Source organism: Corvus kubaryi, unplaced genomic scaffold (assembly GCF_017639235.1).
Source record: "Corvus kubaryi isolate FWS band 111438036 unplaced genomic scaffold, C.kubaryi_AGA036_p1.0 37392, whole genome shotgun sequence".
In the NCBI taxonomy this organism is placed as follows: Eukaryota; Metazoa; Chordata; class Aves; order Passeriformes; family Corvidae; genus Corvus; species Corvus kubaryi.
Window position 1 is genome coordinate 9,350,664 of NW_024581131.1, and position 288,358 is coordinate 9,639,021.

The following is a 288,358-nucleotide window of genomic DNA, read 5'->3' on the forward strand; positions in this document are numbered from 1 at the left end:
GGGACCATTCTTCAACTCACCCTTCCAAAATTAAAGAAAAAAACATTTCTGAATACATTATGTGGAAAAAAATTATCTCACAAATTGCTGAGAATACCACCAGTACTGAATATTCTTTATAAGGCTAAAATATGAAAAACAATTTCTTTCTGTTGCCATTTTGATTTTTAGCTCTGCACCTTTCAGTGGTCTTTGAATACATTGTATTTAGAATTACAGGCCTTAAAAGACTTCATTGTAATGCCCTTTCTTCATAGGAGAGATGAAAATAAATGCTATCCAGAGCAAATCTGCCCCACAAAAAGAGGTTATATTCTTAATTAAACGCATTGGATAAATGTTAAGTGTGAGATGTAAGGGATACTCGTCTGGCTGCTTTCACAAGAACCCTAATGCAGCATCTAACCCCATTTTATAGGATGGTCTGCCTCCAGTTTCACTAAGGCACTGTTCAAAGTACTGCTCATAGCTCCTGCCACGGTTCTGTTTCAGGCAGAGTGAATCCTCAGCTTTGGAGAGTGACATGAGTTCCAAAGCTGCCAGCGCTCCCCAACCATGGGATCGACACAGGCTCAGGTAAGCTGCAGACCTTGGAGCATGTTCATGGCCCTCCAGACTGTCACATCCAGTCCACAAGCACCCCATAGAAATCACTTTATAGAAAGCTGCTCTTAGCCAGAGCCACAGATGCAAAACAGAGATGGAGACAGGTATCACTTCTGGGCTACATTCACCTCTGCACTGTTACAAAACAAAAGTGAAGGTCACTCTTTCCATTATATTCTTTCAGGCATGAAGGCATTGGTATGTGCATATTTTGAGACGATGTCTGAGGGAAGTGCACAGGCTGGAAGGAGAGAAAATGATTATAAAACAGAGGAAAATGTTGCTACAATTTTAAATTTCCCCATTTTCAGAATAATTACTAAAAATAGTTCTGAGAAGCTGATTTAAAGAAATGTGTTCACATAATTTGTTTAGGATAGAAATTATATTGTGTGGTACTTTACATATGCAGTACAATCATATGCAGAATTGCAGTTTTAAGATACAATGTTATTCAAAGATGGATTTTAAGAGTAAAAGGAAAATTTTCACACCTTGCTGACATTGTTCTGCAGTTTCAGTGACAAACATTTCTCTGAAATGTTCCATATAGATCTTTGTTCCAGCAAGGGAATCTCTACTGTTGAAAAATGAACATTTTAAATTTTAGTATACAATATAATAGTATATAGAGCATAGAACATAACATCACACTGCAATACTGTTGCAATTTTACTCACTGGATATTGTCATTAAATTAGTGATGTAATTATGTTAAGCATAAAAATTCTGGGAAGCTATGTTCTGTGACAGAGACAGCGATTTCCTGTTCTGCAGTTAAAAAGGAAAATTCAGATATGCCAGAAACAAGTTTCACAGAAAAATTGACTTGTCCAGTTCTCAGTATAAAATGATTAAATAAACATGAAAGAAGAATAAATCCTTTTATAAAACACTCATGAAAGACTTCATATCCTGAAGTTGCTCAATTTATGTAGGGGGTGACTTTCGTTTTAACATCTGCCAGTCTTCATTGTCATACTGCAGAAACACATCTTTATGTATAAGCAGAGAAAAAGACTGACAAGGTCTTTGCCAATATGGAAATCTCTCCTTTGATCTTTTTGCCCACAAAGGGTGATGAAAAAAAACAACACTAATTCTTCTTTTGTACTTTATGGTTGATGAAACATTACCAGTTGTCAGAGGATTTTTAAGTATTCATGAATACCAGTGCTCTACAACATGGATAATACAAGTGCACTTGATTATTTATAACCCAAGACATCAAACTGGAGGCTCTGAGCCAGACAAGTGTTTAGTTTACATTCTGGCTCTTTATTCTGTTTTGCTTTTTGCTTATTTGTTTCTCCAGAAGAGATTGCCTTCTGTTCCTGAAATGAATTCATCGCTGAGAAGCATTTGTAAATCAAAGACCAGTCTCGTTTCCTTGCTGTCTTTCTCTCTGAGTGTTGTTTTAAGCTGGCTGTGCTCGGCTCACATGCATTTGAAGTTCCTCTTCAGCAGTACCAAGTGAAGGGATGTCATTTTCTACATTAAATAGTGGCTCCATGCTTGTGAAACTTGGCAACTGGAAAAACAATTGTTTTAATTAAAACTTATTTTTCAAATTTTTGGGAATTAATAATAGTCAAAAATATTTATAAAACCCTTAACATTGTTTTCATGGAGTTTAACATAATTCAAATGTCATTCACAGACTCTATAATGATATTATGGAAGGCACTTAATAGATCACAAAATGCAGACCATGTTGGTCAACAGCTATGTCCATGATTTATCTGCCCACATTGTGGTGATACTGTCCTAATATTTCTCCCTGTGCCTTTTGGGAGTGCCTCTCACCTTTAGGACTTCTATAGTCTATTTATATTTGTCTCTTTGCATGGCATCTTAAAACTGAAGTTCATAGCTCCAATCTTTAGTCATCTTTTCAATAGCTTGGTTTTGCTTGCTGGCTGCATCTCCATTATTAACCACCAAAATTAATTTCTAATGCAGTCACTTTAGCAATGCCAGAATCTTTCTTTGTATTTCTTTGGGTTGATATCTTGAGCTTTTTGAAATTATTTTCCCATTGTGGTTGAGAAGGATCTGGATATCATCTCACCTTATTTTCACAGATTCAACAGTACCCTTCTTCTCTTCTACTCTTTTTGAAAATCTTGTCTCAACATGGAATTTCTTAATAAATCCTGATGTTATTCAATTGTGTCTTGCAGCTTTTTGGTAGACCCTGCTGAAGCTTTTTCCATAATTAGAGTATTTAAAAGTTCTCTTCCTCTGTCCTCTGTGTACTCTCCAGTACTTAAATCAGTATGAATTTTCACTGCAACATTTTTTCTAACATCAAAAGCTTTTAGATGAGTAAATGGAAGCATCCAATTTGTATCTATAGATCTATTTCAGGAAGCACATATGATTAACATATCTTTGGGAAATATTATTGCTATATCAAATTTGTTCAACATTAGCTAATGGGTGTAAAATTATTTAAACAGGGGCAGAGGGAAGTGAGAATTAAAAACCAAGAATGAAACTGATGCACAACAAGATATAAGCCTGGACCAAGATCATGTATTTTTAACTTTAAAAACCAATAGATTTTTTCTTGTTATCTATAACGTTCATTAAAATCTATCCATATTTTTTGCATGGTTTTAACATTTCATTTGTATTTGCTAATGTGCCATGTTCCATTATATTTTGCTTCACATGTAGACTGTTTTCTTTCAGACCTCTTTATAAATTATTTTGATCTTGCAGTGCCCAAAGACAATCTGTTCTACAATCATTCTAGAAAACAACTGCTTAATTAGTTGGCTGTATCTCCTCATCCTCTTTCCTCTCCTGGCTTTCTCTCTGTTGTGGTTTAACCCCAACCAGCAACTAAGTACCACACAGCTGCTTACTCCCTCACCGTCAGGACTGGGGAGCGAATTGGAAGAGTTAAAGTAAAAAAAATTCAAAAAAATTGAGATAAAGACAGTTTAATAGGGAAAACAAGAACTGTGCATGCAAGCAAAGCAAAACAAAGAAATCATTCTCTGCTTCTCCTGAGCAGGTGTTCAGCCATCTCTAGGAAAGTAGAACTCTGTCATGCGTAACATTTACTTGGGAGAATAAATGCCATCTCTCCAAAAGTTCCCCCCAGTTTGTTCTTCTTCCCCCTGCTTTACGTGCTCAGCATGATGCCATACAGTCTGGAATATCTGTCTGGTCAGTTGAGATTGGCTGTCCCAGATGTGCTCCCTCTCATCTTCTTGTGCACCCCCAGCCTTCTCACTGGAGGGGTGATACAAGATGCAGAAAAGCCCCTGATGCTGTGCAAACACCACTTAGCAATAACAGAAACATATCAACACTATTCCAGTACAAATCCAGACATAGTCCTATACTAGCCACTGTGAAGAAAATTAACTCTACCTCAGCCAATACCTCATGAAGCTCACACAAAGTGTAATTTTGATTGTGCTTTGATAGAGCTTCATTTTCTACACAGTATTGTGAGTTATGTTGGGATCTTCTACTTGCTATGTGGCCCTTTTAAACCCCGGAAAGATTACCACACAGGCTGAAGCTGAAAAAGCTAAAGGCAGTGGAGGTGAAAAGCCAAAGGGAAGCAGATGTTAAGCTGGAAGATGATAGTAAGGAGATAGGTAGTGTAGTTACCACAACAGGGTAACTATACTACACTGAGCCAACAGAGAAAAAGAAATAATGCAATAATATGTGAGCCCCGAAGAGCTAATTAGGGGAAGGAGCAAAAGATTCAGCTCAGAGAAAGCAATCCTGCATAGAGACTCCTTTCAGCATCGTAGGAACATGGAGTACATGACTGTTTGGTGAGTACTGCTTTCAATTATATATGTAGCTGAGCCTTTTAAATTTAAGCTTCAGAGATAACTTATAGATGAGCATTAAAAAGCTGTGTAAATCTCTGTGTGTGTGCTATGTGTTAATCTGTGCAGGGCAGTTCTCTCAGCATCAGTGTGTGAGCTGAAAAACTGCCTGGATTAGATATTGATATGAACAATAGTCCAATAACATCCATAGCCATGGGAAAAAGTGACTGTGCAGAAAGAATTAGAGTGGCAGCAGCTGGTGGTGTAGCCAAGGGCTGCAGTAAAGCTTATGGAGTAGAGCTGCATTGCTTGCATATTGATGGTTTAACTTGCATATCCATCCCTGTATCCTGGGGCTGCAGGAATCAAAATTCCTTACAGTGATGCGTAGGACAAAGAGATTTATTGACCATATCTTCAGCATCTGAATAAACATTATTCTTTCAAAATCTTAGATTCCTCCCTGGCATGCACAATGTCTAGTGTGACAGAGGAACATATTTCCACATGTTTTCTAGCTCTTTCTCCTGAGTCTTTTTCTCTTGTCAGGACTCATAAGAATGTTCTCAAGCCACTGGATCTTCACAGCCCTAGTCCCCCTGACTCCATACTGCTTTGAACACAGTATTGTAAGTGGGGGTACTCCTGCTCTTCTTTCTTCACTCCCTTTCTCCCTCCCTCCTTCTCCAGGGTTAGAGACACCTGCAATTGTTTCCCCACACAGAGGAGTGACTTGTCTCCAACAAAGATCTCAGCTAAATTCTACTGGTCTGAGATCTGCGTGGGGAAACTGTATCTAACTGGATGTGCTTTAAATTTAATAGAGGACTAGAAGCCTACTGCAAATGGCATTGGAGAGGTACTTCAGTGACCTGGGCCACCGAATAAAGAGGGAAGAAAAGAAGCTTGTCTCATAAGGCTTTTACCTTTCTTTTTAACTGGGTGTGCTAAGCTTTCCAAGTGGGTTAGTCAATCCTAATAAAAGGTGAAAAATCCTGGGAAGTGTGCATAGCATCAGAGGAAATGGAGTTTAGTGTATTTACTCCAACACAATTCATCCACTTAATAAAGCCACGTATTTCTGTACAAGCAAAAAGACATTCAGAGCAGAGATGTGTTTAGGTTTATTACACTGGAAATATTCAGTGCTAGCAGATTACATTTACAGATACAAGTTTTTATGTCCTGCTTTAAGGAACAATTTAAAATATTATTTTCAATATTTCTCTCTTTATCAGACACAATAATAAACTTTAAAGAGCTTGAAAGTATTCATCCTAGACATGGTGTCTGATTTAACTTTGGAAAAACATATCTGTTCAGCAGGGATGGAAATAGTAATTTTATTAAACCTATATTTTGGTGCTGTTTACAATTCAACCCATACTGTTTATAAATATGATATTAAATGGTCAAGCAACTACATGCAGAAATTACATAATACTGCTGCCCTGTAATTTTAGTGTCCTGCCATTGCTCTCATTGATACAAATATGAAAAAGTGTTCTACATTCAAAATAAAAATGCATTAATACAGTTTATTCTGTTTCACTTGCACATTATGATGTGACATCTTTAAAACGTTCACAGAATTTTGAAAGATATTAAATGTAGCTATGTACCTTGAAAGATACTAAGCCAATTTTTGTCTCAGCATAAGTCAATTCAACTCCAAATAATAAAACATTGCAGACAAAAAGGGCTAAAATTATTTTAAACAGGCAGAATTATTCTCTCCCCTGAGAGAATATTTCTACAGGAAATCATGCTGTAACTTGGTCAGCACAGTGGGAAACAAGAAGATATTTTCTGTAAATGTGCTAGACAATGAAATGCAATCAAAACCCCTCAAAATACAACAAATACAAGGAAGAAAATTAAAGAGAGAAAGAGACAACTGAAAGCTATGAGAAATCCTTAGAGACAGAAATGCTCCCTGAATCCCTTGTCTTTGCCTTGTGGGTTTCTGGCTCTGCCAAGGAATGAAGGATGGCTTTGAATGCTGGTCAGCTTGTGTTTCTGTGGTTGATGTAGCCCAGTTTAGCTTCTTCAGTAACAGAAGCTGGGGATGTAAAACCACACACCTTAGCTTTCCAAACAAGCAAACTCTGCTTCAGTACTGGAGAGGATAAAGAGGTTTTTTTAATAATTCATGGTGTCATTTATAAGATGGGCTACTGATGAGAAAGTACAATAACATGTGTGTGAAAAACAACCACAAAGAGCCTTGAAAGAGGACATGAAAAATGTTTTGGAAGGGAAAAGAAGAACAAGCTGTCCCTCAGTAATACTACTGATGTGTCTGTGCCACAGCCTGACTCTTTACTTTGAACAAGAATTGAGCAAAACAAAACTGTCTGCACTGAAAAACACGTTTCTAGCCAAAAACTTCTGGTTTTCATAGTAACTGGGAGGCCCAGATAAACTTTGTCACCTCTTCTAGTCTTCATCCCCATATAGGAATACAGGCAAAAGTTGCAAACTGTCTTACACAGACAAGACTGCCCAATTATCTCGCAGGTGAAAAGGTCATTCCATTTCCTTATCAACAGGCACATGGTCAAAAGGTATAAAATGCAAAGGAGAAAAGACATAAATTTTAAAGCAGAGTTTTAAGGGATTTAATCTTTGTTCAGAGTAAATATAGGTAGCATTTTCTAAGTGCCTGCTTTACTGTTGCTGAATAGATCATGCCAGAGAATACGGAGGACTTAGAATCAAAGCTGTATGAGCACAGAAAACAGGGTGAGGGGACACAAGAAGGGGCAATGCTGTCTCAAAGCCACCGAGTCACTGGGAAGCCTTTCATGCTACCGTCTGCAGTTGCTGAAGCCATGGCAGATGGGACACCCTGCAGAGCCATATGTTACCTGTAGCAGAATACCTTTCACAGCTGGATCTTTCTGGCTTGTACAGATAATCACATGCTGTGGCAGGGCCATGTGCTCTGATGACACTGCTGGAAATGTGGTGGCTGCAGGGGGGAAGACCAAGTGGGTCTTTGGCTGTGAAAAATTAAGAAATATATTTTCATGTGAGCAGCAATGAAAAAGTATTGGGATTCCTTTAACTAGGGATGCAGTGTGCAAAGCAGGGCTCTAAATTACAATGGGCATTGCTCTATGAAGCCAACTGACATATAATTTTGAAACACGAATGCTGAAATTATTCCAGTGGCACTGAAAGCATTAGGGAAATGAAGCACAAAGTGACAACAGAGATTTACACCATTCTACTCATACAGTTTAGTTGCAGTGCAGCTAAGTAACACAATCTCTTAAAGAAGTGTCACAAACAGAGAAACCATTTCTAGAATATGTGTGTGTAAACAATGTGCAACAGGGTACTGCACAGGAAAAGAGGACCATTGTGACATTTAGTTTTGTAGGATCATTCAAAATCACTAGAAACTTTACCTCTTACTTCTTTACACAGTGAATTTAAGTAGAACACACATAAAAGTTGTCTGCTGAGTTATTGAGCCTAGACTTTTTTTTAAAATTCCTGATATCTCGCAGTAGTAAAGAGATTTAACAAGTTAGGAAATTATTATGGCTGCAAGAAAACATTTACTTTGTAAAAACATTCTTTAGGGGACCACAGACATTCAATTAGTGGCAAAAACCCCTAAGAATTAAATGGCAGATTTATCACCAGATTTGGGAGAAATAGATATAACATTAAATGCATATCTTCCAACATGAAATTGGAGAATTCTGTATTTATTACTTACAATAATTCCTTGATCAACTGGTACTCTGTTTACAAGTCAAAAGATGATTTTTCTCATTGTGAATCCGCAAATTCACTGTGGGTCTAAAAATAATTCTGTGCTGCATTCCATAACATAAAAAAGGCTGCTACGTGCACATATTTCCTATGTGAAGAAAGAGCATTCAAAAATGTGTTCAATCTTAAATGGGTACCTATTTGAAGTTTTGTGACACACCAAACCTTGTAACTACCACTGACTGGTCAAGAAATTCTCCCCTGTGTACTAATCTTCTCACATGACTTTCTTCGTCTGATTGATGAAACAGTGTTTACGGATGGAAGGTAACATCAGCTGTTGTGACTTTAAAAATAAATGAATTCACGCTTGTTTCTCTGCTCAAAATTAAAGAATACAACCCAAATGAAAAATATTATATATAAGAAAAAACCAAAACATTCATGCAAAAATGATGGGAAAAAGAACCTGTAGCTATTGTATGGAAGTAAAATAATATTCCTGTAAGTCTATGATATATGCTTAGTAAGAATGAGGAAGTTTTATATGAAACTAAATTTGAGCTTAAAAGGAAGTTTTATCCTGGTCGGGGTTTTTTTTGTTTGTATTTTTAAATTTTGTTTGTATTTTGCTTGTTTGTTTGGATTATTTGTGAGTAATGAAATTTTAATAAACTCTTGAGCAGTCGTTTAGACAAAATAATATAGCTGTTTACGAAAATGAGAGATGTGGAAGCAATAAAAATACATTTAATAAATAATCCTGGTTCACAGTTGTAAACTTATTTCAGATGGATGCAAATAAAATTTTTACTTGTTAAATATATGCCATGTAGTTAAAAAACCTTGCTGTATATCTTCTTTTACATGGTAGAAAAATTTTATTAGCATCTGCAGCACATATTTGGCTGCAAATATGAAGACTTACAGAAGATCTGACCTTTTAACTTCTCCATGATTATAGATTTCCTTTTGGAACCACTTATTTGCAAAAGGAACAATCTGACTACCTGATGCATGCCTGAAACGTTGTTCATCTCTAGAGAAGTCATTAGATTACTATTCCTACACTGACTTTCAGGTCAAAGAAGGGTTACTGATCATGATAGCATGAGTGAGATCAATGAAACAGTGAAATATTTTAGGTGGCTAACACTGTCCATGAAAATTCCTGCTATCTAAGCTACCATGACACATCATTACAAGCAAAATACTTGAGTTTCTAGCCAGCAAATGTATGTACTGCAGACATAATCTGTCTTTAATGTCACCTTGCATTCCTTGATGGAAAAATCCCTTTTCTTCAAAGGTACCATGAAGCAAGCATTTGGATTACTTTTAACAAGAAGATCAATAATAAGGTATCAATGTTTCATGGTATTTCACTGATTTGTATATCTTTAGAGGCATTAGGAATCTTATAAGAAGGCACTGAACAATGTAAAGCATCTTGTGCAACAGCGTTTCAGCTTAGTGAGTTTTGTAGTTGGTAAGATGTTGTAGCAGTATTTTCAACACACTGAGCACTAAGAACACATCTATTTTGACTGTATTTTTCTAGTCAGTGAATAGCTCGGGGGTGGGCTTGGTGGTGAAAGCATTCCCAGCTCTTCATTACACAGATCTCCAAATAAGTGCATTGACTGACTGCTGTGTTCAATGCAAACCATGTTGTAGTAGCTACTATCCACCTAAACTGTTGGACTAGAAGAAGGTAAAAATAGAGAAGGGAATCAAAGACAAAAAAAAAAAGGAAGTGACAAGAAAATAAACGAGTTCTGAATCGTGAGCCTGATTTATCATTCATCAGTCTCATGGTGATGAATGAAATTAAATGGGAGTTAGTCTCAGTAAAAGATTTCCAAAACTGAGGATTAAAGGTTTTGAAATTTTCTTCTTGGATCAAAGGATGTGCTGGAGGATGACAGGCTGGTTTTGCCACTGAGTAAACAAATTTATTTTCGGTTTTGAAACTAATATTAAAAAATTTCATTCCATGTGAACAGCTCTGCAAAAGGATTATAGGCAGAATGAGGTAGCAAAATCCTACCAGTATCCAAAATGTCTTCATTTTTCATTTGGGAAGAAGATTAACTTTTTTTAAGAGCAAGCATTCAATCCTGTACACTTGAGCTGAGGCTGATAGCCAATTACACCCTGTTGTGCTGATGATTTTTGTAAATGAGATGCCTTACATTTACATACATGCATAACATTAAAAGCATAAATCTTTACTTTAGCATCCCAATAAACCAGCAGAGGATTTTCAGAGGAACTCAATTCCCAGAAATTAATGGACGCTATACCTTCATTTCTGAGAAAAAGGCCACTTTCATATGCAAACCCTGAAGAGGTGTGCATGTAAACTAAGGCATCACTTTTTGAAAAATACAAGTCCTACTGTTAGATTTTACATCCCCCCTCCCCTGCCCCATCTCGGTCAAGGATTTAGTGCCCAAAATAACAATACATATACGAGGTAGCCTGAAGTTGAGCCAGATATTCAATTAACTAGATGGGGTCAAATAGCTGAAGATGTTTCCAGGGAAGCAGTTTAGCTTAGGTTTCTCAGTTGTTTTTATTGTATATATGTTCAAGAAGTATATATTCAAAGTACAAATGATGAATAGCATTTTACAGACTCCACGTTTTTTTAAACTTTGGATTCTTGAAGACACCTAAGATTTGAGTAAATGATATATATAAAATGGATAACTTATTTTAAATGTTAGTACCTTAAATCACCTTCTAAGCATCCAGAACAAAATTTTGTTTTTCAGTCTGAGGAAGCAAGAAAAAAACCAGAACCTAAACTTGAAGTAATTTGCACAAGGAAAAAAAAAAGGGAAAAATTTACATTGTTAATGTCACAAAAATAGTAACATATTCATTTTCTCATCTGTTTTGCCACTGATCCAGTTCCTGTATTTCTAACAGAGAAGCATTGATTCATCTTTATTTGGAATCTGATAAATCACTGGACAGGAATATCTTTCAGATTATTTTAACTTTCTGGTCAGAAAATACCATATCAAAAGAAGTCATTTAGCACAGATGTTATAGAACCCAATGCTTGAAGACAGGTTTGGGATTATAATTGCTCCAGAAAATGTTCCTTTGATGCAATTTTTGTTGCATATAAAGAAAAACAATTTGTTTAAAAACCTTTATGGTTCAGAGACAAAAAACCTAAACCTTCTGGTTTCAACAGGATTGTCTAAGTGGAATATTTGAAAACGTTCAGATGGGGGACACGGAAAGCAAACACATATATATACTTTGAAATACACAGCTTTTGAATTCTAAGTTACCCCAACAGAATCTAAATATCTTCAGTCTTTTGAGCATATGTGACTTACAAATATCAGCATATATGGATATAGGTCTTAGCCCTGAACATTCAGAACAATGTAATACTAAAATTACAGTGTATATTTAACATGAGAAAGCAGTATTACATCTTGTGTCTGTTGTACTAAATGCAACATAGTACACATCAGAACTAAACTGCAACATTTTCCGCTGCTTCAGCAAATACCTATTTCTATCTACAGCTTTATCAAAGGGCAATAAAACAAAAAGCTTATTCATTTCACTGTGGGGATGTAAATTCTATTCACTTAAAAAAAAATGTAAGACACTGCTTCTGGTTTTGTATGAACAGTTTATCATCGTCAGTTAGAAGAAGCAAATCTTCTCACTCGGTAAAACTGCCTTCCAGATGAAATATATGATGTTTACTTAGTGATAAACAATGCCCAGAGGAGAGGGGGTGTAATTTCTGAGATGAGTTATGAGAATTTAAAAAAATAAAGCGTACTATCAGCACGTACATATTAGGGGGTGCTTAATAAAATGAGTGCTCTCAGTCTGTGGGAGCACAAATGTTTCCAGGAAAGTGTAACAAGCAGGTTTCTTAGTAAATGACATTTCAATTAAAAAGGACAAAATATTTTATGTTGAGCACCAGAAAACTTGAATCTCCATGCAAAGCCCAGGAAGATTTTAATTCACTCCAATTTCAAGATGTTAAACCCAAGTGCTTGGTACGAGACTAGAAGGATAGAGTGGATAGATGGAAATGCTGGGATGAGGGTACATGCATGGGTGTGAATGTGCTGTGTGAGTCAGTTTGGTGACAGGGGACTTGCTATGGTGTTAGACTGAAAGGGTTAGACCAAGTAGCAAGGTTGAAATTTTTTAAATGATTTTAAATGAATTTTTAAAGTATATTTAAAGCAAGAGAGCTGAGGAATCTTCACTTGAACCTAGGGGAGTCAATATATTCTGTGGCTCATAAGTTTCAAAGCATGGATGCCATATACAATTCACAAATGGGAGACCTCATCACAGTTTGGGGTCATGCCAGTGTGATGTCCCCACTGCAGCATTTTCCAGGTGCAGTAAGGACAGCAAAACCCACTGAAGTAGGGACTCCATCTAGTCTGAAATGTTTCTTTGTCCAAGAATCATCAATTCCTCTCCCACATGAGAAGAATCCAGGCCTTCCCTGTTTTCTGACATGTGTGTATCTGCTAATATTATGGAGAATGCCTACAGCTGTGTCAGGGCACAGGCGCTGGTTCTGATATCCTGTACTGCACCACATCACTGTGCTGTAGTGTATTCTTACTCTATGGTCCAGTGACAATAAAAGCCCTGGAAATAGCACTGTGAAAAAACATTTCAAGACCACAGTAATTCCCACATGGCACCTAGGTAAGCAGGTTCCAGTACATTTCAGTTACCAATATTCATTCACCTAGTTAAAAATCCAATCTTTCTCTTGCAGAAAAAGAGCAGACTCCTTTAACATGAGATTAATTACAAGTATGTCCTTTTCAAAATATAATAAATTACTTCTTCAAATAAAAGAGTTGTTTATTTTTTGTTTTGTTTCTGTCATAGCTGTGGTAGTTACAGATGCATGAGCATTAATAGTGGTTAAGATCCCAGATCATTGTAGTGTTAGCAGTATTAGGGTATTAGGGATATTCAATTATTGACAGACTAAATAAAATAAGGTAATTAAGAAACATGTGTTATGTATGAGATGAATAGCCTTTTATTATTGGCCTTTCTGGGTCAATGTCTTATAACACAGAACAATGTCTGGGTTATAAGCCAAGAAAACTTCCTGTAAAATATAGAGATGTTCTTCAGCCTGCAGGTCTCACCTTTGCTGCACTCTACTTCTCTTTTTATTGATTTTTGATTTCAAATTAAAATATTATTAGCATTCAAGTGATTATATTTAAACAGTTTATTCACAGATATTCTTTCATCTGTGTGTCATAGTGTAACTTTTACCTTGATTTTACAGTGCATCACATCTGCGTGTTTATTCGATGCTATGGACAATACTCAAGGTTTTAAGTGGATTTGCATCTTTTACTTCTGTAGGAGTAAGGTAGGAAAGAGAGAGAAAATATGTTCTATGACTTGCTCAATTTAAGCAAAATGGATCACTTTACCTTCAAGGACATGTCCAGTGGAGTGCAATCTCCAACTCAGTGTAAAAAAAGCTCTGAAATCTCTCATCTTCTCCTTTTCATTATTCACCCACTGACTAGTCATAAAATAAATTGACAAACTCTTATACAAAAGAGCAGATCCTTCTACAATTACTCTGTATCTCTGTCTGAAATTTCTGTTCCCAAAGAAGCCTGCTATTTTTTGATCTCTTTATTCCCCTGTTTGCAGTGGTTCACATGATATGTAGTCATATACATTCTCAAGAAAGCTTCACAAGAAAATTACTCATTAAAATGTTGCCTTTCCTAGTGTATGTCTAAAGAAAAAATTGTTTTCTTCTCTTAAAATTCTGATGATGTCATAGTGTATCACAGACTACCCTGCCTCCTTCTTGGCACAAGGGACACAGCCCAGCCCAGCCCATATTTACCAGTCTAAACTTATTTGGCTTTCCTGGAAACAGAAAATTTTCAACATATCTCAGGATTGTCCAGGCATCAACATCCTGCACAAAACTACCCAAACTTCTAAATATTGATTTAAGTGAAATTTGGCCTCTGTCTTTCTAGTGTTGGTGCACAGGAAACAAGGTCCAAGTTTAAGAGATGGAATCTATGTTCCCACTCAATTGACTCTCATGGAGGAAAACAATTCCATGCTTTACTGATTAAAGAAATAAACGAGATAAATCATTTAGAGATACTGTAAATGGCCTCTTTACTGTAATTTTAATTTCCTTTTATATTGATGCAATTAAATAATCATAAGCCCAAGGTTTTTATAAATGCACAATTTAAATCTTTTCAAGGAAGTCTTTAAGGACATAGAAATCAGTACCATGTAGGCCAAATCCAGATGCCATAGTAACAAGCACCTGATCTGGAGGGCAGAAAAGCTGGCAGATAGGGAAATAGCAAGAATTTGCCTGGAATTTGAGGGGAGGATCAAAAAGCAGACTATGTATGCCAAGGCTAAGGAGATAGATGTGAGTGCAATTTGGATCAGGCTGGAGTCAAGAATGGAGAATTTATACAACAATAAGAGAGTCTGAGGCAAGAAAGGAGCAGGGTGGAGCCAGGCTGGATGAGCTGACCTGCAACTGAGGAGGAAAAATAAAGACCTGGGTTTGAGGTCTAGAAAGAAAATGGTATCAAAGACAAGACTTCAGCCTGAAGCAGTTTAACAGTCAAGTTTTCCCAGGTGCTGCCTAGAAGATCTGTGCTTGGCAGGGATGTATAAATATGCACTTCTGTTTGATGGGTGACTCAGGGCTGAATTAACTGTTTATCATTTCTTATTAAGTATTTGAAATGTTCATGTCTTATATTCTGACATAAAATAGGGGGTAAATTCCTAATCTCTGCACCAAACAGCTTCCTTTCTTCATAGTTTTTCATTAAGGAGCTATGCCATTAGAAAGGATACAGACAAATGTCTTTTGCTGTTTTTTTCCCCATTATACATTATGGGCAGAAAAAATATTCTTACTAAAACAGGGCTCGCTTTTAAAAGCTTACTTGCTCTTAGTATCACATTGATGCTAATGCTTTACAAGTTTAACATGTGAAATAGCTTTGCCATAAACCAGTACCTCCATTTTGTCTTTTATTTTACTTAAACATTTTCTTCAAGGCCCCTGTGCATAAATAATGGTAGTATATTGTGGATCAAAATTTTTGTCAATATTCTCACATGCCTGGAATAAATTATGGAACATCATTCTAGATGGGGAAAGAGGCTTGATAAAAACTTCTCTCCACATTACAGTGTGTGTAGTGTATGAAGCATATTTGTAGTTGATGGTGAATTCCTTTTGCCTGGAGCAGAGCACAAGAGGCAAACTGGAAAGACAAGATGCACAGGTTCTGATGGTTCAGCCTTTGACCTGTATGCATGTGACAATGAGATAACACCAGCCCCTCTTCTGCCCTAATCAGGCACAAAATTGACTAAAAGAGCAAATCCCTGTCAGTTAATGAAAGAGTATTTTCAACTGAATAACATATGTGAGGAGAGATGATGACCACAAACGTTGGAGTTAGAAGCTCTAATTAGCCAGGTGTGATCTCCATGCTACCAAAACCAGATAATTTTAACAATTTATCAGCAACTGAAAATTTGACAGTCCAGTGATAAAGTATTTTTTTTTTAATAATTACACATGGAGTCAAGGCTGACCACAGCTAAAAATTTCTGATATTCTCTGTGCTGCAGCATGCTGCTGCTGTTAGCTCCCTAGACACACCTGTCATTGCTTATGTCTTGTTTGAACCAGAAAACTAAATGCATCTCTATATTTATTTAGACTTACTAGTGAGCAAGAATATGAGTCAATATCTCACTAATAAAACCCATTACTCTTCTGTTGTGCACAGTGTGAAAGGTACCTTGGTGCTAGAGGAAGGTCTACAATGACAGACTTCTTGTGTGAGTGTTCCACAAGGCATGTGGGCTATCTCACATCATCAAAGTGGAGGCATTTCTTTCCTTACCCAGTAGGGCATTTGTAAAGGTAAAACCCACACGTTGCTGTGAGGTACTCAGATACAAACCTGAACTGGACAGGGCTTTGTCAAGGGGTAAGAAGTAAAGCACACGAAAGAATGTGAATGCTTTTGAAAGTTAATGGATGAATAGCCTAAGCAGCACAGGGTCCTAAACAAACCTGTACAATTAACACATGGTGACAAGCACACAAATATTGTATTTTCTGATATATATTTTAAAAGGGCACATCTTAGAAATGAATTAAGGTAGAAGGATTAAATAAAGTATCTTTGTAATTCAATAATTGTATTTTTCCAAAATAATTTTTCTTTCTTCAGCTCAAAAGTATTTTCAGTGATTTACTCCAAAAAAAAAATAGTTTTTTCTACCATTGAAACTCACTTGCTAAATATTATCACTAGAGGACAAACTGTGCTTAATTGCACATGCATCTTAGGTCTGTTCTTTGCACAAATGAGGATCTGTACAGAAAGGTGAAGAAGCACTTACTTAACAGCACCACAGTATTTTCATTATTTGAACTTCATCTGTGCTCCATCATTATGATGTGTATGTTAACAAAGAATTTATACATAGAAAAAATGACAGAAAATAATAGTTTAGTTCCTAAACAATATTGTGTGTGTTTGTGCACACATATGTGTGTGCACATATAAATGTGATGACCTTGGATGACCTTGATGACCTTTAATGACCTTGGAGACTGCAGAGTTGTTTCTCTCACATATTCTCATTTTTCATTCCAGCTGCAGTTGCTGAGGGTTTTTTTTCCTTTTCTTAAATCAGAGGTGCTACCACTGCCACTGACAACCTTGCCCTTGGCCAGCAGCAGGTCCATCTCAGAGCCGACTGGTGTTGGCTCTACTGGACATGGGGAAAGCTTCTGAAAGCTTCTCATAGAAGCCACCCCTGTAGCTTCCCCCACTGCCAAGCCAAATTCAGCTACCAACTTTTTTGAGCGTGCTAAAATACACTCGTCCCAGTGCTTCACTCCAAGGCATTACATAAATATAGGAAAAAAGCCATAAGCAAGTGCTGGTTTGTAAATAAATTTCCAGTTGGGAACAGCTAAGACTGTTTCCTAAAGGCTTACAGATGCCAGAAAGGAACAAAAAAACATCTGCTCTATCCAGGCAACAGATGTGCCACAACATACAATCAGTCAAGGGTGTGGCCACACTGGGTGTGGGAGGGCACCCTACCTTTGTGGACAGTGAAAGGGGAATTTTTGTTGCATTGGCAGATTTATGTCGCTGAAAAGTGAATTGCAATTTTGTTTCTGCTATGAAACAACAGCCAACGGGGCTGGTAAAAAATAAAAAAAGCTAATGAAATTAAGCACATCCTTTTCTCTGCAGTTTTATTAATATTTGGAAAATCAGCCAGTGTGGTACTTTCAGTGCAGGTAGAGAAGTTTATTAAAACAAAGGAGACTGCACTGACAAACAGACCCCACTAATTACTTCTTTCAGTTGTGGCTGATATTCTACAACCGTGGTCATTTAAGATTTGACATGGTATTCATGCAATATTTAAAATTCCAGCAGTTGGGTCAGGACAGACCCTGTGTAGCTGCAAAGGGAAGCCACAGGACATGAAGTAAATGTCCAGCCTAACCCAACCATTGCAAAGCTATGACAATGTGCTATGTGAATTATTCAATGGCAGCAAATCACTACCAAAATAAACTAATAAATAACCATCCTCCAGAGTTTAGCATAAACATATTCTGAGTGCAGGGAAGGAAGCGTGGACCAGGAGAAGCAAAAGGAAAGGACAGAAGCAAAGAACTTATAGTTACCTGCAGCTGCTGCCTCTGTGGCTGGATTATACAGCTACAATATATCTTAACTACGTGTATTTAAAATGTTCAGAGTGTGGGCTGGAGCAGAGAAAAAGATTGTTGTGCTGTAGATGACAGCATCTGCTGGCTGCATCAAGCAGGGCCATTTGTTTGGGTGAACAAATCTACCACCACTGGGAACTTTTCCCAGCAAATTTACTGATGCTGCCACTTGTGTTACAGAAGCAAAACTGAGGAGCAACTTATCACGTGACACAGATGGCTGCTGAAGGAATATGCCATAACAGTTTCTTTGAATTGAATTACCTGAAATATTGGTGTAGGTTCCAAAGTGACAACGAATCTGGAAGCAATAATTGAATTGAACTTTGTAAGGAATACACAGCTACATTATGTAATAGCTTTCCCAAAATGTTTCAAAAGTAATTCAAGACTCTGCTTAATTACTTGTATGTCCTCCTAGGCCATCCAAAAATGCATTATTTAATCACTTTTTAACTGCACATGTTAGTGGGCTCTGCTCTTCAGCAACCCAGATATGGAAATTAATGTGTGCCAGTAAATTACCTCAATTTATTTGCTGTGGTTTAATTTCATTAACTTGTGATAAGAGAGATTGAGCTTAACATCTCTCCCTTTATGTACAAATAACCCCCCAGGTGACATATCACATGAAACCAAATTACTGCACAAAATAAAATGACATCACAAATAAAAATGTATTTCCTAATTCAGTTATACTCAGAGATGAAGAGTTAGTAAACATATATTTGGCAGTGAGTCAGTAATCAGCACCACTTCCTTGCTTATGGAATAATCTAAAGCATATGATCCCTGGTAACAGCAGAAGGGGATGAGCAGTCCATGATGGTTCCCATCCCATTTGCTCCTTATTTCTGGCCCACTGATGGCAGCAGGCAAAGTGAGGGCTGCTACAGAGCAGCTCCTTGGGGCACTCCTGTGACAGATCTGGGCTCTACACCAGCTCTCTATCGGATAAACTTCCAGCATTCCTCTGAAATTGCAGCCAACTGATTTGTGAACCCATCTGTTTGGGACATGCAGAAGCAGGTTTGGCATCCATTTAAAAAAATGCCTTTCCATTTATTAGGAGCACTTGTCGTTTCTATTGTAATGCAATATAGGTTAGTGATTTCTTGTCAACAAACTCTAAAAACTGAATTAAATAGAGCTATTTCCTATCCCTAAGAACTTACAACACGTAGTTTATAGCTGTTTTTTTAGAGAACCATTGAAAGAACTGACACCGGTATGAAATGGACATTTGATCTGTGGAAGAACAGGAGTAGAAAGATGTGCCAAAGTGTGACTGCCTGCATCTCAAGTAGCAGAGGCAGTCAGAAAGCCTGGCTGCAGGATATACAGCAGCCTTGGCACAAGGCTGTGTGTGGAATTAGACTGATTGGAATCCATTTTCTCATGGCTTTGAAGCAATGCTCCTCACTGCCATGTACTTCAGCCTCTTCTTATTGTGTCTTATCATTTTAGTTATTTTTATGAGAGAGCTAGAACCGACAACTGCAGTTAAATGAAAAATGTTTCAAAGACTACTGCAGGGAGCCCAGTTTTTACACTCCCTGAAACTCACCTTGTGATTCCTAGAATAAACATCACTAAGACAGTGGTCCAAGCATAAGCAAGCTTAAGGAAAAATGTGCAGCATTAAAAGCGAGCAAGACAGATTATGTTTCTCTTCTGTGCTTTCAATTCTCTCTTCTCACACTATCTATAAGCAATGGTTGTATTCTACATTTGCTCTCAGAAACATGTACACCAATTAAAAGGCAGACGGATTAAAAATACAGGCAAAATACAAATAATATTATTTTTTAGCTTGTATGGCAATAAACCTGATGGTGGAGATGGTAGAAATGGTTGAACAGCAATTTGTTACTAGTAATACCCATTTTCAGTCCTCAAGGGGTTAATGATGAAGACAGATAACAACAACCATCCCCTAAGGGTTAACTGATGTAATAGCCCTTGCTTGTTGCTCCAGTCACTGCTGCAGAATGTTGTGATTTCATAAACTTATATATAGGATCCAAATAAATACATTGCCTTCTATACGAAAGCAGGACCATTTATCAACCCTGAGGATATTGTCACAAGAAAATAAGAAAAGTCAAGTGCAGTAATGCTCTTGATATACTGCCTGATGACACCACAAGATGTAAAACACAGCTTGGAAAAAACCAGATACAACCAAGAGGTTGCTTTTCCTCAAGGCTATCTCCCTCAGGGATGTATGAAACAGCCTTTGAGAACTCTGGAAAGGAGAGAGCAAAATTGCATACAGACATACCTGAGATAAAGTTCCTTTATCCTTTTCTCTGAAATAATTTTGGGTACCAAAAATTGGCTCTTCATGAAATGTCAAGCACATATTGTGTGAGTAAAGCAATTATTTCTTGTAGAGTTGGAACCGACGCTGAAAGATTCTGCACTTGGACTTGGTTCAAAGAGAACTTGAAAGTCTGGGAACTTACCTGCAGCTTTTGGGCAAAATAAATTGTGCATGTGCTTATCTTGTGCACCTCCAACTTGCCTTTGCAATGGGACAATGGAGCAGACTTAAGAATTTGTTGAGATCATGGCTGAATCTTGGGTCCAGAATATGAATAGGGTCAGTTATGTACTACGATATTTCATATCCTTAGTGAATAGTACCTACCCTACAGGGACCCCAAAGGTAGCGAGATATGGATATAATGGGCGGATGGTTCCATGGATGAGGAATTGGTTGGATGGTTACATCCAAATGGTAGTTGTCAATGGCTCAGTGTCCTGATGGATGCTGGTAACAGGTGCTGTCCCTCAGGGATCTGCATTGGGATCACTACTGTTGAATGTATTCATTAATTACATAGATGAAGGGATTGACTGCACCCTCAGCAGATTTTCACACAACACCAAGCAGAGTGGTGTGGTTGACATGCCTGAGGCATGGGATACCACCCAAAGAGACCTGGGCAAGCTCAAGGGATAGGTCCATGAGAACCTCATAAAGTTCAACAAGGCCAAGGGCAAAGTGCTGCACTTGGTTCAGGGCAACTCTGGCATCAATAAAGCCTGGGAGATGGAGGGATCAAGAGTAGCCCTGCCAAAAAGGACTTCTGGGTACTGCTGGATGAGAGGCTGGACATGAGCCAACAGTGCCGGCTTGCAGCCCAGAGAGCCAAACTCATGCTAGGCTGCATCAAAAAGAGTGTAACCAGCACTTTCATGAGTCCCCACCTGGAATGCTGCATTTTCAGGGCCCCTAACACAAGAATGATGTGGACCTATTGGATTGAGTCCAGAAGAGGGCCATGAAGATGATCAGAGGGCTGGAGCACCTCTCCTATGAGCACAGGCTGAGAGAGTTGAGGTTGTCTAGCCTGGAGAAGAGAACAGTCTGGGGAGACCTCAGAGCAGCCTTTCAGTACCTAAAAGAGGCTTACAAGAAAGATGGGAACAGACAGCAGGGTCTGTTGTGATAGAACAAGGGGTAATGGTTTTAAACTAAAAAAATGTTGATTTAAATTAGATCCAAAGAAGAAGACTTTCACAACAAAGGTGATAGCACCTTGAAAGGATATGCCTATAGATATGGCAGATGGCCTGTCCCTGGAAACATTCAAGGTCAGGCTGAATGTGGTGAGTTGGACTAGAGGCCCATTAAAAATCCGACCCCAACTGTTCAATCATTCTATGAAAGGAACAGTAATCAAAAAAGTCATAGCTTTCCCAACATGTTGGAATGTCCAAGTCCCTGCATTAAATAGTCTGTCCTACCGAAGTAGGGTCACAATATGCTTCTTGACTGTTGCAACCTAAAAAAGCTCTTTATGTTTTCCCTCATTATTCATTGTTAATTATGTTAACATACTCCTCTTAGAACTTTATTTGACTTTCTAATTCATGTTCTTTTTTATTTTACTACTGAAATTGCATTTAAACCCTGATTTCCTGGAAGCCATCTATAGTTTGCATGTAGGAATCATATAATTTTAGAACAATTTCCAGGTTCTGTAGATTCCAAGATTTCATAAGAAAAGAAACATACGGTTATGAAATAATTGAATCTCTTCAGTAGCACTTTTTAGAAAGACTACATCTAACAACATGCTCTGTTATTACTAAAGTGTTTTTTTTGAGTTTTCATTGCTTAAAAAAAAATCCTCTTATTCTGCACCTGTTTCCTAGCATAGACCTGATGTTTTTCTGTTTTCAAGAATTCATATTTTTATGTGCAGAATAAAAAAAAAAAGCATTAAAGAAAAATTGATCTGGACAGTTCCTGAAGTGTTTTAGAATAATTACTTGGAGTCAATGCAGATATTTTTAGCTGGTTTTTATTAGGGGGAACTAGGGAAAAAATACTTTCCCTGCATCTTTATTTTTACAGAAATTGCATTCATTGATACCTCCAGCTGATGGTATTTAGGTACTGACGATCAGTTGAAATTCCAGAATCTTGAGACATTTCTATCCTCTCAATGGTCTTGTGGTAGTTTAGTTAGTGAGAACTAATTGTTCTGTTTTAAGCTAAGTGAAGTAATAGACTTGAGAACTACCACTATTACTTATTTGTCTCTCTTTAGTTTATTTTTTTTCTAAAAAGATTATATAGCAAACTAAGCCAAGAAGAGGGATGAGTCAATAATACAGTATACTCAACGTGTGTTCCAAGCAGCTGAAGAAACCTCTCAGAGTTGCTAATGATAATTACTTAATGTAGATAAGTATTTACTCCACTTTAAAAATGTAGCAAACACATATTCTAGTAGGTAAAAGCATCTGTTGTTGGTTTGTCTAATATATAAAACACTTCAACAAATCTTCAGACATAATATATTAACTCTAAGGTTGTATCTGTAAAAAGGTAGAATGCTTTGTATAAACTTATGCTGGACAATACCTGGGAGATTGGTCAAGTTTACCTATTTTATAATAAGAAATAAAATACAGGTGTCCAATTTCTAACTCAACATGTGGAAGAAATGTTATTTATGTATATATGTTATATATGTTATATATGTAATCTAGAACCACTAGTTCTCTGCACAGACAAAATCTATTGCCCAGGAACACTAAACTCCCCACTTTTTAACAAGGATTCCTCCAGAAATGGGGAGGGAAAACAGGGAGGAGTGGACTTTGGAATAAGAGCAATTATGCTTCAATGCAATATATTAATTTTAAATAACAATTTGCTTTCTTTTTGTCCATATGCTTGGGTATATTTAATAATAATAATAATAATAATAATAATATAATTAAAATTTTAAAAAAACAAAACCACAACCAAACTTCAAATATGGTGTATTAGTAAAAAAAAAAAAAAAAAAACAACAGACCAACTCCCCCCCAAAAAACGTATTTAGTCACTTTTAACTTTTTTGACTTCTACTGAAAATGTCTACATCATGGATTCTGTAGTGGCTGGGCTTTTCCATCTCCAAAAGTCTTTTATTTTAGCAAAGCAGCCCTCCAGGCATTTCCATTAATATCAGTCTTATACAACCAGTTGACAGACCTTGAAATATATACTTAACAATTGCAAAAGGATAATTTCAGGTAGTGGAGATACAGTTTAATAAACAAGACACAGAGATTTTTTCTCTAAAGTATTCTCAATTGGCTACCCATAAATAATTACAAAGAATGGACAAGTAGCCTCAGAGATTGCAATCCTGCTTCATCTGTGATTGGCACAAAGCATTATTTTGAAAGCTCAGGTGGTATTTCAGTGGTACACAAGCCTTGAAAAAACTTTTGAAACAGGATGAATTTCAGCCTAAAAGAATTATAGCAGAAATATGATGACATTGAAAAATTAGGCAATTCTACAAAGAATTGCAAATATGGTATAGAGATGAATGAGACCTTGATAGCAGGTATGGTAGACAAATCTGACCAATACTGCTAGGAAGTGTCAAAAGAGATTTTATTAATACACACGAGAATAAGTCATTTGAACAGCTGTACCAAGTAGTGCAACAGTGCTACTTATTCTCTGAAATTACAAATATGTAACAGGAACACAGAGCAAAGCCTAAAAAAAGTGCTGGGTAAACAGCTTTATCTTCAAAGATGTGAACAAAATTTATATCTATTTTCAAGATTTATTCTAGTGGCAATTTTTTTTTTTTGTGAAAGGCTAATGATGTAGCTGTAATAAAAAAAACCAAAACCAAATGCAAACTTGAAGAGAACATAAGAAAAAATTTTAAAGATGTATTCATTTTTTCAATCCATGAATTTTGTATTTGGAAATATCTGTCATACTACCAGATGTAGATGCTAAAAAAGCTGGCAGATTTACTTTCCCAGCTTTTTACAGCTGCTTGTGGAAGTCTCCTTTCTCACACAAGCTAGCTGTAAACAGTGTAGAGGGTTTTGTAAACCAAGACTTTATCTCACAGGTCCAAACTTGTTATGCACAGTCTTGTTTTCCACACTGAAGAAAATATTTTGAAATGGGTGTCATAGCATTCAGCCAATCACTCTGGGATGTGTATGGTCAAGCCCCCAATAATGTTATACCACTTTCATGAACAGGGCTATATAAATGAATCTGTAATTAATTAAATAATCCCATTTTATCCTGGACTTCTGTGTCGTTCTTCGTGCCATCCCTGCAGACAACAGCAACAACCAGATTATTTCTGTTTCAGCAGTCCTTATATTTGACCCATGTTCTCCTCTATTCAACTCAAAAAATTGGTTTTGGCTAAGACATGACTCTTGTCTGGATGAAGTTTATCTTTCAGAAATCAATCCATCTGTGAATAGTTACAGAATCCACGTTTTCATTTGGTTGTGTGGTCAATCATTGGCACCACTAAGAAGAATTTGATTTTATTTTGGTGTTAACTTGGGGTTCAAACAAGACTCCAGCTCTTCGCAATTGTTTCCTGCTAAATGAAAACTGACTTTGCAATGCTTCTTCCTTTTATTTGCATGCTTCATTCAATAAGATTTATTGAAAAGGTAATCAAATCACACTGCTTATTTTTCTCCTCTCTACCCTGGAATCGTTTGGCTGGTTATCAGTGGAGTTTTAGAAGTATTGGGCAACAAGTTAAATGAGACAAGCAGCTATTAATAAATATTTTAAATTAATATGAAAATGTTAAATGGTAAACAGAGGTCAGGCTGAAGGCTATGAAAGTGACTCCAGGTTTCAATTGAGATATTGTTTCTGTTTGAACTTGGTTAAATACTTGGAGCTATTCTGTTGAACCAATGATGCTGCAAATCAGTTATTTGCTTTCCTAGAAGTGTATCTTAAGAAAATTTTGTATTTTTTCTCTTATATCTATTAATTATCCTCTCCTTCCTTAAAAGAGTTTTCTTTCTAAAATGCTTACATCCTGGAGCTGCATGATGTACAACCTAATGACAAATATATATTGATGCATACTTTTAAATGATCAAAAAGTTTGTGCAATGACAGGCTAGCTTTCCTCTTTCTTTTTTTTTTTTTTTTTGACTGTTGAGTAATTTCCCTGGACCACACTTCAATAAAATCAACAAATTGCATAAAGAAGTTTTATATAATGACCATAGAATTTTAGCTTAAAGTAGGAGCTTCAATGTGTGCCAGATAATCTTTCTCAGAAAAAAAAATTGAACAGTAATGATAAAAAATTTGTTCCTTGCAGAATATCTTCAGAAGACAGAAGGTTCCATGCCCTGGATTTTAAATGGATCTCTTTCTTTCCAGCACCAATTTGTGTTAAAGACATGATAGGCAGCATTTTGGGGACAGTTCCTGGGAGTTGCTCTTTCAGTTCATGTGAGCAGCCCCTTGCTTGGTCTTCTGAAGTGCTGAAAAATCAGGATACCAGCTTGTAAGCTGTCTCCATTTACATAAAAGTGAATGCACTGACTGCGAACAGTAAAATATTTGATCACTAATCATACAGTGTAATTAGGTCTGGGAGGGAAGCATGTTTATCTGTATGTTCCTGACATGCCCTGTAAATTTGTTGTACTATGCAAATGTTTTAAATCAAGTTAAACAAGGAAAATGCAATGAAAGGAATTATCTGTACATTTTGCTACAATTCCTCGAAATGTAAACAAGATCTGGTTTGGGGAATTTGAAACATTTCTGAATATCTCCTGGGTTAAGATAAATCTTTTGTATGAAACCCTCCTATATGGAGGGTTTGGGGGATTTTTTTTTTGCTTGTTGTTCTTTGCAATGAATTTTTATCTTTTTGATTTGGAGTTATTTTAAAATGTGTTACACATTCTCATTTTCAAAGCCTTCCAGCAAAGCTGCATTTCATCAGATAATGCAGAACAGATCATGGACCTTTCGTATCATGCAAACACATTAATCTCAAATGTGCTGTCACGGTGGTACACATTAGCTCACTCTACAAGGTGATTAGGGATCATGGAAAGTTCTTCTAGCTAATGAGAAGCCAAGCCAATCACTCAGCAGTCAATTAAAAAGCTAATATTCAGTAGCCAGCAGTTTTTAAATGCATCTTAATGCTAGCATAGCCTGAATATTTACAAGATACATAGAAGGTTAAATTGATGATTAAGATTTTTACCTTGCACTGTAATAATAACTTGAGTTGCACTCAAATACATGCCTAATTTGAAGCTTCTGATAATAAAACAGCTCACATGAATGAGCGAAACATAATCGATGAATTACAAGTAAATATTGATTGAAATATTTCTGAATTTTCCCATTTTTATATAACAGCTTCTTTTTCTCTAGGAGAATAAGGGATTTCCTCCAAATTTATCAGAAGTACTGAAATATTCTTAAACTTTTATTACTTCTTTGCCCATTTCAAGCACTTCTAAAATTTACTGTCCAAAATACAAAAAACTTCAAGAAAAAAGATTTAGGCAAACTAGGTTCCAGTGTTAGAAAACTGTTTTTAGGGACTCAGATATTTTAGTAGAAATAATCCATTTTCACACGCACTTTATTTTTTTCTTCTTTTTGTACATGTGACTGATTAGAAACTATTGCAAAATGTTTATAAACTGTGATATCTGTTTATGATTACTTTTATCCTTTGCTTTATGATCCAGGGAGATTTAACCATGTGCTTTAGAACGAATATTGGTTGTACAAGTATTACTCATTTTACACCACTGGTGAACTGTATAGTCTATTCAGAAAGTCATTGGGAGCAACAGCCATGTTGATTGCTGATACAGGAATTACACTTCCAAAAGAAAAGTGTAATTTTAACTCAGATGTAATCATCTTATTTAAGTTTATATGATGAACTTGCCAAGTCAATGGTTTCATGGCATCAGCAGCAAACCTGGGCTATCACCACACAAGGATGTAAATCTTGGCCAGTCCCTACTGGCATGTTTACTCTCTTGTGAGGCTCAGATGGGAGTGCACTGCATTTTAGTAGCTTAAAAGTCTTACTCCAAGATGTTTTCCATAGACCTTTTTACAGAACTGAGTAAGGTGGACTGAAAATGAAATTTTTCCTGAGCTTTGTTGGGGCAGAGGAAGAAGCTGCCCCAAAGGGGCTCCTGCCAGTGGCATGCCTCTGTTCTTTCCCAAAAGAACCAGCCCAAAATGTCCCAAAATGTTTCTTTCCAGTTCGGTACCAGCCCCTAACAGGCTTGTCCGTACACACCTGGAACTGCAGACATTTTGCAGTGGTGGTTTAAAATGTCTGTTCTTCCCTTGGTAGTCAAAAAGCACACAAGAGAAAGTTGGTGTTTTTTTCTCTTCTCAGATAAGAGGTGTAAGAACTTTAAAAATTATATACTTGAATCTCTGTAGTTGTTAGAAGATATAAGTAAGTCTTTGTTAAAAGATGTATGTGATGGTCAAAAGGCAAGTATAGATTGTGACAATTAATTAGCTTAATTCTAAAATTTAATTATTTCATTTTTCTAATGTGCAGTAATATCTCTTGGTTCACACTGATGTTTTTCCAACATGAAATTATGTATTCATCAGTGTTTTTTTTATATTCTTAGTCTTGCATATATCAAATAAAAACTTATATTATCTCAGTGTTTCCAGTTGACACCTGTGGCTATATAAGAATCAATTACAAACTAATTCTAAACCCAGCGTGGATTCCCCCACAAAAATACAGAGGACAAGGAAGACAAGCAGCAGAATTTATATATTTTTTTTCTTTATCAAAAAAGCCTCAGGAAGGAAGTATAGCCTGTGAACATTGTTTAATTTCAAAGCAAGCCTAATGCTTTTGTTTGCATAAGAGCAGGTCTCTGTGAGGGAAAGCTCTTCATACAGAAATAGTTCTCATACTGGAGAACTTCATATGCCAAGAAAGTTATGAGCAACTGCAGCTCCTTTGCTCAGCTTTCATATTCTCTTTGAATTACTTGGCTTCTGATTTTAGGCTTTATAAACGTCAGCTAAGCATAAACTTTTCATTTACCTGCAAAGATACTCTTGATGGACAGCAAATCATAGAAGGAAACTGTTAATAAATGATGTCAAATTACAGCTGAATGGTACAGTAAGACCTGAACCTGGCCCTAGAATGACACACTTTCATAATTTTGAAGGCAGATTGTGTCAAAAACACCTTTTTGCCATCCTGTCTTGGGGCTTACAGCATATTAGATTTGCTGAGAGGTTGTCTGGATGGGATTGACTTTTTACTCGTTTTAGTGCTAAACATCTGAGTAGACAGATGAAGAACAGGAGGCTCACCATTAATCTTTATTAGTGCCAAGCATAACATAAAGTTGTAAAAGAAACACATGCTTGGTCAGAGTTTACCCAGAATATTTTTATTTTTTCAGTACTTTAATGTAACAAAAATTGTGCAAAAATTATTCTATCAATAAATTCCACTTTTATTATTATTTTAAGTCTTTATTTTTTTTAAATTCAGCTAGAATCAAAAAGACTTTTGACATCATAGAGTCCAACCTATGACCGAGCACCACCTTGTCAACTAGATCATGGCACTGAGTGCCACGTTCAGTCTTTCCTTGAACACCTCCAGGAACAGTGACTCCACCACCTCCCTGGGCAGCCCAATGCCCAACCATTCTTTCTGTGAAGAACTTCCTGATACTAGTGTTTTAGGCTTTTTTAACACAATATCTGGAAGAAATCTCACCTGAAGACAGGGAGTAGTATATTTAACACCACCATCCGTAAATTCCTAAAACACCATCCAGAAAGTAAAGATAAAATTCTGGCTGCTCTGAGAAAAAGAAAAACAAACCAAAACCCCACTCTCTACCTTGTGAATTCATTACTTCATTATTAAATTAATATTCAGATCCATATCCATTTGAAGGTCACAGTGCTTAGCTATAAAACCCTAAATAAGTTAAGCTCTCTTGATGCCAAAGACCTCTGCATTTCAGTTGGGCATCTCTATTTAATGGGGATTCATCAGCCTCTTTTCACGTGTGGGTGAGCAGCAGTTTCAGTGTGCTGACCCTGTTAGCAAGCTTGTTATCATGAAGGGTTATACTGCACCTAGATATGAGATTTTTGAGGATGAACTTAAAGACTTTTAATTTCTTCTAAATTCATTCAGCTGAGATATAAGGACAGCTCTTACTACTGTAATATTTAAGGCTGGATTATTAACCCCATCCTCTTATTACCTGTGCTGAAATTGCATTGTTGAATGAGTGAGTGGATGCCTTAGGAAATAAAAGCCTTTTCTTGAACACTAAAAATATTTCCTTTTGATAGGACAAAATGGACAAATTTTCAATGTCATAGCTTAAGGAAAATGAGTAGTAACATACTGTGTCCATTTTAGAGGAAAACAAAACAGAACACCTGATTCTCTTCTGTCATGGCATTGATTGGTGCCACTGCCTCTGATATGTACAGAATTTTCATGTCATAGCAGTTGCAGCAGATACTGCTGCTGCATTTCTTTTGTCCAATTAATTGGTTAATATAAGCACAAAGCTGTTTTAGAAACTTCATGTGTCTAAAGAACAATCAATGTATGAATTTTATTGGAAGCCTAAACATTTAATTTCCTTTAAAGCAAGAAGGTTCTTGAGAACAAAGAGTGGGTTTGGTTTTCAATTAAATGAATATGAACTTAGCTTTGAACTCCCTGGGCTTTTCCTAAAATGCAATTTCTTATTCAGATAACAGTGAACATGGTATTCAGTCTTCAGTGAAATCTTCCTAAATAGCTGCAAGCACAGTCATCAGAGAAAGAGGGAAAGGAACATCCTTTAATGCACCCAGAAGAGTCCTGTGGTTACACTTCTAACAAGTGTACACTTGATTCCTGTGTGTGTTGTAAGAAATACTGAATTGATGAGACTAGATTGGATGGTTATAGCTTGTAGAAAAATCAGAGATGTAAGAGCAGGAAATGATAAAAGAGAAGTTGAAGAAGAAAATGAAAAATCCTTGCTATGCAGGAGAAAATATCAAAAAAAAAAGCAAGCTGCTGTTGACTTTTGAAATCATGGGAATAGACAAAAATGAATCTGTGGAAAAAAAGTAGAGTAGAAGGTTTTGCAGAGGACTTGAAAGCCTTGTGCTATGAAATCAATTACTTCCTGGCTGAAGAAGTGTTCAAAGACAGTCAAGAGTGCAGAACTCTCAGATGACACAGATCACTGCCAAAGCAGTGACAGAAAGCAAACATTATGTACTTTGCTTATTTTTCAACTGCATGTATTTTGTCACTTTTCCCATCTTTTGAGTGCCCTGGGGCCAAGTCATTTTTCCTTTGGTAAATTTTATGGAAAAGTCAAACAACGAATTGTTTGGCTTGGACAACAGTGGTGGCAGGCAAGGAGTGAGGGGAATGTGTGTGTGGAGTCCCTTCATGAAACCTGAGACAGGTGCTTGCCTCCAAGCTTCATTCCTTATTTCTCTCCTGCCTTGACACCTCTGTATCAGATGGCTTTTTAGAGTGACTCTTCAGTGTTTTATAAGAGCCGAGACAATGATGAGGTAAGAGGGAAAATTCTGTAATGTGAGAACAACTGCTCCAAAGAAGCTGGCAAACAAGCACTGTTTGATTGTGGAATTTGATGGACTGCTGGCTCCATTTGTGCTGATTAACACACTCATGAAGGCTGTGGAAAAGTGGGGGAGCAGGAAGGTGACAAAGCATGCATCTGCTGCAATTGTATTCCAGAGAGAAAGGATAAGGGCAGAGAGAGAAGGACTACAAATCTGCTATAGGAGACTGCTTGGGTAATGAAAATAGCTTGTGAAATCTAGGGTAGAGAACTGTAAAGTGATGCACATGGGAAAAAAACGTATTTTAAATTTCACATTAAAAACTGATTGGTTTTGGGCTCACCATTTGCGCTGAGGACAGCAGTTCCTGTATTTTAAATCTTCCTGAAAAACCCACTTACTCCTTATGTTTCTCTGTGGACAATGGAAGAACTAGCCTTTTACTTCCATTCTTCTGTTTTGCTTAAAACCAGTGCTGACAGAGGTGCTCAAAGAGTTATTTCTCTAGATAACTAGCCTTTTAAAATGCTTCTTTTTCAGTTAGAAATCTGTAGTGTTTTCCTTGTGCCACATTAATCTAAGGTCATTTGTTCTCCTGATAATTAACACAGGACACTCATGGTGGCCCCTTAGTGTTGTGGCATACATTTTTATATTTGCAGCCTCATGCTGGGCACTTGCAGCACTTTGTTATCAAGCTTCCAAGATGATATGAACGTCAGGTTTTATAGTGGAAGTTGACAAGTGCACTTTAGAAAAGCCATAAATGTGAAATCTGTGGCCCACTGTGTAACAAAACGGTCAGTGGCTGAGGATAAAGGTTAACAAGGTGGAAGCAATAAATCTGATTTAAGTGAAGGGCTCTTCATATCTATCTCAATACCACATCTTAATTAAACGGTATTTTCCACATCACTGTCATAGGTTAGCAAGCATAGTCCCGGAAGGGACGTCCTTGCTAAGGGGTGCTTACAGTTTCCTCTGGGAACTGATAGAACCTATCAGCTGGCCAGTTTGAATATGGACAATTCTCTAAGCCACTTAAAGTTGTGATCACCTCTGTGATCCACATTTAAGAATAGGCAAACTCCCCCCCAAGCTCTCTCTCGTTTCCGGCGCTGGGACAGGCGGCTGCGGGCCCCGTGTGAGGGCCAGCGGGCCCGGCCAGGCCCTGCTTGGGCCAGGCCGGGCCGGGCCACGGCCATCCTGAAGCCAATGGACCTGTTCCAGCTGTGGAACCCCCCCCACTGCCTTGCCGTGGGCAGCCGGAGCGGCTCGGCTCTCCCCCCTCTCCACTGCGATAAGAAAAATACAACATTCCAGCTGCAAAGCTGCAAGGCCGAGGTGAGAGTAACCCTTTTATTGCTGTGAAGAGCTGAAAACCTGAGGGAAGAGAGAGAGGAGATGCTTAAAGCTGAAATTCTGTTGTGAAGCTATGATACATCAGAGTATCCTGTTGTAATTTCATGAAGATATGGGGGGTGGAGTGTTCAATTCGTGAGCAAAAGCACCTGCGCTGAGATAGGCAGATGCTGACGCAGCTGTAATTTCATGAGAAGTTTGGACAGGGAGAGATGAACCAGATGAGGACTTTTGCTCCGAACGGGAAAGGAGAAAACCTCAGTGCGTAGAGATGCTCCCAGAGATAGTCCTAAAGATGAAGATGATGAAGACCCTTTGCTCCCAGGGAAGGAGAAGGGCCTCTGGTTTTGTTTCTGAACGGCTCAACCTTAAAATTGTACCCCAGAAAACTTCAAGAGTGGACCCTCGAAAGCAGTTGCGGGAAAAGCTGCAAGTCGGGGGAAAGGACTCACACGCAGGCAGAGAGACTCCTCTTCCTAAATGGACTGAACAATATTTGGAAGTGGGTGGCTGTCTCGTTGTGATAATGTTTTCATAGCATGAGCAAGAAGAGACTTCTCTTTCTAAATGGACTGAACAAGTTTATTATGGAAGTGGTAAACAGACTGAACATCTTAAGGGTTGTCTTTTCACATTGTCAGTGGGAGAAGGGAGGAAGGTGGGGGGAGGAGGAGAGTTCTGAAGGTGGTATAATTTTTTTTCTTCTTTTAGGTCTGTTAATAAACTTCTTTATATTCTTTCAAGTTTGGTGCCTGTTTTGCATTTCTCCTAATTCTTATCTCACAGCAGATAAACAGTAATGAGTATTTTGGACCAAACCGCTACACTAAATTGGTGTTTCCGCCCGGGAACAAACCGAACCCGCGACAATCACATAAGATGTTTTCGCTTCCTTTTCAATAATTGGATAGAAACTTGAAAGAATAATCAAGAAAGCCAAGTGGTATAAGAGGGTGCTGAATTGCTGTCTGCTTATAAGTTTTCTGCCTTTGCAAGGCATTTAAAGACATCTTTTCTTTAAAGACTAAGATTAAGACTAATCTTGAGTGCACATTGCACTGATTTAAAAAGGGACTTTGGTGACTTACATCTCTGGACAGTTCTACCAGGTGTTCAATGCCTTAAAAAGAAACCTGCTATCTCTCAAGAGACAGAATAATTTCAGACTCAGGCTTCATTACAGCCTGTATTGGAACATAGGATTTTCCATATTTTTCATCTGCAGTATGTCAGAGGAAAATGGCCTTAGAAAGAATCTCATTTAAGTCAAAAAGTTGGCTTTAGTGTAAATGATTCCAATAACAATGCTTACTGACTGTCAATTGAAAACCAAGAACTTATGTGAGGATTTGAATAATTCAAGCTAAATCAGGAAAAAAAAAAAAACCCAACTGCACTATTTTGTCTGTAGGGGACTAGGAATTAATTTAATGTGATGTACAGAATGAACTGATTCACCTTTCATATAAATTATGAAAAATATGCTTTTGTATTTCCAAACATGCAGCTATATGAATATTTTAGCATAAACTTTAGGCACCTGTGATGGCCTATTTTCATATCAGACATTCACTGTTCAAATATCTGTAGTCTGAACAGTCTCATGCTTTTTTATATTGCTTAGAATGAAACATTATTAAACAATAATGAAACCTAATGATGAACATAAACATTGAAGAGGAGACAAAAAAATTAGAAGCAAAAAGAAGTTACAGAAAACTGGAGAAAAGAATGAAAGTCTAAATACCTATCTATCAACATAAACGAACAAAGAAGCTGCATAATTGCCTTGAAGGTCACCTGTCAATTTTCACAAGACAGCTGCTGAGAAGTGAACAGACATCTTATCAATGCATCCACTGAGAGTTTTGCTGAATGTAGCACAGTCCAGTCAAAAGGGCTCAGAACTCCCTGCCACAGAGGGTAGAAACCCAGTGACCACATGTTTTAAAGCACAGGTAATTACCCTCGAAACAAACAAGCAAAAAAAGGTCACCAAGAAGAACAAACCAGCAGCAAAATAACTCACCTTATTTACATTGCATTATTGCCAGTGTTGGAATGATGACCCAGATGAGCTGTTCCAATACCTAAGGAAGGATTTTCACTGTATATATACACAGAGTCTGAACATTATAAGAGATAAAATACTGTTAGATCTTTTTAATGTGTATGTACTATGATAAGATTTTTCTCTTCAAGGATTCCATCAACCTTTGGTACCTATGGCTGGAGTATCTTTGCTATGCCATATTCTTTTCTATTGTTCAAGATGGTAAGACCTACTTTGAAAGAAATATGTTAAGACAGAGGCAGCATAAATGAACAAGACTAAGAAGACACATTTCAGGTGAAAGCAAAGGATAAAATATCAGAAAAACTGAGGAGAGCTGCCCCAAGATTCCCTCAAAATACTTGCTCCTTTGAAGTAAAACCAGTACTTGTGATATTTTGGCAGGCTGCCTTGACATTAATAATATTATAGGAACAGGCAGCTCATTTTCCAGTTAAGAGTCAAAGAATGGCTGCATCTAAAGATTTGTAAAACTAGAATCTCCCGGCAACAGGTTTCTTTTCCACTGCGTCCTTTTCTTCTGAATTTGCAGGTTTATACATTTGTCAACCACCCTACTTCAAAAATACCAGTGTTTCTCCCTTGAATCCACAATATTCAATTATCTGTATGAATTTGCAGATCTGAGACATTTAAAAACGAAAGGAAATGCTAGCGAAAAAATGTGGGTGAAAATTTCACTAAGGTGCAGTTTTGGCTTTTTGATAAATGAATTGCTTTGTTTTCAGAGCTGAAGCCAGTATGTTATTACACTGACTAGATTGTAATCTTTCTCTCTCCCTCTTACTAATCTCTTCCCCCAGCCATTTTTAACATAGTTTTTTGGTTGCTGTTGAGGCTAATATCAAAAGCATTTTGAAGGAATAGTACCAACAAGTAGTGTGAGAACCTCAAGGAAAATATAAAAGAGAATCTGTCAACTGCTCATCCTATGAGCACTCAAAAACTCGAGAAGGGCTACTATTTTTTTGTGGAATAAACACAGAAGCCAAAGCTTTTAAACTTGTTATCAAAGCGTAAAAATACAACCAAATCATTCCCAAAGACAATTCCAATTTGTAGGATTAGGCTGTTTTTTTTTAAAGAGGTATTATCTTTGTAAGCTAAAAATCATTATCCAATGCCTCTGTGGGGGATAAGACAGTAGATAGGAAACTATTTCCAAACATGATGGTGTCAATTACTAATGTAACTATGAACAATCTGCAGATATCTCTATTTGGTGAAAAGTTTGGTGGTGAAAGGCTTTTTTATCTTTTCTTCTGATGAAAGCCCGAGTGATTGCACATGGCCCATCTGAATGCTCACGTAAAGCATGTGCAAAAGAGAGGATGCATTCTGCAGGGCAAGAGAGCACCTGGTAAAGCAGGAGAGGGCACTGTTGCCATGGAGAGGAGAGCTGGTCCTTTCCTGTCTGTGCTGGAATTCAATGAATTACAGCCAAACTTGACTCCAAATTGCACAACAATCTCAGTTTCTCTCTGTGAACAGCACGTGATAACAGAGGTGAAATTTGCTTCCTGCAGTTTGGGCATTTTTGAGCTGGGATGCCCGAATCCAGCCACCACTCAGTAAGATCACAAAGTGCCTCAGAGTGATCCTGCACAATACGGCAAACCAGTGTTATTCCAACCCAGCAAGCAGAAAGACAGCTTGGATGCCTACAGAGTGTTTACATATACTTTCTCAAAGTTCTGTATTTTTATAGACACTATACATTCATTGTTTAGAACAGAAAACAAATACTCAAATTTAAAATTCCATGATCATCTTCTTTTGAAGGGTTTTATTTCATCCTAAGAGATTCAAAGTTTTGATGTCAAACATTTTTCTGGCTTATGGCTCAATTTGAAGACCCGTGAGCACCAGACTTATTTCTCAGACAATGTAGGTGGCAGTGACATGCAGCGGATGGGCAAGCAGACATCAGACATGGCACTGCCTGACCACACACAGCTAAGCAGATCTTTTGCTTTACATATATGGCATATAACTCCACGTGGAGAAATGTTATCGGAATGCTGTTGCACCAGGACAGTCCTAAGTTCAATTCAGACAGAGGAACAGAATCACAGGCCTTCGTCTATAAATACACCTCATAAATATCTTATTTAATTACACACTTTTTATCTTGCACTATTCCTCCGACTTGCTAGGACCACATTAAATTCAAAACCTCTCTTCTCTATACTTGCAGTCTCCCTCAGCTCTGTGCTGCATGCATGCAAATTCAACAAGCTGTTCTCAGTTCACTGTGAAAACAAACGAAGAGCAAGGATGAGTCTGAACAACCACAAGGACTGCCCTCTGCTCGCCCTCCCACCCTGACATTAAGCATGCATCACCAACCTGTAGTTTTCCAAACAAAATTCCATCTCAGCTGTTTCCTTTGCTTGCTTCTAGGAAAGCTATATAAGATGGTACCAACAGCCTTACTGAGGACACATGCATTGGCTGCTTATCCCTGTCCGCAAGGTCTGAGCCTCTGCCACCACAGGGAGTCTGATTGCTTTAGCAGGATTTCTTCTTGGTAGATCCAGGATACCTGTCACTTATCTCCTTGTGACCTTCTAGGAGTTTGCAGACTGTTTCTGTGATTATTTCTGCCAATCTGTTTCTGAGAAATGTGTGCTTTTCACTCTGTAAGTCTTTCTTTTTCCCCCTCAATAAGACTCAATCCAAACTCTTTGCCAGACTTTGCCCAACTTCCATACATCCTGGCAATTCACTAGAAAAATTCATACGAAATAAAATGTAGAAAAAGTTTATTGTATAACTCAGTAAATGCAACTTATTATTAAAATATCCTCAAAAGCTGCTGAAAGAGCTTTTATTTATCTCCTTATAATTACTCTTTTTGTGTGCAAAAGTTGGTTTATACACTACTGATACTCTTTATGAATGATTGGAGCTTTTTGTAATTAATATTTCTGGAACTATGAAATTCATGTAATCTGTATTTTTTGCATTAATTTAAGAATTAATTTTCTTTGCTACAGAATGGAATAAAGAAATATGTATTAACTACAGCAAAGGAAATGTTACAGAAAGGTGATTGTGTGAACTGGAGATCAGAGAAAAGTAAGCACTTTTAATATTTTCTGATGGTTATGATAGGCCTAAGTGAAAAAAAAATTAAAAAATTTGAGAGGATAGTGAAATTGCACTTCCTTCAAAGTAGGTTTTGTGTGAAAACAAACCATGGAATTTATAGTTTGAATTCCAAAGCAAAGAGGAGAAATCTCACTAGCTGTTAATAAATGGATCTTAAGAGTCTTAAAAAAACCAACCAACTAACCATCCAACCAACCCTAAACCTAGAAGCATGCTAGACTAGTTGGGATGTACAAAGAGCATTCAGACATAATATACAGAAAAAAAAAAAAAAATTATTGAAAGTTCTGGATAAGAAACCTGCTCACCTGTTAGCCTATATGGAATAACCTGTAATATCAATTAATCACTCTGAACACTGTCTTGTTCTGTCTAGAAGCTTCATGTGAAGTAATTTCATTTGAAATAACATGGTTTCAAACTACAATTCATTCAATGGAATGTCTAGAGTGTTTATCACAGGACTTCAGAAAAATCCCCCTGAAATAGTATTAACAGACTTAAAAAAGGGGTGGGAATAGATTAAAAATTACTAATTTAGAATAAGAGAGGGAAATCGGTTGTTCATATAACTTGTACTGTGAACAAATAAATAACCAAATGGGAGAATTTTACTGAATTTGGAACAAACACGTTTAATTTTTTTGGCAGAGAAGAAGCAAGGGTAAGAGATCTAATTTGTATTGCTCATTTTTTAATTGTCTAAATTACCTACTGTCTCAATCAGAAATTCCAATTAATTTAGAATAGGGGCACAAATGAAGAACCTCTAGTCATGCTGGCACCCACACTTCTTGTCTGGGATTCAAATCTGTGGTGTCACTGCTGTTCTGCAAAAACCTACCTGCATAAGCAGAGCAATTGAATGACACAAGCAGGCTTGCTTAAACCAAAGATGGGCAAAATGTACAAGATATAGTATTATATTAACATGAAATATTCTTTTTCTGTTATGAAAATTGGACATTTCAAACCGATAGAGAATAATTTAAGATAACATACTGGGAAATATGGCAATCTGGGGTAAAAAATCCGTATATACTCTGTGCAGAAATCAAAGAATAAGTTTTTTATGTATATACACTTTTATCAGTGAAAATTTCAAAAACTAATAAAACTTCTGAGATTCTTATCATGTTGTGAGGAAATTGACGATGGACCTATTGATAAAAAGGCAAAACAGATGGAAATCTGTCTTCCAATATAGTCACATTTCTACTGTATCTGCTTTCTGAGGAGGAAAAGAGAAATAAGTGACAGTACTGAAACAGGAGGCAGTAAGCAGAAGAAACAAGACTGCAAATATTGGTGATTTAGTGGATATCTTAATTTCTGGGAACAAAAGTTGGATTTGCTTAGTCCTGTCTGACAGTAACTTTTTCTGAGTAATAATGCAAAAAAAAAAAATTGATTGATGCTTGCATTCATTACAACCATTTTCTTTTTATTTTATGTGGAAGATGCCATCGACGTTCAAATTGGAGATTTGCTAGAAGCAGTGAAGTCATAGTGGATGTGGATCTGGGCCAAGACAAGGCCATGTGGTGGACAGGGCCATGTAACCTACAGAACTGCCAGAGAGGGAAGGATAGATCTTACCTGGCACCACAGCTGGGAATATCTCTTGGAAGTTGGTAAAATTATAGCGTTCAGCAGTGGGTTAGACTATGAAAAAATAGATATGAGAACTAATAAGTTGCTTTGTGTGTGTACATTACAGCAGAGCCATTTCATTTCCAAAAAAAGAGCAGTGGGATAAGTAAAGAAAAATTACATTGAGATTCTACTGCACTGGTTTATCTCCTGTCTAAATATATGGAATTTTAAGTACTGATAGGAAGATTGTTATACTGTTCATTTTTATTTAATTCAACTGGATCATGTGCAGTTTTTCTTATACTAAACTGCCACGTCCTCTTGTTTTCCTTCATTCTTACAGCTTCTGGTATAACTCACAAATTGTTTGATCATTATATTTAATATACTTTGAAGTGGTCATAACTAAAATTTTAATATCCCAAGGCAGTCTGTTTAAATTTCCATTTGATATGCCATATAACATTTAATATCTTTTTGTCTGCTTTTACCATGCACAGGTTCCTGCAGGTTTAGTTTCTATAAAGCAGACAAGAAATTAAAAGTTGGTATGATATGGTAGAGGCTGAATTTAGGGTATGTTAGGGTATAGTTATGCTTTAGTCTTAACCTAACCAACTTATTAAATTCCTCAGTGTCTCATAAATAATGCCAGGTTATTTAACAAGATATATCATCTAATGATGAAAGAACACAGCCTGGTGTATTTATATTATTCTTAAGCTGGGGTTTGTAATTCAAACATTCATCATGTGTGCCCCAAAGGGAATCTTGCCATATCGAATACCATAAGAGATCATTAGCTGTGATAATTAAGTAAGCTCTCAAATATTTTCTCTCTTAAGTCCTGGTTAAACTGCCTGTTTTGATTTTATGCCCTTTCTGTCTGAGAAAAAAAATTCCATGGTCCTGGCTGTGCAGATGGCCATATGTCTCTTTTGTCACAGAACTGGAGCTTCCTTCCAGTAGCAGACTGGGCAAACATGGAAAAAAACTCACCCATTATACTCAAAAGCTTTTGGTATCCAGTTGAAGAGATCATAACCATCCAAATCCAAGAGCCAAATTGTATCTTCCCTCCCCACAAACCACATTAGGTTTGCACATTCTCCCCATGAGATATGTATGGCAGCAACCGGACAGCTGGTGCAGATTTTCTTACTTTTTAGTCTACTTTTGAGGGGCTGGACTGGTGCTTTGTTTAGTTTCCAAAAATGTAAGCTGGTACATGGGCTGATGTGCTGCTGCTGCTTGCTGAGAGATGTAGGTTAGCAGCTTCCATCTGGGTCATGACAACAAGTTCATTTCTGATCTCTTTGCCCAAATAATTGTGTTCTCCTGAGAAAACCTCTCTGTTGTTTTTGAGACCCCGGTTGCAGATAGCCTGCTTGCTGCCACTCCACAGGTTTGAAGCACTTTTCTACATTGTACTTTCTTTAATAAATCCTGATTCTAGGCTGCAAAGAAAACACTGAATTTCCCTGGGTGAAATGGAAGTGAATGTGTAGGTTAAAATTATTTTAAATTATTTTGTATATATACACATATATATATAATTGAAACTAAAAATAAAAATCCTGAGAATTTATGGATTTATTTGGCATGAAATTCTATAAGCTAATAAACAATTTCAGTTTCTTGGGTTTGCATCCAGGATTTTGTTATTCACTGTCAAATCCATTTCTGTCTTTCTTTGGATTATTTGCTTTAGGATGAAACTGATGAGATAATATTAAGCCCTGGTGACAGTAAAGCTGCATTTTCACAATAGGTCTGTTCATAAAAATTCTCCTAAAATTCCCAATAGATTTTCTTTTAAACATGTCTTTCCTCCACCATTGTCTGTGTATGATTTGGAGAATGGTCATAATACCTATCTTAATTACATGGAACATAGTAAAAGTAGTAATTATCATCTACAAATCTTCACAGAAACAAATATTAGTAGCAACCAGTCTTTATTGCCAGATGCATAAATGCTTACATTAGTATGGTCCCAAATGTTGGACTTTAGGGAGAGAACATGTATGTAATTAGGGACCTTTTCTTTACATTGATTTGAATAAAATTTTATTATTTTTATGACTTTTATCCTTAAACTGTAAATATAAATGTTTAATCTATATTTCATTGTGGGAGGCTATTACAATCTCTGGAAAGTATTTTCAATTAGGAAGTCACACAAAGCTCAGAAATTCGATGTGGAATTTTACCAAATTCCCTATTTATTACTTTAAGAATATACCTGGTTGCTTTTGAAGTTGAAATAAGAGATACTTAATAAGATTTTAATTCAAACAAAGAAATTACATTCACTTGTATCAGAAAATCTTCTTGTAATAAATTGGCCCTCAAACCTTCTGGATTAATGTATTTTTGCTACTTTTAGTTCTGCAAGTTTCATTTTCCTTCAGTGGGACTTTTGAGCTCTCTGATATAACAGCCTTCCTTGTAGATTTTCTTGCATTTAGTTTCTGCACACAGTCCACTGTGAGCCCATGGACAGTACAGAAATGAGATTTAGGCCAGTGTGACACTCCATCTGGCTAGCTGTTCTTTCCCAGGAAAAGATGAGAAAATGATATGAGACCAGCAAGTGATACCCAGACACCTCACCCGGCTGCTGTTCCTACCTCCAGGGAGCAGAAGAAAAGAGAAGCAATATCAAGTGAAGTCTTAAAAGATCTCCTCTGTCTGATAATACCCTCTTGACTTGTCTCTCCTGGCAAGGTGGAAACTGAAGTTGAATTTGGGTCAGTTCTTTAGCACTCAATATTACCACTCAACTGTAAGCTCAGTTAGTTTCTTTCAGCAAATTTTTATTCCACATAGTTTAAGCTTCTTCTGGTGTCTGTCTCAACATATGGAATTTCTAATTGCTAATGAGATGTAGTTCTCCTCATGGTACTACCAACAGAGGTCTTTCACACAGTCTTTCCTTTTCTACTCTAGGTTGACCTGGATGTTTAAAATTTATTTGCATTGTTGTTACTAATTTTTCTTCTGACTGTGTATTACTGAAAATACTGATTACCAGTATTCATATATGTGCACCATAGAGAATATTTAATATCTACAGTAAAAGAACATACATATTGAAGTGACAGTTCATCATGAGTCACCATGTTTTCTCTTGGTTTCACAGCTTTGAAAACTAGCAGGGAGACTTGAAAATTCCCTGGTTTTCCTTCATCTTTTAAGGGTCAAGAGTTTCAATTATAGCAAATTAATTGTACTGATTTAGCATTTATCTGCCTGAGGGTCTTAGTCATTCCATATGTAAGATGAAAATAAAGGGAGACTTTCCATGAACTGTATTGATTTTGCCATAGCGAGATCTCTGGTGGGTGCATTTGACACACTGAGCTTCTAAAAAGCCATAATGTAATTAATATGTCTTTTAAGTGCTTTAAGGGCATATCTCTGTCTTTACTTCTAAGTTCCCCCGAGCCTTCACGACTCATCTGGCTCCTGCCTCTTAAAAAGAGAAAAGCAAAGGTAATAAGTGTACAGCTGTACAAATTTATTTCTGAAGGATGAAATCTATTGGTATGACAGCCCATATGTTCAAATTTTGGTAACAGCCAGACAGGGTTAGCAATAAAATTTGTAACAAGAATTTCAAAATGACTCTGCATCTCGGGTTTTGAGAGAGAAACAGATAAAAACTAGTGATACCACTTACAAGGCTGGACTATATTGTGAAAATTGTCTGTTTCTTATTTAAAAATTTGCATTGAATTTGCATATGTGAGAAAAGATTAAATAACTTGTTTTCACACACTCCCAAACTAGAAAATCTTTGATTCAAAAGAAAAGTCTTCAGATAACCTCCATTTTCAAGGAATAGAAAGTGTCAGTGATGTAACCATAGAAAAGCATTGCTGGAAAATAGACTCCATTTCTGTCACGCACATTCATTACTTGATAACAGAATAATAGAAAGAGAAAAAGGAAATCAAAGCTAAAAGGAAGAAAAAATATAAAAAGCCTTATTTTCCATTTACATTGTCTCCTTCTGATTTGCCAGTCTTGAACAGTTACATGTACTTTTGGGTGTTTGTGTCTCAAGTTTTGGAAAAGAAAAACTTTGGCATTTCTAGTGCTAAGAACTCTTTTTTGGCAAGTTTTGATATTTACTCACCAAACAACTTCTATGTCTAAAACAAGAAAAACAAATAGAAGTTCATTGCATAATGTTTTTGCTCAAATAGATCATAGTAAGATAATGTTTTTATGAAAACTGACTTTAGAGATTTAAGTCTTTCTATATGTTTCAAAAATTATCAAATTGTTCCTTCTGCTGCTGCACTGGAGAAGTGTTTTGGCTTTGCAGGGTATCTTCTCCCCTGTATTATACGTAACTGTGCAGAAGTTGTCAAAACTAACCATAACCATGCACTTTGAATTCTCTTGTTCTTGAATATGATAACTGCTTGTCTGATTTCCCACCAATATATCGTGTATAGGGTTAGCATTCATCTCTCTGTATGTTGATTGCTGAAACTGAAATAGCATTGTCCTGAAAGGAGACAACTGCATTTATATAAAACCTGAAATAAAAAATAATGAACAAAATCAGTTGTAATCAGAGGGTTTTGAACACTATAATGTCTTTGGCATCAGCAGACAGGGGACACCCAGAAAAGCCTCTACAACAGTTGATAATATTTTTTTCCTCCTGTATAAAAATTGTTGGTGTCTCTAGTGTCCAGCTGCAAAAGATAGGCTGGTTGTTTTCAAATTGTATTTCAGCTGCAGTGTAATATATATGCACTTTAGGAGCTTGCTTTTTTAACAAATGTGGTGCTATTTGTTATTGTGTTAGAAAATTGCATGCAGAAAAGACCTGCATGATTGCAGCACAAGCCCTGTAACCAGGAGACTCAATGTTGCCTCAAAACCTTTGCCAAATGTCTATCAATAAAACTAAGTAAATGGATATGATTGAGATTTCAGGGAAGGAGCAGATATCATCTTCTATCTTCTGTCCTACCTTTTAAAAAAGTGATCCCCTTGCCTCAAAACATTTGAGGACTGGTTTATTTTAATGTTGTAACATTACCACTGAAGATGGCACCTTTCAGCCTTTAATTTAAACAAATAGCCGTGTGTGTTGCAAGTGAGAGTGTCTGAAATGACTATTTGTTCATAGTCAGCCTGATATGCCATTCAAGAAATATCAATTTGGAAAAGAACACCTGCACAAAAACACTACAAGGATAAACAGGTGACTGGAGTCCCTGATTTAGTATACTAAGAATGATTGGCCTGTTTAATGCAGAAAGAGGAGAGGGGTGTTTATTGTTCTCTATCATTTGTTCAAGTGAATAAGCACCAGGGAAAGAAAAGAGCTATTAAAGTTTAAGGATGATTTTGGCAAAAGAATAAATGAGTATAAATAGTCTATGAATAAATTTAAGGTAGATGTTAGAGGAAGGTTTCTAGCCATTAGGAAATTGATGTTCTGAAAAAAGCCTTTGAACAAGAATGACCGTGGAAAAAATGTAATTAGTTATAAGAAAGAACTACTGCTATTTGTTATTTGCACTTCCACTGTTGCCTTCAGTTTCCAAGGACTATAAAAATGACACAGAATTTCTTGTCTAGCCCTGTACCCACTTTCCTCTTGCTGTGATACAAAAAGCGTGTAGTTCATATGCTCTGTGAGTCACACTGACTTTCAGGTCTCAGACCTTCACTTAAACCACTAGGAAAGATTTTTGGATGTTGGGAAACTGGAGGATATCATGCATTATTATTTAGAGGGACTCATGATTTCTAAGTCTTTGTACAGAAATACCATATCCTATTGCAGTAATATACATTTGTATCTTTCCCATCAGTCCTACAGCTGATAATTTGGTATATTTAAATCACAAACACCTTCAATACTAATGCTTTAAATCTTGCAAGGGAAAATTACTTTCAAAAAAAATCTTGTTCTGCTGTAATAATATGGAGTTTAACCTATAAACTATTGTTAAGGTAATCATCAAAAACCTGAGGATATCTGCAGGAAGTCCCTTTTTCTCATCAAGAAATATATAGGGCAAGACAGTCAGTAACCTAAAAGCTTCCAGCTCTGCAAAGAAACAGATGGAAACTACACATTACATCTTTCATAGAGAAGCTTCACAGACACACTGCTGCAGAGAAAGAACTAAGCAATGTGTGAATTCAGGTTTGCAGAGAAAACTTCACTGCCAAAGCCAAGGGCTCTTGAAGCCTAACACTTACCTCTCCCTCCAGAGATGTCTTATAGCTCAAATATTGCAGTAGTGGCACACTGAAATGTCTTATATAAAAGGCATTAAAGGTAAGATTGAAACTATTGTCTGAGGGGATATTTAATATTCATGAAGACAGAATTATCAGAATTATCAGAAAGTACCAGGTGACTAAATGATGCTCTCCTAGAGCTGATCCTTGGAGAAGGGTACAATTACTTAAAATGTGAGTAATTTAATGAATAGTAATCAACACTATCTTTACTGACCTTATAGCATCTGTTCTGATCATTCATATAAATAGCATAAGAAATGTAAGGCACAGCACACATCACAATTTATTAACTTCATGAAAACAATGACTTCTGGGTAGATATTAGCCAAATAAAAAACCAGGGTGTTTTTAATTAAATTGGAAACCAAAATAGTAAAGAAGTGATGGAAAGCTAAAACCTCTTCTACTCTTCGCTACTAAAGCAGTAAAGCTTTAAAAAAGTGACCTGGGAATCACCTGGGAAAGTGGATAAGCCAGGATCAGATTTTTTGGATGCCATGTGTTACGAAGTTGAGGAAAAAATCTGTAAAAGTTGTCACAGAGGCACAAGAAGACACCTAGGAGAGTGATGATTGGCTTTGTTCTTAAAATAACAATCAAGATAAAAAACCTAGCAAGTAGCATAACTCCTGGAAAAAATAGAACAGAAGTTAAAGAAAATCGTATGGGATGTCAAGTCCTTTGTAACAATACACATAAAGATGAAGATGTAGCAATCTGTTCTTGTTTCTCCTTATTTAGATAGAGTTTTTCAAGTGATTCTGGAAAAGAATCACCTTGCTCTGTCAAGAGCATTAAAATACAACTTCAGACATCCTGCATGTAGGTTTCTTCTTTGTGAGTAACCCAATATAAGCCCATGTCAGAGTATGAGGCAGAAGCTAGCAGATGAAGAGCTGTGGCTGCCCAAGTAACACTTGACAGAATAAATACTGTGTCCAGTGCAGGTCACATACTTTAGGTCATTTGGCATAGATATTCCCCCCAGACTTGTCCTCTCTTCAACAGCAGGAACAATTCAACTACATTCAGACACTTGAGTAGAATAGAATGCATACAATGCCAGTGTGACCTGACACAGATAAAATTAAACTTCCCCACAGCACATGCAGGGCTTGCTCTCCAGTGGAGATCTCAGCTCACAGACACAGTGTGTGATCCAAGTTTTACTTTGTGCCTTTCTTTTGCTTCCTACTCATAACAACCCTGAAATCCCTTTCCAGCTCACCAGGGGACTGAGCCCTTTGCTTTCAGGCGAGCCCTGCTTCTGAGTTTGTTGTACTTTTAAGTGTGATGTGAAGCGTAATGCACTGCCTCTGGAGGTAGGCTGCAAGTGAAGCTGCCATTAGTGCCTAGGAATGCCAATGTCACGTCATGAAACCACTGAGAGAAGCAGCACAGAGCTTGGCAAAGATCACCTGATGCTTTAACTAGAATTGTGCATTTATACCTTCCAAAGGAACAATGTAATAATCAAATTGGAACAACTGCCAGCACTTCTTTAAATTCAAGTGGGAAAAGCATTGACTAATACAAAAATTGTAAATATCCATTCCCCCAGGTCTGCAATCAAAACATCTGAAATGGTGTTCAGTGTTTTCATCTCTCCGCAATGTCCTTTGGCTATTTCACTACACCTTCTTGAGTGCTTACAGTAAACTTCTGGAACATGTGTAGTATTCAAAGATTGATCCTTAAGTATCAGCCCAGGAGAGGGGAAGGGGTACTTCACTATGCTTGCTCCTGTGGCTGATTCGATGGCAAATTAGCTCCTCTATCTGCCCAGTACTGCCTTACAAGATTTTTTCTTTGATTACTTGTTTTCACCTTCATTTTTAAAGTATTTGATGAAAAAGTCAAAAGGCATAATGTTAATAAAGCTCTGAATATTAAGGCAACTGCTAAATTCCTGTATTTGTCTCTGAGAATGGATATGCCGTGTTAGAATGAAAATTTGCATTGAATGATCCTATATCCTCTACTGTACAACAAAAGCAAAAAAAAAAAATACAGAAATTAAATCTTTCAGAGAAATTACAATAAATGCTTCTTTTTTTTTTTTTTTTTTTTAAATAATAGAGATATCTGGAAGATTTTAGACTGGTGAAGTCCGAAAAGAAAAGATCCAGAAATGCGACAATCAAAAGCCTAAATAAAAGAAGCAAATATGACTGAAAATTGCATAAACAGTAACAACTATTTTGCTGTGTTAAGAAGTTCCCTGAAGATTGACTAGAACTGATGTTTGTTCTGGTTAGGAACTACGAAAAATTGATCACCAAGTTACACTCAGATGAATAATATTTAGTCCCCTTTAGAATTCTTTTCTTCAGAGAGGATGTTGTAAAGGGGACTTGAAGTAAAACATACAAGTGGTCCCACAGGTCTTTCTGATTAATGCAACATGTCTATTATGAAAGAAAAGAAGACAGAGGAAGGAAAATGGTATGCACTAAAGATTTTTCTATACATGTACTCTACCATCAGATACTTACCACATTTATGCACTCTGAGCTACTGTTGCTTCTAGCCAAGTCTTAAATTCACCTGAAGAGATCTCAACTTGCTCATGTTGAAAGGCCTGATAACACTTAGGCGTTCAACTGAAGGTTTAAATGTTTGCTAAATTTCATATGGCTTCACGCTTTTTATAAGAACTTTATTCAGAGCCTCTACAAATGATGTAACAAATATTTCATAGTTCAATCTCATTAATACAGTAAACTGGTACCCTGTGACCAGAGTAAGAGTAGTAGAAATGTAGAAATGGTAGAAAGGGACTGCAGGCTTTAGGGAGAGTAATTATAACTCTGCTTTACTGTATAAATCATGTGTTAGTTTATCAGAGATTTTAAAATTTCAAAATTTCCAAAAAGCCAATTAACTACTGGAAATTTCACCATCACTTCAGGTATCATATGTCAGAAATTATGAATGCAGAACATGAAGTAACCTACAAGCAAGAGTTGCATCAGATGAAACCTAGAATCTCTTCATATTAATTCTGTCCAAAACACTTTTCTCAACTGTGGGCTCAAATACCTCCTTAGAGTTGCTAAAAACTTGATGGAATTTTGCTGAGAGACATGAACGGAAAAATACTCAGAGAAAAGGTTTGCCTGAAGGCTTCTGCAGAATGAAGAGAACAGAGGAGGTATTGTCTCCCGGGGGTGAATAACAGGTAACAACCTCTCTCTTATACCACATATGATACACTTCCCTTTTTCCTAAAGCTCTCCAATCATACTCTCCTGCCCAGGAACACTTACTTATTAAGACCTACATTTTCTTTCTGTTCACTTACATCGCCACTGGGAGACTAAGACCTTTGTTTAGCTTTCATGTACAGGGAGCACAAAAAACCCCTGTATCATTCCTGGTGTAGACTTCTCTCTCTGTAGTAGCTGCTGTATCCTTCACGGTGCTTTCTTCCTACTGCCTGTGAATCAAGGACCACAGACTCAGCTCTGACACTGCACAGATCCGAAACCTCAAACTACCGAGGAAGATCTCTGAGGAAGTTCATAGAAGGATAAGAAATCAAGAAATTATGCTGTCAAGATGAAATCATTATCAAACCAGGGAGCTAAGAAAGAGATTCCTCCATGGGCGTGTATGAATATCTATGGGAAAAAACCCTGTGATCCTGGCTGGGGTTGGGTTATTGGGTCATCACATCAAGTTATCAACCTGTGCTGGTGAGCTGGTTGAAAATTACATCTCAGCAACAGGGAAGAGCTAACTTACAGCAGCTACAGAGGCCACCCCTTTCCCATTTGACTAGGGTTCTCTGGGCAGCAAAGGCTCCTCAGATGTTGTGTCAGAGGAGGTGACTACATGAAGGGTTAGCCTGACAGATTGCTAAATCCTGGAAATCTTTTGTATATTAGTCAGTAAGTATTTGCTTAATACTTGTAAGTTCTGTATATTCTGCTTTCAAATATTCTTTGCACACAGCTAAAGAAGTCTGAACAAATTGATCCAGAAAAGAAGACCTATCACTGGAAAGCTTTCTTGTGACCTGTCACTTCTGCTGCACTTGTGAAAAAAAAAAACAACCATAATTCAGCTCTATTTCTATCCCTGAAACACTAAAGTATGTTTGGAATTGAGTGGAAAACGGCAGATGTTTAATACCTCCTATGACTTGTACCAGTGAGCACATTTGGGGAGAAAGTGAAGATTATTACACCCAGCTGGAGCCTCAAGGAGAACTGGTATTAAGCATAAAGTATCCCCAGAATTTGCTCAAAAGCATATAGTAGTTAATAACACTTCTATTCTTTTGAAGAATGCCAATTTTTTCCCTCCTTTATTTTCACTACTTCATAAGAGAGTTTCTGTTTTCAGACTGAAAACTGATTATAAGATGGTCAGAAGTATTGAGACAACGAAGAGTTCTATCATATTGGTTCAGCAAATAAAAAAAGTGCTCTGTTATCATAATACTACTTCCTTAGCAAACAAACGAAATGAAAAATAGCCTGTTTTACCCCGTGTAAAAAGACTTTGAACTTTTAGCAATATCCCTCCAATTTTTTGGGGTTTTTTTTCTGGTTGTTTGGGTTTTTTGGGGTTTTGGGGTTTTTTTGAGAAAAGCAGGAGTTTGAAATGGTGCTTGCATTCATATTTTCATCTATAACATATTAAACTGCTCAAAAGAAAAGTAGCTTAAATGTTTGGAAAGGCTAATTATTAGAGTAATGTATCCCAGCTCATGATGAATTCCATTGTGCTTAATGACATGTAAATATTTACCCATACCATCACTCCAATAGTAACATTCTACCTATTGAAATTCTTCTGCAGCAGGTGATGAGTACTGGTTTCTACACAACACAGAAAATCTAAGGTCTCACTAAGGAAAAGCAATATAGTATTTGCAAATTTTTTAAGGAGAAGAGGACCATATATTCTCTATATTTTCAAAAGCCCATTGCTAATTTCTAAATAAATAAACCAATTTATTTCGAGTTCCCCTAGATTAATTAGCTGATTTTTTCTTAAGAAAATTATAATTGTCAGTTTTTCCTTTTGAGAAACTTAGCATGGTTTCCTCTTTTTCCTTTAAACATTTTTTAAGTTGTTCAATTTCAAATATATCCCCTTTGAAAACTCTGCTATTCTGTATATGCTAAATAGAGAACAATGCTGCATGAAAAGCACTTTACATGTTCAAAATGCTATGTAAACATTCCCAACTGAAATTATTTATAGACATTAGACCTGGAAGGAGCACTCTGGATTTTTTTTTTCAGTAACTCTATTCTTCAATTAGGTGCCATTTTAGCCTACTTAGAAAACTTGTCCCTGGCTGATGATCTCCACAGCTTTTAGAATTGGACCAAATTAATATAAAACAGTTACCTGTTTAGAGCCAGCCTTGCTTCATGGATATCACATTTTCTTTCAACAATCTTCTTCCTTTTAGAGGCAGTTGCCAAGGATATTAAGGAATAGATTTGCAACTGGAAGGCAGGATGTGTTGTTTAGAGGTTTTGTTTTTCTCTACAAGTGACCCTCAGTTACATTTGACCTGAGAACAATGAAAAGTTTTATAAACAGATGAAATGCTACAATTTGTACTTTCAAGGGCTTTTTATATATTTTTGTAAGTGTAATGATACATCTTTCACTTGATATATGAAGTCCTTTGTTAAGCTAAAGACATCTTTTGATGGTGGATAATAATTGAGAAAAAAAGCAATCCAGTAGAACAGAGGCATTTTGTATATGCAGGCTGGGATACAACACAGTTGATGGCAGCTCAGGTCCCTCAGAACTCATTGTGGATGTTGCTTTGCGGTGTTATGGCAGAATTTCACTCAGGAGAAAAGGCTAAACTGGGCTCTTCATATTCACACCTTCCCATGCTTCAGGAGTTATCAGCAGAATTATCACTGAGAAAGGGCTGTCACTAGGGCGCCTTTGTACTGAGAAGTCAGGTATGAAAGCATTAGTCTGAGGTAAATGAAATTGATGTTTAGGGTTCTTCTAGCTCAAGATTAGAAACAAAACAGTCAGAAAAATGTTGATTACAGGACTAGAGTTTGAACCATCCTGCTGAATTTTGAAAGGATTTTCTGGCAATTATTAACAGGCACAGTTTTGAGATGACAGCTGTTTCTGGTCACTGTCAGCAGTCTCTGGTTACTGCAGAACAAAAGCTCCTGCTCCTTTTCTGGAAATACAAAAGTGTCACTTCAGTGTCTCATTCAGGGTCATCACTGGAAGCTTTCATCCAGACTAAACCATTATTATTGAGATTGCAATAGTGGTGATCTTAAGCTCAGATCCTTTGAAGGAAAACTGATGTATTTCTTAGAAGGTAGTTACAACCATAAAACCCAAACATAACGTCAGTAGAACAGCTGGCATCCTTCTCTGACAATATATAATGTCTGAAATTTGTAACACCCATACACCCTTGTACCACCAAGCAGTCATCAAACAGCTTCTTAAATCAAACAAAAATAAATGAATGAACACTTTCTTCTAAATTTCCCTTGACAAAGAACATACCGAGTATAATAAGAACTTTACAGTCCTGTAATTACTCTGGCTCATTTTGGCAGTCTCTTTCTCTTATATAAAATTTGCCATTTAGTGATGGGATGAGGATCCCATTAATTAAATCGTCTCTGTATTTCTTTTTGTTATTTTCTTTTCACCGCATAAATACCATCCAACCACTTCTGAGAATTTATCCATGGCACTTTAGCTGTCAAATCAGAAAAATTCTTTCAGTGACATCCTCTTTTTCCCCAACAGATCTAATATGTAGTTGATTGACTTCTCCATGCATTGAATTTCTTGTACACAGTTTACAGACCACCTACTACAGTTCAGGTATAATTTAGACACACATTGAGTAACACAGAATCACGCACAAGTCTATGAATTAAGCATGTGCACAGGGGCTTTTCATTGCTTCTGTAGTCTGTTCACACAGTCTCCAGATTGGCACAAGCTCAACCTGGCTGCTATCTTTAGACTGACTTCAGAGAGCTTTCTGCTTCTGTTTCAGTGTGCACAACTACAAGAGGAGTAACATCTTCCCTCTTAAGGAAGGAGAACATACTGAAATCATATTACCTTTCTTTCTGCTTTCTCATATAAGTGCCAAAATGGTGGTGGGGTTTTTTTGTTTGTTTCCATTTGGTTTGACTTGCTTTTTTATGAACCTGTATAACTCTAGATCATTATAAGTTATAAGACTTTAATGTCAAAAATGTATCTTCTAGCTGCATAGGCTTGAACTGCAGTTTCCAGCACAAGCACTAATTTTTGTGACAAATGCTCTAAGGTGAAGAGCACTATTCTTAGAAACCAGGTCAGTGGATAATTATGGAAGAGGAAAAGCCAGTCTCATCCTTGCTAACCTATGTTCTGGTTTTGGTTGCAGTACAATTAATTGTCTTCATAGTAGCTAATATGAGGCTGTGTTTTGGATTTGCAGTGAAAACAGGGATGATAATACAGAGATGTTTTTGTTATTGCTGAGCAGGGCTCACACAGAGACAAGGCCTTTTCTCCTTTCCATACTGCCACGCTGGGGAGGGGCCTGGAGGTTCATGATCACATGCACATGACCCAACTGACCACAGGGATATTCCATACAGTAGGACATAAGTAAAAAAAGCTGGAAGAAGAGGGAGTATTCAGAGTGATGTCATTTGCCTTCCCAATTCACTGTTACACATGATGGAGCCCTGCTTTCCTGGAGATGGATGAACCCCTGCCTGCCAGTGAACTCAATTGGCCTTTATAGGGATGGTCCATAGACTAAGGGAATGATATCTGTGCGTATACCTATCAAAGGTCAGGAAAGGTCATGCAAGACACAAATGGGATGGAATAAGAAATAGAAACTGTCCTGGTATTGGCTGGGACAGAATACATTTTAGTAACAGGTACAGTGCTGGGGTTTGGATTTGGTATGAGAATGGTGTTAACATACTGATGTTTTGGCTGTTGCTATTTAAGTCAAGGGCTTTTAAATGTCTCATGCACTGACAGTGAAGAGCTGCACAAAAAACTGTGACAGATCACAGGAAGGACAGCTGACCTGAACTGACCAAAGTGTTATTCCATAACAGAGAATGTCATTCTCAGTATATAAACGGGGGGAGTTACCCAAAAAGCAGCTGATCAATTCTTGGGAACAGCCTGAGTATCAGTCAGTGGGTAGTTGCAGTTGCAGTGAGCAGTTGCAGTGAGCAGTTGCACTGTCCATCTCTTGATTCTCTTGTGTTCTGTTACTCTCTCTCCCTCTCCTTATCATTATTATTGTTGTTTTATTGTTGTTATTGTTTTTATTAGTAGTATAATTGTATTATTATTATATTTTGTATTAATTATGAAATTGTCCTTATCTCAACCCAAGAGGTTTACCTTTTCTTTCTGAATCTCCTCCACACAGTGGGGAGGGTGTGTGTTGTGCAGGAGATGGGCAGTGAACGAGTATCTGTGGTACTTAGTTACCAGCTGGGCTCAAACCCCAAGAGCTTATTTCAGATGTTTTCCTACAGCTGATTGCAAAACACAATTTCATAAGGAAAGAAGAGTGAGCTCTTCTGCTTGAAGGGATTCTATATTTTAGTGTTTTCCTTTGTGATAGGTAATTCTCTGACCTCTTATACCAGTACTATTTCTTACACACCTATAGACTTTAATTCTACTAGGAAACTAAGATAATGAGCAGCATTTAAGAGGAGCCTTACAGATCTGAGTAAATTGTGGTCATTTGGGGAAGTGCCCTCTACTCAGTTTCAAACAAAGTTCAGCTCAGGACAGGCAGAACACAAGATTGTGTGCCAAATAATGTGTGTATCTTCTTAAACAATTGCCAAAGAGGTCATAAAATACAAAAGCTTTCCATAAGCATTATGCACCACCTTCTCAACACACCTGATAACATCTATTTCCATTCAAAAGAAGGGTTAAAGGTGAGACTCACATCATCGATTTCCATCTGCACCAGCAGTCAAAGAAAGGGACGGAGACTTCTACTTAAAGACATCAAACCCACAGATACTTTTGCAGTAGGCCCAAATTCTCGTTTTTGCTTCTGTTGACTTGAATGCAAAACTGTTGACTTGTATGCAGCCAGATAAGATTAGAATCCCAGCCCAGTTTTAAAATGTTCTCCAAGATCCTCAGGTAGAAGGTGATATGGAAGGAATTACTATGTATGAAAATACTTAAAGCTAGAAAAGGCATTGCCTACTTTAAATTGTGCTCTCTTCTTGATATTTTTACAGAGACTAATGAAATTAAATCAACAAGCCTGTTAATTCTGAAGATAAGTGATTAGGGTTGCCAGTCTCCCTCACCTGCTTTCCCCATTTGCTCTACTACACAGATTACTTCAAAGCAAGCAGAATATATCTGGCGTCCCCATTGAATGAAAGGGTTATTTGTGTATGAGTGGAGAAAGCAGATGGTTTATTTCATTTGTGAAAACCCCTTTTCTTTCACTCTCAGCTGGAAATGCTGGAAAGTGGGAAAAGATGTCAGTCATGCTTTTGGTACCAAAAAATCTCATTGTTCTTGGCAGTGACCTCAGCTTGGAAGAGGAGGTGTTAGCCTTGCATCGCTTCACAGCATTGGCTGATCAGGAGTGGCATTAACCTAACTTTAATAGAAGCTCGTTTTAGCTCTCTCAGCCAGAAAAGAGTGAAAGCGACATGACACATATGAATGGTACAACAATGCAGAGATTACATTAAAGAAAAAAAAAGGGGGAAAAAAAGAAAAATGTTAGACCTTTGTAAGGGCTCAGGGCAGAATATATATAGATGGAATATTAACTGCAATACTGGAAGCTGTTTGCCAGCAGTTCTATTGAAACTGATGTATCTTGAGACCTCGTCACAGTAGTTTAGAGACATCACCTTAGATCCATAAGTAATTAAAAATCATAGCTTACTTCAATACAATATAATAATAAGCAACATCATGCCTTGGCAAGGAATTATTTTAACAGGACATTACTAGCACTTCAGTCTAGGCAAAAGAAAAAGGAGGTACTTGAGATATGGAATTAGCTGTTCTTAAAAAAATGTGAAGGAAACTTTTCTTACCACAGTACATAGAGTACACTAGAGATAGAGAGGCTCTTGTTTGATACTTAATGAGATAAAGTTTCTATTTCATTACATGAAAGATTGGTGGTAGCACAGATGATGTACTGACTCTGTTAATGCTCTTAACTCATAAATAACAGCTGTTTCAGCTCTCTCCAATTCCTCTTTTAATCCCTTTTCGTCCTTACACAACTTTGAAAAACATTGCATGTAGTCTTATAATTTATATTAGTATTGTCTTTACATGAGATATCTTTCCTGTGTAAGAACTCTCTCTCCTTTATTTCTACAAATAATTACAGGCTTGTTACTGCTGTTGCCCTCTCCTCTGCTTTCATTGCCTTCTCTGAAACCAGCCATTTGTTGAATTTCATTAGCATTAATACATACAGGAAAAAGCTTAAGAGTTTCTCTTACCCCGATTAGGACTAACACATTACACTTTGTAGGAGGTCAGAGGGGGTGAGTTTCCTTAGCAGAATTTTCCATTAATAAAATGAATATGATAATTCATCAGAAAAAAGCTGCTGCTGAAAGCCTATTCTCTGTGTGTTGCACAGGCAACAACCACCAAGTAAAGGAAGTGTAGAGCTGTAGTACTTTTGCTTGTTTTTGAGCAAAACACTGATTTGGAAAGTGCCAAATATGTGCTCTTCCTATTGGTTTTCAGTAGGAGATGTCAACAGCAGCAGTGAAAAAATGAAGCCAGATCTGGTAGGCTATTAGTGTTAAGACTGACCTGTGAGTGGGCTTTTGCAAGTAGCACTGGGCAAATATCAGGGGACAGTAAATTCCCTGGAAGTGCTTTTAAAGTTTTTCTGCAGTTATTCTTGGTATTGACCTGACATTAGATCTCACTGAAAGAAACCTCTTGAAATATGAAGACTCACAACAGGTGACTTGAACATTTGGATTACATTTTTAAAAATAAGTCCTTCATCTCCTTCAGGCATGAAAAGTATTTCAAAAAAGAAATGCCTGAACTAAGAGATTACATAAAGTTTTCCTTATCTCTTATTCTCACAAAGAAAGTCATAGATGAAAAAAATTTTCACTGATGCTAGAAACCCACATTCTCACTAGGTCAATGTATTTTATCAGGTCAAAGAAACAATCTCAGTGACCTTTTCAGTAATGAGTAATAAGTAAAATAGCAAAGTTTCTCCAAAACTATCTTCATAGAACTATCACTATATAACATCTTTCAGAGTTAGCACATGTGTTCAAATATCCTTATGCAATGGAAAGGATGGCCAACTTAAAATGCTAATTTTCATTGTTTCATTACTGATTTTCCAGGCCACAGAGAGCACGGTTAGCAGATTTACAGCCATTTAGTGATCTCTGCAAACAGCAATTCTGCATTTTGCATATCTGAAACAGTAGGACTGTGTTTATCACAGACTCTGTCACTATAAAGAGCTAATTGACAAAGTCAGGTTTTGAGGCAGATTGTATAAGCCCAGCAACAATGAAAAAAAATCACATAGAATATTTTACTCTGGGGTCATGTCTAACTGTGAACTAAAATTACTGTGAGGTCCAGTGATTTCTAAACCATATCAAATAGAAAAAAGGCTGGCATGAAACTCATGGACATCCGTGGTCTTGTGTATGCGACCCTGTGTAAAGCCAACTCCTGGAAAGCTGAAGGAAAGCTCTTGTTTGTACAATTTTGGACAGTGGTCCATTAGGGGGGATAACAGTGGCTTTGCTGGAAACCAATTTCCATATATTTACTTTCCTGTCACTGAGTTCAAAAGGGTTTGTCCTGGCATGGAAAGCTGGCAGAGCAGACACAAACTAAAAACACTGTTTGCCAGTTTAACATCTGCTTGCTTCTGCTTGTGAATAAAATTACCATATAAGACATGTGATAGTTACAATACAGTCTATAGTATATTGTGAGAAGAAATTGAGGCAATATAGGGATAACTCAACGGTGTTCATAAGGGTGTACGGCAAGTCAGAGGTTTCTATTTCTTTTCACAATACTGGCCCTTTCTGCAAATGCTTTCTAACAAAACCCATTGCTATTCCATAAAAAAACCTGGGGGCTAAAAACCTTTCCCAGCTTTCTGATGGGGCTTGATGAATCTGGATAATTTTTCCCATCAGCATGTCCTGTTTTCTGGCTAAAACCAAAACAAAATCCTTGTTTTAATTTGCATCTCTCTTTCCATGCTTAAGCCTTCTGTAAACTAGTGGAGTTTCTGTGTGTACTGAGAGCAAGCACTGAGGAGTGCTTGGCAAAATCCTGCAGCTTTTCCTTATCCTGTACAACTTCATGGAGAATTATAGTTGCTTCTGATTTTACGCACTTGGCAATACGGCTGCTTGAACATCAACACTTCTAAATGAGATACCCTGGAGAACATAATAGGCAAAATTCTTAGTCACTTTTAGATGCTACTCCTGTCATTGAGGGGTCTTCTTCCCGTGGATGAGGACAAGAAATCAAACTGCAGTTATCTACATTGTGGTGCAAAGCATTAACCACAACAGGCATATCAGAGCGTCTTTTCATTTTCTGTCTTGATGTTCTCAAGAATCATTTCTTTAATGGAATTTGTAAACATATTGTAAAGTTTAATGATCCAGGCTCTGTTGAGAACTTGCCACTGTGCTCTTCCTCTCAGATGATAAGATTTATGTTAAAAGATTTATGATTTTATCTCACATAAAACAAAAAGCATGTCGTGTTTGACACTGCATATTCTCTCTCTCTCTCTCTTTCTCTCTCTCTGTCTTTACTCTGATATTCTTGGTAAATCGTGACTACTCCTACCTGGATAATCTTCAGGATTTGTAACTGGAAACCATTTAGTTTTTCCAATTCACTAGTTCCAACACGTCAATCAGATCCATACCACAGATCCCACAATGACATTTATTTTGGCAATCCAAGAAGGAGAAATTTACTATTAATAGATGGTACATCTGTGCTTCAGCAATGTAAATTGGTCTCCAGGGAACTTCAAAAGTCAATAGTCACTACTACCACAAGCACCTAAGGGTCTGTGAGACAGAAGTTAATGTCAAAAGCAGAAGTTGAAAGCATCCTGCCCTACCCTGCTGATGACTTGGTCAGGAGGTTTGTTTTGCTTTCCACCGGTAGCTGACTACTGCTAAATCCGCTATACTTCCACAGTTTCACTTACCTCATATTTGGAGGCTGTGAAGTATTCAAAACCCAGAGGCATGCATTATTCATTATACTCCTACAGGAAATAATTGAATCATGTTTATAGAGTCAATATACGTACACAGAAACAAAAGTTCCAAGACTACAAGGTAAATAGAAGGCTTAACCAGCAGACAGAAACAGAAAAAATCAAAATGCAATTCCACTTGCAGAGAAGACTACCAAAATAATAAAGGGGAAAGAAATATTTTAAGAAATTATAAGGAATCTGAAATTATTTTTATATTCAGCTGAACATCATTCATTGTTTCCCATGAGTTGTGGAGTTCTCTTTAATTTATCATAACCAGGGTGTATGACACAACTTAAAAATTTAGAGGAAATGTACTCAGAGAGATGTCATTTTATTACAGTTATAAATAGAACAGCATTTGGAAGTTTTTGCATTTATAAATATTTCATGGGCTTTGATGGTGTGTTAGAATGAAAACTGAACAAAGCCTTAGGGTCACAGGCAACCCCAAGGGCATCTCTTTGCATTATTCACTCTAGGGGGATACTCCTTTCAGAAATCCAGACAGAAAGTTGCTATAAGCCTGGCTTTCTGAAGGGTACTGCTGACAAAAGAAACAGTAGAATTTCAATTTTCTGATTGCTTTCAATTGCAGTGGAGAACTCTGTTTCCTACCCAGTCTCAGCTCGTGCCACCTTTTTGGTTTTTTTTTTTTGAGGCAAAATCCACTCTTTCTCCTTTTATGAACACTTGGCAGAGAGGACAGTGCATAGGGCATTCTGTATCCTCACTGTCACGCTAAGGCCAACCTTTAAAAAACAAGGTCCATAAATTATGATATTTGCAAAATACATTCCTCTCTCACCCATGAGTGAATACAGCCTGTATTTAATTCAAGGGTGCTGTGTCAGAAGCCCTTCCAGGGCGAATCCTAAACAGACCTTCTGCATGAGCTGTGCAATGGCCTTTCTAAAAGACTTTTCAGTAAATTATTCATTTAAGACAGATGCTGTTGCGCACTTAATATCTGCCATGCTTTCCCTATTTTTACTAGGTAGCTCCCAAAATATTTTCAACTTACACAGCAGAAGATAGAGGTTTTTCCTTTGTTTGCCCCCAACCTTTAAGAAAAGTAATGAATTCTCATTCTCTTTAATTTCCTATCACATGGAAAAGCCTAGTTTGCAATTACTGTGCAGAAATGACTAACCTATTGCAGAGATCTCTTCTGGCCTTTTGATATTTATTATATCAGTAATGAAAAATTCTCAGTGTGGCAAGATTCACGTATGTAGAGGGAGAGAAATGCAAACTTTCACCTCACTCAGACACAGAACCACCCCAGCAGTACTTTTTTAGTTGTCAACTGTATCACCCCTAATTGGATTCAAGGGTCCAAGATACCACTTCGTAAGAAAATTGAAGTGTGGAGAAAAGAGAGACAGAGAAAGAGATGACATGATTCCTCTCTTACAAGGCTTAGATTCTATATTGTCATAAGGGAGAAGTTTCTTTCCATTTACACACTGATGATGATTATAGGTTTAGCAGTCTTTACCAAAGTTATATTTATTTTTCTAAAGACTCAAATTATTGTCATCGCAGAAGCTGAATCAGTTATAATTGTACAAGCCAGCTTGATGCCAATGTGTGTGTGTGTGCATGCACATAACATTTGTGTAAGCACACTGGCACCTGTGCTTGCACACATGCAGGTATCACTATATTTGATCCCTTAGGGAATAATGGGATTTAATTACAGAATTACAATCTGTACATAAAGACAAGATCTGATCTTATTTTTCTGAGTACTTTTGTCACTCAAAGGAAATTTTAGTTTCCAATACATCCAGTCCAAATCCAGCACTAAAGAATTTCATTTAGATTTTCTAAATCAGAATTTGTTTGCCTGATTGGACTACGTTGTTTCTCAGAATTTACTATGTGTGGTGTCCAGCAGTCTCCTCTAGGCTGCTAGGAATCAGTTTTTTCATAAACATTAGTTACTTAGCAACTTTCCATATCTGTAATATCTAAGAAGTTGAATTAGCTAGTGATTTTAATGGAACTGTACCTGATTACAGCATCTGCCCTACTGTTACCACTCTTAAGACAAGAAGGTAAGCTTGTATTTTATTCTTTCTTGATCAGGGCTAGAAATGATGTTCTTGCACACCCTGGCATGCTTGCAGAAGAACTGAATAAAGTCTGACAACTTCAGAGCCTGTCAGCTTCACTGCATGGAGTGGCAGGCTCTACATCACAGCTACTTGTGGTTTCTACAGCAGGTGACCAAAACCTTCCACTGTATTCACACACCACTAACTTTCTGCTTTTCCTTATTTTACATTGTTTAGATTTTGAACAAGAGCTAACACCAAATAATATATCAATGGTGACCAGAAGTGATGCATCACGCCCTGCTTATTTCTACAGCAATTTGCAGTGTAATCAGATATTGTAGTAACTTATGAATAAAGATTAAGTTAAAAGCTGAGAAGTAAAATTCTATGATTTTATTAAAATTATTAAATATGTTTATGGAACTGAAAGTGATCTCTTGATGTGCAATATTTTATTTACAAATTTATCTGGTCAAGAAAACCTGTTTTAACAGGAAAAATCTCATCTCTCACTCTACATTGCTCAAGCCTGAATTCAATAAAGGCATTAGAGACTAGATTCTCTAACATTATGTGTTTAAAAAAATATTATAGGAAAAGTAAAATTGGCTAAAAATATTTAGGAATAGTTAACCACAATTAAAACTGGGTAACAAATTCCATTATTCCATCATGTTTCACTGGCCTTAAATCGTGTACACTTAAACATTTCCAGAGGATACAAACAAACAAAAAAAAAAGTTCCAAACCTCACCTCAAAATTTTGCATCCCAGAAAGTATCACTAGAAGAGTCAGGGAGTGGGACTGTTCTCTCTGAGCTAATTTATCAGTGGGGTTATTTGCATCACTATTTGCTCTCCCTAGGTACAACTTCTGATCTTTCCCTTCTTTTTATTTTTTGCATCGATGCCAAACAGCCAAAGGACAAATATATTGATCATTCACAGAGATTAATAATTTTCCTCTCTGAAACAGTTTATAAATTCTTGTTGCAAAGTTTTTGTAAGCAAAATATTTAAAATCTGAGTGTTAAAGTCACTGAGTAGTTCACTAACCAGTCCCAATTTCTGAAAGTCCTATTTTATCATTGAATCTACCAAACATTACAAAATCTCTCATCCAGATAGTTTAGAAATGCTCCTATCAGCTAATCTTAAACATAAAAAATTTTGTATTACGTCTTTTTTTACCTAAGGAACCATGAAGAATAAATAAAGGGTCTGGTATGAATCCTCACAAGTTATTATTCCTTCCAGTTTCTTTTATGTACTAGTGACTCTCTGAATGCTAAGTGAGAGAAACAAATAAAGGAACTTAGTCTGAAAATATTTTTTAGTGTTCTCCTGCTGATTCTAGTCAACCATACTAATTAAAACACTGAAGACAAAGTCAGATATCCTGACTCTCAGGGTGTTTTTCAGATATGCTTGATTTTCTCATGAAAACAAATTGACATGTTTTTCTTGCATCTCTTCATGATCCATTAAATTTTAATAAGGAACAGTCCAAAGCTGGCAAAAGTTCAAGAAGCCTTTCTGTAAGATGGTCTGGAAAGTGATGAGCAGTGATAGGCCAAGAACAGACATTCAAAATGATGGAAATAGTGGTGTAACCCATCCAGAAGAGCAGTCAAAGGGACTGTCATTTAGGATTCAGCAAAATTTTCTGTGCATTCTGAGACACTTGAATCAGAGAATTCAAAGACACTTTTAGTGTACAACAAAGTACTTAATTTATACTGATTTGTACACCAGCTTTCCAGTCTCTATGTCATCCATGGCTGTATCAAATGATGGAATGTATCTGTCCTAATAAACCTAATAACCTTTACTTGTTCACTCTGTATGCATATGCAGAGTCAGAGCATGTGACTACAGACAATTCACTGCATGATTTTGGTTACTCACTCTTACAAGAGGGAGTGCATGAGGACTATTGACCAGCCTGAATCTTAAGCATGCAAACATCGGGAAGCTTTATGTTTGTAAAGATCTGTCAGGGATATGGTGTGGCTTATTTTCTGAAACTTACCAAGTTGTACGTGAACCCATGGTTAAGGCAAGGCATGTGGACAAAAAAATACAGATTTAGTTCTTAAAACTTTATGATAACTGCCACTAGATGTTATAAAAGATTACGATTTAGAGGAAATATACTCCAGTGCTCACTACTAAGTAGAAGAGCATACAAAGACAGGTGGACTTCACTGCCTACATTTCATATCATATGGCATGCTGATACCATAATCTCATGGTAGCTTTTCTTCTTTTAGTACTCAAATCCAGGCCACCCAACATTCCAGCATGAAATTGCCTGACTGTGACACAATAATAACCACTGGCAGCAGAAAAATAGTCGCTCTTAAAGAATTTATAGATTTCGCAGAGTGCTATCCGGGCTGCCACCCCTGTCCACATCACTGATTCATGAGCTCATCTCCGGTAAGACAGCAACAGAATTACTTTGACACAGAGAAGTGATAACATCTTAGGGGAGAAGAGGGTCAGACTGTCACTTGGTGAATATCATAAAGCATAAAACTCAAATGTTATAACACTGTAAAAAACCATTAGGTACCTCAGAAAAAAAGGGCCTTGCTGCTTGGATTCTGTCAGGCAGCAATTTTTACTTTGATTACCTAGAGTCACTTCATCTGTCTCTCAGCATTACATCATCTCTAATTCTCTCTCTTTCTCAAAAGGTTATTGAATGAAGTGTCAATCTTTCTCCAGTACAACCTTAAAAAATTCAGAACTTTGTCCCTTTATTTTACATCCCAAGTTCAATTAAAATTTTCTAGAAAAAAACACTTACAAAAATACTCAGACAAGTATCTTAGTCTGTTTCCAGAAAAATAATACTGACATTTACATTTATCAGTGACATGTTCTTGTGTTAAGAAAAGTATTTCCCTCTCCTGCTACCATCTCAAAGGAAAGGCAGACAACTTTAAAAATAAAGATAATAATAGTAATATTATTAATAATAACAGTAATTTAAACATCAAGTGGTTTCTTCCAGGGCAGGGTTAGAGCTGGAAAAATATCTTTCAAGAGGGTACGTGTGAAAGTGATCATCTTTCCAAAAGTAGGCATAGACTTCATCTTGGCAACTTCATTTCCCAGTACTGATCTAATGACCACTAATATTCTGGTGTTTAACAAAAACACCAAGTATTTTTATGCTTTGTTTCTTCCGTATTTAAATTCCTGTTCAGGCAGTAACTGGTTACAAACAACCACAGTTACAATGTTCTTATTCCCATATCAGAGGCAGAGAAACAGATATGCAGAGAAAATGGTGTGTCCAAGGCCAGAGACCAAATAAGTGGCAATACTGGTATTAGTGATTTTAATACATAAACCACTTCAGAAGATTTGAGAGTGAGAAGGCTTAAATGTGTGTCATTTAAGAAACAAAGCCATTTTTATCTCCTTAAAGATGTTTGTGCATAAATTGCCTCGAGGATTAAAAGGTGCTTAAGTATTAAAGCCCGTTTAAAACCTTAAGCTCCTAAAATGTTTTATGAACATAGACATGATGGGTCACCCTGAGAATATGGAAATGGACTTTGATTTGATAACAGAGTTAGGTTCTAGAGAGAGAGAAAGAGAGCTTGCTTTAAAAATGGACAAAGCCCGTTCCTGAAAAAAAAAATACAAATAGGGCCGGTGGCTTTGTGATCCTTTGTCAGAAAGTGCTGATGATAGGCTTGGGAAAGGGCCTAGAAAGAGTTCTTTTCCTGACTGATGGTCTCATGGAGATGTCAGTGAGAGTGATGGAAGGGTCATCAGCAGTGCAAGCAAAGCAAAAAGGAAAATGGTTCAGTGCAGAGTGTTAATTGCCATTGATGGCACCTGTGAAGACTGGTTGCACAAGGACAGCGATGTTTGGGAGAAGGCTACTCCTTACAGGAATTGCTCCAGAAAGAGGGCTTTGGATCTTCACCAGACTGGGGTTCAGGGCATGATGCCTGAACTAACTTTATGTTCCTCTATATGGCAATGTATTTAGGTTCACTCAGCCTAGCTGACATCGCTATTTCCACCATCTGATCAATACCTGGGAGCTCAGGGATTCCATAGCAGCTGAGAGTTTCAGCTCTTTGAGATCAGCTTCTACAAGCCTCATATATAAAAGGAATTTGTTGAAACAAAGATCAAAATTAGATTGATATTCTGTTTAAAATCATAGGAGCTTGCATACTATATTTCATTTGAAAGAGCTGAGCAAAGGCATAAAGAGAAATGTTAATATTTTGTCCATTACAGGAAAGCCTACACCCACAAAATCCATAGGTATCTGGAAAGTTCGTGTTTTGAACTTGCCTAGTTAGACTTTTCTATTTTAATGCTCCATTCAGACACACCTCTTTGTCTGTGCCTGCTTATTAACTCCCCTAGTCAGAGCACTCTCATCCTTTTTTTATAGCACCGCTTGCAGATAAAACACTTAGTAGAAGTCCCTAGCTATTATAACTAAATAAAGAGCCCATTTCATCTGCATTTTTGAATTAATAAAGGAAAGAGACTACCAACTGAAAACTTACTCTTAACTTTTTTCTAAAAGATCAACTTTTTTCATTACAATATTAAAACATCCTGAAAGAAATCCAGGTTCTGAAAGATATGAACCACATAATGGATATATTTGTTGCTAAGAGCCTGAAGAATGTCTTTCCTCAGTAAATAAATAAATTGCTTGTATGTACCCAAAGTACTGGTAAAAAAGAGAAATATCCACACTTGAGCAACTTCTAGTAAGCTATTTAAATTGATTTAGGAGGAAGATAACTACCCTTTAGGTTTTCTGAAGTGGCACATTTTGGATAGCTAAACTGATGAAATTTTAGAAGGATTTAAATTCTTTTTGTCATTACCTCTTCGCACAGTCTGTTTCAAGGAGAAAAGAAAAAGAAGCCTTTCAAGCTGTTGAAAGACTACTTTCATTTTAAACTGTCATACATTGCTTCCAAAAGGTGGTGTCAAACTCAGCTACGTGTGAAGAATTAAGGAGGCTATGTCAGCTTCAAACTGTCATTGTCTGATAGAAATGTTTTTTCCTAAGTGAGTCCATAAACTCTCCAGATACGTGTTTGCATGTGTGTGGTGTCAGGAAAACAATTAGTACTTATGAAACCTTCAGAAAGAAAACTGGTTTTGATTTTTTTCAGATGACCTAGAAGTATTTAGTCATCCCATGTCACTCCTCCTAGTGCTATTAATCATACAAAATTATTTTGTAGGCTTGTCTGCAGGTAGAGCAGATCTCACATATTTATTGGAATGAGCTCGTGGCAGGCAGATCCTCATTGCCTCAGAAAGGTGCTTAGCTGCTTGACTAACCATTAAGAAGTCAAAATGGGCCAGTGGAGAGTGTAAGACTGAGTGACAGGAAACCTATTTACTGGCTTTGTTGCTGATTCACTTTCATGGAATTTTGGCATTGGTGTACAGGAATAAATTTTTATGAGGTAAAATAAGATATGAACTTAATATGTGCTATCTACTCTGTGTGACTTGCTTATATGTGAAAGATATGATGGGAAATGGAGTCAGGATGTTCTATTTCAACCCATGGTTTTGCATAAAATTCTCTTTTAAATTTCTCCTCTAAAATAATTTTTTTAGTAATTTTTCTTGCTTATGTGTCTGAGGACTTTCTAGCTCTTCTCCATTTTTAGTGTATGTATGCATATATCCAATAAAATTGATAGAGTGCACTAGATTTTGAGATTCCAGTAAAGAATTAGAGATACACAGAGATAATTTTTAGTATCTTCCAGGCTGTAAATTATTGAATCTTAACATTCTTGGCTTTTTGTAAAATGAAAACATGTGAAACCCATGTCTGTAGCCTCAATATTGGCTGGGTTTTGTCTCTATTACACAGTCATTTATCATTTTGATTAGTCTGTATTTTTTGGGCTTTGACATGTTTGCCTGCTTATTCTCCTCTGTAGTTGTTCTAGACTCACTCCAACAGAAGCAAATGGTAGTAAACTGAAAGTGTAGGTAGACAGGTTGCCCAGGAATGACAAAAGTATTGGAATAAGAGAATGACTTTCCAGGGAGCTTTCCCACGCACTGTATTCCCTCAAATTTTTGACATGAGAGCTGAGAGTATGAACAGAGCATGTATACCAAAGAAGAGAATGTACTTAAAATAAAGCCCCTGCTATAGTGAGATACAGGAGGAGCAGGTGAATTTTCTGAAAAATGTCTGCTTCAATTAGGGCTGGCAAAACAGTGAGACGTTCTGGGCAGAAAAACATTTCTGAACCACAGCAAATTTTTCAGTATGTCTTCAGAATCAGTCAAGAATGACTTTTTTTCTTTTCTGAAGCAGAGGAGGTCAGTCACCCTCATATATTCACAGTAGAATACTTTGCTACAAGCAAAGCATTTACATCTGGTACTATCTACTTGGTAGCTTTCTTTAGCTAAAGCTGAGGCTAAAGCAAAACTTCAATTAAGTATATTTTGCGATATCCATACTACTTTTCAAATTAGTTATTCTTATTAACTACTATCAGATAGTTAAAAAAGAAAAGAATAGAATTGCTACTAGTTATTGCTGTCAAGGGTGTATTTTTTGGAGGTGTATTATTGGAGTTGAAAAATATGATCGAAAAAGGAATATTTAGGTGATAACAATATGAACAAAAAGCCTGTTCATTTGCTAGAGAAACTAAATATTTGGTAATGAATCTTGGGAATGATTCCCATGCTCTGGCAGTGAGGAGGTGTGCAAGGAGCTGTGAAGGAGCACAGCCAGAACAGCAGATCTGAACTGGCCAGAGAGAAGTTCCATGTCATGCAATGGTCATTCTCAGTACAGAGGCCAGCTCTCCAGGAGCAACTGTAATGTGTATCACTTGTTTTTCTTGGGTTTATTCCTCTCTCCTTTCTATTACTATTATTATGATGATGATTGTTATTATTGGAGAGCCCTTTTAGATCACCATAGTATTGTTGTTGCTGTTATATTTTGCTTTATTACAATTATTAGGCTGTTTGTATCTCAACTCGTGAGGTTTCCTTTTCCTTTCAGTTCTTGTCCCCATCCATCTGGCAGAAGGGGGAAGAAATTGAGCAGCTCTGTGGTATTTTGTTGCCAGCTGGGGTCAAAACACAACAAACCCAAACACCTTCCAGCAGTGACACACACAATAAATTCAAGCAAATCATTGGGAAATATCAAAACTGCTTTATTTGAAGTGATCCTTTATTTTATAAACTTCCAAAAGATTAGTTCACTTTGTGTAGGAAGTTTTTATTATTCATAAGGGGTGTTCTGTTAGGCACTAGCTACTGCCATAAGACATAAGGCAAAAAAGTTTGGTCATTAATTTCAATCTAGAGTCATCAATCCTTTAATGAAGTCAGTAAATGCCACTGACGTTTTTAATGTTGTAAATTTTAAATGATTGCTGCACATCACATCACAAATTTAATCTGTTAACAAGTGGATATTTTTCTTATTTTGGATAACTTGTGTAAAATCACAGTTTTCAGTCAGCCTATTATGTAGCAGGAAGAGTTCATTTGCATAGAACTGAAAAGTTTCAGATTTTGCAATAAAAATATGTAGACACTTGTTTACATTTAGCACAACATTGCTGTTTTCATTCCCTGTACTTTAAATATGGACTATTAAAATTTTAACTCAGACTGTTTCCCAATTTTCATTTTTGAATTCTTAATTTCTGAATTGTTTGTCAATGTACCTCCTTTTACATTCCCTTCTGTTAATCTTTTGTTTTTCTTTGTCACCCTAGGACACCTACATAGTCCTTCTGGTTCAACAGAGAATGTATTTTACCCAGAAATACTCTTTTTTCTTTTTTATTTCTAAATTAAATTTTCTTTTGCATCATTGTACTCATCTAAAATTAGTGACAGGACTATTAATGTCTCTTTATATTTCTCAGGCTGGAGACAATTCATGTATTACCAAGCATTCCTGGCAGGAGCTTCTGCAGCTGCAGCCCAGTACAAATTCACAGTGACTTTTTTGCATTCCCAGAATGGAATAAAGCTTCCTTTGTTTTCCTGTGATGTAAAAATGCTTTACAAGTATTAACATGAGAGAGAATTATGCAAAGACACTAAGAATCTGAACTACACTATTACTGCAGGCCTGGGCCCTAGGGTATATCCCCGTGTCCCGCAGCCATAGGGAGGAGGAGGAGAGAAGATCCAGCAGGCAGGAACTGTGCAGCAAGATTGATTTATTTAATTATTTTACAAACTCTTTTATAGACTTTTGTCTTCATAGTCTAATTGGACCAAGGATCAGCCACCCCTTGGAGTGATTGGCTAAAATCCTAAAACATCCATTGTCAAAATATTTTTCTACTATACCATAAACAAGGCTTTTCAAGGCTGCAGGTGTTTGGTTGTTTACAGAACTCTGCTACCTCTTCTGCATGAGTGAAACGTCTCTCACAGACTTAGAAAATAGCAAGAAAATCCTTGCTAGAAGCATTTTTGTATCTACACTACACCACAGGTCTCATTACCGACCTGCTGGAGGAATCTGATCATATCATAGCCTCATGCAAATATATTTTACTGATGTGTCAAAAATTATTTGACCCATAGAATGTTGCTAAGCTTAATTAACAGGCTATGAATTTCTGAAATTATAAGTGCTATACAGGAGTTCAGAATTGTTTACAAAAGACTCAGAGCAAGACAGTAATTTTTAAAACATTTTCTGAAATTTGATGCTGAAGAATTTAGAATAAATTATGGTAATCTGTGAGTTTTCAAACTCAATTTTCCTAAAATATTTTCATCACAGACAATATTTAAAAGTATGAGGTGGCCATAAAGATTCATGGAACTAATCAAGGAGAGAATTTTAGCCACTTTAATATATAAGTATCAAAAAAATATTATACCTTTTGTCATTAGCCCACAGAAGGTCTTTCTAGTTAGACTTCTATCTCACTTCCTCTCTGATGGGATTCATACATACAAACCAAATTCCTTTCTACTCAATGAACCTGTAGAGGTGTAAATTACCTCCAGGTTGTTCAGAGCCAAATAATATTAATAAAAATAAACATTATTAATAGTATTAATAATATTAATAAAAATTAAAAAAAAATTGTTGTTGCTGTTGTTATTGTTATTATTATTATTGAAATGTCTAATGTAATAGCCATAGTGAGCAGTCTGATAGCATCACAGAGGAATTTTTGTATAAGACTTGCAAGTGTAGAAAACAGTTATGTATTTGTCATGCTTTTTAATTCTTTATTTTTGCCTTCTATGCTTTTTGGGTTTGTTTTGTTTTTCTCTTTTATTCCAACTGAAAAATACCATTTTTCTTGACTGTAACTCTTAAAATATTTGTCTATTTTGCCACCATTATGTGCCAGCTCATATGGAAAACCCAAAACATGGAACCTTCTGTTGTGACCAGAAGAATGGCTCCCTTCCTTCCTTTCCATGTTGGGGGTATATTATACATCAACAAACAAAGAAGCTGCATGAATTCAGAATGCTGTTTTCTTCTTCAGATTTAGGTTTAGGTTTTCCTCACAGAAGATCTGAAGTGCCCTTTCCTACATACAGAGCTGGTATTGATAAATGAAATTGCTTCTGGCCCACACTTGAGGAAAATCTTCTAGTGCACCACTTCACAGTATTGAACAGTTCAGATTATTCCCTCAGGGGGCTACTGTGGTATGTTAAAAATTATTTTTTTTTTCATCCTAAAGGATTAGTGGTCTGGTTAGCATAAAATATACATTGGCATGACTGTTAGGGAGACACACAAAAGATCAATTTTATCAATAAAAGGGTCAGAACACTTCAGATGATGCACTCCCTTCTATTTGCCCTCTGTGGAGCTGTGATATCTATGGACATCTTAGAGGCTCACAACTTTAATTTTTATTTCTGATGCTGAAAAACTTTATCTATTTTGATAAGGGGCATATTTCAGGAAGCTAATTGCAATAATGAGTTCACAAATATCCTGTAACAGCTACTGCTCTAGTTGATTTTTTTGAGAGTAAAATTCACATGTGCAAACTAATTTTGCTGCCATTCAGGTAATTAACAGATAAAGATTAGTGAATAAATGTGAGAAGATCTCCTCAGACAAAAGAGTCTACAATAACTAATTGACATTATAGATAAAGGAATCATTCTTCTGGGTAAAGAGCGTTTTAGCATTCATTCATATCTACCTGCTCTTTCAGTGGTTAATTTTTAGCAGTTGATTTGAAGTCTGAATTTAATAAACCTTTACAGAATGTCTTTCACTCAGATTTTTTAGCAGTTAAGAAAAAACCTCAGTCATCACCTTGTCAGTATCTTATAGTAAATAGGCAATTATAACTGACTTTGAATTTGTCCGGGATTTTGATTTTTTTTTCCCTGTCTCTATCTGTCAGAGGCAACTAAACCTACAGAACAGAAAAAGAACCCCAGAAAATTCAAAGTTCAGATTCAGAATTTCACTGAGGGTAATTTTCTTTCTTCAATAGCTTTTGAAAAATATGCTTAGAAGTGGCATAAATACAGACTTTTACTGCATCATTTAAAGCTCTTTTCTTAAACTGTAAACTGTAATTTACAGTTACAAATGTAAGGCAACAGGGAAATTTGATCACCTGGTGCTGAGAAGACATCATAGAGGTGTTGGGGAAGAGGCAACAACCTTAGGTGTTTTGTTTGATTTAATCATCAATCTAGTATTGACTTTCCATTAGAAAAACAAGAAAAATAATCCCTGCCCCAAATGGGTGACAACCACCTTTAAAGACCAATGCTTCATAAAGAATGCTTGCATTGTACAATTCGGACCAAATCTTACCTGTAATTAGTCTTACAAGGAGAGTGATTCACAAGGGAGATTATTCTCCTCTGGTTTTGGACAAGACCCATTTTTAAATGGTCAGAGAGTCCCCTTTCAAACTTAAAATCAGAAACAAACCTGTGTGCCCCAAAATGCTAGCCGTGAGTTCTTGTCACAGTTTCCAGATTCAGAGAAGAATCTGAATACCTTGTGTGAATTTTACATTTTGAGTAGATGAATTACAGCTTTTAACAATGATGTGGATGTGCATGGTAAACATAACCTCTTATGGACACAGGTCTTTGGTTATCAGGATTCCAGAGAGGAAGAGATGACGATAAAAGAGCAATTTAGAGTACTGATAGAGCAGTTCACTGCACAGATCTCTGAAAGTCAACACCAATCAAGCAAAAGATTTGTTGTACACAATTCACCACATCCACCAGGAAATAAATGCTGCTTCAATCTGACAATCATCCCTTATACTCACTAGACAAATCAGTCAGCTGGAAAGTATGGCATGAACAAGGGATAAAGTGAGTACTACATTACATGGAAAAGGATGAAGAACATTGTATTATTGTAGTACTGAACACTTTGAATACAAATGTAACAAGAACTTGTTAACATTTAGTGTATGTAACAGACATTTCCCTCTGCTAGTATTCTCTTACTGGAAATGCTCAAATTATAGTGGAGAAAATACATGTGTGAGAAGAATCAGGTTTCAACCAGCTGCATTCCAGAATGCCGTTTTGCAGGGAAGTGCCTCCCTAATATGAACTTTGTTGTATTGATAGAACTGAGATTTTCTATGTGCAGTCTTCATGCACAGACTAAAATTCTGATTTGTCATAGAAATACAGAAAGGCTTGGGTTGCAAGGAACCTTAAGGTTATCACGTTCCACGGCAGAGATGCCACTTGCTGTACCAGGTTGCTCAGGGCCCCATCCAACTTTCCTGAGCAAGCTGTGTCAGTGTTTCAGCACTCTCTTCTGATCTAAACCTCTTTTTAAAACTGTTCTCTCTTGTCCTATCAGTATCTGGCCATATAAAAAGTTGCTCTCCCTCTTTTTAATAAACTCCCTTCATGCTGAACTTCATGAGCTTCTTGTGGGTCGACTCCTCAAGTTTGTCCAGGTCCCTCTGGAGGGCACCCCTTCCTTTTGCTGGGTCAGATTTGAAACTACTTGATTATTTCTAACTGTCAGAGAAGGACTTTTTTAGTACTAGCTCACATTTGTGCTTACAAAAGATATTTACACCTGCACATTCTATATTCTTGTTTATATGTAGGCTCCATACAGACATGAAATACAAAGTTCAAATACGGGTTCTTTAAAAATCAGCATCACTGTGTGTGTGCTGAGATACTACAGAAATGAGTGTTATAGGGTACCTGCAATGGATAAAGTGTTTTACAAGATTTTAAGCCATCTACAGAATCTATCCTAGATGAGTGAGGCGAAAGGCAATTTGTAACTTGCATTGATAATCTGTATTTTTCAGCATGTCTTTAGTAAATTATGATGAATAGCTCAATTGGCTACTTAAAATTATATTAGTAGAAGTAATGTGACAAGAGACCACTAACAATGCTAATTAATTGTCCCTAAGATTAAGTGTATTGTTGCATAGATTAAAAGTGAAAAGACCACCACCTGAGGCCAGCATCACTCTGAACCAATGACGGGCTTCATTTAAGTGATGGAAGCAGCCATAAAAAAGTAAACTTGTGTGCAGTAAGTTCAGTTAAAGGCCTTAAGGCCTGATATCACATATTCAATGGCTTTTGTGTTTGAACCTGCGGTAGAAGTTTCCATGTTCCTTCTCATTTGGATATAGAATGGATTATTCTGATGCTGTTATCTACAGGAGACACAAACAGGCATAGATTTTCACCAATGCTCCCATGAGCTGGCCACTTGCAGGGTAAGGATGTAACAGGTCTGTGTGCACACACAAATGAGAACAATTAACTTACATGTCTGCCCACAGCACTCCTTCTTGCAGGGAAGTGCCTGTCAACGCTCTGTAGTTGCAGAAGACCTTGTGAAAGGCTGAACCTTTTGCAGTCAGGTTTTCCCCCACTCAGGAAAAGAAGTGACAAGTGCATATATGACTAATGCCATACTCAGAAAGAACAATGACAAATAATAATGACTACTCACAGCTGACATTGTGTCCAAGCCTTCACAGCAGTGTGGAAGCCAGTAATGTTCCCAAGCACGAGTATGGTATGAGCAGAAGTTGGTGTGTTTTTCTGGCAAAAGGAAATTATATCAAAATTGGTTCATTAAAGTACTGCTCCTAATCTACTGACATAATCTATTTGTCTAGGTCTTTCTTTGGATTTCAGATATTACTCTTAATCCAATCACTGGTTCAGGAAATGAAGAACTGGATTATTCTGATGATGCAGATAGTGAAAAAAACTACTGATGAAAAATTAAGTGATTAAAATGCAGAACTGATTGGCATATTTAAATGCTGTCCTCTAAGTAGAATTTTTATATCCTTTCAAGGGCAAGTCGACATTCCTTTGAGAAATTAGTGTAATTATATCAATTCTCAGATAAACTGAGAATATTGCTCAATCCATCTACGACAGCTGCCTTTTACTTCAATTTCAGCTCTGACATGGCAGCCTTATAAAATTAGAGGCACTAAGGAACAGTTCCAGAGACAGAACAAGTCACATAATCCCAGTAATATAAAACTATTTTAGCAGTTTTTTTAAGGTCTAACTCAAATTTGTGAAATCAGTACAAATTCTTACATTGATTTAAAGAGTTTTAGGAAAGTACTAATCAGAATGCAGGTCTCAGTTAAACAAGGCATTCTTACAATACAGTGCAACAGATATGAAATAATAAGATTACTATACAGAAATGGAAAATTTACTATAATTTTTGTAAGGAGAAATAAAATGGTGTATGACTCATGCTGTTCCACCATATCATCTCCTAAACACAGAAAACAAGAATTTCTAAAGAAAAAAACCACAAAAGATCAGGATTATTTTTATCTTCTCAGTGCTGGGAAATATAAAAACAATAAAAGTCTTCAGAAGCTGTGTCATACTTGAAAAAGGAACAGAAAAAGTCCACTGACATGCCTTTCCTATGTTCCACATATAACCCAATGAAACTGAATTTTGTGCAATTAATGCTCTCTTCCTTTTCAATGTAAAGATAAGGAAGAGGTGGGATGGCAACCTGAGACAGAAAGTAGTGGGAAGGTGCTAAAACAGAAGAAAATAGGAGAGAGAAGAAAGGCAAGGACCTCACATTTCATATAGAAATAGATGAACCAGAAGCAGTGAACACTTAAAGTAAGATAAAGATAGTCTGGGTGAAATTCTGATTTTAAAGATGAAATACATAATTCTTGGACTTTCAGTTGAAAACTGGATCAATAATTTGTAGTCAGGAGCTTATTAAATTAATTAATTCAATGTTTTTGGAAGTTTATTATGACATGCATAAAACTGCAATCTGTATGGAATAAACCAGTATGAGCCAACCACCCTCAGTTAGCTTATGACAAAAGCATTATTAGAGAGGAAAAAAGCATAAAATAAATTTTAAAAATTTGTAGCTTCATAATGGAATTAATAGAAGGTAGTGAAGTCATCTGAGACTATGGGTTACATAGCTATGGAAAGAGTAATGGCTTTTTGCATTTAAATTTTACTCAATTTGATTTCTGTGCTCTAGAAGTAATCCTTAGCTGAGCTTATCATACAGGTTCAATATTTATCCAAGGATTTTGGCACTTATGTAAAGGAAACTTTCACTTGTGTGGACTTATTTTATGGACTGTGCAGAGAGATTTAGACTGGTGAGAAAGTAATTTCTGCGGGGATATGACACATAATGCTTCATATATGTATTCATTGCTACAGGACCAACAGGATCTCCTGAATAAATTTCTAGGTCATCTTATTACTTTTACAGGCTTTGAAATAGGCTTAATGTAACTAAAACCATGTCTGAAAGACATTTGTCAAACCTGTCTTTTAAAATCTCTGCAAGGTGTGGGTTGCAGTGTTTTGATATGTTACAACATTAGCATAACAGCATGTGTCAGAAATGCTTTCTCTCAATTCTCATCTAAATTGCACTTTTTATAAATTAAATCAACTTCCACTTGTTAAATCCCAGTTTGAAAACAATTGATTTCTGTTCTCTTTGTTACAAAGCTTTCAACATGCATTGGAGAATGCATTTTAGAAGGATGTGAAGCATAGACCAGCTCCCATTGAAGGATAAAGTGAGTTACTTGGAAGTGAATAATCAGGAAGAGAAAAAAGCCCTCGGAGTTGTGAATGATTTGGAGCAGGTGTTCTGACACTGGGAAATGGTCTTTCTGGAGATCAGAGGAAGGCTTGGTCCCCTTCAGAGCAGCACAGCCTGATGTCTTTCATATTCTCATGGGCTGGAGGCAGCTGCTCTCTGAAAGTCAAGCCTGCTCTAAAACAAATCCATTTTGTGGACTAACCTAGAATAAATATCTTAATTTATTGTCAGTAATAGTCTGTTTTAATTTATAGTTGAGATATTTTCAGCTGATCCTTCAAGAAAACTAAATGACTTGTACTGAAAAATAATAGCAAGGATATTTGACATTTTCAGTCAGCAAAGTGGAAATCACATAGAAGTTGTATCTGTACATATTCCTTTGGTTCCAAACAGTCTCCAAAGGATCAGGTGAAACCTTATTCTAAAATATATAAAAAACTTGTGTTGTAATTAGTTTTAACACTTCTAGAATTAGCAATAAACAAGATCTGTCCACAATGAGTCGACAATCAGGTACAAATTAAATCACCTTGAAATGCGTGGAATGTGTTATCTGTAGAAAGGGTTCCAGGAAAATATTACATTAGAATTGAAAAGATAAATAGCTGCTTAGGAAATTCTGAAATGGCCACATTTTGTAAATTTGCTCTAGAGATGGATATGTAAGCTCTTCTTCAGCATCGAATATAATCATACCTGTTGATATACATGCCTGAATCAGAAAATAAAATCCTGGGTGTTTGAATGTTGGGCTAAAGCTGTCTCTATACAAAGACAGAATCACAATCAGTATCATTTACCAATTGTTTTAATTGCATCTTTATCTGATTTGTTTAAACCCATGACTTACCCAGAAATCTTGCAGCAAAGATAATCTTTCTTTTATCTCTACAAAGCTAATTAGGACACAATCTCACTGCACCTTAAAAGTACCTTCATTATCTCAAGTCAATTAGTGGTTGATTTATCAATTACTTTTGTCACTGATGGTTCCAGAAACATTCTGCAATGCAATGTGGCTCAATTTAATTACATCAGATTCTGTTACTACTTGTTTTAAGGCACTCAGTGTCTCTGGTGGTTAATAGCAATAAATGTATATGCAGGTTAAAATTGTGAAATATAAATTAATGCTTTCAAACCTTATAATGGCAAAGCAGAGGAGTATAATGAAGTACATGTTTTGATACTACTATAGTTGTGTTTCAACACTCACTTTGCACTTTGATGTCTTTCACTCTTCTGATACTCAGTAGTGGTGTGTATTGCTGGGTACAAAACATCTAAGGAATATGCATAACTAGAAAACCAAATTTTTGAAAAAAAAAAAAGAAAAATTGCAATATCATAATGCTAAATTATAGTAAACACTGAAAGGAAAATCCTTTTGTCGCACATAACTTTTATTGACATTATACATCCCTTTGAGTAAAGAAAAATTGTGCTTAGTTAAATTTCAGGAAGCCTCATTATTTATGAGAACATTACTTTTTACTTCAATTTTTTGGAGGGATTTTTAGTCTTTTGGTTTGGTTTTGGTTCTGTTTTTCCTTTTTTTTTTTTTTTCCTTCTCTGAAACGTGAGCTCTGCAATGTGCAAAACTGAATTAGTCCACAGTTAATTTCAGAGGAACCCAGTGAGGTCCCATTAGATTCTCAGACCTGGCATTGTTCTATGATCACTCTATTAGATTTCTCAAAGCAAGCTGTGGTGGAAGGCCAACCCTTTTGAGCCAATGTCTGCATGTGTTGTTCTAGCCTTAGAGATTACTGCTATCAAGCTCCTGGTAAGCCTGAGAGTGGTTTTACACCTGGGCTTTAAGAAGCTGCAGAAGCATTTCAGAGGCTCATCTCAGCAGTGGATGTTTAGAACTTTCTCAAGCGGTGATCTTCCCTTGTCTGAATTACAAATTTACAGGTTTTAAATTAATGTTTCCTTAAACATTTTATGCATAGGCTCCAAGAAAAAGTCACATTTGTAGCAATTCTTCATGAGAGAATATTGCATTAATTTCTTTTTGTTGGGATGGATGATGTTTATGCTGAAATACGCTACTTAGACTTCTGGTGTTTTACACTTCACAGCTAAAGCACAGATGTGATACTAATTCATCTCTTATTATTAAGGTGTCCTGACATAGGGCTGGTTGTTGGGACATAAGAGGCAAATTTGATACCAACTCAGCTCTGATCTTACAGGAAGTCAGATGATTTGTCATCACTTCATTCACAGCTCGGCACTTCCGTATGGTTCCTTTACAAGCTAATCCATTTTCTTGTGAGGAACTGAGTCCTCTACATGGCTTTTAATCATAAAAAAATTTAAGTCAGGTAGGAGGGGGAAAAAATGGGGAAAGTGGAGGCAAGAAATCCATCTTGCTCTCCACAGCCTTCTGCTGTTAATATGTTTCCATAAACTGATTAATCATAAATTATTAATGTCATCCTCACTGAGATAGAATGTATCTCCTTTATTGAAATCTGTCTGCCAGGCATTCTGCCAGTGGTTTTGACTGATAAGGCAATAGTGCCTCTATTTGCATAATCATGCTGGTACCTGGCTGCATAGTTAACTTACTGTAGTGTTGACACAATGTCATACAATATATTCGTCCCTGGCATAATCTTGATGGACCACAAAGAGTACTTCTGGATGAGAAAATTATAAATAACTCAGAGTTTTAAGTTATCATTTTGTTGTTGTTGTTGTTGTTTTTGTTTTTAATGCATAGTTTTCATGCTACACCACCTAGAAGAAATAAAGTTCATTTTAGTGTGCGTGAAAGAGTCGCAGAACGTGCTATGCTTGGAAAGTAGCCACAGAGTATAGTAAACAATAAAATCAGACTTGCCTGCTTTTATCACATTAGGGTATTACTGCTTTTAACTTTTTTTTTTTGAAACTGTTATCACAGATGCAAGCATGATAGTAACTCTACTTGAATTCTTACCAGCACTGAATCATTATTATTTGACTTCTGTCTGAAGACAGTTACTTCATTTGCCTAAGTTTTCACATAAATGAAGATGTTCTGGCAGTAGCCACTGAAGATAGATCCTTTCTATTGCTCATGTAGACAGGCTGTCTTGCAGCAGAAAGAGATTCCTAAAAATGAAACTGTACAGCCAGTCAGAACTAAGTAATATTTTTGGCCAGAAACTGAGATTTTAATGAAAATCTTAAAAAACCTATTAGGTAGTTGAAATAGTGGCAAAAAAGCTTGAAAATGTTAAGAATGACTCAGAATCAGTGTATTTTTTGCATAAGCATTTTGAGTTTTTTATCTTTGGTAGCTCTTTTTTCTCCAGAAAGATCATCACTAGCAGTGATACATGAAATCATGAAATACTCTGGATCTACAGCCCCTGTCTGCAAGGCTACTGGAGAGTTATGAAGACCACATTTAATTGAGTTGCCCAAATATTCCAGAAAAGTAGAGAGAAGGGGTACAAGATTTGAAATTCTTCTGCTACTGGTTCAAAACACTTGCAAAAAGCAGCTCTCAGACATTCCAACACTAAATGGAAGCAAGAAATAGTTGAGTCTCCACCTTTTTTGTATCTTTCCAGGCTATTGTTTTACTGAGAAGACATGCTATTTGGGGATCACTTATAAATAATTTATGGCTTCAAAAAGGCAGAGTAACTAATGGGTGTTAGTCTTTCTGTGAAAAATTAAAAGCAGCTTAGCACACACACAGAAAGAATTGTTCATATGTTATTTACTCTGGTAAATTAATTTAATTTATGAACATGCAACTCATCTGAAGAAACATGCTGGGCTGCTATAAATTACATCAACATTTTGTTGCCGTGACTGTTAAAGATTACATACAGAGGTCATATTTTCCCCCTAGTAACTGTTTAAATGCATATTAGTTCTTTCTCTCTTTTGTGTTAGCAATAATGAGGCAGGAGTGCAGCTACTGAAAGGCTGAAAAGTGAATGATTTTAAACAAGTAAGGCTTAATACATACTTTATCAACTTTTCTTCAGTCTTTGCACTTTAAATATATATGTATAAATGTATTTCTGCATTCCACTTTTCATATATTGTGTATATATATGTGTGTGTGAAAAATTCTTTATTTATAATATATTATTTAAATATACATTATTATTTTAATCTCAGGTGCTCAGAAAGTACCAGCTGCTCATACCCCTTGGGGCTATAAAAGAATTCATATGTGAAATCTTGTCTTTTCAGTGTGTAGCTACCAAGTTACATTCTTTCCCTTTTTAAGAGTTTATTTTTTAATATATAGGAATGGTGACTGAAATTGGGAATGTGGCATCATTTGAGCTGAGAATTTTTACAGACCAAATACAAATAGGTAAAGAACTAAATGTTTTTCTTATGTTTCATATCAAAGATATCTAGAAAGATTTCTTGTGTGTCAATCTGCCACTATAAAGCTAAGTAGGCAGAATTGTTTTTTGTGGAAACTTGTTTGGTCTTCTACAGAGACTTCTACCAAAATCTCAGTTAGAATCATGATGTACATCTCTGTCTACTAGAAAGTGCTCTGACATTGGCTTTATTTCTACAAGGGTTTTGCAGACTTAAAAAGCCATTATCAATTTTTGATACTTAGTGTTCATTGTGGTAGAGAGAAAGGGTAAAATAGAAAAGAATTTGAATTAAGTTACCAGTTTAAGAACACCTTCTGTGAAATTGATAAGCTTAAATATTAGATTTGAGTAAATTACACTTCTGTCTTTTTATTGTTTGGAGAGATTATGGTAATTTCCAATTTTTTTGCAGCAATGTGCAGCGAAATGTAGACTTCTCTGCATTTCCAGAAGTGCTTTCAGTTAATAGAACTGGAGGACTTTGCACCTAATTCAGCCTAAATCCAGCTGAATTTGAATCCCACTTAACAAACCAGGACCTGCCCAATACCTAAGCCTGAAGGACCTGTGTGAAAGACGTATGGTTTGAACATAGCCAATACATGTTGCCAGAACTGATCAGCAGGAAGCATTCCAGCTTTACATGGAGGTCACAGCAGTACCTCCTTAACCAACTATACAAGATGCTCAGGAAATGGGAAACCTTTGGACTGAGTGTCTTTTCAGCCTGATGAAACACACTCCATAACTTCAGCACTTCAGATGTCCTAACCACCACCCTGGAACTAACAATGTGGTGAGAGTACTGTCTGCCCTTCTGTTTTAATCACATCCTTGCATGGCTCTAGTGGAGTGATACACAAGACCAGAAACTGAATTTTAACACACATTCATCTGGTTTTAAAGGTCAATGATTACTTGTGCATAGTTTCATGTAGCTGTTCTATGATCATATGTGTCATATAATAGACAGAAAATGTAGCTTCAAGCCCACTTTTTTTGTGAATGTGTGCTTTACTGCAAGTAACACAAAGCACTGCTAATTTATGTTATGCTGAACAGCATCTTTTGAGAAATTAATGCCATTGGTTCACAGGAAGTTAATGTCTTTTTTACTTTTTGTTTTAAAATAGTCTTAACTATGAACAGTTTCAATTTTTAAATGATGAAACTTTAGGAAATAACATGAGTGCCAAAATCTGTTAAACAGATATTCCTGATACTCCTCAATTTAGTGAAATGCTGAGACAATGCCATATATACTATGTGAGCATGTTTTGAGCCAGAGTTAAAATTGAAGGTTGGAGCCCTTAAGGAATGCTTCCTAGAAAGAACTAAATTCCCCTAAAACATTTATTCTTACCACAGTTTACAAAATGAGAACAGAAATGGTATGCTGATCGAAAATTTTCCTTTAGGACATTTGGGTGTTTGATGGGAAATGAGATGTCATCTATTTGCCAGTTCAAATGCAGAGGTAAAATAGCAGGGTGATAGGGTCATCAGAGAATGGACCACAAAATTACTAGTTGAGAGATTACATGATACAGAGTTTTGGTTTATTCTACTTGCCAGTCTTGTTACAGTTGCATTTCAAAAATAGATTCACATGTTGCTATTTTCTGTACTTGTAGCAATTTCTCATCACCAGACTTAGCCAGCAAGTAGGTGGGAATAACAAACGTTTAAAGAAATGGAATAGGTCATTGTGCTTGACATTACTGCTGTTTAAATGAAATTCTCAGAAAAGTGCACTAAGGCAGTAATAGGTTATATTTTCTACCCTCTATTGCAGTCGGCCAGTGATGGCTCAAGCTAAAACCTAGAAATGAGAAAGCCTCTGTACTACTCCCAACTCTGCTGTGAAGCATGACTCCAAGTAAATCATGATCATTTCAGCCATGTACTTCAGCTTCAATAACTGTTAAAAATAAGATTTCAATTCGGCTTAAACAGAATCTGAATAATGATCAGACCATCAAGAAACTAAAAATGGGAAAGGCTTGTTCGTTTATTAGTCCATACCCAAAAACTGTAGAAAAGAACTTGGGAAATGGTCTTTAAAAAGAATATGAAGCAAGCAGAAGATCTTAGAGTCAAAACTATTGATAATAAAATCCTTACTTTCAGCAAATGAAGTATTTAATCAAGAGGAAAATGTTAAACAGAATTTTGATAAAGGGTCTCAAATTTTGTTTGAACACTGAAAAGTTATGAGCTAAGCATGTCTTCCTCAGAAACAAAGATCAAAACTAACTATTATATTCAAATATGGTCATACTATCTACAAAAATAGATGCTGCAGAATTTACCAGCTACCTTGAAAAATAAAACTGTTGAGCCTGGTAATATAGCAGTATTTACATGTAAGGAATAAAACCAGATGCTTATCTTTGTTCCTTTAATATAAGAAACCAACACTTGTCAGTAATACTTTTTAAATAGTAGAGGATATTAAAATAGAGAAAAATATGCTCTGGATATCTATTCTGTCGAACTTTACCATGGGTTGTTGGTAGTGGTTAAAACAGATGTAGATATAAAGAAGAAAATATTAATCTAAAAGGAACTGTCAAAAATCTACATTTCAAAGAAGTAAAGAATTTTACCCATTGCTTTCTATCACTGAGCTCCTTGAAGCTTCTTGCAAACTGGGTACTATCTGCTATATATATATGCAGAATCATAGAATAGTGTAGGTCGACCTCAAAGGCCTGTTAGTTCCACAGGGAACATCCCCCCACAGGCAGGGATGTCACTCACTAGATCAGGTCCCAGGGCCCCATCCAACCTGGCTTTGAACACTACCAGGGATGGGACATTCACCACTTCTCTGGGCAACTGCTCCAGTGCCTCATCACCTCCTGAGTAAAGAATTTCTTCCTAATATCTAATCAAAGTCTCTCCTCTTTTAGTTTGAAACCCTTCCCCTTGTCCTATCACTATCCATCCGTGTTACAGGTCACTCTTCTCTTTTTCATAAGTGCCCTTTAAGGACTGGAATGCTGCAGTGAGATTCCCCTGTCTTCTCTTATACATGCAGAGTAACTCCATCTCCCTTGGCCTGTCTTCATAGGAAAAAATACTACATCCCCCTGGTCATTTTTGTGTCCCATAATTTTATAGGATCACAAAAATTACAGATTAAAAGTATTTGCTGTTACCTACTGGATTTGGGCTTTGATAAAAGGAACAGTGGAATTGCTCAGAACATAAGTAGCTAAATAGTAGTCAAGTAGTAGTACTTGTTAATTAAGTAGTTAAAGGTCAAAGAAGTGTGAGGGCTGATGGGAATGTATAAAGTTCTTCAATAGGATAAACCAAAAATACAACATACTCCTATGCCATCAAAACTTCATGGAGAATTTTAAACTAATAAAAAGCACTTTCATCAAATATGACATGTTCACTTTAAACACTATAAATGCAATCTTTGTGCAATAATTTTGTCATAGCTTGAATCTATGGTATCCCTTTAAAAGGATCCCAATGCATATAATTAGTTTAATTTTCAGCCTAGTTTAAAAAAAAATTCAGAAAACAAACCAAAAATACCCAAATAAGCTGCACAAAAATGTAACATAAAAAGCAGATGCCTACCCACATCATAATTAGTTTGAATGTCACTTTTAATGGGTACACTGAGCAACATCACATAATCTACCAAATTGATTACAAAATGACCCTCAGTGTACTTGTTACTTTTTAGAAGGCTATTTTCAAAGTCATAGTGAAAAGAGATGGGCTGCATTTACATATGATAAAATAAGGCATGGGCAGGGTGCATGCTGGGTCTAGTATCACATAATGCATAAGAATGAGATAGAATAATACAAACATTAAAATGTTCTTTGTGTTCTCCTTTGTGTGCTTTGACTACGGTCAACCAGATATTTAGGCATTAAAATCCCATTATGAGATGAGAATTCAGAGTTTCAGCCATCACTTTAAACAAATCAGTAAAATATGACTAGGCTTGATGGCTGTGAGAAACTCTTTGGAGTTAATGTAAGAATTTTATGAGACATGCTGCCACTGCAGGAAGGGCAATGTTAGGGTCAGATGGTGACAAGATAAGTGTGCAGTAGCAGATCATCCATCACAGCATCCAACTCAACAAGTCACATACTTGGCTTCCATGTTAGAGAAAAGAAGACAGGGCTTTACACTGATGAATGTATTCCTTCAAATCACAGATTACCTGTTGCCTCTATCACTCTTATGAATCAAAATTCATGGGATAAAATCCCTAATGAAATGGACTTTGGGTATACACTTTGTTCTTACTGATGTTTCCTGAATGTCTCTTATACATTTTTCAGTATCTTTGGATTTTGCTTTTCTTCTGAGTTCCAACATATTTTGCAAACTAAAGTGAGAGCTGCATTAAACTTGAGAAAGAACAGTACATTTCAAATAAATATTTTACTTACAACAATATCTGAATTAAAAATTAAAACCCACTGTTAATATGGTCCTATTTGGAGCAGGATTATTTTCAAGACAGAAGGGTTGACATTTAATTTTTGGTTTCCTTTAATACTGAATGCACAGGTCTTCATGGTACTGGTGCATTTTCCTAATGTGGCAGTGGTGAGGCAAAGCCCTCAGCCTCAAAGAAGTTTCTCCCAGTCTTTAGTAAAACAAGGAGATGGTAGAACTACTGAATAGTTATTTGGTCTTCAAGGCTGAAAAATTGTGACCAAAGGAAAGAACCAGAACTAAAGAGGGAGTCATGTCTGTACTTCTATCTCCTATTCTGTTAAATGGGATTTGTTAAAGGCTATACAACAGAGAAGAGTTAATTTTTTCTATTAAATATCAATACTTGTACAAACATCAGGTGTATAGGAACACAGCCCTGATTTATAATTAACTTTTGCATGGGAAAATCTCCCCTAGATGCTAGCATGCTACAGGATGGACAGTAATCTCTTTTGATCAGGAGTTTCTCTCCAAATGAAGAGTCTTTTACTTAAGGTGTTTAAAGGGACTGATTTGAAACATCTTGCAATGCAACTAACAGAAATATTAGGACTGCTTTTACTGCCTGATAAGTAAGATAGTAACATGCACAGTGCCCAGAAAGCTCTTAAATTCAAGCAATATATTTTTCCCAGAGATTATTTCAAGAAAGTTCTTTTCCAGTTTATTACCTACAGGGAAACATTGACAATCAATCACAGTAACCTGCAGGTTTGACTAAAAATAAATCACACAAATAGCACATTTTTAATGTACTCCCTTATTCCCTGCTTAGGCTGCAAAGCCTAATTGTTATCCATGTACACCTAATAATTAAGTAAAGGCTTCTGTTGTGATTGTGTAAATTTCTTCTTTTCAAGTCTGGCAACCTTTCAGTAAGCTACAGGAAGCTGTATATACAATTATGCATACATACACATGTAAGAAAGTTCTGCCTTTAAGCTATGGTGAGCCCCTTTGTGCACACTGGTATTCATGTAGCACATTGCAGGTGTGCTGTTAGAAGGCAGCACACAGGGAGAAACGTATGTCTGAAGTGAAAAATATCTTCTGTCACTTTCAGTGATGAAAATTAATAAAGTTTTACTTTCTTCTCAAATTTTCACTTTAAATTACCAGGTAAGTTTGATTACACACTAATAATCAACATTCTATGGTTATACTGAGAAAGAATAGAGACACCTGTTTACCTAATGTTATTCAATATTGAAACCCTGAAGTTTCTTTCAATATTGCTGCAATTGGTATTACTGTAATCAGTTGTACTGCTTGCATTATTGCAAAGATTTTTGTCTTATGTCTTGGTGAAGGAAAGCAGAATTTAGCAGTCTTTCAGTACCTGAGAGGGCTTACAAGAAAGCTGGAGAGGGACCTTTCACAGGGGCATGTAATGATAGGAAAAGGGGGAATGGCTTTAAACAGAAAGAGGGCAGGTTTTAATCAGGTGTTAGGAAGAAATTCCTTACTGTGAGGATGGTGAGGCACTGGCACACATTGTCCCATGCTTGGAAGTGCTCAAGGCCAGGTTGTGGTACTGAACTTTGAGCAAGCTGGTCTAGTGGTGGCATCCCTCCCCATGGCAGGAAGGTTGGAATTAGATAATGTTTAAGATATCTTCCAAACCCACCTAATCTATGAGTCTAGGTTTTGAGGACATAAAATATGCTCTTCTCCCATCAATTCTATATGAGTGCTTTTAGATATATAAAAGATTAATATATTTTCTGAGATAGTGTAATTAGCAGGAGTAACATACTGAACCGGTATAAAATGAATGATCAAGAACTTTCAATATATGAATAAAGTTACCTCAAAAAAATAATATAGGGAAAATGCTAAAAAAATATAAAACCCCAGCAGATCATGATAGAGAATGTTGGGGTTCCTCCCCACTGCCATGGGGTCCTGGGAGAGGGGACCCTGGGGTAGAGGCACGGGGTCTCCCTGCTCCCTGGTCACATGTGCCCTAATCCTGTTCCCCGTTGGTTATCTTGTGTTCCCCTGCCCGGGGAGGACCCTGCTGGTCCTGTGATTAAGAGTTCTTGGGCTGGACCCCTGCAGCTGGAGAATAAAGATCTCTGAAACTTCTATCAAGAGTTGCTCCCTATTACTTTCCATGGGCCTCGCTGTCTAATGCATGTTGCAGGAGACCCCACTGCAACAAGAGAATGTGATAGAAGAAGAAGAAGAGCAGAGATACCTGGATACTCTGATAAAAATTGTGTACCCAGCATAGAGAAAGGTGGATTGGGTAACACATATAATATTTTTTCACAAATATAATGTAGTGATGGGAAGAATAAGAGGACTAGCAGCGTTCAGTGCTATGCACTCTGTACACTGGTCACAGCGAAGGCAGATGGGTTAAGATAGATTGTGCTGTCCTGTGTGCTGACAGCTGAAGACAACAGCTTTTGGTTGCTCTACTGCTTCAGCAATGCTGTGAGTGAAGTGGGTGACATGCTGTTTTAGCAACCCAGGATTAGTGTTTGCTTGGGATAGGTTCCGTTTCACTCCTTTGCCATAAAGCACACAGAAATTGTAAAGTTCTCTGTTACTTTATGGTGTTAATAAAGCTACTTCTCTGTCAGCCCTCCCACAGTGCTCTCCTCCATCTTTTAACACCTAACATCCTCTACATTTTGTTGAAGCTGATGTATTTCTGATGTGGCATATAACAATTTCTACAAAATTCCTTTACGCCAAAAGAGTTTCAGTTTGATCTACTCACTAATATGAGGCACAGCAACTTCCTTGGAGAAAACTATCTTTTTGTTAAAAACCCAAAAATCCTAAACCCCTGCAATGCTCCTTGTTAAGGATGAAGTTTGGGGTTTTTGTATATTGTTCTCAGACCTGCTGCAGAACATCTAGACTTCTAAAAAACATCTTTATGGGATCTCACTTGATGCAATAAAATGATGTTTGAAGGATATTTTGGGAAAAATTGTTTCTATCTTGGACTCTTTTCCATTATTCCTCCTGAGATTTATATACTGAGGAAGGACTCTTTCATCTACAGAGGCACTACTTGTCCTTAGCTTACCTCAGAAGTAAAATAGTGATTTTACAACATCTATTTCCTCCTGTCATTTTCAAGAGAGATTTCTTATTTCTAATGGTTTGTATGTTTGACTAAAATTGAAAAGTGTCTTTTAGTGACATGTAACAATTCTATTTTAATAGCTCCTGCATATGTCACTTTGAGGATGAAAAGTTTTCATGCATACATTCTATCTGAACTTCATCTGAAATAGCAAAAAAAAAAAAAAAAAGTTAAACTCTTGGAAATCCATTAATAAGTTGAGTGACAACTTGACATATTTCCAGTTTAGTTAAATCTCTATAATATATTTACTTGGTTATATTTATACTTACAATAAATGGAAAATAAGAACTATCAAACTGAAAATGGGTTTACAGGACATGAAAATAATTTTCAGAATGATTTGTTGTTATTTAATCCAGAGCAAGCAAGTATTACTGAAGGAGATATAAAGATTCGGCAGAGAAGAACCTGGGAAGTACTTCTCTTTTGATCTTAAAGTTATGTGAGGAGCAGCCTGTGACTTTATTTTCTTAAAAATTACTTATTTCCTAGGTATTTTTAAATATGGATAGGGAACAACTGAAGGAAAATTCAGATTATGGAATGGTTAGGTGGCAATCTAATTTTTAGATATGTTTTTATTCCACATTTTTAAGGCCTGCTTGCATTCTAAAGACTGAGAATATGGTGTTGGAAAGAGAAGAGGAAGAAAGGTATTCAGAAGTTTACTCTTCTAAAGATTCTCTTTGCTTAGATTCCATTTTTATTTCAGCTCATTCTTTGTTCAGGTACTCTTTCTAAACCTTTCTTAGTCCCTGCTCTATTTAATGGTTGGGGGTATGAAAGACAGAATGAAGAGAGATCTATTCTGATGACTTTAAAGATGTTCTACAAACAGATTTTCACAGAAATCTTTCCTGATCTGACACAGTTACTATGTAAAGCTATTTAATACGCAAAAGAACAATGTTCCTTGTGTGTCAGAAAATATCAGATCACATGTTGTTCTAATATGTAAATCAAAAATGCTGAATTTCTGCTTTTTCCAGTTCTAGTGGAATGAACAAAGGACAGGGGTGTTAAGGAATCCCATCCAAACCTTTTTAAATATGATGTATAGAGTGCAAATTCTCTAAGCAGAAAAACATGCATATTGAACATATCAGGTACAAAATACATACTCAACTTTGAATTGGATTTTCTGTACAGCAGCTGAGAAACTGATCTGAGGTTGAATGCAGCAGCTGCTTCTGAGCTAGTTGTTTCTTTTCTCTTTTTTTAATGTTGTTCTTGGGTTTACAGTGTTAAGTTTTTTAAATCTTATACTGCCCATTTCATCTGATCAATACTAAATCTACATCTGAGATACATACTGATTAGAAAAGTAATCAGAGTGAAGAGACATTGTAATGAATGGTTCCAGGGATTCTCAGCTTTTTAAATGAAGTATTTACTTTATTTTTTCAACTATGCAGTGTTCCTACATTGGCTTTCATTTAAAATAGAACAGTCTAGCTGATTTTGGCTTCCTTTAATTATCACTATTCTTCATTTTCTCCTTATTTGCTTTCTTCTTTCTTGTGCACATAAAAATATTCCTTTTTGTTTGAAGATCAGCAATCAATGTCTCATGGACCATAGTCTGAGAAACACTGCTCTAGATGTACTAACCAGAGAGACTATCTAGCTGATAACTACAAGAGAACCACAAGAGCAGTCCTGCAATCTCCATAAGTACAATAACTTCAGTTAAAAACTCCAGAAAGACTCCTAAAAGAATGTAAGTATTCTAAAGTGCTAAATTTCTTTTGAGGATGAGGGTGTATTCACCTACTCATTTTCAGATACTTCTCTAAAGAGTTTCCTTGCATTCTAAACATTTTATTATCACATACGTAATAAGTGGTTAAACCCTAAATGTTCAGCCTGGACATAACCTGCAAATGCCAAAATGAAGAGAAAAGACAGTAAGAGTGGAGCAGTTCCTTCTCAGCTGTTTAGTAACACCTCAGTATAAGGAAGTGTATCAAGAAGCCCAGCAATTTTGGACAATCTACACTACATGGAAATGCAGATGAGAGAGAGAAAGTAATCTCTCGGCCACAATACACAGGCTTTGAGGGGAGTCACTAGGAGTATCATTACATTGGGAATTTTGAGATCTATCATATTTACTATGGACTTTCAGGACTATAATGTATGATTAACAAACTAGGTGCAGACACAAAAAAGACATACACAGAACACTACAGAAAAATCTGCAAAAAAAAAGAGGCCCATTTGGTGAGGGAAAATTTTTACACTCAGTGTAAGATTTTTGGCTTCTATGTTCAATAAATATTTTATATGAATTATCATACAAACACCCCTTGATAAGACAAGGAAATAGCTAGTAACTTTTCGTCCCTAAAAGACCTTTTTACATTTGCAGGTGTCCTTATTCTAGAAGCAGAAAAAACTTGTTCACTGACACTCTTTGCAAGCATGTAGTGAATGAAAGCTGAACAGAAGCTGCAAGTCCTAGCTTCTTACATACACATACTTAAATATTTCACAACCCCCCCCCGAAAATGTAGATTTGTTTACTTCTAATAGCCACCTAGAAAGGAAAGGTTGCCAGCACTATAGGAAAAACAAAACCCCAAAGGAAACAAATATCAAAACCAGAAGTTATCCTCAACTTTAAAGAGCCTTTACTTTGAACATACTGAGATCATTAAGTCGTCCCCAAAATATTTGAAAAAATATCATGCAGAGATGCCTTTTTCAAGGAAAATGTTCTTAGGGAAATAACATCTTATCTCCCTCTAAACAAGTTTACCTTGTCTGAGCTCAGCACATTAGAGCTTTAAGGAACTTGTTAAAGATAAAGTGAACCATCCAAGGTTCTCATTTAAGATGCATTTAAAAAAGCTCCATATAAAAGATTACATGTCTATCTTGTCTTTTTAAATGATTTAACTTAGATTGAGGCGCTCTATCAGTAGATAAGCCTTTGAAAGCCCAGAAAAATCACCATTTTAGATCAGAATTTAATAGAAGGGACCTACAGTTTTCTTGATTCCTACTTCAGGGACAATACTGACTCTGTCACAATGGAAGCTTTGCTGTACACATTTTCTTATAATCCAGATAAATTTATAGAATAATTTAGAAATTTTTTTTTGTTTGTTTTTTTCTTATTTTCCAATAGGTGGCATAGCACACAGAGTAATGTCTTCTAATATTTTAATATTTTACAATGTAGATTTTAAGAAACAAAAATACCCACTTAGAGAGTCTTATTTTTCTTCATTGACTTATGAACCTAGATGAAACTGTTTTTTGGGCAGCTAATACTGCTTAAGATTTACAGGAGTCTCAATTAATATTTTTGATATCTCTATATGTGAAAAAAAACAGACCTAAAGAGAGCTTATCTGTTAATGACTATCTTTTATGTAATGCTTGTTCTGGCCTCTGATTTTATGGTGATAAACATATTATGTCTGTACTGGTTGCATTGTTGTAATATTCAAGTTGTAAAATGGGTGAAATGAAAAAAGGTAATATAAGACTCAGAAAAATAATAATAAAAATTCAAACATTTTAAGACATACCTATTTTTTTTTTTATTAGTTTTTGGTACTTGTGATTTCCCTGTTCTCATTTGGCACCAACAGCTCAAGCAGCTAGTAGCATGTCACAAGCTAATCTCCCACTGAAGTGGCAAACTTAAGTGTCCAAATTGGACAAACACTGAAACACTGAATTTTGTACAGCTGTGATGGGCTGGAAAGAGAAAGGTAAAATCAAAATTTTTCTATTCCTACTTTTTAACAAGGCTGAGGTCCCTTGACAAATTCTTTGCAATCCTGTGCTTCAGAACATCACTGTGTGGGCATCACAGCAAGAGCAGGAGCTGAATTCTGATCTGCTTTTCATGAACATGTGGGCATTTAGTGATGGTTAGAGAGCCAATCTTCTCTGTCTGTGCTTAACATCAAAAAGAGGTAACTGAGCAACCCTCAGTCTGTCAAGCAGAAGGCAGAAAACACATCTCACAAATGACCATTGCTGACTATTCTTTAGCATCCCCAGTTTTTGTGTCTTCCTACATCCCCCAGTGGTCATACATTTCCTGCCTTTGCCATTTTTAGCCATAACATTACCCAAAAAGCCTTAACTCTGTTGTGTATCCTCACGAGTCCAATCTGTGATCCCGGGCTTTCATTTTGGTTAAGATATAAAATAAATAACAATAAAACTATGCATTTTACCTCTTGGAAGTGTCTTTAATACATCAGCTAATCAAAATCAGTGATCATTTTACTTCCAAAGTACTTTCTGTAAATGTTAAAACATTAGCCCAGGTGTCTTGGCTGAGTGCCAGGTGGTCATTTAAATACCACATATCTAAGTTTCCTTGAAAGTTGCTATAACATGGACTTATATCTCCAAATTTTCCTCTCTTTAAAAAGTACTATTCAAAGACTGACAATTTACATGATAAAGGTGGGGTTGCATTTCAGAAATGGGAGAAGACAAACTTTTCTGATAGTATTGGCTGATGTAAAATTTGAAGATTTTGTATCCGTACTGTCTGAAAGTCAATCCGTTAATTAGTAATTTAAAGCAAAAGATATCTTATGTTTTATCAATTCCCCAAAGAGATGATTTAAGTGAGTTATTTAGCAGACCAAGGAATTTCTTTCTATGAAAAAAACCTTCTTGTATAAATTGTTCACACTCTAAAGATCCTTTGCAACTAATACATGCAATAAGATGATTCAAAATACATTAAATTTTTAAGCCTTTTTTTTTCCTATAAAACATTTCAGAGCTATGTATTGGAAATGCAGGTTTAATTAAGATTCAGAATAGGAGATTGAATTTGAAATGTGAATGCACAGTAGCATTTTGGTTTGGAGATGAAATGTGCTTTTGAAGTGAATCTCCAATCAACTCCATTTCATAGGACCATAGAATGGGCTGGGTTAGAAGAGACCTTAAAGATAATCTGTTTCCCCTGGGCAGGGATGCCACTCATTAGATCAGATTGCTCAGGGCCCCATCGAGCCTGGCCTTGAACACTTCCATCCACAAATGTCTCTGGGCAACATTTACCATGCTCCAATTCACACTGTGGAGAAATCTTGTAGTGCTTGAACAGAATTTCATTCAGGAAAAAAGTGAACTGAAAAATACTGTCCCAGAGCATATGAATTGTGTTCCAATTGCTCACAAGCACTCAGGGTCTATGCTCTTCTCACAGCAACGTGAACACCACGTTTTGTAGTATCTGTGGGACACACATGATGCTGTAGCTGTACAGTTTAATAAAAACAGAGATTAAAGTATATTTCATCCTAGTAACTGCAAGAGGACTCCAAATACTACTGCAAAGCCTTTCCTCTTACTGCAGAACTTTGAAGTTCTCTCTCATGCCTATGGACCATTTGCTACTCGAAAAGAATGTTGAAAACCAGTACTCATTGTTGGGGAAGATGAAACAGGAAAGCCTTATAAATATGATTGCCTGACAAAAGATTTTGGGAATATGAAAACTACAGGCAACATCGAAATGAAAGCCACTTTTGAAATACCAGGTCTTAGTTACTGAACAACTGGAAAACAATGGTATGGCCACTGAAGGTAATCCCCTCTTGATGGAACAATACCCGCTGCTTGCAGGCAGGTCCAAGGGTCAGAGCAGACCCTACTAGCTCAGCAGAAGGGGTCCAAAGAGTAGTTTTTAGAAGTTAAGATGTAACACTCTATGGTAATATAAGAACTCTTATAGGCTGTATGTAAATGCTATAGGATTTGTACCTTGTATTAGATTGGTTAGTGACAATTAGAATATTCAGTACAGAAGATGATTTATTGTATTGTAACCAGGACTTCAGACACTTCCATTCCATTCCACTCTTACTCTTGCTCTTACACTCTCTCTCTCTCTCTCTCACCCGTTTACTCTCTTGCTCTCTTGGGCCTGCTCAGAGCTGAGTCTGGCAGCTCTGAGCAGTGCCCCAATACCCACGCCTTTTACAATAAACCCCATGTGTCCCAAGATCTGCCTATAGAGATCTCTCGTCTCCGTCACCGACCGTCCCATCCGTCCCGTCACTAACCTACACTCATCTTAGAATTTATGGGATTAAAGTGTCCAGAAGCAATATGGTCACATTGTCCACGCTGTGGTTTGAGGCGCTTTGAATATCTGAGAAGTTTCTGCATTCTTTCCAGGATGCTTTGACCTGTACACTTAACAGCTCCCCTCCTCTTGTACATCACTGCACAGTTGTCTGATCAAAAGTATCAGATGAATAGTAGGAAGACATGCTCAACCCTAGATGATGTCTAATACTTTCTGAACAATCTAGACAGATGACAGAATTTCAACTGCTTCAGGTTTTTTGATGGACTAGTTGCTATCCAGAGGTGGCACAAAAATTTCAGCTGGATGAAGAGAGAGAGTGAGCTACAAGATAATTTAGTGATGAATGATGACAGACCCACAGTATGACAAAAGAAGGATGACTGAAATAGCTGTAACCTTGGGAAGGTACTGCAGAAAAGACACAGGAAACACCTGCAAAGGAGACACAGGAAGCTACTTGGCACCATTTGCACACTCTATACTAACACAGCTTCACTGGGGACATGAATGAATTTTTCAGTCTCAGAAAATACCTCTGTTTATTGGGAGTGGAGCACAAAGTTGTTCTGCCAGGATTTCTTACACCAGATTAAAGAAGTTTAACCCTGTCCTGGTTTCAGCTGGTATAGAGTTAATTTTCTTCCTGCCAGCTCGCACAGTGCCGTGTTTTGGGTTTAGTATGATAATAATGTTGATAACACACTGATGTTTTAGGTGTTGCTGAGTTGTGCTTACCCTAAAACAAGGATGTTTCTGCTCCCCATGCTCTGCCAGTAAGGAGGTGCACAAACTGGGCAGGAGCACGGCCAGGAGAGCTGTCCCAAACTAGCCAAAGGTATATTCCACAGCCCAGAATATCATGCTCAGGATATAAAGTGGAGGGAGCTGTTTTCCCTGGGTTTAATTCTCTGTCTCTCCTTTCCATCATTCTTCTTAATATTATTATCATCACCATTATCATAATCATTACCAGCATTATCTTTATTATCTGCATTAGTATCTTTATTATCTTTATTTCAACTATTAAACTGTTCTTATCTCAATCCACAGGTTTTACCTTTGCCAGGGGAGATTGAGGATGGGGGCGGAAAGTAAGGGGGTGACTGAGTGGTACTTAGCTGTTGCCTGGGGTAAAGTCACAACAAATATGCAAATTTGGGAACTGAAAGACTGAATTGTGCATTTTTACAGGCAGAAATAGCCCACTATAGATAGAGAGAAACTGTTTTATGAGATGAAGTACCTGTAATTAAAGATCAATCCTTGACTTGAAAACAAGGAGATTTACAGTCAAAGGAAAGCAATTTGGGTTTCAAAAGTACTTTCTGCTCAAAACAGATATACTGCAAAAGAGAAATTTGAAAGAGAAATCAATGGTTTTGTAGACATCTATCATAAAATTAACTTTAAAGAACAAACTGAAAAAGATGCATTCTTTTGCCTGAAGGCAAGATTAATTATGCCTGTGTAGTTTCTACTTAATAATTGTCTGAACTCTTAAAAGTCTCCAAAGATTGAGAGTCCATAAATGGTGACTGCACAGTCTCACCAGAAAAATTCTCTTCAATATCTTAGTAGATTCACTTGTGGGAATTATTTAAGTTTTCTCTTTCAACCAGGTCTCTTTCATTATAATATAAGACACTTCCCTCCCACTCTTTCCTCCATCAGCTACGTTTTTTATCTTTGGAAAATATTTCCTCTTTCAATCTTTCCATGTAGGCCATATTTTCTAGTTCTGTAATTATTTTACCTTATTTCTAATGTAAATTTTGTAATCTTTACAATCAGCCCAGAAATGTCTAAATTGCAGAATCAAGACAAAGCATTTCCGTTTAAGGACTCACTAGTATGTTGTATAGAAAAGCTGCCTCCTTTATGTGACCATTTTCCTACTCATTACTGAAATTTTAAAAGGTGAAAGCAAAACAACATCTTTATCTCGATCAGGTAGCATGGGAGTAATAGGTTAAGCAGTACTGGTTATCTTCTGCTAAAACAAAGGGAAACTTTTGATTTTGCCTCATTTGAGGAGTATGGCTAAATATTTGTATTTTATTTGACACAGTAGTTTTTTATTCCATGTGGTGACACAGGCTTACATCCCTGCTTATCTGCTTCTGGAGTCTTTCCCTAGGAACCCAAAGTCTCTTACTACCTTGTTCATGAATTTGCAGTGCTCATCCCCTTCCAGATGCTATCAGCACCCAAGCACATAATCGAGTCCTACTTTGTGTGTGCAAATCAAAGTAAGTCTCTAAGGTTAGGAGGAAAATTTGCTGTTTATTTCATTACCTAGTATTTCACTTAAAATGACTACTTATTTTGTATGTAGTTATACATCACACTCCTTATTTCAGATACAGTGATTAGCATCAAAATTTTAACCCAAGCTAAATTAGTAGCTTTGCTATGTCTTTATTATGTTAAACATACGAAATGTTGATTCTTACAGTAAAACAAATGCTATTTAATCTTGGGATTCAATGAACAAGCTAGATTTAGGAAGAGATCATTCATACTGATATAGGGAAACTAAAAGTACATAGACACTGGCTGACAATATATAGACATCAAAGATGCAAGACCTTTGGTAGCAGAAAGTCTGTATTTTGAAAGAAAGTAGTATTGTGTTTATAGCATGAAAACAGAGTGGAAGGTTTAAGAACAGATGAAAACCGACAAAAATGCTTCAGATGATTTCCATGGAAACGGGAGAGGCTAACACAAAAAGCTGCTCTACAAACACCAAAGTCCAGGAGCTGAGCTGCATCCTGGAGGTATAATGAAGAGGATGGATAAAGGACTTAAACCCCATGAATCTTCAGACCCCCTGCACAAGCCTTAATTAAAACACCTTTAATTTCTTGAGATCATCCCAGTATATGGGGCTTTTCTGGAAGAAACTGGAACATTACAAGTCTGAAATAAAAACCAAAGGAGCATGTAAGAAAGCTTACCAATTCTGTCAAGCATTACCTCTTGCTTCATTATAACATTGCACCATTAGAACGTTGCTTTAGCTCTTCTCCTTCACGTTTAATTGTATTTAAAACCTAGACATTCCTGAAGGCTCAGAGTTATAATATTTTTAGACAAGATGCCAATGCTGTGAGAATACACTGTGTAAAATAACTGTCCATCATTCTTCTTGCAAGAAATAAATCCTGAAATTACAGCAGGGTTCTGTATCTATGAATGAGATTTTTTTTCCACGTTATTACTGAGGACTTCTGACGCTGCCCTGGCAGAGAGACAGGCTACTCCCAATCCAAGCTGGACACGTGTGCAACAGGAATCACTGAAATGAGTGAAAGCTTTGCCTGCTGCAACGTGCCTGGCTGTGCTTTCTCTAGAATATGCCACTGCCACTTCTCTTATGTAGCTTTGGTCATGTTTTCTACTCCTAACAATAGACTGTAAAGTTAAGAACCCAAGCAATTTATGCTGGGCAGAAAATAACTATTGAATGGGTTCCAGCAATCTCATTATATTTTCCACCATACTTCTGTTTCAAGGCAAAAATCTTGCAACTAAAACAGAGGCAGATTTTCACCTAGCAAAAATGTTGCTTAGTGATAGTTTTGAATAATTCTGTTTTAAATTGCTTGAAATTTTTGGTATTTCTGAGATAAATGATAAAATTTAAAATGTTAATTCCAATTAATTTAAGATTAAATTTTAAAATGAATTATAGTTTAACAAATAAAACCTATTTTTTTTAAAGCATGCAATATTAATCTGAGTTATTTCATGAAATGAGAGAATAATGTGGCTCATCCCTTTATTTTTTAAATATGTTTGCTGATTGTTAGAAATATTTTATACACCTTTATTAATAACCCTCCACTGTAGTAAATAGACTAGTTTTGTATTTTTGAAAATGCCCTTGACTTTGGTGTCAAAAATTCTGTGGGTCAAAATTAGCCAGTCTTATTGATGTTCACCTATCTTGCTGACTTAGTACTTTACACCAAACATATGGAGTTTTCTGATCTAGAAATTTAGTAATTAACCTCTCCAGATAAGTACACTATGACAGAACATTCAAGCCATACTGCGATTATTCCAGTTCAGTAGTGTGATTATAAATATTCCTTATGAACCCCACAAATATTACTGTTCTATGTGTCTGATGTTTGGGATTTTAATTTTTCAAATAATTTAGTCAATCTCAGCCAAGGCCAAGAATAATTTCTCAAGGTTTGAATGAAATGGAGTTTCTCAGAAGCAATGGCCTTTAAGCAAATATTCAGCCTGAAACTCTTGGCTGTTCTGTGTTTGTCATATACAGATGAGAGGCAGCTAATACTCTTTTTCTGTAATATCATGTCAAAAAATGCACAGCACTATTGAGAGGTAACAGGATATAGATATTCAGGATTCAGCTGAGCTGATCTAGTTTAAGTAATAATTTAACTGTGAAGGGGGGTGGATCAGATTGGATTGCCTTCCAACCAATTTTTCTGTGATTTTATTATCAACTGAACTGCTGGTGTGCCAGTTGCTTGTTTTTAATGTATTGCCAGCCATGGAAATCTAGTCTGGTTTTCTTCCTGTCATGCAGTCAGCATCCTGTTTCACTGCAGAAATTGGATAGCATGTTTGTATTTTTTCATTTGTAAGACTTTGTACTTTCAGGCCGTGGATGCTCTGCTCTGTAATCTCTCAGTAGGGTGCTCTCAGATTCTGAATCTTTTATATGAATAAAAATTCCCCCAATTTTCATGCCCTAAATGCCCTTCCCAGATTACTAATAACCACATATTACAGTAACCCCTTGGTTTTTGCCAAACCACTTCACTATCACTAATGTTTGTTATGCAGTCAATGAATAGTAGCACTGTCAAGGATTATGAATCATGACCAAAAGCCTCAACTTGTCACAGAAAAGCAAGGCTTGCATTGCCATGTACTCTTATACTTTTCATAAATTGCATGTATATTAATTTATTTTTACTAGAAAGTCTCAATTTCTACCAGATTAAGAAACAGAAGACAACAGAAAGCTAAGTAAATCACACTTTCTCACAATTCCATTCTTGTGTAAGGGTCCCATTTACTACTTCATTATGCACTAGACTTGAATTTCAAAACTTCCTTATTTTCCTAAATTCTTTCAGTAGAGATATCTCTGGTTTTTCATACCTAACATAGCAGATAGAAAGATGTTGTTTTTCTAAAACATTAAACTTTTGACTACACAGCAAGGAACACAGATTGTTTGGGGGTTTTATGGTTTGTTTTAATCAGTATTTATTATGTTAGAGGATTGAAGCAGCAAATTCATCTTTCTTCCTAACTATAAGTTGATATAGGCCCTCTTGGTGAGGCAAACTATCAGTCATAAATGACACATTAGGATCTTTTCACTTGACACTGAATCAGTTCATTCTGAGGAAGAAGATGGGAAGGTCTCTCAGTGTGAAGAGTTTGGATGTCTTAGAGAGAAAATTCTCTTTTTTTCCCTGTTGAGTTCTATCCAGTATCTTTAGCCTCTACAGAGCAAAAAGCTGCATTAACTTTTGAGTGAGTAAATGGAGGTGGAGCATCAGAATGTAAAAGCTCACTCATTTTAGGACTGCTGGATAGCAATCAGGTTAATATTTAAGTAGCTAAGCTTCCAAACAATTCTGTATATCTGAAGATTGCTAGTAGTTACTAAAAGTTTTAAAATAAAAGTAACAATAAAAAAGAGACTTGCGACTCATTTTTTTTTAAGTGGAAATAACTTCTATTTGTTTTAAGACTTAATCACCACAGCAGTTGATGGCTTTCTAAACTAAATAGGTATTTGTGTTCTCAAAAGGAGAAATTTTGAAAAACATTTGATTAAGCCATCCATATTTTTATGGTACATGCACATTTTAAAATTGCTTGGGGAAGCTGCTACAAAGAATTATTTTGTGCTGAAATAATAATGGTTATCCTTAGCCTTCAAGAAACACTGTTGCTCTTCACTCCCTAATATGGGAACCACAAGCCTTCCAAAACAAATAAAACCTGTTCCATACTTGTTTTAACTTTTAGAACTTTCCAGTCCTGCAAAACATTTCAAGATAATTAATCTATATTCTTTTGTATCAGGTGGCTCAAAGCTTGTGAATGATAAATGCCATAATAAAATCAGAGAGCAAATCTTTTGACCCTTGGAGGATGCTCCTGTTATCACGGGGAGCTGTCATGGAGCTGCTCTTGGTGGAGCTTTATGAGAAGAGTGACTCCTTGTCCCAGCAGTTGCTTTTCTACAGCAATAGATTTACGTCTGTGTAGGAGTAGGTCAAGATGTATTTATTATATCATGACCTTTTGGATGAGCTTACCCTGACCCCTAAGCCACTCAGGTGCCTTATCTTCAAACAGAAGGTATATGGAGACAGAGATGAAAAAACGGAATTGAAAGAGCCATCTGAAGTAGCTTCTGTCAAATATTAGCCAAAAATATATCTATAACTGCAGCTACAGATCAGTAGTTGTGAATAGAAGTCAGTTTTCTGTTTTAAAACCTACAGTGGATATGAACTATACATAGTCAAGGATTTTTTTTCTTTCCCTTTTTTTAAATACAGGATTTTACAAATGTCTGACCTTACTAATACAAAGGTATTGAAGATTTCTGTGCTGGAAATCTAAGAATGTATTCAGAGAACAGCACTAGGCACAGAATAACATGACACATTAACATTTTTTTTCCTTTTTTCAACTGTAAACATTTGTCAGATAGCAGTAAAGGGTAAGAAAATACAGTCAGTTTGCTTAGGGAAAAAGAAACTAAGGTGTTCGGTAGTCTTCTCTCCTCCATGTTGTCTACTGTAAATATGTATATTTTTGTAACTCTTGTGAACTTGCTTTCTGCAAATTCTGAAATATCTGCAGGTTTTTATGTAAATGAGGCAGATGACCTTTTGAGAGGCAGAAACGTCTGCGCAAAAAAATCCTGTTTGTTCTTGCTTTTATCTTAAGTATAAAAGTCATCAAGATAATAAGCAAGTCTGTTTTTCATGTAAGAATAAAATATGCTTTATGAAAAGAATGGAATTTAGAAAAAAAAAACCCAAGGAGCATCATGACAAGATGTGAATTTTAAAAGAAGAAAAAGATGAAATAGTTTTGGAAGGAATAGATATTGTTTGAGTATATAAAAAAGGGGAGTGCTAGCAATTATATTGTTTGATAAATAAAATAACAAAATACAGTGGAGATTTTATATTATTTACTTTTCCTTGTATTTGTTTGGAACCTTAAATATAAAAACACGGTTAACAAAAATCCCTTTTAACTCCTTTTCATCCTGGATATTATAAACTCCCAGCAGAATATTTTACTTCAGCTGTCTCATTCCCAAGCTGAGAGCTTTAGTCTAAGCAATTGCTCTTTGTATAGAATCTGGTCTCATCTTTGACCATCTTTACTGATGTTTTGTGAATCTTTCTGTTTCTCTATGAGATCAGGTAACCAATACTGCACATCATATTCAAACTGTGGGCACACTAAGGATTTATGGTGTCCCAATGATATTGTCTGCATTTATCATCTTTCCTAATATTTTTCATATTTGATTTGCTTCCTGACCACTAGTGATCACCAAACTAACATTTTCCTAGCATGATGTTACAGCTCCTAGATTTCATTCTGTGTTGAAAATAGTGAACTTTTTCTTTGTTTTTATTATTCCATCTCTGTTTATCATTTAGTATTAAACCTGTGAGTTCCACCTTCCACCTTAGCCACTCAGTCTTGTTTGGACCTCCTGAAATTCTTTTAGGGACCTATATTTTGAATATAGGTTATACTAATATCTCCTTACAACACAGATGAATCTTTTCAAGCAGAAAATTCTGTCTATTCTACCCAATTTTCAATGTTATTGATCATAACTCTTATATAATTATCACTGACATTTTCCTATCCGCAACAGTGCACAATCCTGACATGAAAAATACAATATAAGCAACCTGAATAATTCTGGGGTGTCCACTGGTGATAGAAAGTGCTATGACCAGGTGAGAGAAATCCTGTTCTAACTGGGAAGTTTTTTTTTACAAAGTAGGAAAAGAGGAAGAAGTAGGAAAATTTGATTAGATCAGTTTTACTCTCCCATATGTTTTTTTTTTCACACAGAGACTATTCCAGATAATCCCAGTGGTGAAAAAAAGTAGAATCTACACATTTAAGAGAGTCTCCTAATTTCCTATTTAAACACAGCCAACTTAAGAATAGAATAGAGTACACCAAAGAATGTTAAATTACATTGGGGAAGAAAACCTTATTTCACAACTGAAACTGGAACATAATGCTGAGCAGAAATGCTCAAATTTAAATGCCAAAGAATGTGAAGGTAGCTGCCATATTGTTGTTTATTCTTGCTATTTTGTCTATCTTTTGAAATGCTCCCTTCACAATATACCTTTTCTGTGATGTCCTGCAAGGAATGTGTGTTGACACCTTCCTGAGTAAGTAATTGAGCATCATGAATCTGCACTAGAGAAAAAAGATCTGCTACATGTGTATCATTTTAGTGTAAATTATTACACCTGTGTTGGCTAAATGTGGAAGTTTCAGTTGAGAATTCTGTTCATAATCACCATAAATTAACACTGCTGTCAACCACTTAATCATAGCCTTCAAAAGCACCATTCTAGTACAATCCCCAAATACCATCAATGTATTCTGATGACAAAGACAACTATGGCAAAAAACTCCCACAATGGGTGTGTTTTCTGTTTTAATTTGTGTTGGGTCCAGTATTCTCCCACTTGTTAATAAATGTCGAAGTTGCTAATGTAGGAACAACTTCTCAAGGCAAGGGTAATGAATTTGCTGAAGTCAGAGGTCTTTTTCTCTATGAGTGATAGTGTTTAATGATATTTCATCACAGAAAAAAATTTATATGACCAAACCAAGTTTCCTATATTACGGAATTGTCTGAAACATCCTCTCTGAATGAAATGAAGCTATACTCATTAAAGATATTAAGACACACTAGCTGATTTCTGAGGCAGTTCAAAGAAGCTCTTTCTGAAGCAACTTCAGCTTAAGATGAGGTTCTATGTTCCTAGTACTTTCAAGGTAGATATTTGGAAGCAAAATCCATGATTCATCCACTGTATTTGAAAATTAGGCTTCAGATACTAAATGTTACTAGAAAAAAACAACAAAGAAAATGCATGTAGCAAACTGCAGCTATACTCATATTTTATATCTTTGAGAGTCTATGGACTTAGGGAAGTTACCATTTTTTATACAAAATATTGTTGAATTAACTGCAACAGGCAATGTCAAACAGGGATGAGACAAGATGCTGGTGTGATCCCATCTGGCTCTGGGCACAGTGAAATCCACATGGTTTATAAAACATGGACAAAGGCAGGAGAATTTCAGAGTAGCATAACTGTGATGGGCACCCTGTCAGCAATATAGAGAAAAACTACTTCCATGTCTGCTTGTCCTCATATACACTCAAAGAAAGCAAAATTGCTTTCATGTTGGAGTTCTGAGGGTGTGTTTTTGCTGCTGACAGCCCAGAACAAGGCCTGAAACAAGTACTTGAACAAGAAGCCTGAAAAGGCCAAGATAGCTCTGTTCAGTGATCAGCACTGAAACCCATTTGATGCCCTATGTATTTTAACACAGCTACAAACTGCAGTGGAATAGAAGATGAGGAACAAAGTGCACGAATATAAAAAGTGCCTACATGTTTTGGACATCTGGAGAATGAAGCATATATCCTTCAGCACGAGATAAAACTATCTGATGCAATTATAATTTCAGCATTATTGTACTGTGGCAAACTTGACAACTGAAAGTCAACGATAACAAGAAGCCTAATGAAGCATCTGCAAAACAGTCTCGGAATTACTGGTGTTGTCACAGAAGTAGTGACAAAATGTGAAAGAACACTGGAAAAATATATGTTGCTTCCAAACTTAGGAGATGATAACTTAAAATGAGCTTGCATAGATAGCCTTATGCTGACATGTGAACCAATCCTCCAAGAAGTAAGGGAGAGGGCAGCTGCAAAACAGAAGGAAAAGACTGAGACAACCTTACGTTGTGTTCAGCACAGTTATGTGGACTGGCTGGTAGAACATGCTTCTACTCACACTGAAAGGACAGCAGGATACATAAAACAAACCAGTATTCTGTAATATATGGGATGATTCATGATCAAGATACTGTATATGTTGTTACAGTCATCTCAATTTCATTTCATAGGTATGCATAAACTTGGGAGGATTTAAAGCAATACACAGAGCAAAAGGGATAAAAATAGCCAGCTTGCTTCAGAGAAGGGCATTTTCAAAATTCTTTTCAAAATCACAGTTGTTACAATGTTGAATGAAGTTTGCAAATGATTAAAGAATTACGTAATTGTATGTGCAATATCCAAGAATTCAATTATCTCAATAGCAAACTTACCTTATCTGTGAAAGAGTTCATGTTACAGATCTGGCATCAGAAATGAATATTCAGTATCTTGTTCAAAAATGTTAGTTTAAAATCATAATCAACCTTTCTGACATAGGCACCATCATTGTGCATTTGTGCTAAGTACATATGCACCATTTGGTTGTATTTCAAGATAATGAGAAACATCTATGCTTAATTTATGCTTTAATTGCATGTAATATGACTTAATCCGCCATTAACTCTATTTCCCACGTGTAGCTGAATGCACGCAGATCTTTCAGTTAAATTTAAAATCAAGTTGAAGTACATTTGTTCTTTGTTTTAAATTAAGTAAGCTCATGTTTCCCCTTTTTTGTGTTTAGGTTGTCACATGTCCTTGCTGAGAGAAAGGGGGTATCATGTATCTTATCAGTATAGAAGGAAGTTCTAAAGTTGATGGCACTTTAATATGCAGCTTGAAAACGGATCTCATTTCTGAGATAGATTTATACCATTAACAGCTAAGGAGGAGTCCACTTTTACTCAAATAAACCAAATTGCTTTTTTAGGTGAAATTTTCACCCTCTATATAACTATATTGTATACACTAATGCACTTTCTGGAAATGTGTCCAACTACAGGCTTTGTATCAATAACTTGAAATAGAAAATTGTGAGTAGATAACCTAAAATGTTAAGGCTAGTTTTTATTCAAATCTGTAACACAAATTCCAAGATTAGTAAAATATTTCTGGATAAAGTATATCCAACATGAGAATGGAGTTAGCTGTTATCCTTAAGAGTCACCAGTATTTTAAGCCAATAAAAATCCACATAATCATGGATGGCATAAACTACTAACAGTGAGAGACCAACCTGAGCTCAAACAACTGAATTGAACATCAAACAGAAGTAAAAGGAGAAGAAAATCTTTCCTATCTGACATATCTTAAATAAAGTAATGGGTAATGGAAGAAAGTAAATTTTTCCAATTTAGAATAAGTTAGGGATATAATTGTCTTGCATACAAACCAGAAAAAATTACATACAAAATTAGAAAAAATCTAAATAAATGAAAATCACTGGATCACTGGGATTTGAAGTTCAGTAAAACTGTCCTGTGATGATGTCTTAGGTTTTAACGTTCATATTTTTCAAATCCTGCACTGCCTAGTGTGTAACTCTGAAGTTTCTTGTGGCCTGTTAACTACTGCTCTCTCATGCTGGTTAGACATAACAAAGCCTCTCCAGGCCTGCTCTCCAATGACACCCAGATTGTCCTAGGCCCAAATGTGTAAACTAACATCTTAAGAAGGGAGGGTAAACTTGGGGTAATTACATCATTAACTGAAATTTTAATTGGAGAATTAACCCTGATATGCAAATGGACCAAACTTATAAACGTGTGCAGAACTCGTGACCCAGGGTCCATCTTGGGTGCAGCCCTTTGACTGCCCAGGGTGTACCTTTGAAGGCCCTTCAAATAAATACATACTTTAATTCTCTTATTCTTGTTTAGCCTCTGTTTTTAGGTGGCCTCCTCAAGGCATCAGTGATAACTTAAGTAGTCAAGGATATTGTACAAAATTTCAGAAGTGTTTACAAGGATATCAAAATTACTATGTGTAACTCATTAAGATGGATGATAACTGAAATAAGAATCTTGAAATTAAGGTTAGAGCAGAGAGTGAGAAGTAGAACAAGTCGTAACACTTGTCTGGGTGAAAAGTGTTCACCTTCATCAGTTGGGTCATACTATCTTTTGGTTTCAAGAAGTAGAGTATCCACACCTCCTCAGGTTCTCAACCCTACATTTAATTTAGGAGTTAATATGTCTCTGTACAGGGAAACAGCTGACTGAAAGGCAAAAGTGGATCCTAATGCAATAAATTACTACTGGTTAAGAATTACATGTTTTAATACAGTGTAGTCAGCTAGATAATATTGTGATTTAGTTATCCCTTTATCTGCTTCCATTGCAGAGAAAATTACAAGTAACTGTTATTATCATATACTCAAATAGTATATTTATTAGCAGTGTCTGTTTGTGTATAACTTTTTTGATCCACTTATCCTGACTCAGAATAAACAGAGGAGTTTCATGCAGTCTCCCCCCTGTTATCTGCCCTCAGAGATCAAGGACATGAAGCAAGGATTCAGCTTTTTCAAGACTAGAATAGGCTTCTCCCTGCAGTAACTATTTGGTGATCTGTAAAGCAGCACAAAACTACTGGTTCTGGCAAAAAATATCTGTTTGTGATCTTTTTTTTTTTTTTTAAATTTTATTTTTCTTCATATGGTTGTTTTTTGCTTGGTTGGGGATTTTTGTTTGCTGTTTGTTTTCATCAAGGACCTAACATTTCTTTAAAAAGACACTACTTGCTATGAATTATCAAACATTGCTATCTTCCCTTTCTTTTTTCTCCCTTAGTCCTCTTTCTTTTCCTTTGGATGTATATGAGAGCCTTTTAAAGGGTCTTTAAATAAGTACCTGATGTTATACACAGATTTGCATGATCAAAAGAAAATCCTGAAATTACCTAGAGAAAAGTTAATGATCAATCTGGCTATAAAGCATCTGGTGAAGAGGCAGTAGATAAATATAAGGTATCATCAGGAAAAGCAAAACATAAAAAAAACCCTCACAACTGAGTTGTGGAAGTATAGTGACAGAACAATGCATTAGTTTTGTATTTTGCATTGTAATGACTAAAACACAGAACACTACCTACCTGGAAGACTAAAATGACACCACCCCTGTTAATTCAAAGACTTCTTAATTAGAAGGCATGGGAATCTGCATTTTTGCTGCTGTTATAAAAAATTAAATTAAAAAGTAGGATTTTGACAAACCCTTGTTTTGTCTGGCTATGGAAGAACCAAGTGCAATTAGATACATTGGTATAGGGGAAAAGGAGAAAGAATTAAAAGCTCTCAAGTCAGTTCTCTACCACTAGAGGCAACTGATTGATGGCTGGAACTTTTCTTTTACTTTCAAGCCTTTGATTATTCCTGGACATTTTTTAATCTGTCTCTACTTTCATTTATAATGTTGAACTTTGTGATAGAATCTTATATCCATCCTAAATCCTGCCTGCTGTGTGTGAATAGAAGGACTGAAATGGCATGGGGTTAAAATTATCTTGCTGAATAAAGCACTAGTCCACAGAAAACACAGAAGTAGATCCCCTGATCATTCTGAGCCTTACTGCAGAGAGATTCTGCCATCTGTCTTTGCAAAACCCTGTCTAGCTTTAAGGAAAGCTCACTTCTAGAATCATAGAATATCCTGAGTTGGAAGGGACCCACAAAGACCATGAGGTCCAACTCCTGGCCCTGCATAGGACACCCCAAGAGTCACACCATGTGCCTGAGAGCATTGTCCAAACACTTCTTGAACTCTGTCAAGGCTGGTGCTGTGACCACTTCCCTGGGGAGCCTGTTCCAGTGCCCAGCCACCCTCTGGGTGAAGAACCTTTGTCTAATACCCAACCTAAACCTGCTCTAACACACAACTTCAGGCCATTACCATAAGTCCTGTCACTGATCACCACCAGAGAAGAGAGTGTCTGTCCCTCCTCTTCCCCTCACAGGAAGTTGTAACTGCAATGAGGTCTCCCCTCAGTCTCCTCTTCTCCAGGCTGGACAGACCAAGTGACCTCAGCTGCTCCTCATATACCTTCCCCTCCAGACACTGCACCATCTTTGTGGCTCTCTTTTGGATGTTAATACCTTTATATCCTTCTTATACTGTGGTGCCCAAAACTACACCCAGGACTCAAGGTAAGGTTGCTCCAGCACAGAGTAGAGAGGGACAATCACTGTCTACCAGTCAGAAATCTCTTTCCACAACTTCAGCTGTTCAACAAATATGAATTCTTTTGTGGCAATGGGCTTCAGACAGTCAAAGGTCAATGTTGATCAAATGAACTTGTGGGCAGTGAGGTGATAAGAGTTTATAGTGCAGCATTACAAACCCTGTACAAACAAATGTAAAGAAAAACACATAAAGAACTATTTCCCTATTTTTTCCTTTTTCAAACATTTGGTATCCAAAAGTCCATTAAAAATAGCTGTTTCATGAAAAAAAATATGCTGTTCCCTGCACTGAGTTATGATGGAGCTTATGCTAGAAATTTTCATCTGCAAGGATTTATCTAACACAGAAGAAAATAAAGACACAGTCACTGAGCAGTTCTGAAGCAATTATGATGTAATAAACTATAAAGTATGTACATGTGTAAATACAATACTTTTCTTTATGCTCATGTTTTGTAAAGTTATTGAATATGCCAAAAATTGAATAATTCACTTGAAAAATCTATTTACTGCCATAAATTGCACATACATAATCTACTTATTTCTTACAATTATTCATTAGCTGAATGAGCTTTCAATATTAATCAGTAATTTTACATGAACAGTTAGTCCAACCTAAGTTCTGCTGTGAGAAATGGGGGGGTAATATTAAGCCCTGAGGTTTTCATTACACAATTATTGTAGTTTGACTGCACTTACAATTTTACTCCACAAGCATAGAAGGTCAGGAACTATAATATGCAAATCACCATTCAAAGAATTGATGAAGTTTAAAAGTATAGATTTTTAAATTTTATGTGTTAAGTACTACACAACAATAGAATTTCATTTATAGACAACGTCGAAAATATTTACACAATGAGGCAACATGACAGCTTGATGCCAAATTCCTAAGTAGGATGGATGAATTGTAACATATATCACACATTTAATATAATAGTATTTCATTGCCTATTGCAGTTATACAATCAGATTTTAAAATTTACTTATAGCTGTCTGTAATGTCTCTTGTTAAGTGGAAGATTTTATTCCTGAGCAGTATTTCCCCTTTTTGCAACACCACAATAATGGGAGCCACTATGCTTCTTCCATTTTCCATTCCCTAACCCGTTTTTTCCTCATCTTGTTTTTTTGCAAAACATTTTTCTTCCTTAACCTTGCACTTCTTCTTATTAAATGCCATTCTGCTTTCTCCAGTCATTTTCCCAATTCCATTAGTGTACTTTTGATTCTAATCCTGTGAAAGAGTCTTAGAGATCTTAATAGTTTAACGTCATTTACATCTGTACCAGAGAGAGGTCATCCTTTCTCTCCATTCCATCATGCAGAGCATCAGTAAAATTACTGAAGAGAATTCAATCCACAGCCATCTGCAAAACTTAACTGAAACATCCTTCTGTTTGATAGCTTCTCTCCAGTCCTGTATTATGACAAGCTTTTCAAGAACTACAATGACGAAGAGCTGTTAAATAATTGCATCACTGTGTTGACACTCTACCTAAGATTTATAGATGACATCTTTACTATCTCGATTGGAAATCTGGACTCCCTTATTGATTTTTACCACAAATTCAATAATAACCATTCTCCATCAAACTGTCACTGCAACATTTGTGCACCAGCACCATTTCCTTCAGCAGCATCAGCAGTGTAACCTGCAGGTGTGATAAATGGAAACTGAAGGCCAACACATACACAGGCTCCTCAAAAGCCTTTATATAAAAAAGATCACTCGTAGTGCTCACCTTAGCAATAAAGAAGATTTACATACATCAGAATTACTCATGTAGAAAAGCCTTTCAGAAAGAGATGTGAAACACCATGTGAAGAAATGTTTAAGTAGAAGATGACGCTTCCACCCATCACGAAATGTTCATCTTTATTGTCACAGCCTATCCTCTCCCAGAAGCTATACAAAGTGTCATTAAAGAACTACAAGTTGTAATACAAGAAACTTCTTGTTCTTATAACAGCCCTGCGGCCTCACTAAATTGATTTTGAAAGGAAACTCCTCGTGCTCTTAAACACACTCAGTGAATACAGGTTTTCCTTGAATAAAGAACAGAAAATGTACTAACCTCTACTGTACTACCATCAATATTCTCAACCCCAGAACAACTACTGCGCTACAAATCTTACAACTGCATGCTTCATCCAGTCCAACATACTCTTATGGCAAATGTGGAGGTGAAATGAAGCACCTTTTCCATACAAGAAAAATAATTCACACAGAAAATATGCATAGGACCACACACTTTTAATGAAGGAACACATCCTATGAAATTCACATTCCACCGTATTTTTAGTCTTGGACCCAAAGAGGAACCTGTTAAACTACTGAGAAAGAAGATTGTGCAAACTAAAGTGACTAATTAACTTCTGTGGGCTTTTTTTCATACCTACAAAAACTTGGAGTTAGGTAAATTATAGTCTTCCTGTTCTCTCCTAACCTTTCTATTTTGCAGGATATGAACTATTGTCTACTTTTTCTTGCATAACTTAATTAGCAAGTCCCTACTTTTCTCCCCCTTCGTTTTCTGCCCCCTGCACACCAAGCATCTTTATTCCAGAGACTTACTCTGAAATAGGAGTCAAAACTGAGCAATTTAAGTTTGTGTTTAGAAATCTATTTCTTTTATTTCAGGCCTAAGCAATGTACGTTTTCTGAAAATGTTGTCTAATTATTCTAACTATATCAATTGGTCCTAAAAGAGATATCAACTTCATTTACAGACACAGAATCAGGTTGGAAAAGACCTCTGAGGTCATCTAGTCTAACCTAATACCTAATACCAGCTTGTCAACTAAACCATGGCACTGAGTGCCACATCCAGTCTTTTCTAAAACACCTTCTTGGGATGGTGACTCAACCACATCCTAGGCCAGTCCATTCAAAATTTTAATCATTCCTTCTGTGAAGAAATTCCTCTGAAATAGAGAGTAGATCCAGAAAAAGTGCTTTAAGAGTTTCTTTATAGTCTGAGATATTTGATACAGATGAAGTGAAGAGGGATTGAAAGCATTCAGGATATGTTAGAAAGTGTTCAGAATCTCATGGGAAGTTTTCTACAATTTCTGATATGTTTGTCTGTACTAGACACATACACCAGTATGGCAGTGCATCTTGATAGTTAAAGGAATGATTAGGTAGTATTTTGCAGCAGCATTCCCCAGAGCTCTATTGTATGAGGTGAAAGTCAAATTGCACTGAAAACTGTTAAGGACATGAGGAGAGTGACTGAACCTATTCAGCTACACTGCAGAAGGAAATGCAGCTCCTGCACTCAGAATTTGAGTGGTACATGGAAGAAAAAGCAGCTTTACTGAAACACTTATTTCAGAAGAAAACTCATTTGAGCTAAGGATGGAAAAAAATTGCTTGACACGGATAGAGTAAGTCTGGAGATAAAGACAAATTGAGCAGAGATGACAATGAGGATCAATGACTTTGTACATGTCTGGTTTTTACTCTGCCAGAGAGAGAGTTGTCAGGCACCTCTCAGATTCTATCAGCTGGAGAGATGTAGCTATTTCTGGAAATAAGCCATATGTACATTTCTCTTCCTGATATAACTCCTTGCCCTAACTACAATTTTTTTATTCTTGAAACCAAGAATTTAATTCTCTTTTCCTTGTTCTCACAGGAAGATGTTAGTGGTCTGCACAAGGATCCTTACCTCAGATATGAGTGATAACCTACGCTTCCTCAATTACACTCCAAAGTCCACTTTCTGAAGCTTTAATTTAGGCTCTGCATCTTCTGGGGCACAGGTACTACATTTAATCCTATCCAATTCTCAAATATTCACTAGCTGCAAGTATGCAGCAAGTGGATGTCGACAATACTGTGAGTAGTCTTCTAGGTTTTGTGTCAGATTCAATTTTTTTCACACAAATAGGCTCTTGCTTTCCTTGTATCCAGCTTTTATAAATCAGCCTTCTGGATTCCCTGACCTGGGAATCTATCTGACAGAGGACTGTGTATTATGTGAATTTGCTGGTGAAGCAACAAAAATGCTATTGCATCTTTGGACTGAGTTTTTAACCTTTGTTCCATAATATTCTTCTCTAGTACAACACCAGAATCTTAATGCAAAATCTGCACGCATAACTTCTTATGTTTTCAGAAACTAAGCTTTTGAAATATGCTGACGAACATTTGAACAGTGTTTTTCTCCTAGATGAACAGAATATAGTCTTGTTCTAGCCTTAAGAAGAGATGCTGCACCCTGACTTTCACCTCTGCTGCCTTTCTAAACAATTCCACCTTCTTTCTGTTATTATTTTAAGTCTTTCTTGACAAGTGAGTACAGAAATGAAGAGATACAACCTGACTGACTCAATTTGTCTCAGGCCCATAACCTACAGTTACATTGAAGAGATTAATGCACTACAGCGAATCACCTCCTGGGCATCCAAATCCAACCTTGGGGCACCTTCTCAATTTTTATCTTCTCTTCCTTTTTTTTTTTTTTAAACAAACATGAAGAGAAAATGAAAATATATAGTCCAGGATTTGTTCCCTCTCTCTTCTCAAAGTGAATCCATGCTTTGATTTTCAAGGTAATAAGAAGTGCAAAAGAGCAAGTTTGCTAGAAGTGGTGCCACCACAGACATTCGTTTTGAAACATGCTCCTCAAAGATGAACTGAGGGTACTTAATTAACATTTTAATAGTGCATCTCTATTCCAAATAACATTTTGTCCAGTTTATAAGAATAATCTGCACAGACTTTTGTGTCGTTGACAGTAGGTAGGGCTATGGTTCATTAAATATATCATGTGAGACATATGTTAAACCTTTAGATTGTTTGTTGTTGGGCTTCTAAAAATAGTCGTTACAATTTTGCATGATAACAAGATGTTATTCAGGAGTCAAAACTGCAGGTTGGAAAAATCATCTTGTCAATATATTCAACAGCATATTGAGAACGAGAAATGTCAAAGAATTTGTTTAAATGCAAGCACAGGCTCACTTCCTTAGGCTATAAAATTTATTCATGTGAATTTCCACTGAACTTTTCCCTACAAGCTTCTGGTCTCTTGTTACACATATGTTTCAGGAGCCACTGTAAGTGCTGCCCCATGTAAACTAAGAAAGGCAATGTTCTAACTCAAAAAAATGGTGGAACACTCAGACATTTCCATGAAGTGACTTAAGAAGGTATAGTAGTATGCTTCAAAACAAGGTTTTTGAATTAGAAGGTGGAGGTGCCATTGAAAGTGCTGCATCCTGGCATTTGCCCTGATTTTCTAAGGCATCTTTTCTGAAGGATGGCATGTGCTGCCCTCCTGCTCCACACCCTTGTATTTATGTTACCCTTTGTAACCCCAAGAAGTTTCATAGCTAAGTTGCCTGTATGCAGCAGATACGGCATTGCGGAATCAGAGAGAAAAGAATATTCTGTTTCTCTGAAACTCACAAGATATTAAGTTGCTGTAATAGATGCATTCTACCACCTTTCCCCACACATGCATTAAAATCCGATTTCACTAACTTTCTCACCAATGTGTATGAGCAGTTGTTCTGACAAAGTCAAAACATCCATTAGAAGACACAGGCTTCTCCTCAAGGCTTGGGATGGCTTCAAGGGAAATAAAGACAGCCCCTGAAAGAGTCAAAACTGCATAAAATAACATAAGCCTCTTGGAGGCAAATTTAAACTCAGGTAACCCTTTGGGGACAGAATGGCTTCAAAGATAATATGAAACAGCTTTACAGCAGCAAGAACCCACTGACAGAAAAGTAAAGTATAATCCCTTCAGGCTGTGTGAAAGAAGTAGATGGCTGCATACCAAAGGTTAGTAAGGTGGCTCAAAGCTCTTTTTAGTATCTTCACTCCAGCTTCACTATGGCTTTCAGAAGACCTTATCCTTGCCCTTTCCTGTAAATCTCTAACACGCATGTTCAGTACTACAAGGAGAGGCCGTGGCAGAGTGAAAAGCAAGGAAACAGGGTAGCCTGGGCTGATAGCACATTTAGCAACATGCTGTGTCAGAGCACATGGCTGTGATGAGAAGTAACAAACTCCCAAGGGGAGCATGCAAATGCACTAGGCTAGATGCCACTCCAGAAGAATCTGAAAGGCACATCAGGGAAGTATCAAACCACAGCGATGTAGCATGGTCAGTGCAGCTCCTTCTCCTCCGGCTCTCCAGTCCAGTCCTGATGCTGCAGAGAAGACCTTGTCACTAGGAACAACAATGCAAGACATGCCATACGCTCAGAATAAACACTGGGAGCTCATTCTGTCCAGATTTCTACCAAGAAGTAGTCTGCAGAGGAACTTAATGTGTCCTGCTACTACTGCTGCAGATTTCAATTGGTGATGCAAAGATTTGTAGAGGATGGGTACTGGCAGCACTGCACTATGCATGCCTTTCATGGGAGTGGCTCATCCTTTCCTGCTTGTCTCAGGAGTCCAGAGAGTACCCAGGCTGAGGAACTGTGAGAGAATATGAGAAACGCAGCTACAACACCCGACATTTTTCATGATTAGTACACATATCTATCTTTATACTCTTTTGTTTCTGTCTGCTGAAAGGAAGCTTGGGTTTCTGCACTACCGACAACCTGAAGATATACAGTGCATCCCTTGAGGAGGGAATCTTCTCAGCAGGATCTTCAGAAACAGAAAATTTAGAGCTGTTTCTTACTATTTCTACGCTTGTGGTCTGTCTTCAGTATTAGACTGGAGGTCAATCAGCATTGTTTTGCCTTTTGGTAGGTGTGCTTTGGTACACATGTGAAGAGTGGTTAGGACATGTCAGCCTGAGAAGTTTCAGATAGATTTCATCATACAGATGTACCTCAGGGATTTCTAAAAATTCTGCAAGAGGGGCTAGATGATATGAGGTTTTATTTTATCACAAAATAGTTCTTCTGTGAATTTACTATGTATTAATTACAGAAATGAAATAAATCTAAACACTTCATTGTACTAAGAGATAAGACTGGTTGATATTTAACTGAAAGTTTCTGAACTGTATTTTTTAATCCCTACTATAGTTGCATTTCACAAGCAAGCCCTCCTAAATTAGCAAAATAGATATTAATTCTTTTAAAGCTACAAATGTCACTTGGGGGATCAGTCTTAGATTTCTTGGATATCTTAAGCACTATTCAACTTTTTCCAGCTGAGCAGTCAGATGGACTAAACGGGCTGACCTGAATTTCACCCAGGGTGCGGAGCAAAACAATCAACTAGTACCAAACAGAAGATTTTAGAACATCTGATGCTCTCAACTGCCAGTAAGGGAATTTCAGGAGGAAGAAGTAGAGTAGAGGCATCAGGGTCATGATTCTCTCCCACTTTCCCATCCTCTCCTGAGATCTGTTAAGATTTCTAGGCTTTACAATGTGATTACTGAATTGCAAGTCTTGTAATTGGCAGTAGGGAAATAAAAATTAGGTTTTTTAAGTCACCCTTAAACAACTATGACCTGTGACAAATTACCCACAGTCTCCTTTTACTCTCAATTTTACAGACACAATACATTGGAACTTATAAAAGGTGTTCTCAATAAAAGCATTTTGTTTCTTAAATTGATGCACATAAAAGGTTGGTTTGAAAGCAATAATCATGATGGTTTAGTAACAAGTTGGCATGAGGAATCAAGCGTAGCATGTCCAAGTACTGATGTCTGTTAAAATAGGAAGCACAAATGGGAAGCTGGTGACAAAATTTGCTAAAGTTACGGATTTCATAGAGTTTAGGAAAAAACCCATGACTCAATTATCTAGTTATGATTTGCAGAGGATACAGTTTCATCTATTCACCTCCTGTTGAATAAGTTTTAAACAAAATACAAAATCAGTCCTTGAATAACTCATGCTTCAGGCAGACTGTGGAAAAGACTGACACTCAGGAATGACTAACAATGAAAAGCCTAAGAATAGTTTAGATGAGATACCTACTAGGATTTTCACGTACTCTAAATTAATAGTTAGATCTAACTTTACCATGTTCAGTTGTCTAGCTAGCTATTAAATAAGGACAATAAAAATATTCAAGTGCTGCTTGGAAATTTTCTCTCAATAGCATGTGTGAGAAATTTGATTTAAAAGGGAAGGAAAAAAGTAGAAAACTGCTGATTTTGCAGACATTTAACAATTTTGTTGTCAGAAAATCTAAAGAACATCTTTAGTTCTTGGCTAAACCTTAACTAAGCATACTTGTCAATCTGAATGACAATGTTTCAGTTTGAAAAGCTGACAAATTCACACCTTCTAGTCTTTTGGTGAGTGAGTGCTATCAGTTGAAGCTCTTAACATTCCTCAGCAATAATTGAACTGTTTTCACAAAAAAGCTTTATCAGTTCTGAAAGAAAGTGCATGGTGTGGTTACCCGTGGCGAAATAGGTCTATAGCTGAACAATTCAAGCATCCCTACCATTTCTGACACATCTTGGTCATGTTACAGACGTCATGGTGAAAACCCAAGCAGAGAATTATCTTGCCCAAGACCTGTGAAGTACAGGACCATCCATTTCCTGTGTGACAATCTAAAGAAGAACTTCAGTAATAGCCCTGCGAATTAGAATGTACGCACACTAAAATATAAACTGAATTGGCAGGAAAGCAAGTTATTTATCCTCCAAAATAAACCCTGAAAAAAAGTCTTGGCTTCCTGCTGCATTTCTGTATTAGAGGAAGAGACTTAGCATAATTATAAGAATTGAGGAATTTATTTTGATTGCCAGTTGGAGCCAGTTTTTTAACTATGCACACAAATGTTTTCTAACGTTGTAAATTTTTATGGAAAAAGTGGAAAAGTGAAGCAGCTTTCCCACATGTGCTCTTGCACTGTAATTAACACCAGTGTGATACAGTATTTTCTTACACAAAACTCAAAGTATTTTGGTTAGATGGAAAAAATATTTATCCAAAACATGCAAGTAGGTAGATGAAATCAAAGGCTTTGTTCATGCTCATGCAAACTCACTGGGCCAGAGTTCCTCATTTCTGAATCATGCATCTTTCAGCAGACTAAAGGAAAGCAAGAAAGACACCTGGGGACAATTTGACAACATGATTCTGATCTGCAGCTTGCACTACTAGCCATGCTCTGAAGACTAATTTTCCAGCTCCATCTGCCCTTTTGCTATGTAGATGACTTTCTTCAGACAATCAAATTAAAGAGAAAAGCACAAAAATAAAATTAAATTTTCCTGTAATTATGTTTTTGGTAAAATATTAACAATACCAAAGAAGTGAGCATGTATTTTTTTATGTGCATTTTGTTTTCTGTTATAGGTAAATAATGACAGCAACAGTATTGGAGGATCTGTACAGGTTGTATAGAAAAGAACCCAAAACAGAAACAAAACTCTGATTGAGCCAAAAGGGGTTTGTTTTGCTTTTTTTTTCTTTCTTGTTTTGCATGTAGGTGTTCTAAAAAGAATCAGTCAAATATTAATGAATAAGAAAAGCATTATTTAAATCTCTCTACTTATCCAAGAGACAGTTGCCATTATAAACCCTTATAAAGTGGAGAAAACAGAATTCAGACTATCCAGAAAGCCTTACAGAAGTTCTAAGGTTTAGAAGAAAAAAAAAAAAAAAAAAAAAGAAGTCTCTGGGAAATATTTGAATACCTGTGGTCAATTCTGTACAATATCAAAACTTACTTATTCACCCTCTGCCTCAAGCAATGTTTCAGTAGGGGAACATAGTATGAAGTATAAAAGGAACACTGGAGAGCTTGGGGCTGATGAAAGAGACTGTATGAAATACACCATAGCCTCATGATGAACAGTTATGTCTCTAGGGGTTCATTATTAGTCTGAAAGTCAAGAATTCTACAGCTAATGGAAATACAGTTTTCTATGAAAAGAAAAATACAAAGACTAAGGATTGTGTGTGTAGAACATAGACATAAAAAGTCAATACAAAGAAAAGCAAAAGAGTATTTTTTTCCCATCCGTGTTAGTTTAGGGGTATATGACAAACAATATGAAGCAAACTGAATAATTGTAATCTTTAAGTAGTTGTATAGGTAAAAAATCAATTTTAAGTGAGAATAAAAGGTAAGATTAGGAAAGAAATTCTGAAAAATCTAGACAAATTATACATACATATACTGGTACAGCTTTCTATATGTATCTATTCTATATCTACACATGTTTAGTATTGTCAACAGACTTTCAGAAGTAGCCAGTGAACCATTACTATCCTTTTGCAAAAACTCCTAAGATTCAAGAGACAGAATTGTGAGTATGGTCATATTTAAAATTTGGGAAAAAAAGATCAGAAACTAAATCTATCAGCAAACCTTCAGGTTTGAAAAACAAAATAGTAAACAAGTCATCAAGTCATCAGGTACTTCACTTAAACGTGGTCAGTGTCAAAAGTCATCCTTGTTTCATCTGTAACAGCACCCTACAAATTCTCTGGTGTCTCACAATATGTTGAACACTCATTGAAATTTCTCCAAGGTCAGGGAATAAGTAACACTTTTCCTGTATGGATTCACTACTGTCTCTGGATGTGTTGAATTTTCAGTCTTTATCTTATAAAAGGCACTTTTCATTTACCTAGCTGCCTACTTCCCTGCAGTGCATAGGGATTTAATTATATTTGAGACTTCTATCCCTCTGGTCAATGTCAAATTTGGTTGAAAAGAGGTTATTAATCAGGAAGAACAGACACACAGAGTGTGATTGCAGAAGCCTAATTTCCTTAGGAAATTAAGCTAAAAAGTAAGTGAAAAAGATTTCTCAAGGACAAGTCCCATCTGATTTTTGACATTTATAAGACATTTTCCTAAGTGAAGTGACAAAACATGGCTAGGTGAAATAAGGTATTTGCAACTGTCTAGAAATCCAGATTGAAGTTGCAGTTGGTAATTCAGGAAAGCATTTCAAGTGGAATCCATTACAATTTTGTCCCTAGTCAAGTTCTTATATACTATCAGTGGGTTTGCACCAAAGAAAAGAAGATTGCACACGTAATCCCTTTGGTCAGTTGGGGTCACCTGTCCTGGCTGTGTCTCGTCCCAGCCTCCCGTGCACCCCCAACTTCATCACCTCTGTGGCAGCATGGAAAGCAGAAAAGGCCTTGGCTCTGTGTGAGCCCTGCTCAGCAATAACAAAAACATCTCTGTATTATCAGCCCTGTGTTCAGCACAGATCCAAACCACAGCCCTGTACCAGCCACTGTGAAGGAAATTAACTCTACTCCAGCCAAAACCAGCACAGTTGAAAAACCATTTTAAGTTATGAGTGGTTTTGTCCCAGAGAAAAGGTAAATTTAGTTCATGGATATATCAGGTTAAGATGCCTAAGAGACTTATTTTACATACTCACTCCTAAAGAAGTCTCAGTGGGTATACAATCTTCAATTTTTTCTATCACACTGTTATAAATAAAACAGAGTTGGAAAAGCAATAAAACATGCACACAGGAAGCTTCCCCATACACAGAATGGTGGTTGTTGACAGTAATCATCTATACTATTCTCTCTATAAAACATAGTAGCAAAATAAAACAAACAAAAAACCACACACACCCTCACCCCCAAAAAACCCAACCAAACAAAAAATCCCAACCAAATAAACCTTAAAGGAGATTTAAGTGACACATTATGAAGAAGTTTGTTAGCTGAAATTACTTATTAATGGGTCAACCAGAGATATTTAAATAAAGTACATCATTAGAATTTAGGAACCATTTCAAAAAAGAGTTCCCAAATTCCAGCATCTGTGGCATGGAGATTTATCTAGATGATCTTCCTATTCCTCCTATCTAGGAACTTATGGGACTTCACAGATGAGAAAGTTACTTTAGCTGTCAATTAAAAGTTACAAACTGTTACACATTAGACTTTGCCAGATGTTCATTCATCACATATTGCTACAACTTACATGGTAACTACCCTGGATAGCTCCTATTACATGTTGAACACTTTGATGTTTAAGCAAGTGCATGGTGCATTTTTCAGTCTAATTTGGTTCTAAGATGTGCATCAGAGATTTCTTGGTTGTGGTTAAAAATACCGGCATTGCCTGTTCCATTGGCATTTATTATACATCTATCATACATATAAAATCATTGTATGTGGTATCAAATAACATTTACTTCATATCCCTGTCATCTGTGAACATGATGCTTTCCAAACACCATGGGGCTGCAACTCTCTTGTCAGGCTATATTACTGCATAATACCTGCTTTCTCTGAAAAGTCTTGGCTACTGAAGAAACTGAAGACAATGATGGAGCAATCGAAACAGTTTTTTTTTTCTATTTTTACTCTAACACCTTTCTCATATGCATGTCTTTCCTATAGATTTCATTAAAAACAAACAAAACAAAATCATTTAAGTTTTTGGACATTTAAAGAAAGATACTAGGAAAACATTAACTCACCTGTAAATGACATGAGCTAGCAATGTGTGCTCACAGTCCAGAAAGCAATCGTTTCCTGCATTCTGTTAGAAGAAGTGTGAACAGCAGGTCCAGGGAGGGGATTCTGCCCCTCTGCTCTGGGGAGACCCCACCTGCAGTGCTGCATCCAGGAGGATGTGGACCTGCTGAAATGAGTCCAGAGGAGGGCCATGGAGATGATTAGAGGTAGGAAGCACTCTAATTTTTGTAATTCATGTTGAAATAATTATGACAAGAACATTCAAAGGGTAAGTTAAACCATGTTCCCTTAGTCGATGGAAATTTATTTTCATGACATTATTTAACACTTTCTACAACAGTAAGACACTAAGTAACAACTGCTTGCATTACTTTTCTCTCCATATATGTCATCATTAATCAGAACAGGTTGATTCTTTACCTGTAGCTAAATTTTTGCATTTCAAAACATTTATTTATAGCAGTCAGCATCAATGTCTTCCACACCTGTCAACTCCCATCAAGTACTGCATTTAATAAAAAGTTAACTGTGATCCAGATAATATCCCATTCAAATGAAATCCAAGCCAGTTTCATTATGTTTTTATTGTTATAAACCAACTGTGCATTGCCCAAGGTTCTTTGCCTTAATATCCAAAATAAAGGTGGAAAGAACTCCTCATCTCTCAGTCTCCCCAATAAGGTTACACATTTGTAGTGTTAAGAGAAACAGATTACTCTTTCCACACTAGATTGCATACAAGAATTCTCTAAATTTGGCTTGTCAGCTAGAGAATTCAATGTGTTTATGACTTCGTTAGATTAACATTGTGAGACAGATGAGAAAAACAAGAAAAATCCAAACAGTGTCCATAATGAAAAAAAAGCACTGGACACTTGGAGCTGAAAACTAGACTGTCCAATATAGGAGTAAAGAATAAACCAGAGGCAGTGCAGCTGATGTTTACTGGCATTTATGATTTTGTATAACTTTGAATCCTAAGCTTTGTGATTGCTAATGTTCAAATTAATGTTTCAGAATGAAAAGCGACTGCTCCAAGTTTCAAGAAAATCCATTTATCCCCAAGTCACAAGATCATTTGCCAAGAAGAATGTTTTGATTTTCTAAATCTCTAGGTAAATTTGCTACTGATGTCTGATAAAAGAATGAATGTGAATGACCAGAGTTCCACAGTGACTCATCCAAGTATTTTTAAGAATGATGTAGTAGGTCTTTGTTTGCGAAATTTAAGTTTTGATGTATGCTGATCATAAAAAATGCAAGCCATAATTACATCAGTAGGGGGTTAATTTGGGATATTTAGGAATATATTTATTAGATGGGCAAGCATTCAAGCCTAGTAATATTTACAGGGAAATACTGCTATTTTTACGACATATACTTAGATCTTAATTATTATAGGATTTCATTTCAATTCAGCAACAATAAAAGCATTAGACAGCATCTGAAAGACCAATCTTCTGGTTTACCAATTACCAAAATTAATTCACATCTCAAAGAACATCTACAGAAAAGGGCATTATAAACACTAGAAAGTATTTTAAAGGCTGAAAATATGGAGTACTAAGAAATCTGCAATGTCGCCTCCAAACTTCATACACATTCTTCATTTGAATTAAGAGATGCAGACGAGAAAACAATCATTACTGGAAAAAAAAAACAGGGAGAAGGAGGAACAATTCATTGTGATTACATAAATGCATGTCAGATGACACTCACTGTCCAGGAAGACATTGATCAGAAATATCCCTGTACTCTGTTTTTGCAACGCCAGTGTATACCCCAGCAAGCAGTGCGATTTTGTTAGACATTCAAAACAAAATACTATAAATGAGGCAGGGTAGTTTACCAAAACTAGGTTGTAGAGACATCCAGCACAGTGATTCCCCATTATCCAATCAGTATTAACCTGAATGGACAGGCCAAGGTAAGATTGTTGTTCTGAGCCCATAAAATCCACTTAGTAGTCTCCCTGATTAATTAGTCTTGATATCTGTCCTCAAAGGTACATATTGCCTTTTATTTAAAAGGGGTGAGACACTTGAAGATTATTTCCTATGGGAGTTATTTAACCAAGTTCAATCCCAGATTTGATGTTTATACTTAATTTTACCAGGTTTTGAAGAAGTCATGATTACAGAGTGAGACATCAAAAATTCCTTTTTGATTAGAAAATTATTATATTTACAATTTATTTACACCATATTTTATGTATTCTTTTAAACAATCTCAGGTAGTAGGACTCCCTCATGCGCAGCTCTAGAACACTGGAACTGAAGGTAAAAATGATGTGTTGCAGCTCCTCTGTTACTCATGCATTAGTTATACCACCATTTTATTGAAATGAATTGTGGTATTCATATCCACTCTTTCAGTGTTATCATATGCAATAGTAGTAGTACCAACGAATTATGAAATAAGAAAGGTTCCAGACATGTGTTGCCAAATCTTCTTCACCTTACCTTTTTCTACTCAAATTCTAATCACTGAAAGAGCTGAACAAACCAATTCAAGCATTATTTATTGCATTTCCCAATATTAATCAGAGGAGGGAAATCTATTTTCTTACTAAAGTCATGCCAAAGGTGGCATGACAAAGCTCTCCAGTAACCAGTAAATCAGTATTTTCTTTCAGTTCAAGTTAAGCTGCTAATTTCGTCGTAAAGAAATTTTCAGACAATAAAGATATTTAGCACAATTTGTTAACTGGAAATAGACCAAAAAACCTCCTACTCCTTTCTTATTCTGAGTGTAATGGAGAATTTAATTTTGTAACTTACAACTTGGAGGTATTGCTATAGCCTCTAGAAGAGATTTCTGAAATGCTCAAAATAGGAATTTGTATCTTATTTTAGTGTCCAATTCAGAGAAATAATTCATCACTAAAAGCCAGTCAGATAAGTGGTGTTACAATACTTTACTCTGGTTTTCCTTGTGTTACGGAAAGACTTATAGTAAATATGTATTTTTCCCTTTTGCAAAATGATCCGAAGAGATTTAAGTACTGTTTTTTTGTAAAAACCTGCCTTCTAAACACATGTAAATAGAAACTGTACAGATACTGTTCTACCTGACTCATTGAGATGTCTGTCATCTTCTGTAAGGCAATGCAGGGAATGCAGAGAAAAATGCAGGACAGTAAAGTTTTGTTAAAAGTTAAAATGTTTCATGTGTGCTGGATTAAGTAGTAGAAGTCTGAGTAGATCAAAACCCAGAGACTTCCTCTTTTGTATCTTGACTTCTTTATTAAGAGCCCAATTTTTTTGAAGTACAAGTGTAATGCAAGTTGTATCCACTTCAGAGAAAGACTATACCTCTACGGTGTAACAATTTACATTAACGAATCTAACTAGAGGATAGCATAATATAAGCACTGCATTTTTTCTATCTTAAAATTCATCATTATACACAGAGACTAGAAACCTTTTGTTTCCAGGGACAGTTGATATTTCAACGTGAGCGGTTATTAATGTCCTTTTTATAAGTTAGAGACGCAAAGTCTTTGCTACTTGAAACAGCAGCTTTCAGAGATGTCCAGGTAATTTTCAATTGGTCTAGACAGTTAATGTTTGTCTGTATAGAGAGCTAAGCCAGTGGCTGGAGCCCATACACTCATCCTTTGGGAAACACATTCATTGCTTACAGACAAAGCACAACAGACCCACTTTATCAGCGAGGGGTTACACAACTGCTTGTTTCAGCTCATTTCCTGACAGGTGTTTTCCCTCAGAGAGAAAGCCATCATCTTGGCAAATGCAGTAAAACCAGGAAAGAAGGAAAAGCAGGCAAAGAATTTTTTCTGTTGAAACAATTTCAACAGAACTATAATTACTGCTAAACACTAAAACATTTGGGGTCCAGTTGCTATGCAACTGTGAGGAAGTTATGGTACACCTGCTGTAGACAAAATGAGTGGGAGAAAAGCCAACTGACTTTATCAAAGGAATGACTTTTCACCTTTCATTATATTCTGTTACAGTCTATTTTTCTTTATCGTTTTTAAAATCTTGCATCAATTCATCAGCCTACAATACCTGAACAGTTGCACCAGTTTGACACAGCACATATTCTCTCAACTGTGAATCTGTGCTTGTGGTAACCAAACACCATTACACAGGCCACTACCTTGACAGATAAGCTCAATTTCTGCTTTTTCTGACTCTGCATTCCAAAAACTCACCTTATGTAATATATACAGTGACTTGATGCACTAATGATTTTTTTCTTCTGTCTTATTATAGTGATAAAAAGAAGCAAAAGCTCAGATTTACGGGTTCTCAGGAAAATAGTGTTCAGAACAGATTACCTACATACTCAATAGGAAAGACTGGATGTATTTCTCAAAAACCTTACAAGCAAATCATTTACCTGCTCTCAGATGGCATGGTTTCTGTGGCAAAGAACATATTTCTATCTGCGTTCCTACAAAACAAAGCCACCCAGCAGTAGTTGTGCTGAGTGGTGTGAAACATCTTTCTACAAAGCCAAAAAACTGACCTCAAAAACAACTTGATCCCCACTCCCTCACTCCTACCCTACTCCTCTCTTTATGCACCCTTTATAACACCCCTTAATAAGGTCACTACTGGCAGCCTGGGCTGCCTGCCCCCCTTGGCCGATTGCTGAAAAATCCCAGCCCTGTGCAAAAAAGCTCTGCATAGTCTGAGAAAAATACTCATAAATTCTAGAAAAGGTCTGGGCTTCTGATTGGGAATCAGGATTCTTAAAAGGACACTGCTGACTACAGACACAGATGCACTACAGTGTGAAAGTGTCTCCAGCAAAGAAACAGCTGTGAGCCTGTCTTCTGAAAATTCATCTTGAATCATCAGAGGTTTCATACTCTATTATAGCAGAATTCTACTGCACACTAAAGGGCGGGAGCCTACTGCATAGCGAGTAACAAAAACATTTTTGTAATTGCCAAGTCTCTCACACATGCATCTATCAGATGTGAAGTTAAAAATAAAATAGAAGCACATCACGGTTGCCAAGTTTCTATCATTAAATGAGGTGGAAAAAGTAATTTCACAATAGAAAGGATCAGTATTGATGTGAAGCTGGATTTTTTTTAAACCTTAACTTTTAATGACTATATTCCTCTACATCTGATAGAAATCTTCACCTAGATGAATAAGAAAAAGGAAATAAATTAAAAGAAAAAAAAGAGAATAGAAGAGCCAAACAATGTAATCATGATCTCAGGTATTTCTGATTAATTTCAGTTTGTTGAATGTGTTTGGATTTTTTTTCCTCTGCAATAGAACACTAAGTGTATCTTTTAAAACTAAACTCAATGTAGACATTCAAAAATATAAAATCTGATATCAGCAAGATTTTTTTTCAACAAGAAATGTCTTTGCTAGAAATGCAAGACTGTCCTCTGGATAGAACACAAAACATGATTTTAAATTCAGGGAATACTAAATGTATAAAAGAGTTACAAAATTTAACATATAATTATGGGTCTTCAAGAGCTTCAGGATTACATCTCAATCATGACTTTTATATAAGTAATTCTTTGAAGAAAGAAGATCTTCTTATCAGTAAATGAAGAATATCAACAATTACAATTCATTTCATGATTCAGAAATGTCAGTCAAAGTTAGAAATAATCAGATGACATTTTTTCTCCCTGCTTTGAGTCACTTTGAGATTATTAAGAATTTACTTGATCTCTTGAGCCTTGGGTACCTAAATATGCAGTGAGGATAACAATCTAATAATCTTTAGGATTTATGACCTATGTGTGGGGAAAAATTGCATAAAGATTATGAATGAATAGCTACTCCATAGTTTGTCATGTCATAGAGCACAAAACATTTTCAATTACTCTTGGGTTCAATAAATTAATTTAATTCCTATGCCACTTATATCTTCTGTATTGTGATGTTTCTATGACTATCAGTTGTATCAGAAATAACTAATTTTAAAAAGTAACCCTTCATATTTGTTGTCAGCCAGGAGAATTTTAGCAGAATGGCCAAAACTCAAGAAAATATGAGGACAAAAATTACAGCTTTCCTACTCTGATTTAGCAACTAAGTACCCTGAGGGGTCAGGACTGAGTTACAGTGAAGGGACATAAGACAATAACTGCTTTATATGCTTTTAATACTCTTTTTTTGGGCAGTGTAGTAAGGGATTTCATATTCAAATAGCTTTTGGAGACAGTAGAATTCAATCTAAAAACAGAGAATGGGTGTTAGTTACAGAATGCAATAGACCGGGACAGCACTAAAATTGTACAGTACAGAAGATTATGTGTTTAGAATACGAATCATATATTTCAAGAGGTGAGGCAAAATTATTATATATAACCTGCAACTGCTGATTTTCCAAGTCAACAATATTGTTCCTTGTTTAAAAATACACAAATTAGGTGAAATTTGATGAATTTGCCTTTTTTCCTGTTTGTAGATTCTTTGTAGCATTCACTTCTCTGCAAATTAGGTTAAAGGATGCCTCATCCTCACTATACATAATAATTCAAAATTTGCATTCCAATAAATTCTTTTCTTTCAAAATTGTTCATGAAGATGCAAAAGGTGAGAAACCTCATGAGAATAAACTCACATGCTAATTTAATGGCTGAAGCCATTTGCTCAGGATTGGCCAGTTTTGGTGAGGAGAAAACTTGCAACTTTTTTAAGCTGTCTTTACACTTCTGCAAGGGCTAAAAAAGCCAAACAAAAAATCCACCACAAAACTGAAACCAAACCACACAGAAAGGAAACGCCAACCAACCAAAAGGAATCACAAATGAAACCCAAACCCCAACAAAATCCTGCTCCACCACAAAAAAATATATTATCTATGGTTCTTGTCAAAACCTGGGGTACAGTGGAAGTAGAAGCCATATGTACAAAAGCATTTTTCTTTCATCCCGACCTTTTCAGATGGATCCCAATGAGTTCCCAATTCACTTTTTGTTTTGCTGACACAGACTCTGAAGATACCACAGAGAGAAAGTTCTCTTTTTTGCCTTTATGACATTTGAGGTACCAGGCCTACGTCTATACAGGAATCTGTCTGTCTTGTCCTCCTCATGTTTCTTTACCACTAAAAAGCATCCTGTTTCTTAAAAACTCATGGCCATTTCAGAGCCATAGCAGCAGCTTTCAGTACATATTCCCTCTTCCCAACACACACTGAACTGCACTTACCAACCTTCTGCAGAGCTCTGGTGAGCTATAGTGAGGCTATAAAAATCTACACAAGATCACTATCCCTACATCAAGAAAGAAAAATGCCCATTATATAGATTTCAGTTTACTGCATTTCTTTAAAAGTTTCAAGCAGTAAATAGGCCCTTTAAAACACCATAAAATAAAGAGAGCAAAGTGTTTCTATTTAATAGAAGAAATTTCGTCTCACCTTATGCAGTCCTTTCAACAAAAACACATTCCACACAATGTGCTGCTTAAGTCAAAGTGCATTTTTCTTGCAATTTATCTGCTGGATTTTTAAAAACCATAAATTGTCATTTTGTCACTCTGCTGACTGACAGCCCGTCGTGCATTGAGCTGCAATATCCAGGGGTTTTAAACTGACAGTATATTACTGTCTAGCATCAGCAAGTCCCAATTGATTTAAGTTGTAAATTAAATGCCCTGATGGTTGTAATACAGTGATATATTACTAGACTCAATGCAGGTTTTGCTTTGCAGGGGAAATGTGGAAAATACAAGTCCCTGGAGTCCCACCCAGAGTGTGCATACTCCATAATTTTCATGCAAGCCACAGTGTGAAACGTGGTCAACAGGGGCTTTCAGGGAAATAAAGTTATGGAGGCAGAAGATATCAGCTGTGAAAAACAGATGCTGAAAATGCTCCTGGTTGACAATTCTCCTGTTTTTAAATACTGAGACAAAAGTTCTCATGAACTAGCTGGTAACAAACCTGAAATAAATTCTATCTGGAAGAGCAGCTGCAACAGAAAACATGGTAGAAAAGCACACTGAGGTTCTTTTAATTTAAAGAGGCTGCTCAGTATTTAGGGGTCAAAGAAAAGAAAAAGAATTAATTCCTAGTCCTTAAGATCCCTGCATAGTGCTTCATTTTTGGTTTTACTATTAAAGAGTAAAATGAGAACTTAATTTTCACCATTACTGTTAACATTTTATTTTCTATGATTAAGTTCTAGTTTTTACGAATCTAAATCAATGTTTTGAACCTTGGACTTAGCAGAAGGTTGGGTTGTTTCTTTATTTCTGTTTGTTTACAAAATATATTTGTTTTGGGGCTCAGTGTACCTAGTATTATCCTTTAAAGCACAAAAAGGTTATAAACATAACAAGGATTTATTTATCAACTTTCTCTAAAAGCTTAAACAGTTCCAGTTGAAGACTTTTCCAAACTTATCATGGCTCACACTTTCTTTGCTATCCTAAAATTACAGTATTATCACTTTAGGTTGTAAAGGATTCACAGTACAGTACTTCACAGTACTTCTCAAGATAACTTCCCAATTTAGCTTTTTTACCATACCAAGTGTAGCTGGGGTGCACTTGCTTAACTAAGATCAAAAGCCTACTTTTAGATGGGTGCAAAAACAAAATCTAGTACTAGGCTGTAATAAACCATGATATTTGAAAAATTTGATTCAGGAAAAAATCTTTGCAGGTTTCACTACAAAAAGTTAATTAATATATATATATTTGAACATGAATCTGATTCATTAAGTAGGAAAAAAAATCTATAAACAGTTAAATATTAATTGTTCTGAGAAGTGGCAGCTGGCCAGGTAAATTATTTGAGAAAGTAGTGTCATGTAGACACTTACTATTATTATGATATATTTCCTCAAGAAGATAAATAAGACCTTTTTTTCTTGGTAGTATGTTAGTTCCTGCAAAGTTTGTTTCAGTTTCTGTAAACACTAAAAAAAATCACTTCCAGTGGATATTGATATTATTCATAAACCAGAGCAGTTGGTCAAAGAGTAAAGCCATTGAGAAGTCTGTGTGTCATCACTATTTTGTACTTATGCCACCTGCTGACTCCAGTACATTATAAAGGAGGCAAAAAAGACAGGCTTCCTTCTGAACCAGATTCTTGGGTGAGAAACTTCACTGCACCCTTGAACAACCTGGATCTCAAAATCGTGACAGCATAAGGCTTATGGAAGGGGCAGGGTGGAAGCTGAAAATGCTGTTCATTATTTCTAAAGGTTTGAATTACCATAAATTCTGTTTCCATGGTGATTTTAATACTGATGTAATTTTTGGAGGCTCTCTGAAACTCATCTATAGGTGATGAAATCTGTTTTAGCCTTCATGCCTTAGGCACCTGAAGTTATCTGTTTTCATTCTGTGGGTATAAATTTCTCAGACATTAATAAAGATAGCAGATGCTTCTTAAAAGTGACAGAAGCTTATTAATAAATACTGGGTTTACAACATTGACTATAACAAAGGAGACTTCCCCAAAATTAAAGAATGCATACCTGATATGAAAACTAACAGACTATTTTTGCAGAAATCATTACAAGTGTGCAATCATAGACAAGGATCATAAGGACAAAGTACATCTCACTAGAAAAACAAACATACTCACCCACAATCCAGTATTCTGAATTAGGCTTTACATGGTTGCCCTTGTATTATTTATTTTTTACAAAACCAAAGTTTGTATAACACATTGGGGGAAGAGGGGGAATGAAAGCATCGTGCAGTTTTAGCTTCTGTTACTATTAATTTTGGACAAATATGGTATAATGACAGGTAACATTGGATGGATTTCTTTTCCCCCAATGAATGAAAGCATCCTGTTAGCATGGCACCATGAATGCTTGAGAGTAAAAAAGATCATGTGCCAATTAGCACCTCATCAACATTTAATCTGCTGACTATAAAAAGTTTGGGTTTAGTTCTTTTCTCCTTTTTTCTTCCTTTCTTTTTTTTACAAGGCTTTGTAATCACAATAATCTCATCTGAGATTAAACTCCTTTCATAAGACCCAAAAGTTTTAGCTGTTGACGTTTTGACTTCTGCAGCAGATGCAATCCATTTTTCATTCCAGCTTAAAATTTAGATAGTAAAGCACTGCAAATAGACTAATGTCTTGTACTTATTTTCCAAGAACTGGAAGGAGAGAACATTTTCATAATTAAAAACCATCAAATATTGAAATAATGAAAGCATTTTCCTGGGATATGCATATAATTAATTTACAGAGCAAAGAGGGGGTTAAGATAAGCAAGGAAAGAGAACAGAAGTATGTAATTTATCTTCCATATCAGTCGTTGAAGTTTATATACCATTGGTATCACACAAATTATTACTTGAACATCTGGAAATAAAATGTCACATGGAGGAGTCTAAGGAGTTAAGATAGATAGAAAGAAAGGGTAGCAAGCTAGCTAGCTAGGCAGATAATTAAGATGAGACACATGTTATAACATAATCTCTGTAAAATGACTTTATTTAATTAGGATCAAATCAACATGATGAAAAGATCTTACTTGGAAAGCCAGTAGTGCACAGAGGTTTACAAAATCCCTGATGGTTGTGTGTATAAAAAAACATGTTTTGACTTTTCTGTGGGAAAAAAAATCCAAACCCAAACTAATTATGCCTTTTCTAAAGTATTATGTAGTTTAAATAGTAACAGAATTTGTGAATGAACATGATCACTGCAGAGAGGCATGGAAAGGTGTGAATCAGTGCTTTGGATAAACTGACATTCTCCTTTAAATGGACTGGGGTTTCTCTTGAGACAGGTATGAACCCATTGCTCTGTGAACTGTCATGACTGGAAAACACCATGAGCAAATACAGTGAATAAAAAATCTTTAGGATTCAGTTTTGTCTTTTTCACTACAGGTCATTTCTTGGGCAGTGTGTCTGAGGAAAATGTACTTCAAGGGCTAACATGGCACGAGGAAAGAACTTCAAATTTATATCGTTTAAAATAGACAAATATTTGTCTGTTGTGAGAAGTTATTCTGGTGAAACACAATGCACCTGTTTGTGTCAAGTGAATCTAGGAAAAGTTAATGGCATTGGCTCAATTCTTATGGACATCATACCACATCACAGCTCTTAAAAGCACTACAAACTGCCATCTTCCAAAAAAACTTCAGGAAAATAATAATTTCCACATACACAGTGATGATCAACAAAAGCTTGTCAGATGTGATCATCTAAAAAAAGGAAACTTTGCTACCAATATTCTGAATCAGTCTTTGACAAGCTGTTGATATTTTAGCTGGCTTCCCTGACCATTTTTCATCACCTTTTTCATCTGTGGCTAGTAGTAATATCATGATTATGTTTCAAAAATGCAGTCAATTCTTTGGCCATTCTTCACTCGCCTGGATGGGGCCTTGGTCTTGACTTTTGTTTCCAAATTGGGTGAATTAATTAAAGCTAATGGTGTAGCTTACATTTGGGGTCCAAAATTCTAAACATCATTTCATTTAAAAAAACCCCAAGACAAAACAAACCAACAATTTTCTGGCATTATATGGTTACTTATGAATGGATTGCATATTTCTTGTTAGGAGAAAAAATATGTCATTGTTAATACAACATAGTCCCTTGCCAACGTTAAACTGCCCCAGTGGAGGTATTTCCCACTGTAACCCTCACACATGTACATGTGAATTCAGGCCTTTTTTTTTTCCTGTCTAAAAAAAAGGGACTGGGTCAAAAAAAAAAAAAAAAAAATCAAGGTCTAAATAAGTTCTCGATTAGTGCCTGAATACTGTCATGATCTGTTATCCTCTAAAGGAATAAACAATTAAACTGTGTACTCAAATGGCTTTGCTGCAGATGCCAGCTGGCTGCAGGAAGCTTTTTATCCAATCAGTAGTAGCAGGGTTTTGCAAAGAGTAGTATTATAGTTTGTCATATAATCTGATATGTGTCATATGCAGGCATTAGATCCTATCAACATTTTCTGCCCTTTGTCTGAAACAATGCATCCTCTCCTAAAGTAATTGCTACAGTTCTATTATATCCCACTTTTATCCAAGGTAAATATGTCCTTTTTTCATAGTTTTTGTCTGCAATTCCAGATCAGGTTTGTTGTTGTTGTTGTTGGGTTTTTTCACTGTTATTTCAGCAAAGTTATGCTTGCATTATAATTTTGATAGTATTTTAGTCAGTTAACAGGTACTACTTTTCTTAATAAATGTTTTGCTAAATCATTGTTATTTAAGACAGAGATATGATACTTGGATTTGAAGCCTTTTTTCATGACACAATTATTCATTGTCAGACAGCAATCTGCATAAATAGGAGACCTGAATGGTCTGCTCCTTTTGTCACTTAGATTATACTCTACTGTCCTTGATTCAGTTCACTGTATTCTTTAATTTTCTTCCACTGCATTGTCAAATTATTCAGAGGATGGAGTTAATGGCAGTGCTGTTTCCATATGAACATATATCTTGGTACATTTTCTTGATATTCATACAAAAAATTTCTTGTTCTTCTTTCACCTTGTGCTGTTATTTACAGCTCTGTGCAATAAGTTATTAATATCAATCCCCCATATCCACATACTTATTTATCCCGAGCTACACTAATGAAAGAATATTTACTTGGAAGGCAATCACTGGCTGTGCTATATTTTTTTACAGTGTAGGGGGGGTTGTGTTTTACTCTAAAAAAGTATATCTCAAAACTTGTGGGAGAAAAGGTTATAGCTAAGAACAATCTAGCACAGTAACAACTATGGGGAGGCACTAGAAGTTTATGAGATGTGAAGGACAATAATAAAAAGAAAGGTCATCCAAAAATTTAAATTATATAGGTTATTTGTAGAAATATGAGATTCAATTTAAGATAGGAAACCTTTGAATATCAGGAGTAATTCTCTTAGGATAAGCTTCCTGTTGGCATAGAACTTTTCTGTCCAGAAGCAGAAGGTGACCTGTTGCTTGGAATGGTTTTGTCTGGGCAGCAGAACTGAGTGTGTGTTATACAGCAATCCTCCCCTGACAGCGAGAGGAGTTTACATTTAAAGATATAATTTTCTCCTAACTTCCATAACTCTCCAAAAGTGTGTATGTGTCTACGTGAAAACAAATCTGTTTTTCAGTCCTTTCTTAGTCAGAGATGCAGTGTACCACACTAATCTATCAGTCTCCAGTCAACCAAGTGTAACCTGACTGCATACCAAGGGTCATCACTGTAAATCCCAATTTACACATAATCTTGCCTGTTGTCCCAGAAAATCCTAGAGGAACTGTTCAGTATTGCAACTGAAGGCTCATTATTATTGATATGATTATGTAATAACAGTTTTTCTATTTAATTTCCCATGCCTCTGTACAAGCAGCTCTCTCCAAAAAGGATGATGTTTCCCACCGGAGACATGTCAGCTCTCTCACTGATTCAGTCTGATATTAAGGACAAAGCATTTCATGCTGCCATGGTACTGATGACCTCACTTCACATGGGAGCTGATGTTTCCTGTTGTGTGACAATTTATTTATTCAGTTCTTGTAAAAAGTGTCAGAAAGTAAGCAGCAGACAGTGAGTTTCAGTTGAGAAGCTGGCCTTTCACATTTTTCCTTCCTTAACCTCCTTTACTTCAAGAACTCATACAATATCGAAATGCTTTTTAAGAAGCTAAGAAATATTGTTGCAATCTACATTATGTAAGTCATATCACTAGACCAAGAACAGCATATAAGCTATTATTGAAAAATGCTTTGCATAACATGCAGACACAGCCTCTAGGGAACAGAACGCTGAACACAGATGAACGCTCAGCTTAGAGAAAAGGTTGAGGAGTTGAATTTGATAATCTTTATGGGTTCCTTCCAACTCGAGATATCCAATGATTCAATACACAGAGATTACTAACCAATATTTATATTTTCTCTTAAAACACTGAGTAACCTTGAATACAGGCTTAAGCCCTCTTTGATTACAACCGGATCAGATTTGGGTCCATAATCCTTACCTAAGGCTGCTGGATAGCAACGTGTTTACGTAAGTAATTTCCTCTATCTTACATAAAGTGAGTGATTCAGAAAATAGACAATATCACATTAAAATTAGAGGAGAAGCATTACTCAATGAGTCATATTTTCAGAGACTAAAAAGAGAAAAAAATCTTCTATATTTGAATACCACAAAATAAACAGAGAAGAAAAAAATAATTAAAAGCAAACAATAATTTAAGAGCAGTGTCTTCCAATAAACAGTGTGAAACTTCCTTGGTTTAATAAGATGCAGGACACTAAAATGGAAGAAAATAATGTTACTTCTCAGACTAATGGAATGGTTTGGATTGGAAGGGACCTTAAAGATCAATTTTTAAAAGATCAATAGTTTCAATTCCACCTTGTACTGGACCACGTTGCTCAGAGCCCCATCCAGCCTGGCATTGAAGGAATGGAGCATCTGTAGCTTCTCTGGGCAACCTCTTTCGGTGCCTCACCATCCTACTTTCAGGCCCCCTGCATGTTAAATTCACTATACCTAAAGCAGCACTTAAGTTCTATCCACTACATTTGTAAAAGACTTAGGAGTGCATACATCTCCACGGTTTGACTTTGCATTTATTGTAGGAATGTCAAATATTGTATTGACTGCTTGTGCTGTGGAATCTTACACCAAACTTCCTATTAGCTTCACTGGGAGCAGAATCACTTCCATCGGGTCGTACTGCAACCCTTGCCCACAGCATTAAGTTGTTAACGTGTTCAAATAATTGATTCCCCTCTAGGGTTTCTCTTAAATGAAGGGAAAATATAGAATTATGAATATGTAGAGTTAATACATTTTTCCTTGTATGTTTGCACTTTAGAGTGCTACAGAAATGCGTCAAACCGCACTCTGACATCACATGCTTTAGGTTTTGTACCATTGTGCTCCATTTGTACCTGTAAGAATATCTTGTGCTTTCCAGCTTTGTTTCTAAATGTAGAAACACCATAATGCAGCAACATCTGACATCTGACTTAGTAATACACAAACTTTCTGGTGTGTGAAAATCAGAAAGAGGTACAACTTCCCCCCATGTGGGAAAATTTGCATCTTCATATACAGACATAAGTATAAATTAGGAATAGGAGCTGAAGAATGTCTGCTTCTATAACACTACTGAGGAGTTATGTACTCTCTTTTAGTTAAGTTCATTTTTCATGAGATAATATTAATTAAAATAATAAATTAAAATAATTTCACTTTATTATAATTAAGAACTTCAAATACTTATTTTGCTGCAGATAAAAGATACCTTTTAATAATCAAGTAAGGTAGGTCAGTCAGATGCAAAAATGCTTACTCTTCTACCAATGTTCGATCTTATTCCTGGCAGACACCCAAAGTGTATTTACAACTTACCAGTGGTGCCCTTTATATCTGCTGGGAAAAAAATATAATATCCAAAACATTGAGAAGAAAGATAAGTATAAGAAAATAAGAAAGGAAGAAAGCAAGCAAGAAAGAAATAGTGTCTTAATGATCAACCTGTTCAAAGTAACTGTTAGTCATGGCTAATGTATTATACATCTGATTATTAGTTATAATATCATAGGTGTAAGTGAAGGTATGCATTAAGCCTTAATGGATTGCAGCAAATGCCTACTGCTGCCAGTTTTTTTAATGTTTGTGATAGTTTACATTTCTCATGTCAGTGAGATTCTCTTGAGCAGGGATTGTGTCTGTAGGAATCCTGCATGTGGTCTCACAAGCTGCTTTGAACACCCCCATCATTATATCTACAATTCTGCAGTTGTCTTCCGTGGAAAACTTTATCCTGTGGCTGAGAGCACATTCAGCTCTTAAACTAAAAAATAGACAATAAATACTGCAACTTGTTACAGGTCTCTCTCTAAACTACATTTGGTTGTTGCAATCTCTGAAATTATATAGCTTTTCCTGCAGAATCCTGTCTATCAACAGAAGTTATTTCTACACTGCATTTTGTCAACGCTGACTTCAACTTGAGTTTCATTGCCACTATGTACTTTGAGAAACTGTGTTCTAGAGTAGATTTACACCTTACTCAGGTTAGCACTACTACTTATCATGTCTAAATATGCTGTATTCAGTGTGAACAAAATGAGTGTACCGTGCCTAGTTCAGAGATCACAATCTAGAGTGCTATAAATGAAATATCACATATTTTGTATGTAGGCAGAGGATAAGCACACAAATTAGGACTGTGTGAACTGTTCTCCCAGTTTAAATGGTCACAAAACAGCCAGGTGGTGTTGCCATCAGAACATTTGTAGAGTAGACCTGGAATAAGCTGGTACACGACAATATGGGCTCTGAATCAGGGGGACAAGGGCAGTTGTGCTACAGACATCCTCCAGACTGCAACATGGAATAAAGGTGTGCACGAGAGCTAACCTGCCTTGAATACTTTCTGCCACTGAACATCCTTAAATCAGTGTGGAATGTTATTTCTCATTGTTTTTAAATATCAAATTCTTGCCTTGTCAGTTTTAAAAGCAAATGCAAAATATGTAATTATTCTGTGAGTCACAGCTATGACATCTTTAGTATCTGCACCATTCTGATTGAATCATACTTCTATTTTTTCCACTTTTTTCTTACATGCCTCTGGTTAGATCTTTACAGAGTCTTAAAACATCATGGCTATTGCCCTTTTTTGCTTTATGCTTTAATATTAATCTCTAAAATACACTTTTCTTTCCAGATCAACAAAGCAATTTGAAAAGTCTGAAACCTTAGTTATACTTTTCTGTTTAGTTAAAATTTCAGAAAAATAAAAATCATTTTGTGACGTCTTTACCAAAAATAGTTTTGTAGGATCCCTTTTTTTCTTCTCCAAATCCAATGTGGATTCAGTGACTGCTTGACAAAGAAGCTTCTCTCAAACACTTGGCTAGACCTTGCTACTTGAATATATTTTTCATCTCAAAATTCAAATTCTTTTATTGCTAGGCAATTCTTGGTAATATTTGCTTTCTAAAACTATAGAGCCCTTCAGTTATACCCAGTGCACTCTCACCAAAGCCCAGAGAAAATCTAATCAGATCACAGTAGAATTTAGTTTAGTCTCAATTCAAAGCAACGAGGACTCATATCCATAACTAACCCAAAGATAATTGACAGTTTCTGGCACGGTCACTAGGAAGATAAAAATGAGAGAATTTTGTTCACCACATTTACAACACTTCCTCCCTCTTCTCCTGGTGGTATCAGGAGAGCATGAGCAAAAAACAGTGGAAATGCCTCAGAGCAACTTAATGCTTTTGTTGCATTATCGATCTGTTTCTTTTCATTGATGTCATAATAAAACCAGCATTAGTTTTACAATCAAATCTTAATTTGTCCAAAATCAGCAGCAACTATTTTGGAAGGTACCAAAACAGTATTTTGGAAGGTACCAATGTGGGCTGAGTATTTTGAATATTCATTCATTTTCAGTTTGGCTGTTTCATTCATCTAATCATTGTCTCTAATCCACCTGAAAGAGAACCACCAACATCTTAGAAACATGAATGACAAATATGGAACTGGCGATCTGCAAAGGTGACATCTGGGAGACTGCTGAGCTGAGGAAGAACTGTTGAGGTCAGAGACAGCAACATTCTTGGAACAGCATGACATCCACTATCAAGTATCAATAAGTAACATATTAAGGAGGAGAATATCTGTCAGCAGCTGCTCCTCTGACTGTGTTTCTCAGTCTCTCTGTGTCTTTCTGCACCATGGCCTATATGATCCTGTCTACCTCTTTGACTGGGATCAGTGCAGTAGTACAAAAATCTACTGAGCCCTGCCTTGCCATGTGTTTTTCTTTCCACCAAAAAGGCACTTTATGCATACAGAAACGACCCAAGAATATGGGAAATTTCAAATACTATAAACTGCTCATGCAGTGTGTATTCTTTGGAGGGATTTATACTGTACTTCTGAAAGTTTAATGCTAGCTATCATTATCTCAGGCAAAACAAAACCAATGTTTTTACATATGAGTACAATCACATGGATTTTCCTTTATCTGTACATCTTCTCCCCTCATCCTACCTATATTTTGAGCAAGTGATCTGCTTTTATACTCTTTCCATTAAGCTTCAACTTACCCAGGTATTATCAATCAGAAAAAGTGCAAGACAATGAAATTACATCCAGCATGCTCCTGCTGTCAAAAAATCAGCCGGCTGTGATTGATTAATAGAAGATTGCATCTGATTTTGTGGTGCAAGTTTCTCCCTCAAAAAATTTAAAGTTGTTTAACATGTCTCTGTCAGAAAATCTTCTCAGCTGACAATCTTTATGGAACAGCCATCTGTTTTTAGGGATTATAAATACTTTATCAAAATATTTTTGACATGTTTCTCCTGAAAGATGATATCTTCTTTTCAATAGATTAATGTCTTAGGGGTAACTGCAACAGCTAAATAGGCAGTCAGAAGATAAAGTTTAAGATTTATCTAATTTGCCAAAAAATGACATAGCCCATAGCCTCAGTCCATTTTTTATTGTCATAAGGGATATAAAAATATTATCAACACTTTCAGAGATGCTGTTGTTTTATTAACACACTTTGTGGTCATGTTAAATCAAAAATAAGTAGAATTTAAAATCGTTAATTCGAGGTTGCATCTTCCCTCTTATCCCTCCTTCTGATTTACCACATATTTATTTCTTGCCTTGATATTTTTCTCTCATTTCAAGAAGTATTAGAATTCAGATATTTTAGGCATCCATCTTACAGATGTGAGAGTAGTTGAGATTCTGTGAAGACTTTGGCTTTGCTGTCCTGCAGTTATCCACACAAATAATACAATTACTATTTATCTCATTTTTCTACAGTGACCAGAAGCATTGGCTAAACCAGGACCCATTTTGCTAGACACAAAGTAAATGAAAATTCTTCACTATAGATATTTGGAGACTCAGAGTAAAGACAGAACATGTAAATGGGCAGGTATCAACAGGGCCTAAGAAAAATGGATGAGGAAGAAGAATTATTTTGCTCTAAACAATTGTATAAGCAGTTTGAGTTTGTTAGCAGAATGGGAGAAGGAATATCAGGATGCCATCCATCCACTGCCAGGTGGATACTTTTTGTGGGAAAAATTTTGAAGTTAAGGTTAATTATCACATTTTTTTAAAGTAAGTTTTACGTTAAATTTCCTGAAAGGCTTTACTTACTTCTAGTTACTTTGTACCACAGTAACTTCAATTTTGCCCTTCTATATAATATATATCTCAAGACATGCATATATTTAGGAGAAAAATCTTTTTCAGTTGTGACTAGAAGGCATATAACAATAGTGCTATCAAAGACTGGAGAGCATCCTTCAGAAACAGTAGTTTTCACTAAGTCATTTTTAATTGATCACTATTTTTTTAATTGTTTGAGTTTATTTTTATCTTTTCCTCTCAACCTTTTCAATATGGAATACTGAAGCCTTTCACACCACTTGCCTCTTATATGCATTTACTGTTTTATGTATAACAATAAATATGCTTTGTATATAAAAATAAAATGGTATCTGAAACTGAGAGTATTTATTTTTTCCCGTTATTATCCACTCAGTAAATACTATCATTGTCTTTTAGAGAGACTATATTATGATCACACATATTTCTTGAAAGAATAAAAACTCCATTCCGTAGCCTCCCTGACTTTAGTAACTTTTGTCCTTTGTTAATGGATATGATCCAATCCTGTGAATAAGATAACAATGTGCCTCACATCACTTATATGAGTAAAGTTTGGTGCATACAGAAAACTAAGGACTTGAAGTCAAGATTTTTAGAAGAATGTGTTTAGAGTATCTCTGAGGACTAACTTGTTATGTATATGGCCTCCCAGGAATCTTGATGCCACTGTGGGATTTCAGTAGTTTCTGACCTACAGCTGATGAGCAGAAATTCAAACTCACTCTGGTTAACCTCAGGAGAACCAAGGCTTGCTTTTTATTAATCTTTATTCTAAGTTTAAGTGCTGGTGCTGGGGTGCTTGGGAATGGAAGGAGAAGCTCCTTGCATCTCTTTGCACAGATCAGTATTACTGTAAATTGACAGCAACTCTACAATGGATGCAGCTCTGCTGACAAGAAAAAAAAATATGTATGAAGAACAAAAGTACCCAATATTTCCTCTTTAAACTGTAATAAAAATATTGATGAGAACAAATGATTGAAAAAGAGTTTGGAAATGCATGACATTTCTGAAAGGAAAGCTCACATTATAAAACTGTAAGTATAATTTTGGCTTCATGAATCTATTAGATTGAATGAGGCCATGATTTCCCCTCTTTTATTTAGTACCCTGAATATGACCACATTCTACTGAACAACAAAACCTTCTGTTTAACCCTGGCAGAACTGCAGCACAGCACTGAGGGGTGAGAAAGTGCCGTGTTGCATGCCACAGGTCTGACCCTCTGCTCGTTATCCATGATCTCTGAGTGTGCAGTGCTGTGAAAGCACTGTGTCCACCAGAATTTCTAAAATGGGGGAGAAGTGCTGCTGAGCTTTTGATTTTGTGAAGTTAGGCATTGCTTATGAGATTCAGTTTCTGATTGAACACCATTTTCTTTACCTCATAAGCAGTGTTCCAGAGAGACAGATTTTGCCAGCACTTCTTGTATGTACCCAGGTTTGAATTCAGTGTATCTCTGGGTCATCAGAATAATATTTCTGAAGCTGAGACAGTATTCCTACCACACATTGCTTTCTAAACTTTTGAGCTTAGATCCAAACAATTTTAGCACAACGTTTAGTGCCTTCCAGATATCTGTGATTAAAATGTAGTAAATAAGAAACTTTCTTTGGACAGACTTGCACACATAGAGAACAGCAAAAAAGGACATTTAAATTGCCTTATTTTTTGTGCAGTCTTTGCATATGAACTGAATAAGTAGTTTGGCACCACTACCAGGCAAAGTTTACAGCTTTGGTCATAGGGGGAGAAGAGGGCCAGAGGCAAATTTGTCCCTCTTTTGTTCCAATCCCAGTGACAACTGACTCTTGCTATAGAAAAACAAGTGTAACTACAGGGAAAAATGACATAACACTGGAAATTATTGGAAATGTTACAGCATAAATCTATAATATTTGAGCTCTGGATACTGGATGCATTTTGTGGAGCTCTATTATACCATTCATATATACCATTCAATTGCTGCAAATGTGTGAAACAAATATGTCTGTAACACCAAAGACAATGCATATAACTAATTTTGAACTGTGCCTGTACTCTGTGCCTGTGTCTAGTTTCACAACCAGACAAATTCAAGCGAGCTTGCGAGTTGCCTGGTAACAGGCAGCTGAGAGGTGATGGAGACCAGAGAGATATAAAGGTATTTCATGTTATTCCATGTAGCTGACATCAGATAAATTAGAATCAGATCCTCAGAGTTAAAGCTAACTCTTGATATTTGTATTAAGATCAGTATTTTTTAAAACAGAGTTTGAGTAGAGTTTGGAATTGGATGTAGAACCCCTTTCCATGGCTTAATACTTCTGAATTCAACTCCAATTCCGATGTTTTGTTGATTTGTGCTGTGATGCTCAGGCATTATTTGAATGTAGGACTCTTAACAAAATGTTTCTGACATTATCTGTGCTAGAAACAATTGTAACTAAACAAGAATAATAAAGAGAACAGAGAAAACTAAAATTATTAACATGCAGTGCTATGAAAAATTGAACTGAAGTTCACAGGAGTTGATAAATTTTCAAAGTCTAAGAAGTGAATGTGGATTGAAAGAAAAAGGAAATGCTGTAGTGGTGTGGTAACAGTAGCATCATTCATAAAATAAGCTAGAAAATTGCACTCTTCCATGCAATACTGAGTAGGGCTCATCTGAAATATTACAGTAATCTTTGACCTTTCCATATCAAAAGCTTTATCAATAAAATGGAGTAATTATTTTAAGGAGATAAACAGGATTAAGATTTGATAAATCTAATCCATGAAGAAAGAGTAGATAGGAAAAATGCTTGTGCAAACAAGAAAAAGGAAAGATGAGCTGACAGAAAATTAGTGTCCAGAGCCATAAACAGAGCATAAATTATCTTATGAGGAAGATAAATATTATCATGAGTGAAACATGACTGAATAAGAAACAGAGAAGTTAGTGCCTGAGCCATGGAAATGGAGATTTATATGACAGAACTGAAAGGGAATGCTTTATGCTGCCCTCTTAGGGATTGCACTTCTTCTTTGAGCTTTATTATACTGGAATTAGGCTGAGCCAGACTTGATAGAGTAGGGGGTTTCTATGGCCTAACAAATCCCTGTCTACTCTGACATACAGTTGCCTGTGGTGGAGTCTCAAACAGCTCCTAAATGCTTGAATAGCTGGGAATGTTTTGAGAAAGTCTAAAATAACAAAATTGTTTGTGACTTTTTACTGAAAGGAACACAAGGACAAAAATAAACTTTTGCCAACACTACTAATGGAAGAAAAGAAGAACAATCTCTGGAGGATTATAAAACTCTCATTTAATCCTAATGTCTAAAATGGACCTCTGAGGATTAGATTAAATTCTACGTTTTTTCTTAGCATTAAGTTCAAGACACTAAGGAATTATAAAACACATTGAAATCTGAAAATGCAACTTTTAAGTGACCAAGATGGTTAATGCAAAAAATTGAGTTAAATCTATCCTGATAAAATTAAAATGTTAAGAGGATAATAATTTAAATTACAGCAATTGTAAACCAGGCTACCTCTGTTAAATCTAACTGTTTCTATATGGAAATGTGACTCAGGAAAATAATCCTTTGAAACTGATATTTGAAAGGAAATGTTCAAAAGCCAAATCCAGAATTCATGAGACACACCTAAAATATATATAGTTAGTATAATTTAATTTTCTAAAGCAAATACATTTTAAAAATTGCCAAACTGTAACTGCAGTCAATTATTTAACTTAAGAATCAAAAAAAAAAATTAGTAATGTGTAAGAAACTTTAGAAAATAATATAAAGTGTTGATATTTTTAGTGTAATCTATAATACAATTACAGTGTTCCAAAGATTAAGAAAAACCATCTAAACGACTGTAGGTAACAGATTGTGAAAGAAGACATTACCAATATAGTTTGTTTTATTAATATTTATGTATTTTCTCAACAATCAGTGACTATGTATTGCTGATGACTGACTCAAGTCTTCAACTGAGTCTCCAGATGACATGAAAGAAAAAAAGTTCATGAGTAAAAAATTATCTTGTTGAGATAACAGCAAAGAATAACTTGAAGAGATAGTTACCGTGCTGCATTTCCAGCTAGATTTCACAGAACTGCAAGAAACATGTCACTGGTTGTATGAAAAAATTAAAATTTTATATACCAGTTGGCCAGCCTGAGGTTTGAAACAAGTGATTACTATAAAGTTGTTAGCAGTCAAAAAACTAAATAATGTATATTCAGGCAGTTGAATTTCATCAAAAGAACAAATTGAAGATGAAAGGATACCAGGTAAGGGACTAAGGGTATTAGTGGAAAAATTTTATTACTATCTTTTTGAAAGCAAATTCATTCTTCTGTGGAACTGAAAGAAAAAAAGGAAGCTGTTCACCAGTCAAATACAGCAGTAGTTTTGGAAGTCTAAGCTTTATCATGAGCAATGTACAGGAAGAAAGCAATACAACTCTAGTGAAACATAAAAGCAGCAAAACAGGATAGTAATTATGCACAATAGTGACATTTCCTCAAAGTGAGTAAGTACAGAAAATGGATGCTGAACAATCGTGTACAGTGGTAGGAGAGAAAGGAAAAATTGCAGTAAGTTTGCTGTTATGACTTTCTTCTTCAATTCCTATGTATATTTTTTTTCGTGTTTATAATTGCTGTCTCAGATCAGAAGCTGTTGAATAAAATATATTTTTATCCAAAATAAACAAAATTATTACAATTACTCAATGTGAATATGCCATCTGGAAGAAATGTCAGGTGAACACTCCACACTCCTGCCCAGAGCAACCTACCAAGCATGGACAGTAACACAGAGACTGTATGGACTGTCCTGAATTCATCAGCCTCATTGCATGGATGTGATTCCTAGAAGAAATACTGATTTCTTTTTTTTCTCGGATTTTTTCATTAACTCCATGTGATATGGTTTGCCATCTCAAAATTTATATGCCCACTGTTTTCCGTTCTTACAGTGTGCATACTTTTTCTGTCAAAGATAAAAAACTTACTTTACTTATTCCCACTCCAATGTTCCAGCATTCCCTGGCTCTACACATCACAGTTTTACATGATTAAAAAAATTCCATGATGTTTGTTTGTATATAATCACTGCTCACTGCTGAACCAAAATTACTTTTCTGAGGCTGACAATAGTGCATTCTCCTTCTACTCTCTCCCTTTTTCTGTTTTGAAGCAGGATCATTCTATGGTAATAAAACTAAACTGCTAAAGCCATGGATATTTATAATTGTATTAATCATTTTACTTCTTATCTCCAAATATCTCAAAAGCCTTTCAAATGGAAGGAGCTGTTTCATTGCTTCCACAGCATGAAACTAACTGGTGATTCTAACACAGTTCTTACATACAGATGCATCTATGTGAGGGTGTCTGTGTATACACAGACATGTACTTTGACACACAAAAGTATTCAAAATGAAGTTTTACATTTTAAATTAAAAAAATTAGACTTTAGAAAGACTATTTCTGTTATAACCATTTCATCCCAAAAATATTTTTGTCAAACCTATTCAGAGAACTCTTTAAAAGAAGCTCAAAGATGTTAAATATAAATTAGGGGCGAAGTGCAACCACAGAAGTCATAACACTCTAGTCTGAAAATTTCCTCAACCACAGAGAGAATAGCTCTCATTTCCAAGAATATTTATCAAGGGAGCTAAGTTCACTAAAGTCAGGTACAGTGGCATTGCTGCCTACAAAGGAATCAAAGAGTGGCTTGAACTTACAGGACAAAATAACCTAAAGATAACATCTATCACTAGTGCCTGCAGATGTGGCAAAGTTGGTGCTACTCAGTGCATAGCTCCTTTTCTTTATCTGATATTCTTGAATATATACTCAGAATTATATGGTGCCTGTTTTTCCACTGTAATTAGTGTAACATCTTGCAACGAATATGGCAAGAATGAATATTCCTATCTTATTCTAATTTTGGAAGTCTAAACTAAGTAGAATTAGAATAAGGTAAATTAAAAGTTTACAATATTTGAAAAATGTAGCACTGATTACACCTTGACATTTTGATCTCTATTGAATCTTATTTTTTCCCATGTGCCTTATGTTCTAGTTTGATAGCTCAATAAAGTACACCAAGATACAAGAAAAAGGCAACTGCGGAGAAGAAGGATGTTACAGATAGTTTTAGTGAAAAGAACAAGGAAAAAGAAGGAAACTAGATAATTTGGGGTGCTTTGGGGAAGAAGAGTAATTGTTGGAAACTGGAGAGTGTCAATTGTAGTAATTGATATTGCAGGTAACATAGACTGTTGCTTACTAATTAGATGAGGCTTCTGCATAGTTTGAAACCAGGAGTATCATCAGCGACTTGCAAAGAGTATTATAAAGAGAGGGAATGCATGGGGGCATGGATAGGAAGGCACAGAAATTTTTGCTTCTTTGCAATTTCAAATGGATTACTGCTTCAGAAATGGATTAAGCATGGAAAAAGAAAAAAAACCTCACTGATCCAAAAGTAATCTTTAAGATGTATTTCTACATCTGGACAGAGAATTGTGAGCTAAATATTTACCTGATCACCTGTGTTACATCAGTGCAGGTTCAAGCTCATCAAGTACATGTAAAATTTCAGCTGTTGATATTTCAAGATCTGTTTCGCGGTTTTTCAAAGAGCCCTAGTGACTTCTTAGATAACTGTGATTCCAAAGTGGTGTAAGTATTTCAATGCAATTAGCCTTTTCATGCCCAACTGTTTCTCTCAAAAGTTCAAGTGTTTAAGCAAGTCGATGAGCTATCTCGCTTTTTTTCTTCCAGTCAAATGATACGAACAGTGAGCGAACAAATGTCGTGTCGAAAAGAATAAATATTTGTTCCTCATATTTTGATTGACAATCTAAGAGGAAAACAAACCCCACAAAATTATATCTGAGGTAGAATCTGTATTTTTAACAAATTTCTACCCTCTAAGAAGTTTGAAGTTTAGAAATATATTTATATTACATGAAATCCATATTGGTTTCACTGAGTTCATTAAAGCTCTTTATGAAAGGCTGTTTATGTTCTTTGGTATCACATTTAAAGTTTTAATTACTTTTTTATAGTATATAGTGTATATATATGTATATACTTCATTCTTCACAAGTTTTCACAAATAGGAGATGCTTTTCTGTTAGAAGACCTCCCTTCTGCAACTCACAGTACCTTTCTTCTATTTCTTCTTACGTTTTCCCTCTTTTTACTCTTTTTTGCATTATCACAAATTCTTCTGTAAGTCTGTGCTTAATGTCTGGCAAATATTAAACAAGCTGTCATCAGACTTCTTTGAATTTTATTTGTTTAAGACAATATTTCATTTTCAGTGGTCTGTTCTTGACAAATGGTTTGCAGCAAGAATATGGAAGCAGTGAAAGATGTATAAAAGGAGTGGTCATCAAGAGCATTTCTCCCCAACTTTAACCTTTAAGTGACAGATAATAAGTTGTGGCAACAAGACAAATGTTTTTACTCTGGACATTCAATTTCATGTAGGGTTTGAACAGAGACAACTGATAATGAGACATTTGAAAAATAAAGTGAACTCAGTGTTCAATACATATGAATAGTGAAAGGAAAAATCACAAAGACCAAATGTAGGCTTTATCTCTAATTTTCCTCTAGACTGTGGGTACAGCTAAAAACCCCTATATCTCCACCTCAAAACTAGCATTAGAAGAAGGCCTAGTTATTTTCTGAATAGTGAGTTGTAGTTTCCTGACAACTTGGAAAGAACATGGTATGAATATATTATCTAAAGACTCCTGAACATTTGCTTTCCTGTGCCTGGAATTCCTGGTTTCACTAGAAGTGTCATTAGGCAGTAAAGCACAGCAATACAAGTCCTACTGGGAAAAAAGGCCTGGAGGAAAGGAATAAAACAAAGCATTTTTCCTGCAGATATTTCTTTTTTTATTGTTTATGATATGAATTGCAGCAGAAAAGCACTCAGCATTTTTGCCTCTTTAAACTACATGTTCAATGGAGAGTTTAGAAAATGACTTGGGCTCCCAATAGAAAAGATCTTAGCTCTATACACTTAAAAAATGTTAAAAAACCACACAAGAAAACGGACACTAAAGAAGAGCATGTTCCACTCTTTGAGATGACCTTATGGGTCATTTCATCAAAAGGACTTTTTGAATGACTATACTCAGCACTAGCTCCTTTTTGGTGGTATTGCATTATTTATTCTCACAAGGCAGAAGAATGTAGCTATTGTAAAGTGAAGGATGGTGAATCAACTCATGCTGCTTCTCATTCTCCCAAAGAAATATTGCGAAGTTTTGAGAAAATAAACGTATTTCATGTCTTTAAATGCACACACAAAACCCCCATGACTTTTAAAAGATGTTTTTACAGTACTTTTACTTTCTTGTTTACCCTCTTCAAAACCAAGTTGTACCATATCAAGGTTGTGGCCATCAGATCTGCAGACGGATTTTTCACTCCCGCTCACAGAGGTTGTGATCAAACCATCCTCCAGGTTATTTAAATTCTCTGTGCAAGATCCCTGCCTAGGCGTTCTGTGAGTTCCTAGATGCAAAACGTGCATATACACCTGCTTTGTGTAAAAATTCTTATTTGTTATTTATATCTCAGTAGTGGCCAAAAGACCCAGAGAAGGTTAATAGGCTATTCTATTGTCCCTAATACATGCAAATAACGAGTCAGTTATTGCTTTAGAAGCTTCCAGTCGACTTTAAAATGAAAACCAGAATGAGAGGGATAATGATGTGAGACACATAGTAGGATGGCCATGATAGGAACGTGTCCTGAAAGCGGCCCCTGACCCTGTCTGTAGTAAGTCTTAGAGATACAAGTTATGCAAAGCACTGTTAGTCCAGATTATATTTACAGATGGCTTCCTCATTAACTCTGTCATGTGTCAGACACACAATGATGGTATCTACTATTTGGTTTTTGGCTGTATTCAATCTCTAGGCATCTATAATTTGTCATATTTCCTTCAGCCACTATTACAGAAAACGGCTGTCATGAGTGTGGAAACCCTTTTCCAGATACCTACAGTGTTCATCAAATCCCTGCCAGCTGGAGACTTCAGCTATCCACAAATCAGCACCTGGTAAGTCTTTCATTTGAGGTCTTCCAAAAAACCCCAAACAGCTAATTATATGTTTATGAAAACACACAGTACTGTCTGAGATTTTTTGAGTACAAAATGAATAGTAGTAATGAGAGAATCAAGTTTAAATACATTTAGTTCACAATTCAAAGCATTGCTCAACACAAGACCAGATCTATTGTTGCTGTCACACTTTTCCCCTTACACTTCTGCTGCTGCAAAAAGACTGCTTCTCTGATTTGAAAAGAACAGACCTTTCCCTGATTCTGCCATTTACTGCTAAGATCCACTCTCAAGAAGTTTTATGTTCTGGATTACTTCCTTTAAATCTTAAATACACCTAGATTACTAGAGGAATAATCCAAATGGTTTCCTCAGCAGTAGTGTAGTTCTTCCTCCAGTGAAATGAAAGACGTAGTCTCACTAGTATTAGCAGAAGGAAAAATGAATCCCTTTGGAATACTATGGAAGAGACTGAATGGACATAGCAGAGTGCCAGACTATGACACTTCTTTTTGCCTGGCTCAGCAGGCAAGGTATGAGCATAACACTGCAGTTATAGATTTTCTTTTTAAAAAATTAGAGATTTTACATATGAACAACCTCTTACAGATTAAAAGTTAAAAAGTTAGAAAGAAAATGTACAGCTAGAACTTTGCACTATACAACAGGAACTGTTCCATGGTACCTTTTGTTATTGACTGGTGTATCTGACACAATCCACTCACAGCACTTCCTTGGCTTTTGGTTACCAGGTGATAATGAGTCTAAATCAGAAGCTTAGAAAATAATTGGGCTAAAATTGTTTCATTGAGAAGGGAAATAGTTCTACTGGTCAAACAAATAGCAGGTGAGTTGCTATGCTGTCAGCAAAAATAAGAGATAAATGTTGGGGGTCTTTGATCTTTGTGATTTCATCCAAAGGACCAGGAGAAATTTATTCTGTGCAGCTTCTCTCCCTAACCTCCCTAAGTATGACTCAGTAAGGAAGTTCAGCTGAGGATAGATCATACTCTTATTTTGGTGACTTAAGATTACACACCACAACGTGTAAACACAAATATGTGGCTGAAGGACAGTAGCTGGTATAAGACATTCTTGTTCTCTCTAGGGTTGTCCTTCCTGCTAGTTTTCACATATTCATTTTCCAATATAAAGAACAAAAAATTTCAAGAGAGGAAATTCCTTCTTAGGCAGCTATGGCTGAATGCAGAGGTTTTATATATGGTAGATCTACTGGTGCCTTTGTTCTAGCAAGAAATATGGTGTTAATCCAAGTCATGTACACTGAGGCAAATAGGACATTTTAATGAGAATTTTCATGTAATATTTAGGATTATTTATAATAATGAGAAAAACACAAGAGACCACAGTTAATGGCCAACATTCTGTATGTTAGAAATGGAAAGAGCAGCAGTTCTGTGCAGATGAAACGCAAGGCCAAAACAAGGCACACACTGAAAATAGAAACTAAAATAATTTCCCAATATAGAATGCAGTTATATTAAGGAAGGCTCTACTGGGCAAAAACACCCAGATGGAATCCTTCACAGAGGCTGCCAGACTGGGGTTTCCCAGCATGCTTTATAAAATAATAAAAAAAAGCATTATACACAATTTGATTTCTGCTAAATGGAAAGTCAGAAATAAATGGTTACAGTTCTTCTATGTGTGAAATTGATTAAATTTGTTCTATAAACTCATGTTTTGACCTACCTAATAAAGAAGGAAAAAAAGAAGAGAAAAAGAAACAACAATAATGGAAGTATTTAACCTAAGCCGTAGCATTTGCCATGAGAGGTATCAGCTGTGCTGTGTTATCCCAACTGGCTGCTACAGAAATTGAGATAACAGATTTCCTGAAATAGCCTAAAAATATTAAATGAAGGTATAATTACCAGGGCTGCCTAGGTGCTTGTGCTCTGGAAGACTCAGTTGTAAAAAGTTGCCTAAACTACATGACAGTGAAGAAAAGGTTCCACCTACAATCTTTGTTATATTCAATATAAGCACATACAGAAAACAACTGAGACATTCTACACTCTTGTTTTCCAACACTGAATTGTTTTTAACAGTGGGACTGTGTTCACAGTTTTGTTTATGTCCAAAGAAGCTATTGTGATATTTATATGCTATAACCAACAGATGTATTTGAAAATTGTTGAGGTTAAATTCTATTCTCTCACACAACCTAAGCTTCGCAGATTTGAGGAATACAGACAGACTCCAAAGAGAGGTTTAGAAATACAAGTACATTGTACAAAAGAACTAACTGGGAGACTGGAGATAAAACTCATGACAGGAGATTTAAAAAAACATATGCTGATGACCTTTGTTAACAAATTCGACTACTAAGATATTTTAAAGCAGTCTTGAATTTCTAAAAAAATGTTTAAAAATGCCAACAGTATTTTTATATTCACTAGAATTACTCTCAGTAGTTTTATAATTTTAGTGTTGATTTTTTTAATATATTGATGATACTCCCTATCTTTATACAGTTCCGACAAATTTTCTTAATAGTGTAAGGCTATGTACAAATGCCACACCATATATTCATTTTAATCACCTCTTTCAATTGTTATAAAAAACCAGAATTAAAATTGCATAGCTAATAAAAAATGCTATTGAAATTGTCATGCAGAGAGTTTTGTTTATTTCTGTCTCAAATAAATACCTAACAATTTAAAATGCTTAAATTTTTGATTAATTTTATTTTGATTTATTTTATTTTGTTTTAATACATCAGTCCCATAAAGACGTTTTTCATAAAAATTGCTTCCTAAAGCATTTTAGGTCTCTTTCTCTTAATCTACCTGCTCTAACTGCAATTACAATGACAGGAGTAGTAAGGTATTTTCATTATTTCATTTTTGCTTTGCTTGGAAAAAACTGTTGGTTCACTTAAATAAGGGAGATGAACAAATCCATAATAATAATTTGAACACACTCCTGATATTTATGTTTATAAATTCCAAGTCTGGGAAAAGAAACAGAAATAATATTTCAAAAAATTAATCTACTGACTACTACTATTTATCCAGCCTAAGAGTTTTCATCTTTATTGTGAGAGTATTTTAAAAAAAACATAAGCAAATCTCATACACCTGAAAATAAATGTGTATCAAGTGGATATCTTCCTTAAATCCTTTATTTACAGCTCTTTGGCAAGCATGTAAATTACATTTATCTAATTACTTATGTGTTATTGCAACTAGAAACGCAACACATCTGGAGTTTCACTATAAGCCAGAAGCATCTGACCCTTCGTTTGAAGAATCCTGCTTTTAGAAAGGATAAAAATGGACCTGATTCTACTACTGAGCTTCATAGAGTTGCTTCATCAAAAATTGCATAGAAATGGCTGCATTTTAATAACCTGTGAGCTTTATGATTTACACATGAAGTGTCTCCATATTGCTGGCTTCTTGGCAAAGGTTTCACAGCAGCCTGCTCCAGTGTTTTATTGTGTGCAGTGTAGAATTTATAAGTCTTTGTTATTTTCATAAAATATGTTATAAAATATTTAGTACTATATTATGAAAGTATTATCATAAATAGTTAAAACTGTAGTGCAGCTGTCAAGATAATTGAATTAACCATATTTGGTGATGCATCAACCTGCAGTGATGAAGCACCATTTTAATTCTGTTCCATTTGTTTCTTCACTAATGTGGCAAACCTGAAAATTTCTCAAGAGTCCACACTTTGAATTAAAGACCCTAATTTATATACTGAAATAAAGAATTAATTATGTCTCTGTTCTGCCAATGCAACTTACATTTAAACTTCCAGTAAACCTTATTACGACAGAAATTTTAGTTCTTCAAGATATTTTTTTAATAGATATTTTTATTTTAAAATTAGCACAACTCAGCTGTTTCCACATGTTGAGAAGACACTTCTATTTGATGGGAGGCTGTAAATGTACAGTTTATTTCTTTGTTTTAAGCAATAAATACATAACAAAGGAGACTGACAATATATAAACAGTAAACAATAGAGAAATTCAGAGCCAAGGGAAAAGCTAGATATATAGAACATTTCAAACCTTCACTGAATCAAAGTCTTTACTTACTAATGTTGTGCACTGAAAACAAATGAAGTTGAAATAGTTAGAATATAATGTAAAGGCAGTGCACTAATTTTGAATGTTGCTAGAGCTTCATTAAACTTTATGTAAAGGCAAAATTGCCTTTATCAAAACTTGTCCACAAAGAAATTAAGTTGACCACTATCTTCACTCTGATTTCAGACTGACCTCAATAACATTTGTAGACAGGAAGAAGTACAATCATAACCAGTATTTTCCATGCTATGTCCTTTCCAGAGCTGTGTTAAAGCCAGGGCTGTATACCTGCATCTTAGATAAGGTATAGCCTGGCATTTTTTTAAATAAGACATGTGAGAACTGTCACAATACACATTATTCTACAGCATCTGTTGTGAAATGCTCAGAAGAGGGAAAGAAATGTCCAAACACATATTTCTACAGCTAAGAACTATCAAAATTCAAAATGCCTCTGGGGATGTTTTTCAAACGCTTACACACAAAATCAACTTGTATCTGGTACAATGATTTGAGAAATCCTGCAACACGCATCACTCTCTTTCCATTGTTCCAATTCCTCTCATGTGAGGTATTAGAGCTTCCTTTGAAACTTATAAGTCAAGGAAACTCCTTGTCTTCAGGTGTGATTTCAAAACCAGCTCTGGTATCTCTATAAAGCTAGGCAATATATCAGCCTCATTGAATAACAATGGTATTCAAACAGTGCTTATGAAGTTTAAAATAATCAACCAGTATTAAATATGTAAGATGCTGCCTAAATAATTCACTGACACAAAAGTTAAGAACTGCAGACAGGCAGCATACAAACTGTGAGTCATCTACTTGAATCACTAGAATAAATAACGTGATTGTGTGTTTTGGCTGAGCTAAAGAAGAGTTGCATAGAGAACACCTGAAAAGTACGTAGTTTTTCCACAAGAACCCAGTTAAACTACAGTAAGACAGCAGAAGCAGTTCCTGGCCTGAGCTACTTGTTTCTTTTCTGGAGGCTGCAGTGCATATGAACCATGATGGAGCCTCTGGCTTGGTCATTCACAGGTTTAGAATCACAGTAAAGCAGTGACAACTGTAGTTTGATTTAATATACTGGTATAGAATGGAATTGTTCAGGATCTGCTCCATGAACCATTTAGACAAGAGTACTTTGGATGGATAATCCAGAAGACTCTGGTCCATTTATTTTATTAATCTGAGATTAATTAATGACATTTGAGGAACTGCAGCTTTAACTATATTCCCACATTTCAGTAGTCCCATGCTTAAATTTTGAGAGTTACTTCTACTTTCGTTCTAAATATATTTCCTTTGTGAATTTATGTCTTGCAAATGTAACTGTGCATTGCTTAGTAAGCTTTATAAGAAATTAATGCAAAAAGGTAGCTGAACAAGAACAGGCGACAGACACATAACTTTAATGGTCCTATGGAGACCAGCATTTGCAATCCCCTATCTGATTCTGAATCATATTTGAATGGCCTTGGAGTGAGAATCATGAGGACTTTTATTAATGTCCAAGTACAGCGACACAGAAATATATCTGAAGAAGGAAAGAAAGAAGTGTTACCACATTCTTATCTACATCTCAAGGAATCCCTTCACCACCTTGTCAAAAATAGGCAGGGAAGGCATGCTTGTTACTGCAGTATCACACAGAAATCTTTCTGCTCACAGATTTCACTGTTAAGGGCTAATGATATTACTGATATAGGTCTTCAAGCAAATGTCAGTCATGTTTCTGATTAATGATGACTATAGTGGGAGAAGATTTTCCTCTCTGTCTTTCCTTACCTCTTATTCTACCACAGTTAGTTTGTGACGATCCTGACACAATGTTGGAGAAATGGATTTTAAGGTTACTTTTAAAATCACTAATTAACACTTCAAATTACTGTACTGAAATCTGAACTTTCATTCCCCCATGGCTGTCAGAATTGCTGGGGGGGATGGGGTGGGGGGGAGTGTAAGGGACAGAAAAAATGACCTTGAATATCACCGAAGATGTAAGGTCATTTAAAGGTGTTTGGAAGGATGACGTAATTATTTATCAATCTACAGAATATGATTATTTATTTGTTTGTTTGTTGTTTTAATAGCAGTGGATAAAAGCCAGGCACTGAGGACCTAGCAAAAAGTGTAATTTGTGAAGAGTAAGAACAATAAAAGTAAGATAGAATTCAGCAAAGCTAATAGCAACTTCCACTATTGAGTGAGATGTATCCTAGATTCCAGTCCATCTGCCAACTACAGCCAGAGAGAATAGTATTTTGTGATTGATAACAGAGGTCACTAAATTAATCCTACTTCTTTCCAAATAGCAGGGACAAAAAAGGACTGTATTTTTGACATGTATGCACCACAAGCATGGTGTCTGAGCCCTGATTATTTCATATATTTGCTATTATTTGTCATCGATGATTAATGTCATACTTGATGAAATGCTGAAAAATTTTAAAATGCCATGGTGATAGGAAGACAGACTACACAACCTAATGTTTTGCTTTCTCTGTATATTGGTCTGTATTCAATGACTCCATACTATTGTTGGCTTTGAAATACATGCTTAAAGGCCTATGAAGAATGGTTTGATTCTGCTGCATCCTTGCTGCAAGGTACAGCCTAATGGCCATTCCTGAGTGCCAGTGGTCTTGGCTCCTATTCTTATCCCACGACTGACTAGCAAGGTAATAAACTCTTTGAATCTATATGGCAGAGGCAAATATGTTGATGTGATCACACCAGATATACTTTGAAAGTAAGGCAGTTGCAGCCTAATTTTCTCTTGACCATACTGTACTGTTAATTTGGAGTTCAAAATTATAATGAACAAATGAAATTAACAGGTCAAATTTAGGTGTTACTAGACTCAGAAATTATGTTTTCTTTCTCTCTGTCAGCTGTTTTTTTTATTAACATATCGATGCTTAAAATAGAAGACTATGGAGAATCAGTTTTCTCTTTGCAGCTCCCCTTTTATTTGTGAGGCTGAAGATGTCAATTTCTTATCAGTTTTTATCAATGATTTAAAAAGAAGGGGGGAAAATTCAGTCTTATATTCATCTGCCTTCATACTGTTTTGGGTCCAATAGGAATTTCTTTCCAATAAAATGTTTGTATACGAGAAAAAGGGAATTCACCACATCCGGGACTTTTCATGTTTCATGTAAGTTTTAGCTATGATTCATTTAATTGTGATGTCATTTCTGAGCCTCTAGAGACTATGCCCAGAGCAGAAAAAAACTCTTATTTGTAATAGGATTGTGAATTAGAATTAGAAATAGTATTGGAAGCTTGTTCAGTTGAATTCAAGGATCTTCCAAACTCGGATAAGAATTCCCTGGCAAAATTTGTGCCTTAACACAAAAACACAAGCCAACATCTTACCTCCTGATGTGGTAGTAGTTTCTTAGATCTTCTCTGCCAACACTATCCCAAAAATAATTTTCGGTCTCCAAAACCAAATAGGTTTGTGTCTCTCTGAATCTTTGAAATAGGTGTTGATATAGATATTACAGAATGAACCACTCTATATAATATTTTGTAGCCTCCTTATCATCATCAGAAATGTGATTTATGGCTCTTATAACTGGTTATTAGCTGGATCTAACTGTCATAATTACATCTTTCTCTACATTACAGCAAAGGAATGCTTTCTCCAGGCCATGAATTGTCTTGGAATAGAAGCCAATCTGAGGATAGAGAAGTCTGAATAAACTTAAAATAAGTAACATGGAATAAAAACGATTTATAACTTCAAACATGAAACTAGATAATAGTATTTATAAACCTATAAATTTTAAAGCTCACAGACTAATTTAAAAGCATTTTGGTGATACTGCCAGGTGAGAAGTGCATAAACAGAAGGTTTCTTTGATTATCAGAGTGTTTGCTTCTGAAAATTAGAGCACAGCCATTTATCAGAGGGAGTCTCAAGGCTATAATCAGTTAAATATATTCAAGAACTGAGGTAATTTAGTGTGCTGAATGTCGATCAAAGCATGGCAAAACATGAAGCAATGTGCTAATGCAAATGTGAAATATGCATATGCTAAGGTGGCACAATGAAAGAATAAGTGAGAGTCATGTTCCTGATGTGTTACAGTACTTTGAATAGTCAGGAATGTGTGAATTCAGAGAACATACCTGCGAGCTTTCAAAATGCAGCTCTATATGGACTGAATGGTAACTCAGAGCAAACGACTGTTATTCTGTGATGAGGGAGATCAGATAATATCACCCTTTAGGCACTAGTTTAAAGCAGTGTGTAGAAGGAGGACATGACACTTCTACAGTGTCTTTCTGAATTTCACATCAGCATCAGGAGAGACCTTGATATGGGAACTCTGTTTCATGGAAAACTCATCTTCTAAGAAAGTACTTCAAGTGCTTCAATGAAACTAAAAATAGGCAAGAGCCACAGCAATACAATTATACTGGTATAGAGGCAAAATAAAAACAAGCTGACTGCTTAGTTCTCCACAAGGAGAACCTTGCCAAAATCAATCATTGTGTCCAAAGTCCTGTTATTTCTACCAAAGGAAAAAACTGTGTCTCCTCATAGGCTAAAAGTTTCTATTTCCCTGTAGATGATTTTCCAGATTTACTGATACTTATCCTGGGACTGCTGGCTGATAATGGATTGTTCAATCCAGAGGTGTTGAAAAATTACTATTACTAATTCACGTGCTATGCTTTGGGTCACAATTACAGGAATTGCCTTTTTGACTAGGCGTGTAAAAAAAGCATATTTTTCGTTAAGAAAAACTTTTTTTTTAATACAAGTTTATAAACTTGAGTCTTTTGGCTTGGTTTGCTTGTATTTAGAAGATGGTGTAGCTGCAGAAAGTTTTGATGGACACAAGGGACACTGAACAGAACTGAACTGAGGGCTACTAAATACTTGAAAATCTCCTCAAGTATTTCTTGAGGTAAAAACACTTTGAGATGAGTCAGAAGAGTATTATTAGAAGGAATTATTAATATATGCTTTCCTTTTTTTTGTCATACTATTGAGTATCTGCTTAAGGCTATGTATGACATTATTGGAGCAGACCGACTGAACCACTACAGCCATTATTTTATTCTTACCTGAATCATGACAGAAAACAATGGAGATGCCTACCACCCATAATTTTTGTTATAATGAACCAAATTTTATCAAGAATGTATTTATATGATGCATCTATCATATAATAAATTGATGACAGATGATAAAGAAACCAAAAAGCAAGGCAACCAGACTTTTAGATAACTATGCTTATGGCTGGTAGTAATTTACTTGATGATCAGCTGGAAGTATAATATATTTGTCTGTTAATATCTATTATCATATTTAAATTGAAATAATCCATCAGAAATATCTTTTATGAGTAGCAGCCTTATCAGACTTCCAAAGAAGTACAACAAGGGAAGATGTGCTAAAGGTGAAACTTCTACCTAACCATTAACATGGCTATTTCAAAATAAATGCTGAAAAGCAGAGTATAATTTTAATTTTTCATTTCCTATATCTAAACCTTTCATTTTTGGGAAGATACATGATTTTCCATCAAATATTTGCTGTTGCCAATGCTACACAAAAAAACTATAGGATATAAAGGTACATAAATTCAAGGTATAAATTGATCACTAAGAGTCGACAAGGAATGCTTTTGTCAGTATGTGAGCAGCAGAACTGGCAAAGTAAGCAGTAACAAATTGTTACTCGGTTTTGAAGACCTAAGAGTAGGTCAATAATGGAAATAAGGTATTGTACCTGATAAACTGACAATAACCTCACATCCTTATGTATAACTAACTAAACAATCCCCCAATAAAATAGTACTTATTCATCCCTCAAGAACATATCTAAATTAGACTTTTTTACATAGGTTGCCCATGTATCCTCCCAGGTCTGGATTGCAAAGAAATTATAAATCAAAATTTTTTGCTGAGTGAAAACCCAAAAGCAATAATACATATTACCCTTTTTTATTGTTCTTTTCTTTTTAATTCTCATCTTCCTCCTCTCTTTTTATCCCAATATATAAACATAAGGATAAAAGAATTACTGGAAAAAACATGGATTATTTTTGTCTTTTTTTTTAATTGCTGCAGTATATTGTGCACATTCTTAATCCTCAGTTTATTGAACTGAAATTACCTGAAACTGAACAGCTTTCAGCTAATAAAAATTAAAGAAAATCTGTGAAAATCTGAAAATGCACATTAATAGAGTAAAGTGTGTACAATTTCTCTTCTATATTTTATACAAGCATTAGTTTTATTACTGCCTACAAGTTCTTCCACCAAGACAAACACTGTATTGAGCTAGATATGCTTCACATACCACAATGCCTTTGTCTCAGAGAATTTAGACTAGAAAGGCAAAGATTAGAAGAAAATATACATTATTGATTGTGGTAGGAATACGATAAGAAAGATTGTTCACTAAATGGAATTTCAAGATGTATAAAATTTCTATAGCTGACACATGAACCGAAGGTAGAGTTCCCAATTTAGAACAGCTAATTAAACATAAACCCTATCAACCCCATACTGTAGCAACTGAAATTTAACATGTCATTTGGTTAATCTTTTAACAGCTTTCTCCTCAGTCACAGAAGCTGCAACTCACCTGTTACAGCTGTACTGTGCAAAATGTCATTATGGGAAGGAGTGTAAATTTTTCTCAGTACTATTATTCTGATAACCTTTATTTGTCTACAATCAAGGGCATTTGTACATAAATAAAAAGCTTTAATTCTTTATTGTCACTGGCTATATTTTTATCAAAGAATTCCATTAGTTCATGTCTAGAGCAGAAACAATATCTTGTAGCACTAGTGACTTAATAAATAACAGAAATAACATTGTTCATGATATGACTAATATACAAACTCTTATTTATTTATTAATTAATTTATTTATAATTATTAACTAGAGCAAGTAAAAATAGCAGTAGTAAGTTCTATTTATTGTTAGGTTCCAAAGAGGATAGAGGGCTATAACTTCAAAATTATTCACTGAAAATAGATCAACTTATTATATTAGTACTTGATGTCTGTCGAGTAATTCCTACCTCACAGCAGAATGTTGTTTCAGTTCCAATACGTCAGCAACAAATAACATAGCTTTACTTCAGAATTTCCTCAGGCATATCTGTAAGAGATAACATTGTTGTGCCATAATATAAAACATAGACAAAGAATATACACTTGTTTGTAGTACCTAAAGGACATGGATTCATATTCCTCCACAAACTCTGATTTCACCTTAAGTGAATGGCTGGTTTTTGACTGACAAGAAGCAAGGAAATTAATACAAATGATCCTCTGAAGGACTATTACTTCCAAAAGAAATATGGAGACAATTGTTAGTAGATTTCATTGCTATTATTGTTTTTGTGCTGTCATGAATAAATATAGAATGATCAAGCATAACTTTCAGCATTGTTTTGCCCTCATAAAGGCTAAAAAGTGTTTGGCCTGGGTGGTATCTGAATAGAAAATGTCACAAGAATATGTAATTGCTCTTTGAGACAGTAACAGTAATCCAGTAGTATAGAAAAGAGTCTATATTCATAATGCATTTGTGAAACATATGAAATACACAGGAAAAACAGGTACAGAGACTAAATTTAAAACATGCTCATTCAAAATCTACTGGGGTTATGTTTAAATGTTGTTGGGAGTCTTAACTTCTACTTTTCAGGTAAAATGTAGTTTGAATGATGATGTTTGAGTTGCTGAACAAATTGCACCAGAATTTTCTAAAATCATGGCAACATAACTTTCTTCCTAATGAGGTATTGTACTCTATTTTGTAGCAGAAAAATTTTATCCCGCTTGTGATTTCTATGATACAAGAAGCTACCCATCTGGACAGCAGAACTTTGTGGTCTGTCTGTTGAAATAGATGACTGCAGAATCAGGACAATAGTTTGTCATATCTTTGGGGTCTTAGGGGTTAAAAGGTGCTCTCATAAATGGAAGTCATTATTATTTACCCATAGTGAGCTGACGTTTATGACCAGCGTTGCAGGGAAGCTTCTGTAGGTTTTACTTTTTCAAGATGTCTTAGTTGAAGTTCAGTAGGTTCAGGTACTTATCACGGAGCCATAGATCAACAAAAGAGCTGGAACATATCTGAGAATGTCGTTAAACTTCAGTTGCAGGAAGTGTCTTACAAAGTCTTTCTCAGAGATCAAAACAGGAAAAACACTTAGAAATACACAGTGTGAGCAAAGACTGATGGCCTTTAAGAAAGGAAAGGCAAGCTTCACCATCTGGTTAGGTTTCTTTGAAGACAAGACTACCATAGGAGACAAAAAATGGAATTCAATGGACATCACATGTTCAGATTTCCAGAAAGGATTTGACAAAAGTCCAGCTCATGTGTTGCTCTTTTTTGCTGCAAAGTGGCTCAAAAGCACATGGGCTAGCTGCCTCTTAGCGGTGTCTTACTGTTCAAAGCGCAGTGGAGAATGGAGGAGGAACGAGCTGAGCTCTGGGGGCATCTGGGCATACTAACTGCTGTGAAATGTCATGCATTGATGTTTCACAGAGTAACATCAATTGTATTTAACCCCATCCCTGCTGATTTCCAGTGCAACGGCCAAATTTCCTTCTGGAGCACTGATTTTCTTCCGAAATTCTCATTTTCATCTGCAAGGCTTTTTTGTCTTGCATGTCTTAAGCATTGTCAGTCACTGCCTCTAACATCTACTGTAAATGATGGGTTTACCATTATGGAACTTATGTACAGAAGGTGCTGCTTCACAGCAATGTTTAAAAGTTACTGCATGGCAGCAAAATATTCAGAATAAGAAGTTACTGTTGAACTGGAGACCCCTACAAAATGCAATGAAGTCAATGGAAAAGTTCCTATGGATTTTAATAGGCCATGAGAGTGATGTGACCTTCAAGCTTCTGTTGTCTTGTAGCAGGAACAAAGCTAAATGTAGCCAGTCTTATAGATTAAAAGCCCTATATCTTCAAGGACATCACATCTTTTTGTACATTTCTTCAATTAACTTCCAGGTTCTGTAGGTAACACACCAGATGTGTCAGTGACTTTCCCTATGAAGGAATTCTTGCACCACTGCTTCAGCTTGCTTTTCCTCCCACATGGCATCAGAGAGGAAGAAGAAATACTCAATTGTCTCACAAAAACCAGTCCACACATGCTGGTCAATCAGAGCCTGGTGCCTACATGGCTGCTGGTCTCCTGAATATTAGCTACTAGAGCAGGAAAACTGTGATCCATTCTGGATTCAATGAAAGTGCTGTAACTGTGTTGTGAGCATCTCTACATGGTATCTTTACAGTCCTGAATATGAATAGGCTGCTTATGCAAAAGGCTTTGGAGAAGATGATCTTTTCTAGACATCTTTTTATAAGCCATTAGTAGATCTATGAACCTAATTCTTTTAGCTTATTTAGATTTTCCTGACACAAATTCTATCAAATGCATTCATTTAGTCTGTGACAAATTGAACTTCTATTGATATCGATATATATATATATAGAAGAGCTCTATGGATACAGGCCTTATTTCTGGACATAAAATTCTTCCTGATGAGGCAGCTCCTTATCTTCCATGGATGTGCTACTTAACTACAGTCATCATTATGGTATAATCAAATTAATAACTTCATAAAACCTTTTGTAAAGGATAATAAAAAAATCTTATTTAAAAACCAGAAAGGATTAAAATCTTTGTTCAGGGCTTAAAAGGCTTCTCAGAGCCTGGAAATCAATAATAATTTATATCAGTCAAATGATATCAGTCATATTTGACAGAGTAAAAAGCCCAATGAGCAATTTAGATGAAATATGCTTTTTCTTGCCTTATTTGCCCTCAGTTTCAGCACCCACAGTTATTTTATTGCACTATACATTCTTATCTAGGTGGTCCCGAGAAATATTTGTCATCATGAAAAATTTGTGCATTTTTTAGAATACATGTTCCAAGACACTGATATGGTTCTAAGAGCTTTTGTGCCTTTTTCCCTACTGTTATTAAAAAGACCCACCACATTATTTATGTGAATAAATAATGAATACAATTTACAGAATAAAATTTTACTTTAAAGGGTTCAGTACCTTCAGAGTTATCATGTTATCTCCATTTTTGTCTGCAATTGCAGGTACAGAAGCACATCTTGATTCTAAGCATGAAACCAGTAGTTTTCTTAAAATTCTTGCTTATGTGACTAAAGTTTACACCTATGTGACCTTTCTGCTCTGTAACATCTATTCTTTTTATCATAGTTTTGTGCAGTGGCCAATCAAGTGCGAGAAAGTAATGACTGGGATTGCAAACACTGGGGACTAAACAGGACTTTTTTTTTTTTAATATTAACATAATTGCCATAACGTTAGGGAAGTTTTGCATGGGAACAAAGAAGAGAAAAAAACATCTTGATGCCTTTACACTTTGTAAGTGCCACATCTTTGGGTCATTTTGAGCAACCTCTAACACGTCCTGGCTCAGAGCACCAATTAGTGAAGCTAGTTTTACTCTTTGATTGTTTGGACATGAATTTTTTAAAATGATTGGTGAAATGAATGGCACTGGAAAATCTGTGTTGGGTAAGTTTACTGTTTTTCTAAGTTGGGGATAATATTTCTTTTCAAGAATTATTGCAGTAAAACACCCACACCACCCTGAACATCTTGTAATTAAAAGACATAAAATGTGCAATATACAAGTGTGCACTTTGTATCTGGAATTCTGAACAAAGTAAGTTAACACACAGTTCAGCACCAATTTTTCAAAGACATCTGGAATAGCTAAATAGGTTTTAAAGTGTGCTTGCAGGTTGTGTCTTCAAATAGTCACAGCTACAAAATCCACCCAAGACAGTGGGACAATGTTTGAGGGGGTCACTGGTTCTTAGTTTCTTTTTAGCACAGCTGAAGTACTTTTAATACCCAGCGAGCTTAAGTGAGACTGTACTGAGTCATAAGAAAATGTTTCCTTATGTAATTAAAGGTCCTTTTTCAAAACTGGATTCAGATTTTAATCTTCCTAAATATTCACAGAAATGTAGTTCCTCAAATCTGAGGTACAGTATCATTAAAAATTTTTAAAAATTAAGAAATAATATAAGAAGGAAAAACCTACCTAGTTTTAGAGATTTTCATAGAAAACACTGAAAGTGTACAGGTTTGTTAAAACTAATTACTATAGCAATCAGAAGTAATATTAAAGGGTGATATATCTCACCAGAATTATTCTTAGTAACTTGACATCTGCCTTGGTCACATACATGGTGATAATCGTAGTCCTTTTGTTTAACTGCCTGTTTCAAGTTGGTTTTTTCCCAAGTGTTATATAAATGGGCATGTGCAAGCTCAGTGGATTTATCATATCTGAGCTAAATATAGATTAACGCAGTTTGTGACCGAACAAGATTTTGCAAAAACCTGCATCTTGAGGTAATTACCCTCCTCTTGATGAATGAAATGAATGTTTTTCCTTATGAATAGACATATGCTATTATTGAATCTACGTAAAAAGCTATAGTTGGTCGTATGAATACAGCTTTCCTTCTTTACGCTCCAGATACTGAGCACTCTTAAATATGAAAATTAAAACCTTGCCATACATGGCAGGTTTTCTTATTTTCCATGACTGAAAATATCTCTAGGAAAATTTCATCAATTATATTTTTATGTTTATTTTTGTGGATTTGTTTGGTGAGATAAACCTCAGAAATCAATGTGAACCCATAAGGTCATTATGTATTGAAGACACAATTATTGCAAATGTTGGAAAGAAAGAAGAAAAGATTCAATAGATATTTTAAAGCACTTGCCATTTGGCAGAATATTCTTTGCTAAGCCCAAATTTCTGGCCATTCCAGAATTTACATTAAAGAGCTAGAACTTTCTTATCTAATTTTCTGCATATATTAAATTCTCTCAGCCACAAATATATTCCAGGTTTTAAATGAGTGAAATATTTTTTTAAAAGTCTGATAATTAATAACATTGACAAGAGAGAAAACATATTAATTATTATGATCTCACACCTTTTTACCACTTCAGCTGTCATGATTCCAGCCTGAAATTCCTCTGAAATTCTGCTGTCTGTAGTTTGAACTACTTTGTCTATTACACACATTCTCTCTTTTACCAGTTACAAGAAGATATGAAAACCAAGACCATAAATCTTCTTTTTCTTCTTCTCCACTGCTGGCAATGGTACAACAACATAGCTGTTCATGTGAGGAAGTAACCACTTTACACTATAATGCATTGCGGTGCTTTTCCTACTTGGCTTGATAGTGCTTTTCCCACTTGCCATTGCATGATTTTCTCTTAGCAGCTTTTTCAGCAAGCCTCACACTGCTCTGCTCATCATTTTGTTTCAAGCTGTGCCATATTTGAAATGTATTGCATCATCTTAGGATGGCACCGTATTTTTTCACTCTTATTTTAACTCCAATATCGTAACTGACGGTAGAAGTGTTTCCATTTACAACTTCATAGCCCTCTGAGACTTGGAGAGGTTTGGTTACCTCCTTTTAGAGGTTCCCATTTAGCAGACAATTATCAGTACCTCACCCAAATAGAAACACTTCAGAATCCAACAGCAATTACCCAAGTGGCAGAGTAGTCCTGGTTTATGTCCAATAACAGATAATGAAGCTGAGGGACCTCTTTGTTACTGTTTAAGGGACAACATTCAGGAGCATCATCAGTGAACAGCAATCAGATCACACTAAAGTAATGTTAGAGAGAGAATTATAATTGATTAAATGGTGATGCCTAGATCCTTAAAGATATTTAGATGAATAACTGCCATTGAAATCTACCACAGACTGATTTCTGAATCTTTGGCTCAGTTTATCCTCGTTTATCAATTAACTAACAGCAAAATAAAGACAATAAATGAAATTTTTGTAAATCATAAGAAGATAAGATGAGATAAACATAAGAGATAAGATTGAGGAACCTCCCTTGTTTACCTTACAGGCAGTGTACTGGCAAGGCACTTCCTAATAAACTCCCTACAGTCTGAAGTGCTCCACTTAGATCATTTATCACCTTTCATATACTTCAACACGAGCTTTTGAACTGTAAGAGTCATCAGACTTACTGACTTGTATTTGATTGTGACAAATGACGAATTTTTGTCTGTGGATTTTTGCATACTGAGATAAATCTTTAACTCAAGGCAATGCCATTAACCTCATCAGTGTTCACTCCAGGGACACGAGTTGCCTTCTTATCAGAAAACTCAGGTCTAAGGAAAACCATACACAAAGGTAATATCTGGAACAGAAGAACCTTTCTATTAAAAGGTGATCTTTCCCCCTTTTTTTTTGTTTTTGGATACTACAAATGTTTCTACTGCCAAAATCTAGTCATTACAGAAGCCAACTTTGAATCAGCAATGCATCTCATTTGGAAGTAGATGCATATGTTTGTTCAGAAGAGTGATTTCCTAATTTATTGCAATTATGTTGTCTAGAATTCTGTTGAATGTATTTGGAACTTATATAATTAAAACTGAGAGTGAGAAACTTCTCACAGTTCTTAACTGAGGAAAGTTAATGTTAATTGAGATTAGTCTCACTCTAGAAATCAATTCCTTTAATCTGTTCTTTCAATTATACTGTAAGGACTCTCCTGTAAAATGCCCAATACCAAGTATCTTTAAAAGCTCATGTAAATAATAATAATTAAAAAAAAAAAAAATTAAAAGCTAAGGTAAATAAAATATGGTCCTTTGAAAAAGAGTATCTGCATATCACAATGAGGTTTTTGACCTTAATTTTCATATACCCTCTTTAAAAAAAAACTAAACAAAACCCTTTTTAAAAATAAGGATAAATGTTCAAAGTTTCACTAATATAGTCAGCCTTTACTGAATATTAAATTAATGAGGTACATTACATTAGATTTTTCTTAAAAGGAATTAAAAACCAGCAAAGCAACTGATTCCTGAGAGGAGTCAAAGGAAGGTGTTTTTCTGACATCAGCTGAGAGGCCTTCCACAGTGCTTTGTGATGGAAACAGGGAAGACCACACAGCACTATCCCCTACCCATCTCTAGGTCTCAGGACTGAACCAAGGTAATTTTGACTAGAAAAGTGATTATGAACAAAAATTTATCTTAAAGGCTGGTACAAAACAATCCAAAACCGTTCAATGTTGTTTGATTTCCTTGGATTAAGAACGAAAGAGACATTTATAACAAGCTCCATGTACAGCCTCAGCTGCATTGTCTTGTCAACCTCTCTGTGCAACAAACTGCCTGCACTGAAGGGCATTTGCAATGCTCCAGGGGGGTTTTACAGAAGGAAACCAAGAGGGTAATTCAAGCCAGTAGGCCAGTTAGCATTTCCTCTCTCAGAACATGTTCACTGTGATACTGGCTCTGCTGCTAAAGGCCAATGCCACTGAAGTGGCTTACTGACCATAAAGCTCTCTTGAATACTGAAGCTGGGCCATCTTGAAGCTGCTTGACAATGCCACCTGCTTCTTAACTACGTATCCCTGATTTCTGGTATTGGCTCTTCCTTCAGTATCCCCTGGCGTGGCCAGACCAACACCACCATATGTGTAGAAGAAAATCAGTTATTCAAACATTAGTAACCAATTAGTACTCTAGCTAAGGTAAAAGACTGTTTGGAAAATCAAATAGATTCATCTGGGATAATCTCAAAAGATAAAACAAGTCTAGAATGCTCCAGCTTTTGCAATGTTGGTTACAATAATAGTATATTTGAAGTATTTTTAAATTCTGATGCCATTGTCACCTGTCACTTCCTTTTTCTTTCTGTATTTTCTTATTTAAAATGTCTTTGAAATAATTATAAATTCTATTTGACACATGAAAAGAAGGAGGAGAGGAAATAGAGTTCACATCCATCTTACAGAAATCAAAATGAGATTTATTGCTTCAAATATTCAATCTATTTCCTTAGGCTGTGTTATAAATGCACCTGCATTACCAGCTGCATGTCATCAGAGATCACGAGCAATTTGTTCTACAATAAAACTGGAAAAGTACAATCACTGTTAAATAACACCTGTGGAAATCAAGGTGACACTGGTAATTTTGGAAAGGCCATTTTTTTATCAGTGCATATTAGGTAATGGAATGTAACAGGGAAATCATGTATAAACAGCTTCTAAATCAGCCAAGAGTTTTTGACGATATGATGAATAGAGAGCAGAACTTGTATAGTACAGAACTGTTCATGTGTTTCCTCATACAAAAGAACAGGAGAAAGAATAATTACTGAGGAATCTAGTAAATTGAACCAAGCATTCAAAAATTATTTAAATGTAAAAGAATTAACCAAAATGTTGACAAAGAGTGTAAATCATGTTTAGCCTGCAACTATCAGATCAGATAATGTTCTAAAATAACATAGTATTCAAAGCTGACAGATTGTTACACTAACCAATGAACTAGATTTCTCACATTCTTTTATATATGTAACTATGTAAAACTGATAAGCATGCTTATGCCAAGCTAAATGAAGAAAAAAATTATTGTCATATATTCTCCAGGGGAAAAAAAAAAAAAGTGTGTTAATTGTTCTGTTTAAGCACAAACTGCTGATAAAGACCAGGTGGGCTAGAGATGACCACGTGACCTTGAAACAGACACTGCTTTTATTACATCAGAATGAATTCTCCTCTTTTTTAAAGAGTGTAAGTGGAGAGTAACAATATTCCAGTTACAGATCTTTTGATCCTTGGAATGTGTTCAATGCACTATTGAGATAAATCTTAGAGGCTTCAATAAATCAAATCCTTGAGGACAGCCCATGAAAAACCACAGTGTGTGTGTGTGTGTACATGTATGTATCTGTGTGGCTGTGTCCTCTTTCTCTTGTACAAAAACCTGGAGGCATTTCTAAAACTTAAAGAGCATTTTGAAGTAAGATGAAAAGAAAAAACAAAGGTAATAGTTTCTATCTGTAGGGATTATGTTTGTGAAGTCATATCGACTTAAAATTCAAGGTTATAAACAATTTTTTAGAAATAGAAGACACTGCTCTTATTTAGATGTACTTATTCATACCACACAGTACCTTACTGCACAGAGAACTGTATGCACATTAAGCTTGGAGAACATGTATATTTTTTGTAGACTGATCTTCAGAGGATGCAAAGCATTTGTTTTATAAACATTGCTAACTAAAACCATTTAAAGGAATGAAGCTATAAAAGATTTTTAGTAAGAATGTAAAAAATGTCCAATTCCTTCCCAACCAAGAGTATGATTTGGGGAGTGGAGATGGGGAGAAGAACAAAACCATGCCTTAGCTCTCAATGAGATTTATGTTAAAGAAAACTTCAATAATACATTTGTAAAACATTATTGAAATAATGGCATAAATCTTGAACCAGAGTTCCAGATACAAACTAACATTAATTTTAAAAGATTATGTCACTCATTCTAATTTGTGTGTGGTCATGTATTATGCACAGTACCAATCCCTGTCAGATAAATCAGTACCTCAGGTAGATGACAGCTATGAAAGCACACAGTAATGAGGGTCAGTGTGTGTTGGACATCAGCAATTCCTTACTCCATCTCATGGTTCCAGAGGTAATGTTTTAATAGTATTAACAGCTATGAAACGTCTTCACTTTGCACCGGAAATCAGCATGATTTCTTTTCAGGAACTTACAGGTAGCTCTTAGTTAGGAATTCAGACATAGCTTTCTGTGCCTATGCTTGTAGCCCTGCACAGATCAGCCATGGCTCAGGCCAGAACATGCCATTATTTTTTTCCTGCTGTCTTTTTGGGACTCATAGATGTTTGCTTTCTTCTCCTTTATGCTACCTGAAATTTAACAGCTATGAAAAAGGCAGAATGGTCTGACTTTCAACATAACAGCTCAGGTTTCTTAAGATACTTATGTGGCTAGAAGCAAGCTATATATTTTATGTTCGCTCTTTTGTTAACCTTCCAGAAGACAAACACTCTCTTCTGATGTTTTTAATCTATTACTCTTTTAGGTTAGAAGTGCACTGTAAAATATAATATTCAGTATTTTTTCTAACCAAAAAATGCTGGAAACATGTAAAGATAAGCATAAGCTTTCAGATACTGATTTATTGCAACTAGATTCACTTTTAATAGGTTTAAAAGTCAGTATTTAACGAAAAATATCCTAGCATTGGAAAAGATTTTTTTTCAGAGCCATGATGTATTATTCATTCTATAGGATGATTATCAGCATCCAAACCATGCCTCTAAGCCACTTCTTTTATACAAGATTTTTCTTTACTATCACATAACATTTCAGGACCTGAGTTTCAGCATCAAAGATTTTTTGGTGGAACACATCTCAGAGTCCATCATCTCCCTCCTTTCTCATCTCCTAAATATTCACTCTTTAGCTTCTGCTGCAAATTGATTTCTCTCATGTCTGTAGGATCCATGGACCATGCCAGATTCTTCTGAGGCTTTAAAGTTGGATTTAAGGGCATAGAATTAAAGTCAAGTGCAGGCTAAAAAAAAAAAGAATATATAAATTGGAACTTTTAAATCACTGATGAGTAAGTGTCAAACGTTTTTGTTTTTTCAAACATTATTTTTACACTAAAAACTTTATCATGCATAAACATACTCTTACTTTCCCTTTTTATAACATGATAATTTATAAATATATGAGGTTACTAACAAAAAAAATCCAAGCATTTGCTTTCTTGTAATCAATCTTGATCTCTACAAATCTCAGAAGAAATTACATTTTTGCTTCTGTTCTTTGAAGAAAAAAGTCTTTTTGACTTGAATATCTTGGTATGGAAGCAGAAATGAGCTAATGCAAAATGTGAAATTATATACACTCAACCCACAAGCCATCTTGGATAAAAGTGAGGTGTAACATGATGAGAAAATCAAAAAATAATATGAGGAAAGAGCACTCAAGGGACCCTGTTTCCCACTCAGCACACCAAACTGTTTCTGAAATTAGTCAAAGAATTCTGTCAAATATGTTATGATGTAGTAAGATGCTTATCTATTTTTGCTTTTAAATCTATTCAGTGGAAATAATACAAAATTGTCACCACTCAGTTATTAATGGAGAAAAGTTGTATCAAATATCACTAGAAAATAAATGAGGGAGTATTTGCCTTCTAAAACTGGCATTTATGTACCATTGTGTCGTGTATTTCTAATATTTATGGATCGTTATAGAATAAAAGACTGGCAGAATTTTGAAATGTTTTTTATATCATGCATTGAAATATTATCTTGTGCTCAGTGCTCTGGGGGTTTTTTGACACTGGTTCTTCCTTCATCAGAAGACCTTAAATGCATTATTTCGAGTGAATGCAATACTTGGTACCTGTAGGAGTGCTCAGCATTTATTCTAAATCAGGTTCAGTACGAAATGATAGTGAAATAAATTAAAAACATTCCATGCCTGCTCTTCAGCTAATATTAATTTATACAGCTCCAGAAAAGTCAGTGAACTTGGATTACCTTGTTAAAAATGTATGAAAAATATCTAATGTAATTTTTATAGTGTAATGAAGTCAGAATTTAAAGATTAAGAATTTTTTGACTTCTAGAGAAGAAAGCTAAGAATGCAGTCTACCTAGGAACACAACATACAGTTTACCAAGAAAGTAATAGAGCAGCTTTTGGAGCATCCTCTATTCAGAATTTATACTAATATATTACTCAAAAATATACTACAATTGGAAACACTGTAAAAGAAGAAATCTCTAGTAATTTGGAAGAACAAGGAAATACCTGTTTCAGAGCAATTAAAGCACCTGGTAGTATCATCTGACCTATTTTTCTATATAATGCATTTTACTGCATTATGATTATCAGTGGTGAAAAAAAATCAGAGCAGCCTTGAATGGAGGCTGCATTTGAAATTGAAGGCAAGAATGTAGATCAACACTGGAAATGTGTTCCTATTTTCATAATGTTTTTAACTAGAGCTTTCAATCAAAATGTTACAAAATTGTAAGGAATTTTAAGTACAATTATAAATCTCAAATGTGAAATGCCACCCTCCCTTTAAATGACAGGTTCCTAACCCATCTCATCCCCTTTCACAAGCTTTTCACAACCTTTTTCACCTTCATGTTTGTGACTAATTAATACTGTCATCTTTCTACCACCTTCCACAAGATTCAGTCAATGTCAGCAACTAACCTTATGCTCTGTTGCTGCTTATAGATTAATTTACTGAGCCATCTGTCTGTTTTCTGTACTCTAAGTATTTCCACATTGTGTGATTTTTTAATAAGTGAAAGCAATTCAATCTAAAATATTGTTTTAATCTATGAAAGATGTAACGATTTGTCTGGAAATTGTAGCTGGCTTCATGCACACATCAATGGCATCGTGGTGATGTTCTCTCACTCCAGACAGAAGAGACTAATCAGCTTTTTATTATCCTTATTTATACTTCTGTTCTCATTTTCTTTACTTTATTATTTCTATTTTTTTTTTCAGTCATATCCTGTCTTTCTCCCTCTGCTTCGACATAGCCCGACATATTACAGGAGAATTGTATTTGTACTATATTAAGGAATACTTAGGTTGTCCTAAAAAACCCCAAAAACACACAATGTAATTTAGGTATGGGCAGCTAGAAAAAGAACAAGTATTGTCAATCTCTGCTGGACAAGGTTGTATAGCACAGTCATTTAACAAAGCTCTCTCAGATGAAGAATGCAGCTACCTGATTTGAATGAGCCTGAATTCCAGACAGACACTGTGCAGAGGTTGACAATGGATGCATGTAGTATGTACTATGAATAGCAATAACCACTCTCAGGAAAGCATATATCTAGAGAAATACAAAAAAAAAAAAAAAACAAAAAAAAACCCAACCAAACAAAAAACCCACAAAAAACCCCAAACAAAGCACCAGAAAAACTCCAAATTCATGACACAACTGGATCTCAGATGCATACAGTTAAATGAAATTGCCTGTGAAACCAGGAAACTTATTCTACATTTTCTTACTCCCATTTTTCAATTGCAACTCAGTCTCCTTCCTGTTGTGCTGTACATTTTGTGAGACTAACAAGCGGTGTTGCAAATAAAGAAATAAATAAAATCTGGGCTGAAACTAAGTACTCAAAAGCAAGTCTGTCACTTTTCATATCCAAAAATGAATGCCTTTTAGACTTTTTCTAGATGGACTTGGTAAATCTGAAAATAGATTTTGGAAATACAATAGAAGAAAAAAAATGCCTGCAATCACATTAATTTCTACTAAATGAGAAAAATCCAGACTGCACACAGGATCAGATGCTACCACTCCCAGATTAATGTTAGATAATGCCTGTGTTGGATAATAAGAGGAGAAGGACTGAAGGGCAACACTAGAAGAGAGGAGCACATTATCAAGGAGATAAGTGATATATCATTAACTCACTTGGAAAAGAGAGAAAAACTGTTTCTGATTTTTCATAACAGAGATGAATCAGAGAGGGAATTGTATTGGGATATAAAAACAGATGTTAATTCTGTGGAATTCAATATTTCTAGCTTGGAGAGGTATAAAAGCTTCATTTCTTAGGTTTGTCTTTTGGAGGTATTTCATCCATGTTCCCTGGGGAATCAGGAGTGGAGAAGTCAGAGAAAGGAAGAGTTGTTCTGTAGGAAATGTGTCCCCTGTGGCGGCCGGACATTCCTGTCCTTTACTGATTGCCTGCATGGTTTACTTTGGTGCACAGAGTTATTTCACTTGTATTGTTGGAAAGCAATTAAGCATTTGAAACCACTAATATTTTATAGGAAACACGCTGTTCCTAGGAACTTCGAGTTTAAACGTCTTTCTTCTGCCATCTTACTGTTGTAGAATAATAAAATTGTGGAAGAAAACACTGATTTTAAAAAATGTAATGAAAAGAAATACAAGCTATGTGTTTTAGGTTTTTTTTCTATTTATTTAGAACTGAACCATGAAATTATAAGTTTAATTGACAATTTTTATAACACAATAGCATCTTTTCCCTGTGTCTACGTTTCAAATACATGATATTACAAATTCCAAATTTATAGGGAAAGATAAGATTGTCTCTTCTGAAGTTCATCCATTCCCCAGCTTCAAACCAAGTCTAAAATGCCCTCTCATAATTCCTGCTCATTAAGAGAATTCAAAGTTTCATTCAGCAAAATCTACTTAAGACAGATCAATGGGTCTCCTTTTTAGAGTTTCAAATGGAGTATGACAATGGAAGCATTAGAATTGAGAATGAGTTCAATTCTGAATCTATCTTTCCCTTTGCATGTATTTTTTCCTTCCAACCTTTGTTGCAAATTCAGTGGATGCAAATGAAAGTCATCACTGTAGGAAAAAGTATGTATTTTTGCTGCAAGCCTTTTAAAAAGGCTTAGGCTATGAATTTCATCCTTTTTTGTTAATTTCCAGGTGACTGTGTATTTTGTTAACATTTAAGATGTCCAGCCTGACCTCCCTTAAAATAGTTTCAGTGGCAGAAATCTGAATGCTTCAAATAAAATGGCTTGACCCCCTCATAAATATATTTCATCTTGAGAGTGTAATTATGAGAGAACAAAGCTTAAATTAATTTTACTTTTGTTACTCTTGGTGCCCTTTATCAGGATCTTAGTTTGATTTTAATGGCATTCAGTAGGTTGTTCATCATTAAGGTTTTCTGTTTGCCACTTACCTCCTTTTATAAGTACTTCCCTCAGAACTTGTATATATATTTTTTTAATTCGATAAAGCATACATAACATCAGCTATTGCCTAAGTTTTACTTATTTCACCTTGCCAGCTTCTTGGTCTGGCACAAGTACTCATCAGTCCTTTCCTGAGAACTTCTTTGATGAGACAACATACTCATGGTTCATGTGAATTCATCCAGCTCATATCCTTTGTCTTAAGTTTAAGTAAACAGAAAATGTGCCACTTTGTTTTTCCAGAGAGAGGAGCGGTAAGGAAAGTGGCTTCTACAACCACACCAAATTCTATTATGCGTCTAGTTTTCTTTTAAAATATACTTAAAAAAATATATCATTAATTCGGTTTGAAAATCCAAATCCTTCTTGACTGTAATATTTCAGTGCTTTCAGTGATTTTTGCTATACTTTTTGCTGTTTTAGAATTTAAAATATGCAAATATTTCCACACCCTAAGAATGACACAATGAAACAAAAAGAGCATACTGACTAGAGACAAAACTGCATAATTAAGCTGTTAAATGGGTTTATAGTATTGTAGACTATTTCAGTTCACTTGGACATTTAAATGGAAAATTAATTGTGGTTAATTGAAAATCTTAAAAATAGCTGAAGACACAGTTGGATTTATTTTCCATGTAAAAAAATAAATAGCCAATTATCGACTAAGATGAAAAAATTGTTATCCATAAGCGTAAAACATAAGTCTTAGCCATCTGGGTTTGTGCAGCATGCTAATAATTGGTGTTTCCTGGAAAAACACTAGGGCTGCCTAGATCTTATTAATTTCTTCAATTAAAGTCCTACTTGTATTTTTAGTTGCCATTTTAAGAGATGGGGGAAATTATTGAGACAGTAGAAAATAACCTTTAGTTTTTTTAAAACCTTCTGTACTTAAAAATTGAAGATACTTTGAAGTACCCAGTTTTCCTACCATTTATGGTTTTTTTCCAAACAAACATGTCTTATACTACAGATAATAAACACAAGAGCATTGAACATAATGTGAATTCTCAGTTTTTCATATTCATGACACACCTAAAATTTAGCACTTGTCTAGGTGTTCTGCTAAAAGAAATCTATTCATAAATTTTCTTTGTTATGCTGCTACATTTACTCAGATTGAAGAACTGAGAATCGTGTGTATGTTTTTATTCTAGGTCTCTCCTTATAAAGACATTCAGTAGATTCCAGTAACTGGAAAAGGTCTATTATAAAAAATAGAATTCTTTTGTATAGCCAGGGATTCTTTCATAAAGACTTATATTTAAGATATATATATACCATAACAGTCCCAGAGGTCAAACTCAGGTAAAGTAGAATAACAGAACAGAAATCTAAAGCAGCAGAATGAAAGTTCTTTGAGGACTGTTGATCTTGGTGAAAAACTAACAAAAAAAAAGTTAGAATAATAGCCAAGCAGGGACATTAGCCAAGAAGAATCTCCCTGCTAATTAGGAAATAAGCTGTCTTAATTAGTCATACTGCAAAACAGTGATTGTGGACCCAGCTTTCAGTTTTTAGTATCACTGGATGATTACCTTATTAATGTATAAATGGGTCATTTACTAGATATTTGAGAAACTGTAATTGAAAACTGACAGCTTGGGTGTTACTAGTAATATTAAGCAAATAAAATATACATTTTATAATTAGCATAAAATACACCTTTTTATGATTAAAGGATATATGACCATTATGTACTTGACCATCAATTCTGTAACAGATACTGTTGAATTTTGATTTCGTTTTCATCATATTAAAATTAGTAAGCTGTATTTTCGAGGCCATCAGTATTTGGATACATGCCAAGCCAACAGAAAAAGATCACAAAAACAATGGCTATTTCTTTGTATGCAAATAATAAAATGGCCATCAGAAATTACTAAATGAATACACTTTATAAATGAGAGAAAGTACTTAGGGATTTCTGCTAAGAATAAACCTGTGCTCTGTGATTATTTCTTTCAGGTTTGCTTAACTTAGGGAGTTTAGTTAAGCCTAAAAGTTATCTTTCTTATACATGGTTCAATACAGTCTTTTTTATTTTTTTAATAGAAGAGGTGCGTTTTCTATTTTGTGATGGGGACTGAATACATAAGTGTTCATGATTTCCTGTTTTTAAATAAACACTATAAATGAAAATACCTTCAGTTCTAACATAAAGAAAAAAATCCATACTTCGATTTTTCCTCTCACTCAGTGTGTGTTAGCAGAAATATAATTTCACCACTTGGTACCTCAGTTTACAGCGAGTAGAGAAAGACAATGATTTCCTCAAATGGTTGTTTAGAGGCCTAATTAGGTGCTCTTTGTATCATTCCCAGATCCTCAGAGGAAAGCAATTAGAATGTGCACATGAAAAATATTACTATCTAATTAATTCATTATTGAAAAATGACATGATTATCTGACATATTCTGAATATAATTGCACCCATAACTATTTTTAAGGCTCCCTTTCAACTTGCATGGAATTTCACACCTGAGAAAGAAAAATGTTCTCCTAATTGAATCGTCAGTGCTATGAATAATTCATCAGAATGACTTCGTGCACAACGCATTTTACCAGGCTTCATTTTTCCTGTGTGCACTTTCATCCAATACAGGCACAGCCTCGTCTCTGAACTGGAGAGACATGGATCTGTCTGATGGGTGCACCACTTAGTGAGCTAGGAATTGGCTGGATCGTCACACTCCAGTTTGGACTCAATGTCCAAGCGGAGATTAGTGACAAATGACATTCCTCACAGGTCAGTATTGGCATCAGCACTGTTTAACACCTTTGCTGGTGACATGGAACAGTGGGACTGAGTTCTGACGGAACTGACATCTCAGTGTCTTCTGCTACATCCTGGAAACCTATTCCTTTCCTTCCTGCAAATCACTTTCCACTTTCACTACATTTTTTGTTTTGTTTTCTTTCCACTCAGAGGTTCTGCCAGTACTAGAAGATTGGACAGATAATTTTTTGTCTTAAAAAAATGGGGTTTTTTCTATGAAAGAAGCTATAATAACCTCCTACAGCTAAAGGGTATATTATCTGTGATCTATGTGTTACTACAAAACTTTTCATTTTACAAAGTTCTTACGAAAATCATCCTAATGTAAGACTTGAAGAGCATTCTGCATGACTGCATCTCAGTTGTGTAGACATGTTTGGGCAATAGCTCACCTGAGCTGCATAGGTAGTTTAGAAGTTCACTGCTCCTTACCCCCAATCAGTATTATGGGTACAGGTCAAAAAGTTATTCTCAAAATAATGGAAAAAATTGCAGGTTTTTTCCCCCATCATAGGTCACTATATAAAGAAGGCAATGCTGTAACTATGCAGATGCTTTGCCATTTCTGTCCTCAGATGGCACATAGGAAAATAACAGCATTGAGACACTCTGAAAGGCAGGTCTGTGAGTTGAATAGCAGGAGCAAAATCTGGCGCCTGTATAACCTTCTTCAGCGCCTGTGAACTGTTATGAATACAGACTGAGTTTTTTAAAAATATCAGTTAAGTCTCACATCATTATACAACATGGGAGATTTAGTGAGGATATTTCATATGGCTGCAGTCTAAAGCACTGTTAGAGATGACAGTGGTACTAAGATGAAGAGGGGTGGGGTCAGGCAGAATTTTACCTTTGTCTCGTAAATAACAATGTAAAATGTAACATCTATTCTCTAACCATGTTTTTGTCTATTAAGTATGTATACAGAAATATTGGAGAAATACAAAGTTAATAGAAGCAGATTGAGCAACTGCTTTCAGATATGAAGTACTTTTAGAAATATTAATACTGTAGTATGTTGCTTTATAAATATCCTCTATGAGAATAAAAAGACAGGATGGTCAGAAGAATTGGTGGTAACTAATGCAGTCTCCTTTCTATTAAGTTTCTGGTAGCACTCCTAATTAACACAACAGCTGATTAGGAGCAGGTCCTAGCTACAAGCTCATCTTTGAACAAAGTTTGCATGTTCCTAAATATCATTGCTACTAAAAGCCACTGAGGAGTTATCTGGCTAACAAAACATTATATGTAAGATTTCACAGAAGAGAAAGATTCACCTTCTTGCTATAAACAATAATAAAAATAACTGAATGGCATGTATATATTTCCCCTGAAGAAATAGTTTAATTTTGCTTAGTTTTGTTAACATTTTCCTTATCAAAATATAGAAAAAATAAATTATATAAAACTGAGTATTTCCTTGAAGATTTTGTACTTCTATAAGAATCTTCTTGATGGATAAGGTTAGGTCTCAAATGACAACTTCTACAGTTGTTTTATTAATTCCATTTTTATTTAAGGTCTAGAGTAGCACCCTGATCAAACCTATATTCATTAATTTCAGGCAAGAATCAGATCCAATCTGAACAAGGACAGCTTTTTTTTTTTTAACAGAAAACAAAAAAATGAAGAAATTCAGGTTCATGTCTATAATTCTTGCTATTACTGAAGCTTGAGTACCATTACTGACAGTTATATTAATTGTGGGAATTTGTTCATGCTCCCTGTAAGACTTATGACATACAAAATCTAAAATGAAAGCAAGTCTACTGGAAAAGTGATGGACTAATTCAAAACATTCAGATTTTACCAGGTTACAGGCTGGGCTAATGAGGATTTGTTGCCCTTGAAGAACATGAAGAGTGCTCTGCCTTTTCTGATAAGACACATCACTTCTTTAGTATCTCAGGAAGTGACTCTGGCCTCCAGATTTTCCTTATGTTGCCCAGTTAGGATTATACAGTACTAATCTCCTGGTATAACAGTGAAGACAGAAGTATTCTACTAGGGCAATCAAACAGGTATTACTGTGTTGTTAATCAACCTTCTACCTATGTAATCAATTTACATTGTAGAACTATCTTTGAAGGCATATGTCTTAAAAGAACCTGTGAGAGGGCTAGATGGGGCTAAAAAGGAGCTGTTCAACATCAGCTAGAGGTATATCACTGCTCTAAAGTATCCAAATACAAATATTTCAATGTAAATAAGAAATTAACTTTAGTGATCCACATATGCTTCATAACTTTTTAGCTCATTACAGAATGTCAGACTGATCTACTGCCGCTGATATTATTTCAAGTTTTACTACTTCCTTTGCATTAAGGCTATAGCATTACTTCAAATTACTTTCCTAACCACATTTGGTATCTCATAAATTTGGAAGACAGTTAAAATAGAGAAGTTCTACAAAGCATAAGCTCAAGTGTCTTTGGTAATAAAATTATTTCTTTCTAAGTTCTTGCTTATACAGCAGTCTGAGAAAAGTGTGGTAAAAAAATTTTCAAAAAACCAAGCAGCAACACAGCAATCCTATCAGCTCCAGCCATAGAGATATGTTACTGAATCATATTTTGTATGTGATATGGGCTACTTTAATATGTGGTGCTGTTTTACTTTTTTTGCAACAACTTCTATCAGAAAATTTAAATTGATTCAACTATATGTAAAGGAAAGTGATCTATTAAGCTGTGGAAGTCTGGGTATGAGGAATGAAGTTTTGGGGATTTGTCCTACTTTCTCTCACGTTTGTGAATGACCACCTGAGCTGCATTTGGGCCATGGGCTATGAGTTAACTTTACCTCCTGTGACCTCCCAGCCACATTCACCATCCCTGTTCTCCAGTGAATGTGACTAAAAGGAATTCTCTTCTGTTAATGTTCACTACTTTGAAATACACGAAGTACCACACACACCATTTTTAAAGCACTGAAGCACATTCTACTTATAGTACTTGAAATTTTGCACAAAATAATCCCGAAACATAAATTAAGAACTGATATAGTTGATTTGGTGTGCAGTTGTTTGATTCTGCCATGTTTTTTTAACCTGCATAAGTACAATATAATTTCCTAAGCAGAATTGCTACAGTTAATATCAAATATACAATATGAAAAGCAGGTCACAAAAGTTCAAATTTTTTCTGCACTATTTAAAACATCTCTTCACAAATGTGCAGAATGCAAAAGAATAGGGTTTGTTTCTGACTGGCATATGCAATATGAATATATGAAAATTCATTAGTTTACAATCTGAATTTTGATACTATTTTCAACTCCGAATTTATTTGTCTTAGCTAGAGAATTGACAGCATTTTGACAAAATAGAATTAATGTAAACAGAGTAAAACATAGCAAGCAACCTGACTTACATTTGGAACAAAATACAGAAAGTGAAGCTGCTAATGGCAATCTCACCAACAGATATTTCATACTTCATTAGCAAACATTATCCTAATTTCAATTAGTAATGCTATGTTGCTGAACTCAGTAGTACAAAATTACTAAATTAAAAGGACTCAGTTTAAAATTGTAATAATTATAATTTCACAAAATAATATTACTGGAAGTTTCATTTCAGCAGAAAAAACCCCACTGGAATCATAAAAGTAATATTCAAGTACTTGCACTTCAAGCAAGAATCTCTCTGCTCTGCCATCAGGCATCTACAATGTAAAATGTGATAGAATAGACTAATTTTTTTTTTTTTTTTTTAAACATTAAATGAATCTTGAAAACATCAAGTCATACATAACTATTGAATAGATATTTATTTTGGACTGTGTATTGTTAACCCATGGAAGTACACCCCCTTAATTAGGATTGAATCCAGTCCATGGAGCAAGCGGAGTTTAAACCTAAGCTGTAAGCAAATTTGAATATTACAGTGAACATTTTGAAGAGTAAAACTCATCATGCTTCCTGCAAATCTACCTAGGACAAAATAACTTACAAGTATTTGTCAAACTATCTACAGCCATGAACAGTTAACTCAACAGAGGAGCAGCTACTGATCTTCTACCCTTCTTTTCAAGGGTAGAAATTGAATCTACAGTAACAGCTATTCAGCTCTGAAACCATATCAAATGATAATACTTGATTTGAACTCTAAAAATAACACTCAAAGATTAATTTGTTTAAAATTTGGGCAAATGTACTGGTATAGAAAATTAATATGGAACTATTAACTTTAAAGATATAGCTGAATATCACTGAATTTGATTGGCTTTGATAATAAAGTAATTAAATCTGAAGTGATGACACATGAGTCTACGAAAAGGGAATTTAACTTCTACAAGACAGTTCTTGTTCAAGACAATTCAAAATGGAGAATTTCAATGACATGAGTAGCAAACAATGATCAGTTTCAAAGGACATAACACATACTGATAGAAGCTTTCATTATTACTTCATATTGTGAGCAGGAATTCACAATATGTGAAATTATAAGGTAAAATGTGAAATTAATGGACAAACACAGAAAGGGAATATTGGAGAGCAACCCATAATCTCAAACTGTGCCATTTCCATTCAGAGCTGATGAAACTGGCACAGACCCAAGGCACATGGATGGTCCTGAGGACAGCAAGACTTGTAAACCCAAATTTAAAGGAAATAAAATGCTATAGCTGAATATGCTGTGGTGGATACCTACATGAATTAAACTATTTCAGGTAAAGATGATGGGAAACTTACAACTTTTGATTGAGTTGTAGTCAAACACAGTCTAAAACAATACCACAGTGTTCAAATGAATGAAGTAGATATGCAACAAACTCCTAAAGTGAGAGATGCAGCAAAATGTAGAGAAACTTTACAGAGGATACATAGAAGATGTTTTAGCAGCCGCCTCAAGAATGCTACTGAACATTACATGCAATACTGCACTGATCATATTGTCTGGAGAATTAAAACAGAAGAACCAATAATTCTGAAGAACCTACAATTTCTGAAATAAATTGCATGCTTGTTTTATAGTCAGAGGAAAGTAAATTAATGAAACATAGCCTGGAGTAGCGGTTAGTAATGTTCTCATTGAAAAGAGCGGTTACCTGAAGCTCCAAAACTCCAATTCCACATGAAATTTGAAGACAAACTGGGCTTTACTAAAGACAGAACACAAGAATAACCTGAGTTTACAACTGTTCAGCTCCAAATATGTTGAATCTCAATTACATTCTTCCAAATTCATAGAAAAAACTCCTCAGCTGGAAAGTTTGGATGAAAATTGGAATTTCTCAACCCTTATAGTTTATATCTTGGGAGCTGTCTATAATAATAATAATAATAAGCTAGTGCTTATTGATATCATGTACATGCTATCATGACATCATTTCCAAATGAACTCCACAATGCACAGGTTTAAAGGAATTATGAATGCTAGAAGGGCTTTTACATTGATGGTTTAGCAATACTCGTTACAAGAGTACCAGGAGGCTGATAGGTGCAACAAAAGAACCAGTGACATAGTTAACATGAGAATATCCCAAGATTTGAAAACTGAGCGTTTCAGATAAAATCTCAGCTCCATTAAAATCAGTGGAGAAACTTTCCAATAGTGTCAGTGGGACTAGGTAATCTGTTGCTTAAACATTTCTTCATTTATTGTTATTGACCAATAAACAGCAGAGGTACCTGTTTTCATGCTTCTGTACTTAAACCCACGCCAAAACCACACAGCTTTGCTCTTTCAACCCTCCCCACTCCCTGAAATCCTTATCTCATAAATAGCAGCTTGTCTTTGAGAAGAATGTGACTAAGGATGAAAGAAATCATCTATAGATGTTTTTATGATTCACTTATCAGCTGTTTAAAAGCAGAAGTTTTTTTTTTTTGCTATATATTGCAAAATTCCTCTATACTCTATGCACACATATATGAAGAACTGTGTTGGTCAGTAGTGGATAATAAGCAATCCTATACAGCAATCACCACAGTATGCCTGGATGTGTGTTTCACGGATTAGCCATTTCAGGTTTTATCTGGAGTATATTCACCAACATTCTTCTTAAGAAACAGGACAAAAATTCCTGTGTAGCTAAGGTTACTTCTATTTCCTGGGTAATATAAGCAGAAGACATTGGCTGTCACTTTGAGACAAAAGTAAGGTTTCCATCACTTTGTAAGATCCGGTTCTTATTCCTTCTTTTGACATTTTAGAATAAAGTCCTTCAATAAAACAAATTTTCTGTATTGCAGTATCAGTAGATTTTATCTGTTAACTGTTAGAGGAGATCTTAAAACAAAAACAGAGTGAAAGCCCTCTTCATTTTGTAGAGATGATACCTACCACAAAATTGGATAAAAAAGTGAAAAGGGTAAGCAAAGAAGAGCAAGAAAACCTTTCTCAAAAGTTTTTATCATTTATATCCTGTAGGACCTCACACAATGCTATAAGCTAGGACTCGTAGTAGTCTAGATATATCCATAAAATGCATGAATACATCACCTGTAATGTGATCTCCCTGGAACATACTCATCATTTATTAAAAATTATTTCACTAGAAGAATGAGTCAGTTGTTTTACAGTGCCCAGGAGTCAATAACAAACTAATAAACAAACAAACAAACATAAACCCCAAAGCCCCATTTAAGACAAAACTGCTCCAGAAATCCCTTGTGACAGCTAAGATCATAGAATGGCTTGGGTTGGAAGAGATCTTAATGGCCACCTAGTTCCAACCCTCAACATGGTTGCAAAATTTTAGAAAGGTTACATCTAGTCTCAGCAAAATTTAATTAAGCCAGCTGTAGTAATTTCTGAAAATGTCAGAAAACCTTTACTGACATTGTGTCTTAGGAAACTGATTTAGTATCAAGATTTTTTAAAAATCCAGGGTATTTGCTCTTAAATAAAAAGCAGTTAGCTAGCAATGGTACGCTTTCCATGGTTTGAAGTCTGAGGCATTATCCTGATCTGTCTATCCATATTTAAGCTTGTGATAAATAAAATTTATTTTCACAGAGAAAAACCAGCAGTAGCAATTCTCATCCACATTAGCCAGATGTTCTTAAACTTGAAAGATCAAGAAATTAAATTATTTTTTCTTTTCGTTTAAGTTACTGACTTTTAAAAAAGATTTTATTTGAGCTATAAAACGTAAATTAATTTATTTTTCCAGAGTCACAGGGCAAATTTGTGTGGGAATTTAAAACAGTTGCCAAGCCTTCCAGTTCTTAGCCCTCTGGTCTTATACACAATCAGTACTAAACTGTTTCCCAAGAAACCTGAAGTTTAATGAACTTTCCCATTCATGGGAAATATATTAGTTTTTATATTATTTTTATTTATATATATAATATACATATATTTTATATATATAATAATATATAATATATTATATATATCATATTTTTTCTATATATATTTTTTTAATATATTAGAAAAATATATTAGTTTTTCCTTATGGATTCCCAGATCAGCCAGAGAACTCCATATTTTAGCATAAGAGTAAGAGGTTTGTAAGTCACCATACTATCTTTTTCTTTTTAGTTATTTTAAGCATTTAAGTTTCTCTTACTGAAGACCACAGACAAATTAAGTTTACATATGTCAAAGGAGGTGCTCCAGAAAAATAGTAAATAGTCTCTTAATTTAATGGCTAAACACTATGTTTATTATATATACTTGAATTCTCATCATACCAGTGTACGTGTCAGAAGAGAGGAACATGAGGATGGTGAAGGGCCTCGATGGGAAGCTGTATGAGGAGAGGCTGAGGTCACTTGTTCAGCCTGGAGAAGAGGAGACAGAGGGGGGACATCACTGTGGTCTGCAACTTCCTCATGAGGGGAAGAGGAGGGACACCGGTCTCTGTGTCCGATCGCTCTGTGGTGACCAGTGACAGGATCTGAGGGAGTGAAGCTGATATGCAGCTGAGGCTGCATATCAGGGAAAGGTTCTTCACCCAGAGGGTGGCTGGGCACTGGAACAGGCTCCCCGTGGAAGTGGTCACAGCACCAAGCCTGACAGAATTCAAGAAGTGTTTGGACAATGCTCTTGGGCACATGGTGGGATTATTGGGGTATCCTGTGCATGGCCAGGAGTTGGACTTGATGATCCTCATGGGTCCCTTCCAGCCCAGAATACTCTCAAGTGATATAGGCATATTAGGTGACTAACCCTATCCCCCACACACTATATATATTATTAGTACAGCCAAGTCCTAAAAATTTCTGGTTGCAAAATTAGAAGATGGGAATGAATACAAGCCCAGGAATAAAACCACGGCAGGTAAAAGAAAATACCTTTTATTGCCTTCTACCACAACCTCTCTTTGCTTTACCATAAAGTAGAAATTATAGATGGGAGCCAATGCTGTTCAGTAGAGAGGATGTGGACAGTTTAGCTAAAAACATCTTCTTTCCCTCTATTTTTTATGCTTCAGCCAAGAGCTGAAATAAATTTAGACTGCAGATCTAAGCAAAGAAAGGCAATAAAGCAAACTTGTATTTCTCTCCCCTTTCCCTTTGTCTTTCTTTTTCTTTCATGTTTCATCCACTAGTAAGCCAAGGATGAGGAAAAAATGTCACAAATTCAACTAAGAAGAAAAACTCTTTTTACTGTTTCTTAGTGCATAAATCCAAAAAGTAGGCTTTAGATTGAAAGAAAAAATGTGTTAGTTAGTAATCTTGACTTGCAATAATTTGTCAAGTTTCACAGAGCCATATACTACTTTTCTCACTTTCTTTAAATATACAAAGACTAGGGAATTTTCATTTATTGTTTCTTCTGCACTGCTCCCTGAAAATTATTCAGAGGTGTGATTGTGCAAAGCTGTCCTCAGGCTATATATCAAATGTCTTTGCATCAGCTGGACAAGGGTATATCCCAAACTGTCCTACTTGTTTGGTTCAGTGCACTATTTAGATGTTTTCTTTGCTGATTGAACATTAAATATTTAGTGTTCAGTCAATAATTCAAGAAAAGATTCATACACCTTTATCCATATGCAGTCCCACACCTGAGTCCTTCCAAGTTAAGATCATATTTAAATACTGTCCCAACCCGAGCCTTAATTCCCTTCACAAATGTTATTTTTGATGTGTACTTCAGACACTATCAACCAACATAACCATGATGAGGAATCATCTGAAATTTAAGTGACCTGCAAATGATGCCTTCAAAGCACACTCAAGCAACATTAGCTCAGAGGACAGTGTTCCATGCATGAGGTGTTAAATACATAGTGCTAATTTTGAAAATGAGTGTTCGACAGCTGCCAATATGAAAAGTTGCAATGCAGTCTGCAGGTTTCATAGCTCTCATTTTGGTATCAATCACAGCAATAGGAGAAAGAGGATAGACATGCAATTGAAAGTCATTCAGTCATGCTCTGTGATTAGTAGACTGAAATGCATCTGATTTGTCTCTCTCCTACTGAATAATGAATAGAACTAAACAGGATTTTTCTGATTAAACCAAGCTTTTGTCACAGAACACTCATTTGCCAAACAGAAGCATTTTGCAAAGACAGATTGGTTTTGATGAATTACTGAGTAAATGCAGAAAGGCTGCAAACAACAAACTGCCTGATTTTCTGTCTGCTCACCTTTGGGGTTGCCAGAATCCAAGGACATTCTGGAAAAGCAAACACTGCAGGCATATGTCTTTGAAAACAAACATGGTTTTGGTATTTGTAAAGACATGGATTAAGAAAAATCAAAATCCAAAAAAAATCTTCCTAAACATAAACAATAAGTGAAACATAAGACAAACCAGCTGTATCACACAGGATGACTATCAGAGTTTTGTACGCAATTAGAATTTCTCCCACTGAATTTAGACCAGTTAAGAATGTGCAAGAAGTGCCAACTCTGTACTTTGTGATGAGTCCTCTGAGACCTCTCTGGTGGTTAACCAAGTTTCCTTTTATGTGAGCAGACAGTATCAAGTTCGCATGCAGCACCCACTTAAACGTACACATATAAAATATTCCAGCTCCCCTTACAAGTGCCATTGCTCCAAACAGCCCTGCAGGGTTCTAGGTACACAAAATCATATGTATACAGGACCTGAATGTTTCATCCAAGGAACATGCCTTCCAGCACAAGCCAAGACATAACTGTCATAATGTAAAAATGGTCATTCTGCATTAATACTATTTTTCACAGGAAACTTTGAGGAAAAACTTTGGTACTATTTATTTTGACTTTGCTGAGTGTGGGAGAGCTGTCAAGACTGTACCAAATAGTGACAGTAGCTAATTGCTAGACAGATATTTGCTTCTAGTAAAATGCGTGTCTCTAGGAAGTACTCAGAGTATGATAATCTTCCAATCCATCCTATATTTGCTGGGAAATACACTTTAAATTTTGCATGCCTACTGACCATAAGTAGAAAGATGCGTGCTGAGAAGACACCATGGTTTTCATCTGCCTAGTGACAGATGAGTGCCCCAGCAATCAGACAGTGGCTTGCCTCGCATGGCTAAGCCACATACTCACACCTTACATTACCTTCTATCCACTGTGGGCAGTCTAAAAGCAACACAGAAGCAGGCCCAGCTGCTATATCGAAAAGCTGTAGAAAAACTCAACTCTAATTTGATCATTCACAATCCAAAATTACAACTCCAAGGACGGAGCATTTCTTTGACAGTGTTGCTTCTGCTGCCACAGCTTAGAGATGGTCAAAGCTAAAACCAAATGAGCAAATATAGAAATGATCACAGTCTGTCCAAACTAGCCAGTTCAAGTGAGAAACAGAGCTAATACTCAAAAGATGAGAAAGGCAATTAGCTTATGTAAAGCACCTCCTTTCAGTGCCAGAATTTCTGCTATTGGACAGAAATAAATAAAATATTTTTTATTTACCAAGTTATCTTAAGTGTACCAAATGCTAAATTCACCATTTCCCAAGACATATCATTAAACTGATATCCTAGTTAACAGAACATTTCCTTTTTATTTTAATTCTTCCTTCCCTACCTATAACTCCTTTTGTTGCATTGAAAATATCCTTATTCAAGTATGCATCCTAAAATGTGATGCATCTATCAATTTAGCATCATTTACTGCTCCCCTGTCTATAACTTCACCTTTAATTACATTTCTTCATACCTCTTACCACTTTTACAGCTTACTTATGAAATAGTTTAACTTTGCCACAGCAATTCTGAACTTGTATTAATAAAGATACTTTAGAAAGAAACTTGCAGCTCTATTTTTTTTCACAGAAGTATTCAAGAGAACTATCATCTTCCATGCATAAGTCACATAAAGGTTTAATGCTACTTCACACTGTTTCTGATTATTTTTCACAGAATCTCTCTCTGTGAGTGAGTATTGATATTATCTCCTCAAGCTTTTTCTTTTGCCTTTATTCTATCAGATAGTAGGGAAAGGTAGAAGGGCAAAGCACATTCTCTCACCTGTAGTGAATCTACATATTGGTTGCAAAGCCCACACCTTGTGCTGATGTGCTGAGATTGGCCACAATTAACCCAAAAGAGAGAAAGACTGCTCTCTGTGCCAGAATCCTGTGGAAAAGTCATTGACACATAGTCACTTTGTAGAGAAACCCTCTGTGTTGTTGTGCCAGGCACTTCATATTTAGCTTTAATGCTTTATTTCTGAAGCACAAAATGTGATGTCACTCAGCAGGAACAGTTCTGTATCATGATAATCATTTTAGTGTTATCCACCCTATGTAGTCCAAAGAATTCCTAAATATGTGTGATAGAAAGTCAGATTAAATATGGTCTCGTAATGAAAAAGAGATGTGTTATGTACTTCTGATTAAACGTGTTAGTTTACTTAACAGTTTCAAAATGTCAAACGATTGCCAGGTACTGCAGGAACTCAGTGAGTGATTTTCACAAATAATTGGTGGAATTTCATTGCAGCTTAACACTAACTGGTTTTGTCATTCCCTAAGGCCATCCATTGAGCCATCAGCAGGGTAGATGAAAAACTATCTAAAATCCTGGTAAGTAACATGAGTATTCAGAAAGAACCAATTTTAATTCTTTCAAAGCCCTGAAGCACTTATGAGTCCACACTACAGGTAGACATTTAGTACTCAACAATCAATTTAACCGTTCCTCTAAAAGGATTTTCTTTATGGGTCCCAGGAGCTACTTGCACAAGGGTACCAGATCTCCAGGTGAAGTGTTTCTAGACTTGGAAATGGGACAGATACAGGTGTGATTCTTGTGACTTAGCCATCCACAGAGCCTTCACAGGTAGCTTTTCCTCAAAATACATTCTGAGATGTACTTTTATGGATGGCACTAGATGGATAAGATAGACTGGATATTAGGAAAAATTTCTTCAGTGACAGGGCAGTCAAAACACTGGAACAGGCTGCCCAGGGAAGTGGTTGAGTCACCATCCTTGGAGGTATTTAAAAGTTGTGTAGGCATGGTATCTAGGGACATGGCTTGGTGGTGAATGGTAGTGGTATTAGGTTAATGACAGGATTTAATGATTTTAAGGGTCTTTTTCAACCCTAGTGATTCTATGACCTACAATTAACATCACTAGTTATTGTGTAACATACTGACAGGAAGGCATATCCATTGCAAAGTTTTCCTGAAACTTTCCAGATACAGTTATTCAAGTCTGCAAGAACATAAAAGCAGTCTGGAGGACAAAACATTCAGAGTCCATTTATAACAGTTTCAGTCAGAACACATATTCATTGTGGGTCAAACCCTTGAAACAGAGGTACGCTTCAAATAAAGGTAAAAAGTTTGTGATTGTTATAACCATGTTTCTGTTAAGATTTTCCATTAAAACCCCAAATCAGGGGATATCATTCTGTATTGGGAAAAATAACTGCAACTGTTTTCTTACTTTGGCTACTGCTCAAGTTAGCTGAGACTTGAAGGTTACGCTAAAATCATGTTCAACATTTGCTTCTTGCCCAAAGTGCTTATTACACTCCTGCTCTAACTGTCCCTGAAAAGTGGAAGAATTTTTATAGAGGCCTCTTTAAGTCTGGGCTTCTTAGTAGCCGCTTTTATTTCACTTGATTTTGTAAAAAAAATTGCAAATTCTGCTCTGCCAACAAATGAGTAATACTAAAAGAACTTTTTATGTGTGAACAGGTATAAGACTACTTTTCTTGACACTTTGTGCTCTTGAAATTTAGACTCATATGAAAGGGCAAGACATTGGCAGGTGATAACACTGCTGTTTGCCATTCCTAACTAAATTTGATGATTATAAAGCAGTTGTGAATCCTCTCATTATTTTGTTTTTCTGCTTTTTAGATTTATCACTCATTATTTTGCAAATATCCAGTCCCTCATATCAGGTTCTGTCATGGTAAGTATTCCATTTCAGTTTCCTACTAAGTGGAATTGCTGTGGCTGATGATGTTTCACTAGTGAAATGCACTAATTAGTTTCCTTATGAATTGTTGTCCTCTTCTATAGCTTTGTTCAGACACTGGTTTTTATTTTATTTCAGTCCATTGGTCTGCAAATAATAGGAGCTACTGTTTACATCTAACTTATTTAATTTCATAATAGCCATATACTTGCTGGTAATTCTTAGAAGGTCAGGTATGCAGAATCAGGCACAGAAACTGATGCATCATACAAAGGGCACCTCATTAGGGTAGCAAATGTTCTCATAAGCATAGAAAAAGTAATTACTGTATTTTTATAAGATTGTTTCAGAAAATCACAATAGTAGGCGAGAATTGTAGATTTGTTTCAGTCAACTCTGATTCAAGAGGAAATTTTGTGAGCTTTTTGTGTATATTGATAAAAAAGAAACATGTTCAAGTATAAGGAATCCATAATTGATGGTATACTGGATTAACTCTTTTCTTAATGTAACAGCTGCTATTCCAGTCCATATTTGAATATGAAACATCCAGTGCTAAAGCTAGAAACCTGGCACTCTAGATAAAAATTATAATGAGATCCTAGCCTTGTGTATTAAGCAAATGAGGGAAGGTATGATGAATTATCAACAGAGAATACATACACATGGAGGTTCTCTAACTATGAGACAGATGAATGCAATTTCCCAGCCCACTGAAATGGAATATTACACTTAATATCTGCATGCAGCAGCATATGTAATATGATACTAAACACTGTTGAGCTCATAGTTAACAATTATGAAAATACTTCTATTTTATATTGAAGTTTATTTTGGATAGTGATAGCAATATACCTTCAGCTTCAACCATATTGGTAATCAACTGGCAAATGGTCAGAGAAATAAAAATCACTAATTTACTTTGAGTAACTGCTATTACTTATTTTATTTACAGCGTTCCAAATAATAGTCTGAGGGATTTTGGGGGGGGGGTCAGGGAGGGGCTGGTGTCCTTAAATGTTAGAGTACCTACAATTCTTTTGTTGCAAAACTGAAGCATAAGTGCCAAATTCACAGAGCTAAGAAGTGATTAAAAAGGCCAAACAACAATCTACAGAAAAACATAGAAGGGAGTAACTTAGAAAACTAAGTTTTCTTGTTTCTTCTTATTTTGTAAGTTGACTGGGTATAAAATATTAGTGGTTTAGTATCACTAGAAATGATTGAGAATGCTTACAGTGAAAAATAACAAAACATTTGAGTTGTCTTGTGTGAAGAAAGAGCATCACTCAGAGAGACTGCACGTAAATCAAACACACATAAGAAGATTGTGTGTGTTTTAAAAGAGCCTGTATTATCTCTCACACACTTCATGACCCACAAAATGAGTAATACTACTTCTAGTCTTTCTGAATGGAAGGTTGACCTTGAAATAGGACTTGAAACCAGCAATATTTTTTCTTGCAAGTGTAGAAAACAGTGGGAAGTCATGTTCAGAGAAACTGGAATGCATCCAAAAAAAATAATGCGTCTGCAAGAAGCTGTCACAGAACTACTGTTTTTACAAAGGAAAGCTGGAAATCTTTAGATTTATACAGAGTAATATGGTTGTCACAGACTGTTATAAAGTTGTAAGTGCTTTCAACTTTTCAGGAATTGGAAGAATACCTAAAGACAGCTAAGTGTCCTCAAAAACATAAAAGTAGGTGTCAAAGAGTCATTATAAATACCAAAAGAAAGGATGCAACTGACACCAGCTGTTTTCTTCTAGACAAGGACTATCTATTATAACATAGCCTATATGAAGTTTTTCAGAAAAGAATATAGATATGACCCCAACAAGATGTCCACTATACTTGATCTAAGTTGCTGGATAGATTTTGCCGAAGAGAATTTGGATACACAGTGCATCACTCATGAGTAGCATGACTTTTGTATATTCTAAGCTAAAGTTATTTTACAGAATCAAAAATAGGACATTTAATCTCATTTTTAACATTTTTTAAAATGTTTTAATTTGCAGTGTATTTCAGAGAAGTCTATTTCACATAGAATCAAAACCAAAGAACTTTTACCTTGTAGAACTGTAAATAAGTTTAGAAGGTATTCATAGCATTCTTGTGCACTATTATGCCAGAAAGAAGACTTCCTATAATTTAAAATAAGGGGAGGCAGGCCACTGGGATCCATCTACTTAAAATTTTTAGTAATTATGCCTTTTTTTGAGCAGCAGATGAAAGCTTTGGCCATTGCTTCTGGTTTTGCCACTGACAATTTTTAGAAGAGTGCTCTGTTGCTAAACTGTCAGGAATAGTAGAAATCACAGTACATAAGCATATAGATACATAGTCCTTCTGACAATTACAAATATTTGCTCTTTCTGTAATAAACAGAAAATGCTGCAATCAAAATATCAGAATCGGTATCTCAGATAAACTACTGTTAGCGATAAAAAAATTTCACCAAATTGCTCTTAAAAATTGAAGGCTGCTTATGACTACAAGATTTTTCAAAATGTGACATTGTCATGAACAGGCAGAAGGTGCTTGCAAGTCTTACACCACAAAATAGCATAAGCTGATGTACTTATCAGTGCATACTAGAATGCTTTACAATTGCTCATGTGAGCAAATTTTTTCATAAGTTCACATTAATATATTTTTATGAACAGAACAATAACGATATTATTTCTGTAGGGTTATGGATGGAAAGTAAAGTTTTAGATATACAGAACTTCTGAAAATGTAGCAAGTAAGCTGTGCAGGGTAAATCATGGCTATCAGCACTTCAATGCCCTGTGGAGTCACTGGAATGTGTGAAAAGCTTATCTAAATTGCCAGATCTTCTGTGATGTCCCTAAGAAAAAAAGACATATCTCCTCTGTATTTCTGCTCCACAACACTACCTCCTCCGTTTTTGCAGATATGTGCAATATGTATTTCATATTTTCAGACTGACTCGCACTTTTATTGGGCTCTTGGCTTCGAGTCATTACTGCTGTGAGTTGATTTAAGTGTATCTGTCATAGATTGATACTTTAAAAGGTTTTTGTTGAGGAAAGGCCTCAGAACAACTAAACTCCTGTGGAGGTGTCCATGTGTACAACTGCATAAGAAATAAGTATGTTCCAAAATTTGAACCAAACCTCTGTAAGGCATTACAATTTCAAGCAATCATTTGAATTCAAACACCAAAACAATGCACCAATGATAAATGTATTAATTTATAAACACTCAGTGTTCCTGTAGAAGATGAATTGTTACTCCCTCCACAACTCTAATGAATTACATTTATTATGTGTTTTCAGTTTAGGAAATGTCCTTTCTTTTTCTCACACTAGGCCTTTGATGCCTATGACTAAGCCATAGCAATGCACAAATTTGTTCTTTCTAGGTTTGCTCATTATAACTCTCCTGAAACAGCTGATCCCAGGAAAAAATCCATTGATTCATTGTACCATGGATGGAAAGCACAAATATAAAACAATACATTTTCAAATGAACAAATTGATGTCTGAATGTGAGGAAGTAGCTTAATACAACATTCTACCCTTTTAAATAGTACTAGTGAGAACCAAAAGAGGTGTACAAAATACATCCAAAATGGCTAATACCATAAGTGCCAAATTCCTCCACAGCTTTTAACAATATGCTGCAAAAACATCTCAAACCTGATACTGGGTAAGCTGTGGAAGTGAGGAAAATAATGATGCAAAATATCTGTTGCAAGTCTGGGATTATTTTCTAGATTTTTTTTAGTAATAGAAAAAATAAATCAACTTGGAGTGCTCAGTCGTACTATGGAAAAGGGGAATTATTATATGGTGAGCATGAATGCAAGTGGTTGCAGTATAAGAGGGAGGTTGAAAGAGCTGTCTGACATGGTCTCAAAGATTTCAAGTGGTAGTTCTCTTGTGCTACTTATTTATATCCACATGGATTTGCTGGGATATTAAGCTATTTCTCAGCTGAACTGTTTTCGTCCAAGAATGGTGGTTCAAATAACAGTTTAAAATGCTATGCGAGTAGTTAGAAAGATGTAACCATTCAGATCCAGAAAAGAAGCATAATAACTAGAGATTCCCAAAGGGATTGGCAATACTGGCACTAGGTAGGTTTCTCTGGCTTCTCTCCAGCGATTTTCTCCCTCTGTCTCCTTCCTTCCTTTAGTCTTTTGATGATTTACAAACTAGCAAAAATTTCCAGCAAAAAGAAATCATTTCAAGAACCGGTTTAGCAGCAACCTCTGTCCTCCACTCAGGTAGGGGAAAGGTAATCAAGTTAGAGTGACAGGTTTTGGTCATGGTATTAAAATTGAACTTCACCTTGAAAGATCTTCAGGACTTTAATAGTCCTCTACACTAAGAAACTTTTTCTCTTCTCTATGTGTCTACTACAATAAACATGGAATACATTTCAAGAAGAAAAGCGAGCGCAATGAGAGCATAGGGAGAGATGCTGGAGCTGCATGAGGCTCCCTGTGTGACCGCAGCACAACCGAGCAAGGGCAGCAGGTGACAGCAGTAGGCACCTCTCCTCTGAGAGCTGCAGGGGCACCCCCCCTTCACTGACCTGACACTCTCTCTGGAGAGATGTGCTGCTTACTGGGAGCTCAAATCAGACACATCACTGGGGGATTAGCAGACCCTGTAAATGCCACTGGCTATTGCCACTGCTCTCGTTTCAGGTGGACCCTGGTGGTACAGCCAGTCTAAGATTCTGTGAATGTGCACCTCAAAGGGAGTAAGTGAATAATAACATGGGCAGGCCAGCAATCTGAAAAGAATTTCTATTTTGCATTTATGGAGACCCCAGCATCAGCTTAGCTCCTTTAAATTACAATTTACTCCTGGCAATAAATTCAGGTGTTGAATTTCAAGATACTTACAGCATCTTCACTACCATAATATTTTAGTACAAATTATACTGGCATACTACAGTATACACTCTCATTAGTAATGCCCTTGGTACATGTTGTAGCACAGACTAATTTTAAACAATCTTACTCTCATAACTTTATTAATATCATCTTCTTTCTCCTTTTATCATTTATTTTTAGAACACTGATTTTCGTAAGAGATGTTTCTTCTTGTAACACCTAGCAAAACACAGTGCTAATATTTAGTATATCTTTTTTTTCCAACTCCAAACTCACCATCTTTTTGTGCCATTATATATATACAATAAGTCTTTTTGATACATCTGGTAATCATGCACTAGTGGCTGGAAAAAATAAAATGTGAAATGAAATTAAAATTCCTTTGTCCATAATTTATTGTTAAATCCCCTGGACAAGGGGTAAGATAGGCTAGGTTTTAAGTAGTGGTGCCTAGTTTCAATTAATTTCTTTTATAAATAGTTTCATTTTTTACTTAAAATCTCTTAAAACAGGATATTCGCATGCCATTTGTTGAAAAAAAGATTAATTATTCCTTCAGAAAAATAACAAATTAAAATAAGAATCTCTTTAAGAAGAGAAACCACAAACTGACTGAAAAACTGGGCTTTGGTTCCCCAGGCAGCATATCAAATTACTCTGTGTTTCTCAAAATTTTGAAAATGCAATTAAGTATTAATATGCAGCCTACACAGAGCCCTAATATTGACTAATTCTCTCATAGGCAGATTGAAAGTTTTCCACAATTAAAGAAGTCCAGAAACAGATGAACAGAAAAATCATGGCTAGGCAACAACAAATGACATAGGCAAATATCATTCTGTCTGTTCAGTTAATACAATACTCACCTGAAGCCATTAGCACCAAGAAATATTATGGCTTTTCTCCCTAGAGTCCCTCTCAGATTTTAAGTTAACATATTTGGCCTCTAAAAAACTCCCTGCAGTTCAGTGCATGAGTCCTCCTTGCTTGATGTGGTGTGCTGGTTTTTAATGCAGAGATAACAGTCAGGACATCGATGTTTAAATATTTACCTTCTGCCTATAATCAGTAGGTATAAGGGTGGAATAATGTGTTGCACTTCAGATGAAAAATTTAACCCCTTAATGAAACTGTAGTAATTATTTAATGAGTTTGCCAGTCTACGTGGGATGTCCCGAGTTTGACAGAAGCTGGAAGCAAACAATTCCTTCTGCCAAGTGCTCCTGACACGTTCTCCCACACCTACTGTAGGAAAACGCAGCAGAAGCAAGAAGTGAAGGACTTGCCGTGACAGTTTCACACCAAGGCAATCCCCCTACCTCTCTTCCATTCACTTTCCCACATCCTTTCCACTGACAGTACACAACAACTTGCAATGAAATGGGATTCAAGATGTAGTCCAGTCTTTAAAATATCCACGGTACAAAACATTTGTTACAAAATAGACAAAGCACGTTCAGGCTAAGCACAATGCTTGTTTGATGCAAATATCCATAAAATACTCATTTAGTTTTATGCCTTACTATTAAAATTGAAACACAGTAAGAATATAAATGTAGGTTTAAGTACAGGAAAGATTTACTAGAGTGTTTTTCTTTGACATATAAGACTAAAACACATAAACTTTTTTCCTTCCCACTCCTCATTCCTTCTGGTTTCCACTCCAGACATTTGTATCTTTAGAAAAAGGAAAATTGTCAGGTCTTTATCAAGCAAGAACCAAAATACAGTAGTTCCCCACATCACTGAATGTCCTGAGTCAACACCTGACTCAAAAGGCTTCCGTAATAAGAGTTTACCAGGAGGGTGAGAGTGGTAAAAACAAAAAGACCTTTACAAACATTGACTGTATTTTTTCAGATTTTTAGAAAATCTGCTGCTCAGAAGATGCAGTAATTTTTATCCTCCAGAATTCTGAAGGATAATAAGGATAAATTCACATTTACCACCCCTAAATTCCAGTCTGCAAGACTGCAGTTACAAGTTCAGGAATGTTGTCTTCAGTTCCCCCCACTGGCAGAGAAAGTGCTGGGAAGTAAATAGCTGAAGAATTATGTATCAGGAAAGCCCCAAGTTGGGTGAATCAAGGAGCACACACATTAATCAGCATTACAAATTACTGCGGTGATTTATGCAGTGATGGGTCTAAACAATACTGAAATGATTAGAAGAAAATATTTGGTATTTTCACTGTCATCAGGCAATGCTCCCCAGAGACACCCACATCAGAAACACCCATTCAGGCTGCTCTTGCCAAATCTTTCCTTTTCTTCATGCAAGCACTTCAGGGAAGCACAAACTCCTTGGGAGGTACTGAGCAATACAGAGAAAATTCCTGTTCTCTTTGTTTTACCTGTACATTTCAACAGAAATTTCCACTCTCACCAAAGGTCATCCAGTCTTAGGATCATACCGATGGATACATGCAAACAGCCTACCAGTCACCTAGTCTGAAAAATGCATTGACATCAGCATCTTTGAGATTATTCAAGGGCTTAATTTGCACAAATACCGGTATGCAATGAAGACTCTGCAAGTATCTCCCCAAACATATTTCATCACATTATATACACATATATGACCTGCAATAAGCAAGTAAGTCATAGACAGAGCCTTAGATATGTCAATAAGCATCAGAAGAATTAATCTAGTTTACCTTATTTTACAGTTCTGCTTCAGTTATGTTTTTCCAGCATTTTAGCCATTTTCCTCCCCACAATCAGTAGAGGGCATTGTTCACTCTGTGTGGAAGAAAGGAAGTCCGTACTTGTGATCGAGGCTACTTCAAGATTTCTCTGTCTCATCTTAGGCACTGATTTTTATTATTTTATGATCATATTTAATTGTAAGCACCTTTATAGTAATTTCTTTTTTTTTAAGTTGGAATATTATTTTTCGTATATACCTTTATGACTTTCATATCCATTTGACAGACAAAAGGCATTTATATAAGGCAAATTGTCCAAAATAACAATTAGCCAGCAATACAACCTTAATAGGAGTCCTTTCTCATATGAGCTCACAATATAAGGAATTGACAGTTCCCCTCTGAGACAGACACCATATCTGTGTAAGATACGCTATACTAACAGTGGGTTGTATGAGCATAAAGAGTAGCAAAATGAAAATAATTCTTTTGTAGTGTCAGCCAGAAAAGAAGATCAGCTTTCTTCCCCAGTCTGAACACAATTGTTTGGTAAACCATTTTCAGTTCCCTACAACATTCATCTTCAGTGCACAGCAACAGCAAAAGGTGCTGCCTGCACCATGGTAAGACACAACTTTGCCAATGGGCTATTCATTGCACTGTGTTCTACCTGCCTTTGTTCAGTGTCTGCATTGCATTAGGTGCCTTTAGTTACCCAACAAACACCATCATGTGCTTTACCATCAACAGTTCCAAGCGTAAATCACATTTTCATATGCAGTACCCAGTTTCACAGCTTCACTGAATAGTCACTTTCAAACAGACTACATTGTTCTGCTGAAATTTTAAACTGTCTTGTGAAATGTTGGCTAATACTGAGGGCCCAGGTTATTAAAAATTATATCTATGTAAAGCTTCCTCTGCTGAGATGCAAAGCAAAACTGAAATTTAAAACCCTTTTCCTAGTAAAGTCCATTTCCATAAGGAACAAAAAGCAAGTTATTTAACCATTTGTCATTAAAAGGTGCTAAGTAAACAGCCTGCTGTTCCTCAGAGATATTCTAAGCAATGTCAAGGGAAGGAAAGGTGATGTGTTCAGTAAATATACGAACACGTAAATAAAGGCTCCAAATAAAAATATAGGTATTTATGTGTAACAAGATCAGCAGAATGTTACAATATTCCATGAGATAGTTGTTTTTTTTCCTCAACTTAAGTTGGACACCTTTAAACAATTTCTTTCCTTTTTTAAAATAGACCTATGGGTTTGGGTTTTTTTCCTCTGCAGAATATACAACAAGAATATAAAGTCTGTTTCTCAGACACACATTCTGATTTACCAAAATATGAACATCGATCTAATATCGATATCCAACTGAGACGGACAAAAACTTTCTAACAGTTTAGAGTTAGAAAGTGTATGTTTTGTTTGGCACCAGGCTCTGCGTGGGATAGCTCCCTAAGATGCAGGGCCCCGATACAAGCAAACATGATACTTTTTATTTCCAAATATTATGAGTATCCAAAATACAAAATGCATATTCATAACATTAACACCTCCTATTCTCCGCTTCGTATGGAAATGAGCTTACATGTCATTAAGCATGCGTAATGTGTGTTCTGAATGGAGTCGGTGGTCTTGAATTGGGTCAATGGTCCCAAAAAAGATGAAGTAACTCATCTACCTCATTTTGACCTTTTTGCTTCTCTGAACTTTAACAATCCTAATTACTTTAGTGACCTGTAAGTTTCTTCTTGCATGACTTTTGGATGGGCTCCCACGAAGGGAAGAAATTGGTAATTGTCCTTGTTCCCTACACCAACTTATCAATGTTTCTACTCCTCATTTTAAGCACAGCTAGGCAAACATGCAAATGACAGATCATCAGTTATTTGGTAATCAGTTACTAACATCTAAAACCCTATTTCAGGTCCAGCTCTCCTAACTATTTTAATTAACTCTCACTGGGCCCAAATTCTTTCCTATTCCACCCATTCCAACACAGCTAACCTATAACTAAAATCTTCATGTTTCTTCTAAATCTATGTTTCAATTCTACCCGGAGAAGGGTGAAGCCAATCCCACGGAAGATCCGCAGGCGCACTTTGGGTGACTGGGCCTCAAGCAGTTCCTACAAGACTGTAATTTCCAGGTGTCCTTTCTGGTCGAAGGGAGGTGCGGGAGCGCCCTGGCAGCTGCGGCCCCAGTGAGCCCACGACCCCACGGGTGCCCCTCTTGGCTCCCCGCACGCCCCGCACTCGCACGGTCGGACCAGGTTCACTCACCGGCTCGCCCCCGGCTTTCCCGCAGCACAGTCCCAGCTGTCTCGTTCCACACAGCCATTTCGTGCCGGCGCAGGGCCACAGGAACAGCCCAGACTGGTGCCTCGGAGGAGAGAGCCCCAGCAAAGACCCCCCTTTGATTTTTATGCCCTCACAGTCCACCTGTGCACAAGCCTCGCCCTCCGAGCCCTCCGCTCCTGCCGGGTCCCCCAGAGTCCATCCTCCTGGATGGCACCACCGCTCTTGCTGCCTTTTGTTACCGAAAAGTTGGCATTTCATGGCTCCTGCGGGGTATCCCAGTGTCCTTTCCCCTGGCTGGCACCACCCTCGTCGTGCCCTTTGTTATGCAAAGGATTGGCAATTCACGGCCTCTCGTCTCGGACTCCCACTCAGAGCTCGACCTGCATCTCAGTCGGCAGCTTGCAAACCGAGCTACCCGCAGCAGAGGTATTCCTCAACACTGGACTCCTCTCTAATTTAATTTTTTTTTTTTTTTTTTTAACTAATGGCTGTAACAGTACCATAAGCACTTTAGCAGAAATGATGGCACACATACTGTCAGGCTTTCAGTATTTCTGCTTTGAAACACTGCTGACTTTTTGACTCAGCTTTTCTTTGACCAAGCTGATGTGTAAAGCGACTTTGGTTGCTGAAGGACATGTCAGTAGCTATTAAATGTTATAAACAGATATATTAAATCTCTTTCATAGTAAATAAATGTTAGAAGACAAAGGAGAAGGCTAAATTATGTTCATCCCTATCTTTCTGTGAAATAACAACTAGAGAGACCACAGGACCCCAGGACTTGTCCCCCTCCATTTTACATTTGTTCTTCCAAGTGTGCGGAAAATCACGCTATGAAAAGCCAGTGTCCATAAAGGAGACGCAGGAGTCCTGCAACTTTATTCGAATAAAGGGAGAGAGTCCACTGGGGTACACGCCTGTGGGGTTTTCTCTCTTAAGCTTTCAGAGGACGCATCCTCCTTTTACAAACTCCCGGCTGCACGTTGCCCTCTTCCCTACCCTTTGGCTGAGGCACTAGGAAGGTACAGCCTTCCCGAAACGCCGACCACATATTCCCTCATTAAACATGTCATTTTCCCCCAAAGTTCAGAAACTCAGGCTTGTGAGGACCCATTTGTCTATTTCAGGAGTCAGGCTGTCTGGGCTCTGTAACAAACCGGCTGCTTGAAGTTAACCCCAAAGTTCAGAAACTTCCACTTGTCTGTTTCAGGAGCCAGGCTGTCGGCGCTCTATAATAAACCTGCTGCTTGAGGCTGGTAGAGACATTAAGACCCATTTCAAGGACGCTAACACCCGTAGCCTCACCCATGAAATTGTTTGTAAAGACATTAGCACACACCTTTCCTATCACAAGTAATGCCTCCGCAAGGATATTCCAGGACACTAAGCAACGTCAATAAGCAAAACTGTTCTCCAGACCTAGCTTTCAGGAGCACGGAATCACAACAGATCTGCTTTCCAGGCAACACCGTGCTGACAACTTTTCTATAAAAAGACATGCTCCACTGTTTGTGGAGTTGGATGATGGATGGCTTTATTACGAAAAAAATGTTTCCATCTAGTACTTCCTTTAGAGCCTTGGACTCTAAATCAGGACATTTTCTCAATAGCTGCTTAGTGCATGCGTATTTGGGGATTGCCATATACAAAGGAAAAAGCAGACCAGCCAAGAAATAACTGAAACTATGCAATGCAGACACATAAAGAGCAGCAACTGGTGGTAATGGCATGTGAAAGAACACTCAGAGAACACCAAGATGGTACAGGTCTGCACAGAATATTTGTCATTATGAAACAGTTTATTCAGAAACATCAAACTACAGATTCTGAAATTTATGCAGTGTGCTCATACCACCAAAGCTGTTATTTTCTTTCCCTAGCAATGCTTACTATCACTTTTGTTTAGAAAAACTCTTTAGAATAGACAGTGTCTCTTTGTTTTGTATTGTTGGTAATAGAATGGATTCTTGTTTCAACAGCAACCACTAAATGCTTTTACAGGTCAAATAACGTTTGGGGTTCTTTTAAAAGTAAAAACTACACACTTTCTTCTTCCCTTCCTACTTGAGATTAAATAGGTTATAAATAAAATTAAATTGCAACAAGCTATTGGTTCTGCAAAATAAAATGGATGTTAATGTGTTTCAATTGACATGCTTAATTGTTGTTTTAATGTTGATCTACTTTAAACTGAGTTTGTTAAGAAAAATACATTTTGAGATTTAACATTAATCATTTCAGCAACCGCAAATCAAGTATGCTCAGCTTCAGTGAATGAACCTTTTGCTCTCTTAGCCACTAACTCAGTTCAAAGTTTAAAACTGAGCTCTGTATTCTTGTCAAATTTCTGTCACTGATAAAAATGCTGCAATTTAGCTGGCTATTTTTCTGAAGAAATGAAGAAGTCAAAGTAGAATCAAGATTGCTCTCTTACAGATTGGTTGAGCCTACGGAAATAAAATTTCATCCCTGGCGCCAATGTCACCAGATATTTTTCAAAATAAAGATGTTAAAATTAAACTGAGACAGAAAGTTCTTGTTTTAAAATGATTTGGTTCTTAATCTTAGGAATTTCCTGGTCCCTGAGCACACATCTGTGCTGATACAAGGTATTGATAAATTAACAAACTGAAATCTAGCATCACTTTTTAAAAGAGAAGATATTATTTATTACAGAGCCAAAATTGTCATTAACTTCTGTCTGATAGAGTGCATATCCTCAGCCAGTGTGAACAGGAATACCAAAATGTGCCTTGGCTGAACTGAAACAGATACATGCGAGGCTTAATATCCCTGTCACTTTAGATAAGTTAGATAGGTTATACATTTGAAAGTATAATACCTGTCTTTTGAAGCATGTACATTTGTTTGAACTTGTATCAGATAATAAATTGGAATAATCATGGTTTTGCATACCACCACACTTACACTGGAAATGTGAGCAAGGATACTGGATCAACACCTCTTACAAAGAGCATAAGTTACCAGAGGGGAAGAAAAAGCTACCACTACTCGGTCTCCAAGTAACTGGGGATTTGGTTCTTTCTTTCCCAGGCTTCTTAGTCAGGGTGGCTCATGTAATTTTGATGAGGTACACAGGAATATCAAATCTATTTCCTGTCAGTCAGTTAGGAAAATCATTGTAAGATAGTATGCTGTCTGGGTCTTTACTTTTGTGCTACAGCTTGTAGCTCTATGTGTCATTATTTTGGGTTTCTTTTGGTTATTGTTGTGCTTTGCTTTGTGTACTATGAATAGATCAGCACAGTTCCATACACATATTCCAGTAATCCACCCTCACACGTACTCTGAACATTTTACACATATACTCGTGTCTCAGACAACTGAAACTTTGAAAAGTAACTCTAAGTAAACTCAATGTTTCCAGACAAAGCTTAAGAGTATCTCTCCCCCAGGTTTCTTCCCAGCCCCAGGTATGAAATAATTACGATCTCCAAAGCTGCTAATTGTGCTGTCCACAAACAAAGGATTATGCTTTCTGATGGAGAATAAGCAGCAGGAGCAGACAAAGAGCTTCCTTTTCAGGCAATTAGTACTAATAATGAATAGCTACACAGAAGGACTAGATGACTCAGAGGGTTTTAAATTAAAATTATGTTACAAGGAGGACTGACTTTGTTTCTGTAATGATCAAACTCATTAATACCTCAAAACTTGCGAAGAATGTAAAAATATCTTTTCTTCCAATTCTTCCTAGACAAATGTCCATCTTTCAAAAAATGGACCAAAACTGCCAGAAAAAAGTATAGAAATTGCCCTTTTTAGCATTTTTAAGCACCGACGTGACCTATATATGATAAAAATAGCCCCGTAGGTCAGGGCAGATCTTAAGTACTTTGGAGCAATTCATCTTTCTCTATTTAAGCCAGTCTTATTTTCAGAAAGAAAAGTATTTCAATATCAGCAACAGAAAAAAGAAAACAAAATTTTCCAGTTTGAAAAAACATTTTTTTTCAAAACAAGCACTTAAAGATTATAATTAAAAATTGCCAGTTTTTCTTGTAGAAGTAAATGCTGTTCTATTTTCACAAAGATTTTTCCACAAAAAGTTCTCAACAGCTTATAAAAACAAAAGAAACTAAAAACTCAGAAACTAAAATCTCAGACATATACTCTAAGTATAATATTTAAACATTTAAAAATCCATAAAAAATAACAACATCTTTCAACAATGCTCTGAAAGCAGTTATGGGACATATAATTTAGTCCATTTCAGATGTATTCTGAAAACAGGACAACTCAGTTACTCAAAATGTGGATGACAGCATCTAAGGAAACCAAATCAGTTATTCAGCTGAGTTCTAAATATACATAGGGTAGACAAGGAATGGCAATGGAAAAGAAAATTCGTGAAAAGTAGAGCTAAAATTTTATGAAATTTTACAGAAATGGAATCAGCTGTGAAAAATTTGAAACATTTTCCAAACATCCGTTGCAATTAGCCTTTTCTTAGTTTCTCTCTTTTCAAGCATACTGATTCTGTGCTTCATATCTGATCACAGAAAATTGTTGCCTTCTCACTTAAAATAAGAACTGAAGGCAATAGTATCCCTCCTTCAACATCAGACCCAGATTCCTGAAAACCACAGCTCTTCTGATTCAAGACAAAAAAAGTCAAAATAATCCAACACACTTAGCATGAAAAGCAACCTGGAAGACAGACTGACTGACAACTGAAACTCAGTTTGGAGATTCATTTCATAATCCTGGTTGGCCTGTGACTTAAGACTTAACGTTCTTTGCTGAATTTTGCCTAAGAACACTGTGGAAATGGCAGCTACTGCAACAGAGATGCCATGAGACAGACTATTCATTAAGTCCTTGAGATTCTGCATGTGGATGTGTTAAAGAAATACAGGGCATTTATATATATAGCTTATGTAATTACACAAAACGGCTTCTGATGTCAATATTGAGGGAATATCAGAGGACAAGGTGCTTTATCAAGTAATTCTATAATCCAGTCAGTTGTGCAGGTCATTTTCTATATAGATTCACACCAATATTTGAGTTACATAACAGTATTTACTATATCATACGAATCTGGAAAACATGTTTGACATCACAAGGTTGTTCAACACACTGTACCTGCTCTGAAGGTTAGCAATTTGCACACTGATTCACTCATCTTTGTTATTTTAACAAAATAAATATAAGGATTCTTATTGCAAAGACTTTTCAGAGTATAGTATGAGCTGCTCAGTGAGCTTGTTGCAGTCAGAATTCAGATGCCCACCGATGGCAGGGGACCATCCAGGCAGAAATGCGGATAATCTGGGTCAAACTATATTGAGTTACCAATTAATACAGCTTTTCTGGTCAGTGCAATTTTGTTTCTCTAATTGCTGAGATTTTACAAGAATCTCTAAGGGAATAAAGCTCCCAGCTACCATTAGAAATCAATAACAGCAGAAATACTGTTAGCAAGGAAGCTTTAGAAAAAAACCCAACACACAACTCCATTAAGCTTCAAGGACTACAGTCTCTCATATGTTAGTCTCATCACGATGCACTGCTGAAGGCAGAGAGCTACCAGTGAAAGTTGCACCCTCTTACATTGCAGAAGACTGTGGCCTGTGAGATTAACATTCAGCATCCACCCAAACTTGTCTTAATCACTCCTTAATTTAGACAGCTTTTAACTTGGTTATCCCTTCACTGCATCTGCACTGGATGGAAATGAGGAGTGGGGAGTGCAGAATGCCTGACAAATCCATGCACATTTAGCAAGTCGATGAATATGTAATACAGCTTGCAGTAATACCTAAGTAATTCTTCCATTATGAACTCAATCCAATTCTACTATTTGATTTCAGAAATGGATTTTGAACACAGGGCCTGTTTGACTAATCATTTCCTCATTTTCCTATTCTTTCCCATTTAAATGCTGAGTGACATAGTTCTGTTTGGGAAAGCAGTGATTTCATTACACCAACAGAGGGAACTGCCATTCCAGCAAAGTGACAAGAGCCAAATTGGCCTGAAAAAAGTATTCCTTCCTAGGCTGAAGAGATCCACATGAGAAATCCAAGTAAAGTGTCACTCTCAAACAATGACGACAGGATTACAAAAATCTAATTAGCTGTTTCATTAGCTGAATCCTATCTGTGGAGACAGCAAACAATGGGTTTTTGGAAGCTGTCCATTCATTTTTAATATAGGCACTGCCATGGAGATGCTGGGTCTAATAAATTCTCTGCATTGCTTCTGTTTGCAGGGAGACTTCAGGGAAGTATTTCAACTGGTTTGCTAGAAATAGTAAAGATTTAAAGGTGCAATGCATGTCTAGGATCACACATTGCCTGCATCCTGCTGAAAGAGTCTTCATTTCCTACTTCCCTACATCATTTAATTGATTGCACTTCTTTGTCAGTCTGTTTGGACTGCACCAGAAAATCTTCAGAGCTAAATACACATACTCAAATCTCCTAATAAATAAGTCTAATTAAGATTAATTGAACTGTTAGAGGTAAATGAAGACAGCATCCACAAAGGACTACTAATTTTTGAATGACTAAGGTAGAGGAGGCACCCCTTACTTCCCCTTATCACTTTTGATAATTTAATTTCCATCCAAAACTCCATTAACCCATTAATAAAATAGTTACAATGGAAGCAAGCACTGAATTTGCAGGCTGGAATAGCAGGGGTATTTCATGTGAACAGATATATATATATTATTATATATGTATTTATATATGCATATATAGACCTCTCCCCACTTTGGACTGTGACTATTTGCCTTTCTTATTCAAGGCTCCAGGGTACTTCAGAACTTGCTTCATCCGGTGCAGTTTGTGGTTGCAGCAGCTTTTCAGATTAACAATGTAGGCTCAAGTATTTCAGGCCAACATCTCTTGCTCCCTCAGTCATTGCTATTTTCTGTTCAAAGCACTTAAGTGGTACCAATACCACCAGTAAAAGATAATTCTGATATTCCAGCTGAAGACCCTTGATCCACTCACACCACAAGCAAACTAACCTGCAAAACTCTGCTGTTTGAAAAGTAGGAAAAAAAATCCTATTGTCTTTACATCTACAAGACAGTAGAAAACCAGGGAAAGATACTGCTACAGTCTTAGTAATATCCACTTTAGTATGCCCTTCCATTTCAGAATTTAAAAGCATATTATAATATCACAAGAGGAAGTATTTCTCAGGTGAATACCTCTGAATATTGTTTGCCTGTCAGTGGAGACCATCAACACCATCAACTTGCCTGTTCTCTTCGTATTTAACCCAGAGAGACAACGATCAAGATCACTTTTTTATTTTTCCTTATATTTTTAAGCAATAAGAGAAACTCAGGTATGGCAAACTGAAGATTATAGTCCAGGTTGCAGCAGCATTAAGACTACTAAGGCATTTCAAATAGATCCCAGCAGAAAAAGCAGTTACAGACCTAGAAAGAGTAATTGTGAACTAAATTTAATTGCTTAACCTTTCAGTAATAAAACTTCACCAAACAACAGCAGAAATGGTTGAACAGCATTCATTTTGATGAATTCAATTTTTATTGCTTCCTTCTTTCATGAAATTCTATGAGCTACTTGAAAATAAATATTTACAATTAAGAGACATTATAGTGAACAGTCCTCTAGTAACAGCAGGGCTTTACAAGTGAGACAGAACAGAATCCAGCTCAGTAACTCCTCTGGTTCTACAGTGCAACCAGAAGCGAAAACTCTGTTTTGGGAAGAAAAACAATCTGATAAGCCTTTCAGACAGACCAGCTATTGAAAACACATGAAATCTGAGTATGCTTCATCCTCAAAAAACTGTACTGTGAAACTTTGCCATGCCTAAATCTTTGGCAGAGTGCTTAACAGAAACCAGTTCAAGACACATATTAATATAGATTCAGTGGTGATTTATGTGCCCAGGAGTGAAATGACACACTGTTATTATTTTTTTGGTTCTCAAAACCAAGTTTAAAGATAAAGGTTTCTCTAAAGATTTGGGGAGATTTATATCTTATAATGATGATTAATAATAGAGAACACATTAAGCAATGGACTGATTGCCTGGGGGCTGAACATATTGCAAGATTCATGGAGCCAAGCAGAAAACAAGCAAAGGGTGTCTGTTTAGGGCATTCATGTTGCATTCTCAATTTTGGTTGTTGGTTACAAAGTTTTTCATCTTTTTTTGTGCAATCATTGCCAAAAATGCAGGCAGGGAAGGGAGCCTGAACAGATTTGGACCCCTGAAAGTAGTTTAGTAGCACTTGTGGAGAACTGTGCATGAAGAGTCATCTCTATGTTAATCTGCATGGATTATTAGCAATGGTGTGGTGCCACAGAAATAGTCTGAGAAAGCTGGAGCTGGGTAATGCAGTCTTCTCAAAAGGGATCTCTTTACAGCCTGATCCAGGACATATCCTTAGTATGGTTTTTTATGAAAGTTTCATCTGCGTGCCATGAGCACTGATCTCAAAAACCAACAAGAAACCACACCTAGATATGTGATTTAACAGATTATAGATTCTTACTTCTTCCCTCTGTATCCTGAGAAAGCAGAAATTGACTGGATTTGTGCAATGTCCTTCATACTAAGAAGAAGGCACAGACAGACCCATCATAGAGAGGACACAAATTCCAGGTCCCAGCTAAAAGTCTTATGAAAAACATCACTACTTGATAATTTTCTTCAGTTAAATATTCAAAACTTGCTGTTTTCATTTGGGCTGATTTACTATAAATCAATATGGTCCAAAGTGCTCCTCTTGTTTATGACATTACCAGTTCAGTTGTTTGGATATTTTTTAAGTGACATAAATTTTTTATCTTATGATTCAAAATAGCCAGCATATAAAGAGTTCTGAAAGACACAGTAATGCCTCTCAGGTCTACATCCCCACAGAAAAGTGCGGTAAATTTCCATGTAACCATAGAAGCTCTTCATTAGAATACAGGAAAATGTGTCCCTGTTTTACCCTAGGAAGAGTCTGCAGCACTGAAAGAATAAAAACTATCTTGCCATGTTGTGCCATTTGTATGTCCTTCATAGAACACCGGTATGGGCACCATGTGTATATCAAACAGATGTCACAGTCAAGTATTCTAACCTTGCAGGGGTGTCTTGGTTATACAAGACTCTTAGCAAACTAACAAAACTGCCCTGGAGAAGTGAGCATCATCTTTCAATTATAAGCACTTTTATCTAATTTAATTTTTTTCAATTATTCCCTAGGCTTTGAGTCAACAGGACAAAAGTGTATTATCTCTCACTCTGTAACTCCTGAATATTTCCATCCCAGTATTTTACCCTTTTGGCAGCCAGAAAAGTAAGGGAAGAGGTTTAAAAATTAAGTGGAAAATAAAATATTGATCTGCCATGGGAAGGAAAAAAAACCCAACCAGAAATAAAACCCCACTCCTTCAAATTCTGTCACAAAGACAAGCTGGGAAGTTGAGAAGCATTTATAGAGACAATCAGAGTTAATTTAACTGCAGATGCTCAGAAGTATATACAAATGATTCTGCCAATAATACAGTTTTCTTTCTGACTGTAATAATTCTTACCTGGTTCTGTACCTATCTGAAATGAAGAAATTCACTCAGTGGAAGGAAATGAACCCACAGCTGTGATTTCAGCATTCTCACCTGCTGTCATGCTAACTTCAGACTTGAGGTCAGAAAGTATTCTTCACTTCGTTAAAGGGAAAAGTAACGAAAAACCCCCAAAGGAATCTGGCACTTTCTGCAGAAGGTTATTAAGAGAAGTAGAGCCATCAGTCAGAGTATTTGAAATGAAGATTACAATGGAATTACTAGTCCCCACAAAGGTTTCAATTCATAATCAAATTAGCAGCTCAAGGTTTAGGGAGTGAATTAGAATAGATTGCCTGTGCAGTCTTCAGAAGTTTTCATTCCTTCCTTTTATTTAGGAGATAATAATTAAATGTGATTTGAAATGGTATGTAATACAGTACCGCTTAGAAGTACTTCATGATTCTTAACAAGAATAATTAGATATTTTGATATTATTTGAAACCACACTACTATAACTTTTATTAAACTTTGGGGGGGAAAAAAGGAAAAAGAAAGAAGAAGAGAAAGGTGAATTTGTCTGTTTTATTGGAAATCAGAATGAAATTCTCTTTAAAGACTTACATTCTATTTTTATTGCCTTAGTTGTCTAGGGAAATCTCATTCCATGCTTCCTCTACTTTTCACTAAAATAAGATTTGCTAAAGAAAATTGCTAGAGCTTCCAATGGCATTTGTTCAGTGACAAAAGTGTAATGTGAAAATGAAATCTCAGGGAACTGAAGGAAATTGACAGGGCCCTGAAGTTACATGGAATGGAAATGTAAGATTAGTTAGTAGGACATCTGAATCACTTCTAACACCAGAGCACAACTGAATAATTAAAACTACTCCAAAACTCTCTTGAGAGCATTGCTACCTGTTCTTCAGATGCTGGAATGCATTGACACAGAGGAGGGAAGAAGGGAGGACCTGCTGGCAGCAGAGCTCTGTGGCTGCCAGCTGTTACTCTGAAATCAATGCTTGGCCATGGGCACAAGAGCAGCAGAAGTGGAGACTGCCTGATATTTTATGAAATATAAAAAGGAAGAAAGTAGAAAGTGACACCAGAAACTATACTTGTATATAAATATATGATTTAAAATCAACCCTAAATAGACCTTTTCTCTAAGTTAATTATGCCTGGAACAAACAATAACCCGTAGCTGCCATTAACATTCTGATTTCTTCATAGACAGATCTGTATGAAGAGGTCTTTTTCTTCTAGTTTGTATGACAACATCATGCTCTTTGATAACTTTACTGAAGCTCTCATATCTGTTTCTTCTTCTTAAAAAAACTGTCCTTTATTGAATGATAAGAAGGATCACACTGAGAAAGAGACGCTGCTATTAAGATTTTTGGAATGAAAAGTAGCAGGCCTTGAAAGTGATCCTTTTAACTCATGCTGCTAAATTGAGGATTAGCCTTCATTCTTTTTCTATTTCTAATTCTTTCTTTCAGCTGCCATTTATTCTAAAGAACATAAAACCAAAGTTAGAGCTGGTCTTTTTAATAAAAAGAAATACTCTTTTACCAAGTTCTTCTATCCTTAGATAAAGAGTGACTCCCAATATCTCTCTTCATAAGAGAACAGGGCAGATGGACAGTAAGGTGTGCAATGCATATGTTTTTGTTGTAAAAATAGGAAAGTCTTAAAATATAAATGCTCAAAAGCTACATGAGACTAACATATCTACAGGATGGATTACTTTGTTTCACCCTAGAAGGGAGCAAAACAAAGAACACTGCTGTACACTACTCTTACACTTCTCCACCCGAAGCAGCCTGTGGATTTTGTTTCCTGTTACACAAGCATGTCAATGTCCTACTTTAACTTTGTCGGACAGACTTGCTTGCTGTTACAAATGCATTCCAATAGAAATTCTGAGTCTGCATCATTATGTTTTCATCTTTGTATATTTCCTCTAATAGAGAATGCATATTTTACAATTTTTACCTTATATTTTTGAGCTCTTCTTCCAGTATTTACAAAAGAATATTTAAGCTTGTGGTTATTAGTTCTCCTTTTCTCTTTCTCAAAATTGATTAATAAAAATACGGTGAAGAAGCCCTTTAATCCGATAGATAAAATCATAATAAGACTCACTGATCAAACGATAGATTGTCTGTGCAGTTTTCATAATCTTTCATTCCTTTCTTTTATTTAGGAGATGATAATTAAATGTGATTTGAAATGGTATGTCATACACAGCACAACAAGTTAGAAATGTTTAAATTAGAGATGAATATTCCAATTGACAAGCTCCTTAGCATTGTGAAGAATCAAAAATTATTAGAGCTTAATAAGTGAAGGGTATTTCTTCATGATTTGAGGTAATTTATCAGAAACATGGTACATTTCTAAGAGATAGCCTGTAGTTTGGCCCCCACTTGTTGACTTCTGTCCTTTCCACATATTAAATATTAAGTAGCAAAGACTAATGTCCTTTCTTCGAGAATTATCACATAAAATCCTAGGGCTTTCATAATCATAATACTATCAAATATGCCCCTTTCAATTAGCCAGGCTGTGAAACAGTGTTAAAGATTCAGAAACGTATGAACTGACTGCATGGTAGAGTCAAATTGGATCTGACAAAGTTTAATAGCTCAGATGTATTTTATGGCAGAATAGTTATGGTTTCCCTAAGGCATGAAGACCAATGAGTCAGTGAATCCTGTTATACCTGTGCTGATTTCCTGCTTGACCAGCTTGGGTATCTCTGTATCATGTTCCTAAGACTTCTGTAAAATCAAGGCAGAGACATGTCTGAACATGGTCTACTGTCAGTGTGGATCCAAGTTCCAGATGGGATACAGCACAGCTGCAAGTTCTTGACTCAGACTTCTAGTAAAATAGCTAAATTGTAACAAAGAACTGTGAGAAAGTATGTGTTAGACCCACACAAGGTAGAGAAGTGTGTTGGTTTTGGCTGGGGTAGAGTTAATTCTCTTCACAGTGACTGGTATGGGGCTGCATTTTGGATTTGTGCTGAAAACTGTTGTTAACAGAGATGTTTTGGTTATTGCTGAGCAGTTCTTGCATAGAGCCAAGGCCCTTTCTGATTTCTGTACTGCCATGCTGGTGAGGGGTCTGAGTGTGCATGGGAAGCTGGGAGGAGACACAGCCAGGATAGGTGACCCCAGCTGACCAAAGGGATATTCCAAACCATACGACATCATGATCAGTATATAGAGTGTAGGGAAGAAGAAGGAAGGGGGAGACGTTTGGAGCTGTGGCATTTGTCTTCCCATATAACCATTAAGTGCAATGGAGTCCTGCTTTCCTGGGGTAGACTGAACCCCTACCCATTAAGCAGTGAGTTAATTCTTTGTTTTCCTTGCTTGCACATCCAGCTTTTCCTTAACTTATCAAATTGTCTTTATCTCAACCTGTGAGTTTTCCCACTTACTCTGCTCATTTTCTCCCCACTCTCACTGGTGGGGGAGTGAGCAAGCAGGTGTGACTTGGTTTCTGGCTGGGGTTAAACCATGACAGGAAGGTAAAACCAAAGACAGGTAAACTTGACAAGCAGAGGATTGTGAGCAGCTCGAGCATTCAGCAAGAAATATGTTATCAGGAAAAGTTACCAAAGCATTAAAGAAAAAATAGGGATTAGGCAGAGAGCAGCTCAGCAATGTCAAGGCTCAGCTTGATTCAAGGAGCAAAGAAGGCTCACTCTTCACCTGATCACTGAAAAATTGGTGAAATATTCATTACATTTACTACAGGGGTGGTGAACATTTAGTGTCTAGCATCTTGTTCCTGTAGCTGCTTGGTGTGTTGTATAAACCAGTAGCTGTTCAGTATTTTTAAATTATGTATGTCTTGCACATGGCTTTGCATATGCCCAAAAGGACCCTGAAGAGGGATGGTTGCAATCAGTCTGGTGTCTTTTGCGCATGAAATTTGGTACTGCAAGTTCATTGACAAGCTTTGTAGATGTCCTCCTTCACTGTCTCTTGTGACAGGTCAGTCCCACTTCTAATGGAAATAACCAGGGTACATGAATAGCCTTTCAGTTCATCAAGCAATGGTTTCGAATGGAGATTTAATTAACTTGTTTTTTTAAAAGTTGATGCTCATTGTGGCTGATTTCTGTTCAATAGAATACTTGCATCTGACTCTAGTTTAAAGTAATGAATATTTGCATTTTTCAAAGCTGAGCATGGTTTTATGACCAAAGAGATTCCTGTTGAAATTCATCAACAACTTAAGACTAGTCCTACTTTCAAAACTTGCCCTTATGGGTCTTAAAAATAAAGCAGTATGCTCGAAGGACAAAGCCTCAGTCTTTCCTCTGAGTTCAGCTGGAGATTTGACATTATTTAGGGAGAGTTATTTGATAAAGATTCATTTTGTAATCTCCAATGGAAGAATGAATGCAGACATATGTTTTTAGGCTGTATTTAAATTACATATTTATTTTGTTCTTCAGAGATTGTAATGGCTTGCTTGGAGCTGTTCCAGTATGTTATGTAAATTTTTTTTTAATGTATTTTATGTAATAGCAGAACAATAGGAGTAAGAGATGGAAAAGACCTATTGGGTCATTGTATCTATTTTTCTGCCTAGACAGGATTGTTTCTATAAATGTTACTGGTCATGGGCAAAGTAAATCAAAGTATATTTGAATAATTCCTTTTCTGAGTGTACCTCCTTCTGACCATGATCCTTCTGCTTAAGGTCAGAAAATAGTTACCATTCAATCAAGCAAATAATTTGCCACCCTTCCTGTTTTTTTTCCTTTTTTATCGTCTGTTGTTTATCTGAGCCTATATTTGGATCACATTGATCAAGAAAGAATAACTTTAGAGCTGACTGTAAATCAGTAAAGAATTTAATGTGAAAAAGAAGTAGGAGTATAGAGAGGAACAAAATCTATTTTTTTCCCAGTTGCTTTATACAATTGAGTTTTAATTGATTTCAAGCTTAGTTCTTTAGTTTAATAAAGTGCTGTTTAGCCTGCTGCACCCTTGCCAGCACTTACTGCAGATTACTGTCCTCAAACCTCTTCAGTGCAAGTAAGCTGTAAGTAAAGGTGTGCTGAGTAAGGTTTTTGGGCGCGTTACTTTTTTAAAGCAGAAGTGGAAGGAAGAGGAATATTGTAATGACTCAGTATGCTCAAATGAAGCATTTTGTCTTAATAGAAAGTTTTCCAGCTGTACTAAGGCACCACAGAAACCCATAAAAGTCTGTTAACAACAGGCTGTTTAGCACCCTCTGAATGATCTGTGTATCAGGGAAATTCCCTACCTGCAAGTCTGTATATGAAAAATCTGAGTCTCAGAGGCTGTATCCACACTGCTAAATTAAGTCCAGAATTGTCACCAGACCAACAGCCACAGAACAGACCATTCCTACGGCAGTAAACTCTTGGGTGGCTACACACACTGCTTACTGCAGTAGTCCCCGTAATGTTCTGCCTTCTCTGACCAAAAGTCTTTAAACCCACCTTATTCTCATTGAAATTAATGCCAGAACTCTCCTCCTCTTCCTGCAGTGTTTTTTTTTCCATATCAACATTGAGGCAATCTCCTTCCATAATTAGAGAGTACAACTAATGAACTGTAATGTGCAATACTCTATTTACTTAATATCCATTAAGCTACTTTCACTCATCCACCAAATACATAAAAAAGCCCTTCACAAATATCTACATCAAAATATATTTAAAATGTCATAATAATTACTGTAAAAAAAGTAGTACAAAAGCCTACTTAAAATGCATGTAGCAGAATCATTGAGAGCACCAGGTGTCAGCACAAGGGCTTTATGGGTCAAATGATGCATTTCTTTAAAATAAATGAGGGATTTTATTGCATAATTAACTGTTGTGCTGTTTGAATGGTATTTAAAATTGGAAGTTTATTTAAAAAAAGTGAAGATTTTATTACAAAGTGAATATTTAGTCCAGGTGAAATGACACTGGTTATTCAAGGGCTACAACAGTTCCTATCCACTTTGCCCAATAATCTATAGCTTCTCATGAGCTGTACAAAAAAAATTAACTTTATTAATATGATTATTTCTAAAATTTATCAACCTGTTGAAATATGCTGATGTCTTCTCTATATACCCTTAAAACCTGTGCATGGTACATTGTTCTTGCTTTTGCAAGTTTTCACATCTAAGTTTTACTTTACCTTGGTGTATCACATAAAAGCAATGCCACTTCTCACTGATTTGTTAATTATTTCTCTAGAGTATTTTTCACATTTTGTGAAATTGTAATAGAGTTCAAAGAGCTCTGCTTCAAGTGCTGGTATCTCTAACCTTTTGGGTTTCAGTTTGTTTCCCATTTACTGATATTCTTTTTACAATAAACAAAGTAAAATTAAGGTAACAGGGGAGCTGCACTGTGTATTATTTTCAGGTTGTGATCCCCAGAGATAGAATTGTATCTTGATATTCATAGTTTGAAATACTAGTTACATGCAGTGTCTTTATTGCTATTCACTGCTATTAAGGATCCTCTTCCATTTATTCTTGTAAGAATTGGAAGTGATTATATGGCTGTTGACAACAGAAAAGAGCAGTATTTGTATCAATTGCTATTTTGTATATTACTATTGTCATAAAAGTTTACATACCTGGCTTTATTCCAAAGTAAGTACTGATTTGTACTTACATTTAAAACATCCATGCCAACCAATGACATTTTGTTCTCTTACCGCATGGAATTTAAGAGCAGAAACCCTATCACACAAGGCAGTAAACTGAGTTGTAAAGACCTGCTTATTTTCAGAGACACAGCTGATTCCTGGCCACTGCAGTGAGTGTCTGAGGATAGGTTATATTTTTTACTAGGATGTCTTTAACAAACATTTAAATTGCAAGAGTTGTAACAATATACAATAGGTATCCTTCATATCTTGTAAATAATATTACAGCTTACTTACTCCCTCATTACAAATCACAGAATCATAGAATGCCCTGACTTGGAAGGCATATACAAGGATCATCAAAATCCAGCTCCTGGTTTTGAACAAAACAACCCCAAGAATCCCACCATGCACCTGAGAGCATTGTCCAAACCCTTTCTGAACTCTGCCATGCTGGTGCTGTGACCACTTCCCTGGGGAGCCCGTTCCAGTGCCCAGCCACCTCTGGGTGAAGAACCTTTTCCAAATATCTAACCTAAACCTCCCCTGACACAACTTCATGCTGTTCCATCAGATCCTGTCACTGGTCACCACAAGAGAAGAGATTGGTACCTGCCTTTCTTCTTCCCCTTGTGGGAAAGTTGCAGAGTGTAGTGAGATGTTTGTTAAAACTTCACACAGCTGGTGATTGCCCAGCTCTCTGATTTGTCTAGGTCTCACTGCAGGGCCTCTCTGCCTTCAAGGGAGTCAGCATCTCCTCCCAATTCAGTACCATCAAAGTTTAAAATTGTGCAAAAAGTTGCAAAAAGACAAAAATTTTACGAGCACACCAAAAAGGAATCTCCTAAACTCCCCTTCCTCACTCCCCCCACTTTTATTGTTACAGAATGGATTTCCCACACCAAAATTTGTACTTCCTGTGGATACTTTGCATTCTTAGCCCTTCTCATAAATTGAGAATCATATAATACACAGTAGTTCCACTTAGAGCTTGAGTTAGTAATAATCTTAGCAACTATGGAGTTTACATATAATTCCCAATAGCATTTTAGACCTCTTAGAATAGTTACTGTTATCATCATCACTTAGGAGGGAGAAAAGTCCGTAATACTTTTTAAAATGGTTTTAATGCACATTGTCAACATAAATATGTATTATGCATTAAAGTTATTGAAACATTGCTGTCTGACTCAAGCAGAATGATTTTGTTTGATCAATTGACATGCCCAAATGTTTATGCAATCCATAGAAAATGGCAAGTACTATACAAAAGCTGCTGAGAAAATGTAAAACATTTAGGAGAAATAGGAAGCAACATGGGAAGCATAGGTGGAACCAAATACTAAGCACAAGAGGTTTATCCCAGTTTCTATTCCTGTCCAGATGTTAAGAATTCTTCTAAATTCATGACTCAGTCATAATCTCCTCTTCACAAACCGTTTTCTCTTTGAGGGAAAATGGAAATAATTGTGGCACATCAATTTAATCTCGGTTTCCATCACAAAAAATTGGATATCTTGATTGGATTCTTTTTCCCAGAGTTCTTCAAAGCACCATGCACCATTTCCAAAAAATTCTAAGTTGCACAAGAGCTTAGACAATGGTAACATAGGTGTTTCCCAGTGAAGCTGGGCCATGGAATAAGAGAACTCAAAGCACAGGGATAGGAGAAGCAGGCAAAATACATTCTACTTCTATAGTTAAGGTGCTGCTGGGGAAAGGGGCGTTTTCTCTGTAGAGCTTAAAAAATGTAGAGGTAATTAAAGGCTTGGATGGAAATCCAAATATGAGAAGTTTAAATGTTCTTGGAACTTGGGTACTCTTTGCTGCATATCTGAGTGAAGGACTGGAAATGCCTTGCGCTTTAAAGAACTTCTAAAATAAAACACTTCATGAAGAAGGGAATATGTTCTGTGAGAAATCAGTATCTCCAGTTTAGCTGATTGCCAATCTCTTTTAGAATTAGGTGTTTACATCAGTTTCACAAAGTTTCTCCATTGCACCGTCACTGACCTTGGACATTTCCTTCTCTATCTTGGCAAGCTCCTGCTGTTGCGTGGGCACATCTGAAAGTGAATCACTGCTGCTCTTGTATCATCACTTCAAGGGAAGTACTCAAACTTGAGAATTAGGGGTAGCCTGGGCTAGGTTTATATAAGAGGTGGGAATGGGGATTTCATAATGACTAAGGAAAAGCATTTGGCTGCAGTCACTCAAGCATGTAAGTACTGGTGAGATGGGCTAGAATTACCCATTTGCAGAGACATTATTCACAATTTATTGCCATTCTGACTCAGCAATGTCCTCACCACAAAATGACAGCAATAAATTTCTTAGAGGTATGTAGAGTGAAAGAAAACTGGTGAATAAATCTCAAGCCACCAGTAGTCAAATCTGCCATGATTGGGGAAAACTGAATCACTACATTGCTATAAATAATATTAGAGAATATAGAATTAGAATATTGAATAAAGAAAAAAGTCTCAAACATCTAAAAGGTCAACATAGAAATATTCTTAATCTTGCTCCATGCAGCTACCATACAGCATATTTCACATAACTTCCTTTTGTTTTCTTTGCATTAAGACAGGATGTGCCTGGATTTTACACACTGAAAAGTAAGTTAAAATTTGCCTGCAGTGTTGGCTTCTTCAAAGAACAGTTTTAGACTAAGAACTTTGAAAACAGTATGTCTGTCTGGCAGTGAAAATTTTAACTTTTATGTACTTCCAAAGTGAAAATATCACAGTGATGTTTAGGGGAAAATTTCTTTTGTGAACCACCAGAACAGATGCCAAGCAGAAGATATTGCCTAGATTTGGGGTTTTCTGTTTGCTTAAGAAACACACTTGTATGGTACATTATTGCATATACAATACGGGATATGGTAATTAGGTTGCTCAAAAGAAAGCTTGAGTATATTCAAGAATTGAGGAGTGATTTAACACATAATGCATAAAAATACATAATACATAAAATAGATATTAGATTTAGCTCATTTAAGTATCCGAAGTAGAAGCATGACTACATTTAAAGCTGCATATTTTTCTTCCTGTTTTATTCTCAAATTAACTGTCCCTGCTCTAGTATTTGAATAACTTTGAATAGTGCATTCAATAATATGAGTAGCATTTATAATGCCTTCCTCCTCTGATTCTTTTTCCCAAGGGCAGAATTGTGTATAGTGGTGATTTTTTTCACACAGTTTTGTTTTTTTAGTTATCAGTAAATACATAATCATCTCTTAACTCCATCTTGCCTACAGAGATGCTGTCATGCTTTTCTCCTTAGAGAAGGTAATTCTGCTCAAGCTTCCAGAAAATTCCTTTGAAAATTTTACATATGGGATGGCTAAACAAGAATGAAACTCCTAGTCTCAATTCACATTAATGATAAAAGGACATCACACTGGACAGCATATCACTTAATGCAGTACAGCCAAGAATAGAGAAAGATATACCAAGGTATTGTTGTCTAAAAACACTTAATAACAACCTAAAATTATGATAATCTGCTGTTTACCACATAACACCTGTGATTTTTCCTGTTTATCAGAGAGAAAAATATGGTCATGGCAGCACTATTAAAGTTGGAACGGATGTGTGTGTGTGTGTGTGTGTGTATATGTGTATTTCTGTGCTTGATATGCAATAGATCACTCAGAAAACCAAAATTCATTAGGGTTTCCTCTTCTGTGCTTATCACAGTCCAAGAATGAACTGAACAAAGGCACTACTTTAATTAGAAATATAGCAAAAATGTTTTCTAAAAAAGATGTGAAATTTGCAGCTATAAATGACTGATTGTGGCATGTTATGCAAAAGTTCATTTGGGTATATGGCCCATCAATATGAATCCTTTTTCAAGATAGGAGGCAAGATGACAAAGCAAACATATATTCATTAGGAGAATGGAGGAAAAAAACCTATGGTATGGTGCTGTAACAGAGAAAAGATGTGGGAAATTGGAAGCTGTACATCAACAATTCCTATCTGATATATATATTAAAACTTGCATATAAAGATGCGCCCAAGCGTGAATTCATTGATTTTATATCTCACAGAGAAACCACAATAAATTCCTTCAGATATCATGATGCTCTAGGCCAATAAAATCTCATGTTTGTATAAATATCAGTCAAGAGACACAGAAACATGTACTTCAAGCTGTACAGCTTAGCAAACAAACATTTAATATTTGGCAGCTAAAGATGGAGTGCAAAGTGGAACTCCAGCCCTGGTCTCTACCTCGAGGATGACATTGCAGTGCAGACATATGGTCCCATGAACAATGCATTGCTGTCATCTGTTCTTCTGTAAAATGTCTAAACTGATAGAGAAAATTATACACCATTTCAGTATATCCTCTCACAATGATTTCCATAGATGCATGAGTACTATATCTGTTTACATTTTCTTCTGAGAGGAAATATTAGTAGTGCCTTAGTACCTTGAAATGAACAGGGGATCCTGTAGTTAGTCATGTCTATATTTATAATTTCAGTATAGTACAAGAGGGCAGTCCCCTTCTCATGTATATTGGGAAATCAGCAGGAAAGGAACAATTTAATGGCCAAACACATGGACAATTAGAATCTGTTTCCAGGAAGTTACATCTACTCTGTGCTTTCCTCAAAGCAGAGAACTATCATTAATAGCTTGGCTGTTCAGTGTTGCCATTATGCAGTATTGCATATGACGATTGAGCACTATTGATTTACCATCAATTCCTTTCTTTTCAGCTCAGCTGAGGCAGAGAAACTGCTGACAGCTTGTGGGTTTGCGAGAGTGTTTGTTGATGGCTGAGTTCCTTAATCTACTTTGCTGTGTGGCCTAAAATTCTAAAAGATAAATTGACTTTGACACACAAGCTTGCAGCTTGCATCAGTTTACCCTCTCCTCTTGGAATATGCTTCATATGATCAGTGCTGGTGATCAGGTTCTCTTTAACATGAAAGACACTGCTAATTTTAATAATGCAACTGCAGAAAGTCACCAGTTTTGTGAACCTCACTTTTCCTCCCAAGATTTATACCTTCCCATAGTGAGGAGAAATCTTCTGGGCAGAATGGAAGCTGAAAGATGGCTGCACAGGGTGTCTGGGGAAGAAGGGAGGCACAGCACAGGAAGCTGAAGTAGAGCAGAAGGGGAGGGAAGAGATGAATAACAGCAGGGGTTATTGCTGCTGAAGATCATAGAGAATGACACTTTCTTGCTCCTAGCACAACTAGCACATCTGGATCTGGTGGTAATCAAAACCAAATAGAAAACATTAACTTAGCACCAATGGGATATTTTATAATCAGAATTATCTGAAAAAGTTCATAATCAGGATTCGACAGCTGTTTCATTTAAATGTGGTCAAGCTGAACTTTTTTGATTTACACCCATTTTTAAAGGCACTGAGTGCATTTTGCTTTCACAAAGTCATAGAGAATTACTAGACCAGATTTCAGTATACAAACATCATTCATGATCCACATTTGCTTCTTCCCCTTCAGAGGAAACTTTTATTATCTACCCTAGAAATTACATTTTATCTCGTACATGAACTAAAAGAGAACACAAATCTAGCAAACTAGTTTCCCTTCTGAAATGGATAAAGACAGTTGATGAGTGGCATTACCCATTTCTAAAATGTGAATTATTTATAGATGTTATGTTTAAATATGAGCAAGCTATGTCTCATGTATTGAAACACAGAATTTGTTGTACCTGTTTTTCACGTGTTTTTCACCTGTCCATTTTGTAAGTAAATTCTGAGAACAGAATTTTGTGTAACTGCAATTTTCTAGGCAATTTAAAACCTTGCAGTTGAATAAAGAAAGTTTGCTAATTCACCTTTAGTTTCAGCATTATTCTGTGAACTTACAAACCGATGTGATAAAACAAGCTTTACAGTAACTAAAATCTAGCAACCCCAAGATCAGTCCATAAAGTAATGTAAGGCACCATGAATAAATTTGGTTCTAGTCCTCCCTAGGTTCACTCACATAATTCTCTTTATACCTTGAAAGTAATACCGCTGACTTCAAGGTGAAAACCCAGCCCTAGTTAAGACACTGGCAAAGCTCCCATTGATTATAGTGCAGACAGAATTTACCTACTACGTGAAAATGAAATACATGAGTAAGCCTTTGTTGGATGAGAACCTTAAACTCACTGCTGCCATGGGGTACTGGCATAAGGGCACTCTGTCCCTTACAGCTGGGTGGCAGTGTGTTCCCACAGACTGATTGTCTATTCACACAAGAAACTCCAGAACCTTGGATTCATTGTCTGGGATGTACACACTCAGATTTTCCATTCCATTGTTCTCCAATATTTGTCCACAGAGTTCACAACTGAACTCTGCCTTGCAATCACAAAACATGGATGTGTCATAGGCACTGTTGTCTATTAATTTAGTGTCAATTAACAAGCATCTATTTACTGATTCTGGTATTGAAGCAAAAGAGAGAACAGATAAAGAAACACTTAGGGAAACACCTCTTCTCCTTCCTTCCCACTTTCAGCTTCTCCTGTTTTCAGGGTGCATTAAACTCAGACCCGTTCAACTCCACTGGTGAGGCAACATGTGAAACTGGAGGCTGGGTTCAGTGCATAATGACCGACATAATTTCATTATCACCAGCACATGACTCTCCCAATGGCCCTCACACGGCCATGACCACCCTATTTTAAAACAATCTCATGCAAGGCACCATACACTCCTCCAACTGAGTGAAGTATTTGGCTGGCAATGGTTGCCCCCATCCCCAGAGGAGCAGCTGGAACCGGCCCAGGCAGGTTGTGCCTGCCCAGTGCAGGACAGCCAGCTGTCCCATTACCCAAAGCCCACCACTTATGCCTGGTGAAGGACACAAGTGGGCCCACATCCTCAGGGAAACAGGGGCCAGGGCTGCACTGAAAGGTCCATCTTCTTGGGTCTCCCTCCCTGTGCCTCCACCAGTTAGCTCAGGACAAAAACCAGCAGTGTATGCACATCTGAGAGCCTGTTGCTTCTCCTACTGTGTGGCTTGACCTACACTGTGTCAGGGTTTCTCTGTGCAGTATGAGGCTTGCATGCAACAGTGAAGTACAGTCATTTATTTTTAACATAAACTTAATTTAAATAATAAATAGCAACTTTTTATCTCTATTTCTAGCACCATAGCCATTCCTAGGTTTTTTGAAGTGCATTTGCTAGGTGTTAGAAGTTATTAAGTGTTTTACAGTCACTCTGCAATCAAAAGCAGATGGTTTGCTGAACAGTGACTTACTCAAAAACATATATTCACATCTCCTGTTGATAATCTAGGAGGAAAGATATCAGCTAAATGTTTGATCTGAAGTTATTTTTGTCCCATTTTAATCCCCTCTACTGGCTGCCACTCAAGTTTATCTCAATGCAGGGGAGAAAAAAGAGAAATAGAGAAACCTCTTTCTGCCTCTTTAGGAAGCTGAAAGAAAAATTTTTGGAGCGTTACACAGGACTAGAGAAGAAAAGGGGAAAAAAATTAAACCACAATAGTTTTTGAAGAAGAATCCCAGTGAAGATGCAGTGTCTTTGGAAACAGAGTTCATAGCTTAGAGAGTTGAAAGGAGTTTTGTTATCAGTAGAGTGCTGAGAAACCAATGCACATAAGCATTCAGTTAAAAAGAATGGAGGTGAATGGCTGGAGAATTTGTGTATCTGTATATCTCTGTTTTGCTTTTAAACCAAAGATGAGATTGCATTTCACAGAAAAGGAAGGTAATGCATCTGTTGATCCTCTACACAATTCACAGGGGCAGCTTGGTGGAAACCTGTGTAAGAAGGTGATTATGGAACACTTTACCTATTTTTCCTCTGTTACTATGAGACATCAAGTATGCCATAATCTGACAGCTACTGTTTGTAAAAATAAAATCCTGTTTTTCACTTGTATTTCTCTTGATGTGGTTTGCAAATGTCACACACACAAAACCGTTCTGTTTTCTTTTTTTCTGGAATGAGGTTCTAGTGTCTTATAAAATCATAAAACATATAGGCATGCAAAGCATACTTTTTTAGTGAGGTTCTTTTTCCCCTTTTTAAATTGATGTTTACCCCTTCAAAAACTTATCCCAAGCATAAAGAAAAGAAAGCAGTATCTCTTCTAAAAGTAGCTTCAGTGCCATGCACTGAAGAATTAAAAATAATGGACTGACAAGAAATTATACCTTAGTTCTTGGGCATCCTTCTCCTACTATTTTGTATAAGGGGGGAGAACAAAGAGGAGCGGTGGAGTATGGATTCAGAATTTGCTTATTGCCAAAGTAGAAAGGACCTTTTTATTTTTAAAATTTATTTATAAACTAGTCAGTGATTTAAGGCAGTTGATCAAGGGGTTAGATTTGAGTTTCTGTGATTTACTAGACAGCACTTTCTTGTGCATTACATAGATATTTGGATGAAGAAACCCCTCCTAATAAGCTAAAACTAAAAATTCCCTAAGAGGAATATTTTTATGAACGAGTTGAAATTGCTTATCTTTGACACAGCAAGAATATAAAACCACTTCCCCTTTCTAATTCTTGCAACTACAAGTGATTAGGAAAAGAAGAGTCCAAAATGGGCTGATACTGTCTTTTTAACAGTTGCGTCATATTTGCAGTGTACAATATAATGCCTACCAGTTGTCTGATAAATTACATTAATAAATTTGCTGTCTAATTCAGCCATATTCTTGGCATTTCCTTTTTCATCCATCTGTCCTGGACAGTGAAATTTATTCATGTTTCTTGAGAAAGTTCTTATCTTTCTATTACCACAGATACGTGGATATTTAGGCAGGAGCATTCAGTTTAGATCACAGTACTGAAAGATGAGGATAGATTTCCTACCTGAAGGAACTATTTCACTTTCACGTTACCAAGGGTTCTTTAATGCATGATTCCTGCTTTTGTTCCATTCAAAAATTGACGCGGTATAGAATTTTAGCTAAAAAATTGTTTCCACTTGTTTGCTTTCATGGTCTGAATGTTCTCGTTCCATTTTGTACTAATGTACTCTTAAAAGTGATATTTTGGATTAGGAAAATTATTGTGCTCCAGTGACATCCAACATAGTTTTCTGTGTATTTGAAGATATCCTTTATCAACTTACATAAATCATTCCTGTAAATGAACTTTGGCAAAGCTGGTGCACACCAGTATTGTATTATTCATCCCTTGTTTTTCTTTTATTCTCCAGTATTAGTATTAGTAATGTTCTTATGTCAACCCTTGGGTTTTACCTTTTTTTTCCAATTCTCTTCCCCGTCCCACTGGACGTGGTGGAGAGCGAGCAAGTGGCTGCCCAGTTCTTAGTTGTCAATTGGGGTTAAATCATGGCATTTTGTTTGGTTTTGGAAAAATTACATGTAGAGAAAAGACAGAAGGGAGATGGTCACCTCCATTCTTATGCGTGTACATATCTATATACATAAGTACATACTGTTCTCTTTTGAGGGATCTGCCACATATTCTTGCAATTACCAGGAGAAACTGCCAAGTGAAATTTTCCTGATATCTTTTCTTAATTTTGGAATTGTTTTGGGTGGTTTTTCTTGATATAGTTTTCTGACATCAGCTTCTCCCTTAAAACTCTATGAACCACTTTCTTCCTACTCTTTCAATACATTTTAAGCAGTGCACAACACAGGTAGTAGCTCTGAACCCAACTGGAGATTTTTGAGACAGTCTCAGCTCACTGAGTGCTGAACGAAAAAATGTCCCTCCCATCACCACTTTTTTTCATTTGTTTGTTTGAAACAAACGTATCATATCAGTGTTCTGCCTGGAGAAGCCTAATGTACCTTGAAATAAGTTTTATTATGATGAAGTAATGAATTGAAGTTAGAATGCTTCTGCAGGCCAAGGAAGTTTATAGAGGTTAGTACAGCATGAAGAATAAAATGTAAAATAAAGGCATGAATCTCAGGGAAATATAGATATTGCTGCTGCTGAAACTGCAAGGATTTTTATGATAAAAAAGGCCCCCCAAACTAAAATAAATCCAATGTCTCTGCTTCTAACAGCTAGCAAGTACTCCCTCCGTTTCTATGGCAATATTTCCTGTTAAGGATATAGCTAATCTGCTTTTGACTCCCCAGCACAGATTCCAAACTTGATATTGAATCATAAACTAATTTCCCACTGCTTATTATTTAAACACATTGTCCTCCTTTCTAAGAATGGGGACACTGTTCTTCCTATGACTCAACAGGGGACAAAAAAAGGGGAATTATGATGCATGCTAGCATTCTAAAAATCAAATAGTCCTCCCTGAGGCAATGCACCTAAATTCCTGGTCTCTGAGGCATAGAAAAATATTAAGAGGAGCTATTACCAAACTCACCATTAAATCACCTTGATTCTGACATAATGGGTTTAGTATTTGCTTTCCCTGCAACAATCTGTAGAAGGGTTCAAGTAAATGATCTTGGGATCATCCTGTAAAGCTGTGGTCATGGACGTAAACACCTGGCAGAATCTTAAATAGTGATGGTCATGTTTGACCTCTCCACGTTTTAACAGATATGCTTTTATATCTTAGAAAACATAATGCAATTCCAAAATCATCAACCAGTTTCTTTACAGCTAACTACTTACAAATCAAAACAATCATAACTTTTACATAGCCCTAAAGTAAAAAGCAACAACAAAGAGTGAAATATTAGAAAGAAAACAAGTAATCATTAAAACATCAAGGGATATCAAATGATCAAGGTTTATGCTTCCCTACATATAGAGAAAATATGTTAAGCCACAGAACAGGTGTGCACTTGCACTTCTCATTTTAACCTTTCTCAAGACAATTATGGCTCATGAAACCCTTCTGCATGTATTTGCCTTCTAATTTAAGAAAACATGCCTACATTGGGTAACTTCCTAATGTATTCATCCACGTGACACATAATACATCTTTCCTCTGTTCCTCCTTTCTTGTTTTTTTTTTTTTTTATTTAATACTTGAATTAATCCTGATCATCTCTGCTCAGTCCACATATGGATGCTGTGGGTTTATGTTTACCAATCCAAAGTTTCTCTGTTACTACTACTTTCTATGCTCACATATGTGATTGATTGGCAAAATATAACCATCTGTATAAATTCTGAGTAATACCACCTCACAGTTTGTCCTATTTGAAAAATTGAATTGGTCACCAAAAAGGAGCATCCTCTTGCCTCTTGAGAAGTCAACAGCGGATACAGATTCTAAAGTAAATGACACTGAAGACTGAAATATTTATGTGCTTACTAATATGGATGGCACCAGGACATGTTTCATTCTGCTTTGTTTTCTTTGATTAGCTTGGAATCCAGCATCCATTTTTTATCACTTTCAATGCAGACAAATGCACTGAATTATGAGCCCAACAGCTGCACTTGCTGCCACAGAAGCCTTGTGGTTACCAGAATGTTTAACCCCCAGTGAGGTTCCCTGCCAGGCTCGATAGAGCCCAACAAGGTGGTGAGCTGTGCACCTGCCACCTGCACGTATACACACTCGCACTGACACACAGCTGCTGCTGGAGAGATCCCCTAATGCCATTTTAGCAAGGCTCACTACATCCCTTTTCTGACACTGCTTGTGTTATGGGATGGAGTAAATCACAGCCCACAGGGGAGCTGGGTGCTGTGGTATTAATTAAGAATCAACAAGATTGAAGGCTTATTCTGCGTGAAGATATCATGTATTCTCTCCCTCCCTCAGGCTTCCCTAGCTTGTTAGGTCTGCATTTCCCAGCAGGGAGGTCCCTACTGGCACAGATGGTCAGGCAGAGTCCTGTCAGCTCCTGCTGTGCAGTTGCTTGCTGTCACCTGTCTTGGGCATCATCAGCTGAGGCCCCTCGGTGGTCCCCAGAATTTTTCTCCATGTCTAATATTTGTCTCCATGCAATTGTCTGATCTTAAGGAACTTTCCCCAGTTTCAGGATCTTTCCTGCAGCTAAGATCTTCACTGCCTTCTTTTCAGGTTCCCTTCTTCTTTTGAAGGCTACTTCATTTAGGGAACTCTTATTTTCCACCACATTCTCTTCTTTTTAGAACCCCAAGCTTTGTGTTTTCCCAACCTAAATAATACAATGCATGAGGAACCTGGTGTGTTTCATGTCTGTTAACTGGAGGATTTGGGGCATGCCAGTTTTCTTTAGACCAGATATAATCAAAATTTACAAGCAGTCCGTAACAGTTGCAGCTAGCAAGCAGCAGGCTCTGCTTGAAGTTTCAGTGATTCAGTTTCACATTTACCCCCACACACAGTTGTTAATGTTTACAGTTTGATGTGGGTTTTTTTTTCCTGTGATAAAGAAAAGCTATAAAATGGTCTCAGGAAAAACTCACATGATCCAAAGGCCATGGTCAAATAAGCATTTTATTTTAGAGGATTTCTGTCCAGTCTTCTTACACTAAATACCAAATTGTGTAGCCCAACAGAGCTTTAAGCTGCAGTAATTGACCTCGAACAAAGACCTTGTTCCTCTGGAGCATTTAAAACCATGCATCTTGCTTAAATGTGTTTTTGCATAGTTTCTAGCATTGTTATAGGTGGGTCAAAATCTTGTCTCTGAATAGTGTTATGCAATATAAACATATGACAACTGAAATATTTCTGTTGATTCAAAAGCACAAACTTTGGGGGAAAAAAGGTTGTTGAATTGAATTTCTTGTAAACATATTATTAGAAGATACTTCTCACAACAACAGGGGCGATGGAGGGGCACTTTTCTGTCTCTTCAGTTCTGACCCTACTGATAAAGACCAAAATATTAGTGAAATGAATTGATTCACCTCTTTTCCATTGACAGCTGTCTGCAGCTCAGTCAATGCACTAAAAGGAACTGAAGTTTTTTTCTGATTTTGCATGAGCTAGGTGAACTAAACAAATTGATAGTTCCTGTTAACTGACTAAAGGTTTGGTTTACATCAAAGCAGCTAATAGAGTCTTTTCCTTGTGTCTGAACAGGAGAGTATGAAAGAATGAATCCTGCTCTGGTTGTGTGACATGCCAATTAAGTCAGTGGAAAAATAGACTTTTATGGCAGTTTGGCCGCAAGCACAGTATTTCAAGGCAGCTGCTGGTCTTCAGCGTTGTAGTTTTGCAGCCTTGTACTCTACATTTAATAAGCCTTGGTTTAGCAGTCTTTTTTTCAGTGAGAAAAGGTTTCTCTGTGCTATATTTCTGAAGGTAACAAGCTTTTCTTTTTTGCAGATGAGGGGTGAAAGAAGTGTGAAAAGGGGAGACAAACTATGTTGCAGAGGAACAGGGTGATATTCTTAAAGAATTCCCAAAATCACATGAAACAAGATCTAGTAGCCAGCCATGATATGCAGCACTTCATCATCTTCTACTTTAGCAGTGTGTTGAAAATGAAGTACACTTCAAACTGGAAAGGTGTCGATATCTAAAATAACTGCTTATGCCTTGTCTGGCCATCACAGAAGGGCATCTCTTGAATTTTTTATATGAATTGCCCACACTTTCTTCAGAGTGAGTTAAAGCCAAGTACCAAAGTGCAGTTGACTGCAGCACAGGGAGAGCAGAAGCTCTGTCATTACTTTGCAGACAGTGCTTGCAGTGCTCATAAGCAAAGAGTAGGTACGATTATCAGGGCAGGCCTTTTACTTTCTGCTATAGTTGGACAGACTGACCTGCTAGGAAAACCACGACCCTTTCATCCATAACTAAAATAAAACACATCTTCTAAAAGTATTCCGAAGATGTATATATCTTCCTCAGAAAGAGAAGGTAAAACCTGACTCCTCTCTTAGAATTAGCCTAACATAAAACTGCTTGCAATTATTTCAGGAACTACTGTGAATTACATTTATTAATTCCCTCCAAAGAATTGATGTGTATCTGAAAGAAATAGCCATAAATCCTACATATTTATGTCACAGAAATGTAAGAGGTCTGATTTTTACACTAATCTTATGTAAGTACTTCTGGGCTGATTTTATTGGATTAATTTCTGGTTTGCTTCAACAGTAAGAGAAATCAGAATCAGGAATAAAGATTTCTGCCTGTTCCCACTAAGCTACAAAGTGGACGGCCTTGACTGCAAGTTGAATGGTGAAGCATGAATGAATTAACATCAAAACATTTTTCTTTCTTCCTTTCTAACTGAAATTTCTTTTAGCCTGCTGAATTTTTAATGCATCCTCTGGTGATCACTTCCTCAGTCTCCCATTCTCTCTTTGCTCTCTTGTCTGCTCAGCTCTGATGATAATGCACCATGCAGGGATATAAGCCATATTTTTAGATGCAAAGACATTATAATTGATTTTTCCCCTTCAGTTCCTGTGAGGAGTAACTAGATACTTTGTCACTTTTAAGTCTAGAAACTTGCTATTTCTCTACCTCTACCCATTTCATCATACCTCAGCAAGGATTATGTGAAAGGGATATGAGACCTTCCTGCTGAGCCAACAGGCTAGCTTTTAATTGGCTTTTATGAATCGCTTTCAAGATGTTTGAAATTGTAGAAAAAGTCTAAAATAATTTAAAGGGGATGTTGGTTGCTTTTTTTTGTCTTATTTTTTTTAAAAAAGCATTTTACAAATGTCCTTAGCTGCATCTTAAGGACTTCTACTTTCTCAGATAGTCTTTAAATCTTTGAATGAATGTTTCCAGTTAATGGACAGAGAGGAATTATTGTCTATTAAAACATTAAAACACTCTAGACAGAGTAAACCTTTAATATTTTGTTACAGGCGATATGAAAATGAGACCTAATTGTTACTGCATGGTACCAAAATTGATTTTGTAGTACTTTGAATTAAGAGTCAAGTCACAAATCTGTTGGCAATGCTCCTGCACTTAGTAGGAGAAAGTTTTCATGCCGTAAAATATAAGTTCCCTGGGAGAATATAGAACATGCCACAGGTACTATATTCTATCCAGAAGATAATCAGACTTTTTTTTTTTTCTGCAAGACGGTGAAGCTGCTAATGGAAACTTTGTGAATAGAATGGCAAAGAGCAGTGCTCTATCAATGCAACTGGGCTATTTCATTCCTCCTTTTGTTTTTTTTTTAACATAATAAAAAAATTTTCCTTACCACTTCATGCTCTGAAACACAACATCTATGTTGCAGTTCCATGAATTCAACAATGCATTACATTTGTTAAAAATCTGTTTGTTTTTTTGTTTTTAACTTGGTGTGCCAGTTTGGCCAAATCTAGAAATATATCCTCTGAGAGAAGGCAGGTTATAACCACCCCTCTCCCACCAGGTTTGGGAAAAAATAAATTTTCCTCAAAGGAAAGTGAAAGAGATAAAAACTATTTATTTAACAAACACACAGGAAAAGGGATAATGATGCTAAATAATAAAACCTTTTGCTCTGCTGAGAGAAACCTGGGAAAATTTCAGAATCCTCCGTAGAACTCTCTCTCCCCCTCCTTGGAGCTGGGACAGGGCGGTGGGCCCACCTCCAGGGCCAAGGCCTCGGTGGAAAAGTCCTCCCAATGTATTCTGATATTGTAACAGTCCAGCAGAGAAAAGGGAAAAACGAAATCCCAGGAAAACAAAAGTTCAACTCTCTGGAGGAAAAGGAGCTGGGGGAAAAAAACTGCCAAAAGCTGGCTGGAAAGGAAAGCAAGCTGGGTGCTTCCCTTCCCTCTCGCTCTCCTGCCGCAGCTGAAAAAAAGTCTCTATCTCTGTGTGACCTTGAACAAGCTGCAAACTGCTTTGAAAAAGTTTTGCTCAGTTTTTCCCGCCCCCTCTCAGGCTCAGTTTAAAGGCATAGAAGGCACAAAATTAATTTCTGAGCATGGGGCAGTGATAGGGGATACACATCATAAAGTCACCCCAAGACACTTGAATAGTTATCCAATGTCAGCTAGAAAAATTCATATATGATACATTTAAAAAAAGAATAATCCTAGGAATTTCTTGCTACTTTTTCCAGGGATAAAGTCATATTCTTTTTACTGATTAATTTGAATTTTCCTAATCACTCATGTAAAAGTCCAAGCTCAAGTGACTGTGTAAGTTGGAACAAGTCTTCTGAAAGTAATAGGATTGCAACTCTTGCTCCCAAATGCAACACAGACTTCAGAAAGAAATTTAGTCGTGCAGCATGAAAGCTACAGCTTAAAAACTCTGATTTCTCCTGGCGTGAGTCTTATGTTGTTTGTTTTCCATAAGAATATTCCATGTAAAACAACTGACACCTGAGAACCTTAAACGCTTCTGTTGAATCCACACCAGATTCAAGTCTAAGCAATGGAATAAAGCAATGTTATGAAATTGCCTGTATGTAATACAGAACATCTTTACAATAGAAATGTCATTTCTGTGCACTTAATAAGCTCAGTTCCTTCAAATGACGCTTCATATCTCTGTAGCACCAGGACATTTTCTACTTGCTTTCTCAGTCTCTCGTAGGCAGAATATGACTCCTTCTGCTTGGAAAAAGGAAATACTCATAAAAATTTACAGTGTGTTTATAGGAAAATATGGAGAAACATGGAAGTGGCTGAGCTTTGGGCTCCAAGAATCTTAGCTTAAGAAATTACATTCACCTAATACAACCATAAAATGAACTACTACTATATTTTTTTCTGTGGTGGCCAATTAGCTTTCTAAACCATTATTGATATTAGTACTATTAACTGTGATATCACTTTTTACCAATTAAAAAAATAATGTGGTTATCAATTGGGAAAGAAAAGGGGAAAGAGCAAGAGGATATCTAGCAATAAAAGTGGTTTTTTATTTTATCTGAAACAAAAGGGAACTACTGAGCTTACTGAAACAATGGCATCTCAGGTTGAAAAAAAAATTTTTTTATTTCCCAAAATATTTTGTATACAACAAAATATATTAATAAAGTTTCATGTATCAATAAGGTTTTCACCTGAAAATATACTTAGATGTAATTGTGGGGTCTTTTCTATTAATACCATTAACCAGATTTAGTTTGAAATTGTTATCTTGACATGAAACTCTTAGTCAAACTATTAACTTTAAAACCCAACCAACCAAAAAACCCAACCGAAACCTAATAAACTTAAATAAGAAGAGGGAGAGGTAATGCTAGAAGGCCAGCAGAGATAATGATTTTGCTAAATAAAATTCTGAACTTGTGAAGTAAGAAACACAATCCAAAATTTTGTATGTTTCTGTATAATCTCAGAAAGCTTGTCTGAAAACTGATATACTTAGTCTCCAAATGTGAACAAAATATCAGGAATAAATGTAAAGCCAACTTTATCCCACGCATTCATCTTTTTTTCCCTTCCTCCACTTCAAACAGGAAGAAAATCTCATCATTACTATTTTTACTATTTGAACTCAGCTGTACCCAGACAATTTGTTTAGGAGACTACAGCATTCAGTGAGCAAAGACTGAACCAACACTTCTAGGGCTGTTGCCAATTATGTTGAAAATGCAAGTCTTTCTACAGGTTGCTGAGTGATGTAACCATTACAATATAATAAAAACACTTCATCTGGACATTTTTCAAAGTGTGCTGTTAGTCATGCGTCTTGAGGAGTACAGAATCCCTAGGCTGAACAGCTTGACAGAAGAAATGGAAAAGAAAAAACTAATTGTGCATACAGACACCTTTAATTACAAATTGTCTTTTTTTTTTTAATCACTGTGTTCATAGTCTGTGATGCATTCTTGGCCATAGAATAAGTTATAGAGAATGCAATCATGATACCTCTAAATCTAGATCTTAGCTTACATGTTTTTTTCCTATTGTATGCAGTGTGTAACAATATGTTCCTTTACCACAACATAAAGCCAAAGATCACCTTGTTAAAAATAGCAGTTACTACAGAGGAATAAAGATTCTTGTGATTTTAAAACTACCACCCAGCTAACAGCATCCCTAATGATCACTACTGCTGTAAAACACTTAACTTTCGCTCTGAAATTCACTCAAATCCCTGGGACAACCAATTCATCTTTATGAGAAAGACACCTTGACTTGTCTTAGCAGTAAGAACACATCTAAAGGAGTTCCTCCCTCTGGGCTCCGGGGTTTTTTTTTTTTGAATCTAGAATTGTCATATCTGTCTCTTGTTCCTCATAAACAAAGGTGATCAAAAGTACTCACAGACATAAAGAGCTGATATGGGAAAAGAACACTTAGCGTGAAGAACGCAGCTCCTGACAATGAACACACAGAGGTTTTCTTCTGGGATTGGTTTCAATCAGATAATATTTTGAATTATTGAATAAAATATCTTGGTTTTGTACAGATTTTGCTCTTGCCCAATAACAAACAAACAAGCTAAACCTCACAGTTCCAAAGTTCTCCCAGTCTGTACTCATTGGGTTAAGGCTCCAATCCATTCTGGTGCTTGGTGAGCCTGATAAAAAAATGGTTCCATTTGCTGAATAATTTTTTACATATTGACCTATTCCAAACCAATCTTTTCTGCATTTCCTCTATAGACACCCTCCTCAGTGCATTTACCCTACTCTGTTCATTCACAGTTTGATATGAAGTTCAAATATATGTTCTCATTTGATACAGATTTCCTGAAGGGAATGACAGTGACACATGACTTCTCCTGAGTCATTGCAGATCTTGCAGCAACAGTTGAAGGAAGAATTGTAGTGAGTAAAACCAGACTATTATTTTCTACCTAGGTGTCCCTGGACGCCTCAGGCACGGCATCATCAGCTGGGCAGGGGAGCAGATTGTCCCACTCTGCTCTGCTCTGGGGCAGCTTCACCTCAAGTGCTGTCTGAAGTTTTGGGCACCACAATATAAAAAAGACGTAAAACTATTCCAGAGCATCCAAAGGAAGACCACAAGTATGGTGAAAGGTTTGGAGGGGAAGCTGTATGAGGAGCAGCAGAGGTCACTTGCTCTGTTCATCCTGGAGGAGACTGAGGGGAGACCTCATTGTGGTCCTCAGCATCCTCATGAGCAAAAGCAGAGGAGCAGGTACTGATCTCTTCTGTCTGGTGATCAGTGACAGGATGAGAGTAAATGGCATGAAGCTGAGTCAGGGCAGGTTTAGGCTATCAGGAAAAGGTTTTCCACCCAGAGGTAGCTGGGCACTGGAAGAGGCTCCCCGTGGAAGAGGTCACAGCACCAGCCTGATAGAGTTCAATATTTTGGACAGTGTTCTCAGACACATGGTGTGGTTCCTGGGGTGTCCTATACAGTCCCAGGAACTGGATTTGATGTTCCTGATGAGTCCCTTCCAGTTCAGCATGTTCTATGATTCTATGGGGATTCTTGAATTTGTAAGGAAGATACAGAAAAGCAGAGTAACTTCCATCTACCAAAACAGCCTATGCTTTCTAAAAGGCAATGGAAGTACTTTGGCCAAACTGGAGATGGTAAGGGACAAAGCAGGCATATGTACAAAGGAAGAAAAAACAAACCCACTACAATTGAATAAAGAGTATTTTTTTTCTTTTTTTTTTCCTAGTGATACATGAATATATTTAATATTTCTCTGCATTTCCCAGACAAAAAAAAGATAACAACTTTACAAGCCCTGCAGCAAAGGTATATCAGAAGCAACATCAGTCAGGCAACAAGCCAATATCCCCAAACATTTTTAGACACATTTTTCAAATTTAACAGCAATCGAATAAGAGTCATATAAATATCAAGCTCTTGGAAAACTTTCAGAATACATCACTTTAATTTAGGTATTCCTACATGAGGAGATTTACTAAGGGTGCTTGTTAAAACAGGTATTTATATTCATATATTCATACTGTTTTGTCATTGCATAACAGATGAACTGCATGTCAGAAACATGCACCTGTACAATATATGTTTCAATACTAGTTCACAGTCCTCAAAAAAATCATTAAACATTTCCTCCTCTAATTTTTTTTTTTTTTTTACTACTACTACAACTACTACCATTTGCATTTCTTTGACATCAAAAAATAAATATTGAAAATGCTTCACACATTTGAGAGTGAGAGAAGTGGTACAGGGCAGTTGTACAGATTAGTCACTCGATATTTTCACATCTACATCAGGATGTGCTTTAGAATACATTGTGGAAGAGTACAACACTCCTTATAGGGGTAGAATTTATGAATTTATCAGTCTTTGTTACTTTCTTTTCCCCATGAATTTTTAGAAGGGAAATTTTGTGGAAAGACTTGCGTTGCCCTAATACTCTGAATTACATACAGCCTTTGAGAGAATTCCTATCATAATTAGTGCTCAAAAACTTTTCTAAAACCACCTGTAGTCATTCATAAATGCACCTGACAAACTAGCCTTTTAATGTTATATTTTCCCCCCACTGGTGAAATGAAACATTAGGTTTGTCATTTTAGAAAACTTATCTCCTTGTTGTTTTTCATTTATTTGATGGATAAATTAAACCAAGTCTGGAAAAAACTCTCATGCTGCTTTTCTGCTCACCAAAGGTAAATGTGGAACATTTATTAATGTATTAAATAGCATTATATGCTAACATTAAATGACTGCAAAGTACTGATATGCTTTCACTTATTATCTCTCTGGGACATCTGTCAATATTAATACAGTAAGTGGCTAAGCAATCATCCCTAGTAAATAAGTATCAGATCCAAATGCATCACCCTTCAAGCAATTAAATGGAAGCTTAGGGATAGAAGATTAACATATTATTTTTAATTACATTATTTATTCCCATTTTTCCTTTATGAAAATTAATAGCTGGTTAGAAAACAAACAACAAGGAGCAGCTAAAATCCTCTGGGACTTAAAAAAATTTTTTTTAAATTTATTTGTGCATTTAATACTATAATTTCCTCTAAAACAAAAGAAGGAGTCTCCAGTTGTTTAACCATAAGCCCTACATTAGGTAAATTCATTTACCTTGGCAGGTACAGTGCTGTTGGACTCCATTTTCCAATTAGCCATAGGTTTACTAAATGACTTTGGGAGGACCAGTGAATCTAAATATTTAAATGTACCTCATGTCTACACAAATGGAAGATAAATATAAGTAGTATAGAATATGGTAACACAGAGATAATGGACTTCCCCCATTTCTTCAGCAGAAATGGAGTCTCAGTCTCATATATGACAGACCATGTAAGTTTAGTCACTTTTGTACTTACCATTACACATAAGAGAAAAAACTGAGAGACTCCGTAATGTAATAAAGAAAACATGGAGGATAGCACGGAATTAAAGTTAAAAAGCAAAAAGAAAAAATATGAATTTTAATAGCTAGTAGTAACTTGATCAGAATAGAAAAAAGATACAATAATGACAAGCCCATTAGAATCTGCAGTATTAGAATCAAATTTATTAGTCCAGGAGTATGCCTTTTGCTGCTCCCTTCTGAAAAAGGTCATCTTCTAGTTCTTACGAGCACTTCATCATCAGCTGGCATTGAAGTGAAATGAATTTTTCCCACAGTTTGGGCCTTCTGTCCCTCAAAGTAAAAGTACATCATGTGATACCAGCACAAACTTCCTATGTTCTGTGGAAAGAAGTTGGTCACTTAAGCCAAGGTACATCACATACTAAAGGACAAATCTATAAGCAGAATGTTCTTGATTGCAATTTAGTTTAAAAATATCAAAATATTAGGGTCATGAAATTGGCCAGAAGGCTGGAGCATCTCTCCTATGAGGACAGGCTGAAGGACCTGGGGTTGTTCTCCTCTGGAGAAGAGGAGGCTCTCGGGAGACCTCATTGCAGCCTCCCAGTACTTAAAGGGGGCTTATAAAAACGTGTGAGAGAGACTTTTTACACAGGCAGATAGCAATAGGACAAGGGGGAAGGGTTTTAAACTGAAAGAGGAGAGATTTAAATTAGACATTAGAAAAAAGTTCTTTACTCAGAGGATGGTGAGACCCTGGAACAGGTTGCCCAAAGAAGGTGTGGATGACTTTGTGCATGTCATTCAACCTAGAATGAGGTGATGGACTCAGGACTTGCTGCTGCTTGGAAAATGTTTCATGGAATCGGTAAAACCTGACATGCTAGCCACAGGATCTGTAGAGGGAGTGCTGTCTTTTAAACAAAAAGAAAGGAAAGGCCAGGAACAACGGTGGCTGTGTATCTAAAACAACAAAACTGATTGAGTAAAATCCTGCCTGCTCACCTACTGAAGAGCAGAATTTTTCATATTGGGATTGAGGATTTTACAAGATAGGAGGAAAACAGGCAGGGGATGGCAAGATAGGGTTGGTGAGAGTTGACAGTACAACCTCTCTGTAATTTTAAATATTCAAGCTCTGCTGCTACAACAGTAAGCAACAATCCTCTAAGCTTCCACAGTGATTGTGCAAGATTTCTTTCCATGGCTATGGTCCCAGTAAGCCTCACTGCTATTTGTTTCATTACAGTGAGAAGCTGGAAATATATCTGTGAAGTTTAAAGAAGTTTGGACAATGTAAAATTCTGGATAATAACTTAAAGCAGTCTAGTTGATGAATGTGGTTGTGTCAAGCAGTATGTGACTAACTTGAAACTGTGAGAGTGGCAGGGAAATAAGATATGAGGGTCAATGTCATGGTGAGCTTTCAATCATACTTGGAAATAGGACATCTTTTCTCACATGTGATTTCTCATTAAGTCTCTTTTGACATTCCCCAAGCATTAATATACCTGTTGAGAAAATTACAGTTGTCCTGAGGACAAAAAAACGTCACTTTCAAGGACCAAATGCTGGAAGACTGCTTAGTGTCAGTAGAGATTGTTGTAAATTTTAGAAAAATAAAGACCTTCATTGAAGAAGTAGAGTTACAGAATGATCACAAAAGCTTACTTTTCAATTTTATCTGATCAAAATGCGGAGTCATTATGAGGGGCATGGTTTTATAGAATTAAAGATGCAAGAGGTATATTAAATCCTACCATTCACATCCCAAAAGCATGTTCAGGTGGATTCTGCTTTGTGTCCCCATTTCTGCTAGAATAAAGAATTAAATTAATTACTATGTAAATCTTGAGAACCTCAAGGGAGGTTTTTTTGTTGGTTTTGGGTTTTTTTTTTATGTGGTTTGTTGTTTTGTTGTTTTGCGTTTTTTTCTAGGAAGACATCAGATCTTTAAAATAGCTGGTAAGTCATATTACTGCAAAAATTTATTTATTCCTTTTTCAGAATAAGGAGTGAGCTAGAAAAATAGTAATACAGCAACATATGGAATAAAGAAATCAGTAAGATGTTTTACATATATTGAAATTGTATCTGAAAGAACATAATACATACTTGCATAGATCATAGTAATAGTTTCCCTTTAAAAAAGTTTGTTGATGTCAGTTTGTCACTCTTCAAATAGTTCTAGTTACCTTGTTCATGGAAAGTTTTAGCAGATTTGAACAGGGAAATAAAATGCCATGATACAAAATGAAGGAAGGAACAGTCGTGACTGGAGAAAACTCTTGCTAAAGCTCTTTGATCCATTGAGTATCCCGATATTAACATTCAAAATAGCAGTGGGTTCAGTATAAATCTAACAGATACCCAGAAGGAGCACTAAAGTGGGAAATTATTACTGCTGACAGTTTGTAATAGAAAAGTGTACAAATTAATATGTGCTGGTCTCTTCTAGGGATTATAAGTCAATTTTAAAAGTTAAAGTATTTGAACAATGTCTTGTCCACTTAGAATATTTGTGACTAGTATATGCAAAGACTGTCATTTAGAATTACAGTCGTTATTTTTAGGGGTTTACTAATTGCATAAGAATATTTAGCATTTAGAATATAGAATCATAGAATTGTTAGGGTTGGAAGGGACATCTGGAGGTCCTTTAGTCCAACACCCCTGCCATGTAATGTCGTAACACACATTGCTACAACACTTCCTACAGACAAGCAAGACTATGCAAGCTCTGCTTATCATGTGAGCCTGTGGATCACTTGGTATGTTATTACTAATGTATTTTATATTTAAAAGCTGAGAATTTTGCCTAACCATTATTCTTCTATTTTTAATGCACAGGAAATGTGATGATGTCAACTTAAATTGCAGTACATTGTTTCTGAAGGTAATTCAAGGTTCAAAAATCTAGCCTCAGTTAAGAGCTTTACACTCCCGGTTGGAATAACTTCCTGTTTCATTTTCACAGATCACTTATAAAGAAAAGGGAGGGCTGTTGATTCAAATGGCAACTTTCCTAAAACCAAGGCAGAACAAAAGCTAAATAATGTAAACCCAAGGCCAAGGCTAAATAGGCTGCTGTCAAACCTACCTACACTTACATTTGTTTCCAGATATCCACAGGTTTGGAGGGGCAATCAGCACAAAAAATTTAGAGGCTGAGTGAACAGACATGATTGTTCTGCAAACAGCGATTGCTAGTGTCATACTGAAAAATGTCTGCTAAATAATGAAATGGTCCCTTTCAGAAAAATGTTTTTGCCTCAATGGCTCATCTCAGTTTACTGTAAATTATAAACTGTTTTTTATGGTGCAAATTTAACTTCTTCCCTTCCCAGGTAGCTTGTTATTCAACAATATATATATATCATATTTTTCTATTTGCAGTTACGCCTAATTCTTATTAGAGATATTTCTATTCCTAACATATGCATGTAATAGAATGTACTTATACAGCAAAACTACACTGAAATAATGGAAAAGCTCCAATTTCTTTAGTGAGTGAATTACAATTACAGTGAAGGAGACAGAGTAAGAGAATTAATTTTTACCCTGAGTATTCTTAAACCTGGGTAGTACTGAAGATGCTGGAGGAGAGCAGTTCATTAGTGCTGGATCTACAGACCTCAAAGTTTTGATCATTCAGAGACTATACTGCTATAACTCCTCTTAGGAATTTAGCTGTGTGTGATGCAAAGCCTGCCTTCCTTAAAACACAGTTTTCTGGCCTTGGCCTGTTAAGCTGTAAGAGGAAAGAAAAATTAATTCCATGCAAGATAAGAAAGACAAGAGTAGAGATGAAAATTACTAACTCAGTGACTTGAAAGAAAACATCAGTATGAAATGATATAAAAACAGAGGAAAAAATATTTAGAGGCAGCAATGCAGTAACATTTGGAGCATCAGAGAACACATCTTCACCTCCTGTAGGATGACTGCCTCACCAGCAGAAACTTATGACATCCCTGCACCATGAGCATGCAAATGCTTAACCTGGAAGCATGTAGTAACCGTTCCCCATGAGTATTAATCAGTAATTAATTGCTGTATGCTCCTAAACTGTGTATAATGCTAGCAGAATTTCTTCATGCACAATAAAAAGTACCAAGAGTGTCCCTGTAGAAAGACTTACCTCTGCATTATAAGATTTTCAGACATTCTCATCAATTCAGCTGCCTATTTCTATTACAGATTAATTAACCTTGGAAATCTGACATTCCTATTTTGCTTTAAAAAAAGCTCAGGATGTGTTCTTAATTCTAACCAATTTTTTTTTTTTCAATTATCCTAAGGGTTGCAAATGCTCATTCAACTTAAGTGGCACACCCATTTTACAGACGAAGGAACTGGTCTCAAAACAAGATTAAATGAATTTCAACTGGGTTTAACATTTCTGAGAATAAGTCCTTAAGAGACTTGGAAAAGGTCTTTTGCTGAACTAAGAACATCAAACAGGAAATCTTTCACCAGATCCAGTCATCTTCAGTCACAAGCGAGCCTTTCACAGACTATTCAATTCTTTTTAAAAATTACTTGGTCTCTGCCTCTACTATTTTTAATGGAAATCTGTTAAAGAAAGCCATGCTTATGATATCTAAAAACCCCTGTAATTTCCATCCTAAATATATTCATAATTTGCTCCTATACCAACATTAAATGTCTTCTTTAAATTCACTAGCTCTTTTTTTCCCTCTCTGTTTATTCTCCTGATGAAATGATAGAAAGCAATAAGGTCCTTCTTAGTTTTCCTTTTTTCTAGACTAAACAAGCCAAGCTTTTCTAGTTGTCTGTGAATTAAGCTTTACCTTTCCTGTCATCTTAGTTACCTCTACTAACACTCGTCCAAGTTACGGACTTCCTTTAATATGCATAAGAAAAATCTTGCAGAGGTGTAAAATAGTGTGGAGATTTACCCATAAGAAAATTAGTTTTGTTCTCTGACTGTCAACATTTCTCTTTTAAAATCTTCAAAAGGATTTTGAACAAACAGTCCCAGGAATGTTCAGGCAGATGGAGATTCATTTCATTTAGCTTAAGTAGCTCATACATTACACCCCATTTTTGTTTAACCTGTGTTTTGGGAAGCTGATGCATGCATGCAGACTCCATATCTTTCAAGCTATTAAAAAAATGCATTGTGTGTCAGCCAGCTCAAGTTTGGCAAATTTGTGTTTTTTCTGGTTTCTATCTCAAAATGATATGTGAGTTCAGTTTTAGGAATGTCCAGTTGTCAGTGTACACTCTGGTCCTGGGTAGGTTCTTGTCCGGTAAGTCCAGGGAAAATAAAATAGAAATGTAATCTATCCAAAAGAGATCCAGTGTGAGCTCAGACTGGAAAAAACCTTTCCCCATAAGGACATTTGAACAGGTTTCCCAGGGAAGTTGCAAATCCTGGAGGATTTGAAGACCAGACTGAACAAAGCCCTGAACAACTTGGTCTGATCTCAGAGCTGATCTTGCTTTGAGCACTAGATAGGACTACAGACCTCCTGAAGTTCTGTCCAACCTAAGTTATTCTATAATCCTAAGTATTTGGATAGTCAATGAATATCAGACTTGTATTAGTACATTTCACAATACAATGAGTATGCATATATTAAAATAATTACATTGAATCATTAAGTATGAAATTAAAAGTTAGAGTAAGAGTTAACATGGATGGATTTTAACTCTGTCTTGATTCCTTTCTCAGGGATCATTTGTTTATTGTATTTCAATTCTATTTCTCTTTAATTGCATCCTTTTCTTCTAAGAATAATTTAAAACATTAATATTATAATAATAAAAATAAAAATTTACTTTGTTCATAAATTAACAAAGCCAATTTAGTCATACTGATTATTATGGAAGTGGCATGGCTTCCATAGAATGAGTGGCTGAACTAGATAAGATTATGCAGTTTGGAAAAGAGAAGATACTAAAGATCCATATAACATAAAAGGCATGTGAAGAAGAGAGTTGAATGAAATTAAAATCATCTTTTCCAGTGCAAGAGCTGGAAGGTATCAATTGAGGCTAGTGGGGGACAATTCCAAGAGACACAATGAAGGTGACCATCATGCAGCTGAAGGCTGGACTTTACAGCTCTATGCTAAAGCATGCTGAGGTAGCTAAGCATGGATTCAGGGGAGCACGGCACTATTTAATGGAATAAGTGCAGGTACACTTATACACCCAGCTTCCATGCTTGCCCAGTTCTCACCATTTTCTGTAGGCATGCCTTTATTTTTGCCAGAGAAAATTGAGGGCTTGACAGATAAAACCCTTTTTGATTGGTGGCCACGTGCTTTATTCAGCATTCCAATCCTTGGTCTACAGTAAGCTTTTGCAAATAAATGTTGAATGCCATCCATAAAAATCTGAACATTTATTGTGTTTGCTATGATAGCATATATTTAAACTAGGCAATCCTGAAGGTAGAACTGTCAGGCAATGAGTTGAGCAGTCATTAGAACATTCAAATACAACTTACATAAACCAGGAAAAGTTGAGTACAAACCTTTTTTGGTAGAGCTAGAGCAAAACTAAATCACTTTTGTATCTGCATTTCTGGTCTTAAGATGACCAGAGATCTGAACCTACTTATGAACTTTCAGGTCTCAGAAAGTATCCATGTAATCCTCATTTCAGTGATGAGGCATATAAACTATACTCAGGCATCTGAAAATCAAACAATTCAACCACTTTAATTTGGAAGAAGTTCATTTCTAGCCCACTTGAAGGAGGAAATGGCATGTCTGTGTGTTAGAGGAAACAATTTGTTGAGGTCTTCAAATATTTGATATACTGGTGTTAAAACAAATGGAGCAGTATAATGAGAATTAGTTAGCAAGAAATAGGTCCACAGATTCTAACTTTGTTCTTTGTTTCACAAAATATGGAAAAGTCTTACATTTAAAACCAGACTGTGTTCACTTTCAACTTTAAACATTTTATGGCTCTCCCAGTTATGTGTAGGTGTTAGGAGTTCTATGTGTTGGCTTTTGTTGGAACAAAATATTTATAATTCATAAATGTATGAATCATAACATTTATATGGCACTTCTGGAACAGATGCCACCAAATCTTAATTAAATATAAAAGCCTACAATTAAAAGGCAAAGCCAAATGAATAAACTTTAAAGAATGATTTAAAATCCTGCAACTGAGAACATTGGAAATAAAAATGGAGTGTGACATGAATATCACACAAATAAGTTACATGAAAAATACAGTCTAATGATAGGCAGACAAATGTATTATAAGAGCAACTATTATTATGCAGCATCTTATATTTTAAAGAACTCTACAGCACTTTACAAATTCTCTCTGAATATATAGGAACCATTTCAAATTCTATTAAAATACATGTCATAATATATGTTTTTTATTTGCCAACTCCTTTAGTGGCAATTATTTATGATGATACTCTATAGCATACCAGTGAATGCAATCTGCCATATTTCTGAGAAATGAGACATCAAGGCACCATCTGCTATTGAATACCTACTGTAGAGTAGGGAGATACATCCAATTATCCTCACAATTAAAACTCAGGCAGTTTAGCATAAGGTAGAATATCAAGGTCTTCTAATTAATTTGTTTCAAAAAACTAGTAATGTATCTGAGGAGCTAATGTGGGCTGATTTAGCCTAACAGCTTCAAATGAGCAGATTCTTAACCCCTAAAACCAACATGAATAAAGAGATTAAAGACCAACTTCTCCTCTCTAACAATAGCTACCCCTACATTTGTCCCAAATAGCAATGAGATATTTTTTGAGCTTTCAATGCAGACCTGCATATTTGTATTAGATACCCACTGGGGATTAATGAACTCATTCAGACTGAATATGTTCTCCCTTCAAATCTTTTCAACAAAAGCTTAGATAACTTTCATAAGCTTTCTGCAGGCTTCCTTGTTTCCATTTATTTGCTATTTCTGTGCAAATTAACTTCCTTTTTCCAGTGCTGGTGAGGAAGCAATTAACAAAAAATCTATTTGAAGAGCTCTTGATAGAAAGTTTCTACATTAATAATGATTATCTCAATTTTCATTGATCGAGAGGCCTATTTTTCTGAAGTTTCCAGGTCACTTGAGAAGATCAAGTCTGAAATAGCAGAGATGAATTATACACACTTGGGGTCCATATCTGTTCGATAAATTGACAGTGAGCTTGTTTTACAATGTAAAATTCTTAAATTGAAATCAGGGCAATTTGGACATATGAGGTACCATGAAGAAACAAAAGTTTGGGTAGAAGTAAACATTAACAGTGCACCTTTCATCTCCTTCTGTTTCTAAGCAGATGATTGTTGAAATATTTTTGACTCAGGAAAAAGCTGTGGTGCTTTAAATTACAGCTGCAGCAAGGCTGTCTCACAGAAATGCAATGGAGAAAGACAAAGACGTGTATTTCCTTGCTGAAAAGGATACAGTATGTGTCAATTTTAAAAATGAAGGGGTTTTTTAGGCCATTTTGCTGTGGTTTTATGTCACTATAAGTACTATCTGTGTTTCAAGTGACATTTATTACTCTTCAGAGATCTGAAAACGTAGAACATTTTTGTTTCCTGACTAGCAGTTACACATGCTATACGTCATTCTCCCTGTTTTCTTGATGGTTGTTTTGAGACCCATTTGGATTTACTGAAAGATCCCAGCAATATATAAAGGATTACGTATTGGTGCAGTAGAAAAGGAGACAAGAGAAGTCATGAGGCTACACGAGTGGGGACACGAATACTTCTGGCCCATGACTTCAGTCTTGTCTGAGACAGTATAAAATGTCCCCTGACACACATGCGGCTGCTCTGCATCTGTAATACTTCTTCTAAGTGAAGCCCACAGCCATGCTGAAGCTTAACCCTGCCTCTGCAGAGCTTAGCAGGAAAGAACACCAAGGAAGTTACCCCTGGCCTAGGTTCCATAAATAAAGCAACTTGATGTTTGTGTTAATTTTCACACGCTTCCTGACATGTTTAGAATTCAGGAACACAGCAAATATTCCATTATCAACTTCTCTCATTCTATCCAAATAGGATTTTCTGTTACCAAAATCTACTATCAGTAGAAACCAAGATGATATAATCATACATAAATAACAATGGATGTCCTAGGAATGAAAATAAATTCTTTTAGCCTTAATGATACATTGTCTCAGTGCAAAACAATAAGAACTAAACCAGGGGAAACTTAAAAATCTGTCTGATGCACTTGTCCCCTTCATAAGTCATATCCTGAATGATGTTTTTAATGATTCTGTAGGTTGTCCAATGATAAAAATTGCTTCTACGCTCACTGCATTAACAGAGGCACAAACAATGAAGAGATTAATTACACAATAGTTCTGTTTATGAACTGAACAATATCTTTTAGAGACATAGCTAATGATAGCTAAACATTTTAAACCAAATTTTATACATTAACTAGTGTATTGGTAAGTGTGATTCCATGTTTACAGAGAGAAGAAAGAATCTCTGATTTGAGCACTAGTGTGCAAACTGCAGCTCAAAACACTATGTAAGCTTAGAGCTGGAATTTTGTACAAAAGAAACATCAATAAACAGTGCAGACCTTACTCAGAATTCTGTGACTTTTGATCAAATCTGTCGGTGTATGTACAGATTCAAATCTGTATTTGAGGTAGGAGCACATGGACCTTTGGCCCAAAATTGAACACACATTGGTGTGCAAGGGGGTTCTTTTTGGTGCAGATTTCTCCAGCAATTATAGCTGAGGTCTTGTAGTATGCACTTGAGTGCAACATGGATAACTCAAAAACTTTCTCCCTTGATATAATCCAGTGGAAGTTGCATAGTAGAACATTACATAGACTCGCTATGTAGAACTGAGGTTGAAAGCACCTTGCGAAGCCATCCAGCTCAAGCTTTAGGAATTTTATTTAGATGAAATTAGTTGCTATCTAGATCCAAATTTGATAGTTGCTTTATGACAACTTTAACCACTATTTCAAAGGAACATACTGTACCAGAGATAAAATAAAATTAAACTGCTCACCTCTAACTATGTATTATACTGTGTGTCCAGTCAAAATATTATAATAGAGTTTTATTAGACTTTCAGCACAACACCCTAGCTTTTTACTCAAGGTTGTTGAAATCAAGGCTTTAAAGTAGCCCCTACCACTGATATAATGGCTCATAGATGATAAAGCAGAGTATAGGCACAAAATACTGTGCCAGTTTTATCAAAAGAATTTGTGAACTTTTACAAAACTCTCATCAGGTGTCAAAAGAAAAAAAGTATTCCTTTCAAGTGTCTTAAAGGTCTGTGGACATCTGTACTCCTGTAGAGGTAGACATAGAAACTCAAGAAAATTAAATTATTCCTTTTAAGTAAGAGAAAAATTGTGTAGAGGATTATCTCTCTCCTCTTTAGTCTAGCCGCCACATCACTCTTTTAACATATATTGTTATAGTACATAAGGCAAAGGCTACATTGCCTATACAAATTCCACTCTAAAGAACTGTCTAAGCATTTTGATTCATATGAAAATGTAATGCTGTCCCAAAGATTGAGGTCAGTTCAAGCATTCTCCCAGCATTTGTGAGGCCGCACTTCCTATAAACAAAAATAAGCTTTCTGTTAAATCTCTAATACTCAACAGAAAATGTATGCTCAGCTATTCAAGGAAAAAAGTTTATTCTCTCACCTGTATTCTATTTTCACTGCTGACCTTTTCACCTTCTTTCTCTGCTTCCCCCTTCCTCCTCCCTTTCTGACTTGCAGCAGAGAATCTGATTGCATTACTAACTGTATATAAATATTTAATTGTTTTACATTACGTGGAACAATCATGGACCTGTCCAAGCATTAAAAGTGTGATTAACCAATTAGCTTCTGGTAGAAGATAGAAAGGCATAAGCAGCTATCACCCTGATATGGTATCAAACACTACTCGCAATTACATGGCTATATTCTGTTCCAGGCAGTTCATTGTTCCAAACAGTTTACAGCTGCACCTATTTCAACTGTGCTGTTAAATACTGAACAAGCTTTAAGCCAAAACCTCTATCTAAACATATGTTGAATGCAAATATGTGCTCTACATGACAAAAACAGGCAATATACTTTAAATAGTGTCCTAATGTCATTAAGCACTGTGAAAAACTATGCACTGATGGAAAGGGCACCTATAAAACCCCAGTGTGGCATTTGAGGAGTGCAAGGGGAACAGATCGTATTTGATCATTGCCCTGAGTTCTCAGATGCACTGATGCTGCCAAGCCACATGTCACCTATACCAGGCCTGTCTAGCACAGTCTAGCTTTAACCATCTGAGGTTCAGGAATAACTGTAGGGATTATGACAGCAAGATCTTATTTAAATTAAATAAAATTAAATTAAATGCAGGAATCACTTTAAATGATGTCATTACATCACTTACAGTACAGAATCAAGGATTGTCTGGGCTTCTGGGGTTGTTTGACAGAACAAATAGAAAAAAGAAGCAAACTGGGTATTTTTCTCTAGACAAATTATGTAGGAATAATAGAAAAGCCTTCACCTGCAGTAGGCACATTAGGACAAATCACATTAACCTTTTATACATATATAAGAAGTAATAGGATGACTTTGGAATTTGAATTGTTACTGCTTTTCTGTGTTTCTATTGCAGAGGGTCCTAAAACCAAGAGAAAATATCATGGCACAAAATAACATTAAGAGTTTGCCAGTTTTAGTACCTCCTTTTATTATGCAGTGCATCCAAAAGGGGATAACATTTGCCATGAGAAATAATAGCAGCCTAGTTGCAGGAATAAAATAAAATTAGTTCAGTGAGCAATATCTCTCCCTCTCCTAAGAATATTCATGAACAAAAATAATTTATCTGTATCATCCTGTTCTGAGCAGGTGGAGATCAGACAAAGAAGCAAATGTATTATCATATAATCACAAAGTACTTCACTTACCACAGCTTGTGATAAGCAAATTGCTGGTTAATTACACACTCTAATCCCACCTGTTGCAGAGAAAGGAGCTTTTTAGATACACAGCTTGCTAAAACAGCCGCTTACTGCAAAAGATGTGGCTGACCTACTGCAATACATCGCTGCCACCTGCATGATCTCTTTCCTATTTGGCATTTTCTTTTAGGTTGGACAACGAGTAAGCAACATTTGTTATACCCTCCTGGTGGTGCAAAGCCATTATGTATGTCCTTTAAAGATGTGAGAAATTTTAGCCCCTGGAGCATGACCATGAAACAGATTTTTTGAGGTAGTCTTAATATGAATATATAGCTCTGTAATGCCAGTCTAGGGTTTTTTTGTGAATATATAGCTCAATTAAAATACAGAAGCTATACATTGAAAACATGAAAGTAGAATTTCAATGAGATGTAACTACAATTGAATTATTTTCCCCAAAGATTTTGGATCTAAAAGAACTACCCATTTTTAGTAAGCAATGTTGAAAACCCTGCAAAAGTGCCCAGACATTATAACAGGTTTGATAGCCATCTTAAGCCACAGTTACTGTACAACAGGTGAGAGCTGGATCGAAATGAGAAGGAAAAGGTTATACCTCTGAAAATGTCCTTATCTTTTTCAGAAACCACTTAGTGAAGGTCAAATATAGGTGTTCTTAGATATATTTCAATAACAAAAATAGGGCATGAAAATAAATATTGTATTTTTAGTTACCCTCTTTCAATCTCACAATTAATCTTTCACTTTTTCTTTTTTGCCTTAGCAAATCCCAGAAAAACTATGAAAATAGAATATAGTAAAAGTTTTTAAACAAATTTACAAGAATTAAGTTGATAATGTTTTTTGTGCTTTATCTCTGTAGATTACTGACTAAAAATTTTACTGGCATAAAGGAATATCACCTGTGACAATGGAATTTTATATTCAGTCACATCCATTCCTAACATCAATATCTCTGTCCACAGGCACCTAAAGAAGGAAAACAATGAAATTAAAAAGCTTTATAACTCCGGACAGTAATTCTCATTCTCTTTCCTAGAGAAACTAAGAAGATTTTTCTCATGTTTTACAAAATTTGGAAGTAGGCAGTGAGTTGGCAAGGACTCTTGGTGAAGACTTCAACGTTTTTTCTGTTTGAGGACATTGACAGTCCCCAGAATCCATTTAAGAGAAAATAAAGAATTCAGATTCACTGAAGCTCACTAAAGCTGAGAGCTTAGACCTCTTATGCACCCCTTTCAGTGAAAGAAGAACTCTCATCTATAAGAAAGGTTGTAATTTCAATTAACTGGGAACATAAGTGCTTGTTAGTCAGATTAATGATGCATTTGAAGGAAAAACTTTGGTAAGAAGTATGTTTGCCTTGCTTCAAAGGGATGAAAGGCAAAACGATGCAGATATTTATTTTAAAAAGTAAAATTTGCAATAAACTATTTGTAAAGTTTAAGTCTAAACTTAATTAGAATTTTTTAATTAATTAAATTAATTAATTTAACTAATTAAATTTAATTAATTAAATTAAAGCCTAATTCTGTTGAGAATTTCACTGGTTCTTTCAAAGAAAAATAAATGACCAGCACATTTATTATCCCTGTATATGACAAGATTTCTGTTCTAAATTTGCCTGTTGCACACATCATACAACTTTTCCAAATTTATGACAGTTGCAAATTCTAGTAAATGTGTGTTCCACGAGTCACTGTTTTGTTTTTATTGTTTTGGTTTGGTTTGGTTGTTTTTGTTTATTTGTTTGGTTTTTTTGTTTTGTTTTGTTTTTCTTACAGCTTTTGTTGTTGTCTATTATTTTTGAAGGATAGGATACATTTGAGTTACTGCTGTAGTTCTCACAGGAACATTGAAACAACAAATAGAAGAAGGGAAATGTTGCAAGCTTTTTATTCTACATATACCTCTAGGATGGGAATAAGTAATAATTAAAATGCTCTCCTAGACAGTAACTAGGAATGAGAATTACGATGAGCAAAGGATTGAGGTGGCATGATTAAAAGAATGCATTTAATAATTATGAATTCAACAATTATGGTCTCCATCACAAAAGTGTTACATGTTCCTTTGGAAAACTACATTGTAATCATGTGATCTAACACTGTATTATAATGCACACCTAAAAGGTAGCTTATAAAACTGCTACTAGGCTTTCTCTCAGACATTCATCTCTCAGCCTCAGTGAAGGTCCTGCTTCTCTCAGTAGAGTGGTTTAGTTTGGACCAAACCATATCTGTTACCTGACATGCTTTAGATGTCATCTCTTCACAGAATATGGATGTCCCCATTGCAAGTCAGGCAGTGGGAAGGGACTTTTGCTTTTTGTTTCTTTCTTAAAAAAAAAAAAAAGGAAAAAAAAAGAAAAAAAAGAGAAATCACATTATCACATTTAAAGTGTATTTTCAATAACATTTTAGAAGTCTGTTTTCAAACGAGGTGAACCATGGGCCAGATGTGCCTATTATTTTCTTCTCTAAGGGATAGAAAAAGCACAAATGGAGACACTAAAAATACAGTTAGATTAGATAAACCTCCCTTGAAAAATATTTCAGACTATTCTAGCATGACAGCACATGTAGCGTAGATATGTCATGCAAGGGACATAAAAAACATGGATTAAAAGAGAATTATGTCTTTACTGTGTAGATATGTGCAATTATTTTTAAGATTATTTTTGAATCCATTTAGATTTATTTTCCTTGATACATGTATTTTCTACCCCAATGCTAATGCACTGTCACAATGGTGTTCATCCTGAGGCTAGGCTCTAAATAACAGATCATGTGGTTTTTTCCAAAAAAACTGATAGAAGAAAGGAACAATAACCTGGGTGTCTGTATATAATTCAAATTCTATAATGAAAAGATAACCATTCCAAAGTAACTTGGAAAGTGACCTACTCTGTATAATTTAAGTTCTGAGGAAACTACAGTTGGCATAATACTCTATTGTGTAATCCTTGCTGTGAATATTGTTGAATTTTCAGTTAAAATTGACAGAGATTACTGTGGTTAGATAAAGCCCATTGAGTATTGAGATAACAAAACTATATACAGTCTTCAAACAGAAAACTCAATAGAATATATTAGGGTTAAGAATCTGAGAGAAGGGAGGAAATAATATTTTTCTATTACAAATAGAGTTATGAAAAAATGCATTAAATACACTGCATATCTGATCTCTTATTGAAAAATGTCATTGCCAGCATAGCTTTTTTTGGAGAAGAGAGAACAATCAAGCATGTTTTGCAAGATAAGAAACTGACTTGGATAATTTTATGCTTTCACTACAGGCCTACTTCAGTGCACATCTTAACAGTCCTTTACTGATTGAGAACATGAGATCTACTTTCCACAGGCCACAAAAATATTTGACTTCTGTCTGACATGCTAATAGCTGAAGATCAAATGAGAAGAAAAAAAAATTGGACCTGCCTGACTATAGCATATCAGTATAATAACTAGAAATTTTAGCTGAGATGCAGGGTACTTTTTTTATACTGCACTGGAAATGTACAATCTTGCATAGAAACATCACAGGTTTTTCAAATACTAGTCTTTGAGAAAATGTTTCTCACAGGCTTCTAGTGGCAAGTGTTGTGGAATAGTTTGATTTACCAGTGTGTGCAGTCAGGTAGTGCTGTGTAGAGAGAAACTTTGTGGTACCACAGTGAGAAACAGCCACCTGTGGAACCATAAATATTGGGAGGTGTGCTGCTGCAGTGTGTAGCATTAACAAACTATTACTTCTAAAATATTTTCTTTCCTTTCTAGCAGTTGCATGATTTTTAAGGACAAATCAGATGGGATGCATAATTTCTGACATCTGCCTTTTGGTTTTAAGGTGCATTCTTATAATACTTAAAACAGTAAGGATGGTTAAATGGGTTAGACTTATCTATGAAAAGCATCTCAGTGACTTTACTATCAACATTCATGTTGTAAGATTCACAAAAACAAATTTTAACCACATTTTCAGTCTTCAAAACCTGATTGATACTAGATTAAGAAAACAGAACAGTTAAAAATAAGTTCATGCTGTGAGGCTTTTCCCCTTCCACAATTATTACAGTGCCCACCTAACTTAAATTTCAATTGTTTGAATGCAGAGGTCACCCAGAACCTTGGCAAATAAAAGGACTTAAAAACTAGACATCATATAATTTCATGTTGTTCTACGAATTGCTAGCTAGTTGCAGAATAAAATAATGCCTTTGAGTGGAAGTATCTATAATTGATGAGAACCCCATCATTTTTTGTGACTACACTAGACAACATCAGTTACATTTGTTCTTTTAGAATGGTCCTTGATTGTTAGTGAATATTAGCAGTAACATTATATATGCTTGCAGCTTTTCAAAGTAGAACTTCATGACTAAATGTCAAAGAAATCTTGATATATGTGTAGCACATTAACTTGAATTACCATGTTAATTTTTTAAATCACCCTAAACATCTCAAAAAAAATTTTACTCTGTATAGCCTAGCACTATAATCAGAATAATTTATCTTCATCCCTTAGATGTCAGCTGTTCCTATATATTCAGAAAGGCCTAATAACTGTCATTCGCCACTATCAGACTTGCTATTAGGAAAACCATATGACGAATGGGCCAAACTATGCAACAGTTTTTACCACATTAAGATTGTATTGGTTTTGTTGTTTGTTTGTTTGTTTGTTTTTTGTTAGGAACTAGCTAATATTTATACACTCAGTAATAATTTCTCTATTTGCCATGTACAATAGCCCATAGGAAAACAGCATGTAGTAATGAAACTTGTGATAGAGTGTTTCATGCTATCTTTGGATCATTATGGTTAATGAATCTTGCAGGAGAACGCAGAAACTGGAGCCCTATCATTCAACTGGTTTATCTTCAAGAAAGATGAAGACCTCTGTGTTTCAATCCCGGTACGTGTAAACACTTGAAAACTTCTTAGGAAACCTGCTGGCTGAATACTCTGACAAAGCAGTGCACACTGAGACCAAAAATGGATATGCCACTACAGAAGCACTGACAGCTTAAGAGAAAAACATGGTATTGACTCTCTAGAAATCAGATAATTCCTGTAAGTGCATGTTCAATTTTAACTTTATATTTAGTGGGACAGTAACTAATGATCGTATGAAACTTTGGCTCAGACCACTTTTCTTTTAAGAAGGAAAAAAAAAACGCTTTCATGCTTTTTCCTCTCGTCTGTCAAGGATCTGGTTGACCTTTGTATTTTAAAGGGTGATAATTTTCAGAAGCCTCATGCTTTCTAGCTGAAAATAACTTTGTACAAAGGGAATAATCATTGTGTACTCATTGACACACAGTGAAGCACACAAGGATGTATGAACTAAAAGTAATACTGGGTCTGTATTTACGAACTGAGCAATAGGCAGAACTAATTATGAAAGTGATACTTTACTGAAATGTAACACAGCACTAACACTGAAGGATAGGACTTTGAGCTCAAGCCTCAAACCATTACCTCCCTGGAAGCTTTGTTTGTCAGAGTTCAGAGGGAAACGATATGTTCCCAAAATATGCCACCAAATACGTATCTTACCAAACACTGAAGCTGCAGGGAAAGAGCCACAAGAGTTATATGCTTGTATATAAGATATACGTAGACAGTTAGTATGAGTTAGCTTATTCTAGAGCCTCCTACATCTGCTGGATCTGGAAATTGATCATTTTATTCTCTGAAGCCCATACATGTCACAAAAGAGCATACACATAGGAATCTCCCTTCCTGTACACTCAGCTGACAAAACGAAATGACAAGGAAGAAAGAGCTTTTGGCTAACAGGGTGGAAAAAAGGGAGCATTGGTGGGTATAGATGGGAGAGATGGTCCTAGAAGGGAGCAAAATTATGGACACAGTTGACTTTAAGGAGTATTAAAGTTTTAAATGGAGCATTTGACTAGTCCTTAATCTAACAGCACAATCCAACCTACCTACAATAATTCTACCTTACCTGCAAGGTCACTGTTGAGTGTGTACCTAAACTGAATGCAACTCTATGACTTTCTAGAACAAAGCCAGCTGTTATAAATAAATCATTAGAACACTTGCTGGTAAGCTTATGTATTAGGAAAAATATGATATATATATATTTCTGTTAAGTGTTCTGTAGAATAAACACCTTCATAAGTCAGTTAAATCGTGCAAATAAAAATTCTATATAACAAATTTATCAGCCTCTGACTAAACTGTTGTATTATTTCAGTTGGTTATCCTCTAAGCACAGTTAAGAGTAACCACTGGAAGAACCATGGAGGTCAGGTCCCACTAAAGACTGAGTTTGGTACATTCCCAGAATTATAACTCTGATACAACCAGTAATGCAAAACTGGGGCTTAGAATTTTCTTCACAGAGACAGTTTGACATTGACATTGTTCTCCAATCTGCGTATCTAGAAAATGTATTACATTCAGGAATTAGATTGGATCAATCTATAATTCATAAGACCACTCATTTTACAGATACCTCTCCATATATACTAAAGCTTCACTCCTGTTTCTAGGATTCTAGCATTAAATAACTTTAATCATACAAAGTCAAGAATAAATATTCATGAATGTTTAATGATTAGAACAAAAATTCTGGTTTTGAGTAAATGAAGAGAGAAGGGTTTTTTCACTGAAAGACCAAAGGTCTTTCAAGTTACTCATAATTGTATGGTAGTCCCATCCAAGAAGTGCAATCAAAATTTGACCTTCTATATCAGTATCTGACTAAAACTTCTTCAGTGACTTCTACATGGCAAAAACAATTTATAACACTTAAAAATGGGGTAAATAAATTAAAGGATTTGTCCGTTTTTATATAAAAGGCATGTTTCCTGTAACTTAAAACTCCTGATTGCTGGTGTCTCCAACCAAATAATTCAGTGTAATTTAAAAAAATAGTCTCTCCATGCAACCCTAACTGTGATTTTGGGTGGCTCTTTCATATATTTTAGCTCTTTAGGACTTAATACAAGATCTTATCTCCCTTCAGCAGTCTCAGCTAATCTGAGGAATAAGGAATATAAGGAATAAGGCCCTTATACCACATTTGGCTTAAAAAAGAAAATAGAGTAATAGGAAAGAATCCTTGAAATATGTAAGGTACCTATTTACTGTTCCTTTGTCCCCTTATAAAATTTTCCTGAACTAGGTAAGTGCTGCCTTCTGAATGCTGGTGTAGTCATATTAGCATAATTCCAAAGGTGTGCAGGAATAAATTAACAGAAGGCAAATCTGTTGCTCAAGATATTTTTAATAGGTGAAAAATTTTGGTGTTAGGCTTTACCTACACCACTATTAAGTCATTTCAGTCCTGCTTTTAAAATGCAGTTGTTTCCCATTTATGTTGGCACCACAGTGTATTTGGACCCTGTGTGCAAGGAAATAAAACTTTCCTTTCCCAAAGCTAATTGGTCTGATTCTGATATAATTTGGGAGATATGAAGCCAGTACAATTCCAACAAACAACTGATATCTGAATTAGGCCTTAAAGGGAAAAAAAAAAAATCAACGTTTAAACTTAGTTACCTAATGTAGGTTCCCTAAAGAGATTAATAGAAGCTCATATTTTTATATTCATGGAGTTGAACTGTTTCTGTTGTTTTCAGGCTTAAAGAACCTGGTCACACTAACAGCAAGGGTAAGCGGTGCCAACTAAAGACAAAAAGCAGCAACAGTCAAACTATAATTATCCAAGCTTCAAGAAAATTTCAGCATGGTTTAGTGAAAGATGGAAATGGAAAGATAGAGATCTAAATGGCATGCAGGTAAGCCATTTCGTCTTTTTGCTCTTTGCAATGCTTTTGAATCATTTAGGAGAGAATCCACTGTCAGTGTAAATTCTTTTTGACTAGAATGCTGGAATACCAAAAGGTCAGGTTTTTAAATTATTCTCACTATAAATCAGTGCAGGATTAGTCTTTATTGTACTAAATGAAGTGAACATTCCAACATGCTCATCAGATTTGAATAAGGCAGATGTTGATGGGATTGAGGGCTTAAAATCCTTTAAATGAATTACTTTTCAAGGATAGCCTGTTTATTTCATCAGTTTGCTGGACATTAACCTTCGATTCTAAAATTAAGCTGCTTATACACTTTTACAGACACATCAGCCTTAGATCATTTCTGCTTTGTCTCTGAAGGTTAACAGATTAATTACAGTCTACAGTAAGCTACAACCTTACCAGTCTTCTGATGAATCAGAAATAAAAGGCAAAAGGTGAAGGTCCACTGTCTGCCAAACTCTAGAATGAAGCACAGCCTTTGCAGGCTGAACTGAAAAGAACTGCAATGGGATCAGACAGTGAGCTTCATGTTAGTAAAGTAGACTATTTAACACCAAACCTGCCTCAGTACACTCTCTAACTAGAACTGTGCACTCCTCAGTGGGAGGATTTTATTCTTCCTGTACTACCACTGATAATATGCAGAAAGCCAATTTGGTAGTTTTCTGGACAGCTGGAATTTTCTGTGGCTTGTGCCACAGCCCGTGGCATAAATCAAATCTCTCTTGATGGGAGAGAGTTTTTAAGTCCTTGCCAGGAGTTAGTTTGAGAGACAAACAGAGACTTTCAGCTTTCACTGTTACTAGATAGTTGCTTATTAAGTCTTATCAGAGGAACAGAGTCACTAGCATGACCCAGACATAGCACAGAGCAGAGAATGCAGGAGAAAGCCCAATTATCAAGATTTGCACAGCCTTTTAAAGATAATTTAACCAGTGGTTACTAAAAATGTACATTATTTTCACTTTCCTACCAATTATTCAGTAACACGACTAGGAACTGCAGAATGTTTTGTCCAATCATCCTAAATTACTTTTACTGCAGAATATGGAGTAGTAGAAGAAGGAGAAGAAGGTTTAGAGAACAACAACAATCCTCCATTTTGATATTTTTTATGCTTATCTATTTACTACAAAGAGAAGCCCAAAACCTCTAAATTTTTCACCCTGTGACAATCTTACATTGTAGTCTATCACCTAATTCACACCACTGTATTTTCTAGTTCTTGTCAGATAGTTGGCAATTTTTTCCATGGACGAAGGTCAAAACAGTGTTGTTCAGGAGGGTAAGAACCCTTCAAAACAGGCAGAGAAATATTCTTGGCACTCTGGGTTCCTACAGCTTGTTACACATCCACATCTACATTGCACAGGTACAGATACAGGAAGTTAGCTAGGCTAATAAATACTTCTGACCTTACATCAGCCTATTTTACAGCCTGATTTTTTTATCAAAACTTCTGTACCTACAGCAACAAAAAGATTTGTTTCCAGATTAGGATTTTTTTTTTTTTTCTTTTCAAAGTTTTATTCTTTTCAAAGTTTACCTGCTTGCTTTACCTGTCTTGGCAGTAATACAGTTGACATGATGCACTACTCATATGAGAATGATACTTTGCTTCCTATGTAATACTTGTAGTCCTCTGGGTCTCCTATTTCAGCTAGCACTTTATCAGGTCTTACAGCTGTTTGATTTCTTTGTTTTATATTTGACTTTTGTACTTGAGAAGAGTGCTAGGTTGGTAGCCCAGGAGAATTGAGTCCTTTGTTCATCCACAGAGCAATTTATTTCAAGCTCAGTTGAAGACATAACCTGAGAGATTGAAAGATGGTGTTACCCCTTGCACACCATTTATTTGAAAGCTAGGACTCTCCAGCATAAGAATACCACAGGCTTTGCATGGCTTACAAAGAAGTCACACAGAATAGCACTTTCTAAAATTCACCATAACTTTTAGTGATAAACAGGATCCTCCTTCCTTACCTTCTGTCCTTCAGAAAGAGATGAAGAGGAGAAATGGATGGCTGCATTCAGAGTCTGCCCTTGTACAGGCTCACAACTGTTTGGATTTGTGGAACTACAACACTCTTGTTATGTTTGAATTGTCTTCCTTACTTCTTGCAATGGTGAGAAATTAATAGTTTCTGTCTTTCATCAGGAGCTTGGTTCAGTCCACAGAACTTCTTCACCCACTCCAGTCCCCAAGAAGAGAAGGACACAGAACAAAAAACATTTCCTTAAGTGTCACTGAAAATTAGCCAGCATAATATGAAGCTGCTTCGTCTAACATCCCCAATGGCTAATTAACTTATTTTGCTGGTCCATCCTATTTTCATAAAGCCAGTTTCCCCTTTATAACCATGGAATTGTTTGGGTTGAAAGGGACCTTCAAGATTATCTTGTTCCAACCCCCCTGCCAGGAGTAGGGACACCTTTCACTAGACCCAGTTGCCCAAATCCCCATTCAACCTGGCCTTGAACACACCATAGAATCATAGAATCAGTAAGGTTGGAAAAGACATCCAAGATCATCAAGTCCAATTTTTGAACTAATAACACCATGCCCACTAAAATATATTGTGAAATGCCATGTCCACTTGTTTTTGGAACTCTTCCAGGGATGGAGTAGACAGACCTAAGAGGAGTTGCAAACTTGTCACAATTGCTCTGTGCTGACTTTAATACTTTGGGCTATACACAATCAGTCTTTCTGAAAAGAAAAATTCCCTGTAAAGCTGTTCCAAAATAATTACTCAAATTTAATCATTTATAAGGCAAATCATATACATGTCACATTTCACCACTGATTTTTAAACCTGACTGCTTGGATTTTCATGGTTATGATTAGACAGTTCCCCATTTTACACCTTTCTCCTATTTACTACATAGCCCTTACTTTTATAATGCAGTTGTTTCCATGTGCAATATGTTACCAACTTTTAAAACAATATTTTTTGTCTAGAGAAAGCATTCCATGCACTAAAGGTTTCAAGCCTTTGCTCCACAGTTTGAGTAAATCTCAGTATTTTCAACACCATCAATACAGCATAATGACTTTTTCTCCAGTTCTTAAGCACTGAGCATAATTATCAGCCCCAGGAATTTAATATCCTCAGTATAACAGACCAAGGTTAGAACTCAGGAAAAAATTTTGAATATTGTAAAAGCATCTGTACATCATCATAATCAGTTTATTTTTCCAAATACAAATAACTTCATGGCTTAACCACAGCTTTGGAAAAGTTACCCAGAAAATTGCATGTCAAGATGACAAATCTGTCAATTTTGAAAGCTGCTTATTGTTGTGGGCATGACACCAACAGTAAAATAAGGAAAACTTCATCCTGGGTAAAAGAAACATATCCCACCTGACTTTCAATTACTTTATTGTGTGACTGACTGTGTGTATTCATAATATTCTCCTGACCATAAAGTAAGAGAAAGGAAAATAATACATGCAGAATTTCCTGCAAGAAAAGTTGTTTGTCTATATAATAGGCAAGACAACACAACCTGCAGAACCAGCACTAACTATATATATAATATTTTAACTGTCAAGCCCTTGCTGTCTGTGTAAAAGCATAGAAGGCTTGAAGAAATCTCAATCTTTGGCTAAATAAAATTGTGATTGGGGAAGCTGACTTCAGTGATACTGAAAAAGGGTTGCTGACTGGTTAATAGAAGGATATCTTTAAAAGTACTACTAGATTATCTGCAGCTGCAAGTGACTGACAATAGACCTTAAGGAAAGAGATTTGGTCCTGATGCATTGTTTCAAGTTCTGGTTCCAGGTGACCTATTCCAGAACTGCAGATATCTCACTGCAGTTTTAGAGGAATTTGAAAGTCATATTTTTCTTTTATTTTTGCCTGACAAGAAATGTGCAGTTAGAAAGAGGGAATTTTAGTTTACCAAAGGCCAATTTGTTCTACATTATTTACTGGCTCAAAGAGATCAAAAAATAATTCAATCTCAGAGAGGAAATCTCCTTATTTACGTTAAGACTAGTGACAACCTTTGGAACTTTTTTCAATTGGTGGAAGCTTCCCTAAATATCACACCTATTTTTTACAAATCGTTACAAATCTTCTCTCATACCGGTTCTAAACACATTGTCCCTTTTTGATTCATCACTATTTCAAACATAATATTTGTACCTACCCCCTCACCCATTTGCAGCTTACTTACTACTGAATAGAGATCATCCCAAAGTCATTAAATGCTTAGAAACTCAGGACCAAGTTGTGTAGACATGATGTATAAGAAATTATTCTACAGAGAACAATTTCAGTGAACATAAATCCTAATCTTTAAAAAAAATAAAGCCAACACTAGAACAGCCATAACTTGTAAAGGACAGATTATTGTCCCTTCAAAATGTATATCATCCTCATCACTCCTCTTTTACATTAGCACTTGAATCATCCTACCAGATTTTAGGCATGCATATGGTTAACTTGAGTTGCTTGAATGAATATTTCCTCTGAATTAAATAGAATTTGCAACCACTGAAGCCAGTAGTCAAAAAAACCCCCCTAAAACTAAGAAAAAGCAATGTTTATAAGAGGTAAAATGTCAGGGAAAAAAACCCCAAAAAACATTTTCAGCCATAAAAAATGTTTTGAAAACTGCCAAATCCCTTGTAGAAATTGAGTAACACACCAAATGAGAATTTTATAATATTCCCAGACCTTCCCAGGGAACAGCTACCTGGACAGAACCAGATCTTTGTGATTCACCAGCCTCACCCACTCCTGCCTCCAATGAACTCACAGTGCTTAAATGCTTTTATGTTCTATTACAAGTGGTAAAGTTTTTCTAGGCCACTAAAACCAGTCTCAATGGAATTTTCCTTTATCATAGAGTCATGGAATAAGTTGTGTTGAATGGGAGCTTTAAAGATCATCTAGTTCAACCCCTCTGCAATGAAAGGGACACCTTCATCTAGATCGAGTTGTTCAGAGCCCCGTTCAACCTGACCTTGAATGTTTCCAGAGATGGGATTTCTACTGCCTCTTTGAGCAACCTGTGACAGTGTTTCACCTCCCTCATTGTCAAAAAGTTCTTCAGTGGCCACTCAAATTGTAATTTCCAAGGAACTAAAGGAAAATCTAAGGCATAAAACAGGAGCTTTTAAAAAGTTTAAGGATTATTTTATCTGCTAAACGCTAGTTAGACAAAGACCACCTTTGCAATTCTTTCTTTCTCAAATTTCTAACATCCCTGTGGCAAAATCTAGAGAACACTGACACGGGAAAGAGATTGAAAAAAAGTTTATGGCATCTTTAACTACGAGTTATCTTCCAGATAGAAATAAGTAAATGAATCCAGAGCAAACTGAAGAGTTAAGACCAAGCAGAATATTTTTTGCATAAAATAAATAGGATTTGCAGATCACTGTTTGAAAAGCATTAATTATAAGTCTTAATCAGGACTTCATTTTAGATTTCATGAAAGTAATGAGTGTACCTCTCTTGCTACTAATGATATATTTTGATTATCCTCTTTCATTCTGTTCGCGGGTGGCAGGGAAGTATGCCTAGCTTTTTTTCCTTGAAATTTTATTTCATATTATTTGACTGACTGACATACATTAAAACTGTTTTAATTATATTTTTATACTTAATCCTTCTTGAAGCATGATTCAGACATTTCTTAATTATTAAGTAATAAATCTTTCTTTTCAGCATATGACCTCAATTTTGTCTCTGGCTCAGATGCCACTGCAATACCACACACAGTTCAAGGAACCATATTGGTCCTTTGATTCCTTTGAACAGCCACAGAAACTCTATATTCATCTGAACCTAATTTCAGAATCCTGAATATTTACAAATACAGATTAAGAAATAATCACTAAGTTAGTACTTGTGGTGAAAATATCACAGTAACTGTGCATTTTGAATCATGCTATATCTTGAGTGAAATCGTGTTTAGGAATCATAGCTTAAAAATTTGGATCAAGTAATGAAGATTCATGCTAATTTCTTATGGTTTTTGTAATGGCACAGCAAGCTTTTCAGATGGGAGATAGTCCCAGAAGTCCCACTAAATGCACTTCAAATGTTGCAGATGAGATGCATTGAGCCCATTACTTTAGTTAGGCAAAGGATATTTTAGATGATTTTCAAAGATGCACACAGACTTCTCACCAGTTTATGTCAATAAGAACTTGTTAGGGAAATTCTTGATGTTAGATCATTAATTTCATCTCCCCATAAATGCAGACATATTTTCAATGTTTTGTCTAGTGTTATTTTAGTAAATCATTTGATGCAATATGCATCAATTACTTTGGCGATATTTTACATTCCACTATCAGCATTAAGACATCTTTTCCTTGCATTGCATATAGTTCTTCCTCACTGTTATCTTTAGTTCAACACCAGTAGAACCTAGGCGTTTGCTTTTTGTTTGGAATGTAGATCTTTAAAAATTTGAAGATTCTGGTTTAGAAGCACTTTGCATCCTGACAGATTGAGGCACCTGCCTCTTACTTTGTCCTTCAGCCTCTTGTGATCCATGATTATTCTCATGGCTGCTGTGACAGTCTGATTCCAGGTGACACATCAGCTGCCCAGATACAAAAATAACACTTCTTCAGAGGTAGCAGAACAGGTACACAGTAATGAAATTCTCTGCCACAGGCATTGACTCAAATGCCTGTTGTTCTGAGAGCCTTCCCTTCCTTCAGAGATGACTTTATCCCCAGGTGAGACCCAGGCCTTCCAGAGGCTTTTTCAGAACTCTTCACTCCCATCTGAGCAGATGTGGTGGTGGGACAGGTTATCCTTCTGACTTGTTCAGCTGTATCAGTAACCTCTACTTATCTCAGGAGAAGGCCTTAGTATGGCAACCCGCACCTCCTGGCCAGGAGTCCTGTGCAGACACAGAAATCCACTTGCTCCTGAGCTCCAAAGCAACCTTACCTTTTCCATGCCCTCCATCCTATTCCCATGTGCCACCACGAACTTTCTGGAGAGTCTTTTCTTCAGCACATTTCTCAGAGCTTCATTCTCTTTCCTAATAAAGTCCCACAGTTCAGAGTTGGGTAAAACCTATCCTTTCAGGATTCCTCAGGACTGTAACTCTGATTCTGGAAATCCTCCCTGAACTCCCAGAATGAAGGGGAGTCATATACTGGAAAAGTTTAGAAGGGACAAATAGCCCTACTAGGGTTTTCAAGCACATTTCTTCACAGCTTCATTTGGGCAAGTGAAAAAACCTTTTTGTATGCTGTAATTTGATTCCTTCTGACGGGTAATCATCTATTACTGCGCTTTCCTAAATTTCTTCTTTGCTAATGTTTCTCAAAATGTCCAAAACAAAAAAGAACGTTCCAGATGCTGAATGACTAAGTATCTGTTTAGTGGTAATTGCATTTTAAGTAGCATCCCAGAGACATCACCATTCCATAATGTGTTTTAGAAATCCTTGTATTGCCACCTGAATATGGCAAAGGAGGTAGTGTGCAAAGGCAATCATTTCTACCACTGGATATCAACTGTGCAAAGACAGGAGTGGAATATTTTGAAATACTTGCTGAAATGAAGCACAGAAATATAGAACTGGCTTTGAGAAATGTTTGATTAATACAATCTATAGAAAGCTTTTCCTGTTTTCTTGCTAACTAGTGTCACAATTTGAAATCAACAACATCAGCTACATCCAGCTACATCCAGCTTCATCTAAAAGGTGTAAGTGGACTCAAGTGGAACCCACAGAATCATTGAATAGATTGGGTTGAAAGGTGCAGTGAGCAGGGACATTTTCAGCTAGATCAGGTTGTTCAGAACCCTGTCCAACCTGACCGTGAATGTTTCCAGTGATGGGGCATCTGCCAGCTCTCTGGGCAGCCTGTGCCAGTGTCTCACCACCCTCATTGTAAAAAAGATTTTCCTTGCATCTGGTCTGAATCTACCCTCTTTAAGTTTAAAACCATTACCACTTGTTCTATCTGAACAGGTCCTACTAAAAAATCTTTCTTCTAAACGCCTTCAAAATATTGAAATGCCTTAAATGAGGTCTCCTCAGAGCCTCCTCTTCTGCTCTGTCTGAACAGCATCAACTCTCTCAGTCTGTCTTCATAGGAGAGGTGCTCCAGTCCTTTAACCTTTTTTGTGGCTACCCTCTGTGTCTGCTTCAATACATCCATGTCTTTCCTGTACTGAAGACTCCAGAGCTGAATGCAGAACTCCAGGTGGGGTCTCACAAGAGTGGAGGGAGAGAATCACCTCCCTCGACCTGCTGGACACCCTGCTTTTGATGCTGATCAGGATAGAGCTCACATTCAGCTTTTTACCTGCCAGGACCCTCAAGTCTTTATCAGCAGTGCTTCTCTCAATCCCTTGATAACTGTACTGATACCAGGTCTAGCCCTTATTCAGATGCAGGACCTTGCACTTGGCTTTGTTGAACTTTTAGTCTTACATGGACCCACCTCTCAAGCTTGTCCAGGTCCCTCTGAATGACATCCCACCCCTCTGGCATGTCAACCACATCACACAGCTTGGTGTCTCCTGCAAACTCGCTGATGGGGCATTCGATCCCAGTGTTCACAGTCTAGGAATTCTTCAAAAGAAAATGGCTTTTCAAGGCTTTAACATCATGAACTGTGCTAAGACAGAGGGAGTATCTGAACATCTATGCATGCACTTGAACTAAACTACAACTACTTCTTTGGCTGAGTGCGCTTTTAAAATAGCTCTAATTTTGATTACAATGATTGTAATGATAGAAAAAGAAATCTCATCATAATCAAGTGAACACATACGCAGTTCCTGCTTTTCGCAGACTTAAGCACGTATTCTGAAGAAGCTGGTAAAGAACTTACCGGTCTTCGGAAAATTCTTTTGCATTTGGCAAAAGACATAACAAAAGACTTGCTCCCAAAACCCTCATGTGTGCCCAAATGAGCCACCCAAATATACTAGCTTTTTTCCAAATATACCAGCTGTTCTAGTACATCTATATGCTTTGCCTGCATCCTTACTTCTTTAACCACTTCTTCAACATACTCTATAAAAAAAGCTCAAAGCAATACTTGAGTTATGCCACTTTCAGAGGTTCATATACTTACCTCGTGGAATTCAACTTTTTTTCAGAGTGAATTATTTGACCAAGGGAAAATTGTCTTTTTTCTTGCATTACACCACGGATCACATGCTTACTACCAAAAAGAAAAAAACCTCAAGTCTATTCTATGACCTTTGTTAGATGAGTTACTGTCTATAAATTCTGGAAAAATTAAAATTAGAGCATGAAACAGGCCTTAAATAAATGTCATGGAGAAATTTCCCACAGAAAAGAATAATTTTGATTATATTAATTTTGCAAATTCTGTAGCCCAGCATAAAATTCTTGCCCCTCTCTCCTGGGAATCTTCTCTACAAGCAAACAATTACACAGACAGGGGACATACAAGATTTTCAACAATGTTTAGAGCTAACAGAGGCAATCAGATAATCTACTGTAGTGCATTTAATGGGTCATCAAAATCCAGACAGTTGTACTAACCTGAACCTAGTTACTTGACTTAGGGTACTTCAGTCCTGTGGCCAGCACACCCCTGAGTGCCACAGGTAGGGACTATAATAGAGGAAGGTACCAGTGCTCTGAAGTGACAGGTATCACTTCCTGGGGAAGCTATATTGATTCATCACGTAACATCTTTGAAAGATACAGGGACCATCAGTGCTTTCATTGAAGCCAGCAGCTTGCATTCAACCTCTTGTTTAATTTTTCAGAGTTTAACAGAAGAGCAGAAGCATTTTTCTTACTTCCAGATTACTTAATCTATTACTACTCAGTGGTACACGGTTGGGATGCCCACCAGGCACACTCTGGGTATCATATGTAGAGCCTACTTGCATCAGCTTCTCATTTTAATTACTTTTAGGAGAGGTGAAGTGAAGCAAAGAAGCAAGTCACAAAGTGCATCGTGATCCTTTATTTAAGAGGAAGCATAAAAGCTTATTGCCTTATTAGGTAATCATTATTACTTTACATTACTCTTATCTGTACTCCACAAAATCAGTTTTTTTCTCTGAAAACTCCTTTTCAGTTAGTGTTTGGATAGTTAGCAGCTTTGTCGTAAGTATTTTTTTAGTGCCTGGAAGGCCAGTGGGAGACAAACCTCTTTGTAAGGAAGCCTTCTTTCCTTCTGAGTATTTCTTATTTACTGCAGCTTGATTTGAAATCTGCAAACCAACCCCCAGGTGAGTAATTTCAAAGGAGTAACTGCTATTTCACTGTAATTGGTGTGGCAATAAAATACCAGTCATGACATGAGCAGTTTAGGCTTCTGTGATAAAATAGGACTTTTGTTTGTTTATCTGAACAGGCTACATTATTTATGCTGAGGGGAACAGATTGTATGGGATTGCTATAGATTCTTCTATTTTCATCCATGTCATCAAATGATGGCAGTGAACAGAAAGATGTAAAGTCAGTCATGCTTTATCTGCCCACAGTGTATGTCAGTCACTGCAGCTACATCATATGCTGGGAACACACGCAGTGAGAGTTTTAGACAGTACAGAAATCAATCTTATGTCCAGGCAAAAAATATATATATACTTTAGACCCACTGCAGGTGGAATTACTGATAAATCCAGTTATAAATGCTGTTTGGATGACATTGAGATGTTGAGACTGTTTAGTTATAACTTAGATCAAACTCAGGTGGGGTCTGGTGCATCAAACCTGTATGATGAGGACATCTTTTGCAATCATGTAGCCATACATAGCACAAAGACCCATTTGAGCACAGTGTATCCACCCTTCCCTACGGAAAAAAAAAAATAAAAAAGTTGTTTCTGGGAATTCAGTAGTAAAGGGCCTTAGAAATGAAGCAGGAGTTGATGGTTAACCTTGCAATTATGAGAACTGGAAGTAAGGACTAACAATGGTACTGCAGAAACAATCCAATTGGTGAGACGTCTGTTCTAAAAATATGAAAGGCTAACATTCTCCTGGAAAACTGAGATTTATCCTGCTGAGCATAAGCTCTCCAAAGGAAATTACTCTGACTATACTTCTTCAGCATGATTGATTTCTGCCAGCCAGGCACAGTGGAAGGTACATGAACAAATTTTAAGTGAAGCAGGTTGGTTGTTCAAGCATGGGAAAGCAATTGATGGTAATGAAGGCTCTAGAACACGTAAAAAATCCCAAACCAGTATAGCTAAGAGCAAAAAGAAATCTACTGGATCATAAAAAAGAATCAGTACTCAAAGGCACGTGGTAAATTAAGTCCTTTTATTCAGAGTGTTTGGAAGGAAAGAAATTCCTCCAGTCTCACCTGTGTGCAAGAGAATTATTTGTTAGTATCTAGACCAGGCAAAGATTAATTAGTCTGGAATGGTGACTTCAGTATTTTTATGAGGAACCATTGGAATTGGAGAGGCTTTGTGGACAAAAATCTCTTGAAGACTCCATATAATACAATCAAAATTTCTTCATGGGCTTGGGAAAGAAGTGGGGTTTATACTGGGAGTAATTAGTGGCACAGCATGGACCATGACTGTGAGAAACAGCTGTAGGTCCCACCACCTTCACAGAAAACTGACCACATCTGGAGGGATGCTTCTTGAGGAAAAAGCTCTGTTGGCACAGATGTGAGGAGGTAAGGTATCACTGTACATCAGAAAGCTCTTGGACATTAAATATAAACATCTGTAAAGCTTATAACTGAGTATCTGAAGAAAGGAATATACTGTGTGTTTCAAAGATCAAAGGTAGGAGGACTCCAAGGAAGAACACACCCAGAAAAAGTACATTTTCTGTCACTGTGCCTGTCTTCTGGGAGGTATGTGAATTATTCACCTAATGCTCTGCACTTAGAACAGCTTGACATGGAGTGCCAAGCATCAGAAAACACCTGTGTGTGTCCCATGTCAGCTTCAAGTATCCTGCAAAGCTTACTGGGATAATAGATGTAGTTAAAGCAGGGTCCCAAGCAAGGAATAAGCTGGCACTGTGTTTATGTCAAGTTCCCTTTTTATTTTATAAGAAACAATCCTCAAATTAAAAAAAAAAAAAAAACAAAAAACCACACTATGAAGATTTTACTATTCTGTCTCCAGATCCTTACAGATCTTTTTTCCTTTGCTTTAAAGTACAGTTTCTTTTGCACTAGCATCTGAATAAATGTTCCTAAAGAAATATTCCTACCTAGGTGTATTGGGAAAATGACATACATGCAAAATGTAATCCATGGAGATTTTGGAGGTTTTTTATATATTAATCAAATCACTCTACATATATATTCAAAACTGTTTAAACACTATTTTCTGAGGAGGACATGCACTGCCACAAAAAACCAAAACTTCAAACAGGATGATTCAGATGTATCATTTGCCCAACAGTACCTCAAGAAGTTTTCACAAATATTGCCTCCTTTGTCAGCAAAACTTACCAGCAATTTGCCTGGAACAAAGTGATTTTCTATGCAAACAAGCAAGATTAAAAGAGAATCTAAATTACCTTCGTCACATTCACCACTGAATGTCAGAGATCTCATAACCAAACTACATCAACTAATCCTTAGATATAGGTCTGAGGATGTACTTTAGATGCATTGGGTGCAGTGCTTAAAAAAGTAGCATAAGCATTTTGTTGTTGCATATATTACACAGACGGGTTCATTCTATCGTGCTCAAATCACCATTTCTTTACCTTTGATCCTGAGGTAAACCAATGGGAAGTAATCAGTGTCATTGACTTATTTGATTTAATTCTATTCTTCTGTGGTCTCTGAGGTTAATACTAGTTTTATTACCTTTTTACTGAATAACTTGATAGAATATCATGGTACAGCACTGAAAGCCATTGAAAGAAACAAACTGGAAATAGTCTATATAGAGACAGAACACCAGAGGATTTGCAGAAACCTGACTACATTTCTTCAAACCAATTTTAGAACATCCTGTCACCCAATGCAGGGAGTTTGATCAGACTTAAACAGAATGAGCTAACAGTATCTGCTCAGGAGTTATTAACATAAAAAACATACCCTACTGTTTCATGTGTTGCAGTCCTCCTACATGTGTTTATTTCTAAATTGATAAATAGATAAAAATTCTTTCCTGGCACATTAAAACTTAGTAAACTTCAATATTGGTAGAGGTCAAAGCAGAACACTGGTATGATTCTGCCATCACTTGGTTTTGAAGCACTGAGCTTTTCAAGAAATTACAGAAATAATTCATTATCAGTGCCCTCCCAAAGTAATTTTGCAGCCAGCAATCAAAAGACCTGTATTCCTACCTACCATTAAAACATGACATTAGCCATAAACCATATGCAAGCAACTTTTGAAAATTAGATTTTTTAAAGAAATCCACACAGTTACAAGCTTTTGCCAAAAACAGAGCACATGAAACTCAAAGAATGCACACTGAATTGCAAACATAAAGGATCACAGTCCAATTATGCATGTTAATGTAATAGTCTCAAGGGTTGCTGGAAACTAAAACAAGTATGGAAAATGGATATCTAAGACAGAGGAATGGATATACAAGACAGGAAGAAGCAGATTAAGGAATAGTATCAGAAGAAGGCTCTGTTATATCAATATTTTCTACTTTGCCCTGTGAAATGCATTTCTTCAGTCTAACAAAGTCACACAGGAGTAAAGGGTAGTAATGGAGATTACCATACAAGAACATATGGTATTTGCCAAATATGCTGTTCTAATCTCTGTAATATGAGGGACAGAAGAAGAGAGAAAGCAAGGAAAATCACCAAATAACAGTTATGTCCTTCCCAGACAGGGGTATGAAGTAGAACTCCTTTTAGCCTGAGCAAGCACACAAAGAGCCGTTCACTTGCTTTTTCAAGTCTTCACTGTCAAAAGCACTGGGCAACAACACAATGGACAGGCAGCTCCATTCAGGTTGACAGAAACTCGTCATGCTTTTCTAAATTACATTTCTTCTCTTAATGGCAGTGGAATTAGCCAGAAGCCTGCACAGCTGACATGCCTAGCATGGTATGATCACCATTCTGTGAGTGGGAAAAGCCTACTTGAAAGTCTATTAAAAATGCTCAAGAGCAGTGCCTGAACACCTGCACCTTATATTGATTTTTATGTCTTTACAGTTGTTCACCATCTAAGAAGAACAGATAATCATGATGCTTTATGATTCAGAAGTCTGAGCTTCACTTTCAGTGATTTTTTCCTACCCACTGTGTATACTATAATTACTTTAAAGTGGCAACATATTCCAGAATGATTACAACATATTACAGATGTGTACATTGCTCACATATGTACTGACACATATTTATAACACTTTAGCATTCTGCCTTCCTTCTGATCCTGAGGTGCCATTTAAAATAATTCTGGGGCCTTCAGTTTGAGACTGCTCTGTTTTGGTTTGTACCCCCTCCATAGTATCCCACTTTGTGGGTGGTCTTACTTTTAAGGTAACAGTTTGTTTGGTTTTTTTTTTTGACTTAACTAAATCTTCTGAAATTAGTTGAGAGGGGAGGAAGCATGTTACTGCAAAATGAAGGAAAATACACAGTTGTTCTCTACCTGTGAAGCTTGGTTATATTTGAATTTGCTGTTATGTGGCTGAGTCAAAATGGGTATTTTTCACTGCTTGATTTTAACAATATGATTTTGGGGCCTAGTCTTCTGCCTTCCCCCTGAAAAGGAAATTAACAGGTTCCTGTGGAGAGATCTAACAGGTACTTGTGTGATCCTCAAAAGCTAGTTGTTCTCCAGCACCCCTTAGTCACACCTCTCTGCCATTGCAATTGTAAAGTGATGCTGATGGGGTGAGGAAGGTTGTTCTCCACTAGAACAGTGTCACATGCAGTAGCCTTTATTTTAGTTCCTTTATTGGAAAAATCTGTGTTTAGAACTGGAATATGTCAATGGAGATAAGTTCTTTACTCGTCTTTGAATTTAGTGGGTCAAGTATTGGACTAAACTGTCCATGATGAAGCAGGATGAAGTTTCGAGAAGAATCAGAAAAGACTGTGCAATGACTGAGAATTTCTGGTGTTCTCTCACAGAGATACTGTGAATGGGAGCTGGGGTTTGGGTGAAGGCTAATTTACTGCACCAGTATTTCCCAGTAATGTGCAGGTAGACCTGTGTTTGATTGTCTTTGGACCTGGGCTGGTAGTCTATGTAAATTGATGAGTTAATGCAGCTGCATGACCTTATGGTTAGCATGATCTTATTGCCAGAAGATGCTTGTTGAAATAGGGTCAGATAGGGTTTAATATCTGTGACAAAAGCAGGGATGCTACTGATTCAGCTGAGATTGGGATTCAAGGTGTGGAAAGGGTTCCAAGAAGTATAACTAAACTTATGACGTGTTTTTGATAGCAGGGTTATAACTGTTCTCTGCTTTTAAGTGGTGATAGCATAGTGTAGTTTGTATTTCACTTCCTATTTGGGAAAATGGCTGCATTTTGTCCTACTGTAATTATTACAGGCTTTTAGAAATCCTGCAGCTTGTGATATGGCCAACTAAGGGGGCTGCTGTCAGCCACCCCTGCTTTGCCAGCTGTCCTCCCCACCAAACACAAACCTGGCAGCCTGGGTAGATCAGATCTAGAATAAATAAGCTTTTATCCTCCTCCCTTGGCTTAGTTTTTAACTTGGCTCAAGCCTTGTGCTCTCTGCTAGCCTGGTGGTCTGTAGGGTGAAATCAAGGATGAGAGCTTATTGGAGGGGAGAATGTAAGTCCAGAGGTGTTTCCAGACTGTCACTTAATGCCTGTGTCCTTCAGGAGCTACCACAGCACTAAATCCATTTGCATTCTTGTCCCTTACTGGCTGTCACTTTCCTGACAATTCAACCATTTTATGAGTTTCTTTGTGAGGCAAGAAAGTCTTTTGTCTACAATGCACTTTACACCTGAAACTCCTTACATAATACTTCAAATGTCAAGAAGAATATTAGTTGCACTGAAGTGCTGGACCTTAAAAGTGTTTTTCAACTGTGATCTTGACAAGTTGAAAGTTTATTAAAGCAAGTTTGTATATGACAAAAAACTTAATTTAAGCTACGCACTGACTAATGTTTTTCTCCAGTGATGCCTCTCAAATGCTATTTCCTTGTTTTTTGCCTCTCTCAAAAAATGGAGAGCTGTTAACCTGGATTAGCAGTTGAAATGCTGGACTAGCATAGCTGAGAGTTCTAATGAATAATTTTAAGACTGCACATAGTGCCTGAGGTAAATTTGTTTCACCACGTTGAAGAACACACTTCAGGGCAGCCACTTGTACAAGTGGAGATTATCCCTTTGCCCTACTGCTGGCACAGGGAAAAAGGGGAAGATCCCAGAGTCAGAGAAGGTTAACCTTCAGGTGGGCTGCTAGCCAGGATGGCCAGGAGGCAAAGCTTTGACTCTGAATCCAACCCAAACAGTGACTTTATGAGAATATAGGCCCAAAGTATACTCTTAAGGGTGAGACGTAATCAAACTCCTGACTTAGTTTCTTGGAAAAGTGGAGGAAATGCATACGTGTAAAATATTGCTCTAAACGTCCTTCATAACATTTCTCTGTGTGCAAAATAAATGAGGAAAATGAAAAGTCTTGCTCATTTATTGCACTCATGTTACAGTGGCAGTAATTACCTAAATTAATTTTATTGTAGCAGAAAATGTGGGAGAGAAAGTGAGTCAGATATTTCTATTTCTACCCATTTTACCTTAAAAATGCTTCCAAATGAAGATAAATCAATTCCACATTTTTAAAATAAACTTCAAAAGCTAAATATTCCCACTTTCAAGAAATAAAGATGTTTGCTCAAAATTTTGGAACAAGGGTATTTAAAAGACAAATCATAAGTTATCAATTCCTTATTCATAATTCTATGGTTTTAGAGGTTGAAATCCTTTATTCAAAATAAGAGCTACACTAGGTAATAATTATTCAAATGCACAGTAAGATTAATTTTTGCAAGATATTGTATTGGCACTGCTCACATTAAACATTCCATCAGATAAAATGCAGTGAAAAAGAGTATCTTGTAAATATTTGGGAATACATGTATTAATAAAATAATCTTTATAGAATGAATTATTTGTAAACAGAAAAATTACAAGTATTGTTCTACAACTCCTGCTTCAAAGCAATTTAAAGGACACATCTGAACTTCTCAAAAGAGCAAGAGTTTTGCCAAAATGTGATGTTGTTCCTTCAGTTACACTCCCTTTTTTAGCTGAGAATGCCTTCTTTTATGTATTAATTTATAAAACATCTTGATACCATTGAATACGAAAAACTGTACGTAACTACAAAATGTCATTATTACTGTGCGTTCACCTTTTGGCTTCAGGGCTGCAACATCTCACAGACTATGTATTGTTAATGACTCTACTCAGGGTTGTTGAGTATTGTGCTAAAGCTTTCAATTTAGAAACTGCTGGTGGACAGAGAGGCAGCTGATCCCATGTTAATGAGGTAATCTAAGCCACAGAGTTTTTGGTACTATAAAGTAGCCAAGTATTTTCTTGGCACAATAAGAAACACTCAGCTGCACATTCAGCTGCTTGTTTGACAGAGGAATGAGGAACACTCATTTTCATCTACATGAAGGTTATGATGTGAAAATATATTCCTTTTCATAATTTAGCAGAAATATGTTAATATTCTGTGTGCCCAAAGGAGGAGACAAATGAAATAGAAGTGATGCTCTGGGATGACATAACAGTGAGGCATACCACGGGAGGTCAGATCTCTTCCTGCCTGTTGTAGCAGCAGTCTGGAAGGGGTCCTGAAATCAAAAGTGAAATGCAATCTGACTGTGCACACTGTGTAGCTGGCATACAAGTTAATGTATTATATAATGCTGAACCTTTTTCATTTGGTCCTGGGACAGGTGTTTTGCAATGACAACTCACATGATATTACCTGCTTTCCCAAACCCACAGATTAATATCAATCATGTCCATTTTGTTCACAAACAGTGTCAAGTAGGTGCAAGCAACTGGTCCATTAGTCTGTCCTAAATTTAAACTATAGCAGTTCTGAGAGCAAAACTCAGGAAAGTGAAGTGCACTAACTGCTAGGCTGTGGACCTGGTCACTCTTACTGATTTTTTTTTAATTTCATTTTTTATCAAACAATTGTGGGGCAGATGAAAAGGGTTTCTTGTGTTTCATACCTGGCCCTGCCTCCCTTCCTTCTGTATATCCCTCCAACTGTAGGAAATAGTAACTGGAATATTAGGATTGATGTGCAAGGGAACAACCAGGACTGACTGGGTGTGGAAATACCAGATCAAAAGAGAAAAAAAGCTGTTGCATTTTTGTGTACTGATGACACTTTTCATGTTCTTAGGACATTTAGTGCAGCAGACAGGACAATGGGTAATTCCTAAAGACTCACCCATGTGGGGTACAATGGCAAATTAAAATCCCTGTGAACTGCACAGTGGTGTAAACCATATCCAAATTCAGTGTGCTGTTAACCTCTGAAAGAATCCGTAACCAGAACTGGAGAGCTGGTGTCCTCTGTCACCCAGTCTGTTCCATAAGATCATGGCAAAATCCCCTGGACACATCTCTTGGCTGGAGGCCAGGCACCATCTGAAAGGTACATTCTGTAGTTCCCATGAGAAGGCAGGTATGATAGCAAGCACCTGAGTGAAACTGCCTTGGTTTTATAATTGATCCTCTACCTCCTCCTGTAGCTTTGCTACAAGTTTGTTAAAGTGTAGCAACATTATTTCCTGTATAAAATTAAACAAACAAAGAACAGACTGGGCTTTTTTCAGATAACTAGACATGGAAGTGAAGAAAATGAGTGTAAATATCAGTATGCGAACACAAAGCAAACCCAAAAAACCAACTTGTTTTCCAATTTCATTATTGTGGTCTAACAATAAGCTTTTAATAAAGAGGAAATATCTGAGCCTCTACCTTCATGAGTGTTTGGGGATTGAATTTTCTTTCTTGTTCCAATGGGTGGAGGAAGTGAATCCCAAGAGGGGGCAATCCAATTTTTTCCTATAGCTGAATAAAGCTAGGATTTAAGACTCAGCATTTCCCAGTGAGCTGGCAGTAGGGAGCTAATATGTACAGGGCTGACTGAAGCCGTCCTGCAGCTCCTTGTGCTGCTCTGAATGCTATGTGAAAGTGTTGAACAGTCTACGCAGTGTAGAAAGGCTTGGCAGAGTTTTCTGGTCTCCATTTTTGCTGCATCTGCCCTAAAATAGGGTACTGGGTTTCCAAGTTCTTTGATCTGGCCTTGAATACTCTTGAGCAGCCTATTCAGAGCACTTCTGGGTGAAAACCTTCCAGAGGTGTATCTGTCTGGACAGTGGCCAAGCCATTTAATCAAAATTCGTGCATTGCAGCTGTCTTCAACTTTAAATACATCACACTGATTTCAGATGATAGTTCATCTGTAGCTATTTGGTAAAAATTCTCTGAAACAGCTTCTGCATGTTGGGGATTCAACAGAAATGAGTTATGACCCATTAGGGATATCAGCCCTGCTAAAATGAATCAACACATTAATAAATGGCTAATAAATGGCAAGGACCTGAGAAAACAGTTTCCTAAAAAAACCCAGTGAAGGATAAAACTTTAGAGATTTTCTCCTTGAATAATGAAAAGAATATCCTATGTGGGCTTAATTATTTCTACTCCCTGTCTTTATCGGTTGCCAGAAAAATTTAATTAAATCAGAATAAGACTTCCTCCTGATATGACAACTACATAACAGCTCACAACGTTATTTTTAATGGCTTGAATATAGATGACATAGCAGAGGCAAAGCTTATTCAGCTGTACCCGGCAGTGTCCTAATGATGCCTAATGCTGGAGCTTCTAGGATCCTTTGCCTTGTAGAAAGGGCATGCATTTTTCCTGTTAAAGCAGTGGCTATGCATGCCATGGGCAAATACAGTTTAAGCAGCATTTGTAAAATTTGGATTCAATAGCTCAAAATTTGCAGCAAAAGAGAGGGACAGATGCATCTGGGGTGTCATGAATCCCTTTTTTTTCATGTTGCCAGGGTTGATAATATCCAAATAAAATAAAGTAAAAACTCAAATTCACAACGTAAATTAAAGCAAATATTTTTAGCATTTGACAAACTGTACTGCTGTGAATTGGTGGTGTTGCAAGTTTAAAAACCAGATTTGTCATAACAGTTAGAAGGCAAATTAGAGGATCACTTTTCTATTTAAAAAATTGCGTCTCCCCAATATCTAGAAAAAGACCTGCAGTATATCAGCCATTTGATGTGTATTCAATCATACTACTTATATTTATTGCTTTAACATTCTTTTCGTTTATATTAGTGTTCTTTACATGTACCTTGATATTGCGCTGCCTGTCATACATAATACTTGGTTGCATAGTAAATTCCAGCAAATCATTTTGCTGATAGAAAAACTTTTGAAAAAGACACTTCTAAGCAGTGGAACAGAATGGTAGAAGAAAACTAGTTTGAAGTCAGTCATCATATATTCATACTGAAGTAAAATACCTTTGACACATATCCAGATATCTATTGGACAAAACAGCAAGCATGCAAACCCCTAAAGATCCTTTCCAAACCAACGGGCAAATCAGAAAAGCACAACTGAATTGATGCATAACAAATTATTTGTTGGGCTGTAATCAAATAGATTTCAAGTATGGATTATCATGTAAGAGTTCATAATCCTTTTGGTAGCTACAATCTTCATTATAAATCTGCAGGATATCTCAGGTCAAGACTGTGAGAGTTGCTTTCCTTGTACATTTTTGTTGGAAGTAATTTTACTGCTTCTGTGAATTCCAAGCTACTATGAATAATGTTTTGTATGCATGTTTTTAATTAGCTAGGAATAAGGGGAAAACATTAGAATCTAAACCAACACCTTGTCAAATATTTTCAGAGCTATCTAAGAATCCTTAATACTTTAAAACTAATGACAAGGAAAATTTAAGTTGTGTCTGCTGTGGTGGTTTAAGACATCCTTACAATGTTTAAGTACAGACTGCAACTGTATAGGATGCCCACATCAAAATGTATACGAAATCTTTCAGTAGCTAAAGCAGGTAATTGGAAGAAAAGAGTGCTAGCTTAATTATATTATTGAGTTTTCTGCTGAAGATAATTTTCTCCTAAAATGTTAAAAGCCATGGGGTTTTTTGCTTGTTCTATGCTTGAGGTCCCAGTCATGCCACAGTTTTATTATAATAACTTTGTTTTCTTTACTTCATGTAAATAGAGACAATTACAGATACTATTGTATATGTGTTAGACAATGTTTTCAGTAGTTATTATGACAAATTCAGATGCTGCAGGGCTGTGGGCAACAGAAAAACAAATCTATCTCTCAGGAGTCAGAAGGCTGAAGAGCTTTGCTAAGTTGTGTAAAGCAGCCCAATATTCTGCAGTAGAGCAACATTTATTCCCTAAAAGCAAATTTTGGTTAAAAGCTTTGACTGTCATATAAACTGAGCAGGTGCAGCTCTGATAAAGATATTCCTTGTATTGTTTTGGGTTACATAAAACTCAGATTTAGGTTTTTTTTTAACTTGGTGTCTAAGTAACATGACTGTTCTTTCCTGCACTGTGATGGCATATTAAATACCATGTGGAGTTATTCTTAGAAACTTAAGGAGTCATGCCCAGAATAACTGACAGGAGAATCGTTATCCTGATGGACCAACACTCCTCATTAGCTGTGTGTCCCCTTGTCTCCACTTCATCTTGAATTACTGAAATTGTACTAAGTAGGCTTAATGCTCATTTGGCAAGAAAATGAAATTATGGTTGCTTGTTGCATGTAGGCTTCATACTCAGCAGCCCCGTGTTTCTGAGTCACTGATGCTCACCAGACCATAAGCAACGGTGTGAAGCTTTCTGCAAATGATGAAATGGCTTTGAAGGTTAAGAGCTTTTCTCTGAACTTGAGTAAAGTGATTCATATGCTAATTTATGCTTCTCTGGGTGCTAATTTTAAAGCATATTTGTTGGTTAAAAAAAGTGTTTTTAACTGAGTACTGAAAAATGTAAAACCATGATTGTACAATATGCAAATTTCCTCTGTGGAGAGAACCTCTGCAAAGTCTAAGCACTGACTGGTGTCTCATTGAAGCACTTTCAAATGAGTTTTGAAGCAGGACATGATAAGATTTGCGCGGGCCTCTCTTCAGTGAAACTTATTTCAGTACCTCCTCTGTACAACTCCAGGCTACAGTGAAAGGTCTAACTCCACAGATGAAAGGATAGCTCCCTGCTGGAACTACAGGAAGACAACCATGGAGGCCAGTTGTGATTCTGCCTATATGCATTCATATCCTGTCTTCTGAGACAAAGTCCTTTTCTTCTTTTGTCCCTCCACCCCACTCCCTTACCCAATTAACACGTCACTGGGTTGCATGTCTTGTCAGCCTGCACCAGTCACACTGCATTACATGGGCAGTCCAGTGCTGCAGATGTGACCTGACATAACTTACCAACTGATTTCTCAGCAGAAAAGGTAAAGATTTTTATTTTAAATTGTAATTTTTTTCATTAATACATTAATGTTTTCAATAATTTTGAGAAAGCACTATGAAACAAACCCACAGGAACTATTTTCTAAAACATTAGTGAAGAAAGCACACAATGACTTGTCTTTTAAAACCATCACCTAATATTTTGACCACTTTCTTGCTTCCAGAAGACATAATTTTTCAAATCAAATGTATAAATATTAAGAATGCATTGACTTTTTTATTACCAAGAAAATGTATATAGAAAATATATGAGCATATCTCTTGCCAAATATAGATTATGCACATATACATTTATAAAAGAATTACAAATCCCCTTTCAGTGTATAATTTTAGATTTTTACCTATTTATTTTTTATGGTGTGTTGTTAGTTGGGTTTTTTTTCAAAAACATTGCAGTGAAATTATGTACCATTGTTAAAGTTTCCTCAATTTACCTCTGACAAGGTTTTAAATCCAGCCAACTTTACTGACATTCTAAAGTACATTTGCAGATCTGAAGATTGCCTAAGAAGAGTAAATTTACCACTCTAACTTCTAGGTGTTATACCATTTTAATAGCTTAGGATTTTAAACTTCTCTATGAAAGATGTGAGTATTCTTACTTGCAATAGCTTGGTGTTACATCCTGATCTCAGCAGGCAAACAGAGACAGTATATTTAGTACGCAGGACTCTTTTACATCTTTTCTAATGTAAAGTTATGTGCTGTGCTGTAGTAGAGCTGGGGTCTGAGTTTGGGGCTTGATGGCTCCATTGGTGGTATGCCTTTCTTTCCCCACTGCCTCTCCATAGCAGACTATATTCAGCTCTTGCTTTTTTTTTCTGGCTCAGCTTACTTTTTACATCAGAAAGGGGAAATAGGGGACAAATTGTAGGTACAAAAATGCTGTTAGTGAGGATCTTCTTGTTATTTTTCTAAGTCCGTGAGAGACTTTTCTCTCTCACAGAAGAGGTAGCAGGGAATGTAAACAACCAAGCCACCTGCAACCTTGGAAAGTCTTGTTTATGGTAGAGTAGAAAATATTTTGACAATGGATGTTTTAGGATTTTGGCCAATCACCCCCAAGGGGTGGCTGGTCCTTTGTCCAATTAGACTATGAAGAAAAAAGTCTATAAAAGAGTTTGTAAAATAATTAAATAAATCAATCTTGCTGCACAATTCCTGCCTGCTGGATCTTCTTCTCCTCCTCCTCCCTATAGCTGCGGGACACGGTGATATACCGTAGGAACCAGGCCTGCGGTAATAACAAATCACTGATTCAATGTGTAAGCAGAGAATTAGGAACCATAAGCAAACACCTAAAAGGAAATTTGGGCAGGAGAGAACTATTTAATTAGCAATATATGCTACAGAAGTAAGAAGATTTACTACCAGCTATATTGTATCAAACACTGAGAGATTAGTGTTATGTATTGAAACTCCATAGCATATGTAGAAATCATTCAAAGAAATTAATCCTCAGTCTCCTCCATGAGTGTCAATATTTATTGTTTCTAAGTCTGCTCTTTCTGCAACATAAGCCACAATAAAAGAAAATGTCACTGTTTTACAGAAACTGTCAAGAACTTTTCAATGATTAAGCATACTTGGAACTTCTTATTCAAAAAAGTAATGCTAAGAGGGAACTAAAAATAAAATAAAACAAAGATCTAAGTAGGGAGGAATTTAAATAAATCAGCTAACCCCAAAGTGTCAGGTTCTGTTTCTTTCTGTGCTTAGATAGCAGGTAGAATAAATTAATAAATGAACTAACAAGCTTGGCACTGTTCCTGTATCATTGCTCCAGCATGCTAGGGGACATGAACGTCCTGGGTGCATTAACAGGATACATCCTAGGAAGCATAAAAATGGGATTGTGTGCTCTGCGATGGTAGTTTTTTGTAGTGGTCTCTCTTTAATTTTACTATTAGCTATTCCCGTTTGCAGAGCCATTCAAAATCCTTCCTCATGTGGGTTTGGCAACTATTTGCTTACAGTACCTACTCTGCTTTCAACTCCTTCTAGGCCCCAGTGTTATGAATCCTAAATAAATTTATAAAAAGGGACATTTTTCTTTTTGCCAAGGAAGCAAAAACATATTAGTTGGCTATGCTAAAGATTTACACAGTGTTTATAAACCCTTTCAGCTTGAGCAGGGAGCTTACAAATTAAGGGAGAGCAAATCAGCAGTAAAGTAACTTTTGATTGGGTAAAGTAAGTTTATCATGAGAATGGGAAGTAACACTAGTAAATAACAGGCTGCTTAAAAGAAAGACATGATATTCCAAATAATACAGCAATGTGTTTGATGCAGAATAAAGGTCCAGGGAAATTAAACAAAATGTACCAGTGTTCTATAATTAAGGTAACTTCAAAATCTTTAATCTATCACATGAACAGGGGAAAAGGAGCTTTTTTCCCAATTCTTTCTCTCAGGATACAGTTATTAAATATATCTTCAGGGATGAAAAACACCAGTAGTATTAACTCTGGGGGTCAGGCTCAGTTCTGAAATCTCAATCAGGGCAACTGGTAGGAGGATTTGCAAAGGAGTTTGCGTGCAGGCAATTTTTGCTACATTAACTCTGCTTCTGGTAATTTCGTATGTGTATTTACAAACATAGGTGTATCGACTGTTCTGGTTGACACAAACAAGCAGTTTGGACTGCTAGCAATGTGCTTAGTATTGAATAGGATACAGTAACAAAACCATGATTGTGCTTCCCCAGCCTGTTTTGCTTATCCAATGATGTGATAGTCACAGCACTCATACTGTGATGCTGAAGTGTTTTGGTCTTTTTAATAGTTACAGGACTAGAGAGAGGCACTACAATCAGGAGGCAGGGTGATACAAAGTAGTTAAATAATGTAAAACAATCAGGAATTTAGGATGAATTACAGAACAAAGACACAAGCTTAACATTTCACTTCCATTTCCCTCCATTTTCCCTGAAAATAATATTTCCACAAAAGCAGGTATGTAAATCCTTAGATTAAATATACTTTGTGTATTGTATCTCAGTAATCTGAGGCAAATTTTTGTCATTCTATGGGGTTTGAAAACCAAAAAGTAATCTGATATTTTAATTGGCTCAAATATCTTCATAGTGACTCAGTGGATAGATATTCTGCTCTATTTCTTAAAACAATTTGTTTTATTTACCATGGGGAAATACCACAAATGCAATGATTCGGAACATTAATGATTTCAGAGAAATTGCACAGTGCAAATTGTGTTGAAGAATCTGTTCAAACCAGATGAACTCAAAAGTGGGTAGAATAGAGAGATAGAAGTTCCCAATGTAATTTCCCTTGTTTTCCTGAAAAGCATGTACTTATTGACCCCAGCATTTCAGTCCTGTGTAGTACTTACATTGTATTGGAGCCACACAGGCTCTGCATCCTACTGGACTGTTGTTGTCCAGTAGGGAGGAAAATCTCTTACAGAATAACCACAGCACTTCCAGCACAATTTAGCCATGCTTCACTTTGTACACATAAAAGAGATTTAATATGTTAGAGTTTTTTTCTTAAAAAAACTGCAAAAATTCACAGAATACTCATAGATTTGAATAAATTGCAATAATTGCCTTGCTGCATAAATTGTGATATTGTGTTAGTAAAACACTGACTAAATTCACCCACATCTGGGAATTGGCACTGTCAAACTAATCTTCAGTAAGATCTTAACCTTTTCTTTATGTTATTTCTTTCACTAGATGGCACTTTGTCTCTTCATCACACTGCTAAAATAAGAACTCCTTAGTTCAAACAAATAACCTCTTCAGATCTTAGTATTTCTGTTTACAGACATTTAATGATGTAGTAAAATCTGAAAAATAAAGTTTTTTCAATTGAAAATGCACATAGTGGGAAATCTTTGCAGGGCAGCCTACATATCCCCTGTAAAGAAATGGAGGACACCTTGACCAGGATTACATAGGAAAAATAATCATGGACAGGATTTTTTTCTCTCTCTGAAGGATTGAGGGAAGTGAGTGTATTGTCTCTAAAGGTATTTGGAGACTGGTGGTATTTCTAACAAGGGTGTTAGACAAATATTAGAGTGCAGCTAAGGCAGTCTAACACTGTCACAGTTTAACCCCAGCTGGCAACTAAGCACTGCACAGCTGCTTACTCACTCCTGCACAAGGGGATGGGGATGGGAAGAAAAGAGGTTACAAAGAAAACTTGTGGGCTGAGATAAAAAGAGTTTGATATAATCTTAATAATAATAATAGTAGCAATAATAATAATAATATTGTAATGAAAAGGAAAATAACAAAGAGAAAGTCAAAACTCAAGAAAAACAAGTGATGCACACGAAAACCAAATGCTCACCATCAACTAAGTGATGCCCAGCCTATTCCTGAGCAGCAGTCCCCCAGGCACTTTACCCCTCGTTTATATGCTGAGCATGATGTCACACAGTATAAAACACTCCTTTGGTTCTGTTGTCTTCCAGCTTCTTCTGTCAGGGCAGCGTGAGAAGCTGAAAACTCTTTGACTTAGTGTAAACATTGCTTAGTAAAAACTAGAACGTCAGTGTATTCTCATAATTATTCTTGTCCATAAATCAAAAACTCAGTACTATACCAGCTACGAGGAAGAAAATTAACCTCTGTCACTTCAAAAATCAGGACAATATTCAGCCCTCACTTTATACCATTTACATCATGCCCTGGTCCCACACTTTCCAAAAGATCCCAGTTAATCACCACCACCTTTCCTGTCTTTAATTTATACCCACAGATATCACTCCTATAGTCTACAGGCCATCCCTCTAAAATGTCTGTTGAATTATTCCATAACTTACAATCATATTTTCTTTCTGGGCAGCCTCTCCAACAGCTCAGAAGGCTTTGCCTCTGCACTGCCAGTTCCTCTGCAGTCATTGCTGCAGCCACCCCCACCAGGCATTTGCCGCCACTCCCAAGTCAGTACAGACCCAGAGCACTGGCCTCTGTTCTTCGTCAGCAATGTCTAAGGGCAGTTGGAGAGCATTCGCTTCTGCAAAATGGATGCAATGTTCACCAGGTTAAAAAAAAGGCAATTACATCCAGCAAAAATAAAAATAAATTAAAAACATATTCAGTCAGAACTGTTCTTATACTTATCCTCCAGGTATTGGCAGCTACATGACTATTTTGTCCTTCATCATTTTAACTTTTGTTGTGATGCTGTAAACAACTTTCACAGAGCTTGTGGTGTCAGCAGGGAGAACCTCACTTGCATTTGCAATAAAATTAAGTTACAGTATCTGTGTAGGAAAAAAATAATTTATGTTCATAAACCATCCATTCCTCCATTTGAGGGCATTTTCCAAGAAACTGAATAATTTCTTACTATATGTGGTGCATATTGCTTTCTCAAGGGAAAGTAATTCCTTGGGATTTCTTGTAGGTTGGCATATAAGCACGAACAAACATTTCATCTTATATTACTTATTCATATGGCAGGGCAGGCGAAAGTTTGCCTGCAGAGCATTGCAAAATATTACAGGTAAATATTTTAGCCAATTATATTCAGTTATACTCCTTTTCATAACAACTATTTAAAATATCTGTGTTCTTTAAGAGCTTCTTCAGGAACAACAGGAAGGACCTGGAATTAGTATCTGTACTTACCATTTAAAAAATATACTTCCTCTACTGCTCAAATAAATAATGAGTATAACATAAGCACCATAAGAATATTTGTGTTCATATGAAACAAAATATGATTTTATAATAATCAGTGTTCTGTAAAAATTAGCATGGTAACATAAAACAAACCAATGTCTCTTCATTATTTCTGTCACATTGATTTCCTAGTGGCTTCCATATAAAGAACAGTAACTGTATTTCAAAATATTATGCTGTTGTATAACTGCTGTATGTTGGAATCTGTCAAGTCAATGAGTAAACTGTTTACCTTCCTGGTTTTTAGTCATTACTGGCTGTATACATTTGCATATATTATTACATAAAATTAGTACAGTCGTCCAAAATTTTCTTCATGGAACACTGCCAAGTTTTACACTCTAGGGATGAAATTTTCTATGACGAATGTGTATTTGTGTTGGAAAACCAGCAGTTTTTCCAGTCTTAAAATCCAAAACATTATTCTGACCAAACTGGCATTTCAAGTGGCAGATGAAATTTAGCTTGGAGTCATCTCTGTGTTAGGGATGTGTCTTTTGCTATTTCATGACAGTTTACTCCAATGTTTTATTTTGAAAGCCAGCCTTCAACAGCTGCTTCTTAGTATTTAGGAGCCAAAATTATTTCCCTGCAATTATAATTACATATTAAATTTCCCTGAGACAGTACTGACAATAAGAATGGGCACCAGGGCAGCATTTAGTTTAAGTCCCAAGTGTTTGGCTGGGAAGAGCAGGAATTTGAAGACAGCAATGTTAGTGTCTTATCCTGATAACACCACATGATGACATCTGTTGTCAATACACTGGGGTTTTTTAATTGTTTTATGTTTTTCAAGCCCAAAGAATTTCATATCGTATCACAGTCCTTGCAGCACAGCTCTGTGGAAAAATGCAACTGTATAGCAAGGCTTCATTATGATGTGTGGGACCAGTGAATACAATGAGCACTCATTCTGGCAACTTTTAAATCATCAGCATTGCAACCTTAGTCTCTTTAATGTAAGGCAAGTGTTTGTATGCATAATTTGGTATAAAATGAATGAAAACTGCATATGACACTTCAGTGGTACCAGGTTAACATCCACTGAGAAGCCAATTAACATTCACGACATTCTGGAGTTAAGGAAGAGCAGATGAGTCTTTCTTAAGGGCTTTAGGACCCATTAAAAGTAAGATTTAAACTTAGCCTGAAGAGACTGCTTTTGTGCGTTTGTTTTCTGCAAGAGAAACTTTTTAAAATTTATGCATGAAATCGATTTCTCAAAGCAGTGAATCCAGTCTTTGACAGATTTGCGACACAGAATGAACATTTCAGTGGAGACTATAATCTCCTTTGGGCAAAAACTAGGCTGAACACTTCTGAGGATGTGACTGTGGAAGAACACAACCTGGAAAACAACAAAGGAACAGTTGCTGTGTCTGTGCTTCATGAGTTTGGCTAGTTATGTGGGTTTTTTAAAACTTTTATTTTTTACACATTATAACACTGTTCTACTGTGTAGCTGAGTGATGGGCGACAAAAAAACCCCTTTTCTTTTGCTTATTTTAAATTAAATACCAGGTAATTTAATGAGGTGACCGCCAGTTTTAGTCTTAAGGGAAACTGAATAGCTCTTCTCTCTTCATCTTCTCCATATCATTCATATCTCTCTTCATGCCTTTTCCAAAATGAAGAATCCTAATATATGTGGTTTGCCCCAAATCAATATAATTTTCTCCACTGTATATCCTTGTTGCTTTTTTTCTGTATTTTTCTTAGTTCAAATCAGTTCTGTTAAAATGAACTTTAGGAGCTACTAAACTTTCATAGGGTTTATAATTAGCAGTATATAAAGGATTTAAGGAGTGACTTTTTTTTTGTCAACTTTTTTTGCCTACTAAGTCTCAACATCCATGTCTTTTGACTACAAATGCATATTGATTGACACTTTCAGAGAACTATCCATGAGTTCCAAATCCCTTTCCTGAGTATCAGTACATTATTCAGAGCCATAACTGTATGCATTTCATTAGAGATATTTTCTCCACATGAAGTCAATTCACACTTGATTTTATCTGCCATTTTATCACTGATTCATTAAGTGCTTTGAAATCTTCCTGCTTCACTTCATGGTCACCTCTGGGTTTGACTGTTTTAAAGTTGAAGAACAGAGGTCCCAGTGCAGATTTCTATGGGCAGTCTAATGGCTTAATTTGTTTCTTTTGTTTCTGATGATAGCCATACACAGACAAGATCCTCAGGCATGCAAGAAAACAGGAGGGACAGAATCTGTGCATGGCTTTAGCTATATCCTAATGATTAGAGTTTTTATATGAGTAGAAAATTCATCCAAAATAAAAAAGTGCTAGGATTGAATCCAACAGCTGGAGCATCCCCATATATATTTTGTGTATTTGGTAGCAAGGGGGTGTGGCTGTTTCCTTCAGGACTTTGGTTATGTATCACCACCAAGAAGGCTAACAACTGAAACTTGAGCAAAAGCAGGTTATCAACACTGAAGTTCCTGAAATTGCTTGAGATGTGCAACTTTATCAGTTACTTTTGTTTAGCCATAGTCACATAACAAATAGTTCACGGGTGCTGCTGTGTTCCTCTTCCACGTTTGCTGCTGTGTTACATTTGCTGCTCAATGCTGCATTAGTATGACAACTCACATAGTAAAGGGTTTCCAGGTAAAGAGCCTGTTTAATGTATTTGACCTCAAACCTGTTAATAAAGCCACATTAATAACATGATTATCTTTAAAACTAATACAGGAGAAATAGGAGTCCTTTTAAATGACAGACAAATACTATTCAATTAAATAGTAATAAAAAAAAAGGAGATAATGAATAGCAAAATAATGCTACATGATTTTGAGAGAAGGAATTATAGTTGGACTAGTCTTATGAAAATACATTTTTTCAGTTGTATTTCAATGCTTGAGACTAGTTTTCAGCCATTCTAGTGCTCAGGCTTTTTCTTCTTTTTTTTTTTAACAACTCTTTTTCAACAGCATATTATATTAATAAGCATGATCTTGCCCTGGAGACTATGGAAAAGAGGTAAATTCCAACTTTTGTTCTCAGTTATGCAAATTCAGCTTCAATTGGTAGAGCTCCATAGCGTTATTTCTGGCACAC